We start from the raw sequence: 288358 nt of genomic DNA, 5'->3' as shown, positions 1-288358 counted from the left end.
ACACTGTAATGCTATGATTAACAAGTACTAGTGTTAATGTTTTATTGTTGCTCCTCTTGGACTTGTGTCAAATATCCACCATGCTGAAAATACAGGAACGGGTGTAATGAACCCTTCAAACAAGAAAAGCGTTTACAGTATAAATTGGATGCAGCACAGACATGCTGGATATGTTGAGGGGTGACCTATGGACTCCCCTCATCTTACTTTTTTTTAAGTATAAATATAGAAATAGATAAAAGTGTGTAGTGGAACAGTCTTTAATACTCACTGATGTACGCGCTCTTTTAAATTACTTACCTGCTTCATGGAAATTAGCAAATGGTCAGTGTAAATGGATCCTCCACGCTCTTTTGACAGCTAAAAGACTGATATTACAACATTGGAAGGATAAACACTCACCTCCTATAATCCAATAGATTGGGGACCTTTTAACACTTTCAGCACTTGAACAGGTGGCATATAGACACCACCTTCAAATGGATACTTATTTGGAAATCTGTTCTGCTTTTGTTGAAGCCTATGTATAACTGCTAGTAAGGTGTATTTTCATATACAACTTACTAGTTGGACTCAATCATAGAATAGTAGGGTTGGAAGGGGCCTACAAGACCATCGGGTCCAACCCCCTCCTCAGTGCAGGAATCCAAATCCCCAACAGATGGCTGTCCAGCCTCATCTTGAATGCCTCCAGTGTGGGAGAGCCCACCACCTCCCTAGGTAATTGGTTCCATTGTCGTATTGCTCTAACAGTCAGGAGGCTTTTCCTGATGTTCAGCTGGAATCTGGCTTCCTGTAACTTGAGCCCATGATTCCATGTCCTGCACTCTGGGATGATTGAGAAGAGATCCTGGCCTTCCTCTCTGTGACAACCTTTCGAGTACTTGAAGAGCGCTATCATATCTCCCCTCAGTCTTCTCTTCTCAAGGCTAAACATGCCCAGCTCTTTCAGTCTCTCATAGGGCTTTATTTCCAGTCCCCTGATCATCTTTGTTGCCCTCCTCTGAACCCCTCCAGCTTATCTGCATCCTTCTTAAAGTGTGGTGCCCAGAACTGGACACAGTCCTCCAGATGAGGCCTAACCAGTGCTGAGTAGAGGGGAACTAGTACTTCCTGGAATTTGGAAGCTATGCTTCTATTAATGCATCCCAAAGGAGCATTTGCCTTTTTTGCAGCCACATCACATTGTTGGCTCATATGCAGCTTGTGGTCTACAACAATTCCAAGATCCTTCTCACTTGTAGAGTTGTTGAGCCACACATATCCCCCATCTTGTAACTGTGCATTTGGTTTCTTTTTCCGAGGTACAGAACTTGGCATTTATCCCTATTAAATTTCATTCTGTTTTCTGCCCAGAGCTCCAGTCTGTCAATATCACTTTGAATTTTGTTTCTGTCTTCCAAAGTATTAGCTGTCCTGCCCAATTTTGTGTCATCTGCAAATTTGATCAGCATTCCCTGCACCACCTCCTCCAAGTCCTTAATAAAAATGTTGAAGAGCACTGGGCCCAGGACTGAGCCCTGCGGTACCCCATTCATTACCTCTCCCCAGTTTGAGAAGGTCCCATTGATAAGCACTCTGTAGCCAACTGTGGATCCACCGGATCATTGTTTCAGCTAGCCCACTTTGACCTAGTTTGCTCATCAGGAGATCATGGGGCACTTTGTCGAAAGCTTTGCTGAAGTCGAGGTATATGATGTCCACAGCATTCCCACAGTCCACAAGGGAGGTTACTTGATAAAAAATATGAGATCAGATTCTTCTGGCAGGATTTGTTCTTGACAAAGCCATGTTGGCCTCGAGTAATCACTAGGGATGTACGAAAGGGACTTACCTTGTCCAGCAGCTTTTTTCGCGGTGGGGGGGGAGGCGCTTCGCTTCTCCCCCCAAAGTTCATGCGAGCGGGGGGTGTCTTCCTGCCTCGCCCAGCTGAAATTCAGGCCGGGGAGAAGCGCCCCGTCTCCCCGGCCGCGAACTTCAACAGAAAAGTAAAAAAAAACACCAACGCCCTGTGATAGGCTACGTAACGATTTACGTAGCCTATCACGGCTAGATCTGCAAAGTCACCCGTGATAGGCTACGTGACGATTTACGTAGCCTATCACGGCTGACTTTGCAAATCTAGCCATGATAGGCTACGTTAATCGTCACATAGCCTATCACGGGGGCGTGTTGTTTTTTTTACTTTTCTTGGAATGGTGGCGGCGGCAGCCGGTTGAAAGACTGGCTGCCGCCCCCACCCCTGTTGAAGCCCTGCTGAACCGCCGCTGCGACCCGCCACTGGGAGCGACATTTGGGAAAGGTAAGTCCCATCCCAGGGGGGGGGCGGGGGTGAGAATTTCTCCCCGAAACTACTTCGGGGGGCCGAATACGTTGGCACTCAGCCCCCCAAAGTTTGGCAAGAAATTCTCTGACACCCCTAGTAATCACTGCATTGTTTTCAAGGTGCTTACAGACTGATTGCTTTATCATCTGCTCCAGAATTTTCCCAGGGGTTGATGTCAGACTGAAAGGTCTGTAGTCACTCCTTTTTATCCTTTTTGAAGATAGGGACAACATTAGCCCTCCTCCAGCCATCTGGCACTTCCCCCGTCCTCCATGATTGCTCAAAGATAATAGACAGTGGTTCTGAGAGTTCTTCTGCCAGTTCCTTTATTACTCTAGGGTGCAGTTCATCTGGCCCTGGAGATCTGAACTCATTCAAAGTAATTAGGTGTTCCTTGACCATATGCCTATCCATCTCAAGTTGCAATCCTGCCCCTTCAGCCTGTACTTCGCCTTTGCCAGGGGGGTCATAGACCCTCTTTTGGGAGGAGACTGAGCCAAAGTAGGAATTGAGCACTTCTGCCTTTTCTTTGCCATCTGTTATCATTTTGCCAGCCTTATTTAATAGCTGAACCACCATTTCTTTCCTCTGTCTTTTACTATGCACGTAGCTGAAAAAAGCTTTGTTGTTGCTTTTAGCATCCCTCGCTAACCTCAGCTCGTTCTCAGCTTTAGCCTTCCTGACGCTATCCCTGCAATTCTGTGCTACCTGCCTGTACTCTTCTTTTGTTTCTTGGCGATCCTTCCACTTTCTATATGTGTACTTCTTTTTTTTCAGGTCATCTCTAAGCTTTTTGTGAAGCTACATTGGCTTCTTCTGTTGTCTTCCACCTTTTCTTCTTGTTGGAATTGTTTGTAATTGTGCCTTGAGAAATGCCTCGTTTAAAAACTCCCACCCATCTTGGACTCCTTTTCTCGTTAGAGTGACTTGCCATGGGACCTTACTGATCATTATTCTGAGTTTATTAAAAATCAGCTTTCCTAAAATCTAGGATACAGGTTTGGCTACACTCGGCTTTAGCTTCCTTTAGAACCATGAACTCAAGTATAACATGGTCACTTTCCCCCAGAGTTCCTGTAACTGCTACTTTACCCACTAAGTCATCTCTGTTGGTTAGGATCAAGTCAAGGACAGCCAATCCTCTAGTTCCTTCCTCTACTTTCTGTAGGAGAAGGTTATCCGCCACACAAGTCAGGAATTTCTGGGAGGGGCCATGTTTTGCAGAATTTGTCTCCCAACAAATATCGGGGAAATTGAAGTCCCCCATTACTACTACATCATGCTTCCTTGAAACATTGGCTATTTGCTTTTCAAAGGTTTCATCCTTGTCTTCTCCTGGATTGGGTGGCTGGTAGTAGACTCCGACCACCATGTTCCTTTTATTCTTTGCTGCATTTATTTTAACTCAGATGCTCTTGATGGGGCTACCAAGCTGATTCTCCTGTATTTCTGTGCAGAGATATGTATTTTTAACATATAGTGCAACCCCACCTCCCTTTCTGTTCTTTTTTGAACAAATTATATCCTTCTATTGTTGTATTCCACTCATGAGATTCATCCCACCAAGTCTCAGTTATACCTATCAAGTCATAATTTCCCTCCTGGATTAAGAGTTTAAGTTCATTCTGTTTGTTTCCCATACTCTGGGCATTGGTATATAGACATCGAAGACCATGTGCTTCATGGTCTGGCTTTCTTCCTACATGTTTGTGAAGACTATTATTGGGTGCTATTAGAGCTGTTCTCTCCATTGCGGTGCATGAGCCTTCATCCATTGTTACCCCCAACTTTATGTCTCCCTTCCCTATAGGATTCAGTTTAAAGCCCTCCTGATAAAGTTCTTCATGCTGTGGCCAAACACATTCTTCCCAGCCTTTGTGGGGTGCAACCCGTCCCTTGCCAACAGTCTATCTTCCAGGAAGGTATAGCCCGTGGTCCCAGAATCCAAATCTCTGTCATTGGCACCACCTTCGTAGCCAGTCATAGCCAATGGTCTTACAGGCCTCTTCCGACCCTAAAAAGGTAAAGGTAAAGGTGTCCCCAACCAGTCGTGTCCGACTCTAGGGTGCGGTGCTCATCCCCGTTTCTAAGCCGAAGAGCCAGCGCTGTCTGAAGACGCTTCCGTGGTCATGTGGCCGGCATGACTGAACACCGAGGTGCACGGAGCGCTGTTACCTTTCCCACCGAGGCGGTACCTATTTATCTACTTGCAATTTCTTCCTTTCGAACTGCTAGGTTGGCAGAAGTTGGGACTGAAGACGGGAGTTCACTCCGTCATCCAGCACTTGGGTCTTGAACTGCTGACCTGCCGACCTTCCAGTCTGCAGTTCAGCGTCTTAACCACTATTCTATGATATATTGATTTCATATGTATTCATTGCTATGGACATATACAAATTCTCTCTCTCTCTCTCTCTCTCTCTCTCTCTCCCACACACACACACACACACACACACTCAAAACTCAAAAAGTTTTTAAAAAGTATAACTATAGAAAAAATATAAATCGATCATTAACTGCAAAAACAGTTAGAAGCTGGAAATAAACCACAGAAGACGGCATAGAGACTTATCATTCCAGCATGCAGTGAAGACCATCAATTTCCCAACAAACTGAATATCATACATCTGTTTTTCTTGTGTGCATAAACAGGGCTGTATCCAATGTTTGTCCTACTTAGAATGGATCCACTGAAATGAATGGGACTTAAGTTAGACTAACATTGCATACAGCCCATTAACTACAACCCATTATAGGCAGGTTTCATTGTAATGTTGTGATTTTAATGCTTTTATATTTTACATTGTTTTATCCTGCATTTTTTGGTTTAATTTTTGTGAACCTCCCAGAGAGCTTCAGTTATTGGGTGGTATAGAAAATACATACATACATTTCATCATTAGTGCTGCATCCAAATCCTGAAAAAGCAATCAGAGAGGGGAGGGGGTATATTCTTCCAATATGAAGTCATAGAGAGTTTTGCAACCATTAAGAAACAGCTTCCTATTTCTGAATCTGTTTTTCCACAGCAATGGATATGACAGTTTTGCCTCTTCCAAGTACCTGGGATATCTTCCTTACTCAGAGAAAAGAGCTACTCTATATGAACATTCATATTACAATTCGGACTGCATAGCATATAGATCAGTGCTCTTGCAGTGAGTATCTTGCACAATAAATACAACAGTCTCTCTGCAATAAGCAGTATATCAATCAGGAATGGACAAACCCTGAGGCTGGCAGACAAGTGTCCCCACCACACTAGTCCCTGTTGTTTCCAGCGTGGTTGTGGGAGGGAACGGAGCAAGGCAGGGCTATTCTCATGTTTCTGAATGCATCCCTTTCTTTTGTTCCATGTTGGAATCAGGAAAACCATGGGAGCCTGAGGACATTGGGCCAACAGAATCTGCATTGTGATTTTATTTTTTTATTGTATGACTGACACCTGAAGCATCTTTAGAGATGGAATGTAAATGCTTTGTATAAATACATCCCTGCTATCTCCAGTTAAAAGGATCAGGAAGCAGGTGATGGGAAAGATTGTTGCCTGGAACCCTAGAGAGCGAATGCCTTTCAGAACAGACAATACAGGGCTAGGTGGATAAAGAGTTTTCCCTAGGAGAAGGCAGCTTATGATGCTGCTATGAGACAGGACAGCAAGTGCCCTCCCCAGCGGCAATAGCATGTTCTCTTATATCATTCCAGTGAATGGAGCAAATGCATTCAACATGCATGGAGCAAGGGGATAGGAGCTTGGTAGCCATGTGGAAATTACGTGCAGGCTACACACAACCCACTATAGGAGCCTCCCCTGGCATGGTACCCTCCTATATTGGACTATAATGCTCATCATCCCCATCCAGCATGGCCAATGGCACCAGGCTGGGGAAGGGTGCACAATAACATTTGAAAAATCATGCTACAGCCTATGATGCACTGAACTGATGCAAAAGAGTGATGCACTACACTCTTTGGCCCTGAATTTCCTTTCAAGATCAGTTCAAACTCATACAACATAACATAAGCCTATGTTTTTCTCCCCTTTCTGCATTTGGACACTATTTGAGAACCAGGGATTTTAAGGTAATAGGATCAGTGTACAGTAGCAAACTTTCATTGAGATTTACCTAATAGATGACATAGTTGCAGGCTGAGTTGGCACCACAGGAGATTGATTGATTGATTTACAATATTTATATACATCAGACGGTTTTGGAGTGGTGAACAACACAGTAAAAGAATAAAACAGCAGGTTAAAAGAGTTAAAACATTTTTTAAAAGACAAACCCCAATAAAGTGGAATTTAACAAACCACGGCTGGCCATTCAAGGAAGGCCTCTTGAAATAACAATGTCTTCAGGAGGCACCGGAAGGAACACAATGTTGGCGCCTGCCTGCCTCTAAAGGCAGGGAATTCCACAGGAGGGGGCCACCACACTGAAGGCTCATTTCCTGGTGGACTCCAACCGGGCCATAGGCCCATGTGGAACCACCAGGAACATGGTTGTACTTGTCCAAATCTCACAGAGGTCAATTAAACTCTTTATTGGACTTCTTCAGGAGGTGAATCGCCTATTTCCCAGAGGACTCATTTGTATGGCCTTCACATTTCAGGCAATGAAGTCTCCCCCTTCTCCCTTTCCTTTTATGAGTGTTTTCTCTGGAGGAGACTCAACTGCCTGATATCCTTGCTACGAAGATAGTCAAATATGAAGGTCGTGCACTGGCCAGCCCAAGATATTTTGCTGTCAGAGGCAAAGGACAAGATGGCACCTCTTCCCATTCCATGTACAGAAGCCATCTGGACTAGCAGTTAAATCTCCATCACACCTGATATGAGGGCAGCAGGCTACCTTAGGAGGTGCAGGGCAGGTCACATGGTGCACACACAACTGTGTCCTCCAACACCTTGTCACCATTCCTCTCCCCCTGCCATGTGCTGCCTGAGGCAGCTGCCTCACTGCGCCTAGTGGTAGAGTCTGTATAATTAGTGATGGGTGAACTTACCCCAACAGAAATCATGATTTGCTCATCATATGTGAAATTCCTTGGTCCCATCTCGGTTGAAAGTTCTCAATTATTTCAAGATCTCATTGTGTACATACAAATTGTTGTGTATGTGCATCAATGAAGTGCATCTTGGGAACTGTAGTATGGTGTCATGCTATGTGTATAATGCCTCACTATGTCATGCTCCTCTCTTTGATTGGCTGTTTTCACATGCCCTTAATGTTCACCCTACAGTCAGTACAGAGTCGCTGGAGCTGGATGGAGTAGCTGTGGCAGGAGTAGGAGCTGTGAAAGAGACACCCCCATCTGCCAAAGCTCAGATCTCCTCCTCACCTGAGGCTGTGCTGCCCCCATCCTGGCCTCCTCCTCCTCCTTTGGTTCCCTTTTCAGTATCCCCTCACAGTGCGCTCAGGCCTAAAGGAAACTTGTATTTACCAAACAAGAAAAAAACTTGCCTGTTGGATACTCAAGAGAAATGGCCTCAGTTGACTAGCTGGATACAGAAATGAAAACCATGAGTGATAAAAGAATGCTGAACAAGGAGCAGATACTAACCTATGTGGCTGTTCCTTCAAACATGATTGGTTTGTTGAAGGATTTCAAATCCCAATTTTTACACTGATTGGTTTGGGAAATGGTAACTAAAGGGTTGAAGTGACATCACTCCACGAGCATGAGCATTGCCAATGAAAGGTTCACATTTCCCTCAGGAAGTAAAGAGTGAAACCAGCCAATATCAGGATGTGCACAGAAACTGCAGAGTTTAGATGCTTAATCATACAATCCACAGGGGCACAGAACACATAGATATCAACTTGTAATCCATCTCATCTTGAATAACAAAATCTGAAAGTTAGTTAGATAGCTGTCCAGGCTTGATGTACATACAGGTGTTAACGAACGTAATAGAGTGTACCAAGGAACTGCCTAATTTCGGGTTTCAGTGGCATCCCTACCTATAATGCCCAAAGTCCCTGTAAGCCATTCACCCCAAGCAATCAGAAGGAATCCAATTGGCCCCTGAGGTTTGTAGCAGGTACAATCCCCTGTGGTGCTAATTCAGCTTGCAGCGATGATTTTATTTAGTTAGTTATTTACAATATCTGTATACCACTCCATATCTAAAACAGAGCAGTGAGCGTAAAAGATAAAATAGCAAAAGAATAAAAAGATTAAGACACCATACTAAATTTATGCTTTTAAAAAACAGAATGCCAATAGAAACTATGGCTGGTCAGTTAAGAAATGCCTCTTGGAACAATGCTGTTTTCAGGAGACACTGAGAACAACACAGTGTGGGTGCCTGCCTGACCTCCAGGGACAGGGAGTTCCAAAGAAAGGAGCCACCACACTGAAGGTTCTTCTCCTGATGGACTCCAATTGGGCCATGGGTCCATGTGGAACCACCAGGAGCAAGCCCTGGGATGACCTCAGTGACCAGGCAGGTTGGCAAAGAAGAAGGTGCTCTCTCAGGTATCCTGGTCCCAAATTGTTTTGGGCTTTGTACACTAAAGCCTTAAACCTGCACCAGTAGTGAATAGGCAGCCAGTGCCGTTCCCTCAGCAAATGAGTTGGAAAGGGACAGCTCCTAACAACAGACTTCTGCTAGGCAAATTCCCTCTGAAGTCATTAAGATTTAGATGGTTCCTGTAGATATCTTGCATGTGATGGCATCCCAAGTTTTCTGTTTGAGCAGAAGTTGCTTTGGTTTAAAGGCATTTTAAATAGAGTAAACCATCTTTCGGACTGAGGTCTGATTTCCATTTTGGAGAAGTTCTCAGGGGCTGCATTCCAGCAGTGGGTGTGGTCAAAGGCAAAAGGGATGGGGCCAAAAAAATCAGCGTGTTTTATCTTAAAGCTCTTCCCAACATTAAGCCTTAGGAGAGGCATTCAACCTTCTAGAATTGGGAGAAAGCTGCACAAAAGCCAGGAAACCACCAAACAATTGGTGCTCAGGGTAAAAGGGGTGGGGACAGGGGAAGGCAAGGACATCTGGGCCCTGGGGAACCCCAGAGGCTGAAACTGGGACCTCTGGAAGGCCAGATTTGGCTTCCGTGCCTGAGGTTCTGCATCCCTAGTGTATAGTGTAGTCATACCAGCTAAAATCTATTCAAAGAATCCTGGTTATCACAATATAAAACATGATTTTAATCAGGTTAGACACCACTAAAGCTCTAAATGGAACAGTTGGTGTGAGCTTTTTATAACTTAGATTCAATTCCCACATCCTTAGGAGGAAAAAAATAAGTCTAATCAGCAGGCTTGTATAGAAAATGTCAGACTGGGAAATAACATAATGTAATTGTGGCAATTAACAGCCAGACACTCATGTGCTGGGTTTTTATATTTTCCCCATCATAAACACATTAATGAAACTAATTTTGTAAATAAAAGACATCTGGGATGAGCATACATAATAAAAAATTATTGCCAATCCTGGAGTTTTATTTTTATTGTGCCTTCCTAGGCTGCTCGTGATTATATAAAGATAATGCAAAATGCAATAAAAAATTCTATCTTAAAAGAGAAAATAAAATGAGATAGAAAGCTGCAATCAGAGGTCCTCCATAAAAGCATTTGGAAATGTATATATTTTTAAAATCTTCAGGTGCTTTTTAAGCTATGGACAAATATTCTATATTGGCAGTGGGTGGGGGCTGATGTTTCAAAAGTGCAGTTGCCTCCTGACTTTATGAGTCACATTCCGAGACTTTTAAAATGGATCATTTTTTAAAGCACAGAAATGCAGCAGCTTGAGTCTTTTAAAAACAGCCATTGCCTATGTGTGTGGTGGGAGGGGAGCTTGGAATGGGACCACAATGCTGAGAGTGGAAGTGGGGTTAACACAGAAGGGTTACAAACGGAAGATAACAATGCCTGGACCTCCTGTGAAATGCCATGAATGAGGCAGGGCAATTGCAAACTAAAGGCCTCATCTGGAAGCTCCTCTGGAACAGGAGTGGATTGATTTGCCCGTCTCTACAGCACTACTGGAAGTGAGTAGGTGGTACACCAAATACAGAGGACAGTCCTCTACTTGAAGGCATCCTCTAGTTGAACATCTGTCCTATTCAATTTTGGTTTAACGATAAAAAACAATAAGAACTGTTGCCCGTCCACAGTGAGCACCTGGGCAGCAGACTGAACAGGCAGGCACACATGTCATCTTGTCGCAGTCTTCTGTACCATGTATTCTATTTCTATTTAAATAATAATTTTGAAATGTGTATTTATACATATAAATTAGAATATCAACATTTTATGCAGATCAGTTTCCCCTTTTGTTCTCTGTTTCAGTAATGTATTTCCTCTTTTTTTCATAAGTGATTCATAAGTGGCTACTGTAACACCAAGTAATTTTGATCTTACTTGAAAATAGGGCTGTACAGAGCTTCGGCCCAAGGCCTGAACCCTGAGTCAAAGTGGGCTGCTTCGGGTCACTTTGTGCCCCTTCCGAGGGGAAGCAGAGGGAGCTCAAAGTGATCCTGAGCGGGTCAGGGGCTCTCCAAAATGCTCGGTGCGCTTCAGAGCTTTGCCCCCCCGGCCCAGCCCCGCCCCAGCCCAGCCCCCCTGGTGCCTCTAGGTCCTTACCTCTGCCGCTGCCATTGCTGTCCTCACCATTGCCATCCTCGCCACCACTGTCATCCTTGCTGCTGCTGCCCTTGCTGCCACAACCACTGCCCTCCTCACTGCCACCCTCCTCACTGCCACCGCCACCTTACTCGCTGCTGCCACCAACTGCTGAGGCCTGGACATGCACGGTGACTCTTCTTGCAGGGAGTCACCATTTTTAAAATGGCAACCTCCAGGAAGTTCCAGGAGGTTTCCATTTTAAAGATAGTGACTCCCTGCAGTAAGAGTCGCTGTGCGCATCCAGGCCTCAGCAGTTGACAGCAGCAGAAAAGGTAGCGAGGGTGGTGGCAAGGGTGGCGGCAGCAAGGTAAGGGGGTTTGCGCGTGGGCATCAGGGTGGTCCCTGCACAGCCCTACTCGAAAATGCATATATTTCCTATTTTCACGATATTGTTCTTCATGATTTATTATTTGAATTGGAATTAATATGCTACTTAGCTCTTTGCATTGCAATCAACATAATCCTGAATTTACCAAATTATCTTTAGCTTCAGACAGTTAGTTTCCAAACTGTCTGAAGTCCATCTCAGCAAGATTCTGTTTTGCCCTTTTCAGGTGACTGCTCAAGGACTGAAGACTGAAACCAGCAAATAAAAAGCAGATTCTTTTAAAAAATATTTCATAATCTTGAGAACACAATGAAAGGCCCTTGCTTGCCTGAAATGTAAGTTCAGCTGTTTCCTTCCTTTGTATCAAAATTGGACACTAAAGCTGAAGCTATGATTTAGTACTCAGCATGTTCATTTTTTAAAAAAAGCCCACATTCTTTTAAAAGATAAAGTAGAAAAATGCTTTCCCCATCTAAGCTTCAAACTGAAGTTATTTATTGCTCATTTAAGAACAGAACTATGGAACAAAGTGCAGTGCCTTAAGTCTGTATGGGTTCAAATAGCACTTTTGAAACATGATATTACTAATGAAAATACGTGAAACATTTAGGGTGCAATCTTATCTAGATAGGCAACCGCCTCCAACTCGGAGGCGACCGCCTATCCAAAGCAGGGCAGGAGAAGCACAGAGAGGATCGTTCCCTCCGTGTTTCTCCTGCCCTGCTTTTTCAGCTAGACAGACGATTGCGGCTGTATGGCTGAGGGAGCACAGAGTGGGGAAAGACATTGGATGTGTCGTACAGGCAGCTACGATCTCCCCGCCCCGGAACGCCCCCAGCCACGCCCCTTTTTGGCCCCTCCGCACGTATTTCAAGTTTAAGAATATGAGAGAAGTGCGATGTCGGGTCAAATGAAAGGGGTTCTTAGTGAGTGTTGACGATAATGATGGCTATTGATCCCCTGTTGTTTTCCTGCATTTTGTAACTGGAGTTACACTACTGTATACTCCGAGGTTCTATTTTTAGCTATCACGGTGATTACGTGATGTTGATTTGTTACATCACTTTGCCACCTCACTGCTGCCCCATGTGTGTTATATCCAAAGGGTTCGCTACTCCTCTTTACACTGGCAGGACAGGCTTCTACAATATCAGAAGTGGAACTGACTTTCCTGCCATGAAAGTGGACACAAAATTTTAGGGTATCAGCACTACCACCTGCTGGTTTATAATTTTAGTAGTTTATTAGATTCATATCCTCTTATTTGATCAGAATCCTCAAGTGGATCACAACCTTAATAAAAGTATAACAATTCCATTAAATCCTTAAAAGAAAAAGTACCTATGAAAGGAAAGAGGGGGGTGAGTAGGAAGGGGTGGTAGGAAGGGGTGGTAGGAGAAGAGAAAAGTCTGAACAACAACAATAACAAAGTTAACATTATTAACTAAAAAAAAGAAACAAATGAAAGAAAGAAAGAAAACCAGCCCCCCAAAGCCTCTCACACATGGGAGAGTTTTGTTTTCTGAACTTGGTGGAGAGGGGGAGCAGTAGGAACAACCTGATTCAGGAGAAAAGGCCTGTAATAGGCCAGACTTCCCCAGCCCGGTGCCCTCCAGATGTTTGGACTACAACTCCCAGCATTCCTGACCATGGCCATGCTGGCTAGGGCTGATGAGAGTTGGTCCAAACATCTGGGGGGTACCAGGTGGGGGAAAGCTGTAATAGGCAGTGTCTTCCCCTCCCTCCCTCCCTGACTTGGCTACCTCAGACACGGTAGTTGATCTTTCAGTTTTAGTGGTTTAGCCATTGTAGGTAGCGTGGTCACTTATTCATTGCCAAAAAGAAGAAATGTATCACCCCAAAAGAGGATGCAGATTTGCATAGCATTTGCATATGCTAATGTGTATGTATCAATATAAAAGGGCCGCGGTGGCTTAGTGGTTAAGACGATGAACTGCAGACTGGAAGGTCGGCAGGTCAGCAGTTCGAGACCCAAGTGCTGCGTGACGGAGTGAGCTCCCATCTTCAGTCCCAGCACCTGCCAACCTAGCAGTTCGAAAGCAAAAGAAATTGCAAGTAGATAAATAGGTACTGCCTCGGCGGGAAAGGTAACAGTGTTCCGTGCACCTCGGTGTTCAGTCATGCCGGCCACATGACCACGGAAGCGTCTTCGGACAGCGCTGGCTCTTTGGCTTAGAAACGGGGATGAGCGCCGCACCCTAGAGTAGGACACGACTGGTTGGGGACACCTTTTACCTTTTAATGTATCAATATATATATATATATATATATATATATATATATATATATATATATTTAGAAATGATTACTGCGCTTTAAATAGAAATACAGTACATCTCACTGCAGTGGGGGAGAGTGTGACCTGGTGATTGGTGTGCCTTCCAGTCTACTGTCCAGCTGTTGCTAACTGTTGATGGTGCCCTGCTGCTCTCCTGCCTTTATCTTGAAATAGGGCTTGGACTGGGCAGCCATTCAAACAGAGCACTCTCCTCTGTAAAGTAGGACACATGGCCACCCTAACTGTAGGGGGGAAAAGATTGGTCATGAATAAGATTTAAGGATTTAAGCCTTGGTTACTGACTCTTCCCACCTGGGATTCTGGTCCTTGATTGGGTTCACACAATCACTGCAGCCCACTGCAGCTGCCCTTTTGAACATTCAAGCTGTGGTGGGCTGTGCCATGGCTTATTGTATCACATAAACCCAGTGACAGCAGCTTATGCGAGGGTTAAACAACCCTCGCATAACTGTAAAACAGCCCATGGGTTATGGAAGAGTTGTTTAACCCTCATGTAAATCACCCTCAGTGAGTTCGCATGGCACAATAAGCCATGCCGACTGCCTGCCACAGCTTGAATATTCAAAATGGCTGCCAGTGCACGCTGCAACCCACCATGGCTTAAATAAAGCAAAGTCTAGCTTTACTCCTAAATCTTTACTTCTTCTTACCAGTAGTTTAGACTACAGTAGCAGCATGTGGATAAAGGTTTTTAGCACTATAGGGAATTCCAGACTAAAAGCTAACCATTTAATCAAAGGTGATTAATAAGGAATCCAACTGAAAATGTAATAAATGTAGGCTATATCAAAATATATCAAAACAGCGTTCCGTGCACCTTGGTGTTCAGTCATGCCGGCCACATGACCACGGAAGCGTCTTCGGACACCACTGGCTCTTCAGCTTAGAAATGGAGATGAGCACCACACCCTAGAGTCAGACACGACTGGTTGGGGACACCTTTACCTTTTTTTATATCAAAATAACCGCTTGGTGAGTGGGTGGGAATATATTTCTTGCTGCTCACATATACACACACCTGAATGTAGCCCCCACCCCTTATAGTATGAAAATATTTCTTTTCTTTTTTTCTTATGTATTAAACTCTCATTTCCAGGAGGAAATAAAATTGCCGCAGGAGGCAGTTCTTGGCCCACAGCCTGTCAATTGAATATCACTGCTTTTTCTGTATTATTTTCCTGGTAAAATATGTTTCCTTCCAGAAATTAGTGCTTAGCTATCATGGTGACTGGTTGCACGCACTTCTTCAGAATTCCAGTTAAATCTCAGGTTTCGATCCCCAAGGACCATTCGTTCAGCTTTCTTAATTAATGGCTGCTTCATATCGTACATTTGTGTTGGTATCTGTTGGTATTTGTTGGTATCCTCTCCTAGGTATGGGCATGTGTGAAAAATAACCTGTGAATGGGCAGGAGTCAGGATCATTGCTGGATTCAGACAAGGCCTCCCCATCCCACTCAGGCAGCCTCCACAAACCCACCAGCTAGCTCACCAGGGCAGTGGAGACTGGTGGCTCTGATTTCGGTGGGGCTGTGAATGCATTCTGGGTTTCAGTCAGAACCAGCCAGAACTCTAATGGAGCTATCCAAGGTGCTAAACCTATTTGGGGGATAGGGTTCAGCACCTTGGATAGCTCCTTTAGAGTTCTGGCTGGTTCTGACTAAAACCCAGAATGCATTCACAGCCCCACTGAAATCGGAGCTACCAGCCTCCACTGCCCCAGGGGCTTGTGCGCCCAGCCCTCTGAGGAACAGGATACCTCAGCATCACACAGAGGTCCCTAACCCTCAGATTTCGTTTCCACTGCATTTTTCAAGCAAGTAAGGAACAACAGTTTTCTCTTCTGAGCAGTGTGAGAAACTTCCTCTGTTTTTTATCTTCTCTATGTCCTGCACAAATAAGAGAAGACCCTGCTTCAAACCCAACCCCTCTGTGCATGCAATTGTGGGGGGGGGGGATTGGTGGCAAACACAAATAATGGCTGCCAACATTCATAGAATCACAGAGTTGGAAGGAAGCTTGGAGGTCATCTAAGCCCAACCTCAATGCAGGCTCTACAACACAGAATGCAGCTACAGCATCCTTGAAAGATGGCCATCCAAACTCTGCTTAAATACCTCCAGGACACACACACACACACGGACACACACGGACACGGACACACACACCACTATTATCACCAGGACCTCAGCCACCCAAGCCCCAGGGCATTCTTTAGCCTGGGGGAGGGTGCTATTTAATGCAGTCCACCAGGGTGACATTTGCACAGTATTTATAGGGAAAACCAGTTCTGTCTTTCACATGCACACAAATGATCACTTGACTATCTCACCCTCTGCTTTTGTTCTCATTGACATTCCTACTGAGCCACAATTACAAAGGTTCTCTCTAATGTTAATTCTTTTGTATTTTTGTCATTTGAACAACTTGTTCCTCTCTACTGCATAAAAGTCACACTTCCTGATGTTCATCTTCTATCCTGTACTCAAGTCAGACTTAATGCTGCATCCTATTTTAAACACACACACACAAAATGGGACTATGGGATTTTTATTCATGCTTTACATAACATGTTAAGGTATCAGGGAAATAAAAGAAATGGGAGGGTCTTAAGGGTACCTAGATAAGAATGCAGTATGACAGCATTTTTAAGGGAGGCTCAGACCTCTCAAATGCTCCATTTTAGATGGAATACTGCATTATTTTGTTGTTGGGTCCTTTATCACAGTAGAAGATGATGCTTCTCTTCTTGCATTCAGCTGTGCACTATAAGCAGATATGGCCAACTTCCTTGTTCTTTGGGCTCACTTTATTCCTGACACAGTGGTCCAGGGGCTGGATATCTATTTTGCCACAAGAATGGACATCTTTTGGGACAAAAATCAAAGAGATATATGCAAGCCCTTAGCATAGATGGCATGATTTGCGATTCAAACTTTGGGGGATCAGGAATGAGCTCTGTGCTCACGTGATTTCAGAACTTGGTTTTTCACTAGCCATAGTTTAAACAAGTGGTGGGGAATCTCTATTAGTCTGGGGGCTAAATTCAGTTTCAGAGAAGCACTTGGGGCCTCCATTCCATTGGTGGGAAGGGCCAAAGGCAAAAGCAGCCTAGCACATTGTAGCTTAAAGCTCTTATTGCCAGGCTTTTCTACACAAGGCATTTATTGTGCACTCATCATTCCTTACTGAGGATGTTTACAGGTTCTTTAGACAATGTTGTGATCCTCTAGTTTTGCTTCTGTTTTTTTAAGAGCACTCTCCTGGGTATTTTTAGAGCAGCCATGAAAGCAAAAGAAAACTTTTCCCCTACTTGTGTAATTGTGTTATTCCACTATAGCACAGCGCCACCTAGAGGTTATATAGTGGGAAAGCAGGAGAGGAAAAGCTCTTTGTGTAACACTTGGATGTCAGTTCTGTGACAAAACCAGAAGTAGATAGAGGGGATTAACAGCCTAGTGTAGAAAAGCTCTTAGCCGTATGAGAGGTATTTCAACCTTTTAGAATGGGGAAGAACTCAGGAGGGCTGGATTTGACCCCACAGCCTGAGGTTCCCTGGTTTAAACAAACCACTGTTCTATGAGTTTGGACATCAGGCAGGACTGTGGTTAGTCTACTTCTGTGGTTGCTTCTTTAAAAAAAAAAATGCCATTAAATTAGATAGATATGATAGTGTGGTAGTATTGGGTGCTCTAGGTATAACATGCATGACTACTTTGGGAGAAAGTATATATGTGTTTGTACATTAATGAAAGAGGGTTTTTTTTCTTTCATTTAAGGGATATGTTTTTATGGAGGCTTTACTTTTCTTACGAGACCCCTTCCCCCTTGCATTAACAGCTTAATGTTCCAGAAATGCTAATTAAAACTGATAGGTGTTCGGTTTTGCCCCTCTGTCCATCTTGCACCTGCAAAACATATTCATTATCAGTATCATAATTTGCAGGGCTACTTAGTTTGATGTTCCTGGCTGCATAAAATCAATTCCCCTCATCTAGCAGCCCACTCTACCCCTTTGCTTTATCAGCTCCAAAGAACATTAGGCCATCGTTGCTATTATTGGGTTTTTTGTTTTACTTTGAACCTGAGGGAGGCCATTTTTATTTTCTTTTATTGAATATATTTTATATTTTCACCCCACTCACCCCTTACATGTGTTAGTCCAGGCATATCAAAAATTATAATAGGTCAAGGCAGAAAAAGACAGAATACTTTGTTCACATGATCCAGAGAGACCGATATGCTACAGGCAGAGTGTTATGAAGTTGTGTATTGCCAACATACATAATAAATTGATACCAATCCATATTAAATGTATCTTGTTTCCTTCTTCCTTTTGCCAGTCATAACTTATTTGTTAATTTTTCTGTTAAGGCAATCTTCCAAACCCAGGCCCATTGAAATGAAACTCCAATGAAAACTCCTCTTAAGTCCTTCCAAAACTGAACAATAACCAGTCTAGCTGCCACCCACAGAAATCCATCCAACGACTTAGAGGAGCAATTTATATTATTTCCCCTAAACAGTGAAAGTGCCAGCTCTGGTGTTCTCTCCAATTGCTGTCCAAGTACCTTATCAATTTCACCAAAGACTGCAGTCCAAAACTTTGCCACTTTTGCACAGGACCACCACATATGCCCACCCAACATTAGGCCATTGGATCGAGAAACATTTGCTTGCAGTCCTGTCAACGCCCTTCCTCTGTTCTTGGGAGAATGCTCTTCTATAGTTCTTTTTAGTTTTTTGGTCTCTTTCTTTCTCCTCTAGTAAAATCTCACTTGCATCTACAGTCAAGAAAGGCAGTTGGTCAACTGGAGTCTAAGTCCAGGTCAAGGTCAGCAGCTTTTGGTATGGAACTGCCATTTTGTCCTGACGGGGAAGATAATGTTCCCATGAAAGGGATTATATGCAGAATCTGGGCACCACTACTTCTATTGCCCCAAAGTTTTACAAAGAAAAGGTTTTCCCAGATCCCAGCTATTTCTTCATGCTATGCCTTATTTACCAGTTTCTTTTCAGGCAAGAACATTTACGCATAACTTCATTGTATGAGTTCCCAAGGGTCTATCTTGATTCGAAGCCTGATGTAAGGTTTAATTTTATCCAGAAAAGGACCAATGTGTAAAAAGCCCCATTCAAGTTGAGTGTTTAGTCCACATGGCTTATGATCATTCATTGCCAAATCACTTTTTTATTATTGCTTTTTTAATTTGTTAGTTTTTCCACACAATCTGCTGTCTCTTATGGTCTATCAGTCAGAATGTTGTACAGTGCCAAAGAGGGCCACTGTCTGGAAAGAAGTAATGAGAACGGCACCTGCCAGCTTTCAGGGCTCAAGGGGAATTTTTCAGTCCACAGCATCTGAACCTGCTGCTGCTGGATCACTGAAATAACAAACACAAATAATAATAGCAAAAAACTGTTAAGGTGGATTCAATCTTACGTTGGGTCCCATTCCTTCAGGTTGCGGGGTATTAACCTAAAACAGCAGTTCTGGCCTCACCGCAGTAGATACATTTAAACCATGTTTATGTTCTATATGTATGTTATATTACTCTAATGTTGACTCTAATATTCTGTTCAAAAATGAAAACATTTCTCTGTTTGCTTTGTAGAGAAGTAGATCTCCTGTAGAGCACTGTAGATCTGTGGCTTACAGAGTGTGAGGCAAGTGCTCCCTCTCTCTCTCTCTCTCTCTCTCTCTCTCTCTCTCTCTGTGGAGAACCAGAAGCAAGCACAGTTCTTCTGTGCGGGATTCACAGCGTAGGAGGATAGCAAGGAGAGATCAGATGCAAGCCCCATTTTCTCACTCTGACTGGGCTGGCGGGGTCAGAGAGCACCTTTCATTTCTAGGTGCCTTCTACATGCTTAAAGCACAGGGCTCTGCCTTACATTTAGTCTGTGTATCTAGTCTGTGTATCTCAGGGGCCCGCTTCGCATGATCTCAGGGTGGTGAATAAGTGACAGAGGCTTGTTGACCACCCTGCATGTGCCGGTTGTGTGCCAGGGAGATTAGCATAATTACTCTCAGCAGTGCAGCTTGTCATGTCACGCAAACCTGACCATGGTGGCTTGTTGTCATGGGTAATAAGCCACCCAGAACCCTACAAAAGCCCATGGGTTCTGGGTGGCTTGTTATCCACGGCAACAAGCCACCCTGGCCAGGCTTGCTTGACACAACAAGCTGCCCTGCCAAGGGTCATTATGCTAATCCAGCACACAACTGGCATGCACAGGGAAGGGAAATAAGCCACCATGACTTATTTCCCCAGCTGCAATCATGCAAACCAGGTCAGTATGTTCTATACTGACTGGCAGCAGATCTCCAGGTTTTCAGCCGGGGATTGAACCTGGGGCCTTCTGCATGCAAAGCATGCCCTCCACTACCGGGCCATGGCCTTTCACCATGCTTTGTATGTGATTTGTTCATAGAAACATAGGAAGCTGCCTTATACTGCATCAGTTTGTCCATCCATCTAGGCCAGCATTGCCTCCTCTCACTGGCAGCAGCTCTGCAGTGACTCAGACAGAGGTCTATTACTCTGATCTGGTTTTATCTTCATTCACCCCTGTTTGGTTCTGAGCCCCATTCAAAGTGCTTGTTATAACCTTGAGAACTATACATGGCTTGAGCCCAGGGGATCTTAAAGGGAGCTTGGCCATGTGTCCTATTTTACTGATGACAGTTCTCTATTTGAAGGCATCCTCTATTTGAAAGGCTGTCAGTAGAAGTCCAGTTTAAAGGGAAAGTATAAGCAGGGAGAGCAGGCAGGAGAACAGGCACATGGGTCACCAGGCCACAGCACTTCACACTATGGCAAGATGTCTTGTATTTCTATTGAAATTATAGTCATTCTTTCTAGGTTTGCATCAATACGTATGCATCTGCACTTGCAAATGTTATGTAAATCTGCATCCTTTTTTGTCCCCTTTTTGCATGATGTGTTTCCTCTTTTTTGGCAATGCGCAAGTGGCCACCCTACTGAAAGGACTGCTTGCTCCTGCATGATCCTGCCCATCTATTTAGGACTTCTGGGGAGGCTCCGCTCCAAATTCCACTTCTGTCTGAGGTCAAGTTGGTGGGAACACAAGACAGGGGCTTCTCAGTAGTAGCACCTTGGCTCCTGAAACGTCCTTCCTTTGGTGACCTTTTTGACCTTGTTTCTCTGAACTTAAAAAACAAATAAACACCATCATGCCATTCCTTTTTAAGTGAGCTTTTAATATTCCCCCAAACCATCCCTCTGCTATTTATTATTTTTGGATGCTCTTGGGGTGTTGTTGTTTTTTTATAATGGATATTATTGTTTTTAATGCATTTGCTTACTGTGTTGTTTCTCAATTTGATTGACTTTAATATTATTGGTTTTAAGCTGATTTGAGAGCCAAGTTAAGTGGCAGGAAAGTGGCATATAAATGCCAAAATGAATAATTAAATAGCATGACCTATTTTTTTAAATCTTTTTTTCTCTGGTCGCTTATGCAAAAAAAAAAGAAAGAAAGAAGAAGAATGTATGAGTTTGGTATGAGTTTGAAAGCTTGTGATCCCCCCTTCTTTTAATTAAGACATATTTTCAATAATGCAGAGTACTATAATCCAGCATCAGGACCACAACATGCCGCAGAATGTACTAAGCACTTTGCTATAATAGCTGTACACCTCCTCCACCCAACACATATTACATCTCTTGTTCACATTCTATGTCTCCCCTTCTCTCTGTTCTTGCTGCTGAAGCATGCACATGAACAGCTGGTCCAATCACAGACAGCACTTCACCTACTCTCTCTTCCTTTATTCCTCTCTCTCTCTGTCTAAAACATTCTGTGGACCACCCTAGCTGCAAACACTCCACACAGATTAGACCATTTTGTTCTTCTATGATTTATGAAGATGTGGCAGGCCATTAATATTGGCAAGGATAAAATCCACTTGTCTGTAAATTTAAATAAATCTCTTGCATTTGTGTGATTGCATGAGTCTGACAACCATAATGCTAATGTACTTTTCCTAAGAACATTTTCATTCAAGGACAGCGGGAAAAGTACAGTATAAATATAGGGCTTCCTGTGAGTCCAATGTGACCCAAGGCGGGATAGTGGATGGAAATCCATATGCATAGAAATAGGATTAAACAGTAATCGGAGCTGAAGTGTTGCAAAACTGGGGGAATTTAGAAGTAGAATTCAGAATGAATTTAGAACTCCAAAGTTATGAAGTACCTGACAGGCATAAATCCAGATTATAGAGATCTCTTATATAGGGAATTAACTATACATTCAGAAACCAACTTTTCTGTGAAGCATTTGGCACTATCCCCTCAGTCCCCATGTCTTAGTGCAACTAAGTCTTAGGGCCGATCTACACTTATGAGTTTTTCCGCTTCCAATGAGGTTTCACCCCCGTATTTCACACTACGCAGTACCCACCTTGAATTGGAACTGGAATTTCCCACTTCCGTGCTCCCGCTTTCAATACCCTGATATCCCAGTATTTCCCCTTAATGTGCTCTGATTTTCTGCCTTTGCTACCATATCTGGTCGTAGTCCCCTCCCCTGCCTGTCCATATACGGCAGTGTTTGTATTTCCCTCCTGTCCAAACACAGTTCTCAACGGCCCCATGTCATTTTCCGGCTACTGATCACATAGCTTCCTCAGCACTCAAGTTTCCTCAGCAACAAGCAAAAGGCTGGATGTGCGCACGCTTGTCTGATCTCAGAAGCTAAGCAGGATTGGCCCCGGTCAGTAGTTGGATGGGTGATCACCTGGGAATCAGGCTTCCTGCATGGAGCAGGGGGTTGTTCTATCCCTTCAAATGAGACTAAGTTTAACCCCTCCTATCCCCCGCTTCGAACTTTTTTTTTAATTAAGGCGTTATCTTCTAAGAATCGTGGCTTCTCCACGATTTTTTTTTCTAATTCAGGCATGATCTTCAAAGATTCGAAGATTTGAAGCTTCAAATCTTTGAATTTTCGAATCTTCAAAGATCATGCCTGAATCAGGAAAAAAAATGCGGAGAAGCTACGATTCTTAGAAGATAACACTTTAATTTAAAAAAAAATGCAAAGTGGGTGATAGGAGGGGGTAAAACGTAGTCTCATTTGAAGGGATAGAACAACCCCCTGCTCAGTGCAGGAAGCCTGATTCCCAGGAGGTCACCCATCCAACTACTGACCGGGGCCGACCTTCCTTAGCTTCTGAGATCAGACAAGCGTGCGCACATTCAGTCCTTTGCTTGTTGAGGAGGAAACATTGAGTGCTGAGAAAGCTATGCGATCAGTAGCCGGAAGACGCCATGGGGCCGTCGAGAGCTGTGAGCGTGATGGGCGTGGAATCAGCAGAAACAGGAAGAGTTTCTGATCCTCCAATGAGAGTCTTTAAGAGCAGGAAAACAGCACAGCGCTCGAGTGTGAACCGAGCTCGCACATTCGATGAAGCACCGCAAAGGGAAAAATGGGTGAGTGTGGATAATCATGTTTTAATGCGAAAGCGTTTAACCCGACAGGACACCGAATTCATTGCGATGGTGGGCACAATGTAGATCAGTCCTTAGTGCGTGTATCTGAAATGATTATGTATTCTTGCCTTGTCTGTTTTCCCTTGCCTCTGTTTCCCTCCACATCCTCTGTCATCTCCCCCATGTGTACTGTCTAGACTGTAAGTCTCTTGGGGTAGGGGACCTGCCCTCTAGGGATGGGTGAAAGTCCCTTACCTGTCCTCGAAGCTTGCTTCACGGTGGGGGGGAGGCACTTCGGTTCTCCCCCCGAAGTTCAAGCGAGGTGGGGGAGGCGCCCCGCCTCGCCCGGCCGAAATTCAGGCCTTGGGGGGAGGCGCCCCATCCCTCACCAGCGAAATTCAGGCCAGGTAGAAGCGCCCCATCTACCCGGCCGCGAAAAAAAAAGTAAAACAAAAACAAAACCCCACACACCCGTGATAGGCTACGTAACGATTTACGTAGCCTATCACGGCTAGATTTCCAAAGTCAGCCGTGATAGGCTACGTAAATCGTCACGTAGCCTATCACGGGTGACTTTGGGGGGAAAAAAACCGCGTACACAAATGGCAGCTCCCGTGGGGACCGCCATTTGCGTTCCTTATTTTGGCACGTCTAGTCTACGTAAACATTTACATAGACTACGGTGAAAATAAGGGCAATGCAAATAGCGTTCCCTTATTTTCGCCGTAGTCTACGTAAATCTTTACGTAGACTAGACGTGCCAAAATAAGGAACGCAAATGGCGGCGCCCATGGGCCGCCGCCATTTGCGTACGCGCTTTTTCCCCCCAAAGTCAGCCGTGATAGGCTATGTGACGATTTACGTAGCCTATCACGGCTGACTTTGGAAATCTAGCCGTGATAGGCTACGTAAATCGTTATGTAGCCTATCACGGGTGTTTTGGGGGTTTTTTACCGCACTTTTTTTTTTTTTGCAATGGCGGTGGCAGCAGCCGGTCAGAAGACCAGCCGCCGCCCCCGCCCCTGCCGAACCGCCGCCGAACCGCCGCCAGGACCCGCTGCCGAGAGGGACATTCGGCCACAGTAAGTCCCATCCCGGGGGGGGGCGGGGGGCCGGCGGAGAATTTCCCCAACACTTTCGGGGGGCCGAATGCCTCGGCACTCGGCTTCCCGAAGATTCGGGGAGAAATTCTCCGCCATCCCTACTGCCCTCTCATTCTTGGAGTAGGGGACCTACCTTCTCTGGTACAATCTGTGTTGTGTGAAGTACTTTGTCTGCCAGAATCTGCAGACCAACTGATAGTATAAAATTAGAGAAAGTGAAACTGATAAATTTGTCCATTCCTAGATGTAAGAGAGGGTGGGTGGGGGGTTACTTGGAGGGAGGGTTAAACATGCCCCTCCCCCCCCACACACAGGGAGTAGTGTTAAAAATGTGATTCCCACCTACTTGCAATTTGAAGTAATATACTCCACACACACACACGCACCCCTTTTAGACAGCCATGTGTTATTACTTCTATTGTGAAGCACACAAGTAACATCCCCCATCGATGCCTTATTCCATGCTTTATAACCGCTTCTACATTCCTGACATATAAGAGCAAAAACTAAAGAAAAGAATTCTATTTGCTAACCCTGATACAAACAGAAATACTCTTGAGCACATGCAGTTTTCCATTTTAAACTCACAGAGGGAGCAATCCTATGGCCATCGGATATTTTGGATTCCTGGATCCAAGGCTAGAGACAGTGCTCCAACCTCAGACCCAAGAATCCGAGCTCCCTGCCCCCTTGCAACCAGCGTGGAGAGAACTGCACCAGCTGCCTCTCTGAGCTTGCAAAAGCGACCTCAGAGAGGAGGGTGCTGGTGGGTAGGGAGGGGACTGGGGAGGCTGGCTTATGCTGTATCCCCCGGCCTCCCCAGCCTCCTTCCCTCCCGCTCCACAGAGTCCCAGGAAGACAGGTGAAAAAGCCCATCTAGCCAAAATAGAGAGCGGGAGGAGCCTGGAGGCGAAGATCGCCTCCGCTCCTCCCTCTCTGCATTGGATTGCTATAAGCCTCCAAGTTCGGAGGCTTATGGCCATCCCCATAGGCCATAGGCCTGCATCCCTTAAATCATAGCACTATCATGACCCCAGGAATAAAATCGACTTTACATCTGCTGCCCTGATGCTCAATACATGAACTTGGGAGTAAGCACTATTTTCTTGTAGAAAATGATGGTATATTTTTAAAGGAAAAATAATAAAATAAGGTAACCATGTTCATGCCCAGCCAGCCAGCCCTGACTTACTTTAAAAATAAGCTGAAAGGAAGGATACTGGGGGGAGCAGAGTCAGCCCCTGCATGTCCATGCTGGACCAGTTGTTGAAGCCAGACCTGTTCCCCTTCCCCCCATCACCTGTCACTCTCTGGGTAGTCATTGGGGAGGGGGAAGCCTGCAGGACCCAACCCTAGCTGCACACTGACACCTTGTTACTTAAGGGTAGCATGCATAGTTGGGTCATGGTGACAGTACAACACAACAGTTTGTGACATCTTCACTGGCAAAGCTATCATTGCGCCTCATTCCACATGTGTTGAATTTTCTAGCCGATGCTGCTTCCATGTAGGAAATGGTGAGGAACACCATCACATGTGACAAATGCACATGGGTCTATTTCACCATGTGCACATATGGTAGATTCTTCTGGCAAGAACACAGGGGCAAAAGAGGTGTATGTGCACGTGACACCCTCGACTGTGGCAATACATACATTAAGTTTCTTACAATGACCTGGTATCTCTGGAGGAAAACTGGCATGTGCGAAGTGGGCCTTATTTCAAGTGCTTTGGTTCAGAAAGTCAAGCTCTAACTGGTTAATCTGAACTGGGTAATCAAAATTTAATCATGTTCTACCCATTTTATTTGTGGGCACAGATGAAACAGGGATCACTATTTTGTTTTTATTATGCTCCAAGTAAACCCAAAATAATTTTTTAAAACCATTTTAAAAAGCTTAGTTAAATCCTCTCACCAATACAGTAAGAGCAAACAGTATTTCTTGTATTGCTTTATTATCTCTTCAAAGGTTATGTGAGCCTGTTTACCTCATAAAACCAAGCTCCTGATAGTCTCTGTGGTCAGCCAGTGTGATTTTTGTGTTTTTTTTAGAGTTTAGAGAGAAGCTGAACCATGACAAGAAATGAGGTTGGAGTGCTGGACTACTCTGGCCATGTTTTATAACAAGGATTTACGGTGAGGTGAAGTGTGCGATGATTTCTTTTTCCATAGCACTACCTAAAAAGAGGACATATAGGAAGAAGTCAAAGTCCAATGTCTTCCTCGCAGACCAGTGCTAGTGACATTTTTTTCATTGCTGAATTTTCAGTAGAGTAGAAGAAAGCTGGCCCTTGGAGGATTCCAGGTAAGTAGAAAATGTTCAGAGGGCAGAAGCTATTTGCGGACAGCCCAATACAGGGAGCAACTGGATTATTCTTAGCACAAGGCTAGACTCGGCAGTTTTATGTAAACTGTGATTCATTGTTCTTGAGGTTGGATGTTCTGCATGGCTGAAGCACAGAACTTGCTTGGTGCCCAGTCACTGTAAAACTACAAAACTGTATAGGTAAACAGAGCAGTTTCTGGTCTGAGTAATGTGCAACTGGAGTTGAGGTACCTTTAAACTAATGGACACAAATCCCATTGCACCAAAATGACCTAGGAAGCCAGGCCCTCAAAGCATAATGCAAAAGAATATCTCACTCCCACAAATGGTTAAAGGACTTTCATGTATGTATTTAAACGATTTATATACCGGTTTGCAAAACAAGATTAAATACAAATATAAATTACAATAAATAAAGCCTGGGAGCAGTGCTGTATCCAGGTTCCTGAGGCCTTGGGCAAGACCCCCCCTCAGTAGGCCCTCTCCGTCAATGAATCTACCTTCTCACCACCATTGTCATCAGCTGCTATTGCTCATCACCCTCTCTCTCATCACTGCTACCACTTGCTTCCTTGACAGTTAGAGAGCCAGTGTGCAAGTAGGCAGCAGCATCTACTGCTCCTCCTTCTCACCACCATCGTCCAGGTCAGAGTAAGAGGCTGGTGAACAAGCAGGTTGCAATGGTGAAGAGAAGGAGCAACTCCAGGGGGCTCTTGTGAGTGGGGCCCTGCTGGGATGCAGGACCTTGGGAGGTGCCTTGCCATGCTGACCCTTATGGTGGCCCTGCCTGGGACAATAAAAAAAAGTCTTGACCTGGTGCCAGAAGGATGATAATGCTGGCACCATGCAAGCCTCTGTGGGGTGGTATCAGATATGGAATTTAGCATTCATTTTTTAAAACAAGTGTTAAGGCCCACCCTTCCCAACCTGCCAACTCCTGATGTGGGATTATGGGAGTTGTAGGCCAACACACCTGGAGAGCACCAGGTTGGGGAAAGCTGGTCTAGGCCTTGTTTATGGTATTTTAGGTAAGACTATGAAGGATTGGGAAATGTCTGGCTAACCCTCAAAAGCTGGTGGGAGATGCTGGGGATGGAGCTTCAACGCATCCATAGCTATTTCCTCTCCTACAAAAGCAGAATAACTTCTGCATAGTTTTTTTTAGCTCATATTTGCAAATTGGCACCAGCCCAGTAGTTCTTGACACTTGCCCGCTGTGGCCTTTGGTTTATAACCAGTTGCCTGCCTCTGTGTTCAGATTTCTGCTCTCTCCCACCCTGGGAACAAGCAGTTCAGATTATTACATCGTTTATTTACTTATCAGAAAGAAGTACATAGGAGTGTCTTCTTCTTGTTGTTGTTGTTCCTTTGTAACTTGGCTCTTCTCAATTTCATATTGTCCCTTGGTACAGACTGTGCCCTGGGCTTGCCTATACAGTGCCTACAGGCAGTATTTTGATGTCAGAAGCAGTAGGTTTCAACCCTCCACACAGTCTAAATAGATGATTCCTAAGTACATATCCATAAAATGTGATGGCTGGATGTGCTTTGTCCTTCAACATCCAGCTGTTCTGAGTTGGCATACAGCTGGGAAATTTCAGCTGTAAGTACAACAGAAGGTTCAGTGTAAATGATTTGAATGTAAAATATGAGATCACTTTGGCTTCAATAACAGCCAAAGTATAATAACTAAGCTTGCACACAATTTGGGACATCATATTTTTTGCTGAAGAATAGCTGACTATGTACACAGAGTCCTGTATTTGTAGTTAGAATTAATAGATTGGATCCAGATTAAGAAAGTCACATTTAGGCCCCGTTGACCTACAGGTTGTCATAACGAGCTGGGAGCATTGGCTGCAATAGGACCCAAATGCAGCTAGTCTGGATTGAACCTCATTTATGTATTAGAGTAGATCCACTGAAATTAAGTTAGCCATGACTAACCTGTCCCATTGATTTCATTGGGTTTTCTTTAAGCTGGACAAAGACTGGACCAGCTCATTTTGTTGCAGCCTTTATTGTATCTTTCCATATATAATTATTGTTATACACTTCTGGTAATATTAGTATTCATACAATCACACTGATTATTAGGTGAACATTTATACAGTAATTTTCTGCAGTGATTTCGCTTTTCTCCATTTTCATAATTCATTGCTTCTGGGAAACAGCTAAATTCTATGGCAGCTAAGCAATTTGTCAACAGGCAAAGATTCTTTCCATTGAGCTGTATAGAGGCAGATGGGAAGCAGAGCCATTCCACCAGCCCAGCTGAAAGACCAGCTCCATTGGGCTCCTCCCTCAACTCTCTCACCAGGCAAGCAGGCATTCCATCAAGCTGCAGCAGATGGAGATGGGAGGCAGAGCCATTCCATCAGCCCTGCTTAAAGATCATCCATCAGCCTTGTCCTCTCCCTGAGCTGTGTCCAGCTGGTTATATTGGGTAGCATCCAATGTTATCAGAGCACCAGGACTAATGACATTGCGCTAGCATTTTTTATTATTGTTAATCTTTTATTGTGAGTTTTACAAAACAAAATAAACTGAAAACATTACAAAACCTAAAAAAATGAAATAAAAATAAAAATGCAACAACAGATTCAAAATCCTCTGTTTCTAACATTACAATATTCGAGAAAAAAAGGGGAAGAAAAAAAGGTTACACATGAACTTCATTAAAGGCAGATCAAATATCTGCATATAAGTCCATTTGCAAGTTACGCCTACTGTATATACCACTCTTTCAAATGTTGCTAGTGTTGTTAAGTCTTCAGTCCATTGTGTAATAGGTGGTGAGCTTTTATCTTTCCAATATCGTAGTATCAGTCTTTTAGTAGCCAAAAGGGTGCGAAAAATCCATTTACGCTGACCATGTGTTACATTCCAAGAAGCAAGTACGTAATTTAAAAGAACATTTACATCAGTAAATATTAAAGAGCTTTCCAATACAAAATTTATCCATACAATAACTTCCTCCCAAAAGGAGGCGGCCATTGGGCATTTCCAAAACATATGAATAAAAGAAGCATTGACTGCATTACACCTCCAACAATTAGCATAATTTGACAAGCCTTTACTAAAAAGACGTTGTGGTGTCCAATAGACCTGAAACAAGAGGTTTTGCTGAATAAGGCATCCCAAAGATCCAGTGAAATGTCTGATACAGATGCCAAAATGGCAGTCCTTTGATTAAGCAAAATAGGACGTTCCAATTCCCTGTTCCATTCCTGCTGTAAACCACTTGTGTCATATTTATTCATTGATAATAAATCTTTATAAACATGAATTGTAGGTGAATACATCTGATCAGCTTCAGTAAGTATTTCCAATAGCAAAGGAGACTCCGAGTAGGGATGTCAGAGAATTCCACCACGGACCCCCAATTCCAAGAATCTGGCTCCTTTGGGGTCCGTGGCAGAACGGAGCACTCACCTCCATGCCCCTCCGGAATCTGTCCAGGCTGGCTACTCCACGTGGTGATGCTGTGGAGCTAGCTGCCGGCTCTGCAGCGCTGGCGATATGGCCAGCCACCATTGCCATGCCGTATCGCTGTGCTAAGCCCAGACGCAAATGGCATCCACTACGCCATTTGCGTCCCTGTTTTCATGCAATAGGCTATGCAAATTATATTTATGTAGATATCTGTGCAGCCTATTGCGTGAAAAAACAGGGATGCAAATGGCGTAGTGGACATTTTTTATGTTATATTGTAATAAAGTGCATATTTGTGTGTGTATGTATGTGTACACATATAAATATATTTTATATATGATATTAAAATATACAAATGATTTGTTTTTGTTTTTATCCTTTTCTTAAACTCCCCCCTTTTTATTAGTATTATTATTATTAATATCATTATGGGATTATTATTATTATTACTATTCCTTGTTGGCTAAACCTTTAACGTTTATCAATACGTGTTAATTGAATGGTAATATATATATGGCCAATGGAAATGGACTGTTTGCTTCTATTCCTGTGCTATAAGACTGTTTGACTATTTGGTTTGTTCTTATTGAAGTTTAATATAATTCCGTTTTTTCTTTTTTCTTTTTGTTCTATTCCTTCTTTTGCTATTCTCCCTTTTTTCTTTTTCTTAGAATACTGTAATGTTGGAAACTGAAGATTCTGATTATATTGTTGGTAGTGTTTATTTCATTTATAAAAATAAAATAAAAATAGATTCAAAAACAAAAAAGAGCGGAGCCAGCCTGGATAGATTCCGGGGGGAGGAACAGATCACCTCCCCCCCCATGGACCCCTCCACCCGAAATGGGGTAAGCGATCCACCCATCCCTAACTCCCAAGGCAGTAAAAGCAGCAGGACTGAATCTAGATACCAACAGATGTTTCAATTGCAAATACTGCCATTCCACTGAAGCCGGCAGATCAAACTGATCTCGCAAAATTGAAAATACAAAAACTCATCATCAACCCCCACTAATTGATCTAAAGTAAAGATCGTCTTATCTGTCCAGGTCCGCCATAAAAACATTTTCTTGCCAACTCTTAAATCTGGATTTCCCCATAAAGTCAATTTAGCATGGGAAAATGGATCAAACTGTAATTGATGTGACATTATACACCAGACTTCCCTAAATGCCAGAATTGTGGGAGGAGCTCTGTCTACCTTAATATGCTGAGAACCTAATGCTGTCCATTTAAAGAGAGGCTCCAGACAAGAAGATTCCAATACTGACCACGGAGGAAAATCTAATAAGAGTGGAAAAGACCAAAATTTAGCAGAGGTCAGCAAATAGGCCCAATGGTACATAGCTAGATCTGGAAAACTGAACCTGCCTTCATTAATTGGAAGTTGCATCCTTTTAAAATATATTCTTGGTGGAGAGGAACCCCAAAAGAATTTACGAAACAAAGCATTGAGTTTTTGGAAATATTTGCCAGGTATAAGTATAGGGATCCCTTATATAATATAAAAAATTCGGGGTATAGTATTCATCTTAACTGTATTCACCATACTCCATAAACTCAACTTTAAAGATGCCCATCTATCTATATCTCGTAAAATATCATTAATCAACTTGTTTAAATTTAATCTAATCATTTGAGATATATCTCTAGGAATAATTATTCCCAAATAAGTAATAAACTCTGGGCACCATCGAAATTGCCAATTGGCTAATACACCGGGGTATATTGTATATCCAATTGGCATTATTTCCAACTTGGACCAATTAACTGAATAGCCGGACAATTAACCAAAGGTATTAATCAATTTCATCAAAGCCAGAACTGACAACTGGAGTCTCGAGATAAACAACAAAAGATCATCAGCATAAAGACTAATTTTAAATTCTAATCCAAAATGGACAAATCCATGAATACTATTATTTTGTGTAATAGCACATGCCAGGGGTTCCAAACATAAATTGAATATCATTGTGGAAAGTGAGCAACCTTGTCTGGTGCCCCGCCCTAGTAAAAAAAAAGGCTGAGAATAAACCATTGGTCAATACTCTCGCTCTAGGAGCTGAGTATAGAATTTTAACCCATTTCAGAAATTCTATAGGAAAACCAAAATCAGTTAATATATTAAAAGTAAATTTCCAGTGAATTTTGTTAAAGGCCTTTTCTGCATCCAAGGAAATGATGGCTGCCTGATCAGTTCTTTCAGAGTTTAAAGCAACCAGATCAACAACTAATCTAAGATTATCAGCCCCCTGTCTATTTTTTAATAAATCCCACCTGGTCTGGTCTAACCAATACAGCCATGATGACCTGTTGCAATCTATCGGCCAAGATTGCTGTTAATATTTTGATATCTACATTAATTAATGATATAGGTCGATAGTTTGCGCAATAGGAATGATCCTTGCCTTGCTTAGGAATCACAGCAATGTAAGCATCATTTAATGATGAAGAAAGGGAGCCCACTTCAAAAATATGGTTATAGATGTGATACAACTTTGGGGCTAAAAAACTAGAACATGTTTTATACCATTCAATTGGGAATCCATCCAGTCCGGGTGATTTCCCAGGATTCATTTTCATTATTGCATTCATGATTTCCTCTAAATGCAGAGGAGCTAAAAGGAGCTGTTGTTGTGAAGAATCTAAATGTGGAAGATGAATCTGAGAAAAGAAAGCATCTATATCTTGCACTGATATCTTATTACCGGTACTATACAATCAGCATAAAACTTTTAAACTTGTGAGTTTATGTCTGTAGGTGAAGTATATACTTTACCACTCTAATCTTTAATAGCTGAAATAACATTTTGATGTTGGTGCTGTTTAAGATGATGTGCAAGGGTCTTACGAGGAAGTTCACCATTTTCTCAATATTTCTGTTGTAGACATGTCAGAGCAAATTCCGCCTGTTCTGAAACAATATTATTCAACTCATGCTTAGTATTCTGTAGCTCTTGATAAAGTTGTGCTGGGGGGGAAGTGGCTAACTGAGTTATGAGAAATTTCAGCTTCTTAATTAAGTGCGTCTGTTGAGTTTTGTAAAGCTTTTTTTTTATAGGAAGCATAAGAGATAATTCAACTCCTTATAAAAGCTTTACTAACCTCCCATTCAATGGTGCACGAACCTGCTGTACCCTCATTAGTACTGAAATACTCTGTTAGTTCAGCTAACATCTGGGTTTTGAACGTCTCATCATTAAGAAGTGAAACATTAAAACGCCAAAGACCGGGGCCCCTAGGAGTATCAGAAAATTGCAGCTCCAAATATACTGGGGTATGATCTGACACTACCATGAATTGATCTTGCAATCTTTGATTTGACACACTAAAGCTGTAGAAATAAAAAAATAGCCTAATCTAAAGCAATTATTGTGAACTGGTGAAATAAAAGTATACTCTCTGTCAGCAGGATGTAGAATTCTCCAAGCATCAGTTAAACTGTATTCCATCATATGAGCCTGAAGTGCCAGTCTCACCGCAGATGGAGTCTTGGGAGAAGGTGTACTCCTATCTGACAAAGGATCTAAGACCTCGTTGAAGTCTCCACCCACAATCAAATAATCACAGGTAATATCAACCAGCTTAGCAAAACAATAATGAAACATAGCCGGAGACTCAATATTTGGCCCATATACTTTGATAATAACACTTAATTTGCCCATATACCTTCCTACCAAGATCAAAAAATGCCCCTCAATATAAAAAATCATCTGTTGAACTAAGATGGAAAGTCGTTTATGGATTAAAATTGCCACCCCTCTACACCGTGTTGAAGTGTCTGTGACATAGGTCTCTCCAACCCAATCCTTTTGCAACATCTGTTGATCTGCAGCCATCAAATGAGTTTCTTGTAAGAAGGCCATGTCAACATTAAGCTCTTTTAACTTGTTAAGAACACTTTTCTGTTTGTTTACATTTCACAGCCCCTTGACATTCCATGAAGTCACGTTAAACATTGAAAAAACAAAAGCAAATTATTTGCCCCTCCACCCAAACACATCTTTCTAGATTTACAAACAATGACTAAATTTATATACCATAACTGTTATAACAAATACATCCTTAATTTACATTTAGGACTAACCATTTCTGATGTCATCAGAATAATTCTTATGTAGAAACTGAGAAAAAATTAAAATTATTCCAAAATATGAACAAAAATTGAAAATAAAAAAACAAAATAAAAATAAAACTCAAATAATCCCATTTGTGTCCACCTACCATAAAATGCCAAAAAACGCCCGTAACAAACAAACAAACAAACAAACAAAACCTTCACAAAACAAAAAGAAAAAAAACCTTTTGCCTTCTGTTTGGACCGACGTGTAACCGCAATGCTCAGCTTAGCCCCTCCCACATATTAAATGCATACACAGAGCAAAGTTACAAAGATTACAACAAGAAATAGTAATAATAATAATTTTTAAAAAGAATCAAAAAGCCACTTGGACATTTTCACTAATATTATATCTGAAGGTGTGTTCATATGTGTACATACATATACACACACATACACACACACACGCATATGTGTATACATATAGATACACATACATATACAGACATGTATGTACCTACATAACCTTATTAAGCTAAATTTAATATAGTAGTTACATGTAGCCTGTATTTACTCAAAATATGTGAATCAACACACTCAAACACGGGAATTATGTATACATTATACATATACAACAGGGAAAGAAAAAGCAGGGAAAGAAGAGAAGGGGGGAAGCAGTAATGTAAAATACCTCTTCTCTGGCATGCTGCCCAGACTTCTTATCAACTATAACCCAAATGAAGCTTCAGAGGAGCAGTAAAAAAAAAAAAGGAAAGATAGAAAATGGCTGGATTCCAGCTCAAGAAACTGAAGAAGTTGGAATCCCTCATTTTTATTTTAATGAGAAATGATTCTGCAGCATCAGAACTTAAAAACTTCTTCATCTGGCCTTCAAAAAAATGCAAAATTTGGCAGGATATTTGATATGAAATTGCAAGTTAATTTGCTTTGCCAGATTTCTTGCCTTCATGAATTGTCTTCTTCTATCAGTGATTTCTTTAGTATAATCAGAAAATCTTGTCATTTGCTGGCCCCCACCAAAGCTCACCCCTCCCTCTTGCTAAATGCACAAGATAATCTTTTGTAGAGGTACATAAAAATTGAACAATAACAGGTTCATGCTCTGATGCCTTATGTAGTAGAACCGGGAACACAATAAGCACACTCATTATCGAGTGGCAAAGCCAATAACTCATGCAGAAATTTATCCATGAACTCAGAAGGACGGAGATCTGTAGCCAGATCTTTAAAGCCAAGAATACGGAGGTTAGCTCTCTGAGCAAAAGCCTCCAGTTGAGAAATTCGAGCAGATGGAACATTATGAGAGGCATCCATAGCAGTTTTGTGAGCAGTAACTTGGTCTTCAAGTGAGTTAACTTTCGACTCTGTCTTTTGAAGACAGATATTCATCGAGTCCACATCTAGTCCTTGAAGGGTAGTGATGGAATCCTGAATTGTTTCAAGCTTCTTTGACTGCACTGATAACTGCAAGGACATAGTTTTTATCAAAGCAAGCAACCCCTCTCCCTCTCCTGCGTCTCTAGAAACCTTTGTGGGGGGGGGGCAGGTGGGGGGGTAGGAGGCGTTCCCAAGCCTTTCTTCCCCCTTGATGTTGCCATCCTCGTCTCACTTCCAAAAGCACAACAAGCAAATATAAGCATGGAAACAGAAAACAAAGCTTAAGCAAGTTTAAGCTTGCAAATACCCAAATAACATGACAGCCCCGAAGAGGTAATTTTAAAGCTGAAACTAGGGAGAAACGCAGTGAAGAGCCAATCACGACACCATCTCCAACCAGAAGCCCTCTCTGACATTGCGCTAGCATAAACCAACACTAGCACAACATCATTCCCACTTGCTAGGCAAAAAGGGAAAGTGCCAATTTGCCACCATTTTGCTACTGAAATTTGGCGGCAACTCACCATTTTTCCTTTTGCCTAGAAAGTGCTAATTGGTTTATGCTAGCACTGTGACAGCATTGAATTCTGCCCAATAACTAGTTGTAACTTTAAGAATTAGTAGGGATGTTAGAGAATTCCGCCACGGATCCCAGGGGGGCCGAATTCCAGTGAATTTGGCCCCCCAGAATCCATGGCAGAACGGAGCCCCCAGCCCTATCACCTCGCGAAAGCCCCACGAAATGGAGCCTACGTGGCTGCGGCTCCGGTTCCGGTTGTGGCAGCGGCCACTGCTGGGCTGCTGCAGCCACAAATGGTGGCCGTTGTAGCAGCTGCCATTTGCATCCCTAGGCCGGCCCGTGATAGGCTACGTATATATTTACGTTGCCTATCACAGCTAAAGCAGGGACGCAAATGGCGTAGGGGATGCCATTTGCATCCCTGCTTTAGCTGTGATGGGCTACGTAAATATTTACGTAGCCTATCACGGGCTTGAGTAGGGACGCAAATGGCGTCCCCTATGCAGGACACCATTTGCGTCCGCACCAGCCCAACAGTGGCTGGAGGCCCCACTGTGGGTTGGCCCGGCCAGCAGCTCCGCGGTCTGACCATGGAGCAGAGCCAGCCGGGCAGGATTCCGGGGGGGAGGAACGGATCACCTCCCCCCCATCAAGGATTCTGGGGGGAGGAACGGATCGCCTCCCCCCACCTGCGGAACCCAGTGGAGCCAGGTAAGCGGGGTTTCGTACACCCCTAAGAATTAGTGCCTGACTTGGCTTTTTTACTCTTGCCTCCCATTCCCTTTTTCCTTTTGTGTCATGTCTTTCAGATTCAAAGCCTGCAGGGACCGGCTTTTTTTTTACTGATAATATGTAAGCTGCTCTAGGAGCCTTTTTGGCTGACGAGCAAGGTAGAAGTGCTTTAAATAAATAAGGAAGTGCTAATAAATAAATGCACTCTTTGATTCTTAAACCTACTATCTAAGATTCTAAAGATGGGAAATATAGCAATTTCTATTTTGAGAAAACTGGACTCAGCTCTCTATGGAGGGAGGTGGCCAAGGGAGTAGGGCTGGTGGGAAAGCAAAATTCAGTGGGGCTTTGAATCATACCCGATGTGTTCAAGAGAAAAATAATATTTTAATTCACTTTAATTGCCTTCCTTTCACACTCCGGTTATTGGCAATAAGTTACCAGCTGCTGTATTTGGCTCAATAACCTTGTGCTACAATGATTATTTTGCTGTGAGAAGATGAATGTCCTTTTAATTTCCTACTTAAAGGTCATTAATTTAGTAGGATGACTCTCCCTTTTTTGTGTGCGTGTTCTCATTACGGTGTCATGTGAAAAGAAGCTGATTGGGTTTCTTTTGAATTCTTTATAGTTTAGAATACTTCAATTAAAGCTCCGTTAATTCATTTCCCTTCAAGGCTAAATTTAATCAGTGAATTATCAGATACATGGGACTTAACCAGTTTTTCATGGGAATGGCAAGTCAAGAAAGAGAAGGATGGGAGACAGAGGACAGAAGGAAAGCCACTGGCACAGAGAAATGGTGCTCAGCAGCACTGGTGGGGGTTATTTGTGATCCAGTGAATAGAGTTTTGGAAGTGGTCTCTTATCGAGTTGTCCAGCGAGGTCATTTTAAAACCTTGAACTTAATGGCCTTACAGGGCCCCGCTTTAGACAGTCATGGGACAGTCAATTGTGAGCTTCAGTTGTGAAGCACACAATTAACTTTTCTCCACACACCCCACCACCATTCCATGCTTTACAACTGCTTCTATATTTCTGATATGTGAGAGCAAAACAACTGTTTGTCAACCCTGATATATATATATATATATATATATATATATATATATATAGAAAAAAAATATTCTGAGCATGTGCAGTTTTTGCATTTTAAACTCACTTAAATTGGCATAAATTTGCACTATCATGAATATAGGAATAAAATGGGAGTTTGTTTCTGCTGCCCTGATCACCTGCTGCTCTCTGGGTGGTCATTTACGGGCCCCCATGGCTCCAGTGCCCTGGAATTTGGCCTCAAAGACTGCTCTTATCCGATGCATGGCCCAATCATGCGAGATAAACTAATATTTTATTTATTTACAAGATTTATATAATGCTCTGTATCCCGTAAAATTTCTGAGTGGTGAACAATAAAAAGGTGAACAGATGTGTTGGATTACAACTATCAAGGGCCATGCCTGATGGGGATGGTGAGAACTGTGCCCTCGTGTGTACTCGGTGCAGCACCAACACCGACTTGAGGGTCGGGGAGGGGGGGTTGCCGTGGTCTATAGGAATTCAATCTCCCTGTCCAGTCTTCCTGCTCATTCGAGTGCAGATCTTGAGTGTTTGTACCTTGTGTTGGGTACCCGGGACAGATTAGGGATTCTGTTGGTCTACCGCCCACCCCGCTGCCCATCAGACTCCCTGCCTGAGCTGACGGAGGTGGTCTCAGACTTGGTGTTGAGGACCCCTAGGATGATGGTCCTGGGGGATCTCAACTTCCATGCCGAGGCCGCTGTATCTGGGGCGGCTCAGGACTTCATGGCCACCATGGCAACCATGGGGCTGTCCCAACATGTCATCGGCCCAACGCATATAAAAGGACACACGTTTGATCTGGTTTTCTCGACTGGGCAGGAGGATGGTGATCTGAAAGTGGAGAAATTAACATCTGTCCCTTTGTCATGGTCAGATCACTTCCTGCTGAGGTTTAGACTCCTTGCAGCCTTCCCCCTCTGCAAAGGTGGGGGACCTATTAAAATCGTCCGCCCCCAGAGATTAATGGATTCCAATGGATTCCAGAGGGCTCTGAGGGATTTTCCTGCTGGTATAGCTGGTGCTCCTGTTGAAGCCCAGGTCGCTCTGTGGAATGCAGAAATGACTCGGGCGGTTGACATGATCGCGCCCAAGCGCCCTCTCCCTCTGAGCAGAGCCCAGCCAGCTAGGGATGTCAGAGAATTCCGCCATGGATCTCGGTGAGGCCAAATGCCATTGCATTTGCCCCCCCAAAAAAATCTGTGGTGGAACGGCCTGCCTCCCCCCCCGCGGATCCCCCCTGGGATGAGACTTACCTGGGGTGGATGTTCCAGGTGGCGGCAGCTCTGGTGGCAGCAGCAGCTGGTCTTCCTACCAGCTGCCGCCGCCGCCATTTGCAGTCTTGTCATTTTTGGTTTTTTTACAGAGACGTGACAGGCTACGTAAAGACTTACATAGCCTATCACATCCCAGTTTAAAAAAAAAAAAAGTGTACGCAAATGGCGGCAGCTACGGCCGCCGCCATTTGCGTTCCTTATTTTTCGCCGTCTTAGTCTATGTAAACATTTACGTAGACTGACGGCGAAAATAAAGGGGAATGCAAATAGCGTAGTGGGCGCTATTTGTGTCTCTTTTTGATTCGCCGTTTTAGCCTACGTAAATATTTACGTAGGCTAAAATGGCGAATCAAAAAGGGACACAAATAGCGCCCGCTACGCTATTTGCATTCCCCTTTCTTTTCGCCGTCATAGTCTACGTAAATATTTACGTAGACTAAGACGGTGAAAAATAAGGAACGCAAATGGCGGCGGCCGTAGCTGCTGCCATTTGCGCACGTGGTTTTTGTTTTTGTTTTTTTACCCAGAGCCCTCCGCGGCCAGAAATCCAGCTGCGGACGGCTCTGGCCTGGGCCTGGCCGGCTGCTCCGCAGAGCCACCGCGGAGCACAGCCGGCCGTCGAGGATTCCGGGGGGGGAGGAGCGGAATGCCTCCCCCCCCACCATGAACATAATCCTTGGAAAGGTAAGTGACTTTCGTACATCCCTACAGCCAGCTCCTTGTATACGTCTGAGCTGAGGGCAATGACGTAAGAGGGGAGACAGCTAGAACGCAAGTGGAGGAAAACTCATTTTGAGTCTGGCCGAACACAGGTAAGAGCCCACTATCAAGCCTACTCTGTGCTAGGGATGGCAGAGAATTCTGCCACAGATTCCAGTGAGGTCGGATTCTAAAGAACAGCCTCCTGCCCCCCCACCCCCCACCCCGTGGAATCCCCCGGGATGGAACTTACCTGGGGTGGATGCGGTGGATTCAGCGGTGGCGGTTCCAGCGGTGGTGGCTGGTCTCCTGGCCGGCAGCAGCCGGGCTGCTGCAGCCGCCATTGCTGTCCTTGGAGCTGTGATAGGCTACGAAAGAATTTACGTAGCCTATCACGGCTACCCCCCCAAAAAAACCCCAGCGTACGCAAATGGCGGAGGCTCCGGTGGCCGCCATTTGCGTTCCCTATTTTTTGCCGTTTTATCCTACGTAAATATTTACGTAGGCAATTACGGCAAAAAAAAGGGAACCGCAAATAGCATAGTGGGCGTTATTTGCATTCTTTCTTTTTTTTTTTGCCGTTTTATCGTACGTAAATACTTGCATAGGCTTTTACGGAGAAAAAAAAAGAAACACAAATAGCACCCACTACGCTATTTGCGGTTCCCTTTTTTTCACCGTAATTGCCTACGTAAATATTTACATTGGATTAAATGGCAAAAAATAGGGAATGCAAATGGCGGCCGCCGTAGCCGCCGCCATTTGCGTACGCTGTTTTTTTTGGGGGGGTAGCCGTGATAGGCTACGTAAATTCTTACGTAGCCTATCACGGCTGCCTGGCTGGTTGCAAATGGCCGCTACGGCAGCCACTATTTGCGTCCGCAGCAGCCCGTCCGCGGCCGGAAATCTGGCTGCAGATGGCCCTGGCCGGCTGCTCCGCGGCCTGGCCGCGGAGTGGAGCCAGCCATTGAGGATCCCGGGGGGAGGACCAGATCGCCTCCCCCCCGTCGAGGATTCTGGGGGGAGGGACGGAGCGCTTCCCCCCCCACCGCGAAAGATTTCACGAAAAGGTAAATGAGTTTCGTACATCCCTACTCTATGGCGGTGAGGGTGGCAAAGAGACAGTTCTTTTCCACCAGCATTGCATCTTCTCAGTGTCGTCCAGCGGAGATTTTCTGAGTGGTTCGCAACCTGTTACATTCTGGGCCAGGGAGAGAGATGGCGGAACCCTCGGTGGCATGCTGTGATAAGTTTGCAAGGCACTTTGAAGATAAAGTTGCTCAGATTCGTCATGAATTGGACACCGCAATTAATGCAGTTCCATTGGTAGAGGCGTTCAGAGCACCGTCTAGTCCAGTTTTATTGGATGAGTTTCACTTACTGAGGCCTGAGGATGCAGACAAGGTGCTTGACCAAGTCCGATCGACCACTTGTGTGCTTAACCCTTGCCCTTCATGGCTTATTAAATCAAACAAGGAGGGGATGTCCGGCTGGGTCCAGGAGGTTGTAAATTCCTCCTTGAGAGAGGGAGTGGTGCCGGCCTCTTTAAAAGAGGCGGTAATCAGGCCACTCCTGAAAAACCTGGACCCCAAAGACATTTACAATTATAGGCCAGTGGCCAACATCCCCTTCCTGGGCAAGGTGCTTGAGCGGGTGGTTGTAGGACAGCTCCAGGCGCTGTTGAATGAAACAGATTATCTAGATCCATTTCAATTGGGCTTCAGGCCTGGTTTTGGAACAGAAACTGCCTTGGTCACCCTGTGGGATGACCTCTGCCAGGAGAGGGACAGGGGCAGTGCGACCCTGTTGATTCTCCTGGACTGCTCAGCAGCTTTCGATACCATCGACCATGGTATCCTTCTGGATAGGTTGTCTGGGTTGGGAGTTGGAGGCACTGCACTGCAGTGGTACCGCTCCTACTTGGATGGCCGATTCCAGAAGGTGGTGCTGGGGGATTATTGCTCTGTGCCATGGCAATTGTGCCATGGGGTTCCATAGGGCTCTATTTTATCCCCCATGCTGTTTAACATCTACATGAGACCGCTGGGGGAGCTTATCCGGAGGTGTGGGCTGAGGTGTCATCAATATGTGGATGACACCCAGCTCTACCTCTCTTTCTCATCAAAACCAGGTGAGGCTGTGGCTTATCTGAATCAGTGCCTGGGCATGGTAATGGACTGAATGAGAGCCAATAAACTGAAACTCATTCCAGACAAGATGGAGGTACTGTTAGTGAGTGGTTCGTCTGCCCAACTAGGTGATGTTCAACCTGTTCTGGAGGGGGTTGCACTCCACTTAAAGGATCAGGTTCGTAGTTTGGGGGTGCTCTTGGATCCAGAACTGTCACTTGAGGCACAGGTGAACTCAGTGGCACGGAGCACTTTTTATCAGCTTAGGCTGGTATACCAACTACGCCCTTATCTGGACAGAGATAGCCTAGCTACAGTTATCCATGCTCTGATAACTTCTCGTCTGGATTACTGCAATGGGTTATACGTGGGGCTGCCTTTGAAAACGGTCCGGAAACTTCAGCTGGTCCAAAATAGGGCAGCAAGATTGTTAACAGGGACTGGCCTGCGAGCTCATATTACGCCAGTACTTTTCCAGCTGCACTGGCTGCCAGTCCATTTCCGGGCCCGATTCAAAGTGCTGGTATTAACATTCAAAGCCCTTAATGGCTTGGGGCCAGGTTACCTGAAGGATCGCCTCCTCCCATATGTGCCTGCCTGGACCTTAACATCATCGTCAGCGGCCCTTCTCCATGAATCCCTGCCAAAGGAAGTGAGGCGGGTGGCTACTAGGAGGAGGGCTTTTTCTGCTGTGGCACCTCAGCTGTGGAATGAGCTCCCTGGTGAGGTTCGCCTGGCACCTACATTGTATTCCTTTCGGCGCCAGGTGAAGACCTTTTTATTCTCCCAGGCATTTTAGCATTTTAGCTTTCTAAACTTTTAGCTTTGCTGTTTCAAATCTGTATTTTAAACTCCTGCATTGCTGCTAGGTTTTATTGTGGTTGTATTGTTATATTGTGGTTTTAATGTTCTATATATTTTAAATTGTTTTATTGTGTGCTGTTTGGTTTTAATTTTTGTGATCCGCCCAGAGAGCTTCGGCTATTGGGTGGTATAGAAATGAAATAAATAAATAAATAAATAATAAACTGTAGTCTGAACTGTAGTCTGTAGTCTACTATGTAGTCTCATAGTAGTAGTATTTTCTACTATGGCACTGGGGCGGAGGGGCAGAAAACCATCCAACACAAAGTTAATGTGCTTGCGTTCATTTATTTCAATGGCCTTTTTGTTGGAATGTAGTCACTGTGGATTGCCAGAATATTCAGATGTTATTATTTATGTATTACATTTCTATATAGCCCAATAGCTGAAGCAGTCTGGGCACATACACCTGGTGAGTTTCTTTCTTAGGGATGGACGAAAGTCACTTACCTGGTCCTGCAGCTTGCTTCGCGGTGGGGGGGAGGCGCTCCGTTCCTCCTCGCTGAAATCCTGGCCGGGGGGGAGGCGTCCCGTCCCTCCGGCCGAAATTCTGGCCGGGGGGGAGGCGCGCCGTCCCTCCGGCCGCGAATCCTGCTGGCTGGCCGGGACACAAATGGCAGCGGCTGTAGCTGCCGCCATTTGCGTCCCTGCAGTCAGCCGTGATAGGCTACGTAAATCCTTACGTAGCCTATCACGGCTGACTTTGGGGCGGGGGAAAGCGCATACGCAAATGGCGGCGCCCATGGGCGCTGCCATCTGCGTTCCTTATTTGGGCATGTGTAGTCTACGTAAACATTTACGCAGACTACGGCGAAAATAAGGGCAACGCAAATAGCAAATAGCGTTGCCCTTATTTTCGCCGTAGTCTACGTAAATGTCTACAAAGACTACACATGCCCAAATAAGGAATGCAAATGGTGGCGCCCATGGGCGCCGCCATTTGCATACGCGCTTTCCCCCCCCCCCCAAAGTCAGCCGTGATAGGCTACATAAGGATTTACGTAGCCTATCACGGTGTTTTTGGAAAATCTAGCCGTGATAGGCTACGTAAATCTTTACGTAGCCTATCACGTTTGTTGTTGTTGTTGTTGTTTTTTCCTGGGAAATGGCGGTGGCGGTAGCCGATCGGAAGACCGGCCGCTGCTGCCGCACCGCTGCCAGGAGCCGCCAGCGCCAGGGACATTCGTGCAAGGTAAGTCCCATCCCGGGGGGTGGCGGACCGTTTCTCCACCAATTTTGGGGGGCCAAATGCTTTGGCATTCGGCCTCCTGGAGATTCGTGGAGAAATTCTCCGACATCCCTATTCTTTCTATTCTCTTCTAGCAGTATTCATTGTACACAGACTCCTCCTTTGTCAATGTGTGATGGACAGTATTGCAGGCGATAAGCTCATATCTGTAAGTGACAGCGCCAATAAAACAGTTACTAGGTGTTTTCTTCCGTCTTTTTGTAAAAGAACGTCTACTGGTGTAAGGTTTCCTTTGAGATGACATACTAAATCCAATTTGAGCTGTACCCAGAGCAAAAAGCAAAAAGATCCAGCAAGGCTTTCACGGTATTCTTTAATTAGCTCTTTATACCTCTAATGTTATAGGACTGAGAAAATGAAGCCATATTATCCATGTGCCAGCATAGAACATTTACCTGAGATGAGAGATGCTTGTTTGATCTACCTTTTAAAATCTGCTATGTGAGTCTCTCACATATTAGATCAACTTAATGAGAACAATTTCAAAATCTTTCCTTAATCCAAGCCACCATAAGCAGTTTTATACAGGGCTCCATATGCCTCTCCAAAAAAAGCTATTACAGTGAGAAAAGGCTTTTCTTTTTAGTTTCCCTGTCCTTCTCCTCATCTTGCCTGTCAGCTTTTTATGTAATGATAGTAGAAACCAAAGTATCACATGAGTGGGTGTTACAGAGGGGGGAGGCACACAGATTTTTTTTCACTAAACTCCTGCCCTGTGCCTCATAGGTTGGATCCAGGTTTAGTTATACTTAGAGTAGACCCACTGAAATCAATGGGACTTAAGTTACGCATAATTAACTTGAGTCCCATTAATTTTAATGGGTTTTCTCCAAGTATGACTACATCTGGATCCAACCCTGTATGTTTCTCAAAGCTCAAAAGAGTCAAAAATCTACAAAACATCAGTGGTGTTTCAGGCTACCAGAGTGCATTATCCTCCTGTTATAAAAAGAACCCCAGTATTAACTAGGCTAAATCTGGTAAACATGGATCAAAGCAGTGATGTGGAATAGGCAGATAGGGGAAGGCAAAGCGCATAGCTGTAATCAAAATTCAAAAAATGAATATATTTTAGGAAATCAGAGAGTTTCCAAAAAGAAAAAGGAAGGAGTAGGGGGGAAATTAGTTGGCAAAAAGTGTAAGTAAAAAAAACACAAGATTCCTTATGCTAATGCCTTCCTACATTTGTTGCCTTCCTAGTTGGCAGGGGCCTATAAGGCGATCGAGTCCAACCCCCTGCTCAATGCGGGGATCCAAGTCACAGCATCCCTGACAGATGGCTGTCCAGCCTCATCTTGAATGCCTCCAGTGTGGGAGAGCCCACCACCTCCCTAGGTAATTGGTTCCATTGTCGTATTGCTCTAACAGTCAGGAAGTTTTTCCAGATGTTCAGCTGGAATCTGGCTTCCTGAACATTCAGCCCATTATTCCATGTCCTGCACTCTGGGATGATCGAGAAGAGATCCCGGCCTTCCTCTCTGTGACAACCTTTCAAGTATGTACTTGAAGAGCGCTATCCTATCTCCCCTCAGTCTTCTCTTCTCAAGGCTAAACATGCCCAGTTCTTTCAGTCTCGCTTCATAGGGCTTTGTTTCCAGTCCCCTGATCATCTTTGTTGCCCTCCTCTGAACCCTCTCCAGCTTGTCTGCATCCTTCTTAAAGTGTAGTGCCCAGAACTGGACACAGTCCTCCAGATGAGGCCTAACCAGGGCTGAGTAGAGGGGAACTAGTACTTCCCAGGATTTGGAAGCTATGCTTTTATTAATGCAACCCAAAGGAGCATTTGCCTTTTTTGCAGCCACATCACATTGTTGGCTCATATGCAGCTTGTGATCTACAACAATTGCAAGATCCTTTTCACCTGTAGTGTTGTTGAGCCATGTATCCCCCATCTTGTAACTGTGCATTTGGTTTCTTTTTCTGAGGTGCAGAACTTGGCATTTACCCCTATTAAATTTCATTCTGTTATTTTCTGCCCAGCGCTCCAGTCTATCAAGATCACTTTGAATTTTGTTTCTGTCTTCCAAGATATTAGCTATCCTGCCCAATTTTATGTCATCTGCAAATTTGATCAGCATTCCCTGCACCTCCTCCTCCAAGTCACTAATAGAAATGTTGAAGAGCACTGGGCCCAGGACTGAGCCCTGCAGTACCCCACTTGTTACCTCTCCCCAGTTTGAGAAGATCCCATTGTTAAGCACTCTTTGAGTCCCATTCTGTAGCCAACTGTGGATCCACTGGATTGTTGTTTCATCTAGCCCACTTTGACCTAGTTTGCTCATCAGGATATCACGGGGCACTTTGTCAAAAGCTTTGCTGAAGTCAAGGTATATGATATGCACAGCATTCCCACAGTCCACAAGGGAGGTTACTTGATCAAAAAAATGAGATCAGATTAGTCTAGCAGGATTTGTTCTTGACAAATCCATATTGGCTTCGAGTAATTACTGCATTGTGTTCAAGGCGCTTACAGATGGATTGCTTTAACATCTTCTCCAGAATTTTCCCAGGGATTGATGTCAGACTGACTGGTCTGTAGTTCCCAGGTTCCTCCTTTTTATCCTTATTGAAGATAGGGACAACATTAGCCTTCCTCCAGTCACCTGGCACTTCACCCATCCTCCATGATTGCTCAAAGATAATAGACAGCGGTTCCGAGAGTTCTTCTGCCAGTTCCTTTATTACTCTAGGGTGCAGTTCATCTGGCCTGGGAGATTTGAACTCATTCAAAGTAATTAGGTGTTCCTTGACCATATGCCTATCGATCTCAAGCTGCAATCTTACTCCTTCAGCCTGTACTTCGCCTTTGCCAGGGGGGTCATAGACCCTCTTTTGGGAGAAGACTGAGCCAAAGTAGGAATTGAGCACTTCTGCCTTTTCTTTGCCATCTGTTATCATTTTGCCAGCCTTATTTAATAGCTGAACCACCATTTCTTTCCTCTGTCTTTTACTATGCACATAGCTGAAAAAAGCTTTGTTGTTGCTTTTAGCATCCCTCGCTAACCTCAGCTCGTTCTCAGCTTTAGCCTTCCTGACGCTATCCCTGCAATTCTGTGCTAACTGCCTGTATCTTCTTTTGTTTCTTGGCGTTCCTTCCACTTTCTATATGTGTACTTCTTTTTTTTCAGGTCATCTCTAAGCTTTTTGTGAAGCTACATTGGCTTCTTCTGTTGTCTTCCACCTTTTCTTCTTGTTGGAATTGTTTGTAATTGTGCCTTGAGAAATGCCTCTTTTAAAAACTCCCACCCATCTTGGACTCCTTTTCTCGTTAGAGTGACTTGCCATGGGACCTTACTGATCATTATTCTGAGTTTATTAAAATCTGCTTTCCTAAAATCTAGGATACAGGTTTGGCTACACTCGGCTTTTGCTTCCTTTAGAACCATGAACTCAAGTATAACATGGTCACTTTCCCCCAGAGTTCCTGTAACTGCTACTTTACCCACTAAGTCATCTCTGTTGGTTAGGATCAAGTCAAGGACAGCAATCCTCTAGTTCCTTCCTCTACTTTCTGTAGGAGAAGGTTATCCACCACACAAGTCAGGAATTTCTGGGAGGGGCCATGTTTTGCAGAATTTGTCTCCCAACAAATATCGGGGAAATTGAAGTCCCCCATTACTACTATATCATGCTTCCTTGAAACATTGGCTATTTGCTTTTCAAAGGTTTCATCCTCGTCTTCTCCTGGATTGGGTGGCTGGTAGTAGACTCTGACCACCATGTTCCTTTTATTCTTTGCTCCATTTATTTTAACCGAGATGCTCTTGATGGGGCTACCAAGCTGATTCTCCTGTATTTCCGTGCAGAGATATGTATTTTTCACATATAGTGCAACCCCACCTCCCTTTCTGCTCCTCCTGTTCTTTTTGAACAAGTTATATCCTTCAATTGCTGTATTCCAGTCATGAGAGTCATCCCACCAAGTCTCAGTTACACCTATCAAGTCATAATTTCCCTCCTGGATTAAGAGTTCAAGTTCATTCTGTTTGTTTCCCATACTCTGGGCATTGGTATATAGACATCGAAGACCATGTACTTCATGGTCTGGCTTTCTTCCTACATGTTTGTGAAGACTATTATTGGGTGCTATTAGAGCTGTTCTCTCCGATGTGGTGCATGAGCCTTCGTCCATTGTTGCCCCCAACTTTACTTCTCCCTTCCCTGTAGGATTCAGTTTAAAGCCCTCCTGATAAAGTTCTTCATGCTGTGGCCAAACACATTCTTTCCAGCCTTTGTGAGGCGCAACCCCTCCCTTGCCAACCATCCATCTTCCAGGAAGGTATAGCCCGTGGTCCCAGAATCCAAATCTCTCTGATTGGCACCACCCTCGTATCCAGTCATTTACCCGGAGTATTTTTCTTTCCCTTTCTGTCCCTCTTCTGACTACTGGAAGGATGGATGAGAAAACTATCTGGCCCCCAAAGTTCTTGAGTTTCCTTCCCAAAGCTTCAAAGTCTGACATCATTTCTTCGTAGCTCCGCTTGGCGGTATCATTTGTTCCCACATGGATGAGAAGAAAGGGATACCTGTCAGTGGGCTTTATGAGTGCAGGCAACCCTTCAGTCACATCTCTAATCCATCCTCCCAGGAGACAGCATACCTGTCTTTGCGACATACTTGGGTTTCGATCTCATGCAGCAAGGAGTTTCCCACTACTACAACTGTTCTCTTCTTGTTGTTGTAGGTCTTGGTTTCATTGCCTCTGCTTGGCTGACCTTCATCCTCTTGCTCGCTCTCATGCAGGTTCCCCTGTAATTCTTCCTCTGCAGGCTGTCCTCAAGTCTCATCCTGAAGTACCTGGAAACCGTTCCCTAGTTCCATTGCCTCCGCTGGTGCCGAGTGTCTTCTAGTTGTTCTGCTCCTAACTGTCACCCTTTTCCAAGGGGTATCCTCTACTTCATTTTTCCTCACCTCAGCAGTTTCCTCTTCTGCCTCAGCTTGCTGTTGCCCTTCTAACTCCTGCACTTTGCTTTGCTGCTGTAGTTCCACCATTCCGTCCAAGAACTCTTTGTGTTCTCTTATTCCCTGGAGCGTTGACACTCGCCGCTCCAGTCCTCTTACTTTTTCATCCAGCAGTGTGATCAACTTGCACTTGTTGCACGTGTCGGCCATGTTGTTCTCAGGGAAGAAAACAAATATGGCACACAACTTGCAGGTCACCACCACTGGAGAGTCTTGTCCTTCCATAGTCTGTTTTCCCTTTTTGTGTCTAGCTTTCTGGTTGTTCTAGAGTAGCCTGTGACTGGTCCTCTACTCACTCTTTGCCTTTGTCTCCTTTGTCTCTTCTGCCACTGAAACTCCTCTGGCCAACTCCTGTTTGCTCCCCCTGTTTGCTCGCTCTGATCACTCGCTCTCTGGGAGCTTGCTTGCTTCTACTGTCCCAAGACCAGCTGGAGCAGCTTCCTCTGCTCTGCTCAGCTGGGAGGCGGGAATACTAACCAATAATAGAAGAGTAGGCAAATAAAGTTTTCAAAACTCATGCAGCTGAACGGCAAGTGACTTTAGGCTGCTTGCCTGGGTGAAAGCCAATCTATATGTTGGCTGCATTGTGTGAGGTTCAGGAAATTGAGCATACTTGCCTAGCAGGAGAGTGGTTGCTTGTATTAGAGGGTAGGGGAGTTAAAGGGATGCATCTGGGCATGTTAGTTGTCCAGACCTAGAAACCCAGCCGATCTCCATCACAGTGAGTATGAACAGGAAGGGAAGCCTTTGAAATCCCAGTCAGCAGCCCTTTCAAAATCAGTTGTAATATCATTTGCACAGTGTTAAAGTAAAGTTTATTTGGTTTTTCTCTTCTTAGTCTCCCTGTGGCTACACTGAGAGTTTATAATGTGTGTGCAGCGTGTGACACACAAATACATGAGAGCTTTGGCTATAGGATGACTCATAAATTGAGTGCATACATTTTTTTAAAAATGTGACAGATTTGCTGTTTTGAGCCTCTAAGGTAATTGAAAATATTGGTAGGGTTTGTAGAGTCAGCACCCTTTTTGCTTTGTGTTTTAGAGTTGGAAAGTCCCATCCTTTTGTGCCTTTTCTTCTGCTAATTGCTGCCATTTGTAACTATTAACACTGGTCCAACACCCACGTTTCAAGCTTTTTTTTAAATTGATTTTTGTATTTCTTGTATTTGAATACCAAAAAAGCCCCAACAATGATCTCCTGAGCTTTGCTTTCCTGTTCGTCCCATTGCAAGATTACAGCCACGTGCAACCTAATCATTTTTAACAATTGTCTTCTCATCATATTACATCTCCATGTAAATAATATCAAGGATTGAGAAGGAGGATGGGGAAGGAAATTGGGGGGTAAATAAAGGGATGTGGAACCACTGATAGGTTTAATGACATGAGTTGAAATTGTCCTACAGTAATTTTTCTGCATAGGAGGAGGCAGTAATGGCTTTTGAGACTAATGTCTGTCCTGTTAACACTACAAATGGTGGGTTTGGATCCTTTCCTTCTGCAAGAGAAAAGGACCTTCCATGAGAAGAAGGTCTCTGCTTGCAGAAGGTCCCTATGCCCAATTTTTGGGGATCCCTTCCCCCCACACCACAGCTCACCCCATTCAGCAGCATCTCCCAATTCTCTGTGTAACATTTTCAGGGGACTGGAGGGGCTGCCATTGGAAGGAGCTGGCATGGAAGTCCACTTCCATTAGCACCATTGATCTAGTGTAAATCTGGATCCAACTCAACTGGTATCAACTCCCTCCAAATCTATAAGGCCAGCATTCTTATAACTTTGAGTTCTGTTTAACAGGGAAAAGATTTGAGTATGTCCAATATGGACCATAGGTAATGAATATTAGGTAATGAATATTAGGTAATGAATAAATGCAATAAGGGATTTATAGTCTTGATATCCCATATGAATTTTGCCAGCAGCAGTCTGAATAATGAATGATAAGAAAGCCAAGCCAATATATTTTAGCAGTTAGGGCAGTCTCTGAATATCTCAAACGAATCATGTTCAAAGTGTGTGAACTCGTACAGTTTTTCAGGAGACAACAGGCAGATGCTGAAGGTAAAAATAGGCATGGCATTATAGTAAGACACAAAAGAGTCTTAAAATGGAATGGTTCCTTTTAGGTTCCATTATGTGATGCCATGTGAAAGGAAGCTGATGGTGGTACTCTTACAACCTGCAGCTCCTTGGGCAGGTTGATGCCTCTGCTGAGAACCCAGAGGAGCTTTTGGAGACATGCTACATTTGCTTCACTCAAATTGGGGGCTGGCTGAGTTGTTGATGCCCCTCCTCTTCCATTAATAATAAAGTAGATTTGGCTGAGAATTTCTGTATATTCCCGTTAACATCAAAGAGGAGAACAGAGCTCCTCACACACCCCAGTACCAAAAAAAAGGAGAAAGAAAAAAGTGTACATCAGTTTTCCCCAACTTAGTGCCCTCGAGATATTTTTGACTACAACTCCCAGCATTCCTGACTATTGGTCATGCTGGCTAGGCAAATGGGAGTTGAGGTCAGGGAAGGCTGATATAGTTAAAGAGGTTGTCTGTATGCAGCCCAAGCTCTTTTGAGAATGGATAAATACATCAGGGGCTTCTTCACATGGAGCTTTTATCCTGCTATTGAGATTGGTTACTCACAGGAGTTTGCGGGTCCTTTAGATGATGTCGTCAACCTCCAGGGTGTCTCCCGCACGTAATGACCTTTATTCCATGAGCTGTCAAATTACCCCACTTGAGTGCCACTTGAGTTTCCTCCATGAAGAAGGTAGCACCACAAGAAGAGGAGCTAGACCAGTGAAACATATGAATGATTCAGATAAGGGGGGAAAGGAAGGGGGAAATGGGGTGGGGGAGAAGTGTGTGTAAAGCAGAAAGCCCCATTTTAAATGCAGGATTTTAGGCTGGTGTAGGATGCTCCAGAGTTATCTGGGAAATGGCTGGCAATGCATCTGGACTATATAGCCAGCCAAGGAGTTTTGTTGCTGTGAAAATATCTCTCCTATTTTCCCCATGCCAGTGCTATAATATGTCTGTTGAGCAGGTGTTTTAGGCCTCTAATAGCTTCCTACTTTCTAGTTTCTGATCTTCAGAATCTCTCTCACTGGACGAGTATCATGGTGCATTGTCAGTCATCAATCAAACTAATTAAAAGTCTAACAAAATCTTTAGTGAGGTTTTCAAGCTCGCAAATTACAACTTCAAAATGAAACAAAAAATGAAGCATGATTTCTTACCAATCCCCACCCCTCCACACACACACACACACACACACACACACATTGGTTGCAAGCTTAGAGACCAGATTAATATGATAAACATACACCTCTCAAATCCAGCTCCTATACATGAAAGCTAAACCAAGAGAAAAATATATGGTAGGATTAAAAAGGTGAAAATGAATTTTACAGCTAAAAACAATGAACAGGCAAAATAAACCTTATGACAACTTGAAAACAGAATACACCTTAAAATTATGTTGGCATTTAAGAAAGAAATGGTGGAATGAAAATAGAAAAAGTTTTCTGACTTAAAGATCAAGAAAGAACCTGTGTCAGCTTTGCAAGTCAGGGCCTAGTGGTGCAACTAGAACTGGGCCTTGTGGCCCCGTAGACCTTGTGGTCCCCAATGACCACCCAAAGAGGGTCAACAGCAAACAGGTCAGCACTTGGGCTGGCAAACTCCATTTATTTACTGTAGTCACGATAATGCTATGATTTAAGTGAGCTTAAAATACGAAAATTCCACGTGCTCAGAGTACTGCTTTCTTTCTTTTTATCAGGCTTGGCAAACAGTTTTTCTGTTGTTGTTTTGCTCTAATGTATCAGGAATGCAGAGGCAGTTGTAAAGCGTGGAATGGGGGCAGGGTGTGTGGAGAAGAGGACTGTTAATTGTCTGCTTCACAACTGAAGTAATACACATGACTGTCTAAAGGGGTGCCCTGTAAGACCACTAAGACCAGGGTCTAAAATTACCAAGCTACACCACTGGCTGGGACAGATTATAGCAGGAGTGTCCAGACATCAGGTTTGTGGGGCCTACTTTGTTGTTTATCGCCCAGCATCTCTTGGCACCGTAGGTGAGCACCCACTTTGCTTCTCTCTAGAAACGACCCTGGTTGTACTCTTATTACAGCTCATTTGGGGATTTAAAGCGATCCTTTTCTTTCTCCCTTTTCTTCTCATTTTTCTCCCCCTCTTACTTCTGTATCCAGACTAGATCTGTGCTTCAATAAACCTTTGCCACTAGCAGGAATCCGGCAGTCACAAGCAATTAGTTCCTTCTCTGAATGGTCCAAGGTTAATTTTAGCCTCCTAAACTGCCTACTGCCAGATCTGATAAGTTTCCTCCTCCAGCTCCAGCTGTCTGGTCCCTGGTGGGATTTGGCTACGAGGACGGCATTATCAGCCCATTAGCCATCACTAGCAGTGGCACTGTGAGGCTGATTAATATTGATCACTGGTTCCATAGAGTTATCAGATGATGCTGAGTGAATTCGATGGCTGGTTGTTTCGAAGGGAGCCTTTGTTTTCACTAGGCTGAGAGCACTTTGCTCTACGGTTCTGCCTATGGAGACTCAGAGATGATTAGAGAGGGGGAATATATTTATTTGCTTTGCCAGCAGAAGGTGTTTGGATGTAAACGTTCAGGAACAGGAAAGATCTTATTGATAGCCTCTGGCAAAATCACACTAAACACATTCAGCTGAACACAGTTGAGCTGGGTGGCAAATGTGTGGATGCTGGGGCAGCGTACACACTTCCCCGGCCCCCTGGACACTTTGCGGCCTCACATATTCAGGCTGAACGCCCGAGCAGGGCTTCTGGACCTACTGTGCCTTCCACTAGGCATGATTTTATATTGCTGAAATCGGCCTTCAATAGGTCCAGCATGAGGCTGCCTCAACGGTGATGACAAGGGCTAGATCTATACTAGTGCTTTGTATCGGTATTGAAGTTCACTGATATCAGTTGGGGCACATTACGCATTCCACATCCTGCCTAGTGTTATTTCCTGCTGTTTATTCCGATTATCCAAAATACTGTAACAGATGTTATTGCATGTGCTATGAGGTATAAATGAGCAAGAGTGATATAGTGTCACCATGGTAGGATCATATCGATATGGCATGAGGTGTAGATCTAGCCAAGGTGACTCGGTTTATTTACTATAGTGTTATGGAGGCGTAAATGACACAGCACTCAGGAAGCAACATAAGAACTTGAGATCTCTGACTGTCCACCAACAGCAACAGGTATCGGTCCAGTACCACCTAGTGACTAAACTACATGACACTATCCACACATTTGGCAAATGTACGATCTGAAGGAGAACTTGCATAGGATCAAGCTCCAAGCATCGCTGTATTGCTTTCAGTGGGACCGAGGCATGGCTAATACTTGACTGCACTCTAATTGCATTTGATAAATTAGTGCAATTTGTTAACTAGGACACTACTAAAACAATGTGTAGGATAGGAGGTTTAACTTGGAGATTAATTTTACTAATGTATGGATTTTTTTTTTTTTATTCCATACATGGTTACCATGCGATGGCTGTACTAGTCTGTTAATTTATCTTCCCTTGTCTTTCCCACAGTTGCTTTTATCCATTACACCAGTACAAAAGACGACAATCAGGCAAGCCCATTTTCCACCTTGTTTTAAGGATGGAGTTTGGGTTTTGATCATTTTCCATAATTGCATATTTATAATTCCTCAGTGCATTTTACATAACTGCATGGTTCTCAACCATTTAAAAAACAACAACTAATAGACGAACATATAGAGATGGAAGAAAAACAAAATCCTACCTAGGACAAAATCCATACTGACAAATGTGTAGAGATGGTCTTTTTTGGCACATCACAGCTTAGTGTTGGAAACCTCATGTGGTTTCTAATTTTTCTATAATTAAGCGAAGACAGTGGGATTGGTGCCACAGCCTATGAACCAGGATGATGCCACTTCAGATATACTGTAGGTCCTGTCAGAGCTGCTCTAGGTCTCTTGCCCCAATGCTATTTACAAGTTGGATTTATGCAATTTGGTGTGCTGTGGAAAGTGAAGATAAGAGCGTAACTGTTGCATGCTCTGCTTTGAAGCTGCAAGTTGATCTGGCACCTCCTGTTGAGTGTGTGGAGGAGTATAACACTATAACACATATAACACTAGTTGTATGATGTATGATTGAGATGTAAAAATATTTTTAGTTAAACCTTCCAAACAATGGCAGACTCGATAACTCTTCAGCTCTTTCTCACTTATTTATTCATTTAAAAGATTTTTAACCCATCTTTCAGGGTGTGCTGCCCTCGCAAGGTGGCTTACAAAAAGTTATGAAAAACATGAACATTCATATTGCAATTAAACACACACGCATACACACCACCACCAGCAGCAGCAGCTAATGAATTTCAAGCACCAAATCCAGACTGGAATAAATGTGTCTTCAGGTTTTGTTTTGTTTTAAAGCCAGCAGTGATGAAACCATATGTATCTCCCTGGGGGAAGGAGTTCCAAAGATGTGGGGCCACCACTGAGAAGATTCTAAGAACATAAGAACGGTCTAGTAGACATTCTCTTATTTCATATTGCCCACCTACCCAGAAAAGTAAATGTGGGGAATGCATGGATGTTCCAAATTCCGAGAAAGTCACATGACCTTCAGAGACCATACCCAGGGCCACACGGTCTCCTCTACCCGCACCACTGGGTGCAGCAGCACCTTTGTGCTTGGCACTTTAACGCCACAGTGGTGGCACAGAGCATTCACCAAAGCAGCAGTTCCGCCATGCTGACAAGTCTGTGACCACTTCCCAGTGCTGGTGTCGGAGGTGAGCATTGTGGGGCGCTTGCCAGGGCCTACATCCCTGAAAAGGGCTCACTGTCAACCCTTGGAACTTCCTGGCCTTGCTGCTCCTTGCCGTCCATGCTTGCTCGCCTGCCTTCTCCAAGCATGCAAGCAGTGACCAACGTGAGAAGAGAGAGCAGCATCCCTCTGGGCGGTGGGGACAGGTCAGGGCCAGAGGAAGAGCACAAGTGAATGGCCGGGGGGGGGGAAGCAAACGCCCCTCCAAACCAGGAGCCGACATGGCCATTTCATAGGAGTTCCCAACATGGCGCCCTGCAGGCACTTTGCAAAGCTTTTTTAAAAATATAAGTACATGGATTTGTATGTATCCATAGCAATGAATACATATGAAATGCCTATATATTAAAATACAGCTTTCTAGCAATGATACTTAGCCTTGTAATTTCCTTCCACCCAATCCCTTTCCTTGCTATTGCTCTCCATTCCCCGTCCCTAGCCTTCTTCTTTCTCTCACTTTCTACTCCTAGTGTTGCACTTTCTCTCCCATTCACCCCTTTATCTTCCTGTGTCTCTTAACTCCCAGCCTTGAGCCTCACTATTTCTATCACCCATCTCTTCACCTCACTGTTTATCCCCCCTCCTAGCTTCGAGCCTCACTCTTTCTCATCCCTCTACCCCTTTGCTGTGCTATTTTCCCCTTCCTCCTGGCTATTTCTCCCCCCTCCCCGTCTTTTGACTAGCCAGGCCCCCATGGCAGCCATTATGTGACTAGCCATATTCTTCATGGTAGCCATTTTGTGGTGGTGCCCACAGCAGTTTCTAAAATTCCCAAATGTGCCCCAAAAGTCCTAGTGTATCCTTGTGCCAGCACTTTGTTTCCTTAAGCCAGTTTTTTATAAGAGGCCTAGGACTGGGCATAAACAACCTTGTACAATTCACTTTTACCAGATGGAATGAATTGCCTCCACTGTTTCACCATGAGATGAGAGCATTTTGCTACTTAGATTTTTTTTTCTTTGTTTGGAGCGGTAGTGGGGGAGAGAGATTCACTTTCTTGTAATGACACAGCCAGTTGTATAACTACGGTGCCAGCCAGCGTCATTAAAACCAATGAGGGTTTTGTTCTCAGTGGACGTCTGCTATTACTACCCTCCCTCAGACTGAAATTCAGATTCTACAATTGGAAAATGCAAATGAACTCTTCATTTCCAAAAGTTCTGCTCCTTTGCTTGAGAACGTGCATATTTTACATGCTGTGTTATTTAGAGATAGGCTAATTCAAAGGGAGAAATGAAAAAAGAAATGTCAGAGAAACTTGAGACTGCCAGTAACATAGATGATTTAGGATTTCAAAATCAGTGTCTTCTGGGGAAGCTGCTAAAAGCAAAAAGAAGTGATTTGATTGATCACGAGAGAATTTTTCAAGCAGCTGCTCTTTGGAGAGCTTTGAATTTTCTACTGGGAAAACTTTCAGGATGTTTCCAGGACTTAATGCAGAGCTTGGTGGACTGCAAACATTCTGGGTTGGAGTCAGGATCTGCCTTCCATGGACAAAAGGTCTCTGCTCACAGAAGGTGCCTCCACCCAAATTTTGGGGATTCCCCCCTTCCCCCCGCACCACAGATCACATCATTCAGCAGGATCCCTCTGTGCAACATTTCAGGGGGCTGGAGGGGCTACAGTGTGGGAGGAGGGGGACAGGGAAGCCCACTTCTGCCAGCCCAGCTGCACACACCTGAATCTGACCCACAGACTTTCCTTCTTCCTAATCCCCATTAATTTCCCATGTATTTGTAGGGCTGTTTTTTTCCAGATATGTATAAAAAACTGACTGGACCTAGGGTGGCCATGGTCCTACTTTAGAAAAGACAGTTGTCCATTTGATGGGTTGTCAGAGGACAGCCTTCTATTTGACCATGTCCACTATTTGGAGGGCTGCCCAGTACAAGTTCAGTTTAAAGAGAATGAACCATCAAGAGGGACGAGCTGGGCCCTGAACTTGCCCATCAACACTTAGCTCCTGGAGAGCAGACTGAGTAGGCAGGCACATGGGTCTCAGTTTTCCCCACTGTGGTGAGATGTATTCTCTTCTGATTTTAATTATAGGAATTATTTCTAACTTTGCATCTATACATATAAATATATTCTAATCTTATACAAATCTCTATCTCAATTTGCATCTATACATATAAATATATTCTAATGTTATGCAAATCTCTATCTTAGTTTGTCCTCTTTCTTGGTGGTGCATTTCCACTTTTTTTTGGCAATGACTAAGGGGCTATCCTTCTAGACTCAGTACGGCAGGGCAACATGCACATGTAAAGTATGCATATCAACAGTTTCTACTGTTCCAAAGTGCTCTGATTATTAAAATACAGTTAAATACATAGATTTGAATATATCAATTTCAATAAATACCTATGAAATGTCCTTTCGTGTGTGTATGTATATGTGTGTGTGTGTATACACATATCTATACACACACACATACATACATACACACAGCTTTCTAAGAACTATACATAAACTTCAACAAAAGCAGACCAAATATCCAGATAAGTATCCATTCACAGTCTATACATCACCTGTTCACATGTTGAAAGCATTGTAAGGTCTTCAATCCATTGCATTATAGGAGGTGAGCGTTTATCCTTCCAATGTTGTAATATCAGTCTTTTAGTTGTCAAAAGGGTGCGGAGAATCCACTTGTACTGACAGTTCCAGGAAGCAAGTAGATAATTTAAGAGAACATGAACATCAGTAAATAAAGAGTGCTCCAATACAAATTTTATCTATAAACCTCCTCCCAAAAGAGGCAGCTATTGGGCATTGCCAAAACATATGGTTAAAATAAGTATTAGTTGTATTACACCTCCAGCAATTAGCCAAAACATATGGTTAAAAGTATTAGCTGTGTTACACCTCCAGCAATTAGCCAACTTAGATTAACTAAAGTCTAATTAAAGAGGTGTTCTGACATTCACTAAACACAGAACAAGAATTTTTGCTGAATAAGACGTAACCTGAGATCCATTGACGCTTCAGATACAGATGTTAAAGCGACAATCCATTGATTTGGCGAAGTGGGACAGTCCAGTTTCCTATTCCATTCCTGCTTAAGTTCCTGTGTATTATATTTATTCACTGATAATAAATATTTATGCACATGGATCGTGGGTCTATATAGCTGATCAGCCTCAATAAGTGCATCAGATAGCAAAGGAGACTCTGGAGCTGTAAAAGTGGCAGGGCCATACCTAGATTCTAACAGATGTTGCAGTTGCAAGGATTGGCATTCAGCCGTAGCAGGCAAATTGTATTTAGCACGCAAAGCCAATAATGTAAAAAATCAGCACCTGCTAGTTGATCCAAGGTAAAAATCAATTTATCCTTCCAAGTCCGCCACAAAAACATTTTCTTAAATCTGAATTTCTCCACTGCACCAATTTAGCATGAGAAAATGGATCAAAATATAATTGGCATGACATTATATGCTTCACATTTCTAACAGTTGTAACTGTGGGAGGAACCATATCCATTCTACTATGACTAGAACCTAAGCCATCCATTTAGAGAGAGGGTCCAAACAAGAAGATTCCAAAACTGACAAATGTGGAAAATCTTATCTAAATGGAAAGGACCAAACTTTAGTACAAGTCAGCAAATAAGCCCGATGATATAAAGCAAGATCCAGAAAACCAACCCCACCTTCTTTAATTGGAAATTCCATCCTTCTTAATGATAATCATTGTGGAGAGGACCCCCCCCCCCCCCGGAATGTATGAAGCAAAGTATTCATTTTTTGTAAATATTTGCCAAGTATACATGTGGAATTGTATGTATACCAAAAACAATCTGAGGTATAGTAGTCATCTTGAGTGTATTTACCTTGCTCCACAAGCTCAGCTTTGAAGTTACCCATCTATCTAAATCCTGAGAGATCTAATTAATTAGTTTATTCAAATTAACCTTGATCATTTGATATGTGTGTTTGGGAATAAGTACTGCCAAATAGGTATCAACATCCAGGCACCATTACAACTGCCAATCAGCTAATACACTATGAGATATAGTATCTCCAATCACAATCAGTTCAGATTTTGACTAATTAACTGAATAGCCAGAGAAATTACCAAAAATGTTGTTCAACTGCATCAAAGCCAGAAAAGATGAGTGGAGTTCCAACATAAACAATAAAAGATAATCAGCATAAAGAAGAATGTTTAATTCTAAACAATCATGCACAAAGCAATGCATACTAATTTTCTGTCTAATGACACAAGCCAGAGGTTCCAAATGTAAATCAAGTATCAAAGAAGAAAGTGATCATCCCTGTCTGGTACCTCCCCCAAGTGAAAAGAAAGCCAAAAAAAGACAATTAGTCATAACTCTAGCTCTTGGGGTTGAGTATAAAGTTCTGACCCATTTCAATAAGCCCACAGGAGAATCAAATTCACACAATAAATTTCCAATGAATTTTATTCAAATCTATATAGCCACAATTTTTCTTCTTTCTCTTTTCTTTCGTTGAAATTTTGCAATAAAAAATTAAAAATACAGTTAAATAGGAAAAGTAAGGACAATGCGAAACACAATAATTCCAACTAATCCAACCAATACTGAAAGACGGGTACAGTACCAGAATACCATTGGCCATGCTGATTGGGACTTATAAGAGCTGTTGTCCAACACATCTGGAGAGCACCACGTTGCCTACCCTTTAGGATAAATAGAGCATTTATCCTAAATCAGCCTTCTGCAACCTGGTGCCCTCCAGATGTGTTGGACAACAACTCCTAGCATTCCCAGCCAGCATGGCCAATACATTTGAAGGGCACCAGGTTGGGGAAGGCTGTATGAAATAAACCAAGAAAACTAAAAACAAACAAACAGCAGTATATGTTACATGAAGAATCAGTGAGGTAGTGTATTGTCTTGTAGCATTTTCAACATTATTTTGGAAATGTATAAAACTAGCATTGTCACAGAAAATACTGACCCTGTAAAAATCATTGGATTAAAGACATTTTTGTCTACTTTACAGACTGATCTAGAGATGTGATGGATCAATGCATTTTGGGAAGCTCCTGATCCGTTCTCTACATTTATTGCTATTTGGCTTGCGGCTGTGCTTGGAGGCCATAACTAAGGACCAAAGGAACATTTCATTCAGGGCATCTCTACACCAGCCTAAAATCCTGCATTTAAAACAGGGCTTTCTGCTTCCGTTTTAAATGCAGGAGCACAACGACTCCCTTTTTCACCCGCTTCCTTTCCCCCCTCCCCTTTCTCCATCCTTCACCCTGCATCTGAGTCTTCCATTATCTTTCATTGATCTCGCTCCTCTTCTTGCTGCTTTTACTCTTTTCACAGAGGGAACTCAAGTGGAACACAACGGGGTAAGTTGATAGCTCATTATCTGCGATCTATTTAAAAATAGAACAAAGGGCATTTAGTGCAGGAGACGCCTTGGAGGTTCACGGCGTCATGTAAAGAGCCAGCAAACTTCCGTGAAGAAGCAATCTCAATCGCAGGGTAAAAGCTCAGTGTGAAGAAAGCCTCAGTCTGGTGGAAAAACAACAGGAACAAAAAACAGATAGTAGACTGGTAAAAGAGCAAAACCTACTCAAACATAGGAGGTGATTTTAACATTCACTTTCAGTGCAATCCTATACAGGTCTACTTGGAAGTAAGTCCCACTGAGTTCAATGGGGCTTACTCCCAAATAAGTGGGTGCAGGATTGCATCCTTAGGATGAACTTGCAGCCTGGCTGATGGCCTGATCCTGCAAGTGTTGCCTATTTCCTTGAAAAAAAAAAAAGTCTGATGGCCTAAACTCTGGGAACCAATCCAGAAGATACATTATGTGCCTGTGTAATATGGGTGAACATTCACATATATGCTAAGCACACATTGTAGATATGGTGGCCTGGAACCATGCCTTGAAAATATAACACGCTGTGTGAGGAGTATAGGCGGAGGAGGAGGAGGAAGAGAAGAGATCCTCCTTAATGCACACATAAACGTACTCTGGCTATCAAACGTGGAGGTAAAAAGATCATGTTGCATCAGATCAGGGCATATATTAGTCCACTTCAGTTAGCCTGGAAATAATTTGTAATTTTGGATGCAACTGTAGCAATCCATGAGAATGTAACAGAGCTGCCCTTCCTCCCTGAAGGCATAAAACGTCTATCCATACCTTGTCTGTAATAGTAAGGCTTTTTCTTCTTTTTTCTGCATTCTGCTTCCACAGAAATTTCTCATCTTTTCCCCAAACAGTACAGTTTTGATTGGATTTTTTAAACACACACACACACACACACACTTTCTGCGCTTTACAGAAAGTGTGGATAACACTTGTGACATTTCTGTGAAGTCCTGATTAGGGCAACATAAAGTCTGTGTTATTCAATATGCCAGCTAGAGATGTTTTTCTGATCAAATCTGAAGGCCAGATGGAAATGAAAGGAAATGGAATGTCAGGAAGGTGATGGTAGGGACTTTCAGAAGCTCTTACAGTTTCTGCTAAAATGGCAAAAAACAGTGGTCTGTTGGATTGTAGCATCCCAGTTTCCATTCATTTTCCTGAAATATAGCATGTTCATCTTTTTATTAGGTCTCAACTTGTATAGATTTAAAATCCCAATGCTAACACCCGCCTTGCAGATTTGGAGAAGTTAAATTTTAAGCGGTATTTGAGGAGGAATTATTTGTTGATTCCTTAAGAACAGGAACATAGGAAGCTGCCTTATACCGAGTCCCTTGGTCTATCTAGCCCAGTGCTGTAGACATTGACCGGCTGCACCTTTCCAAGGATTCTTTCCTAGCCCTATGTGGAGATACTGGAGATTGAACCTGGGACCTTCTGAGTGCAAAGCAGATGGTCTACCCCTGTGCTACAGCCCCCTTGCCTTTTGTTGGTCTTTTAAATTTATAATTATACCGCATATTTGGCATGAGGAGAACACAGGGAGATTAAAAAAAAAATTTTTGATGGGAAGATAACACATTTCATTTTTGACTTAGTCACAGTTTCCCATTATGCTCAACTTGGAGGAACTGTGGTTTGTTCTAACAGCAGCTAATTAAGACAACAGGATATTTAAACCACAGTTTTGATCCTGCTTTGTTTTAACTAACCACAGCTTTGAACCTGGTTTGTTTTAACTAACCACAGTTAATCTTTCTGTCTCAACTAGGCCTAAGTATTCTAAGATTCATGGCACTGAGCATTAATACCTGCGATCTTCTGAAGTCATAAGTTGTCAAACAACTTGGATCGGATGCAGCAGGTGTCTGCAAGGAGCTTGTCAGTTCCATTGCCTCCTAGCCTATCAAGAGACGTTTTGTTCTCTGGCTCTTCTCCTTGATTTCTATAAGCAAGCCAATTACACTCTATGTCTGGCAGTCCCAAAACCTGAGATTTCTTTGCTCTGACAAGAGTGAGCTGTTCATAACTCTTTGGAACTCTAAATGCAGCAAGTGCTTTTTGCTGACAAAAGAAGTGTAATTCCAAGTGGCAGCTTTGCTTTAAATTGGAGCATTATGAAGCAGCTTCCTCTCTAATGTACTTGTATTATATACAGTGTGAAGGTTAAGGTTTCTTCTCCCCCCCAGCCCCGCAACCTTTCCAAATAGTAGGGTAGGCACGGTCAGGCAGCTGCTGAGGGCCGACACCCCAGCAGGGGCCCACTGACAAGAGCCCCCTGAACTTGCTCCTCCTCTTCACCATTGCAATCTTCTGGTTCACCCCCCGTTGCTTTGTCCAAGACAACGGTGGTGGTGAGAAGGAGGAGCGGTAGGTGCCACTGCTTACCTGCTCACTGGCTCTCTGCCTGTCAAGCAAGCAAGTGAAAGTAATGATGAGAAAGAGGATGAGAAGGAGCAGCTACTGACAATGGTGTAGAGAAAGTAGACTCACTGAGGGAGGTGGCCCATTGCCCAAGGGCTCTCAAAAACTTGGAACTGGCCCTGGGACAAGCCATTCCAGTAGTTCCCATTTTGGAGACATGCAGCCTAATTGCTGGATTAGCTTTGAGAATGTGGGTCTGGGCCAGGCGTTCCTGGGCATGTCTTTGTTTCTCAGCTTCAGGGTCTCCTCACATCATCATTTGGACGCACGGTCATTGTGGGTAAAGCCTTGTCCATGTTGATTCCCAGCTACTCTAGTCCAAGGCAAGCCAGTCAGGTATAGTCATCATGTCCAGGGGTCGGCTCTTAATGTGCCACAGGAAGCAGGCAGAAGCAGCATCCTTCAGAAAAGTGGGGGGTGCAGAGAAACGTATCTCAAATGGCTTTTCTGGGACTGAATGGGAGCCTGATTATAAAGCACTGTATGCAATAAAATGTTATGGAAATAATGAACTTAACACTCAGTTCCATTCAAACTGAAATTTCTAGATTAGTTTATAGTTCTTAACCAGATTTATACTAGGACTGCTCAGACTCTGATTGGCCCAGAGGTCACACTCCCATGCAGGAGCCCTGTGTGCATAGGCCTCAGCATGTGCCTACAGCTCCTTTCACAAGGATGCAGAATGCACAGCCACCAGGGTGGGGGTGGGGGGATGGTGCCCTGGTGTTGGAGGGGGGTGGCTTGCAGCCACAGTCTCCCATGCATTCAGAGCCCTATTCCGGAAACCAAACTCAGAGCATATAGATTCTTCTCACGCAACTCCCACCGCAAGATTTACCCTCTAGAACAGGCCCTCCAGATGTTGTTGGCCTGCAACTCCCATCAGCCGTAGCCAGCAAAGCCAATGGTGAGGGATGATGGGAGTTGCAGTCCAACAACATCTGGAGGGACACACATTCTCCATCCCTGCTCTACAAGGTATTCATAATTTGTAGGTTCTTATGGGCATAGACAAACTGTAAAGCATCCACCACAGATTCACAGAGAAAGAATGCGTATCAATATGCTAGAAAAGATTACTTTCTTTATATTAAAGCCCAATTCATTTCAGCCCTGATATTTTTAGGGGCGTCCTTTGGGGGTAGCTTTCAAATTGCCTTCAGAGAACTCTGAAAGGTATGACTATTCATCTGCCAGTCATTGAACTCAGTTCTCTGATTAACTGGTCCATATGTAGCCAAAATGAAGCACAGATGTACAAGAGAGGGGTATCAGGATGCTCAGGGAAATCCTGAGGCTGCAAACATAAAAAAAATCTTTAGGGGTTGAAAGGGACAAACACCATCCTCCACCCTGCCCCCCACCCCCACACAGTCCAATGAGGACTGAGCATGCTCAGTGGGATGAAGACTGAGCATGCTCAGCGGTCATGGAAAGCTGAGTGACTGATGGGGGGCGGGGTTGTATGGAATGGAGAAAGGTAATGGATTGGAGTGATTGAAATCCTGAACAGAAGAACACACTGCAACATTTTGTTGCAGGCCCCACTTGTATTGACTTATACCCACTTGGGAGGGCAGCCACTTAGACTCAATACTGCAGATGTCAGTAAGCTGAATTATGCTGTACACCCCATTGAAAAAATTGGAGTTTGCAAGAGCAAGTGACTCAGATACCCCAGTGGCATGGCTGCTGCTTCCCTGTGGCTAGAAATCCCACTTCAGTAGCAGCTTTGATAACCACCTTGCTGGTAACTGCTGTAATGAGGAGTCACATAAAGGTCAGCTGGAGGACATGGTTGATGGTTCCTTTCCATACCAGCTTTGCCATGCCCTCAATGGAAAATAATGTTGTTTGTGAAATCTAATAAAGGAGTTCACACACACTGGGTTGGATCCAGTCTTAGTTATACTTAGACCACACCCACTGAAATCAATGGGACTTGAGTTAGTTGATTTCAATGGATCTACTCTAAGTATGACTAAATCCAGCCCTATGTTCCTTAGCCTCTCATGCTAGCTACATTTCCTAACTTTGACCCTCTGCCTTTTTTTTTATTATTATTCCCCCTCCCTCTGACCCCTTCGCCAGTGCTTGAATCATTGGGGGAGGGAGAAAGTTAATTCTTCATTAAATCCCAAGGCGTCCACCAATTGTAGGTAAATCAAGTCCCCACACAACTTTAAAAAACCCAAACAATTAAAAAAAAAACAGTAAGCAGGGAGGCAGCAGTAAAGGTAATAGGGCTCCCTGTAATTAGAACACTGTCCTTCTGCGTCCTCCTCTCCCCTGTTGCCTATCTTTTGCCCTCACATCCATTGAATTCAGCCTCCCCCAAGCCTCCTTATCCTGTTCCCATCCAGCTGCCCTTCCATCCCAGCCTCCTGTGACCTCTCTGACATCACAACTAATGAGCCAACACCTAGGAAAGAGAGACTATGTGTCTGTGCCTGTCTGCCTGCGTGCCTGTCTGTTTTTAGTTCCATAGTACTGCTCCAGTGTTGGTGATTGATATCTGATCAGTGCATGATTCTCAGAGACAGACCCCCAAGCAGTTTCCTGGACTGTGATGATGGACAGAGCAGCTCAAGCAATAAAGGGAGCATGACTGGAATACAAACTCAGTAGCATTTGTTGTTCGACAGCAGTAGAGTGCTAGGTATTTAGCTCCTTTGCTGGCAAATGAACACAGCATGCTCCATGGACTCCCAGGACACCCTTGCAAATGAAATATGATGATGATGGTGATGATGATAATAATAATAATAAATCCCCAACAGGCTTGAAGAACACACACGTGAAAAGAGAAAGCCGCTCCACAAAAGAGCCCCACCATTTCTCAAAAAGCTCAGCTCCCCATTCTTCCAAGCATGGACCTTTAAAGATGACTTGTCTCTTTCACGGGTCTATTGTTGCTAGGCGAGAACGGCTGCCTTGCGGGATGAATCGTATCCCGCAGCAGTTCTTCTGCCTGCTATGCTGTTGAATTCATTTAATGAGATACGGTATAGGAACACTCTTCTTTAAAAGGGCTGTCAAATCTAAGAGGGGGTAGCATTCATTGCATTATGGCTCCAATAGAATAAGAAATGCCCAGGGATCCTCGGAGAGCTGAGACTGGTGGGCAGTTTTCTCTTTCAAGAGCTGCTGGCCGAATAAAAGGACAGCGATGGCCTCCCCCCAGATGGCAGGCACTCTGGTGGTATCTTGATCTAAAATTAGAGAGGGAAGATAGGAAATAACGCTGCTTCCTTTACATAATCAACTGCCCAGTCCTGAGGGCTCACTGCAGCTGCAGTGGCAAACAGGGGGTCACAATCCCAGAAGCTGAAGTGGCGTAGCAAAGGGAGTGAGAAAAATGCAGCACTCACCATGGGAAAAATTTGATTTGGATCCTTGTAAGGATGGGGGAGAAATTTGTTCAGTTTGCATTTTAATACAAACTTACCTAATTTTGCACTTTCAAACCACCATAAGACCCAAAACTCGGTTATCCTTTGAAATTTGCACTTTTCTGAATGTTGTGATAGGGTTCTCTAATAAAAAATGCATACAAAAAATTCAGATATTAGGGGAAATAATGTTCAAAGATGCATTATAGTATGAAAATTGCTGGGGCTTCCATGGCAGGAACCATAAAGCCTGTTCTAGAGTGGTCTTTTCCTGCTTTTCCCCCATTTTTTTTCCTCTGAAAAAGTTCCAGGTAACAGAATGCGGGATCTCAGGATCCTTCAGCGAGAGAGTAAATGACAGGAGGGAGAAAGGCTAGGATCCTGGGTTCTTGGATGGCTGCTGAGTGGCTTGAGAACTAGAGTTTCTGGGAGGAGTGTTGATTTTATCTGATCAAAACAGGTGCCAGGCCCCTGGAATGCTCTTGAGCAGGAATTGGATTTGAATAAAAATGGGTGGTGTTTGTGTGCACGCATGCATGCGTGAATTGCATGTGAATGTGTGTGTGCATCCACATATCCTCAGCAAAGCTTTCGACAAAGTGCCCCATGATATCCTGATGAGCAAACTAGCTCAAAGTGAGCTAGATGAAACAACGATCCGGTGGATCCACAGTTGGCTACAGAATTGGACTCAAAGAGTGCTTATCAATGGGATCTTCTCAAATTGGGGAGAGGTAACAAGTGGGGTACTGCAGGGCTCAGTCCTGGGCCCAGTGCTCTTCAACATTTTTATTAATGACTCAGAGGAGGAGGTGCAGGGAATGCTGATCAAATTTGCAGATGACATAAAATCGGGCGGGATAGCTAATACTTTGGAAGACAGAAACAAAATTCAAAGTGATCTGGATAGACTGGAACGCTGGGCAGAAAACAACAGAATTACATTTAATAGGGATAAATGCCAAGTTCTGCACCTAGGAAAAAGAAACCAAATGCACAGTTACAAGATGGGGAGACCTGGCTCAACAACACTAAAAGCGAGAAGGATCTTGCAATTGTTGTCGATCACAAGCTGCATATGAGCCAACAATGTGATGTGGCTGCAAAAAAGGCAAAATCTATTTTGGGCTGCATTAATAGAAGCATAGCTTCCAAATCCCAGGAAGTACTAGTTCCCCTCTACTCAGCACTGGTTAGGCCTCATCTGGAGGACTGTGTCCAGTTCTGGGCACCACACTTTAAGAAGGATGCAGACGAACTGGAGAGGGTTCAGAGGAGGGCAACAAAAATGATCAGGGGACTGGAAACAAAGCCCTATGAAGAGAGACTGAAAGAACTGGGCATGTTTAGCCTTGAGAAGAGAAGACTGAGGATAGCGCTCTTCAAGTACTTGAAAGGTTGTCACAGAGAGGAAGGCCAGGATCTCTTCTCCATCATCCCAGAGTGCAGGACACGGAATAATGGGCTCAAGTTACAGGAAGCCAGATTCTAGCTGAAGATCAGGAGAAACGTCCGGACTGTTAGAGCAATACGACAATGGAACCCATTACCTAGGGAGGTGGTGGTCTCTCCCACACTGGAGGCGTTCAAGACGAGGCTGGACAGCCATCTGTCAGGGATGCTTTGACCTGGATTCCTGCATTGAGCAGGGGGTTGGACTAGATGGCCTTGTAGGCCCCTTCCAACCCTACTGTTCTATGATTCTATTATTCTATATGTGCGCGCACACATACATATACATGCATACATGTGCAGACCCCATCACTTCAGCAAGCACCCTATGCAGCCCTCAGGGCTGAAACGGTTGTGCACCCCTGATCTATAGCAGTATACTATAAGAACACTGAGGGTCTAGTGCCCATTTCGATCTCAGGCGAGTGACAGCCATCCTAGCTCCCTCAGTACTCCTGAGCTACCCTCCCACAAACCTTGTACTGCCCAGCTGTAAGGTTTGACAAAAGGGAATGGTCTTCCTGGTTGCACAGATACCTGTTCCTGTTAGCTCTTGTTCCACGATTATGACAAAGAGTGTGCATGTGTCCTTCGGGGTTCAGGTGGAGATCAGTTCCCACCCAAAAGAATGTCATCATATCTGGAATTGTATCTTGTGAACATTAAGGATCCCAGCTGATTGGCACATATCCTGACACCCTGCATATCAGGTTTGCAAGTAGTACTAGATCAGGGGTACACAACTTTTTCGGCCCCAAAGGCCACATATGATACTGGCTCCTGGACTAGGGGCCACACACACACATTCTCTCTCTCTCTCTCTCTCTCTCTCTGTCTCTCTCTCTCTCTCTCACAGAGAGAGAGAGAGCAATGAACCTGATACAGATTGCTCTTTCATTGCTGCTAGCAGTAGTTGGAAACCTGTATGACTGACCTGTATGAGGACCTTTGGGGGAGGGAGTAGAGAGTACAGGCGCTGCAGGGGGAATTTGGTGGTGGGGTCAGGGCACACATGGTGGCCACATTAAAGGCTTTGGAGGCCATAGGTTATGCACCCCTGCACCCCTTTAATCTCTGTGAAGCTGCACTTCAATATTGCTGGTGCAAAGGGACTGGTGCTCGCTCTTTGGAATATCCCCCCCCCCAATAAAACATGCACCATTACAGTTTAGGCACATGTTGGAAACCTTTTTATTCACCTCAGCATTTGTTGATCTATTACACCCGCCTTTTGACTTCTAATTTGTGACCACTGGCTTTATTGTACAGTTGGTTGCTTTAGTTATGATTTACATTGTATTGTTTTATCATTGTAAACAGCCCGGATATGTTACATGGCAGGCAGTATAGAAACATTTTTAAATGTTCAGGCCGGGTTGCCTGAAGGATAATCTCCTCCCATATATACTTGCCCAGACCTCAAGGTGGTCTTCAGTGGTCCTTCTCGGGGAGCCCGCAGCAAAGGAGGTGAGGTGGGTGGCTACGGAGAAGAGGGCCTTTTCTGCTGTGGCACTGTGGTTGTGGAATGAGCTCTGCAGAGAGGCTTGCCTGCCTGGCGCCTATGTTGAGTTTTCTTTTGGCTCCGGGTGAAGCCCTTCTTATTTTCCCAGACATTTTAGTCTTTCAGTTTCTGTTATTTTAAACCTGTTACTCTGTTTTCAATCTTTGTACTGCTGCTAGGTTTTATTCTGTTTTTTTTTTTTTTACTCTATATGGTAGTTTAACATTTTAAAACTTTTATATTCTATTCTATCATGTTGTATTTTATGGTGTTAATTGTTGTGAACTTGCCCAGAGAGATTTGTCTATTGTGCAGTATAGAAATGTAATAATAATTTTAAAAAGCAGCCATGTACAATCAAGGTTTGAAAACTCTCCCTGCCCTCCTTTTAAGCTGGAATTTCTGTTTTGCCTCCTGGGCTGAATGTCATTTTGGGAATGGAATTCTATAGCACTTGATAAGAAATACACAAAGGATTCCAGTGCATATTTTCTATCTTCCCCCTTTTCAAAATCATCATCCCTTCAATCAAATATTCTCTCTGAAGAAATGTGGATTTTACTCTTGTTGAACACAGGGACAAGGCCCCTTTGGCTCAGGCGATTTATGATTCTCTGTGTTGTCTTATTTATTTCTTTTATGTGGGTGAAGGAGGCAATTCAGTCTTGCTAGCGAGTTGACAAGTTTCAGAATGGTGTGTGTTGAGGTGGAAGGGTTACACAGGGACAGCTGCACACGGATAGCAGTAGTCCGAAAACTGCTTTGTTAATCCTGTTCATTATCCAAGGAAGTCGTGGTGAAGCAGGCAAATCAACACAAACTCATGAATCTTTGAGAAAACAGCATTTTGGCAATCACAGGAAAAGGGGTGGCAAGGCGGGGGGAAGAGACATCTCTCAAGGGGCATATTAATAATGCAAAATAGGATAATGTAGAGCCAGAAAAGGTGCAGAAAAGGGCAACCAAAATGACTGGGGGCTGGAGCAAGTCCCCTATGAAGAAAATGTATATATGGCGCTATTTAATTTAGAAAGCAGGCAAGTAAGGAGCGACATGAGGGAGGTGTATAAAATTATACTTGGCGTGGAGAAAGTGGCTAGTCTCATAATACTAGAGCCTGGGGTAATCCAATAAAGCTGAGCAGTGGGAGATTCAGCACAGATAAAGGGCAATACTTCTTCATACAGCACATTGTTAAACTATGGAATTTACTATCACAAGATGTAGTGATGGCTGCCAATTTAGATGGCTTTAAAAGGGAATAAGACAAATTCATCGAGGATAAGGATGAATAGCTACTAGTCATCATGTCTATATACTACCTTCAGGATCAGAGGCAGCATGCCTCTAGGTGACAACAGCAGGAGAGGGCTATATGTGCCTCTGTCCTACATATGGGATTTCCCTAGGCATCTGGCTGGCCGCTGTGGGACACAGGATACTGAACTAGGTAGGCCTTTGGTCTGGTGCAGAAGGGCTGTTCTTATATTCTTATGAGTGGAGAGCAGACAAACCACTGCTTTTATATTTTATCCACAATTTATGCATATGTGGTGGCAGTGCCATATAATTTTTCTGGATGGAAACCCTGAGAAACTTTTATAGTAACCATGGATATGAATTACCCTATGATCTGATAACTGACCTCTTAGGATATTGTTAGGCTATTAGGTATTTTTTTAATGTAAACTTTATGTAAAGTGGGGGTTTTTTATGTAAAAGGCTTGTAATCTCTGTATACTGTTGTTTTTTGTTTTTTGTTTAATGTTTTTACTCTTTGTAAATCGCCCAGAGAGCTTTGGCTATTGGGCGGTATAAAAATGTAATCAATAATATTACATGCAAGGAAGATCAAAATGTTGTATTAATATTTTGATCCAACAAAAACTATGACGATGAGGAGGACAGCTATGACCTGAAAATATCTGGCACCGCTAAAATGTGAGAATGTCTGAAGAAGCTATGGGAAATTGTGGAAATGGAAATCCTACTTTATTATTTTCAGTGGAGAGAAACACTAAATGCAGAGTCATTGCAGAAGTAATTGATGAAGCTGCCCTTAGTGGAAGATGACACCCTCCGATATAGGGAGAAGCATTGGCACATAGAATTGTTGTACCTGATCCCTCTTGGATAGTTGTTCATCCTGTGCTCAACACATTCTTATCTACTGCATTGATGAGATTTTGGCTCATATTATAGGTGTGCATTCGTAATAACAATGTCTGTCATACAAGCTCCCTAAACATAAACTGAAGATGGTATTGTTAGTTTTCCCCTCCTAATTCTGTTTGTAAAAATAACTAAGTTTCAGGTGCATGTTTTGTTGCACTAGTGATGAAGTGTATTCATAAACCCACTCAAATTGGCAGCTATCTAGAATTCTTCCTGTGCATAGCCAATGTTGCAATCAGACTTCTTATTGCACATTTGATTTCCTATTGAATAAACGCATAATAAGAATCCAAGCATGTCTAAGATTGACATTAACTATCACATAAACACATGTTGCTCTTCCACCCTACTCAAAGTTAATCAAGAACAAAGGGAAACTAAAAGTACGAATTTATCCATACCAAAAATTTATTATTTTTAAGGCAGGAAATGGATACCTTTAAGCCACTCAGAGAATTTATTGGGTAGCATGTAAATGTGGCAAGTTAGCAAACAGACAGACACAGCAGGTGAAAAGCTAAACAGAATAACATTGTAATCCCATGAATGTCTACTCAGAAGTAAATCCCGTTGAGATGAATGAGGCTTACTCTCAACCAAATGGCTTCTTGTCTGGGGAAGTCTTTTAACTCGTTGCTTGATCTGAACTAACACATGGCTATTTAAAAAAAAAGTTGACTTGGACTCTATAGAGGGCACAATCCACCGAAGAAACCATCTGGTGTCATGTTTAGAAGTTCACTAGAGTTGCCCTGACCCCATGTTTCATAGTAATTTTAGGCTGTAATCCTATGCACACTTACCTGGAAGTAAGTCCCATTGAGCTCATTGGGCCTTACTTCTGAGCAGACCAGTAAAGGATTGTACCAGAATCTAGAAAAGCTCCATCTACTGTTTATGTGTAGCTCAGTCTCTCCATAAGCAGAATTTGTTGAGTCTACTAAGGGTTAATTCCACATTGCTTACTGTGGTGCCATCAGGGCAGAACTTTAGGGCAGAAGTCTAGGGTACCACGCAGCAGAATGAGCAGGCGGGGTCCCCAAATGCAGTAGGGCTGGATTACGGCATCATGGAAGAAGTGAAAGACTACATGTTACCATCTAAAGAGGGCTGCCCCCCACTTCCATACAGTGATTCCACCCAGAGTCTAAAATTACCAAACCATACTACTGGATGTACAATGGTGGGAACAACTGGGTTCATACATGTTAGCACTCCAGTTAGGAGGGAGGGCATCTTACTTTATCCAGGACTAGACTGACTGGTGGTACCATAGAAATCAAGTCTCAGCGGGGGCACGGGGGGGAATACATCACATATGGATTCTGAATCCACACAGATTATTGACCAAGACACTCCAGCCCTCAGCCTGCCATATCAGAGAACTGTAGGGTGATCTGATAGACAGACAGACAGCACAGGGGAGAGGGGAGGGGAAGATGGATTGGAACCATGGTATGGCACAAGTGGGGCATTGCTCTGCCACAGTCCCATTACAAATGGCAAGTGTGTGCATGGGGGCTGGGATCTGATTGGGACTGTGGTGAGGGCTAAGAGTTAAAGCCCCTCTCCCTCTCATACCATGGTCCCAATCCAGCTGGCCCCTCGCCCATGCTGGTTATTCTTAAAAGAAAAAAAAATTAGCCCACACAAGGGCTATGGCCGTGAATCATGTTATGCTTAGTTTGACCCCCAAGTGAATGGACTTTGTGCAACAGTCATGCTTGCTGGATTGCATGGGCATCTTACAGCATAGACTGAGTGGTTTGTAATAGAAAACCACAGTTAAAGGCCAAATCCTACAGAAGGCAAATCAATATTGGGCCACTCTGCTCTGCATGCCTCTTTTAAAAATTACCTTTTGCAGCACTAAAGATAATATTTTTCTTCACTCGTAGTGGGTGAAGCAGTGTGTGGAAAAAGTTGTAGTTTTGGAAGAAAAACAAACAGATTCTATTAAAAAATTAGGCTGTTGCATAAAGCAGTTTTCTGAAGTGTATATCTCAGTGTAGCCAAGCATCTGTTGGAATAACTAACATAAAAAACAAACCAGAATTGGAAGAGATGTGTTAGTTTCCCTCTGTAGTTAACGCATCCAACACATTTCTAGCATATGGCATCCAAAGAGCCTTCAAGAAAAAGTTTTCTATTAACATATAGTAATCACACTCTAATTTTCTTCGAGCAGTGCCAGGCCTTTTTTGTTTTCGTTGTAGCATTGCATATAATCAAACGTATGCAAATAACGAACTGGCTGCTCGGCCTACGAAGCGCCTGTCTGTCCGTGTTTCCCTTTGCCAAGCGTTCTAATCAGAGCTGTGTGATCTCGCTCTCCCTGGTAACCTTTTGTGGCAGCAATGTTTTCTCTGCCTCTCGACTTTGTTAGCACGCCAGCACTGTTTTCATTTGCAAACATTATCCACGGAGCAATGCCTGCTCAAAAGCAATGGGAAAATAAATGGCTGGGGAGGGCAGAGCGGGGAGGAAAGAAGAGAAAATGTAGACGCAACTACTTCAGGGCAGTTGTGCCATCTTCTTTCAAAATGAGTTTGTTTCTGTCTTGATGATAAATGACGCCTAATCCCATTACTGTGGTGCTTCGCCACTTCATTTATCCAAATATCCTGACAGCATTCAAAACTTTGAGGTGGTCGGAAGCTAGAGCCTTCTTGCAAGACATCCATGGTCCAGGACAGTGTCCATGGAAGCATTACTGAACACATTCAGTGGTGCAGCAAGGTAGTTTTAGACCCCGGACTTAATAGTCTTACCAGGGGCTGGGGAGCTTTAGACTGCCATGTGTATTACATACAGCTAACATCTCTCTTCCCCCACCCCCCAAACACTATTCCATACTTTACACCTGTTGGTATATTGTATGCTAGAGCACCCCCTCCCCTTCCCTACTCAAAACTGCTTCCCACCTCTGATTACCCCCCCCCCAAAAAAAAAATAGTCTTGAGCATGTACAATTTTGCATTGGAAACTCCCTTATATTGTGGCAGCATGACGACTACAGGAATAAAATGGCATTTGCATCTGCTGCCCTGATGCTAAGCACATTTCCTTGGGAATAAGCAGGGTTTTCTGTAGAAAGGGAAATAGATATTTTCAAAGTAAAAATAATAAAATGAGCACCTGTGGCCATGTACATACCTGGCTGCCCACCCCGACAATATACACATTGTTTAAAATAAGGAGGACGGGATGCTGTCAGCCCTCGTGGGCCGCTGGGTGCCTCTGCCAGCACAGGTGTGGGGTCTGCTACATCACCTGCGGTTCTTTGGGTGGCCGTTTGGGCTGTGGCCCCAGGACTTCAGCCTCAAGGCCCAGCCCTAGGTGCACCATGAGCATATTAGGGTGACAGATGTCCCACTATTTCACTTGCCTTGGGGTTGGGATGTCTCTTTTTTATTCATTCACACAGCACCAACAGTGCATCCAATGCTTCGCAGTTGGCTTAAGCAGAAAAAAATCCCATCCTCTGATTCACAGTTTAAATTTCAGCTATGGAGAAGACACTAGAGGGAGGGGAGGTTCAAGGGATGCATGCAATTCATGCATATGTGGTGGCAGTGCCATATAATTTTTCTGGATGGAAACCCTGAGAAACTTTTATAATAAACATGGATATGAATTACCCTATGATCTGGTAACTGACCTCTTAGGATATTGTTAGGCTATTAGGTATTTTTTTAATGTAAACTTTATGTAAAGTGTTTTTTTTAATGCAAATTACAGCCCAATTACAATGCATCATTACCATCAGGGTTGTGAGTTAAAGGGGAAGGCAAAGACTTTACGGAAAAGGGGGGGGGCGTTTGAGGAGAAGTTTCAAAGAAGACGGAGGAAGCATCACACAAGTGTCCAGAGCGGCGTAACGGGCAGAGCTAGAGAATGGGCAGAGTTGCTGAAGAGGGAAGGTGAATTGAGAGTGGCTGAAAGAGGTAGAGTTGGAAACTGAAGTCCGTGGGGCCCTGGGGTGGCCACATGCCCCCTGCACAGAGGACAACCTCTCTTTGAAGGGCTGCCCTGTCCACTTCCAGCTTGAAGGTAAGGACCCATAAGAACTGTTGCCCACCCAGAGTCGGCACCTGGGCAGCAGACTGGAGAGGCCGGCACCCAGCTCACCTGGTCCCAGGTTTGTGCATTATCGTGAGATTTACTCCATTTCTATTCCTATTAAAATGATTCCTAAATTTGTGTCTACACATATAAATTAGCATATGCAAATTCTTTGCAAATGTGTACCCTCCTTTGCCCTCTTTCTCGGTGAGGCATTTCCACTTGTTTGGCAATTCGTAAGTGGACACCTGACTGTGGACAGGAGCATTGTAGGAAATATGGGTGGAAAGCTGCCTCTCTGCATGGTGAGAAGCAGAAACAGACACATGCAGAGCCAGCTGTAGTGTCGCTAAGAAATACTAGGATGCTTCAGCTAAATTATGTAATCCGGTATTTTGCAGCATAAGACAAAGGACAGAATTTCTTTGGACAATATAGCTTGCTGTTATGTTTTTTGCTAAGATATTTAACAGGTGAATGCTTAAATATAAACGGAGGCTGGTTGTGTAGTGCAACTGAGAACTCTATGGATGAGTTCAAATGAAGGAAGTCCAAAAGCTAAATGTTGCCTGTGATCCTTTTGCATGTAAGAAAAGGTCATATTCTTGTGGGTGTCCAAGCTTTTATTTATTCAAAGGTTGTGGAGGATGGAGGCTTGAAACATACTATGAAGTCGTGCTGCTGCTGTTTTCTTTAAGAGCAGTGGCAACTGCAGCCGCCACAGAGCGTCCCAGCCTGCTTCGGGCATCCTGAGGGATGCCCATAGGAATTTGATCACTGCTGGTCCCTCTTGCTGCGGATTAGTATTGTTTTGAGAGTTAAGCAAAATGTTGACTTACTGGATCTGTTGGAAAACTGAAACCACAGCCTTTAAGCAATTCATAGTTCCACAGTTGAAAATCTCAGTGAAGCAAGAGAGTTTATCAAAATGTTAACAGAATATATTATTTTTATAGTACTTAAAACTAGGCACTTTACAAAATCTGTATATGTTACAGATTTAGGGTGGCATCCAGCTGGTGCTCCTGCACTGACGGAAGGCATCTGACAACAGACCAGAAAAGGACAAGGCAATGGATACGGAAGAAAGAGAAAATAGTTTCAGAACAGCCAATTGAATAAGACGGAAAGAACCAGAGAATGAAACTGCTGGCACAGTATACTGGGAACACTGGTTAAAGTGAAATGTAACCCTGAAAGAGAAAAAGCAAGCAAAATGGGAAATGCATGTTGTAGTTTTTAAAAACGCGTTCTCTGGGATCCTACTAATACAATGTTGCGAAAATGCACCTGAGGATGGCACCAGAGATGCACATGAGGATACAGGGCAAGCGTAACAAAATGAAAGAACTTATTGTACCCCTGTGGGTTAAGCTGTTGTGAATTTGAGGTCAGTGTGATCTTGGAGGTGACTGCTCCTCGTATGGTGACATTTCTTTAATATTCAGCCTCTACTCCTTTCTTATTTCACTGCCTAAATAGAAACTTAGAAAAAAATGGTGGTTTGTTTATTCTCTTGTGTTCCATGCTTAAGAATACACTTACTACTAATGTGCCAGTGTGGTGTAGTGGCGAGAGTGTTGGACTGGGAGCCGGGAGATCTGGGTTCTAGTCCCCACTCGGCCATGGAAGCTCACTGGGTGACTTTGGGCCAGTCACAGACTCTCAGCCCAACCCACCTCACAGGGTTGTTGTTGAGAGGCTAAAATGGAGAGGAGGATTATGTATGCTGCCTTGGGTTCCTTAAGGAGGAAAAAAGGCGGGATATAAATGTAATAAAGAAATAAAATAAAAATCTGCAGAATATATGCAGGCATAGACCAAGCCAACAGAGGCAGCACTCCATTCTTGAGCATTCAAGACAAAGCTCACAAACAGGGACATGATTTAAGCATCAGCACCTGGGAACCAAGAAGTGGGTCAGTCCCAGAGGATCATGGACAAGATCCGAGATGCAGAGACAGAAGCAGTAACTAGTAACCATGCCTAAGCAGAATATCAAAACTAGACAGTCAAGCAGGCAGAAAAAAATCCATGGAAAGAGAAGGCTTGCAAGAGAAGGCTATGGTTCGATACTGTTTCTACCCAGAATTTAGCATTTCTTCATGCAGAACTTTTGGGAAAGGACCTCCTGTACCCTGTCAGGAGCCTAGGTACTCCCATGTTTCTCCACTGATTCAGCCAGACACACACACATTCAACTGCCCCCACCCCCTTGCTCATATTGATACTTCCAGAGAATGCTGACCAAGGCGATCTTGAAGAACCAAATCAGGGAATATGCTACATCATTTACAGAAAATGCAAAACTAAATGACTCAGAAGCAATTCACCCTGGTTGCTTAGTTTTCAGTTCAGAGATAGGGACTTGTCGCATTCATTCAAGGGCACCCTTAGCAAAGAGGGGCCATGAGAACATGCCCTTCTCAACAGTGAGTGCAAGCTGCCCCTGCACCCAGAATGGGCATTTCTACACGAAGCTTGTATCCCACACCTTTACCGTGGCTTCTACTTCCAGATTCTTTGCAGGATTAAGATCAGCTTCTTTACATGTGCTTTTTTTTGGGGGGGGGGGAGTTGGTCGGACTTTCTCTTCCTATGTTTCATTCTACAGCCACTAGCTGGCACTGTGGAATAGTAGCATTGCGCAATTACATGCTATAAACATAACGCCATTCAGAAAAATACTGCTTTCCTCAATCTAAAAGACCCGTGAGAATGGTTAAAAGCACAGGAGAGGTCCTGGAGGATGATGCCGTCATGTAAATGACCCGCAAACTACCGTGAGTGAGCAATCATGAGTGCATAATAAAAGCCTCCGTGCAGAAAGGCTCAAAGAGCTGTGTAGAAAAATCAACACAAGTTCTCTCAGACCTGCCAAGAGCTTCTGCTTGTGGTGAACAGCTGAAGGCAGATCACACACAACCTCTTTGCTAGGATTAAACGTTGTTTAATCCTAGCAAGTGCATCTAGATTGAAAAATACATTCCTCCCACACTTGAACTTCCTGACTCATCCCTGGGAGAGTTATTTTTCTTGGGGGGCGGGACTTGAAATATCCTTATATAAAATACATAAAATGTGACTTAGCTTTCCTCCAGAGGAGTAATGCTACACGATTCCAAGGTGGCAGCATCCATTTCTAGCCACCAAAAATGTCATTAACCCCCCACACACACACATCTTCCTGGGATCTTTCCGAAAGATTTTTCTCTCCCACCTGAGATAAACATCTGTACCAAATGTTAACTGTTCTTTGATGGGAAACAGCATTTCTATGAGCTCAGGTGACTCCTTCCCTTTTCTTTTGGGGAGACTCAAAGGGACTATTAAATAAATCAAGTGCTAAAACAAGGGAGAAGAGCAGAGTTACTTTAATACACATGTCCAGGATTGCAGTTGCTGTGATAGAAATAACTGCAATTTTGCAATGAGATAAATTCTCCACTCAGGTCATATATTAAAGCATATTGTGCTGTTTTCTCCCCTTTTGGATTCCCAAAGCCTCGTCCAGCCTTTCCTCAGTGCTCACCTTCATCATCAGTACCACAGATCTTTTAACTTTCTGGATTCTTCATGGCTGGGTAAACTCCTCATGGCTAAAGCTAATCTGTTACAACCATATCCAGTTAGTCCTGCAGGTTTCCCTAGTGAATCTTCACAGCAAATTCAATCCTTCCATCCATCTGAATACATTACTCCAAACACACATGCATCTCATTGCTCCTAATGCAACTGGGTGGGTGGCGCACCACCTCTTGAGCTGTTTGTGTGAGCAGTTTCCCTACATCAAGGTGCAGAAACTCCAGATATTCCAGATCTTCCCTCAACCCCCAGTCGCTTGATGGTTTCCTGGCATTTGTGCAGTTTTTTCTCTATTCCAAAAATTTCAAATGCCTGTCCTAAAGCTTAGTTACTGGCAGTAACAGCTTTAAGCTAAAATATGCTTGCATTTCTGCCCCTGCCCTTGTCCCTTTGCCTTCAGCCTCACTCCCCTTTCCTTCACCCACCATTGGAATGTGGGCCTCAAGAGCTTCTCTGAAATGGAATCTGGCCCAGAGGCTGAAACAGGTTCAATACCCCTGGTTTAGAGAGTAGTTATTATGGCCTGGATCATGTGACGAGTTATGTGTGTCCAAGGGAGGCTTGGATTTCTGTTTTAGAGTCTTCTGTGATATGGCATTGTGAGTCTGCCATTCAAAGGGATAAAATTCCTCTGGCCATGCTTTGACATCTCTGGATTTTGATCTATGTGCACATAACTGATCATTCTTACAATCTTCTGGCAGGATTAAGGATCATCCAAAGGTAAGAGTATCCAACTTCTAAGAGTTGCTGAAAAGCAGATAAAATGCCTAGAGCTTTGAAGGGCAGGCCCTAAGCTAAATATGTTTTAGCCTCAAGTGATAGTTCTTTTTTGTTGATATTAAAGAAAACCCTTAATTCCACATACGGTTAAAGATTTGTTTTTTAATCACAGACTGAAACATCATGATTACAAAATGGATGGTTAAATTCAAAACCACCAGACACATAATTCTAGTTGGGAATATCTTGCCGCCCCCCGCCCCCCCGGTCCAGATTGAGAGCTCAAACAGAGTTCATATTTCCCCATGTGACTGAACAGTGAATTCCGGAAGTATGAGTGATGCTGCCAGTAGAGGCCTGTGGGACGTGTTGAATTCACGCAGCAAGCTGTGGCTATTTTTTGAGACCTCTATGGTGCTGGATCAGGAATCCCAACCAGTCTGCAGCTTTCTGTCCAGAGCCTTTTCTGCAGCTCCTCATCATAGCAGACATCAGCAGAATTTGTCCTTTGCTCATTGCAAAGATAGCAGCCGCCAACTCCTTCTAGCTCCGGTGAAACTGCTGCATAGATTGATGTGGATGCACCCTCTTCTGGTGTCTGTGGATTAGAGAAACCAAAGAGAAATAAAACAAGTAGAATAGAAATACAGTGAACAAGTTTCATCAAGACATATGCAAGCGCTGATTATTGGTAGGCAGGGGAGAAAACAGGTTACATTCTGTGGTGAGCCCACCAAGATTCCAAAAAAAATATTTGGGGGAAAGGGATGGGAGACTGGATGTTGCTCAGGCCAAGTTTTCTCTTTAGATTTGCTATGTGTAGCCTATGAGCTAGTTGTTCTGTGCACAAAAGACTACTGTCAGGGTATGCAGTCTACTAACAAATCAAAACCCATGTGAGCTGCAAAACAAACAGAACAATCCCAAGTAGCAGCTCGTGTGTAAGTACCGTGTCTCCTAAAATGTGAAGCAAAGAAGAGGCATCCATTACACCTCATCTCTGCTTCCAGCTTGCCATCCTCACTTCCCCCTGTAATTCTTTGAGAGAGCTGTGAGTTCTTTGTTGCTTAGAAACTACTTAGCTCAGTCACTTCTTGTACCCCATGTGGCCACACAGAGACTCTGCTACTCGTCTTGCTATAGTCCCTGTTTGCACTACAAAACAAAGACTAGTGTAATTGCCATGCTCCATCTCTCACCACTCTGGCCAAAGAATTCTGGGAACTATAGTTCTATAAGAAGTCTCAAAAACCACAGCCAGCACAGAAAAGAGTTCCCTGGTTTTGCTGGGAGAAACCCATGAAAATTAAACTGGTTAAGTTTCCAGTATAAACATATGTGTCTAATGCTTTAAAATGATTTTTTTTAAAGACTTTCCTCAAAATTCTAGAATCCCAAGTAAGTTTTGCTTAGACCTGAATTAAATTTTCCTCTTTCCCGGAGTACAATTCAATTAAGATATATTCCTCTTTTTAACTGAAATGTTCTATTATTTCCTATGTTCAAAAAATGTTCTATTTTCTATTTATTCCAAATAATAAAAAGTGGATGATCTATTCTTGTTATCCACTGCCCCACACAGACAATGGTTTGTCCCCTAAATGTTTAAGCCATTGTGAAGCAGTTGGGGAGGGGATGACTAAAAAATGAGGTTGCTTACTCAATTTCATTCCAAAGAAAAAATGAGGAAAGGTGAATGACAAGAGAAAAGGAGGAAAGACAGGAGACCTAAAATTTAACAGTGGAAGTGGTCTGATTTTAAAAAAGTAACCAGGTCAGTTTTTCAAAGGTGAGGCAGGACCATTTGAAAAAAGGAACAGGCAATTTTGATTTAGTTACTAATACTGTGGCTCCTTAGGTTTAAAGAGGCCCTGTGTGTGATGCCTTTATATTCATTAGGCAGCGTGACAAATCTCACCATGGCTTTAAAGGGCTAATTGTGATTTGGTAGATTTTCAGCATTTCTGGATATCAGGTGATTCAAGCTGGCTAAGTCAACACTGAGGGTTTTCAAAATCACTAATCTCTTTGCAAATGCCAGCCTGTGGCCTTTTGCTTAAATTTGTACATGGATAGAACCAGAGGTCACTGCATGCCTGGAGAGCTATTGGGAAGTGGGGCTTATCACTGCCATGGGTTTGGTCCAAGATTTTTCAATCTGTTTACAGCAGCGTTCCACATAACTGGCAAGTTATTCCTTTTCTCAGCAGCTGAATTAATGCATTTCTGAAAGCAAGCAACAATATGGAAATCTCTAGTGTAATTACTCATTTTACCAGGATGAAATGTTCTTTAATCTGCCACAAGCAGATGAAGGTGTAGGCTGTCTGTATAATGCATTTTGTTCAGTAATGTGATATGAACCAGAGTCCACAACAACTGGGGTAACAGCATATGAAGATTGTGGGGTTTAATCCAGCACAGCAAAGTAAACTACAGAATTTCATTTGAAGAATTACCATTAGAGTGCTCTGCTGTCAAAGAGAAAACTAGTGCATGTCAACCACAAACCCAAACCAAAAGTAACTATTTGTATTCGTGTGATACCCCTTGCCTTATATTTAACAGATTACGTTAGAGTATGTATTAGTGAAATATTCCAGGGTGTTTTTATTTTTAATTATGAATTTAGATTTTCTTCTTGCCATATGTATTATTGTGATTCTTAGTAATCCCACTTTTTACAAGAATTCTCTTGTTTCAACAGCAAAACCAGTAACGTCAGCCTACTGAAACTGAGAACTTACCAAAGGTGATTTATTTTTAACTTTTTACCCTAACTCTCTAAACATTTCAGGCAGCTTGCAAACATGATTAATCATCATCTTCATCTTCATTTTGTAATCATAAAACAAAAACAAAATGGTGGGAAACCATCAGCAGAATATTTTTTGCTTTGGAGGGTTCTTTGTGAATCAAAAGGCAGGATAGAAATGGGAAAACAAATCTACAGATACATAAAAGTTTAGCAGCACAGTTCAGCTCCCCAAACAGTAGGCCTTACAATGTCCTCTGGCCATTACAGAGGTGCACCAATCCAGCTCCTCTGGGAGCTCATTCCAGAGCCTATAGGCAAAGCTCTGCTCTTCTTCTGCCAACACCTTGATCTTCCCAGATGGGATTTCAAGCAGGGCTTTATCCTCTAATCTTACTATTAGGGAAGGGCGGCGGGGGTGGTGGTAGTGGTGGTGTAAAAGTTGAGGTATTTTCTCAAAACTGCCAGTGTAGAAGATGAAGGATTTTAAAGATCAAAACCAACATCGGGTCTGAAAACACCCCCTATGATTGCAGACCTTTTTTGACAAAACAACAAATATCTCATAAACAACTGGATAATTTACTTCTCCTTGGACACTTGGTCTCCCACCGACACTTCTGTCTTGTTTGGATTTAGTTTTAGCCTGTCTAACCATACATGCAAAGCACAGCTTCAACAGCTAAGATGTGCACTGCTTACTTAATGAAATACAGAACATATTAATGACACTCTGCTCCAAAGCCTTGGACAATTACTTCTCCACCAGTAGTTTTGTATGAATGCTAAACACCACTATAGATAAAACTGACCCTTGTAGAACATTACCTAATGGCTCCAAAAGTTGAACAAGACTACTTTATGTACATGGCCTAATTCTCTTCCTTTCACTGAATGTTCTAAGACTTAGGATCTAAATAATGTAACAGCACCGCATGCTCCATAATGTCAAGAATCACTAGTACTGCACTGAAAATTTTTAGACCATTCTCATTCAATTTAATAAAAAAGAAATAGTTTTCGAAAAGAAATTCAAAGAGAAGAAATGTCAGAGAAATTGTGTTCAGGGTTCTTGTGCTTCCTTTACTTAGGAGATGACCGAGGAGTGTATAGGAGTGTCCTGTCTTTCACTGTACAATCATCTTTCTGCACCTGTATTAGAGACAAGATGTATCCACAATTACCCATCAGGAATTTAACATTTGGAAGATCCTGGAGAAGTTGCTGAACCCTAAAGGAGCTAAGCCAAAATTTCTCAGAAAACATTTTTCTCCGGCATGTCCTGAGATTTTTCTTTTCTTTACTCCCCTAGAAATGAAAGAACACTTTGCAGAATTTCCCCAAAAGTTCTTCCCCAATTTTTGGTGGGTTTCACCCTCCCTCTCCACCCCACCCCCTTCAATGCCCTGGAATGATTGCTACGTATAGGGTATTGTGGGTCAGATTGCCAATACAATAGCTGTGGTTGCCACTTGAAGTGTCAGTGCAAAATAATAAGAAAAAAACAAGAACACCACCCTTAGGAAGAAAGGAGCTGTGCTACAAGCCTTGTCAATGGTGAGCCCCACCTGTGAGAAATGTTTGGAGAATTTCTCCTCCCACTGGAGAAATTCGGTGAAACTGACCCCCACACACACACATTTCTCTGTCCACAAATAGGGTGGAGGATTTCAAAAGGTCATTTTGTGCACAGCTCAAAAAATCACTGAGATTTCCTGAAGTCCAAGCACTGCGAAATTCCCCCTATTGACCTGGGTGATCAGCATCTAGAATCCAGATGCAGATAATCCACCAGGTTCACCAACACAGCTTCTGCCCCCTATCCAGGTTGGAAGCCAAACTGAAAATGAATCAAAGAAGGATGTTTCATTCAGGAATGACTGGGCTTGCTTTGGCACCATACGCTCAATAACGTTACCAAGAAAGGGAACTTTAAATATGAGTCTATAACCAGCAGGTCATCTCTGAATGGTGGTTTCTTTCCCCCAAAGGACCAGCTACAACCTCCTTTAAAGAAGCTGCTCTCTTGCCTAGATTCAGTTATAACCCCTGTCAAATGCTGCCAATTGATCTAAGCAAACATGACAAAAGGGTGTTTGTGGCTTAGACTTCCAACACCTTTGTCAAGAAGTACTATGGTTGTTATGTCAGACAGGTGTGTTTTGCAATTCTCAACAAGCATTTAGTGAACCAAGGGGTGATAGGACTCGTGTGGGCATTGAGATTAAGCTAAAGCCTGTTTAAATGAGCCAGGGGCAGGTTCTTGATTTGGAATAACTATTTCTGAATTTAAAATGTTCAAGCAACTACAATAAGTGAGCACACGTAGATGTCTCTTGAGCATATTATATGCTATTTGTTTGAACCACTGTACATTGGAAATACTCAGGCCATATTAAATTTTTATATGAAAGGTGGGAACAAATATTATAAACCTGTTTCCAGAGCTAGGTTTGGCCCAGTGGCATTTATGGGTCACCACTTACTAGCATAATCTAACAGCAGTTGTCTACATGGTTCTGATTCCTACTTCTCTGAAAACTAATGATCCAAGCCTGTTTTACTAATAGCCTTTTCCAGCCACAGCAACGGAAAGGGGCCAATGAATGATGAATCGCTATAGCAACTGGGGCAGGATAAGAGACATTCACTAACATGTAAAGCTACAAAAATCTTTAGACAGGCTCTTTGAAGACTGAGGACTACATATATGATATCGGGCATACATAATACATAGTTAGAAAATAAAATAATTATTAAAATTAGTATATTCTCCTAATGACATCTATGTTAGGTACTTACCTTGCCAAAACATTGCTGTTCTCTCTCTCTCTCTCTCTCTCTCTCACACTCACACACACACACACACACACACACACACAGAGAGAGCTAAACACTCAAGACACAAGGGAACGAAGCCAGTTTGTATTTTGTGCAAATGTCATCCTGGTTAAGTAAAGACAAAGACTGTGAACTCAACAGAAAATGACAGAATTTGGTACAGTAATCTACAGGCTGTTCTCTCCAGACGTTACAGAGAAATATTTTCTAAGGCAAAAAACCCACAAAAAACTAATACCCATACTTGCATTTTGCACATAATTTTATATGTACCCTATCCTATCCTATCCTATCCTATCCTATCCTATCCTATAATTCTTATCTATTGTTCTTGTTCTCTCTCTCTCTCTGACCTTCCCATTCCTGTCACCTAGGTTTTTTTTTTTCCTTTTAAATCCTCCTCATTCACTCTACTGTCTAGGGGACACACAAGAAGACCCAAAAGAAATTTGATAAAACTACTGTGTCTTCCACAAAAAGGTTTAACCTGTGCTATTAGTTGCTTGCATTACTCATGAAGACAAAGCTAATTCAACACCAAAACTGAACTGCCTTTTTGTGACTAGCCTTCGTTCGCAAATTGCAGACAATTTTAATTGTGCTCAGCTATGAAAATATAGCTTTGTTACTGATTTTAATGACTTTATCTGGTCAAAATACTTCAATGAATCATTGTGAGTTACATTATGAGACACAATGTAAATGTAGACAACTCATACTTATATTTAAAAACAAATGAAGGAAGATTTTTTCTATAAATATATATATAAAAATCTCTTTTTAAAAAAATAACTGCCTGTTATGTTAGGCAGACAAAAATAAAATGGCAAATTAGCTTAGCCCTTCCTTAGCTTAAGGCACATGGGGACAACTCAAGGCCTGCAGGCCACATACAGCTCTTGGAAGCCTTCACTGCAGCCCACAGTGGGTGTCTACGCTGCCCCCACACAACCTATTTTGTACCCCCTCTGCTGTGTTTCCTTCCCTGCTTGGCCAGGAGAAAGAGACATCTCTTCTTCCCACATGAAAGGAAAGCTGAATGGAAGGTAAGCATGCGAATGGGAGAAAGTGTGTAAACAGGGGCAAGGAAATTATGTTTAAGGGGGGGAAGGTGTGAATGGGAGGGTGTGGATAGAAGGTAAGTGCAGGAATGGGGATAGATGGATGTGTGTTTATGAAAGAGAATGGGAGGGAGAGGGGGTGTTTTAGGCTGTGTTGCTCTACCTCGCTGAGATGGTGTGCGCGCGCACACGTCTGAGTGAAAAACAGTATGATTGGAGGAGTAAATGATTGGATGATGGATTAATGAAAGGGAGAAAAAAGGGATGCCTCTCCCTTTTGCATTTGGCTTTGACTACCACCAGTATGCATCCCCCTGCCCCAACCTTAATGTATACTTACATATACCAAACATATTTGCTAGAAACATCTACTGCATAAGCTTCAATGAAATGAACAAGCGATGCTTGTAGTCCTGTGCAACTACTATTTCCTTGGAACTTAGCGGGATACAGTTCCCCCTCAAATCTCCCATTACTGAACCCAATCAATAGATCATGTAGTAATTAGTTCCTTTAATATTTTCAATAGCTTTGTTACTTGGGTCTCAATCATTGTTTTCATTTCCTTTCTACTAAACTATCGATCATTCCAAATGCAAGTAACAGGCATAGTAAAGTTTATAAATTATATTGTCTTATAATGGTTTTAACAATATACAGGCTACCAATATACATTTTAAATGCCAGTATGGTAAATCTTTGTAAGTATTTATTATTTCCATTTATAGTCCATGTTGTCCAGGATCCAAAACAAAACACACACACACACACACACACACACACACCCATACAAGCAGTTCCAGGAGCCACCGGGAATTTTATACAGTGGTGAGAAAAAGTTTGTGAACCCTAACGATAATTACAGAAATTCCACAGTTTTACCACGACAGCTTTCGTAAATCAAAACCAGCCCTTTTCTAAATATCTAATAGGGTTTATATTAAACAATTCCATGTCTTGTGAAATAAAATGATGTATAAATTAGGCAAACAATGAGTACTTAAGAGTCAGTGCAAAAGTAAATGAACCCCTGGTTGCTCAATTGAAGGGAATAATTAGAATCAGGTCTTAAAATAAGATCTTCAGGGATGAGCTTGGGAGGCCCCACCCTATAAAACATCAGAAATTTTGTGAGCTTGGTCTTCACCATACAGTTGTATGGAAACACATCATGCCACAATCAAAATACATCTCTGAAGACCTCAGAAAAGCTGTTATTGTTGCTCATCAGTCTAGGAAGAGTTACAAAACCATTTCTAAGGATTTTGGGCTCCACCAATCCACTGTCAGACAGATTGTCTACAAATGGAGAAGGTTCAAGACCATAGTCACCAGGAGTGGTCATCCTATTAAAATCTCTCCAAGAACAAACTGGCGCATCATCCAGGAATTCAAAATAACCCAAGAGTAAAATCCAAGGATATGGAGGCCACTTTCACCTTGGCTAATGTGAGCGTTCATGACTCAACAACTAGAAAAGGACTGAACAAGAATGGTGTTCATGGGCTGAAAGCCAGGAGGAAACCACTGCTCTCTAAAAACAACATTGCTGCCCATCTGAAGTTCACTAAAGATCACATAGATGATCCCCAAGACTTCTGGAACAATGTTCTCCGGACAGATGAGGACACTGAGAAATATTACATTTGGCAAAAAAACAAACACTGAGTTCAAACAGAAGAATCTCATCACAACTGTGCAGCTGCTGGGAAGGAGCCTAGGGAAGGAGGACCAGCCAGCAGCTGCACCAGGTGGATCCTGAGCCTGAGCCTGCTTCTGCCCCCGCCCACAGGTACTTAAGGCGGGGCTGCCAGAGGCTGCTCGGGAAGGAGCCTGGGGAAGGCGGACCAGCCAGCAGCTGCACCAGGTGGATCCTGAGCCTGCTTCTGCCCCCGCCCACAGGTACTTAAGGCAGGGCTGCCAGAGGCTGCTCAGGAAGGAGCACTTAGCATCGCACTTGGAGTCGCGTAGGATCTGAAGATCTACCCACCTGCCTCTCCAGAGACACCAGCAGCCACAATAGCAGCAGCAAATAGCAGCAGCAGAGGGCAGCAGCTTTAAAGACAAGGGGAAGGGGCAAACGTGGACTATCTGCTCCTTGTTAGCTTCTGTTCTCTTTTATCTCTTTTATATTCTTTTAAACTGTTGTGCATTTTATATCGTAACATTTTAATATGTGCCTGGGAGGACTATTGGGCAACTCAGGGGGTGGAGGAGGTGCCACCATAACTGTGGTCACGGGCAGGGGGAGGTATGGCGTTGGGGGATTAACAGGCCAGCTGAGGAGAAGAGGGGCTAGACACCTTACAGCTGTCCCCTCTTCTGGTTCTTCCCCCAACCTGATGGTTCCTGGCAGCCTTACCAGTCTGCCCTCGGGTCTGGTGGTGCTGCTGCTGAATGCCAGGTTGGCCCAAAATAAGACCTCCCTCATCCATGATTTGATTGTGGATGAGGGGGCTGACCTGGCATGTATTACTGAGACCTGGGTGGGGGAACTGGGAGGGGTCACTCTCTCCTAGCTGTGCCCTCCTGGGTACTCGGTGCAGCACCAACACCGACTTGAGGGTCGGGGAGGAGGGGTTGCCGTGGTCCATAGGAATTGCATCTCCCTCTCCAGGCTTCCTGCTCATTCGAGTGCAGATCTTGAGTGTTTGTACCTTGTGTTGGGTACCCGGGACAGATTAGGGATTCTGTTGGTGTACCGCCCACCCCGCTGCCCATCAGACTCCCTGCCTGAGCTGACGGAGGTGGTCTTGGACTTGGTGTTGAAGACCCCCAGGGTGATGGTCCTGGGGGATCTCAACTTCCATGCCGAGGCCGCTGTATCCGGGGCGGCTCAGGACTTCATGGCCGCCATGACAACCATGGGGCAGTCCCAACATGTCATCGGCCCAACGCATATAAAAGGACACACGCTTGATCTGGTTTTCTCGACTGGGCAGGTGGATGGTGATCTGAAAGTGGAGGAATTAACATCTGTCCCTTTGTCATGGTCAGATCACTTTCTGCTGAGGTTTAGACTTCTGGCGGCCTTTCCCAGATGACTCGGGCGGTTGACACGATCGCGCCCAAGCGCCCTCTCCCTCTGAGCAGAGCCCGGCCAGCTCCTTGGTATACACCTGAGCTGAGGCCAATGAAGCAAGAGGGGAGACGGCTAGAACGCAGGTGGAGGAAAACTCGTGCTGAGTCTGACCAAACACAGGTAAGAGCCCACTATCGAGCCTACTGTGTGGTGGTGAGGGTGGTAAAGAGGCAGTTCTTTTCCACCAGCATTGCATCTTCTCAGTGTCGTCCAGCGGAGCTTTTCCGAGTGGTTCGCGGCCTGTTACATTCTGGGCCAGGGAGAGAGACGGTGGAACCCTCGGTAGCACGCTGTGACAAGTTTGCGCGGCACTTTGAGGATAAAGTCGCTCAGATTCGTCATGAATTGGACACCACCATTAATGCAGTTCCATTGGTAGAGGCGTTCAGAGCACCGTCTGGTCCAGTTTTATTGGATGAGTTTCAGTTACTGAGGCCTGAGGATGCGGACAAGGTGCTTGGCCAAGTCCGATCGACCACTTGTGTGCTTGACCCTTGCCCTTCATGGCTTATTAAATCAAACAAGGAGGGGATGTCCGGCTGGGTCCAAGAGGTTGTAAATTCCTCCTTGAGAGAGGGAGTGGTGCCTGCCACTTTAAAAGAGGCAGTAATTAGACCACTCCTGAAAAAGCCTAACCTGGACCCAGAGGATGTTAACAATTATAGGCCAGTGGCCAACATCCCCTTCCTGGGCAAGGTGCTTGAGCGGGTGGTTGTAGGACAGCTCCAGGCACTGTTGAATGAAACAGATTATCTAGATCCATTTCAATCAGGCTTCAGGCCTGGTTTTGGAACGGAAACTGCCTTGGTCGCCCTGTGGGATGACCTCTGCCGGGAGAGGGACAGGGGGAGTGCGACCCTGTTGATTCTCCTGGACCTCTCAGCAGCTTTCGATACCATCGACCATGGTATCCTTCTGGATAGGTTGTCTGGGTTGGGAGTTGGAGGCACTGCACTACAGTGGTTCCGCTCCTACTTGGATGGCCGATTCCAGAAGGTGGTGCTGGGGGATTATTGCTCTGTGCCATAGCAATTGTGCCATGGGGTTCCACAGGGCTCTATTTTATCCCCCATGCTGTTTAACATCTACATGAAACCGCTGGGGGAGTTTATCCGGAGGTGTGGGCTGAGGTGCCATCAATATGCGGATGACACCCAGCTCTACCTCTCTTTCTCATCAAAACCAGGTGAGGCAGTGGCTGTTCTGAACCAGTGCCTGGGCACGGTAATGGATTGGATGAGGGCTAATAAACTGAAACTCAATCCAGACAAGACGGAGGTACTGTTAGTGGGTGGTTCGTCTGCCCAGCTAGGTGATGTTCAACCTGTTCTGGAGGGGGTTGCACTCCCCCTAAAGGATCAGGTTTGTAGTTTGGGGGTGCTCTTGGATCCAGAACTGTCACTTGAGGCACAGGTGAACTCAGTGGCACGGAGCACTTTTTATCAGCTTAGGCTGGTATACCAACTACGCCCTTATCTGGACAGAGATAGCCTAGCTACAGTTATCCATGCTCTGATAACTTCTCGTCTGGATTACTGCAATGGGTTATACGTGGGGCTGCCTTTGAAAACGGTCTGGAAACTTCAGCTGGTCCAAAATAGGGCAGCAAGATTGTTAACAGGGACTGGCCTGCGAGCTCATATTACGCCAGTACTTTTCCAGCTGCACTGGCTGCCAGTCCATTTCCAGGCCCGATTCAAAGTGCTGGTGTTAACATTTAAAGCCCTTAACGGCTTGGGGCCAGGTTACCTGAAGGACCGCCTCCTCCCATATGTGCCTGCCCGGACCTTAAGATCATCATCAGCGGCCCTTCTCCGTGAGCCCCTGCCAAAGGAAGTGAGGCGGGTGGCTACTAGGAGGAGGGCTTTTTCTGTTGTGGCACCCCGAATCTGGAATGAGCTCCCTAATGAGGTTTGCCTGGCGCCTACATTGTACTCCTTTCGGCGCCAGGTGAAGACCTTTTTATTTTCCCAGTCATTTTAGCATTTTAGCTTTCTAAATTTTTATCTTTGCTGTTTTAAATCTGTATTTTAAACTCTTGCACTGCTGCTAGGTTTTATTGTGGTTGTATTGTTATATTGTGGTTTTAATGTTCTATATATTTTAAATTGTTTTATTGTGTGTTGTTTGGTTTTAATTTTTGTGAACCGCCCAGAGAGCTTCAGCTACTGGGCGGTATAGAAATGAAATGAATGAATAAATAAATAAATAAACTGTCAAGCACGGTGGTGGGAATGTGATGGTTTGTGCCTGCTTTGCTGCCTCAGGACCTAGATGGCTTGCCATCATTCAGTGTATCAGAAGATGCTAGAGCAGAATGCCAGGCCATCCGTCCATGAGCTGAAGCTGAACTGAATGCTTGTCATGCAACAAGACAATGATCCTAAACATACAAGCAGATCTACAAAAGAATGGCTGCGGAAGAAGAAATTTCATGTTTTAGAACGACCTAGTCGAAGTCCAGACCTAAACCCCATCAAAATGTTGTGGCAGGACCTGAAGCAAGCTGTTCATGCAAGGAAGCCCTCAAATGTCATGGAGCTGAAGCAGTTCTGTATGGAGGAATGGGCCAAAATTCCTCAAAACCAATGTGAGAGACACCAACAGGTATAGAAAATGCTTACTTAAAATCATTGCTGCTCAAGGAGTTGCCACCAGGTACCGAATCTAAAAGTTCACATACTTTTTCAAACATGGATATTGAATGCTGTATCAGTTGTGGATAAATCATACTTGAAAAAGCATCATATTTGTGTGTCATTTGTTTTATCAGGTTATCTGTTGTTCTTTAGGATTATGGGACTAGATTAAGATCTAATATCATTTTAGGTTGGAAGTATGTGACAATCCTAAGGGGTTCACAAACTTTTTTTGCACCACTGTAGTTGTCTTTCCTCAAACCCCAGCCCCTCCTCCCCATGTTAGCCATCAGGTTTTGAAACTAATCGCACAATCCTATCCATGTCTAGACAGAAAAAAGTCCTACAACTCCCATGCTGGCTGGGGAATACTGGGAGTTGTAGGACTTTTTTCTCTCTAGACATGGATAGGATTGTGCCCTAAGAGCAGTTTCAAGAAATGAATAATCTGGCATGAGGTGTTAGCGGATCTAGGGGGGAAAGCACATACAATTCCACTGCACACACCCAAGCCTTCTGACACTCCTAAAGGAGCTCTTAAGAGCACGATCCTAAACTTGAAGGATCTAATTAGGTCTTCCATGCTTATATAGGCAACTATGCTCTGACACTTCAAGCAAGGCTGATTTGGGAGAAGGGAATTTAGAATAGAGAGGCAGCAGGAAAAGCAGGGCGCACTTACCCCTTCTCCTGCCTATCACTAAATCACCCCCCCAAACAAACACATGGGTTCGTACACACACACACACACACACACACACACACACAATTTAAAATGTGTTTTTGAGGCCAAACATGCATTTGAAACCTCACAGCACTGAAAGCCACTAGGTTGTTGTTCAGTCGTGTCAGACTCTTCGTGACCCCATGGACCATAGCACGCCAGGCCTTCCTGTCCTGCGCTCTCTCCCGGAGCATGCTCAAGTCCATATTCATTGCATCAGTGATGCTATCTAGCCATCTCATCCTCTGCCGTCCCCTTCTCCTTTTGCCTTCAGTCTTTCCCAGCATCAAGGTGTTTTCCAGGGAGTTTTTTCTTCACATTAGGTGGCCAAAATATTTGAGCTTCAGCTTCAGCATCTGTCCTTCCAATGAGCACTCAGGATTGAATGCCTTTAGGATTGACTGATCTGACCTCTTTGCAGTCCAGGGGACTCATAAGAGTCTTCTCCAGCACCACAGTTCGAAAGCATCGATTCTTCGGCGCTCAGCCTTCCTTATAGTCCAGCTCTCACAGCCATACATTACTACTGGGAAAACCATAGCTTTGATTATACGGACCTTTGTCGGCAAGGTGATGTCTCTGCTTCTTACTATGCTGTCTAGGTTTGCCATAGCTTTCCTCCCAAGGAGCAAGCGTCTTTTAATTTCATGGCTACAGTCACCGTCTGCGGTGATCTTGGGAGCCCAAGGAAATAAAATCTGTCACTGCTTCCATTTCTTCCCCTTCTATAGGCCAGGAAGCGATGGGGCCAGATGCCATGATCTTAGTTTTTTTTAATGTTGAGTTTCAAACCAGCTTTTGCACTCTCCACTTTCACCCTCAACAAGAGGCTCTTGAGATCCTCTTCGCTTACTGCCATTAGGGTGGTATCATCTGCGTATCTGAGGTTGTTCTAATTCTCCCGGCAATCTTAATTCCGACCTGTGATTCATCCAACTCGGTGTTTCTCATGGTGTACTCTGCATATAAGTTAAATAAGCAGGGTGACAATATACAGCCTTGCCGTACTCCTTTTCCAATTTTGAACCAATCGGTTGTTCCATGTCCGGTTCTTACTGTTGCTTCTTGACCCTCGTACAGGTTTCTCAGAAGACAGGTAAGGTGGTCTGGTATTCCCATCTCTTTCAGAATTTGCCAGAGTTTGTTGTGATCCACACAATCAAAGGCTTTAGCGTAGTCATTGAAGCAGAAAAATACGCTTTTCTGGAATTCTCTTCCTTTCTCCATGATCCAGCGAACGTTGGCGATTTGATCTCTAGTTCCTCTGTCTCTTCGAAACCCAGCTTGTACTTCTGGTAGTTCTCAGTTCACATGCTGCTGAAGCCTAGCTTGTAGGATTTTGAGCATCAGCTTGCTGGCATGTGAAATGAGCGCAATTGTGCGGTAGTTTGAACACTCTTTGGCATTGCCCTTCTTTGGAATTGGAATGTAAACTGACCTTTTCCAGTCTTGTGGCCACTGTTGAGTGTTACAAATGTGTTGGCATATTGAGTGCAGCACTTTAACAGCATCATCCTTTAGGATCTTAAATAGCTCAGCTGGAATACTGTCATCTCCACTAGCTTTGTTGTTAGTAATGCTTCCTAAGGCTCACTTGACTTCACTCTCTAGGATGTCCGGCTCCAGTTCAGTGACCGCACTATCATGGCTATTAGGGACATTCAGATCTTTCCTGTATAGTTCTTCTGTGTATTCTTGCCACCTCTTCTTAATCTCATCTGCTTCTGTTAGGTCCCTGCCTTCTTTGTCCTTTATCATGCCCGTCTTTGCACAAAACGTTCCCTTGAGATCTCCGATTTTCTTGAAGAGACCTCTAGTCTTTCCCATTCCATTGTTTTCCTCGATTTCTTTGCATTGTTCATTTAAGAAGGCCTTCTTGTCTCTCCTTGCTATTCTCTGGAACTCTGCATTCAGTTGGATATATCTTCCCCTTTCTCCCTTGCTTTTTGCTTCCCTTCTTTCCTCAGCTACTTGTGAAGCCTCATCAGACAGCCACTTTGCTTTCTTGCATTTCTTTTTCTTTGGGGTGGATTTCGTTGCTGCCTCCTGAACAATGTTACGGACCTCTGTCCATAGTTCCTCAAGCACTCTGTCTATCAGGTCTAATCCCTTAAATCTATTCCTCACCTCCACTGTATATTCATCAGGGATATGATTTAGGTCATACCTGAATGGTTTAGTGGTTTTCCCTACATTCTTCAATTTAAGCCAAAATTTTGCAACAAGAAGCTCATGATCTGAGCCATAGTCAGCTCCAGGTCTTGTTTTTACTGACTGTATAGAGCTTCTCCATCTTTGGCTGCAAAGGACATAATCAATCTGATTTCGATATTGATCATCTGGTGATGTCCATGTGCAGAGTTGCCTCTTGTGCTGTTGGAAAAGCATGTTTGCTATGATCAGCGTGTTCTCTTGGCAAAACTCTATTAGCTTTTGTCCTGCTTCATTTTGTACACCAAGGCCACGCTTGCCTGTTATCCCAGTGATTTCTTGACTTCCTACTTTAGCATTCCAATCCCCTATGATGAAAAGGACATCTTTTTTTGGTGTTAGTTCTAGAAGGTGTTGTAGGTCTTCACAGAACCGATCAACCTCAGCTTCTTCGGCCTCAGTGGTTGGGGCATAGACTTGAAGTACTGTGATGTTGAATGGTTTGCCTTGGATTCGTACTGAGATCATTCTATCATTTTTGAGATTGTACCCCAGTACTGCTTTTCCCACCCTTTTATTGACTACGAGTGCTACTCCATTTCTTCTAAGGGATTCTTGCCCACAGTAGTAGATATAATGGTCTCCTGAATTAAATTCGCCCATGCTTGGCCATTTGAGTTCGCTGATTCCCAAGATGTTGATGTTCAATCTTGCCATCTTATGTTTGACCACCTCCAGCTTACCTTGATTCACTGATCTTACATTCCAGGTTCCAATAAAGAAATATTGTTCTTTACAGCATCGGACTTTCTTTTCACCACCAGACACATCCACAGCTGAGTGTCCTTTCGGCTTTGGCCCAGCCGCTTCACTCTTTCTGGCACTACTTGGAAATACCCTCTGCTCTTCCCCAGTAGCATATTGGACACCTTCCGACCTGAGGGGCTCATCTTCCGGCGTCATATCTTTTATCCTTGTGATACGTTCCATGGGTTTTTCTTGGCAAGAATACTGGAGTGGGTTGCCATTTCCTTCTCCAGCGGACCACGTTTTGTCAGAACTCTCCACCATGACCTGTCTGTCTTGGGTGGCCCTGCACGGCATAGCTTATGGCTTCACTGAGTGGGCTGAGTGTAATTTAGACTGCTTCTCCACTCTAAAAAAATCCCCTCCCTGTCCCCTGAACGGTTTTGTTCTTTAAAAAGATGCTGGTGTTGTGTTACATGTACTTTTACACACATGTAGTCTGGCCCTTAGATTAGTAAAAATAACTGCTTTTCTCATTTCTACACCTATTCTGTGAGGGCAGCATTGTAACACTCAAATTTAAATGGGCATAAAATGCTGTATAAGCTGGTATATTAGGCTAGTCTTTTTTTTTAAGCACTAGGTAAAACTATATGCATATCGCATTTTCTCTGAATAAGCTACACAACCTTCAAATGTTTTGGCTCCTGTAAAATTCCAAAAAACCTAAAGTAGTAGTATTTGCTGCAGAGCTAATAATAAATGCAGATTTAGTTTTTGTTTCCCCCTCTGTGGTGCTTAATTCCAAATGGTATTAATAAGATGGCAGAACATGCTGTAAATATAAAGTGCTACATATTAAAAAGGTACTTTGGTTATATCTACAAAAAGGAAGTATAACAATGGTAAAATATAATGCGCGAAGAGAAAACTCCCTGGAAAAGACCCTGATGCTGGGAAAGACTGAAGGCAAAAGGAGAAGGGGATGGCAGAGGATGAGATGGCTAGATAGCATCACCGATGCAATGAATATGAACTTGAGCACACTCCGGGAGAGAGCGGAGGACAGGAAGGCCTGGCGTGCTGTGGTCCATGGGGTCACGAAGAGTCGGACACGACTGAACGACTGAACAACAACAACAAAATATAATGCACAAGTGAAGCCTGCAACAGAATGTTGCAGTGTGGAGTGCTCTTGTTCAGGGTTCCAGCCAGCCAACTATGCCCTCTCCCAGGATACCTCAATTTTACTCCCCCGCCCTCGGTTTTCCGTTCCCCCACTCCACAACAGACAGTTTTCTTGCCTACTGAGCATGCTCAGTCTTCAGTGGTCTGGTTTTCCCTTTATTGGGGTTTTTCCCTAGAAACACACACACTGTACAACTGGAAACTTTTGGGTTTTCCCATGCCTGCTGATTCCTCCCACTTATGCATAGATAGGAGTTGGGTTTTGCCTATAAAAGGATCAACAGTCGAAAAAAAAAAAAGAGTATGCCATTAGTATATAAGATGTGCAAAATATATTGCTCTACCTGACTGTTTTTATTCCTAGAACAATGCTAGATTGGGGGTATTGTGGGAAACTAAAGGAGCGGTGTGATCCAGTTATCTGGTACTGGTTGGAGAACCGAGCCAGGAAAGAAAAAAACATTAAGGGGGACCCAGGGCACACATAAACATTGAGTCCTCAGTCAACCAAGGATGCAAATGACTTGTTTTTAGTATTGGTCAGTGAGCTCTGCTTCTTCACACCACCGAGAAAGGAAAAGGAGACAAAAGATGGTGAGGGGCAGAGAATAAGAAAGAGGCTGAATGGTCAACTTATGAGAAGAAATAGCACAGCTAATGGCTTTTAACTATAACGTTTACAGGGATAGGGGATAGAAGGGGAGATCCCTTTAAAATTTGAACTGGGATTTGCAATGGCAGTTACCCCTCTGCTTCCTATTACTGTACAGTGAAAATATGTATTCTCTGATGTACTTTGCTGACAACAGAGGTGGGATCTATGTTTCATTTCTAAAGAGAGAAGTGAGGGAGCTTTGGCCTGTGTGGAAAATATGCCATCGCTCTGTAATTAATGTGTGGGGAGGGAAGAGGCTGTAGGAGTATAGCAGCAAGTGAAAGGTACTTCTAAGTATATGGGGAGGGAAGAAGTTGCGATAGCTCAGTAGTGAGGGAAAAGCTACCCTGCATATGCTCTGAGACAGTCCTCATAACTGTTATTTCTGCTTAAGAATTTTCTGTCTTGGATTCCTTGGTTGATCTTGGTTGTTGTGCCTTTGTAGATATTAAAATATGCTTAACGTTAACAAGTTATTATCATACTGGTGGAATTGGATGGGTATTCTGTTGAAAAACAACTTCTGGAATGAATCAGATGTCTCTCATATATATTTCCACACAAAATAATCAGAATTGCTTAAGGGGATACACTATGTCCTTATTGCAGGAAAGGTCCCAATTGCCCTCATGTCCTGCTTGTGGGCTTCCCAATGGGCTATCTGGTTATCCACTGTGGGAACAGAACATGCAGCACAGCTCTTCTTGGGTTCTTAAGTATAAAGTCAGCCTAACAGAGTCAGGAAGAAAAGTGTTGTGCTAAGAAAATCCAGTTCTTCTAATATCTGAAACTCTAAAAATGTAGATTGTTCCACTGGAGAAAAAATAAGAGGAAAAGCAAGTGCAATGTTGCTTTGGAAGATCATTTTCCCCTTGAGTTAAAGGCTTTCATACTCATTTATCTCCTCTCCCACCCCCCTACCTAACTTTTTACTCTTTTCACGCAGATCAGCTGCCTGCTCAGCCTAAAGCTTCTTGCCAAAAGTTATTACTGGAGACTGTAGCTTCCAATCTCATGCTATGAGATTCCATTCATATTCATACTTTCACACTGTACCAGTATAATCAGTGGTAATCGGAATTATCACTGGTCATAGTTAATAGCTGTAAGAACTGACTGTTTCTAGTTGTTAAGTGCCCAGGGTAGTATTTTGGTTTGACAGACTTTATAATTTTGTACCCAAAATGTTAGAAGATATCTTCTTGATTCTGAAACAAAGATTTTATGAGCGCTTTGCAGTTCCCTAAACATATTTTAGTCGGATCGTCTTAGCACATTTATTCAAAAGTCAGTCCCATTGAATTCAATGGGATATAGTAAGGATGCTTAAGATTTTTCCGTAAGGGAGATTATTGGAATTTTTACTCTGTTTGGTTTGTTGGGTAGCTATAAATAAAAAGAGAAGGTATCAGTAAGATCGGCATAAGCAGATATTTTATCTGAGCAGCCAGCCATGTGCTAGATAATGTTGGCTTAAATGTTAAAGAACACAATGCTGCCCAGCTCTCAGAGTTGAGGAGAAAATGTTGATAATCTAGCTCAGTGCATGAGCATCTAAAACCTAGCAAACATACGTTTCTATATGGTATGACATTCTCATCACTTTCTGAGGACAGAAGAGAGATTTAGGGCACAATCCTATGTATGGTTAGTTGCAGGGAGTTGTGGGACTTTTTTTTTTTTTTTGCTGGGAGTTCAGAGAAAAAAATTGTACATACATAGGATTGTGCCTTTATACATTCAAGGGTGGTGCGATGGTTAGAATATCAGACTAGGACTGGGGAGAACCAATATCTAATCCCCACCTAGCCATAAAGCTCAGTCAGTTTCTTGGGCCAGTCACTACCTCTCAGCCCAATTTACCTTCCAGGCTTGCTGAGACTATAAAATGGGTGGGTGGGTGAACAACCATGTATATTGCCTTGAGCTCCTTGGAGGAAGGGTAGGATATAAATACATGTTTTAATGAGGAAGAATGAGCAGGATGGTGTATTAAGTGTGAAGAAGAATGACAGGCTAGGTAGGACCAAGATGAGGCAAATGGTTAGAGGGCTTAGGATTCAAGAAGGCTAGCCATGTTAAAGCAAACATAAAAAGGGTCTTATGGTACCTTAAAGGCCTAACAGACTTTTGTGGTACAAGCTTTTATGGACTAGAGCCCACTTCATCATAATAAACTAAAAATACAAGTTAGAATTAAGACTTTAATGACATACAGGGATTTGGAGGTGGGGTATGCTACTCCATAAATCACTGTGTACATTGATGGTAACAAATAATGTTAATATTAATAAACCACAATGTATTATGAAGGTGGGTACGCAAGATCAGTATCTGGAGCACAGGAAGTTGCCTTGTACTTGGTCAGACTACTCATTCATCTAGCTCAGTATTGTCTACTGCACTGACTGGCAGTAGCTCTGCAGGGATTCAGACAGGGATCTTTCCCAGCCCTATGTGGACATTGATCCTGGGACCTTCTGCATTCAAAGCTCTGCTATTGAGCTACAATCCTCCCCCCTCCCTATTTTAAAGTTTAAAATTTTATAGCCTAACTCCCTCACCTGGTTGATCTTGTTTAGGATTTGAACCTGGGACCTGTTGTACACTAAAAATCATAACCCATGACCCTACCCAAACAATGGTTATTGGTGCTGGGAAGCCCCTGAGGTTAGATGACTCCCAAGAAACCACTGTTCCGCCTCTAAGAGTGAAAAGGAAAAATAAATGACTCTGGGTAAGAAGTAGTGAGATGACGAAAAGGCAACAGAAAAGGAAAAGGTAGACTCTAACCCATCTGGCCTGCAGACAGCCCTTCCCCCTTGTTATCTGATCACAGACAGACTTGGTTCGCACAATGCTCAGTGGTTGAGTGTGGGTTGTTTGTCTGAACCCAGTACAATTTCCGCAGGGTGGCTTGTTAACCATGCAGTGTGGCTTATTTTTCTCAAACAAGCCACATTGAGAACCCATGGTTTGTTGTTGGGTTGTTTAGGGCAGTTAACAAGCCATACTGTATCATTAACAAGCCACCCTGTGGAAAATCTCCTGGGTGCAGACAACATGCTAACCCGCACTTCAACAAAAAACCCACAGTTCAACAACAACCCACACTCAACTACTGAGTGATTTATGTTGTCTGAGCAGCCCCAGAGTGGAGATAACAAGGAGATTCTCTTTACTTAGTGCTCCTACTGGGAAGAGGAGTGGTGGCTTTGCCTGCTCTGCATCATCCTCCACGGTGAAAGGCACAGGGCAGGTGAAGTCAGATGCCAGCTGAAGTGGCCGTTGGAGAAGCTCTAGCTGGCGCTTCAGCCTGGGAATGACAACATCAGCAGAGCCTGATCGAACACAGCCCCATACTGGGCCAACCTGTGCTGCAGCTCTTTATGATCAATGTGAGCTACCTGGTTGGTGTGAAAGGGGAGGCTGCTGAATTTTCATTCTATTTGTAAGGATGTCAACAGTGCACTTTCTTCTCTTGTGCATCAGCATCTACACTAACCATCTTGGATCCTTTGTCAGGTCCTATGGCAGCCCTTTAACACCACAGGACTGGTATTAAGCCAGCTAAGGCACTGGAGGAATTAGAGGGGCCATCTGATCAGCACCTTTGAAAATAACATTTAAAATAACTATTGCTTTGCATTAATCGCACAATATCCTGAATGAATGAAGTATGGCTGACCTTTTAGTTCTTAAATCTGTGTTCACTAAGAGGATTACAATTATTTGTGAACTTTGCAAAGCCTCAGGCCTGAAACATAAATGGAGAAACACAGATGGAGAAAAAGAAAATAAAGTTAACTTTTATTCAAACCAAACACCCTGTCTCATTCTGTGAGATAAATTGCTTTAATTATTTCTCCTTTGCAAAACCTGTGTTCCCATAATTTCAAGTATGTAATCCATTGACTATTGTTTTAAACACAACTGAGGGTGAAAGGAAGCTCTTAACATTGAGTAGCAATGTAAAATACTGAAAATCTAGATGAGAATTATGCATTTCCCTTGTTCTTTTATAAAACAGAGAACTGAAGGCTGATGAGGGCTGTATTGATTATGTAGATAAAGAGAAACACATGTGCTAATTGATATTTACCTCAATTTCAGAATATTTTTACAACATTTTTCTGTTTCATTGCATTTGACTTAATCAGAATACGGTTATAGACCTTTAATTTACAATTTCTATTCCAAGATTCTAGCCTTATTCTACAGAACATTTCCTAATTCGAGGATAGTTCTGAATTCTCAGTACACGCATAAAGTGACCTGATGCCCACTGTTTCAGGCACCAGAGTTCTAGAATGTTCTTTACTTTGAGATCTGTAAATCCTTAACCATACAGCTTTTAAAATGTGCTCAAGTGGCACAGACAAGTTCCTTGGGCCTTGCTCAATCCCAAGAAGGAACACTGTGGAGACCAAAGAAAGAAAGAGGAGATCTCAAAGGTACACAGAAGCTGATTAACTAAACACATTTAAAGTCTTATGACTTCTTTGAGGCCTACTATAAAGGTAACAGTTATGCACAATCATTAATGAGACAAGTGTAAAAACACATTCCTTACTTGTTTGCTCACAAGTAAGCTCCATTGTGTTCAATGGGCCTTACTCTCTGCTAAGTATGTTTAGGATTACAGCCTTAAAAACGTAGATGTATCATCAAAATGAACATAAATGGGAATACATAATGGGATAAAACTAAGCAATTTAACCCCTTTCACATGGTATTGCAAACACAAACAGTGACTATACATAAATTACTCTTTATCCCTTGTGTAATTTGCTTTACTACCCAGGTCTGTCCATGTGGCTCTTTGCCCAAATTATACCAGGAATTCATCCTGGCTCATCACCAAATTAAATCAATCCTCTGTCCCCCTCAGCTGATAAACTTCCCAGAAGCCCATTTTAACAAATAGTGATAACTGAAAGACAAGAGGGAAATCAAGAACTAGCTGATACTCTGAAGTGGACAGAGTTGTAGGTCTGGCTTTGTGGGTGGGTGCAAGAGTGGTGTATGCTGGACTGGTTTGGAGGATAATGGAATTTTCCAAAAAAGTTGACAAAAGACAGACCAAATACATTCATGATCCTGAGATTTGCTTTCCATCATTCATCTGGGAACTAATTATTTGGTGGGTACCTTGTGGTGAAAGAGAGAGCCTAGCCCAAGGGTAGGCAACCTATGGCCCTCCAGATGTTTTGGCCAAAAGCCCCATCATCCCTAACCAGCACAGCCATTGGTGAGGAATCATGGGAGTTGAAGGCCAAAGCATCTGGAAGGCCATAAGTTGCTCAGCCCTGGCCTAGTCACACAGGAAGATGATGCATTAACTATTGCATTGTCAGGACCAAAGCACACCTTACACAGAAGATCTGGGGCTGGACTGCCTGATGTTTTTATTTTAAAACTGCTATGGTAGGCTCCAGATTTAAATCAGATCAGTGGCACTGAAGGAGGGGGGCTAAACCCTTCCCCCCATTTAAATCACCTTCCAAAACTGCTGTTAGCCTTGCAAGGCAGGGAGGAGAGACTTTCTCCCTTGGGGAATAGAAGTTTAATGGTAATGACTTATACTGGACAAACAGAATGAGGAAGAAAGGTTAAACACCTCCCCTCTCCCACCACTGCTGCTCCGATTAAATCAGGTGTCCACGCAGCAGCTTAATGTAAACATAAAAACATTAGATGATCCGATAATGACTCCCGCATAATGTGTAGTTTGGCCCTTAGATTAAGAGCAAATCACATTTATATATTGTTTTGCTGATATGCATTCTTCTACCCTTCATGGTAGATCCCCTTCATGGATCACTGCCTTGTTGTGGCGAAGGGGCTTGCGTAACTCAGTGAAGTCATAAGCTATGCCGTGCAGGGCCACCCAAGACGGACAGGTCATGGCAGAGAGTTCTGACAAAATGTGGTCCACTGGAGAAGGAAATGGCAACCCACTCCAGTATTCTTGCCAAGAAAACCCCATGGAACGTATCACAAGGCTAAAAGATATGACGCCAGAAGATGAGCCCCTCAGGTCGGAAGGTGTCCAATATGCTACTGGGGAAGAGCAGAGGGTATTTCCAAGTAGCGCCAGAAAGAGTGAAGCGGCTGGGCTAAACCCGAAAGGACACTCAGCTGTGGATGTGTCTGGCGGTGAAAAGAAAATCCGATGCTGTACAGAACAATATTGTTTAGGAACCTGGAATGTCAGATCAATGAATCAAGGTAAGCTGGAGGTGGTCAAACATGAGATGGCAAGATTGAACATCGACATCTTGGGAATCAGCGAACTAAAATGGACAGGCATGGGTGAATTTAATTCAGGTGACCATCATATCTACTACTGTGGGCAAGAATCCCTTAGAAGAAATGGAGTAGCACTCATAGTCAACAAAAGGGTGGGAAAAGCAGTACTGGGGTACAATCTTAAAAATGATAGAATGATCTCAGTACGAATCCAAGGCAAACCATTCAACATCACAGTACTTCAAGTCTATGCCCCAACCACTGAGGCCGAAGAAGCTGAGGTTGATCGGTTCTATGAAGACCTACAACACCTTCTAGAACTAACACCAAAAAAAGATGTCCTCTTTATCATAGGGGATTGGAATGCTAAAGTAGGAAGTCAAGAAATCACCGGGATAACAGGCAGGCATGGCCTTGGTGTACAAAATGAAGCAGGACAAAAGCTAATAAAGTTTTGCCAAGAGAACATGCTGATCATAGCAAACACTCTTTTCCAACAGCACAAGAGGCGACTCTACACATGGACGTCACCAGATGGTCAATATCGAAATCAGATTATGTCCTTTGCAGCCAAAGATGGAGAAGCTCCATACAATCAGTAAAAACAAGACCTGGAGCTGACTGTGGCTCAGATCATGAGCTGCTTCTTGCAAAATTTCGGCTTAAATTGAAGAATGTAGGGAAAACCACTAAACCGTTCAGGTATGACCTAAATCATATCCCTGATGAATATACAGTGGAGGTGAGGAATAGAATGAAGGGATTAGACTAGATAGACAGAGTGCTTGAGGAACTATGGACAGAGGTCCGTAACATTGTTCAGGAGGCAGCAACGAAATCCACCCCAAAGAAAAAGAAATGCAAGAAAGCCAAGTGGCTGTCTGATGAGGCTTTACAAGTAGCTCACGAAAGAAGGGAAGCGAAAAGCAAGGGAGAAAGGGGAAGATATACCCAACTGAATGCAGAGTTCCAGAGAATAGCAAGGAGAGACAAGAAGGCCTTCTTAAATGAACAATGCAAAGAAATCGAGGAAAACAACAGAATGGGAAAGACTAGAGATCACTTCAAGAAAATTGGAGATCTCAAGGGAACGTTTTGTGCAAAGACGGGCATGATAAAGGACAAAGAAGGCAGGGACCTAACAGAAGCAGATGAGATTAAGAAGAGGTGGCAAGAATACACAGAAGAACTATACAGGAAAGATCTGAATGTCCCTGATAGCCATGATAGTGCGGTCACTAAACTTGAGCCGGACATCCTAGAGAGTGAAGTCAAGTGGGCCTTAGGAAGCATTAGTAACAACAAAGCTAGCGGAGATGACAGTATTCCAGCCGAGCTATTTAAAATCCTAAAAGATGATGCTGTTAAAGTGCTGCATTCAATGTGCCAACAAATCTGGAACACTCAACAGTGGCCACAAGACTGGAAAAGGTCAGTTTACATTCCAATTCCAAAGAAGGGCAATGCCAAAGAGTGTTCAAACTACCGCACAATTGCGCTCATTTCACATGCCAGCAAGCTGATGCTCAAAATCCTACAAGCTAGGCTTCAGCGGTATGCGAACCGAGAACTACCGGAAGTACAAGCTGGGTTTAGAAGAGGCAGAGGAACTAGAGATCAAATCGCCAACATTCGCTGCATCATGGAGAAAGCAAGAGAATTCCAGAAAAACGTCTATTTCTGCTTCATTGACTACGCTAAAGCCTTTGATTGTGTGGATCACAACAAACTGTGGCAAATTCTTAAAGTGATGGGAGTACCAGACCACCTTACCTGTCTCCTGAGAAACCTGTACGAGGGTCAAGAAGCAACAGTAAGAACCAGAGATGGAACAACCGATTGGTTCAAAATTGGGAAAGGAGTACGACAAGGCTGCATATTATCACCCTGCTTATTTAACTTATATGCAGAGTACATCATGAGAAATGCCGGGCTGGATGAATCAGAGGTCGGAATTAAGATTGCCGGGAGAATTATCAACAACCTCCGATATGCAGACGATACCACCCTAATGGCAGAAAGCGAAGAGGATCTCAAGAGCCTCTTGTTGAGGGTGAAAGAGGAGAGTGCAAAAGCTGGTTTGAAACTCAACATTAAAAAAACTAAGATCATGTCATCTGGCCCTATCACTTCCTGGCATATAGAAGGGGAAGAAATGGAAGCAGTGACAGATTTTACTTTCTTGGGCTCCAAGATCACCGCAGACGGTGACTGTAGCCATGAAATTAAAAGACGCTTGCTCCTTGGGAGGAAAGCTATGGCAAACCTAGACAGCATAGTAAGAAGCAGAGACATCACCTTGCCGACAAAGGTCCGTATAATCAAAGCTATGGTTTTCCCAGTAGTAATGTATGGCTGTGAGAGCTGGACTGTAAGGAAGGCTGAGCGCCGAAGAATCGATGCTTTCGAACTGTGGTGCTGGAGAAGACTCTTACGAGTCCCCTGGACTGCAAGGAGGTCAAATCAGTCCATCCTAAAGGAAATCAACCCTGACTGCTCATTGGAAGGACAGATACTGAAGCTGAAGCTCCAATATTTTGGCCACCTAATGCGAAGAGAAAACTCCCTGGAAAAGACCCTGATTCTGGGAAAGACTGAAGGCAAAAGGAGAAGGGGACGGCAGAGGATGAGATGGCTAGATAGCATCACGGATGCAATGAATATGAACTTGAGCACGCTCCGGGAGAGCGCAGGACAGGAAGGCCTGGAGTGCTATGGTCCATGGGGTCACGAAGAGTCGGACACGACTGAACGACAGTTCTTCTACCCAACTGTTATTCATCTATCATTCATGACCTGCTTTGGTGTATGATAATTGGAAATGAAGTGTTGTGCAGTTATTGGGTGAGTGACTGAAGTCAGTTGGTGTGCCCTGAAGTATTAAGTACTTGGAAGCAGTAATTGTTTTTAAAGGTCTTCTTGCATACCTTAGAGAGGTCAAGATGTGGGGCACACTATTTATCTGGGAAATAGTGGCCAGGCTGGTGAAAGCTCAAGGGGAGATGGTTTGCAGCATGGAGTGGCCGGAGTCACAATCCTCATGATGACCAGCTGATAGCTATTGTTCAGGCTGATTTGGGGAAGCAATGTGGCTGATTAAGATCTGGGACAGCTAAGGGATATATGGCACCTTGGTGTTTCTTTTGTGACACTATTCCTAAAGCTGAGGTGGGCAACTTGTGGCCCTTCAGTTGTTGTTTTTTTAGCCTACAATTCCCATCACCCCTAGCCAGCGGTGAGGGATCATGGGAATTGTAGGCCAAACCATCTAACCCATTTCAGTATAGGTTGCAAGTGCAATGTGGTGCCAGATAGCAGTGGTCCTGGCAATTACAACGGACAGAGCATTTGGACAGCAATATTCCCCCTTGGGGTAAATAATTCAATAATGAGATGCATGTGAAGAGTTGAGGCACAGTATCCAATAGCATCTCTGCGACACATTTCTGGAGATGCTCAGTACAGGTCCCTTTGCTGTACAGGGAAGCCAAATCATGTGAGAGGGGCAGGCTGGAGCAAGAGACTGGCTCGGTGTGTACCAGCTTGAAGCACCTGATATCCACAGTTTTGCCTGACAGGTGGCTGTGGAGGCTTTGAAGGAGCTGTGCTCACAATTAGCTGCTACACTGCTTGCAGGTGAAGCACTAAGCAACACCAACTATTTAAAGTGCTGAGCACCACAGGAGGCCTCAGTGTCCCCACTTTGAAATGCCACATGGCTACTTAATTAAAAGAAAAACGATTAAAGCCTCTTTGTGTGTCTGAGGTCCCTACCAGCAATACTGCCTTAATTATTACTGCTGCAGTTGCTTCATACACCCATCCAACATGTATGATTAATTTCCTTATTTAGGCTGCTGGTGCATGGAAGTGTCTTTCAGTAGAATCAGTGATGATAATTGCATCTAATGAGCAGCAGATCTGATTTGAGTTTTAAACATTGCTACTAATACATAAACAATTACTGAAGCCTTTAAGTGGGCAAGTCGCTATTAATAAACAACACATGCTATTAAAAAGACACAAAATGATGTTATGTTTACATTTGTGATGCACTATCTTCCTTAAGCACAAGCAATCAATATTTTGATTTTTAGCTTACTATTCCCATAGTATGCAACTCGAGAATCTATGAGAAGCACTTTTTCCCCTGTCATCCACCATTCTTGCAAGCCACGGACCCATTGCAAGGACTGCATTTTACTAGTCTTTAATAACCACCACAAAAAGGCCACAGTTCTGATTCCACAAGCCTACATTGCTATTGCATCAATCCCTGTTAAAATGATAAGAGTTATATTGCTGCAGCAAGGGAGGAGGAAACACATTTATCTATGGGCTTCATCACATGGAGCTTTTATCCTATGATTGAGATTGTTCCTTCATGGAAGTTTGTGGGCTCTTTACATAAATGTCCTTTGTTCCGTTTTTAAATAGATCGCAGATAATGAGCTATCAAATTACCCTGTTGTGTTCTGCTTCAGTTTCCTCCATGAAAAGAGTTTAAGCAGCAAGAAGCAGCAAGAAGAGAAGTGAGATCAATGAAAGATAATAGAAGTCTCAGCTACGGGGAGAAGGAGGTGGGAAGGAGAGGGGGTGGTTATCCTTCATTTAAAATGGAAGCAGAAAGCCCTGTTTTAAATGCAAGATTTTAGGCTGGTGTAGAATTGCCCTATGAAGCCATCCTGCTTGTTCTGGCTGATTTATTTGTGGCTTTCTGACAGCCTAGAGCTTGCACAGATGTATCCTAAAGCCCAACATGTTTACTCAGAAGTAAGCCCTGCTGTGTTCAGGAGGCCTTACTCACAGGTAAATGTATAATTCAGTAGACCTTATTTACACACAGCCTTACAATGCAATCAGAAGTTAAGTCCCATTTTAGTCAACGGTGGGAATAGCAGCCTTTCCCAGCATTCCTGACCACTGGCCATGCTAGTTGGGACTGAAGTCCAAAATATCTGGAGGTCACCAGGTGGGTGAAGGCTGGGTATAGTATTGCAGCCTTAACTGGTCCACTTTAGGAAGAGTTCTACATAATTTGAAAGCTTTCAGAATACTTTAAAAGCTATAAATTATAACATAATGCTACACGTACAAACAATGGTTAGCCCTAAGAAATGTTTTATTTCTATTATTATTATTGTTATAATTAATGTTCCTGTGGAATTTTATAACATGAAATGTAGAATAAGATGACCATACACACTCACATTTTACAGTTTCTTTCTTGACTTGTCTATTTTCTTAAAGAAAAGACTAATTGCCATCTTTCATTTCCTATGACTATCGTTTCTATCATTAAGGAAAGTTCCCTCCAAGCAGTGTGTATGTGTGTGCCTTTGTGTTGGGATGAGGGCTTGTTAATTACTTGTCAGCAGTGTCATGGCTTCTGCCCTTTCTTTTGATTTTGAAGTGTATTAACCAGAAGGTAATTGCAAGTTTTTTTGTCTACTGCTTGCACTGTATTGACAGTGACAAACAGCATGTAGTAGTGGGAGAATTTTGTAACCTGCCAAATGCCTCAAAGTACTGTCATTCCTCAGTGCAATAACTACATGTACAATGACATCATCTCTTTATGTGATGACTAAAACTTTGAAATGTTGTTTGCCAAGAGGAACATCAGGATGATAGTGCACTTTTATATACAGTGCTATGGGCTACAAAAAATCCAAATGGCCAGGTTCGTTGCCGCTGGCTCAGAGTGCTCTGTGCCAACTCTTGAAGCTGGGTCACTGGAAACACAATACACAACTGTGGCTGACTTTTAAAGGGAAACACTTGGGACTAAAGGGAAGCTGTTAAGCATGCATCTGAAAGGGGCAGAGAGGCAGGGATGGTGGTGAAAAAAAACTCAATTCAGTGGTCAAAAGGGCTGTATGCTGGTTTGTGTAAAGAAATGGTAGACAGAGGATAGGAACATGTTCGAAGGCAGGAAGGAGTATAAAGTTAACTTACACTACAATCCAATGCGAGTTTACTCAGAAAAAAATTCCACTGAGTTTAATGGAGCATACTCCCAGGTAAGTGGGTATGGGATTGCAGCATTACTGTTTTAAAATAGGTGGCTAAATCCTTGGTCAGAGGAGATCTGGTTAATGATGGAATCTGTGGAAATCTCTATGCATAAGAAAGTGAAAGCAATTATGGAATGATCTCCCCAACGACGCCTGCCTGGCATCAACATTGTTATCTTTTTGGCGCCATGTTAAGACCTTCCTCTACTCTTAGGCATTTGGCAGTATGTGATGGGGTTTTAATCAGGTCCTGGAATTTTCTCATTGTTGATTATTTAACATTGCCTAGATATACGGTATGTGTGTGTGCATTGTCTGTTTATATATTTGTGAGTAAATGGTTTTTCTAATGTGTGCAGTACTACACTTTAAAGATTTTTAACCTTTGTAAACTGGCCAGAGAGCTTCAGCATTTGATGAGTATAGAAATGTAATACATGAAATTAATAAATGAAAATTACTGTCCTCCAACTTAAATATGTTGATTTCATGGACACCTGAATTCTACATGTCTTCAGACAAGTCACTTGTCTGAAGGTAGCATAAAGAAAGATCAGCACACATTTTCTTCTCATGCAGATTTACTCTTGATGTCTCCCATTTTCCATTAGAAGTTTATATGGGCTCAAACTACTGGTAAACACAGGTCTGCAATGCAGTGGTTCTTTACTAGAGTGATTCTGTCTGCTTGCCTAGTACCTTGGGGACTGAATAAGGCATGAATCTCAGAGTATTATTCACAGAGATACATTTCCATCACAACAGGTAAGAGGAAAGAAGAATCCTACAGGCTGCAGATAACAATGCAGTGGGTATGAGAGATTACTGAACTGCAACCAAATGCAAGGCAGTTTAAGATATCTATGTTTCAGTTCAGTGGACCATTTATTTCCTGACAGCTCAAATATGGACTATGATTCAACAGACTCCTTGTTTCTAAATTTCAGCATGGATTTACATCAGGGGGCAAACATATAGATCACTAACGGTGTGAAATGCTAACAGATCACAGCCGTTAATGCCCACTGATTCATATCAAAAGGCTGTAAGAGGACTCTCCAAATCAGTGCTCATGATATGGAGCTCTCTCGCAACACAGCATATGTGCTAAGCATACAGAAGTCAACAAAACAGGCCAGAATAAATGAAACAAACATAAAAGCACCGCAGAGATCATTCAATTCAACTTGGTGGAGGACTTCATACTAGAGTCTTCTCGATAGATTCCTATACACTGTCCAGTGACTTGCTTAAGGTGTTCCAGACTGGCAGGTTTTTGCATGGTCTGGCACTGTAAATATATGTAGGGGAGACTGTGAGGTGCACACCATATGACTCCTCTTATTCCTCTTCAAGGCTCGCTTCCTGCTTTGTTTTTCTTCCTGGCCTAGCCGCTTTTCAAAACAGCAGTAGGATACAACAAGGAACTCGAAACTCTGTGGTGCTTTAGCTTGTTCCTTCACCCTAGAGCAGGGGTCCCCTACCTTTTTGGTTTGGTGGGCACCTTTGAATTTTGAGAGCGTTATGGGCACTCACAAAAAAGCTGCTATGGTAAGGGGCTTGCCCAGTCATAAAATTGCTGCTATGGCAGGCATGGCTAGTCACAAAACACTGCTTTCCGAGAAGGCAAACCAGTGAGTCTAAAAGAAAAGTACCTATATACAAAGCAGAAGGGGAGTATGAGCTCTGAAACACAGAACTACACTTTTGAACCCCAGTAAAGATGGCACCGGGGGGCTGTGCTTTGCTTACAGAATGTCAGTCTCCCAGTTTAAAAAAATCCTAAGAAATAAAATAAAAATCAGGAGAGGTAGGGAGCCTGTTTAGCGCCAAGAGAGGATCTGCAGGCACGCTGGTTCCATGGGCATGTTGGAGCCCTGAGCTCTAGAGCAAGGGTGGGCAACTTGTGGCCCTCCAGATGTTATGGTCTACAGATATCATCAGCTCTAGCCACCACAGCCAATGGTGAAGGATGATGGAGTTGCAGGCCAAAACATCTGGAGGGTCACCCCCACCCTAGAGATAATATGAATCTTTCTTCTAATGAGTCAGATGAGTGGTCCATCTAGGCCAGTGTGGTCTACTCTGACAGGCAGCATCTTTCCAAGGCCTTAGGCACAGATCTCTGCGAACTGTGTTAACCGAGATCCTTTGAACTGGAATTCAACCTGGAATACATGGGAAGTACGTAGTCTACCAATGAAGTATGGGCCCTTCCTTCCTCTTGCTCCTTTCCCCCCATTCATCAGTTCCCTTTTCCTCCTCCAATGTGATTCAGTTAGCACGCACTATTTCACCTGTTCCAGCACACTGGCAGTTGAATATTTTCACTTAGTGTCATTTCGGCTACTTATAGTAAGTGAGGAGCCATTTCCCACCCCAAGATTCCACAAATAGCAAGCATTTATCTATATACTGTTTCTGAATCAGGGTTGTCTCCTATTTTTTTCTTGCTGTCAACACCAATTTGTTTGCTGCTTAAAAATCATTATATCTACTTTTACAATCATATTCATTAAATTCTACCTGCGCAGCTGTACGGGATCAACGTAAGGCATAGGTGAAAATTATTGGGTGTTTTGTTGCATGCCCAATCCTATCAGATTTGTCTTGTAAAAACGGCCACCTAATCATGTGGTTACTACTGATAATAAACATTCAGCTTGTGGTGTTATTGCAACATGTCACACGTTATTCTTCTAGCTGTGTATAACAGGATACTTGATGCCTTTATTTCTTTTTTCTTTTCTTAGCAGTGTCAGTTTTTAAAATATATTTCCATCGTATGGGATACTTCATTCTAAGCACCTAATGTTCTGGTTCAAGAAGGTTGTATAATGAATGTATTCGGTACAAACCAAACATGAACAGGTAATTTATAAACTGGACCCATCCATGCCCATCCTATCTCGTGAAAGCAAGTTAAAAGGAGTTGAGTTCTTTTTTTGACTGGCTGCAGTCAACTTCCCCTGTTTACAAAACTGCCCTGTACTGGGTCAGACCACTCGTCTATCTAGCTCACTGATGTCTATAGCAGCAGTTGGCAACCCAGTGTAGGCTCTACACTGACTGGCAGCAGCTCTCTGAGGTTTCAGGCAGGGATCTTTCCCACGCCTACCTGAAAATGCCAGGAATTGAACCTGAGACCTTTTGCAGGCAAAGCATATGATCTACCACTAGAACTTAGGGTCCTTCCTCATTTAAAACAGGGTACAAAATGGCCTAAAATCTCTTTTCACTTAGCCTGTGTTCAGTCAGTTACCATCCCACTTCTGGAAAAGATTGTGAAAGGGGTAAACAAAAGCCCAAATTCAAAACGTCTGTGAAACAGTTGATCAGTCTTACAATCTCAAACACACCTGTACTTGGCCTGTGATCTAGATGTTGCAATCACCCTCCCTTTGTAGCTTCTATTATCCATTTTTTACTTTTGGAATAATAATGATTTATATTGCATCTTGGATTTACTGGATGCTTTACAGAGTAACAGAAGCAAAAAGACAGGTCCTTACCTGAGGAATGTACAATATACATTTCAGCAGAAAACAGAGGGTAACATGGGAAGATTCTGCGCAAATACAGTTAGGAGGTTAAGCCAAAAGCTTTGCAGGAAAGGTGGGTATTGAGGAGGGATTTGAAAGAAGAAAGGAAGGTGGCACTGAGAGTGAATTTCAAGCATAAAGAAAAAAGCAAACAAGTAGAGTTGTTTAAGGGGGCAGGAGACCTTTGGACAGTTGGGGGTGGTACAGTTGGAGGAGTTGCTACCCATTAGCCATCTTACCTGTAACCAAAGTGCCTCTATGGAGTGGCAATGGCTTTGTCATGTATCTGATCCATACTTCCTGTGAAAATAAATTCTGTAGGACGTGGGTATTTCCGTAATCTCTGGAACAGATTACCTGAAGCTTTGATTTTTCTCATCAGAATTCCAATTACCACACTAATACTTCCTTCTTTGCATGGTCTCTTCTCAATTTATAGATTGCAAATTGCTACCTGCACGCCCCACTTCCATGTTTTTCTGCTTTGTACAGTTCTACAGGAAATAAATTGAACTTTACAAAGTAGTTACTGCTTAGCAGAAGGACATGAAGGTTAATGGCAGCATGAGAATTTGGTCTAGTGTCCACCCAGCTATACATATAAAGTGCATTAACTAACAAGTTAGCTGTAGCCAGGTAAGATAGTTTTAATTTAATAGCTGATCTGCAAGAATAGGTTTTGTGCTGTCAAGACAAATAGGTTTTGTGCAGACTTTTAAACTAGACTAGTACTTCATGGAAGAGAGGGAGAAAGAGAAAGAGAGACAAAATATCCGGGGCTACTACTATGACCGTTTTTAGTCGTTGCTGTACTCCTTTGATAAAACTAATTGTTCTGTTCTGATATATGAGTAAAGCAGAATAGCACAAGAAGCACTTGAAACAATTACATATTCAATCTCCTGTTGCAGCAGCTTGGTGGGAAGTGCCAGCTTCTACTTGCATATTCCAAAAGAAAATTAATATCAGCAGGTGAGTCAAAAAGAGTTTTTAAAAAATGCCTCTGAATGCAATCACGCAAGAGAGAACACAACATATTCTTAGGTAATAAAAATGGAGTGTGTTTCTTTTGGAAAGCAGTGGAGGTTTTCAAGATGCACTAATAAGCAAAGCTGGAGAACAGATAACATACTTTAAACAACGTTATCAGGCTCTATCATTGAATGATTTTAGTGTATTAATAACTTGGTTTTATACTCCCTGTTTCAGATAATAACACTTCATTAGATTAGCACTATATTCATATCAAAATTGAAAATTAAACTGTCAAGTGTGAATAATCTAGACCCAGATCTAACATTATTGATTTATGTTGGGGTGTTGGGGAGTTTTTCATATAACATAGTTTTATTTCAGGTATCCCTTTATAATGTGAATGAAAGACAAATACAGGTTTTCCCTTTGTAAATTTTTCTGCAAATTCATCTAATACTGGAAATACTGTGCCACTTTAACTGAATATTGTACTAGCTCAAGAAATTCTTAGTTCCTATTGAAATGTGACAGTTAAATCAGTTTTCGAGTTCTCACATCTATTATTTGAATGTAAACTGGCATTAGCTAGAAGGCCCCTTCTTGAATTAACATCATTCACATGATGATGGTGCTCCAGATGAAAAGGCATCCTTTACACCACTTGTGAAAATGCTCCATGTGGAGAAGCACCCCAGAAGCCAAGTACAGCTTGGTTGATAGTGAAAAGCTTGCACAAGATAAACAAGCTATTTCACCTAGTAAACACCAGCTGTCATCATGTTGGGCCATATATAAAAAAATGTTCCCCGCATAAAATTGACAAGCAAACAAAATCACGTTGGGACAATTTTTCTATACAAAATGCAAATATGGGAATTTGACCAAAGGTCTCTGGGGAACTCTGCTATTTGTCTCACTCCATTGTGAGAAGAAGAAAAAGAACCATTACCTCCACCACCACTGTACTTGCCAGGCAGACAAACTGATTATTATTTGTTATCACAACCATGCCCTTCATAGAGGGGGGAACAGATCCTCCTGGCCCAGCTGCTCAGAGACTGAACACTCCTTGCCAGGATGTCACAATGGATTCCCACCACCCCAGACTCTTTGGGATGGCTTGCACAATTGCAAGGTGGTTAACAAACAACTGTGACTTGTTAACTACCCTGTGATAATGTCAGCCAGGTCTTTGGTTAGGGAGGATCAAGCTCCCTGGGCTGATGAATCTTCTCAACATAAAAGGGGAGGATGTGACAGATACCTCTATGGCAATGCAGAGGTCTCTAGCTCTTCATCCCTTTTAGTGGTAAGAGGAGTGCTGAGTGCAAAGCTGCACTTAAAGCTGGCAACCAGCACTCTCAGCTTCCCTTCTAGCTTACCAGTCCTATTCCCAGTGCTGCAAAGGAGGGAGAGCCTAGAGTCCTTCCCAGCACTCTAACTCCTAGAACCAGAAGCATCATTACAGAGGGCCCTAGAGCATCTCTCTCTATTCCAGCAGTGAGAACGTTGAGGAGCAGACTGGCTCAGAACTGGCACACAACTGTAAAGTGTATTGCAACCATCTTAGGCTGCTCTGCTTCCAGAGGCTTGCTTGGTAGGCAGAGACCTAGATCAAAAAAGGATGCCCAAAGGGTCTTGAGTCACTTCTGAGGTGACTACCTGCTGCTTAGCCTTTTTCTGGCAATGGGGAGGCTGAGAAATGGCCTAGCTCAGAAGCAGAGCATGACTGTGAGGTACTTTGTGTTGAGCTGGGCCACATCTCTTCCCGAGGCTTGCGCTGGTTCTAAGCAGGGCCTCCTCTCAGTGTTTCCAGTGCTGAAGGTAAGGATGCCTCGGAATCAGTGTGCTGGGAAAGGATGAGGGGAAGCTGGCCAGCCAGGTTAGAAGCAGTATCTTTTGTGAAGCTGTTGGCCGAACTGGGGCTGCCTGGGCCTGCAGCAGCATGTGAGTGCCGCCTCTGAGGTGGCAGGTGCCGGGGGCTGGAAAGGACTAGCTGTGGCCTGTGGGCTCCCAGTTAGCCACATCTCTGTGTTGGATCAACTTCCTGAGGCAGTGGCATTTCTAATTCATCTCTGCAGCAGCACAGGAAAATCACAACAAAAATAGATGAGAAGTTTGTAAAGTACCAGAAATACTAGAAAGTACTTAATACATATTTAACTACACACAAGAGGCATCAACATGAAATCAAACCATTACAATATCCCTCCAGGTACCTTTAAGAGGAGCCAGGCTGTCATCCACTTGACCATTTTTGATGCCCAGTTGACATGCTTGTAGAGATCAGTATTCACTACTCCAGGATCTACAACATTAACAGTCACGTAGCTTCCGTCTACTGTCAGGAGATGTTGTAGTCGGTAGGCAAACAATACAAGGGCAAGTTTGCTCTGGGCATAGGCTCCGTGGGGTGAATATAAGCAACTACATGGGAGTGGGGGGGGGGGGAAGGGAGACAGAAAGATAAATACATTCTCAGAAGATAGTACAGCTGTTGGATACATGCTTGGTTGCAAGTTATTTTATAGAGGAGAAAGGGGAAATGCAGCATCGCCACAACCCCCCCCACCACCCCCCAACAGGCTTATCATATAAGGACACATAACCAAAGTAGATTTCATTGAGTGATTTATGGAAAGTGTTTTAGATCAACCTGCCTATTAGCATAAACTGTAATGTAAGCCCCACATTGGTATAGTTCTCACTTGGAGTGTTAGAATAAGAACCTCAGATGCCATGTATATATTATTCCATTTTCTGTAACTTTCAGAAGCCCCATCTTTACTTCATATAGATTAAATACAGACAGTCTCTGCTTCATGGATTTCATAAGACAGGACTGTGGCAGCTATATTATTTGCATTTAAAAATAATCATGACTTGAATAATTTGGAGAACAAGACAAATATGAAGAATGAGAAATGAACAACTTTTCAATACCCTGAAGCCTTACTGGACACAGTGAAAAGTATGTATGTATGTATATATGTATGTATGTATGTATTTATTTCTATACCACCCATTACACTATACCGAAGCTCTCTGGGCAGTTCACAAAATTAAACCAAAAAGCACACCGTAAAGCAATATAAAATATTAAAGCATTAAAACCACAATATACTGATACAACCAGAATAAAACCTAGCAGCAACGCAGATATTTAAAATACAGATTTAAAACTGCAAAGCTAAAAGACTAGAAAGCTAAAATGCTTGGGAAAATAAAAAGGTCTCTACCTGGTGCTGGAAGGAATACAACGAAAGTACCAGGCAAAAAGTAGCTGTATATTAATGAGGAGATAGGTATGACAGATATAATGGCAACATTTACATTAAGAATCTTTATATCATCTGTCTTACTCAGAAGGTATGTGTAGTCTATTTTTTGTATACTCTTTTCAAGTCAGCTTCTTAGTAATTCATAGGATTTCCATTCAAAATAGTATTGAGCCTTCCAATGTCAAAGAAATGACTACTATTCCAAATTGAGTTTCAATATCACTTCCAAGGAGCCTCTTGACCACCATTCCTTTGCGATCACTTCTGGTTTTTCTTCCTATCTACTCAAATTTCATAACACACCATGGTAATAATGTTGAGAGTAATTTAATGTACATTTTATTATGCATGGGGAATGCATGCCAAGCAAGCAGACACCAATTATCATAATTCTGCTTATTCTTTCACATGTATTTAATATCTGCACTTGGCACACATGGGCAATCATCCTTGTGGAAGGACACCAAACACCTAAGTGAGAAGGCTGAATGCATGCCAATGACAATGCCACTGAAGGTGTTTACTTATCAGTGATTCTTCTACACCAACAACGAAAAATACTGAAAAAATTCAGTAGTGACAGGAAGCACCCATGACGAACACATGCAAGTTAGCAGAGCTGGTGAAGAGAACCAGATCTATTCCCTCTTTGGATTTAAGGGTAGGGTTTTAAAAAAAGTTTTGTTCAAAGCATGTTCACATTTAAATGTAACCCACACATTCACTCTAATTCTCTTTGCATTGGTACGGTTCTTCTTTCCCTCTCTGGGGGCCAAAACAGACATTATCTTCAATGTGTGTCTAGGAACTATGTCATCTTTTCATTTTTACTACAGAAGAGGGGCAGGTGCCTGATCCAGATCTTAAAAGCCCCCCTACACCCCTGCTAGGGTCCCAATCTGGATCAAGGCTCCTGCACCTATTTTAGAGTAAAAATGAAAAAAAGAGAGACATAGCTGCTAGATAAGGATTTAAAGTAATGGTTTTGGCCCTGGATCTACAGCATGTCAGTGAATCTAAGGCTGTATCCAAAACGTTGCTTCCCACATTTCTGGTTTCATCATTTGGTGCCAAACCTGAAGAGTGGAAATCAGAACTGGGAAAAAGGGAAAATATGCAGCACATAATTCCGCTGCAATTTTGCCAAGTGGACTATGAAAAACTGGTCCTACTGTTAATTCCACAAACTCCTGTTTGAACTTAAGAGTTCAATACTGTCAAGAGAGTTCAATTAGCATACATGATACCTGAGAAATCTTACATCTGGCTGGAAGTGCCTTCAGAAAAGTGACATGAGGTTTTCGTTCTTCAGTTTGCTTCAGGTTTCCTCTGCCATTATTTCCATTTCCTACCTAATTCTTCTTTCTCATCATTTGGAATTTCATTCTGTGGTGGTGGATTTTTTTTTAAATGTCAATGTATTGCCGCTCTGTTCTCAAAACCTCAGGACTAATCCCAGCATATATAAAATAAAAATTAGAATTAAAATTTCAAAGAATATAACATTATTTGTTACAACAGTTCCAGATATTAAAGAAAGGGAATGACACCTGAGTATCCAGATGGCTGTGTAAATATCAACACCCAAACTATTTATTATCTCATTTTACATCCTACCCTTGGCCCTTCAAGGAGGTATATATAGGGCTATCCCATGTTTTCTTCACAACAACCCTGTAAGACAGCATTGGCTGAAAGATCATAACTGGTCCAAGGTCAACAGTTAGCTTGATGGTTGAGTGAATGCTTTTGAACCTGGGTTTCTCCATTCTTAAGTTCAATACTCTTATTTCATACATCACATTGGGTCTCAGGTATAAAACTAAAATCAAGTCCTACTTATCCTCAGGCCATGAAATTGAGGACTGTAGAGTTGTACTGCACCAAAGACCAGCTAGTCTAACCTCCTTTCCAAGGCAGTACTATTCACCTGCTAGTCCCACATACGTATATCAAGTCACAATGTTCCACAAGCAAAAAGCCAACAACCCACAGAGGGTGGTTCTTGAGAGAAAACAGATCTAGATGGCTCATGAAAGCAATCCAAAAACAATGCCTGCCCTCATTAAAGAACATGCTCAGCACTGCTTCTGTATCAGTTTGGCATTCCATAGCTGTGGAGGAATTATCAAGAATGTCTTCAGCATTGATCCTTGACGCATGGAGCTCTTTGTCAAGGAACAATACTTCGGAGGAGTTGAAAGCATTTCACATAATCTTTTTGTAACTGTTATAATAACCATGGAAGGTAGGTCAATATTATTATCTCCACATTGCAGATTTGTGGGGGCGGGGGGACATAGGGACTGCAGGTGCCTAAGCAGCATATGTAAGGCCACTTATAAATGAAAGATGAGATCGGAACTTGGAACTAACCAATTCACAGCCCATTCTACAAGCTATTATACTATACCACCTCTCTCATCTCTAGAACTAACTATGGAACACAGGAAACACCCTATTATGAAGTCAGACTACTCGTTCATCTAGCCCAATATTGCCTGCTCTACTCTGACTGGAAGCCACTCCCCAGGGGTTGTTCCTAAGAATGTAAGAAGAGACAGGCTTAGAGATCTAAAATTTCTGGAAATTTTGAGGCCATGGGGAAAAAATCATTTTTTGTTTTTTTCCTGGGAAAAAATGGAATTTTGGGGGAAAATTGAAAAATAATACTTATTTTATACAGCTCCTTACAGATCTGAAGTCACTTCGTTGCTTTATGTCAGCTTTCCCCAACCTGGTGTCCTCTAGATATTTTGGACTTCAGCTCCCATCAACCTCAGGTAGCATGGCCAATGCTCAGGAATGCTGGGCACCAGGTTGGGGAGGGCTGCTTTAGGAACATTAAGTTATTTTAAGTTCCTAAAGTTATTTTATGAATAACTTAGTTTGCTCATAAAATTATGATTATATTTTAAAACTTTTAAAAGTAAACTCAGTAAATTAGTAAATATTGTTTGAATAGATTAGAACTACATTAAATGACTGCTACAGCATCTAATCAGAACAAGCCCCCAGACACAGGACTCTATAGAACAAAACCCAAACTGTCAAGAATGCACATTTACTGTCAAGAATGCACATTTACTGTCAAGAATGCACAATGATGACTCTACTCAGATGTCAGGAAACTGAGCATCAATGTCTGATCAATGTCTATCAGTAAAATATACTTCAGATCAATAATTTTAATAAGGAATGAAAGCAATAACTATGCCGGGAATCTCACAGAGAGGATTAAAAAAAATTTCTCCATGGTTTCATTATTTCTAGACATTTTACATCTCCAGTCTTTCTATAAAAGTGTTCTTATTACATAGTTTTTAGAAATCATTTTGGGGAGAGTAAAGGCTGGGTAACAATATATACATACTTTGTCTTAAATTCTAAAAGAAAATATTTCATAATCCAAAGCTGTTCAATTTTTCGGGGGAAAAACACACACACAGTCCTCAGAAAACCAATGTTTCCCCCCCAAATTTTTCCGGGTTTTTTCCCCCAGGCCTTCACATCTCTAGCCAGGCAGGATCAGAACAAAGCTCCATCTAGTTCAGAGTTCTGTTCACAGGGTGGCCTGTTCACACAGCATTCTGTTCCCACACAGTGGGAAACCCATAGCTAGCACATGAGTGCAATGGTACCACCCCGTTAATGTTCCCCAGCAACTAGTGTACATAGGCATATTGTCTCTGATACTGGAGGAAACATATACCCATCAGGACTACTAGCCACTGGTTGCCTTTCATATAACCCAGTACCTCATCCTTTTAACAGGAGATGCCAAGGACCTTCTACATGCAAAGCATGCCCTCTAAACCACTGAGCTATGGTTCCTCTGACACCCAGGGAGATTAGGGTTTGTGGCTGTCAGAGATTATTCTGTGCCAGGAGTTATCATGGATCCACTCAGAACACTTTTTAAATGCCAGAGTCCTGGAATATAGGAAGGAATAATGAATTGCCACTGTGATGCTTAACAGTGCCTGTCTCTCACCAGGCAGCGTGTTATCACAATCTGTCCTCTCACTCATAACATTAAAGTGCAGGTCTTCAAGTGCAGATGAGCACGGCTTCAACCTGGCATACCTCTTTCTAGAAATTAAGCACCAGCAGCTGTTCTGAGGGCTATAGGGGTAGAACTTTGGTGATGGTGCAGGGAGCAATAGCTGTCCCTGACTCTCTGGGCCAAAGTTACTCATGTCCTCAGCTGTCAAAGAAACATGAACTCACTCAGGTTTCTGGTTGTACTGTACTTTAATGGCCATGCCTTATTCTGGAACAGGAAGAATCTCCTAATTTCAGCTGCTACACCTTATTTTGTTCTTGAGATACTGCACATTCATGCTGAGTTGGCCACAAGATAGCAGGTCCTGTAACTATGTGAGAAGAGAGTACAACATGAGCCTATCAAGGCTATGCTTCAATTACTGTTCCTTTTGTGCTGTGTTCCTCATTTTTTTCACTGCTGACAAATGTACACACCTGAAGGGGAGACTGACGCATATTGATTGACACAAGGTCAGAATAATACATCAAGTGGCTACTTGATGTCACTTCTACATTCCTGGAAACCTTTTTCCCACCCTAACTTCTTGTTTGAGCTCATTCTTCAGAGACACATAATTGTGCAGAGCTCACGATAGACAGCGATAATTAACCTTACTGTTGCCAGGAGTCACGATTTCCAGGCTAGCACAAACTACTTCTATATTTTAGACATGAGAAACTCGGATACTGACTTCCCCAACATTCTTTCCTTCAATTTCCATGGGGGTAATCTGTCTTAGTAATGTATTAAGAATGAACTCGGGTGCAGGAGGATTGCTATATGCTGTAGCAAAGGCACTGCAATCTGCACATTGTAATGTGGCTTTTAACAAAATAGCACATGCAAAATGCTGACATGCTCTTTGTTTGCAGCACTTTGAAAGGAAAATGTAGGTATACAAAGTACTAAGAAATCCTTCTTAATGATTTATGTCATATGTCTGTAATGTATCACAGCTGTATGGGCTAAACAAAAACAAAGAAGCCATAGAGCTATTCAGTCTTTTAGCTAGTGATTTCAGGTTTTTAGTTGCATTAGCTGTGCAAATGCTTTGCACAATCTCTAGCAACTAAAATCTCAGATAAAAGTAGTGGTATGCTGGAAGAAATTGTACCTATGAACTTTCTTACTCATCTGGAAATATTAGACATACAAATGTCTTGTCTTAGACTTACTCTTCAGCAAAGGAGATCGTTACCTTGTCATGGTGCTGGAGCTTGAGCACCTCAATGACATCATGAGCTAAACCATGAAGGGACACCCAAGACGGGAAGGTCATGGCAGAGAGGTCAGACTAAATACGATCCCTGGGGAAGGAAACGGCAACCCACCCCAGTATTCTTGCCATGAAAACTAAATGGATCAGTACAACCAGAGATATGTCGGTATACCATCGGAAGATGGGACTCCCAGGTCGGAAGATGGTCAAAATGCTACTGGGGAGGAACAGAGGATAAGTTCAACTAGCCCCAGATGTGATGACGCAGCTAGCTCAAAGCCGAAAGGATGGCTAGCAGCTGATGGTGCTGGTGGTGAACGACGAATCCAATGTTCTAAAGATCAACACACCATAGGAACCTGGAATGTCAGATCCGTGAGCCAGGGCAAATTGGATGTGGTTATTGGGGAGATGTCAAGATTAAATATAGACATTTTGGGTGTCAGTGAACTGAAATGGACTGGAATGGGCCACTTCACATCAAATGACCACCAGATCTACTACTGTGGACAAGAGGACCACAGAAGAAATGGCGTAGCCTTCATAATTAATAATAAAGTGGCTAAAGCAATGCTTGGATACAATCCAAAAAAAGACAGAATTATCTCAATTCGAGTTCAGGGTAAGCCATTTAACATCACAGTGATCCAAATATACGCCCCAACCACAGATGCGGAAGAAGCAGAAGTAGATCAGTTCTATGAGGATATGCAGCACCTACTGAATAGTACGCCAAACAAAGATGTTATTTTCATTACAGGAGACTGGGATGCTAAGGTGGGTAGTCAAACGACACCTGGAATTACAGGCAAGCATGGTCTGGGAGAACAAAATGAAGCAGGACATAGGCTGATAGAATTTTGCCAAGACAACTCACTGTGCATAACAAATCCTCTCTTCCAACAACCTAAGAGACGACTTTATACATGGAGTTCACCAGACGGTCGACACTGAAATCAGATTGACGACATCCTTTGTAGCCAAAGGTGGCGGACATCTATGAAGTTGGTAAAAACAAGACCTGGAGCTGATTGTAGTTCAGATCACGAACTTCTTATTGCACAATTTAGAATCAGACTAAAGAGAATAGGGAACACTCACAGATCAGTTAGATATGAGCTCACGAATATTCCTCATGAATATGCAGTGGAGGTGAAGAATAGATTTAAGGGACTAAATTTAGTAGATAGGGTTCCGGAAGAACTATGGACAGAAGTTCGCAACATTGTTCAGGAGGCGGCAACAAAAAACATCCCAAAGAAAAAGAAAACCAAGAAGGCAAGATGGCTGTCTGCTGAGACACTGGAAGCAGCCCAAGAAAGAAGGAAAGCAAAAGGCAACAGTGATAGGGGGAGGTATACCCAATTAAATGCAAAATTCCAGAGGTTAGCCAGAAGAGATAAGGAATTATTTTTAAACAAGCAATGCGCGGAAGCAGAAGAAGATAATAGAATAGGAAGGACAAGAGACCTCTTCCAGAAAATTAGAAACATCGGAGGTAAATTCCAGGCAAAAATGGGTATGATCAAAAACAAAGATGGCAAGGACCTCACAGAAGCAGAAGAGAGCAAGAAAAGGTGGCAAGAATATACGGAAGATCTGTATAGGAAGGATAATAATATCGGGGATAGATTTGACGGTGTGGTCAGTGAGCTAGAGCCAGACATCCTGAAGAGTGAGGTTGAATGGGTCTTAAGAAGCATTGCTAATAACAAGGCAGCAGGAGATGATGATATCCCAGCTGAACTGTTTAAAATCTTGCAAGATGATGCTGTCAAGGTGATGCATGCCATATGCCAGCAAATTTGGAAAACACAAGAATGGCCAACAGATTGGGAAAAATCAACTTATATCCCCATACCAAAAAAGGGAAGCACCAAAGAATGTTCAAACTATCGAACAGTGGCATTTATTTCACATACCAGTAAGGTAATGCTCAAGATCTTGCAAGGGAGACTCCAGCAATTCATGGAATGAGAATTGCCAGATGTACAAGCTGGGTTTCGAAAAGGCAGAGGAACTAGAGACCAAATTGCCGATATCCGCTGGATAATGGAGAAAGCCAGGGAGTTTCAGGAAAACATCTATTTCTGTTTTATTGACTATTCCAAAGCTTTTGACTGTGTGGATCATAACAAATTGTGGCAAGTTCTTGGTGGTATGGGGATACCAAGTCATCTTGTCTGCCTCCTGAGGAATCTGTATAACGACCAAGTAGCAGCGGTAAGAACAGACCACGGAACAACGGAAAGAACAGACCACGGAACAACGGACTGGTTTAAGATTGGGAAAGGAGTACGGCAGGGTTGTATACTCTCACCCTACCTATTCAACCTATACGCAGAACACATCATGCGATGTGCTGGGCTTGATGAAGCCAAGGCTGGAGTTAAAATTGCTGGAAGAAACATTAACAATCTCCGATATGCAGATGATACCACTTTGATGGCTGAAAGTGAGGAGGAGCTGAGGAACCTCATGACGAAGGTGAAAGAAGAAAGTGCAAAAGCTGGGTTGCAGTTAAACCTCAAAGAAACCAAGATTATGGCAACCAGCTTGATGGATAACTGGCAAATAGAGGGAGAAAACGTGGAGGCAGTGACAGACTTCGTCTTTCTAGGCGCAAAGATTACTGCAGACACTGACTGCAGCCAGGAAATCAGAAGACGTTTACTTCTTGGGAGGACAGCAATGACAAATCTTGATAAAATAGTGAAGAGCAGAGACATCATACTGACAACAAAGGTCTGCATAGTTAAAGCAATGGTATTCCCCGTAGTAACCTATGGCTACGAGAGCTGGACCATAAGGAAGGCTGAGCGAAGGAAGATAGATGCTTTTGAACTGTGGTGCTGGAGGAAAATTCTGAGAGTGCCTTGGACTGCAAGAAGATCAAACCAGTCCATACTCCAGGAAATAAAGCCAGACTGCTCACTTGAGGGAATAATATTAAAGGCAAAACTGAAGTACTTTGGCCATATCATGAGAAGACAGGATACCCTGGAGAAGATGCTGATGCTAGGGAAAGTGGAAGGCAAAAGGAAGAGGGCCGACCAAGGGCAAGATGGATGGATGATATTCTGGAGGTGACAGACTCGACCTTGGGGGAGCTGGGGGTGGTGACGGCTGACAGGAAGCTCTGGCGTGGGCTGGTCCATGAAGTCACGAAGAGTCAGAAGCGACTGACAGAATAAACAACAAAAGACTTCCTTGATTGTCAAGGAAGTGACTTGTTAACCACAGACATGACTACCACTAACAATGCATTTTGTGAAGTGCTTTTCTGTTGCCAGCAGAATCTCCTATAAGCAAAACATGCATTTACAAACAAAAGCACTCAAATAGCTAGCAATGACAACAAGTCAGTGGCCAGTTTGTCACTTTCTGTGCAGTACTGATACCCTCTTGCTAAAACAAATAGTCTTAAAACAAACACACTTTGCAAACCAACATTTTAAAAAGGGGAAGTTTGATCTCCCATTTTAGGTTATGCAAGACTAATGTGAAAGACTCGTAACAATTGCAGGAGACTGAATTTGCCCTCTCAGCTGAAATGTACGGAGAAGATTTTGCGGGCCTGATGTGGAGCTTCATAAGTACATTGGGAGCCCCATCCTCACAAAATGTTACTGGGCCAAAACGAGCCGGCTGTAAGTCAGTGTATCATGGAGTTTCATGTTCTATTGATTTATATAAGATTGCCACACATGTAGCTGTGTGTGAAAAGTACTATTCATAACTATTTTGTCTCTAGTAGCTTTGTGGACAAAACATTATGGATTCAGCTCTGTATCAGCGGCTTCTTTTCCACTTCCCTTCCCCCTTTTCTCTTTTAAGTACATGTACCTAAAAACAGTGTTTTCCTTTAGCTCTTCTACTTATTTTCTTAAAATACAGTGGGTGTTATGAATCTCGGGGTGTGTGTGTGTATACATACATTCATACACACACACGTACGTATGTGCACAATATGCCAGACAATAGAGAGAAAGGAAAGCAGACATTATGTGCTTCTGGCAATTATTCTAGAGATATAGTTATTGTCTGTATATGATGCCAAGATTTCTCCAACAGCTGGTGAACAGCCAACACTGTAGTGTTTATTAAGTCTGTCTAGACACTTACTTCTGCCTAGCACTAGAAAAGTAGGACTTGTAAAAAAAAAAAGGGAGGGCATTGTCAAATCCAAACCTTCTCTCTTCCAAAGGAATAAGCCGCTCCAAGCAGTCATATGATTCTTAATGAAACTTAAGAGGGAGCTCTCTGAGCTATCTTGTGATATATGAAAGTGGTTGTCCTTCAAAGAAGTGGCAGAGCCATACAGTCATGTTTGGTTGCATGGGAGTGATTGCTGCCAATCTTCGCAAGCTATTGATTGCACTCAGTCATGCAGTATCACAGTATTTATTGAGTAGCCGCTGCTTCCACAGGTCACAATAAAGTCAATGTGTGTGTTTCGTAACATCAGTCATTTAATTTAACATTACTTTGCACTGGCTATGAATTACAGCCATCTGTTTGCTCCTTGGTCTCATATTACCGAGAGTAAATGTGAAAGGTATATCAACATCTGGCTCATTTTACCATGTTCTTTCTATATATAGCTATAACACACATGCACGCACACTCATCTTTTTCCGCCATCTTCGTTGACATGCAAACATCACTTTTCTTTGATCAACACCTACACAACCAGGCATTCTCGCTCTTCCCCAGCTCTGAAGTAAAGACTGTGTCTTTTCCTCTCTCACCATCCAGAATCTTAACACTGAAGCTCCAAACATCCTCTCACCCTCATATGCTCCTCTTTTTCTTCCCTCTCCACCATTGATCAGCTCTCTAATCCTGCTTAAATTGCTGTCTTCTTCTACACCTTGACTTTTGGCTGTTATTTTCCCCACTATCATAACTTTTTCAGCTCCATAACCCTAAAGGCACCATTCATTGACTCCATTACTTCTATTCCCCCTTTGCTGTCAAGTACACACAACTGGAGTTGGCCAGTTATTCCTATACTTTTTCCTTCTTGATTAATTTGAAACAATCTTCCCACTCATATAAAGGACTACACCAATTCTATTCTATGCAACTGCAAATCAGTCTTCTTCAAATTTTGGACATAATGTTTCTCATGATTGAACTTTCATCTTGTTTAAAGCAGGTTTGTTTGTTTGTTTAAAGGGCTAAAAGGTCATGGTTAGCCCTGATTCCCTTCTTAGCTCATGTGAATTGTCAAAAATGGATAGATTCAAAAACACCAGAGCAATATTTGATGTTGTTTGGGAGCTCTTTCAAGCAACAGTACTGCAAGAACAGATACTGATCTTGTGATTTTCTTCTTCACTGAAGCATGTGAAATGGTCTGTCTGTACAAAACAAGCTTTCCCCTGTCTTAACAAGATGCATACAACTTGCATTCCCTCCTGGACTGAGAGGTAGAGGAATGGGATGATTATCAGAGATGGAATATATTTAAGGAACTGCTTTTAGCACGAGCTGTAGGATGGAACAATAACAGCAGCATTTTTTTTTCCCTCGACTGCAACTGGCTAATACAGTAACTAGTGAGTGGCTCTCACAATCCAGTCAGCCACAACTTCTGTATACAACTTCTGTATAGGTCTTTATTTAGTCAAACTGAATAAGCCCGAGAAGGTTGATACCTATCTGAGTAAACAGTACATATGGAAGAACTTGTCAGAGCCTATGTAGTACCCTCTTCTTACAAAATCTGCTACTCTGCTTCATTAGCAGAGGCTTCAGGTTTCAAACCAATCACAGTATAGTGAATGACCACAGGATACAGGCTACCTTTGGAGCCCATCTCCAACACAGAACAGCAATATCCAGGCATATATCCTGCAGAAATTGCAGCATAGGCTGGATGCTATATAAAAAACCCCACTATATAAATAAAAACAGTAGGCTGTCTTTGCCTGTACAACCAGAGTATGGGCATATATGGGCATAATGAGTCAGTGTAATGTAGTGTGTGAGTTAGGGGGGACTGTACCAGGACCAAAAAGACCTAGTCCAAATCCTCTTCTTCATGAAGCTTACCAGGTAAGTCTTAGGCAAATACTACTGGCGTACCCTATCTCACAGAGAATAAAATGGGGTAAACCTACATAAGATGTCTTGAATTCCTTGCCCTAAAATTCATTATAAACATGTTAAATAAAGAAATAGTAGTGACAATAAATACAGCAGCAAAGTTTCAAAAGAGTACTGGTCCACTGGTTGCTTGTGCCTCCAGATTTCCTACTCTCTGTCTCCTGAGTTCCAGCTCTCTGGTGTTCCTCCTTCTCTATGCTCCTGACCTTCTGTGTTCATGGTTCTTCCCACTGTGGTCACCACCAGACCTGGCACTGGTGGCACTAATATGAACACAGGTACAGCAACTTGAAACAAGATCAGTACAAAACTCACCTTCTAGACCTCAGTGCTGCCAAAGTTAATGCCCAGCCAGCCCAGGAGATTATTTATTTATTTATTTAATTTCTATACCGCCCAATAGCCAAAGCTCTCTGGGCGGTTCACAAAAATAAAAACCACAAGGTATAGCATAAAACAATATAAATGTGAAAGCTTAGGACGACAATATAACAGTACAACCAGAATAAAACCTAGCAGCAATTTAATTCAGTGATGTACAACTGAAACCAGATCTCAAGCTTAAGCTAAACAGTCTGCCATCACAATAGTGTGCCATGAGAGGCGAAAAGTATGCCTTGAAAAATGAAGCTACCATATTTAATACATCCACATCTCTGTAGCTGTTGGAGAAAACAGGATCTGTGCAGCACTGATCCTCAACCTAACTGCTGAAGAATTTGCTGGTACAAATTTGGGCATGAACCGACCCATACGCTACACTCTGCATCTAAGGCTCTCCTCTGGCAGCCTCCTCCAAGGAAGGCTCAGAGTGTGGCAACAAGGGAGAGGGCGGTGGTGGCCCCCCATTTATAGAATAATCTTCCTGATGAGGCCTGCTTGGCACCAACATTGTCATCCTTTCAGCACCCGGTTAAAACAGCCCTCTTCTCTCAGGAATTTGGCAGCATATAAGGACCCTGTTTGATTGTCTCTGGCTGATTGTTTTACATTGTTTTAGATATAAGTTGTTGTTGTTGTTGTTGTTGTTGTGTGTGTCATTTGTTCTATGTCATTACATGGATGGTTTTATACTTTGTATAATGTATTTTAATGGTTTAAAAAATTTTGTGAACGGTCCAGAGAGCTTAGGCTATGAGGTGGTAAAGAAATATAATAAATGAAATGAACCCATGCTGATGGAAACTGGGGAATCTCGAAGAAGCCTCTCTGTTGCTCCGAAAGCTCCTATCCTTGAACCCAAAATGACTGCCAAAAAGAAGGGCAGGATGCTCAGAGACAACATTAAGCAGGCTATGTTGGGTTGCATAGAGGATGCTTGTCCATTGTTCTGTGACTCGATCAGACAGACAGACAGATTTTGAAGCCAAGGTTTCAGTTGCTTTGGAAACACTGTGGTATGTACTTCCGCCAAAAGATTTCTTTGTTTCAAATAACAGCATACAAATTCAGTGTTTATGTAAGTCAGTGTGCTACCTTTGCTTATTTTATCTGATAACCTAAAGTAGAACAGTCTGGGAACTAGGGTCAATACCACGTGGCCAGTAACAGTATATAAATGAACCTCAGCGTTATTGGTTGGAAAAACATTGAAATTGCCATAATGGTACCATAATGTTTAAATGGACACTGGAGGAGAGAGGATGAGACGGAATTCAGCAGAACATGCAGGGCTATAATTTTCACTATCTGAATTTTCCAAAGTCTAAACCTACACAAACAAGGTTTCAAAGAAAGAAAGAAAGCTTCTGAAAAAGCTGTAAAAAGTACCACAAGGACTCATTCATCATAAACATGTCTACTTTACTTAAGAATCTTTTTGATACAAAACCTTCCAGGCAGGTAATTAATCTATCATGTTGTTATAGTGACAGAAGCACAGTACATATTCAGGAAAAAGGTGAGTTTAGGATGAAATTATTGCTTCTACTTTGCATCCCTTGTGTATGCAAGCTGAAATCATTATACTTATTTATCCAAATGTAATTTAACCTGTAACAATGATATTCTGTGAGCCTTAGAATGCATAATAGGCGAATAGATGGCAGTTAGAGCAATATTGTTGTTGTTGTTGTTCAGTCGTTCAGTCGTGTCCGACTCTTTGTGACCCCATGGACCATAGCACTCCAGGCCTTCCTGTCCTGTGCTCTCTCCCGGAGCGTTAGAGCAATATATGGCACAGTAATGGCTACTCTTTGAATGCTTTATTATTTTATTGATGTTGTTAAGGGTCACTGTTAGTAAATGCAGATGCAATGCTGTATTTTACAGTCACTGACTGTAAAATACAGTTAATAAAATACAGTCAGTCACTGACAGTAAAATACAGTAGTATATATACAGTCACTGACTGTAAAATTCACATGACATGACAACCCACCATGGGCAACCAGTTGGTGGGTTATCATGCTGTCCGAACCTGGCATATTCACCACAGGGTGGCTTAATTTCATGAAGAAGCATGGCTTCTTGTTGAAACAACATGGCTTGTTGTAGGGTTTTTCATACCCATGTCATGTAGTCTGTACCTGGAAGAGCAATTTTATCATGGGTTGCCAGGATCGGTTACAGAGCCGCTCAGCAAGAGCAGCAAAAAGCCCATGCTGCTCTTCACGATCTCAGTGCCACCTCCAGCTTCCCTCGCCAGTGATTGCCCCTCCACTGATGCCCAAATGGCACTCTGGAGGGGCCACCTGTTCTTTTAATTTTCCAGGGCTTCAGGAGTTTGCAAATGAATCTGTTTTAAAAAAATTCTACATGAGGCTTTTAACCACCACTTTACCAAGGTTTCTGCTTCTGGATTCTTTGTGGGATTAAGATCGGGTCTTTTACATGTGTTTTCTTCTGGGGGTTTTCTTTCCCTGCCTTCCTATCTGTTCCATTACACAATCACTAGGCAGCACTGGTATAGCGTAATTGCATAAATACACCAGGGTTTCATGCTGCCATTCAGAGAAATACCAGACTTTCCTTGTTAAAAACAAAACACTATAATGGTTGCAAAGCATGGAAGAGGCCCTGGAGGAGGACGATGTTGTGTAGAGCACCTGCAAGCCAGCATGACTGAGGAATCACGAGCGCACAATAAATGCCTCATATAGATAGGTTTGTACTCACATGAGGTCTGAAAAACTGGGGGGGGGAACTAACCCTCCACCCTCCACTAAATGGCATCCCTAATTAAGCCTATGCATCTCCTAATCTCCTAATCTCCAATGCATCGTCTATGCATGGACACCCCTGAAAAATAATCATAATCACAATAATAATCACCACAGTAAAAATAATCATAACAATGTGTGCCTTACTTGCATACAGTAGCTAGGATTCTAAACGAACTGTACAAGTTCCTTCTTCTTCTTCATCACCATCATCATCTCCCAACTTTTTTCCCCTTGCAAGGAACCCAAGGTGGCTTACACGGTCCTCATCCTCCTCTCCATTTTATCCTCACTAACCCTGTGAGGTAGGTTAGGCTGAGCGTCAGTGACTGGCCCAAAGTCACCCAGTGAGCTTCATGGCTGAGTGTGGACTAGAATCCGGATCTCCCGAATCCCAGTTCTAACCACTACACCACCCGGGCTCTCCCTATATTGGACGCTGCACTTGTGTTTCTTGAGAGGCAACTGTCCACCCCACATAACAAGCTGTTTTTGTAATTGCAGACGCTTCCTAAAACAGCCTTTCCCATCGTGCTGCCCTTCAGATGTGTTGAACTAACACTCCTGGAGAGTACCAGGTTGGGGAAGGCTGTTCTAAAGCAATCTTGATATGACATGGGGGTTGTCATACGGTTCAAAGAAAGAAACAAAAACAAAATCCCACTGGGTATGCCCAAGCCCACAGGAATGCCTCAAATCCTTCTTTATACCCCAGCCAAAAGAGCCTGACCCTGGAGACCATGGACATATCTTCTGTGTCATGAAGACAGCAACAGCTGTTCCAAGATTTAGTTTCAACTGTTGCATTTATCAATACTACTTTCACTAATAAGAGATACCTCCATCCTTTGCTTTTTGTCTCTTTTGTAGAGCTATTGTTTATCATATGTAGATCTTAGTCAATAAAAATTATATTAAGTGAGGAGTAAATTTCCCACAATAGCTTTACAAGTACGATTAAACTATAACATAATGCAACCTATTCTAATGAAATATGAAAATACAGGCCAGTAATGAAAGAGGGAGGAGCTCTGGCAAGTCTTACAGGCTGCTCACATGCAACATATGCTTGCGACAGGGAAGGAGATCTAAAAATATGGGGCTGTGCCCTACAAACTGTAAGTCAGTTCATGTATCTACCTTACACACTTCTGAGGTTAAATTTCTCGATGCCCTGAACAACTGTTCCCTAGAACAGTTGGTCTTGGAACCAACCAGAAGAGAGACAACCCTGTATTTAATGCTAAGTGGTGTTGCACAGGACCTAGTATGAGATGTAAATGTTGTTAAACCAGTTGGAAACAGTGACCACAGTGCTATCAGATTTCATATATATTTAAGTGGAATATTAAATAGAAAAAGAAGTCCAACACAGTCACATATGACTTCAAAAGAGGAAACTTCTCTAAAATGAGGGAACTGGTAAAAAGGAAGTTGAAAGGGGGAGTCAAGAGGGTTAAATCCCTTCAAAATGCTTGGAGGTTACTGAAAACCACCATAATAGAAGCTCAGCTGGAATGTGTACCACAGGTTAGGAAAGGTAACCTAGAGTCCAAGTCCAAGAGGTCACCAGCATGATTAATGAGCAGTATCAAGGAAGCTATTAAAGAGAGTTTCCTTCAGAAAATGTAAGTCTGGCCCAAGTGAGGAAAACAAAAGGGAGCACAATCTTGCACAAAGGAGATGCAAGCAGACAATAAGAGTTGTTAAAAAAAAAGCATTCTGAGGAGCATATAGCTAACAACATCAAGGCCAACAATAAATAATTCTTTAAATATATCAGAAGCAGGAAACCACCTAGGAAGTCAGTTGGACCACTGGAGGACAATGGAGTTGAAGGAGTACTAAAGGAAGATAAGGCGATTGAGGAGACGCTGAATAAATTCTTTTCATTGCCTTCATTGCAGAAAATATAGGACAGATAACTGCCTGAGCTGATGTTTTCAAGAAGGGAACCTGTGGAACTGAGGCAAATATTGGTGACCAAAGATGAAGTTCTCAACATTACTGATGAACTGAAAATGAATAAATCACTAGGCCCAGATGGTATCCATCCTAGAGTTCATAAAGAACTCAAATATGAAATTGCTGATCTTCTAACCAAAACATGCAACATGTCCCTAATATCAACCTCTATACAGAGGACTGGAAAATGGCCAGTGTAACACCAACTTTTAAAAAGGGATCCAGGAAGTTACAGGCCAATTAGCTTAACATCTGTTCCAGGTAAATTGGTTGAAAGCATTATTAAAGATAAAATTAGTAAGCATATAGAAGGACAAGCTCTGCTGAAAAAGAATCAACATGGCTTTCACAAAGGTAAGTCCTTTCTCACTAACCTTTTAGAGTTCTTTGAGAGTGTCAATAAACATGTGGACAGGGGTGATCTGGTAGACACTGTTTACTTGGACTTCCAAAAGGCTTTTGACAAAGTTCCTCATCAAAGACTCCTAAGAGCAAGCTTAGCAGTCATGGAATAAGAGAAGATGTCCTCTTATGGATCAGTAACTGCTTAAAGAACAGAAAGCAGAGAGTAGGAATAAATTGTAAATTCTTTTAATAGAGAGATGTAAACAGTGGGGTCCCAGAGGGATCTGTATTGGTACCAATGTTTTTCAACGTGTTCATAAATGATCTGGAATTAGGAATGAGCAGTGTGGTGGCTAAGTTTGCTGATGACACCAAATTATTTAGGATGGTTAAACCAAAAAGGGATCGTGAGGAGCTCCAAAAGGATCTCTCCAAACTGGGAGAATGGGCATCCAAATGGGAAATGTGTTCAATGTAAGCACGTATAAAGTGATGCATGTTGGGGCAAAAAATCCCAACTTCAAGTATAAGCTGATGGGATCTGAGCTTGTGGTGACAAGATCTTGGAGTTGTGGTGGACAACTTGATGAAAATGTCAACCCACTGTGCAGCTGCTGTGAAAAAGGCAAATTCCATGTTAGGCATAATTAGGAAAGGAATTGAGAATAAAATTGCCAATATCATATTGTTCTTATAGAAATCTATGGTGCAGCCACACTTGGAATACTGTGTACAGTTCTGGTCACCACACTTAAAAAATGATATTGTAGAGTTGAAAAAAGTGCAGAAAAGGGCAACTAAAATGATCAAGGAGCAACTCTCCTATGAGCAAAGGTTACAATGGCTGGGATTATTTAGTGTGGAGAAAAGGCGAGTAAGGGGAGACAGGACAGATGTGTACAAAATTATGTATGGTGAGGAGAAAGTGGACAGAGAGACATTTTTCTCCTTTTCTCATAATGCTAGAACCCAGGGTCATCTCATGAAGCTGATTGGTGGGACAGATAAAAGGAAGAACTTCTTCACATAGCACATAGTTAAACTATAGAATTCGCTACAAGTCGTAATGATAGCCACCCCTTTTTTAAACAGAACATTTTGGCTTTATGTTTGCTGATTTAAAGAAAGTACTAAGGGGACTCTGTTAGACTAGGGATCTGGGAATTTGGATGATGTAGTGTCACTATTTCCTGAACTACTGTAAAATTAAAGTAGAAGCATTTGTACACAGTTCCACTAGTACGGCTGTATTTTAAAACCCAATTTATATTCAAATGTAAGCACACCATAAAAGCTTAGATAGGCAGGAAGCCTGTGGTGGTGATCAATTCATATAGAACTAAAAATAAATAAATTTAAACATAGGACTATGTGTACCGTACTCGTTAAAGAGAAAATGCTGCAGAGGCAGCCCCAATTTCTGTGCCAAGATAAACCTGAATTTTGGTATCTTTATAGATTGTGCAAATGTGTGTGTTTGTGTGTGTGTGTGTGTGTGTGTATATATATATATATATATATGCTGATATTCCATAATTTGGCTTTTGATAACCATAAGGAAGGCAAAAAACGACATAGGGAATTAATGCCCTACCCCCTGATCACTAGATATCCATCCCATTTTTTCGTCTGAGAAAGCCTTACCCTCACATGTCTTCAAGTCTCTCTTCCCAGCCTTAGGGGCTAGCAATGCACTTCTTTAAATATGAAAACCTGTTGAATTGAACAACTGGTACCCATTCTGCAGTTGCATGATGTGACTGTGGGATACACACACCCCTGGCAATGGGAAGAAAAGGGTACACAGAGGCTGTGTAGAAAGATGGCTAAGTGGATAGGTACAAGGCCAAGAAAATAGAACAAAGGATTAACTCAATGATAAAGGTTGAGCAGTAGGTTGAGCTATAGGCAGCTGGATGAAGGGAGAGGTGGCAATGTTTAAATGGAACAAATTATATCCAACACATGCCAGAATGACTGCCAACTGGCAAGATAGTTGAGAATCTTGCCAACTGGAGAACATAGGAGATGAGAGAACCTGTTAACCAGTGCAGAATTTTTAGAGAGTGCATAGGCTGGAAATCCAAACATGTCAGAGTGTCTTGCTTTCATAGAGTACAATCATGCTCCTGAAACTCTTTAACCTAAAACTATTTCCAGCACCAACCATGGGGAAGGGCTAAACCTGGCTTTCAGAGAGGAAACAAACAAACAAACCAGCTTGATTTGGAATTGGGCTCAGCAAGCTTCGTTAGCTTCCAAACAAGTCAGAAAATAACTTAGTTGTGTTCTTTCTTCCTGGGCTCAATTTTGTTGCACTCTTATTGACATCAACAGGAGTGCAAAGGGGTGTTAATGACTTCTAGAATCATAGAATCATATAATAGTAGGGTTGGAAGTAAGGATGTTGGAGAATTCCGCGACAGATCTCGGTGAGGCCGAATGCCAGTGCATTCAGCCCCCGAAATCCGTCGTGGAACGAAGCCCCCACCCCCCCAACCCACGAAAGGCGCATGAAACGGAGCACTTACCTGCTCCTGTCCACGCTGCTTTGTGAATGGTGGCCGTCCTGCGGCTGCCATTCGCTTCCTCTTCATAGCCGGGATAGGCTACATAAATACTTACGTACGCTATCACGGCTAACGCAGGTACGCCATTTGCATACCCTGGGTTTTTTTCTCCCTACGTAAATATTTATGTAACCTATCATGGCTAAATACAGGGACGCAAATGGCGGTGGCTACGACAGCCGCCATTTGCATCCCTGCAGGAATATCCAGCGGCCGGATGTCTGACTGTGGACATCTGTGGCTTGGCTGCGGAGCGGAGCCGGCCAGGCAGGATTCTGGGGGGGAGGACCGGATCGCCCCCCCCATCTTGGGTTCCGGGAGGAGGGACGGAGTGCCTCTCCCTCCGCAGCGGAAACAGAATGGAACGGAAGGTAAGTGTTCCATCCATCCCTAGTTGGCAGGGGCCTATAAGGCGATCGAGTCCAACTCCCTGCTCAATGCAGGAATCCAAGTCAGAGCATCCCTGACAGATGGCTGTCCAGCCTCGTCTTGAAGGCCTCCAGTGTGGGAGAGCCCACCACCTCCCTAGGTCATTGGTTCCATTGTCGTATTGCTCTAACAGTCAGGAAGTTTCTTCTGATGTTCAGGCAGAATCTGGCTTCCTGTAACTTGAACCCATTATTCCGTGTCCTGCACTCTGGGATGATGGAGAAGAGATCCTGGCCTTCCTCTCTCTGACAACTTTTTGAGTACTTGAAGAGCGCTATCCTATCTCCCCTCAGTCTTCTCTTCTCAAGGCTAAACATGCCCAGTTCTTTCAGTCTCTCCTCATAGGGCTTTGTTTCCAGTCCCCTGATCATCTTTGTTGCCCTCCTCTGAACCCTCTCCAGTTTGTATGCATCCTTCTTAAAGTGTGGTGCCCAGAACTGGACACAGTACTCCAGATGAGGCCTAACCAGGGCTGAGTAGAGGGGAACTAGTACTTCATGCGATTTGGAAGCTATGCTTCTATTAATGCAGCCCAAAAGAGCATTTGCCTTTTTTGCAGCCACATCACATTGTTGGCTCATATGCAGCTTGTGATCGACAACAATTCCAAGATCCTTCTCGCTTGTAGTGTTGTTGAGCCACGTATCCCCCATCTTGTAACTGTGCATTTCGTTTCTTTTTCCGAGGTGCAGAACTTGGCATTTATCCCTATTAAATGTCATTCTGTTGTTTTCTGCCCAGCGCTCCAGTCTATCCAGATCACTTTGAATTTTGTTTCTGTCTTCCAAAGTATTAGCTATTCCGCCCGATTTTGTGTCATCTGCAAATTTGATCAGCATTCCCTGCACCTCCTCCTCCGAGTCCTTAATAAAAATGTTGAAGAGCACTGGGCCCAGCACTGAGCCCTGCGGTACCCCACTCGTTACCTCTCCCCAGTTTGAGAAGATCCCATTGATAAGCACTCTTTGAGTCCCATTCTGTAGCCAACTGTGGATCCACCGGATCATTGTTTCATCTAGCCCACTTTGAGCTAGTTTGCTCGTCAGGATATCATGGGGCACTTTGTCGAAAGCTTTACTGAAGTCGAGGTATATGATGTCTGCAGCATTCCCACGGTCCACAAGGGAGGTTACTTGATCAAAAAATGAGATCAGATTCGTCTGGGAGGATTGGTTCTTGACAAATCCATGTTGGCTTTGAGTAATCACTGCATTGTTTTCAAGATGCTTCCAGATGGATTGCTTCATCATCTGCTCCACAATTTTACCAGGGATTGATGTCAGACTGGTCTGTAGTTCCCAGGTTCTTCCTTTTTACCCTTTTTGAAGACAGCAACAACATTAGCCCTCCTCCAGTCATCTGGCACTTTACCCATCCTCCATGATTTCTCAAAGAGAATAGCCAGTGGTTCTGAGAGTTCTTCTGCCAGTTCCTTTATTACTCTAGGATGCAGACCATCTGGCCCTGGAGATTTGAACTCTTTCAAGGTAATTAGGTGTTCCTTGACCATATGCCTATCGATCTCAAGCTGCAATCCTGCCCCTTCAGCCTGTACTTCACCTTTGCCGGGGGTGGGTGGGTCATAGACCCTCTTTTGGGAGAAGACTGAGCCAAAGTAGGAATTGAGCACTTCCGCTTTTTCTTTGTTATCTGTTATCATTTTGCCATCCTTATTTAATAGCTGAACCACTATTTCTTTCCTCTGCCTTTTACTATGCACGTAGTTGAAGAAAGACTTTTGTTGCTTTTAGCATCCCTTGCTAATCTTAGCTCGTTCTCAGCTTTTGCCTACCTGACGCCATCCCTGCAATTCTGTGCTACCTGCCTGTACTCTTCCTTTGTTGTTTGGCCTTCTTTCCACTTCCTATATGTGTGCTTTTTCGTTTTCAGGTCATCTCTAAGCTTTTTGTGAAGCTACATTGGCTTCTTCTGTTGTCTTCCACCTTTTTTTCTTGTTGGAATTGTGTTTAATTGTGCCTTGAGAAATGCCTTTTTTAAAAGCTCCCACCCATCTTGGACTCCATTTCTCGTTAGAGTTGCTTGCCGTGGGACCTTACTGATCATTGTTCTGAGTTTATTAAAATCAGTTTTCCTAAAATCCAGGGTACATGTTTGACTACACTCGGCTTTTGCTTCCCTTAGAACCAAGAACTGAAGTACAACATGGTTGCTTTCCCCCAGAGTTCCTGTAACTGCTACTTTACCCACGAAGTCATCTCTGTTGGTTAGGATCAAATCAAGGATAGCCGATCCTCTAGTTCCTTCCTCTACTTTCTGTAGGAGCAAGTTATCCGCCACACAAGTCAGGAATTTCCTGGAGGGGCCATGTTTTGCAGAATTTGTCTCCAACAGATATCGGGGAAATTGAAGTCCCCCATTACTACTACATCATGCTTCCTTAAAACAGTGGCTATTTGCTTTTCAAAAGTTTCATCCTTGTCTTCTCCTTGATTGGGTGGCTGGTAGTAGACTCCGACCACCAGGTTCCTTTTATTCTTTGCTCCATTTATTTTGATCCAGATGCTCTCGATGGGGCTACCAAGTTCATCCTCCTGTATTTCTGTGAAGAGATATGTATTTTTCACATACAGCACAACCCCACCTCCCTTTCTGCTCCTCATGTTCTCTTTGAACAAGCTATATCCTTCAATTGCTGTATTCCAGTCATAAGACTCATCCCACCAAGTCTCAGTTACACCTATCAAGTCATAATTTCCCTCCTGGATTAAGAGTTCAAGTTCATTCTGTTTGTTTCCCATACTCTGGGCATTAGTATATAGACATCGAAGACCATGTGCTTCATAGTCTGGCTTTCTTCCTACATGTGTCTGAAGACCATTATTGGGTGCTATTAGAGCTATTCTCACCGTTGCAGTGCATGAGCCTTCGTCCATTGTTACCCCCAACTTTACATCTCCCTTCCCCATAGGATTCAGTTTAAAGCCCTCCTGATGTTCTTCATGCTGTAGCCAAACACATTCTTTCCAGCTTTTGTGAGGTGCAACCCGGCCCATGCCAATAGCCCATCTTCCAGGAAGTATAGCCCGTGGTCCCAGAATCCAAATCTCTCCTGTCGGCACCACCTTCGTAGCCAGTCATTCACCCAGAGTATTTTTCTTTCCCCTTCTATCCCTCTTCTAACTACTGGAAGGATGAATGAGAAAACTATCTGGGCCCCAAAGTTCTTGAGTTTCCTTCCCAGATCTTCAAAGTCTGACGTGATTTCTTTGTAGCTCCACTTGGCGGTATCATTTGTTCCCACATGGATGAGAAGAAAGGGATTCCTATCAGTGGGCTTTATGAGTGCAGGCAACCTTTCAGTCACGTCTCTAATCTGTCCTCCCAGGAGACAGCTGTCAAGGGCTCCTTGGAGGCCTCTCTCTGTCTAATCCAGTAGCCAAGTCCAGACACAGACAAAGGGATTCCTTTCAAAGCTTTATTCTTCTTTTACAACTTAACAACTATACCGTTTGCAACTAGATCTGAGCAGCACAGTACCTATGCCCTAGGTTGGAACAGTTGGTCCCCGTTTGAAAGGGAATTACTGGCAGACCCCTGAACTTAAGGACTAGGGAGAGTCCCTCCCCTTTCCCTTGGATCCTCTGGGCACAGCCGTTGTTTGTGCGCCAACCACGCACTACGCCTCTTTTCCGCGCCCTCCATCTGGCGCCGCTCTCTGCGTCTGCGTCGCGCATCCACCAAGTCTGCTATCCGCGCTCGTTACTCCCTGGACTGCTATCTAAGCTAGGAATGTTGGTGGGAGGAATCTCCGTCAGCTGTTGGCCCTGGGAAAGAGGAGCGCGCTCCCCTCCCAGGAGCGACTGCTCTTCCTCAGAATCAGAACTACTCTGGGATTCTATGGGCTCAGTGTCCACCCTGACAACAGTATACCTGGCGAGTCCATGGGTCTTCGCAACATACTTGGGTTTCGATTCCACACAGCAAGGAGTCTCCCATTACTACTACTCTTCTCTTCTTGTTGTTGTAAGCCTGGGTTTCATTGCCTCTGCTTGACTGACCTTCAGCCTCTTGCTCACTCTCATGCAGGTTCCCCTGTGATTCTTCCTCTGCAGGCTATCCTCCAGTCTCATCCTCAAGTACCTGGAATCAGTTCCACAGCTCCACTGCTTCCACTGGTGCAAAGTGGCATCGAGTTCTTCTGCTCCTAACTGTCACCCTTTTCCAAGGAGTATCCTCTACTCCATTTTTCCTCACCTCAGCATTTCCCACTTCTGCCTCCGCTTGCTGTTGCTCTTTAAGCTTCTGCTCTTCACTTTGCTGCTGTAGTTCCCCCGCTCTGTCCAAGAACTCTTCGTGTTCTCTTATTCCCCAGAGGGTCGACAGTCGCTGCTCCAGTCCACTTACTTTTTCTTCCAGCAGCGTGATCAACTTGCACTTGTTGCAGGTGTAGGCCATGCTGTTCTCAGGCAAGAAAACAAACATTGAACACACCTTGCAGGTCACCACCACTGGAAAGTCTCGTCCTTTCATAGCCTCTTTTCCCTTTTTGTGTCTAGCTTTGTGATTGTTCTAGACTAGCCTGTGCCTGCTCCTCTACTCACTAGAGGTTAAAAGCAGAGTCCCACTGGTGTGGAAGTGTGTGTTACAAGACAAATAAATGAGAAAAAAAAGGTTTGTTAAAAAAGAAAAAAAATGTTAGGGGTCTCCCCCTTGACCTCCCCTGCCGAACTCCCCTGGCCAACTCCTGTATGCTCCCCCTGTTCGCTCCCTCTGTTCGCTCACTCTCTGGGAGCCTGCTTGCTTCTGTAGTCCCTGGACCAGCTGGAGCAGCTTGCTCTGCTCTGCTCAGCTGGGAGGCGGGAAATAGACTGAAGTTTCCTGCCCACACAGCTGCTAGGAGTACTCAGGCCACCCCCCCCCCCAATTCAGTTGGAGCTCTCAGAAGCACCTGGTGAGCTCATAGCCACTCAGAAGGATAAAGGGCAGCCTCCTGGGCTTCCTGCAGTCCACTTACCTCTTAGCCTTTGTCTCTTCTACCTCCTGGTGAGCTCACAGCCACTCAGAAGGATAAAGGACAGTCCCTTGGGCTTCCTGCAGCCCACTTACCTCTTTCCCCCTGTCTCCTTTGTTTCTTCTACCACTGCAACTCCCCTGGCCAACTTCTGTTTGCTCCCCCTGTTTGCTTGCTCTGGTTGCTCGCTTTCTGGGAGCTTGCTTGCCTCCACTCTTTGTGGAGTGGAGCATTTTCCCTCCACTCTTCCCACCTGCAACCCCTCTGAAATCTGCTCCAGGGAATTGTCCCCCTCCTATCTCTGCTGATGGAAGTGTTTCAGTTGGTGGAAGGGGCTAATTTGTTACAACCCACAGTAACCCAGTGAAAATGTTAGAAAGCATTCATACCTGCTTTGCAGATCATTGAGATGTAGTTCACCTACATAATGGGTGGCTGATGAGAGGGTGACAATTCGAGCATTGTGCCAGTGGGTTCCTGATTGCTTTAATGTTTCCAAGAGAAGGTTAGTCAACAAGAAGTGTCCTAAGTAGTTAACCCCAAAGTGCTCTTCAAACCCATCCTCCGTTTTCCTTTCAGGCACAAACATCACTGCAGCTAAGGAATTTAAAAAAGAAGAGAAAAGAAAGAATGCAGGTTAAGTGTGTGGTAAATAGATGCTTATTTGTGGTGACTGGGCCATTGCCAGATGCATTCATGAGCAAAGGCTGATTTTTTTTTTTTCATACTGCCATGAACTAACTCCATCCAATTCAGCAGTGGCGTGGGGAAAAATGGTCAGCTTCTGTACACAGAGAATGGCTGGGTTCACACAACATGCTAATCTACACTCAGTGGTTGAGCGTGGGTTGTTATTGAACTGTGGGCTGTTGTACTGTGGGTTATCTCACTATCTGACGATAACCCTGAAGAAAACGTGCTGTGTTCAGACAACCCAATAACCCAACCTGCAGAAAATGCGCTGTATTCAGACAACACAAAAACCCACGGTTCAACAACAAGCCACACTCAACCACTGAGTGTGGGTTAGCATGTTCTATGAACCCAGACAATGACAGTCAGGTGATCTGGGCTATATGTACAGGAAAAAGCAGGAGCCCCAAAAGCAGGGCCTTTGTCCTAAAAGAGAGAAGGGTGGCGGAATCTTTTTTGGTAATTATTAAAAATATTTTTCTTCAACTATGGGTGACTCATATTGCAGCACAATCCTACACATATTTATGCAAACGTCCTGCTATGTTACTCCCAGAAAACTGTGCACAGAATTTCAGTCTTAATCTCTCTCCACAAACATATTGCCACTGTGAACATAAGCTAAACCACCATCATCATCAAATTTCACATACCAAGTTTTCATTTAGGATTGGCACTCTAGAGTCATTTTAAAATAAAATGTCCTGGTTTTCAATAGCGGTAAATACATCAAGTGCTAGGAGGTTGAGTACCTTTTAAAACTAGGCCACTATTCAATTCCAGGCATGGGAAAGCATTTAAAGATGCTGCAGATATGTTATTTTTTTTAATATTCCCAAACTGAAAATTCCTACTTTTAAAACATAGAATGTTTTTGAGAGAGAGAAGACTAACAGCCCAAACCTTTAAGGCACAGCACTAGCATGGCAACTCAATACAGTTGGGTGATATGGCTTCACCCTGAAGTAGAGTATATAGCCACTGGAGCTGGGACTTGGCTGCAATGTTTAAGTGCCCCATAAGAGCCTGTATGCAACACCAGTAGGGGTAGAATGGGGACAGAAAGGGGACAGCCCAGTGCCACCTCCATAAACTGTATCCAAACAGTCACTGGAGCAGTATAGGACCTAACTTGTGACAGTGCAACCTCGTACCCAATGTTTTCCAAGACAACTGGGGAAGAGGTGGAAGATGGGTGGCTCTGCTCCACTTGCCAAGCATGAGGTTAGCTGCACTAAAGTACTTTATATGGTTGGCTTGCCAGGGGCTGCAGAGAAAGTCTTGAGACTCGTTGAGGCAAAATGAAACATAGTTAGCATCAAACGTTTGGGGCAGTATCCAGCTTTGCACTACTGCTAACGTAAATGACATTGTGCTAGCATAAACTGTCTCTAGAGCAATGCCAATAGCAATGCTGGTGCAATGGATTTTGCCAGAAAACTTGCTGTGCCAGCAAGTGCTACTATCATTGCGCTAGAGACAGCTTACGCTAGTGCAACAGCATTTACATTAGCAGTATGTGCAGCGTTTCATACTACCCTTGATGTTTAAACATGAAAATAATACATATCTACTTTTTCAAAAAATGTTCAGTTCACGTTATACTCTTTAAAAAACAAAGAGGCTCTGCTTGTCCATGAGAAAGAAATAATAATTCATGAATCCACAATTGGGCAATATCTTCACTGGGGCCAACCAAAATGCCACAAAAGATTTATACTTTGGGGGTTTAAGATTTATACCCCCCCAAAAAAAAATTACACAAAGTACTGCTCAAAGGGCAGGGGTATTTCGAGTATAGGACCAAGATTAGTCTCCATCATATTTCTCCAAAATATGTAATTACTTTAATGCACAGGCCAATGGGGCAGGATTGGGAAGGCAAATCAAGTAAAATCTGAGCACATCCTAGAGAAGATATTAGGAACAGCACAATCCAAACATATAGCTCTTTTAAGGTTGAAGCACAGGGTATAAATCTATAAAGTAAGCAAGTAAATGTAATTGTGCAAACAACATTGTTAAAGAAAAAGATGGAAGAATCAAATGCAAGGGGAGTGGAAGGTAAAAGGAATGATGGGATGAGGGAATAGGCAAAGATTAGTGGAAGGAAAAAGGACGGAAGTGGAGTAGAAATAAGAAACAGAATAGTAAAACATGTCACAGTGTGGTAGATATAAGCCACGGTACAACTTCCATTTTGAAAATTGTAGCAACTTGGCTGACAGCTTTCCCATACATTCTGACAATGCATCATATCAAGTATCCTTTTACTTGTGGCATCTCGACTTGTGAGTACATTTTGTTTCAAAATGATCAACACCAATTAAGAGGTGTTGCATTATGGCTGAGGAGGAGGAGACAATGGTCTCATTTTTCCAGAGCATCTTATGGCTCTGAAGGAATCAGGGACAGAAGACACTTCTACTCTGTGTGTTTTGCTGCAGGTGCAAGGAGCCAAGTTCTCTCACAATAATGGAAATTCAGCCAGCTCCATTTCCAAAGTAAAATGAAAGGGAAAAGTGCCTTTCTTTAGAGCAATATGCATACTCTCTTTTCCTTCACAATGGAAATAAACTGGCTAGGCTTACAGACAGTCAGGGTCAAATTCATATGACCAAAATACAAATCCCAGGGAAAGTAGATGCTCTCATTATAGCTCAGTGAGTGGCAAGCCATTGCTTGACTGCTCTGTCACTACTCAGTTATTTTTTCATCATGCACTGGGGGCCTCATTACATTTTTGTCAGGAGAATTGGCCCTGAACTAGAAAAAGATTTGTCTGGATAAAGAGGGAGGAAAGCCCACATTACCTTTACTGTGTAAATTCTGTACACCTCTTTCATTTGTCCCTTTTGCATACTGATTTTGACTATAATTTTCCCCTTCTTTCATTTGTGGATGTATTGTTCGAATAGTCTACATATTTTTACCCAAATTACTACATTGATAGGGTTTTTTTGCCCTGTCCAACAGCCTTCAGTCTCTGAAGAGATACAAATGCTTAAAAAAGAATTCCTGCAATGTATCAGTTTGTTTATAATGCTATTTTAATCTTTCTGTCTATCAGAAAGGAACAAAGTGAATACATACACAGCCTGTTTTCAGATGAAGGAAAAGCCTTAAAAGAAGAACAAGTTCTTTTTCTTAAATTATTAACTACACAACATTCTCTGTACACTAGAAGTTGTACACTATTGATTTTCTACAGTCCAGACATGTCATCAGCTTTACTCTTGGGCCCTAAGGGGGTGAACTTGGAATAACAGAAAGTGTTCTGTTTTTCTACTGGCAATACCTGTGAAACTATTTGTTACCAAGACCCACTCCGGAAATTCTTTTGCTAATCTTTTGTGAGGAAAGCCCTTAGAAGAAAACTCTTTTTCAAATAGATTTCATTATCAATTGCCTTGGGATTCCTAATGTTCCCTTGTGTCTGAAAGTACGACAGAGAGTTTAGAACAAGGACTGGCAGCATACAGAATGATAGTGTCACTATAAAAAACCCTCTCTGTTTTGATAGGACTGTCATTTATATGCAATTTACTAATTTAGCTTAGCGAGCTTGGTTTCAAAAGCCTTTGATTAAACAGACATCAACAGAGAGAGCAAGCAGTTGGAAGAGCATTTATGAACAATCTGCATAGCATGTGTCAATGCAGATTTTGTTTAGCAATTCTTGCTCTGTTATTAGTGTACATGCAAGCAGATCTGCCTGATATCAAGATTCTGAGGTAATCCATTTAATTAAATTCTGACACTCTGCAAGATACTGTCTGGATTGTGTACTTGAATTAGTTCAGAATTAAGATGTCTTTTGAAGGATGGGGTGGGCTGAGCAAGGCAGGACAGGAGAGGGGCAGCTATGCTAAATGAAGAATAATTTAACTACAATAAACAAAGATTTCATTGCGACAAGCACTCAGTGTTAACATCACATTCAAACCATGCTGTGGCCTAGTTCATATATAAAAAAGTGGCATGTACCTTCTTACAGAAGCAGGAAGGAATGGAAAGATGAAATTATTAGATACCAGACAAGAGAAAAAATACTCCCTATGAAAAGGAGATGGGTGTGAGACAGTACTGAGAAAATCATGTTTCTCAATAGGGGAGAAAGGAGGGGAGAGCATATGTGCAGAACAGTACTGAAAAATGCTCGGATAAGCAACATTAAAATCCACAAGTCAGGAGGGTTCCATAGGATATCAAAGGAAATGGATAAAAGATACTCCTATGAGGAGGGAGAGGGAGTGTGTGTGTGTGTGTGTGGGGGGGATTATTGCCAAAGATTTGAATACAAACAACGCATGGATGTAAAAGGGAGAACATTTGCTATTGTTTTCTTGTGCTGCCCAATGAATGTATTGGTTTCAAAATGTTTTACTTGTTTGTTTAATCTATTTTGTAATGGTTGTTTAACCTATATTTTAAACTGCCATGAGCACTTGAAAAGGCAGTTTAAAATATTTTAAATAAAAAAACCTGTTTTTTAATATTGGTTCCGGTTGTAATATCATGGTAGTTGTAGAAGGCCAGCTAGGACACGTCTCTTCTCTGAGCTAATGCCTGTTTAATGCCTCTTGATTAGTGGTCATGCTGAGTTTGTAAGTGTATTACCATAACCTCCAGGATTGGGGCTTTGATTTATCCTGGGAAAAAAACTGGTAAATCCAGATTATATGAACCTTATCTAACCTGGTGAACTACAAAACATGGTCATGATCCTGCCAAAGTTAAGTCCAAAGTTTAGGGATGGGTGGAAATTCATTTCATTTCAGCTTGCGTAAGAATTTAACAAAAGTTCTCCATATATGAAACAAAAAGAACTTGAGATTTTAAATATTTAATATTTAAATGTGGGAGAAGCAGAAACTGACAGATTTGTCCATCTATGCCCAGGGTTTTGACTGCTTAGCTCTTAAAAGTCTAGGTTTGAACTTCTCTGCATTCAACCATGATAGTGGTTGCCCCTCTTTTCTTCCCATAGATTCCTTGGCTTTAACAGCCATATGGCAGGCAGGTACATCATGGCCCTCTTCTCCATGCTGGGAAAAGCCGTATCTTTTGGTTGGTGCAGATTGGCAAGAATGTCATTTCAGTTCGATTTTGAATTTACTAAAATTCACAATGTTCAGAATCAGGAGAGAAAGAACTTGAGATTTAAAAATTCTAATGCAGGAAGAAAGCGGATCTGACAGATTCGCCCATCCCTACCAAAGTGAAGTACTACCCTTAAAGGCAGCATAAAAATAATTTTAAACAAATAAAAATAAATAAATGGTTTTCTGTGGGCAGGTTAAGCTCATGCTTAAATCTCTCCCACTGGAATCAACTGGACTTCAATTTACTTACTTTCGCTCATATCATGCCCTATATTTCTAAAGCTCTACAGTTAAGAATAAAACTACAGTTAGAAACCCCTTCATGGATCACTGCCTTGTTGTGGCGAAGGGGCTTGCGTAACTCAGTGAAGCCCTAAGCTATGCCGTGCAGGGCCACCCAAGACGGACAGGTCATGGCGGAGTGTTCTGACAAAATGTGGTCCACTGGAGAAGGAAATGGCAACCCACTCCAGTATTCCTGCCAAGAAAAACCCATGGAACGTATCACAAGGCTAAAAGAGATGACGCTGGAAGATGAGCCCCTCAGGTCGGAAGGTGTCCAATATGCTACTGGGGAAGACCAGGGGGAATTTCCAAGTAGCGCCAGAAAGAGTGAAGCGGCTGGGCCAAAGCTGAAAGGACACTCAGCTGTGGATGTGTCTGGTGGTGAAAAGAAAATCCGATGCTGTAAAGAACAATATCGTTTAGGAACCTGGAATGTCAGATCAATGAATCAAGGAAAGCTGGAGGTGGTCAAACATGAGATGGCAAGATTGAACATCGATATCTTGGGAATCAGTGAACTAAAATGGACAAGCATGAGCGAATTTAATTCAGGTGACCATCATATCTACTAATGTGGGCAAGAATCCCTTAGAAGAAATGGAGTAGCACTCATAGTCAATAAAAGGGTGGGGAAAGCAGTACTGGGGTACTATCTCAAAAATGACAGAATGATCTCAGTATGAATCCAAAGCAAACCATTCAGCATCACAGAAATTCAAGTCTATGCCCCAACCACTGAGGCCAAAGAAGCTGAGGTTGATCGGTTCTATGAAGACCTACAACACCTTCTTGAACTAACACCAAAAAAAGACGTCCTTTTCATCATAGGGGATTGGAATGCTAAAGTAGGAAGTCAAGAAATCACCAGGATAACAGGCAGGCATGGCCTTGGTGTACAAAATGAAGCAGGACAAAGGCTAATAGAGTTTTGCCAAGAGAGCACGCTGATCATAGCAAAAACGCTTTTCCAACAGCACAAGAGGCGACTCTACACATGGACGTCACCAGATGGGCAATATCGAAATCAGATTGATTATGTAGTTTGCAGCCAAAGATGGAGAAGCTCTATACAGTCAGTAAAAACAAGCCCTGGAGCTGACTGTGGCTCAGATCATGAGCTGCTTCTTGCAAAATTTCGGCTTAAATTGAAGAACGTAGGGAAAACCACTAAACCGTTCAGGTATGACCTAAATCATATCCCTTATGAATATACAGTGGAGGTGAGGAATAGATTTCAGGGATTAGACCTGATAGACAGAGTGTTTGAGGAACTATAGACAGAGGTCCGTAACATTGTTCAGGAGGCAGCAACGAAATCCACCCCAAAGAAAAAGAAATGCAAGAAAGCAAAGTGGCTGTCTGATGAGGCTTCACAAGTAGCTGAGGAGAGAAGGGAAGCAAAAAGCAAGGGAGAAAGGGGAAGATATATCCAACTGAATGCAGACTTCCAGAGAATAGCAAGGAGAGACAAGAAGGCCTTCTTAAATGAACAATGCAAAGAAATTGAGGAAAACAATAGAATGGGAAAGACTAGCCATCTTTTCAAGAAAATTGGAGATCACAAGGGAACGTTTTATGCAAAGACGGGCATGATAAAGGACAAAGAAGGCAGGGACCTAACAGAAGCAGATGAAATTAAGAAGAGGTGGAAAGACTACACAGAAAAACTATACAGGAAAGATCTTAATGTCCCTGAGAGCCATGATAGTGCGGTCACTGAACTTGAGCCGGACATCCTAGAGAGTGAAGTCAAGTGAGCCTTAGGAAGCAATACTAACAACAAAGCTAGTGGAGATGAAAGTATTCCAGCCGAGCTATTTAAAATCCTAAATGACGATGCTGTTAAAGTGCTGCACTCAATATGCCAACAAATTTGGAACACTCAACAATGGCCACAAGACTGGAAAATGTCAGTTTACATTCCAATTCCAAAGAAGGGCAATGCCAAGGAGTGCTCTAACTACCGTACAATTGCGCTCATTTCACATGCCGGCAAAGTTATGCTCGAAATCGAACAAGCTAGGCTTCAGCAGTATGTGAACCGAAAACGACGGGAAGTACAAGCTGGGTTTTGAAGAGGCAGAGGAACTAGAGATCAAATCACCAACATTCTCTGGAGCATGGACAAAGCAAGGGAATTCCAGAAAAACGTCTATTTCTGCTTCAGTGACTACGTTAATGCCCTTGATTGTGTGGATCACAACAAACTCTGGCAAATTCTGAAAGAGATGGGAGTACCAGACCACCTTACCTGTCTCCTGAGAAACCTGTATGAGGGACAAGAAGCAACAGGAAGAACCGGACATGGAACAACCGATTGGTTCAAAATTGGGAAAGGAGTACGACAAGGCTGCATATTGTCACCCTGCTTATTTAACTTATATGCAGAGTACATCATGAGAAACGCCGGGCTGGATGAATCACAGGTCGGAATTAAGATTGCTGGGAGAATTATCAACAACCTCAGATACGCAGACGATACCACCGTAATGGCAGAAAGCAAAGAGGATCTAAAGAGCCTCTTGTTGAGGGTGAAAGTGGAGAGTGCAAAAGCTGGTTTGAAACTCAACATTAAAAAAACGAAGATCATGGCATCTGGCCCCATCACTTCCTGGCCTATAGAAGGGGAAGAAATGGAAGCAGTGACAGATTATACTTTCTTGGGTTCCAAGATCACCGCAGACGGTGACTGTAGCCATGAAATTAAAAGACGCTTGCTCCTTGGGAGGAAAGCTATGGCAAACCTAGACAGCATAGTAAGAAGCAGAGACATCACCTTGCCGACAAAGGTTCGTATAATCAAAGCTATGGTTTTCCCAGTAGTAACGTATGGCTGTGAGAGCTGGACTATAAGGAAGGCTGAGTGCCGAAGAATTGATGCTTTCAAACTGTGTTGCTGGAGAAGACTCTTATGAGTCCCCTGGACTGCAAAGAGGTCAAATCAGTCAATCCTAAAGGAAATCAACCCTGAGTGCTCATTGGAAGGACAGATACTGAAGCTGAAGCTCCAATATTTTGGCCACCTAATGCGAAGAGAAAACTCCCTGGAAAAGACCCTGATTCTGGGAAAGATTGAAGGTAAAAGGAGAAGGGGACGGCAGAGGATGAGATGGCTAGATAGCATCACTGATGCAATGAATATGAACCTGAGCACACTCCGGGAGAGAGCGGAGGACAGGAAGGCCTGGTGTGCTGTGGTCCATGGGATCACGAAGAGTCGGACACGACTTAACGACTGAACAACAACAACAACAACAGTCAGAAATGTAGTGAACAAAAGGTCTACTGAAAACCTGATGCGAAGTTCAAATTAGCTTTGAAAAGGGTAACTTCTCTACTTAGTAGGTAAACTTGGGATAAAATTATTCAAGCCAAGGCCAATTAACTTTGTAATGGGTATATTCTGTGCTTTTCTCCATTCCTTTAATTAAATGAACTATACATTCAGTCACTTGAACAATAAAGCCTGATTTCTGGAGAAAAACAAAACAAAGCAAAGTGTGATTTCTGGAAACGGGAAGCCAATTAGAAGATTCATTTTTCTTAATTACCTGATAGGCCTAATTGTACAGATTGGTGGTGGTGATGGGATTTCCAGCAATGATATCTCATTCAAAGCATTCATTATCAGAACAAGTAAACAGATTTCTCAAATACAAGTCTGCAGTACAGTAACAAAAGTAAGCAGCTAGATGGCAAATTGTGTTTTGGGGCACCTGCGTGAAAAGCCAACCTAGAAAAGAAAGGATGGACTTAGAAAGGATGGGCGTCGCACTTGGAGTCGCAAGATCTACCCACCTGCCTCTCCAGAGACACCAGCAGCCACAACACCAGCAGCAAATAGCAGCAGCAGCAGAGGGCAGCAGCTTTAAAGACCAGGGGAAGGGGCAAACGTGGACTATCTGCTCCTTCTTAGCTGCTGTTCTCTTTTATCTCTTTTATATGCTTTTAAACTGTTGTATATTTTATATCTTAATATTTTAATATGTGCCTGGGAGGACTATTGGACAACTCAGGGGGTGGGGGAGGTGCCACCATAACTGTGGTCACGGGCAGGGGGAGGTATGGCGTTGGGGGATTAACAGGCCAGTTGAGGAGAAGAGGGGCTAGACACCTTACAGCTGTCCCCTCTTCTGGTTCTTCCCCCAACCTGATGGTTCCTGGCAGCCTTACCAGTCTGCCCTCGGGTCTGGTGGTGCTGCTGCTGAATGCCAGGTCGGCCCAAAATAAGGCCTCCCTCATCCATGATTTGATTGTGGATGAGGGGGCTGACCTAGCATGTATTACTGAGACCTGGGTGGGGGAACTGGGAGGGGTCACTCTCTCCCAGCTGTGCCCTCCTGGGTACTCAGTGCAGCACCAACACTGACTTGAGGGTCGGGGAGGGGGGGTTGCCGTGGTCTATAGGAATTCAATCTCCCTCTCCAGGCTTCCTGCTCATTCGAGTGCAGATCTTGAGTGTCTGTACCTTGTGTTGGGTACCCGGGACAGATTAGGGATTCTGTTGGTGTACCGCCCACCCCGCTGCCCATCAGACTCCCTGCCTGAGCTGACGGAGGTGGTCTCGGACTTGGTGTTGAGGACCCCCAGGATGATGGTCCTGGGGGATCTCAACTTCCATGCCGAGGCCGCTGTATCCGGGGCGGCTCAGGACTTCATGGCCGCCATGACAACCATGGGGCTGTCCCAACATGTCATCGGCCCAACGCATATAAAAGGACACACGCTTGATTTGGGTTTCTCGACTGGGCAGGAGGATGGTGATCTGAAAGTGGAGGAATTAACATCTGTCCCTTTGTCATGGTCAGATCACTTCCTGCTGAGGTTTAGACTTCTGGCGGCCTTTCCCCTCTGCAAGGGTGGGGGACCTATTAAAATGGTCCGCCCCCGGAGATTAATGGATTCCGTTGGATTCCAGAGGGCTCTGGGGGATTTTCCTGCTGGTATGGCTGGTGCTCCTGTTGAAGCCCAGGTCGCTCTGTGGAATGCAGAGATGACTCTGTCGGTTGACACGATCGCACCCAAGCGCCCTCTCCCTCTGAGCAGAGCCCGGCCAGCTCCTTGGTATACACCTGAGCTGAGGGCAATGAAGCAAGAGGGGAGACGGCTAGAACACAGGTGGAGGAAAACTTGTGCTGAGTCTGACCGAACACAGGTAAGAGCCCACTATCGAGCCTACTCTGTGGCGGTGAGGGTGGCAAAGAGGCAGTTCTTTTCCACCAGCATTGCATCTTCTCAGTGTCGCCCGGCGGAGCTTTTCCGAGTGGTTCGCGGCCTGTTACATTCTGGGCCAGGGAGAGAGACGGTGGAACCCTCGGTAGCACGCTGTGACGGGTTTGCGCGGCACTTTGAGGATAAAGTCGCTCAGATTCGTCATGAATTGGACACCACGATTAATGCAGTTCCATTGGTAGAGGCGTTCAGAGCACCGTCTGGTCCAGTTTTATTGGATGAGTTTCAGTTACTGAGGCCTGAGGATGCGGACAAGGTGCTTGGCCAAGTCCGATCGACCACTTGTGTGCTTGACCCTTGCCCTTCATGGCTTATTAAATCAAACAAGGAGGGGTTGTCCAGCTGGGTCCAGGAGGTTGTAAATTCCTCCTTGAGAGAGGGAGTGGTGCCTGCCGCTTTAAAAGAGGCAGTAATTAGACCACTCCTGAAAAAGCCTAACCTGGACCCAGAGGATGTTAACAATTATAGGCCAGTGGCCAACATCCCCTTCCTGGGCAAGGTGCTTGAGCGGGTGGTTGTAGGACAGCTCCAGGCACTCTTGAATGAAACGGATTATCTAGATCCATTTCAATCGGGCTTCAGGCCTGGTTTTGTAACGGAAACTGCCTTGGTCGCCCTGTGGGATGACCTCTGCCGGGAGAGGGACAGGGGGAGTGCGACCCTGTTGATTCTCCTGGACCTCTCAGCAGCTTTCGATACCATCGACCATGGTATCCTTCTGGATAGGTTGTCTGGGTTGGGAGTTGGAGGCACTGCACTACAGTGGTTCCGCTCCTACTTGGATGGCCGATTCCAGAAGGTGGTGCTGGGGGATTATTGCTCTGTGCCATGGCAATTGTGCCATGGGGTTCCACAGGGCTCTATTCTATCCCCCATGCTGTTTAACATCTACATGAAACCGCTGGGGGAGGTTATCCGGAGGTGTGGGCTGAGGTGCCATCAATATGCGGATGACACCCAGCTCTACCTCTCTTTCTCATCAAAACCAGGTGAGGCAGTGGCTGTTCTGAACCAGTGCCTGGGCACGGTAATGGACTGGATGAGGGCCAATAAACTGAAACTCAATCCAGACAAGACGGAGGTACTGTTAGTGGGTGGTTCGTCTGCCCGGCTAGGTGATAATCAACCTGTTCTGGAGGGGGTTGCACTCCCCCTAAAGGATCAGGTTCGTAGTTTGGGGGTGCTCTTGGATCCAGAACTGTCACTTGAGGCACAGGTGAACTCAGTGGCACGGAGCACTTTTTATCAGCTTAGGCTGGTATACCAACTACACCCTTATCTGGACAGAGATAGCCTAGCTACAGTTATCCATGCTCTGATAACTTCTCGTCTGGATTACTGCAATGCGTTATACGTGGGGCTGCCTTTGAAAACGGTCCGGAAACTTCAGCTGGTCCAAAATAGGGCAGCAAGATTGTTAACAGGGACTGGCCTGCGAGCTCATATTACGCCAGTACTTTTCCAGCTGCACTGGCTGCCGGTCCATTTCCGGGCCCGATTCAAAGTGCTGGTGTTAACATTCAAAGCCCTTAACGGCTTGGTGCCAGGTTACCTGAAGGATCGCCTCCTCCCATATGTGCCTGCCCGGACCTTAAGATCATCAGCAGCAGCCCTTCTCCGTGAGCCCCTGCCAAAGGAATTGAGGCGGGTGGCTACTAGGAGGAGGGCTTTTTCTGTTGTGGCACCCCGGCTCTGGAATGAGCTCCCTAGTGAGGTTCGCCTGGCGCCTACATTGTACTCCTTTCGGCGCCAGGTGAAGACCTTTTTATTTTCCCAGGCATTTTAGCTTTCTAAATTTTTATCTTTGCTGTTTTAAATCTGTATTTTAAACTCTTGCACTGCTGCTAGGTTTTATTGTGGTTGTATTGTTATATTGTGGTTTTAATGTTCTATATATTTTAAATTGTTTTATTGTGTGTTGTTTGGTTTTAGTTTTTGTGAACCGCCCAGAGAGCTTCGGCTATTGGGCGGTATAGAAATAAATAAATAAATAAATAAAAATAAATAAATAAATGGGCCTAATTTTATTCCCACACAAATCAGGAGGCAAAATTAATCATTATGCTAATGTTTCCCCAAATGCTGAAATTTGAAGCATTCTTTATATCTGAATTAAAACTGGATACACACTTCACTCGTATACCTCCAATGCTTTACTTTTAGCCTGTGTAAGAGTAACAATAAGGGAAGGGCCCTTCAGCGGTAGAGCCCCTGCTCTGCATGAAGAAAAGTCCCAGGTGCATTCCCTGGCATATCAGGTAGCAGATGATGGGAAAGATTCTGCTGAGACCCCGAAAAGCTACTACCAGAGTAGTACTGGGACAGAGAAATGGTCTAACTCACTTTAAGGCAGTTTAAAACTTCCATAAGTGTGTGCTCATGCACACAAGCATGTTTGTTCAAGAATAAGCCATCCTTAGCAGATACTATGTTTCTACATGGGTCACTGAAGCTGGGCATATTCTTGACTGGAAGAACAGAAGCCTAGGATAATTACTCATTCAAAGATGCAAAGTGCAGTCTCTTCTATGTTTGGGTAATTCTGCCATTTGCCTGCAGCAGGAAAAATTGAATAATTCAACCCTATCCAAAACAGAATTGCAGCAGAAAATTGCCCACCTGCAGCAAAGAGACCATCCAGGAGCAGGCAGAGCCAGATGCATGATTCATGCAGAGATACAGCAGGCACAGACACCTTTGTGGGATCACAGTAGCATTTCCTTGATTTTAAAAACTTTTTTCTTATGGCACACTCACAGTTTTCTCAGGGCACACAGTTGGGAATTACTGCTTTATGTTAAGTATGCTATAGAGGAGAAGCTGTGCTTGAGTATGAGATGTGCATGCTCATCCTGTTTCCTGTGTCAGTTTCGTTTACAGTGCTCGAACATGATGAACAATCAATTCCCCTGTCTCCAGTTTTTAGAAATATGGGTAAGCACAGCACAAGGAACAGAGTCACCACTAGGGATGTACATTCCATCTATGTTTCATGGACTGTCAGGCTTGTCCGCTCATTGACTGAATCTGATTTTTTTTTTAGGGATGTACAAAAATTTTGTACTAGTCGTGCATGTGCGAATTTGTGTAACCCCCCCCCCCCAAGTAAAAAAATGATCTGCAAGTCTGCCGAATCTGCATAAGTCGGAAAAAAGCTGGTCCGCTGTGGAATCCACAGGTCGGGTTCACAGAAATCCAAACTCATCTGAATCTGTTGTGGATTTCTCTTGCATCCCTAGTCACCACACAAACCATACCTTGGTGTGGGATAAGCAAAGGGAGAAGGAATTCTGCTTGTGTAACTATGCACTTTGTGATCATTAACATCTCCCTTGATGTAGGGGGGAAAAAAGACACAAAGAGGTATAAGCAGTGCACGTATCTAAATAAGCATCCATACGACTTCGGCGGTTGTAGGAGATATGCTCAAACGTAGCAGGGGCATAAGATCTTCAGTCCACTGAGTGACAGGTAGTGGGTGTTTTTCCTTCCGAGCTTGAAGTATAAGACTCTATGCAACTGTAAGGGCTCTCAGTATCCACTTTTGTTGTCCATCAGTTAATCCGCACATCACAGGGATGCAATTTAAAAACATGTGTACATCCGCTATTATCAGATTTTTCAAGAACAAAATTTATATGAGCAATAATTTCCAACCAAAGAGAAGCCACTACAGGACATCCCAAATCATATGCTTCAATGAAGCATTGTCCTCATTACATCACCAATATCTAGCTGAACTAGCCAGCTTCTTAACAAGCCTCTGTTGGTGTCCAATACACACGAGTTCTTGCTGAATTATTCTCAGTTTTAAATCTACAGAAACGATACATATAGACGCTAAGGCAACCTTCCATTGATTAGACTGTATACTGCATTCCAGTTCCTCATTCCATTCATTTTTGACCTTCTGAACATCCACTTTACTACATTTTTAAAAACTTTTATAATCAGCTAGTGTAGGCTTAGATTTCTCTAAGGAACCAATTCTTTCAACAGTGCAGGAAGCACTGAAGCCATTACATTACAAGTCTCTCTTGCTGCTAAAATTGTTAGTGGAGCCATTCCTTTCTTTTTAGATCCTAATGCCATCCAGCCAGAAAGGGGTACCAAATAATTTGACTCCAAAACGATCCATGGATATGAGTTTCCCACCACCACTTTTTTGCTGTTGTTGCTATGTTGTAAATAAAAAGATTTAACCCCCACCCCCAAATTATGCACTTTGTGTGAATGCCAACATAGAAGACAGCATTGCATATATAAGTCACAGAGGTTGGGGGTTACCCAATATGGTGTAACATAGAACGCCACTCTTACTGGAGCAGGCCAAGGACTTTTAACACATAAAAACACAGCAACTGCAGTTTTATTAGCAAACAAACAGCAGGAGTATGAAACTCAAAATTTCAAAATGGTGAGCATCTGTCATATCTGATATTACAGACTTGACCAAAAATAATAAAAAGAAAGGTCAGAAAGTTAATGTAAATAATCTGCAAAAGCCATGGCCGGCCATCAAGTAGATTTTTCCTTGTCTGTGTATGAATGTACATTATATATACATGCAATACAAAATATAAAATGGAATATGGAAGGAGAGTTAGTCCCTCTGAAAACCTGGCAGTGTAGAATGCTGAAATTCTTGAGAAATGCATCACCATCTCTCTGCAGAGCATTCTTTATTTATTTTGATTTGTGTCCTGTTGTTGCAAGGATTTCCTAACTGGGGCAGTAGGAAAAAAGGATTTTGCTTTTTCATGCTTTTAACAGCAAGATGTTTGGCAATCGACTATCTTGATAATCTATCTGTCTATCTATTATCTATATGTTGATCTCACCTATTTAGACTGATTTCAATATTTACCTTTGTACAGCATCTAGTGTACATAACAGACAATCTGACATTTAAAAAGTAAGTAAATAAAGTCCGCTTTCATGTCTCTCGCCTTCCTCACCACTTTTTATGTTGGAACTATAAAACTACTATTTTCTCCTTCAGTACCTTGATGGCAGTAATGACAGCTATCAGGTAGCTGGAGTAGGTTATGCACGGAGTAATACTTGTGCCTATTTGCTTGTTGCAGCAGGGAGAAAGAAAATATATTTGCTCCTGATTTTCATAGTAAATTAAAAACCTAAATTAGTTTTTAAAATCTAGATTAAAGTTGTTATGCACTTCTGTTACTTATTCACTTTGAAAATTTAACCAGTGAGGATGAGTATTGTTTACTGTAAAGAATAGTGCTTTGAGGCAAAATGAAAACATAAAAATGCAAGACCTGAAATTGTACACTTTTCCAGCCACATTTTGTTCTGCAACCATTGTTTTAAGTGAGTTCAACAAATACTTGTGTCTTTAGTTAAACCAAATGTAACAGGGAAATATATGTACCTTTACCCCTGTCCTTAAATCACCCCAACATGCTTAACAATGTTCATCTGTTTTGTGTGACATTTACAAGAAATTCCATATAATTTGAGTACATCACTGCCTAGGAGCTTATTCACATGAGCAGGCTTTTCCCACCGTAGCCAAGTCAATGAATCATGATTCACTTTCTGGGGACTGCCACAGTTACATATGCCAGTTCAACTATTACAATGTATGAATGGATATACCTTCATGCAATGTTTACTGTTTACTGTTTATGAAATCTTTACTAAAATGCCCATCATATTTGAAAGAACAGAAGAGACTGGCCTAGACTGCCTCTTAACCCAAGAGACTGGCCTAGACTGTCTCTTTTTCCAGAGGTACAAATTGAAATACAGTGTCAAAGATGGAGAATGCCAGATTAATTTGGACCTTATTCTACAGACACTGAAGATGTGAACAAACCTATAAGAAGGAGCCTTATAGGCACCCCCGACCTTCAAATGGCATTGAAACTAATCTCATACAGATAGGTAGCATACTTGTTGGGTCGGGTGAAGCAATGCTATACTGACACTATTCAGGATATGAACAAATTGGTAAACGGTTAAAACGTTTGGCTTTCCTCCATATTTCATTTTATTGGACTTGGATCACTTTCCCAGACAATTTGGGATATCATCAATACACTTGATTCCACGAAACTCAAAGCCAATAAAAACTTTTATCAGTTGCACATCTTCTTTTCTCATGCTTAATTGTCCATTTAGTAAGTGCCTATGACAGCCTACAAGTACGCTATGCAGGCAACAGCTCTCCACCAGTGTTTGTCCCCAGAAACTGGCATTCAGCGGCATACGGTTTTAGTTTTTTCCTGTCTTCCTATCTGAGTCTATTAATTCAATACATATTACAATACATATACAGCAATTAGACATCCCTTCTCTTACTCAGTTGAATAAGGTATGTGCACATTCTCGTATACATTATATGTTTCTTATGCAGAATACAAAAACAAAATTATTAACAAACAATTTTCTCTTCTTTATATATCCATAGATTTTGTAAATTACTAAATCAGGTTGTTGAAAAACAATACTGAATATATGGATATATTGTTTGATCTACAAAAATTAATAAAGCACGTCCAATTTTTTTTTTTTGCAAATTTCTCCCCTCTTGGTCTTTTTTTCTGCTGTTCTGGTATGTTAATTTTGCTGTAATAGCATAATCCCATATTTTAACCAACCACTAGTCCCTAGAAGGTTTTATTTGTCCTATCCAGTTTTTTTGCATATGATATTCTTGCTGGACCAACATATAAACTGTTAATTCCATATCTTGACTAACACATCCATCCAGTGTTATACTGTTCTGAATGTGACTTCAATTAACTATCACAGCTAATACCAATGGATAGACCTATCCTTCATGAAATTGTCTAATCCTTTTTTTAAAGCCATCTAAGCTAGTGGAACTACACTCACCTTATGTTAACCATGCATTGTGTGAAACAGTACCGTCCCACTCTCCCCCCCCCCCATTCTGAATATACTGCCAAACGATTTCATGGGAGACCCCAAGTTCTGAAGCTATGAGAGAGGAAGAAAAGCATTCCCTCTATTCCCTCTCTTCATGTATTCATAAGTTTATAAACCTCTATCAGTGGTCCCCACCACCAGGAGTCTTCTTTTTCTAAACTAAAATGCCTCAAGTTCTTTAACTTTGCCTTGTAGGGAAGATGGTCTGTCCTTGATCATTTTGGTTGTTCTTTTCTGTATATTTTTGAATTGGGATGACTAGAACTGCACACAGAGAGCAGTATCCAATGTTAGTCCTACTTGGAGTAGACCCACTGAAATAAATGTGACTTAAGTTAGTCATGACAAGTCCCATTCATTTCAATGGGTCTACTATAAAAAGGACTAACACTGGATACTTCCCAGTAGTCTAAATGCAGCCACTCCACTGAATTACACAAAGACATTTTGACCCTAGATTTTCTATTTTCAATTCCGTTCCTAATAATTCCAAACACTGAGTTTGTCTTTTTTATTTGCTGCTGTGCATCAAGCTGATGCATAATGTGATTCCTTTATGATAAACAATTAGTAGACAAAAATGTCAGTTTCAGTAATATTGCAATGGCTGACATAATTCTGCTGAAAGTTAGTAATAGAGGCTAATAAAGAAAACAGATATGTATTCTTTGGTTCAAAGAACAGAAGAGAATATGAAACAATGGCACGGAGCCCAATAGGTGAAAATTGATTTAAAAAGCATGTTTCAGGAAAACTCACCATTATTGATCAGGATATGGAGTGGGCAATTCTTTGCTTTAAATGCTTGAACAAATCGATGTATGGACTTCATGGAAGCCAAATCACAGTATAAAAACTCCACTGAAAGAGGGGGAAAAACAGTGTTAAATCAATCAAATGAAAAACAAATGTATTCATATTGGATTTGATACATTACAACCTTACTCTTAGGTTATTTGTAGACCAGAGGTATTTCCACACAATCTACTAAGAATATCACATAAAAATGTGCTGCAGATCACAATGTATTTGTAAATTTGTTACCATTTGTGCTCCGCTTCCTGTTTTAGGGATCTGGACAGATGTTCTACATGGTCCGTCTTTAATTGCCAATTTGTGCCATTGCACCTGGATACTTTGCTAATTCCTTTGCAGACTCTGGTATCTAGCACAAACTATTGGCCTGGTTCACACATAATAACCCATGGTTTGTTGCTGTACCCTGGGTTTGTCTGGCAGACAATCAAACAAACTGTGGTTTGTTTTCTCAATTCCTGAAATTTTTGTTTCTCTCTTCCTTTGCCCACTCCATCCCTATATCCCATATGCCTTTGTGATGCTGTGGTACTGGCATGGAGAGTGGCTGTTTTTTTGTTTTTTTCTACTGCTCTTGCCCATCGTAGCCTGGCAAAAAGATCCCAAGAACAACCCACGGTTTTGGGTTCATATGTATCCATAACCCCTGGTTTAAACAACCCAGAGTTCACAACCCAACAACAAACCATAGGTTCTCTTTCTGCATTGTTCTTGGTTAACAAGTCATCGTTTCTTAGCAGGACCTCATTCACACATCAAGACAACCCAGTATTCAGCAACCCAAACCATGGCTTAGCACTCATTCAATGTGAACCAGGCCATTATCTTGAAAATCAAACTTCACTGTCTCTGATTTTGTCATTTAGAGCCAGTCAACATCTCTTGACCTAACGTACTTCACATGGTTTCTGTGAGGATAAAAATGGGATAACACTGGATAAATCACCCTAGGCTCCTTGGAGGAACAGCAGGATACAACACAAATATGACAAATTAAGTCATTTTAATTCATTATTCTAGATAGCCAATGTGATTGTGTGTGTATGGGGGGTGAGGGAGGTGGAACTGAAAGTATGTGGACAGTGTTTGGTGCAGTTTCAAAAACCTAAGGAGGACTATGATAAAATGTGACATAGAATTAGACTACAATCTTAAGCATGCTTACCAGATGATAAATCTTGTTTGGGCACCATCCAGCCACACGTTTATTTATTTCTTATTTATTTACAATATTTATATACCACTCCACATCAAAGATTTCGGAGCAGTGAACAACAAGATAAAAGAATAAAACCCAATAATTAAAACAGTTAAAACATTTTAAAAGAACAGATTCTGAACTTATTAAACCACAGCTGGTCACTCAGGGAAGACCTCTTAAAATAGCAATGTCTTCAGGAGGCGCCGAAAACAACACAACGTTGGCACCTGCCTGAACTCCAAAGGCAGGGAATTCCACAGGAAGGAGGCCACCACACTGAAGGGTCTTCTCCTAGTGGACTCGAATTGGGCCATAGGTCCATGTGGAACCAACAGGAGCAAACCCTCCAATGACCTCAGTGATTGGGCAGGTTGGTAAAGAAGAAGGTGCTCTCTCAGGTATCCTGGTCCAAAGTTGTTTAGGGCTGTGTACACTAGTACTAATTCCTTAAACCTGGCCCGGCAGCGAATAGGTAGCCAGAGCAGTCCCCTCAGCGAAGGAGTTACATGCTGAAAAGGGGCAGCTTCCAACAACAGCCGGGCTGCAGCATTCTGCACTAGCTCCAGCTTCCGGACCAGCAGTAATCCATCTTGAGGTTACTAATGCCTGTACCACTGTGGCCAAGCTATCCCAAGCTGTCCAGGAGAGACTGTAGTTGGTGAATCAGCTGAATCTGGTAAAAGGCACTCTCAGCTGCAGTGGCCACTTGGGCTTCCAGGGACAGTGATGATCCAGGAGTACTCCCAAAGTACGGAACGGATCTTTCAGAGGGAGTGCAGCCCCAGCCACAACAGGCAATGAACCTATCTCCCAGACTCAAGAACCACTCACCCACAGGGTTTCCGTCTTGCCAGGATTCAGTTTCAGTTTACTGGCCTTCATCCAGTCCACTACTGAGTTCAGGCACTGGTCCAGGACTTGCACAGCCTCTCCCAATTCAGATGTCACAGGGAGATAGAGCTGTGTGTCATCAGCACACTGATGGGACTTGGCTCCAAATCCCCTAATGACTGGTCCCAGGGGCTTCCTATAGATGTTAAACAGCATTGGGGACAAGATGGTATCCTACAGCACCCATAGCTCAATTGCCCAGGGACCGAGGAATAGTCACCCAATGTTACTCTCCGAAATTGGCCCTGTAGGTAGGACCAGAACCACTGTAACACAGTGCCTCCAATATCCATCCCACTAAGTTGATCCAGGAGGATACCATGGTCGATGGTATCAAAAGCCGATGAGAGGTTGAGCAGAATTAACAGGGTTGCATTCCCCCTGTCCCTCTCTCAATAAAGGTCATCCATCAGGGTGACCAAAGCTGATTCAGTCCCACAACCAGATTGAAACCCAGACTGGAATGGGTCTAGATAATCAATATCCTCCAAGAGTGCCTGCAGTTGGTCTGCCACGACCCTCTCAAGTACTTTCCCTAGAAAAGGGGTATTTGCGACTCGGCAGTAGTTGCCTAATACGATTGGGTGCAGAGTGGGTTTCTTCAGGACTGGCTGCACTACTGCCTCCTTAAGGACAGCAGGGACTACCCCTTCCCACAGGGAAGCAATTATCGCTCCCTAAACCCACCCAGTCACACCTCCTTGGCTAGCTTTTATTAGCCAAGAGGGACAGGGATCAAGAGGGCACATGGTTGGTTGCATTACTGCAAGCACCTTGTCCATTTCATCAGGCCGTAGCAACTGGAACTGATCCCACAAAATCGGGCAGATGGTGGCATCAGACACCTCATCTGGAACTGTGATAACAACAGCATCAAGTTCACTGCAGAGACAAATGATTTTGTCCTCAAAGTGCGATGCAAAAAAGTCACAGTGGGTCCTTGATGGGGCCAGGGCCCCATTTGCTGGGGAGGCTGTTAACAACCCCTTGATCACCTGGAAGAGTTCTGCTGGATGGCTACTCGAGGATGCAATGAAGGCAGCAAAATAAACCTCTGCTGCCTGCAGTGCCATGCAATAGGAATGATTATGTGCTCTAGAGCGTACTCGGTCATCTTCGCTTTGAGTCTTACACCATTTGCACTCTAGCTGATGTCTAGCCTGTAGCTCCCCAGTATACGAAGGAGCGAAGTGGGCTCTACAGTGCTGGAGAGGCACTCAGCTGCAATCAAGTCGATGGCCCTCCGCATCTCACTGTTCCACAGTGAGGCTAGGGCCTTGGCTGGATCACGACACACAAGCTTTCAGAAATCCATTGTGGGGGAGCATTCAGAAATCCATTGGATTGGATTACATCAATCTCCTGGGGTGGACCATCCAAATGGGTCCCCCACCCCTGCAGGAGGGGAGTAACACTGTGAATTCAAATCTCACCAGGAAATGATCTGACCATGACAATGGGGTTGCTTGGACACCCACTTATGCCAATCTTCAGACCACCCAACTCACAACTTGGAGCAAAAACCAAATCAAGGATATGCCCTGCTTCATGTGTCAGGCTGATGACAAACTGAGACAGCCCCATGGTTGTCATGGAGGCCATGAAGTCCTGAGCTGGAACTCCAGAAACAGTCTCAGCATGGAAGTTGAAGTCACCCGGAACCACCGTCCTGGGTTCCTCCAACACCACACTTGAGACTGCCTCTGCCAGCTCAGTCAGGGAGGATGCTGGGCAGCAGGGTGAGCCACCAGCAGCACTCCCAATCTGTCTCTATGGCCCAACAGCTGGTGCAACCCTTCAAGGCCTGCCCCAAGGTGGAGTTGTTTCCTGGTGAAGGAGATGGAAGTTCTATGAACCACAGTGACTCCCGCTGCCCCTGGCCCTCCAACCTATGTTGGTGCTGTACCAAGTACGCAGGTGAGCAGGGCTGAGTCAGGTCAACTCCACCCAGCTCACCCACCCAAGTCTCAGTACTAGATGCCAGGTTAGCCTTCTCATCTAGGGATGTACGAAAGTCCATTACCTGAACCCAAAGTTTGATTCGCGGTGGGGGGGAGGCGCTCCGTCCCTCCCCCCGAAATTCTGGCCGGAGGGGAGGCGCCCCGTCCCTCCCCCCCGAAATTCTGGCTGGGGGGGAGGTGCCCCGTCCCTCCCGCCGCGAATCCTGTCCTGCCAGGACGCAAATGGCGGCGGCCGTAGCTGCTGCCGTTTGCGTCCCTGCAGTCAGCCATGATAGGCTACGTAAATGTTTACGTAGCCTACCACGGCTGAGTGAAAAAAAAAAATCCACGTGTACGTAAATGGCAGCGCCCATGGGCGCTGCCATTTGCGTTCCTTATTTTGGCACATGTAGTCTACGTAAACATTTACGTAGACTACGGCGAAAATAAGGGCAACGCTATTTGCGTTCCCCTTATTTTCGCCGTAGTCTACATAAATGTTTACGTAGACTACACGTGCCAAAATAAGGAATGCAAATGGCGGTGCCCATGGGCGCCACCATTTGCATACACGCGGTTGTTGTTTTTTTTCCACTCAGCCGTGATAGGCTATGTAAACATTTACGTAGCCTATCACGGTGTTTTTTAAAAAATCTAGCCGTGATAGGCTACGTAAATCTTTACGTAGCCTATCACGTTTTTTTTTTTTTTTTTTACCTTGGAAATGGCGGTGGCGGCAGCCGGTCGGAAGACCGGCTGCTGCAGCCGCCGCCGGCAAACCGCCGCCGGAGCTGCCGCAGCCAGGGACATTCGCACAAGGTAAGTCCCGTCCCGGGGTGGGGGGGGGGCAGACCGTTTCTCCACCAATTTCGGGGGGCCGAATGCGCTGGCATTCGGCCTCCCCGAGATTTGTGGAGAAATTCTCTGACATCCCTATTCTCATCCATGCTTAAATCAGGGATGAGTGTGGTCTTATTGTGGACTGACCTAGCATTAAATAGCAGCACTGCAAGACAGGAGGCCTCAGCTACCAGGCACATGAGAGCTAGAGGAAAGGGGTAGAAGGGGAACAGTGTGTAAACATCTGTTGACCATTCTACTTTGATGTCCCAACACATTTACATCCCATTGATTCCATCAGGGAAGTTAAAAAGGTGCTTAAATTTTTCCTCTTGGATGTAATCAACAATACTTTAGAAGTGCTTAACTGTGGCTGGATGCAAAGTAAACATGCTTAAGATCTGGCTGTTAGATTATGAACAAGTCTAATTTAGCCATCACAAATATAACCAATGATTTATCCTGCCCCCCACCCCCACTCTATCACTAGCATAAGAATAGATGACACAAGAATAATAGTTCTGGGCAAAGAAAATGAACAAGTGAAATCACAGAATATAAACAAATTCAGCACCTCTCCTAATTAGACCTAGTATTTAGTCAAATGTATAGCTAACAGTTTACCCTTTCACTTCTTCGAAGTAGCTACTAATGGCATTTTCTTATGGTCCAGCGTAACAGGTTTGTAAATCAAGTTTGTCCTTTTGCTTTTCTATGTGGCTCTAAATTTGTCCAGGAACAGAAAACATTTCAATCTAAAAATGGAAATTCTAGGAATACATGCTGACAAATTATCCTCTGTTTTTTCTAAAATCAATTCCATTCAGAGTGTTATTCTTTCACACAGACATGAACGTATGCAGAACAAATGCACCTGTATTTCTTTCCTCTATGCTGATATGCTTTTGTCACTCTACCTAGGTAACATCCCCCATAAAAAGTCATGCAATTACTTCTTTGTCAGATGCTGAGGGAGGCAAACAAAGTACAGGCCAGCCTTCCCCAAGCCAGTGCCCTCCAGATTTTTTGGACTACAATTTCCAACATCTCTGACCATTCTGTCTGAGCCTGATGGGAGTTGCAGTCCAAAACTTCTCGAAGGGTACCAGGGGATGCTGGTGTAGACGCACACAAATATTTTCATCCCAGATACACATACAACTCAAGGAGTGCAGAATGCATTGGGTTTCTGAGTTAATTTGCCAGATCTCATCTGGAGAATGGTGCTGTCAAGGTGGACACTGAGCCCATAGAATCCCAGAGTAGTTCTGATTCTGAGGAAGAGCAGTTGCTCCTGGGAGAGGAGTGTGCTCCTTTTTCCCAGGGCCAACAGCTGATGGAAATTCCTCCCACCAGCATTCCTAGCTTAGAAAGCAGTCCTGGGAGTGACAGAGAGCGGGAAGCGGACTTGATGGACGCGCGACGCCGACACAGAGAGCGGCGCCAAATGGAGGGCACGGAAAGGAGGCGTAGTGCCCGGCTGGCGCGCAAACAACGGCTGCGCCCAGAGGATCCAAGGGAAAAGGGGAGGGACTCTCCCTAGTCCCGAAGTTCAGGGGTCTGACAGTAATTCCCTTTCAAACGGGGACCAACTGTTCCAACGTAGGGCATAGGTACTGTGCTGCTCATATCTAGTTGCTAACGGTAGAGTTATTAAGTTGTAAAAGAGGAATAAAGCTTTGAAAAGAATCCCTTTGTCTGTATCTGGACTTGGCTAACGGATTAGACAGAGAGAGGCCTCCAAGGAGCCCTTGACAGGTGCCATGGAGCATTTTCCCTGCCATTGCCCACAAAGGAGTGGACAACAATGAGAAAGTTCAGGTACTAGGAAGAATGCTGCTATGCTGCTCTTTGCATGGTGACTTGGAGCAGGGGCTGTTAGAGTATTTCCTGGGGAATGCATCTTGGAATGTGTTTGGTCCAAGCCATCGAAACAAGATACAACCACTGCACGTGCCATGCTACTTGTACAGACAACACACACATGCGCGCGCACACACACAAACGTCTTTCATCTGTAGTGGCCCGAAGTACTCATATATTTTTTCCTGTAATAAGAAAAATGGGACAGAAGATAGAGCAGATGTACCTTGCCGAAGTGCCTCAGAACATTTAAAAATCTCTAAGAGACTTGTGAACTGGCTGCTCCCACCACTGCCCCACTCACCACCAGCTCCATCCAGTCATGGAGTCTCCCAAAGGGCTTTGCAGGGCCCAGTATGGCCCCACATTCCAAAAAGGTTTCTACTTCTGCCTTTTGGCAACCGGGGCAGCACGAGGTTGCCCCCATACCACAATAGCTCATGTTTAAATAGGAACCATTTCTCAAGTCACTGCTTTTCCCTCCACAGCTGGAACAAGAAACATACATTTACACAGATTTTTCACCCTATTTCAAAGTTTTATGGAAATGTCAATTTTTAAAGATTACTTACTAAGTCCTTACAAAACAAGATGATTTCTAAGAACTCTTTGAAAGCTTTCTGTTCCGAAAGGAAAGGAAGAAATTGGGGTTTTCACCTATCACAGCAAAAACACCCACTCCTACTTCCTTATGCTAATCCATTTCAAATGCATGAAAATGTTAAATACTGATTAGGACTGCGGTAGGTTTTACAGCCCCTTCATGGATCACTGCCTTGTTGTGGCGAAGGGGCTTGCGTAACTCAGTGAAGACATAAGCTATGCCGTGCAGGGCCACCCAAGACGGACAGGTCATGGCGGAGAGTTCTGACAAAATGTGGTCCACTGGAGAAGGAAATGGCAACCCGCTCCAGGATTCTTGCCAAGAAAAACCCATGGAACTTATCACAAGGCTAAAAGAGATGACGCCGGAAGATGAGCCCCTCAGGTCGGAAGGTGTCCAATATACTACTGGGGAAAAGCTGAGGGAATTTCCAAGTAGTGCCAGAAAGAGTGAAGTGGCTGGGCCAAAGCCAAAAGGACACTCAGCTGTGGATGTGTCTGGTGGTGAAAAGAAAGTCCGATGCTGTAAAGAACAATATTGTTTAGGAACCTGGAATGTAAGATCAATGAATCAAGGTAAGCTAGAGGTTGTCAAACATGAGATGGCAAGATTGAACATTGACATCTTGGGAATCAGTGAACTAAAATGGCCAAGCATGGGCGAATTTAATTCAGGTGACCATTATATCTACTACTGTGGGCAAGAATTCCTTAGAAGAAATGGAGTAGCACTCATAGTCAATAAAAGGGTGGGAAAAGCAGTACTGGGGTACAATCTCCATCACTTTTGCAGCCAAAGATGGAGAAGCTCTATACAGTCAGTAAAAACAAGACCTGGAGCTGACTGTGGCTCAGATCATGAGCTGCTTCTTGCAAAATTTCGGCTTAAATTGAAGAACGTAGGGAAAACCACTAAACCATTCAGGTATGACCTAAATCATATCACCTATGAATATACAGTGGAGGTGAGGAATAGATTGAAGGGATTAGACCTGATAGACAGAGTGCCTGAGGAACTATGGACGGAGGTCCATAACATAGTTCAGGAGGCAGCAATGAAATCCATCCCAAAGAAAAAGAAATGCGAAGAAAGCAAAGTGGCTGTCTGATGAGACTTTACAAGTAGCTGAGGAAAGAAGGGAAGCGAAAAGCATGAGAGAAAGGGGAAGATATAACCAACTGGATGCAGAGTTCCAGAGAATAGCAAGGAGAGACAAGAAGGCCTTCTTAAATGAACAATGCAAAGAAATTGAGGAAAACAATAGAATGGGAAAGACTAGAGATCTCTTCAAGAAAATCGGAGATCTCAAGGGAACGTTTTGTGCAAAGACGGGCATGATAAAGGACAAAAAAGGCAGTGACCTAACAGAAGCAGATGAGATTAAGAAGAGATGGCAAGAATACACAGAAGAACTATACAGTAAAGATCTTAATGTCCCTGAAAGCCATGATAGTGCGGTCACTGAACTTGAGCCGGACATCCTCGAGAGTGAAGTCAAGTGGGCCTTAGGAAGCATTAGTAACAACAAAGCTAGCGGAGATGACAGTATTCCAGCTGAGCTTTTTAAAATCCTAAAAGATGATGCTGTTAAAGTGCTGCACTCAATATGCCAACACATTTGGAACACTCAACAGTGGCCACAAGACTGGAAAAGGTCAGTTTACATTCCAGTTCCAAAGAAGGGCCATGTTCAAACTACCATACAATTGCGCTCATTTCACATACCAGCAAGGTTATGCTCAAAATCCTACAAGCTAGGCTTCAGCAGTATGTGAACCGAGAACTACCGGAAGTACAAGCGAGGTTTTGAAGAGGCAGAGGAACTAGAGATCAAATCGCCAACATTCGCTGGATCATGGAGAAAGCAAGAGAATTCCAGAAAAACGTCTATTTCTGCTTCATTGACTACGCTAAAGCCTTTGATTGTGTGGATCACAACAAACTCTGGCAAATTCTGAAAGAGATGGGAGTACCAGACCACCTTACCTGTCTCCTGAGAAACCTGTATGAGGGCCAAGAAGCGACAGGAAGAACCGGACATTGAACAACCGACTGGTTCAAAATTGGGAAAGGAGTATGACAAGGCTGTATATTGTCACCCTGCTTATTTAATTTATATGCAGAGTACATCATGAGAAACGCCAGGTTAGATGAATCACAGGTCGGAATTTAGATTGCCAGGAGAATTATCAACGACCTCAGATATGCAGACGATACCACCCTAATGGCAGAAAGCGAAGAGGATCTAAAGAGCCTCTTGTTGAGGGTGAAAGTGGAGAGTGCAAAAGCTGGTTTGAAACTCAACATTAAAAAAACTAAGATCATGGCATCTGGCCCCATCACTTCCTGGCATAGAGAAGGGGAAGAAATGGAAGCAGTGACAGATTTTATTTTCTTGGGCTCCAAGATCACTGTAGACGGTGACTGCAGCCATGAAATTAAAAGACGCTTGCTCCTTGGGAGGAAAGCTATGGCAAACCTAGACAGCATAGTAAGAAGCAGAGACACCACCTTGCCGACAAAGGTCCGTCTAATCAAAGCTATGGTTTTCCCAGTAGCAACGTATGACTGTGAGAGCTGGACTATAAGGAAGGCTGAGCACCGAAGAATCGATGCTTTCAAACTGTGTTGCTGGAGAAGACTCTTACAAGTCCCCTGGACTGCAAGGAGGTCAAATCAGTCAATCCTAAAGGAAATCAACTCTGACTGCTTATTGGAAGGATGGATACTGAAGCTGAAGCTCAAATATTTGGCCACCTAATGCGAAGAGAAAACTCACTGGAAAAGACCCTGGTGCTGGGAAAGACTGAAGGCAAAAGGAGAAGGGGACGGCAGAGGGTCAGATGGCTAGACAGCATCACCGATGCAATGAATATGGACTTGAGCACACTCGGGGAGAGAGCGCAGGACAGGAAGACCTGGCGTGCTATGGTCCATGGGGTCACGAAGAGTCGGACACGACTGAACGACTGAACAACAACAAATTGTACAACAGAAGTACAAAAGAGCAAATGGTCTGCACAGAGAGCACTTCAACTATGGTTCCATTTTAGCATGCATATTCCTACCAGAAAAGTTTGTAAGTTTTCAAACAAGCTGTACCCCTGCCCCCAAATGCACAGATCAGCCACATAAAAGGAGACTATCAATCACCCCAGGTAATACAAGTGCATGCTTTAATATGGTAAAGACACACAAGCATGTGCTGCTTATACAAGACAAGGTTACTGTCCTGGGGTCTAGGCACTTCTTATGAGACACCTTAGTGCAGAAAGTCTTCCCATGGTGGCCTAGAGAAGGGATGTATGAGAATTTCGTTTCAGTTCGCAAATCCCTTGAAAATGCCAAGTCACAATCCCAAACCCAAGCACATTTTCTCTGACAATTTGCAAATTTCCAAACTTCCTTCACGTCTGCAAAATGTATACTTGAAAAGTGTGTAACATTCTCAAAATGTACAACTTTCTCAAAATGTACACATTTTAAATGACCCACACTTTAGTCTCTGGGGAAAATTTGCGAAACTTTGGAAATCTGCACAGATTTGGGGATTGCTTGCATAACTTTCACATTCGATAGCTGTTCATTTTGTGCAATTTTCCTGTCCACACAAAATGAACAGCACGTGCAAACGTGAACACAAATTGAGAGACAAACAGAGAGCTGATGTTCAGAGAATGTTGGCGAGCTCAAACATCGCTTGTTCTCCCATCCCTAGCCTAGGGTTACAAGAAAGAACCTTCCTGCAAATATGGTGATGAAGGCTGCAAGTGTATACCCACTTACCTGTGAGACCTGTTTCTCTCTCTCTCTTCCCAAACCACCCTCATCCACTGACTCCAGTATTCTACAGTACTCTACTTTCTCCATATAATACAATAATCTCTAATATATACAGACAGGCACCAACATACACACATCTCCATGACCACATTAAGGATAATGCAATTTTTTAAAAAAAATGGCAATGTTTTTGGAAGTGTAATAGTTTTCTTGTTAATCCCTTTCAGTTAACATTCTATTTCTTAATGATCAGTAATTCCTTACATTAAATAAATGGAGTTTTCCCTTACACCAGGGGTGGAGAGCCTTCAGGCCTGAAGGACCTTTAAGGGTTTTGTTTTTTTAGCACATCACTAACCAGAACCAGGTACAAAATAGTGACAGAGGGGAGGGGCATGGCTAGACAAAAAGTGGTGGCTCAGGGGACAATTACTTACTATGCCCCATGAACCCCACACAGTGGAATAAAGGCAGGTTGCTTACCTGTAATACAGTTCGAGTGGTCATCTGTGCATTCACACATATGAATGCATTTTTATTTCATAATAAAATAAATATGGGCTCTGTGCCTGCGTGGAGCCTTGATATGGGAAACTTCTATAGCTGAGGAACATGTTTTTTGGTGGGAACCCTCCCCCACCGTCCACTGTGCATGTGCCTGCAGGTTCCCGCCCATTCCTTCAGTTCCTTGAGACCGTGCAGTGTGGCCTAGTATCCGAGGGAAGAAATCACACCGCAGTACCAACATTGAATGTGACATTGACACCGAAGTGGGGATGGTGGGTGGGTTGTGCGAATGCACAGATGACCACTTGAAGAACTACAGTTACAGGTGAGCAAGTTGCCTTTCTTCTTTGTGGGCTCTGTACATCACACATATGGGTGAGTAACAAGCTAACTTACCAACGGTGGGTTGGTGTCTCAATGTAAGATCGAAGACAGTACTGTGCAACCAAAGGAATAGTCTGCCCATGCCTGGACATCCAACTTGTAGTGTTGTACAAACATGGATGGCTTTGCCCAGGTTGCAGCCTTGCAGGCATCAGGCAAAGTCTCTCCCCTGTCGAAAGCCACAGACATGGCTACACCTCTTGTCGAATGTGCCTTCACTGGAGATGAAGGAGTCTGACTGGCAATCTCATATGCCAAATGAATGGTCTGAACAACCCATGTTGCTAACCTCTGTGACGATACCAGGAGGCCTCTCTGCCTTCCACTGTAGCAAAGGAATAGCCTGTTAGATTTACGGAACGACTCAGTCCGCAACTTATAAAAAGCCAGTGCTCATCTAACATCAAGTGAATGTGAAGAGATCTCCAATTTTGAAACAGCAGCCGGGGGAAAAGCTGACAAAACTATATCCTGGCTCAAATGGAATTCTGACACTACCTTTGGTAGGAATGTAATGTCTGGCCTCAACACCACGTTGTCTCTATGGAATATGAGGTCTGGAGGGTCAATCCTTAATGCACAAAGTTCACTCGATCTCCTTGCTGACGTAATTGCAACCAGGAAGTCCACCTTCCAAGACAGAAGGCACAAATCGACTGTGGAGAGGGGCTCAAAGGGCTTACTTGTGAGAGCATGAAGTATGATGGACAAGCTCCATTGGGAGACAGGCGCTCAAACCGGTGGCACTACATGTCTTAAACCCCTGAGAAACTGTCTCAGCAATGGATGCGTGAAAACCGTGAAACCTTGTAGTGGTGAACGAAAAGTGGAAATAGCTGCCAAGTAAACCCTAACAGAAGAATACTTTAAACCTTTCAGGAACAACAAATGCAAAAAACAAAGAACACACTCCACAGAGCAATGAAGAGTATCCATGTTGTTGGCAGCTGCAAAAATAGGAAACACTCTCCACTCACCAGCATAAGAGTGCCTTGTTGAAGGCTTCCTAGCCGCCTCCAGTACTGACCTTACAGGAAAAGGTAGGGTATTCATTGAACATTCCAAGCTGTCAGCTTGAGTGTCCTTAAATCCAGGTGCCTGAGCTGCCCTTGGGCTTGTGACAGAAGCATCAGTATCAGTGGCAGTCTCCAGAAGTTGTCTCTGGATGGAGCCAGCAGGGGAGCGAACCAAACCTGCTGCGGCCACCACGGTGTGATCAGAATCCCTGCGTTCCGTCCTGGACCATCTTTGCAATGACTTTCGATAGTAGCGGAAAGGGAGGGGACAGGTAATATTGGTTGGTTGTCCAGGGAAGAAGGAAAGCATCCCTGAGAGACCCAGTCCCTATTCTTGCTCTTGTGCAGAAACTCTCACGCACTGTGTCCTCTGGAGTTGCAAACAGATCTACTGTTGGAGTACCCCCTCACTCGAAATAGGCATTGTAGGATGTCGGGTGCAAGTTGCCACTCATGAGACTGCTGAAACATCCTGCTCAACAAATCTGCTAGCACACTGCCCTTCCCTGCAATGTGTATCGCTGACAGACAAATTCTTCTGTGAATCGCCCAGTAGTATATTTTCAGAGTTAGGGAGATCAAGGCTGGCGCATGAGTTCCCCCTTGCTTGTTTAAGTACCAAACAACTGCTGTGAGTCCGATGCGATCTGTACATGGCAACCCATTATATTTGGTTAGAAAGCCTTCAATGCTTTCCACACTGCCAGGAGTTCTAGATGATTTATATGTAGCCTCTTCTTGGATCCAGACCATAGACCCTGGGCCCGAAGGGATATGCACTGCGCTCCCCATCCAAGAAGCAACGTCAGTCATGAGAACACAGGAAGGCGGCTCTTGAAGAAAAGGCATGTCTTGAGAAAAGGTTCCCTATTGATGTTCACCATAAAAGTGACCGCAGGACTTCATCTGGTAACGTTAATTGGACTCGATGTGCATCTTCTGTCCCGGGAAAAACATGTATGAACCATGTTTGATACATGTGGGCTGCGTTCGTAGGTGAGCCCACGCCACCACCGACACCATGGCTGCCATTAAACCAAGAAGACGCTGAATACAGTAAGCCATTACTTTCTTTCATCAAACTAGTGACGTGGCAAGACCAAGGTTAGCCAATGCTCTTTCCCGAGGGAGAAATCTCTTGTGGGACCTGGAGTCCAGTATCGCTCCGATGAAGAGTATCTTCTGAGACGGGTGGAGCTTGGATTTTTCCTTGTTGATATAGAGGTCCAAGTCCCGCAGAAGACTGCATATCAGAAGTACCTTCTGAGATAGAGCCTCTCTGGAACTGCCCACAACTAGCCAATCATCTAGATAAGGGTATATTTCTATGTGTCAGGTGACAGGTCCTGAGATGTGCATACACCGTGGCCATGCATTTGGTAAACACTCTCGGGGCCGTGGCTAATCCGGATGGCAGGACCTGAAACTGACAAACGTTGTGGTCAATAGAGAAGCGGAGATACCTACAATTCGAGGGGTGGATCGCTATATGAAAATATGCGTCTTTGAGATCGATCACTGAGAACCATGCACCCTTCTGTAAAAAAGGAAGAATGGTCGCTAGCATAGACATCTGAAACTTTCTGGTGTGAACAAGGCAACTGAGATCGGAGATCTAGGATTGGACAAAGTCCTCCGTCCCTCTTCAGTACCACAGAATAGCGGGAATAAAACCCATCTGGTTGCTGACTGGACGCCACCTGTTGGATGGCTCCCTTCTGGAGCAGAGAGGCCACGTCTAATAGCAGTGCATCCGTGACCAGCGACTGTTTTACAGTACCAAGGGGAGGGAGGGTGTTGAATTCAATTCTGTATCCTTGTTTGACGATAGCCAACACCCAAGTGTCTGACATGATCTTTTCCCAACTGGGGAGAAAATGAGCCAAATGGGCTCTGAATAAAGGCCTGACAAAGGGGGTTGAATACCAAGAAAATGGAAGTCAACGACGCCACTTGGAACCTTGGTCAGTCTTCCCTCAGTTTTGACAGAAGCGGTTGGGTAGATAAAAGCACCTTTGTTGCGAGAAAGGCTGTTGTCAGGATGTATGATCCATGTATTGCCGCAGAAGATAGTATGGCTGTGGTCTTGACCATTTACATGGTTTGTACAGCTGCTGTATCTGACCTAATCCCATTTTCCTTGCAGTGGTTTTGGCCTTCTGGACACTGTCCATTGCTTTCTCAGTGCCGGAGTTGAACAATCCCACTCCATTGAAAGGCAGATCCTATATCCGTGACCTGGCCTCAGGGGCCAAGCCAGCCGAACACAACCACGCATGCCTCCTGAGTGCTACTGCTCCAACCATGGCCTTTGCCCCACAATCTGTTTGGTGCCTAGCAGTATTTATTTTAGATCGTTTCAGGGCTTCCAACTTAAACACTCGAGCCAACTCTCACTGACTGTCTGGTAAGTAGTCACAGAGAGATCCAATTTTTTCCTATAGAAAGAGCTGATATCGAGACATCATTGCTTGATAATTAGATACACGGAGTCCCAAGGCTGTTGATGAATAAATTCACCTACCAAGTATGTCTAACCGGCGACCCTCCTTGTTGACTGGTGAGACATGTACTTTCTGTGACTTCCCTTGCAAAGACTCTACGATGACAGAGTTCGGTTTCGGGCGTGAAAAAAGAAAGCCAGTGTCCTTTTCTTGCATCATGTACATCGACTCCAGTCTTTTAGAAGTTGGCGCCCTCGAAGATGGAGCTTTCCATGAAAGCTGTACAGTCTGTAGAAAGGTGGGTAGAAATGGTACTGCCATTGGTGCCGAAGACTCTGTGTAAACTGAATCAAACACCGGGTCCTGCTATTTCTCTGTGGGTTGTTGGGTCTCAATGCCCAATGACTGAGCCATACAAAGGACTTGCTCTGTGAAATGTCCCATATCTTCTGATGGTGAGGCTCTCTCCAAGACAGCAATGACACCATCAGGGGAAGATATGGAAGGCGGGACAGAAGAATAAGAAGTCGAATTTGACCCATAGTCCTCGGCGTCCAACTGTTGGGTTGTGGCGGCCACGAGGGGTTCTTCTTGGCATTGAGCCTGCACATGTGGTGGAGGTATGGGCGAGTGCCTCTGCAGTGGGACTGAAAGGTGATGTTGGTCCTGGTGCTTTAGCAACGCAGAAGAGCGCGGTGGAACCGGTGGAGGAAGGAAATCCCTCAGTACTGGTGGTGGTGGAGGTGGGAATTTTTATCCACTGGAGGCCGAGATACTGATGCCGATGGAGGTGGTTAGTACCGAGGATCAGGAGCACCTAGATAGCACATCCGATCACAGTATCTCTCACGGTCCCGATAGTCCCATTCGTCCCAATAAGTGTATCGCATGGAGAGATCATGATATTCAGAATAATGGTCTCGCTCCTGTATCAGGGATCTTGATCTCGCACAGGATTCCCTGTCCCTATAAAAACCAAGTCTGCAGCTTGAGCCAAAGGAGACCTATCCCTCGAATGCGTAGCCTCTTGATGAAAGGTTGGTGGAGGGTAAACTTGCACCCGAAGAGGTGAAGCAATACATGAACATGTTAGAGAGAGATCCCTTATCTCACCCTCCAACATCTATACCGGTTTGTGTCTGTTGTCTGTACCAAAGTGGTTGGTACCTGCGCCGAGACTCTCAGAATAGGAGAATCTAGCAATAGAGGAGGCAGTGGCATAGATGATCCTTCTGTCCCCTTCTTTTGTTTTTCCTTTTTCTCCGCTTCTCCTCTACTGGATACTTCGAGGCCTTCGCCTTTTTAGTCAACTTCTTTGCCAATGAAAGTGACAAAGAACATCCAGGAGTGGGTGGATTCGGGCACTCTTTTGCCAAGGCAGGTTGTATTGGTGATGCTAGTCATGCCCGACAATTTAGGAGAGGTCTCTGATACGTGAGACCTTTGCTCTTTGGGAACGTCCACCGCTCCCAAAGCTTTTTCCGAAGCGCCACCTTCAACCTGTCTGCCTGGTTTTTGCGAGCCTGCTTGAAAAAAGACTGACAGTGGTGGCAGGCTTCAACGATGTGGGCTTCCCCCAAGCAAAATAAACACAAAGACTGTCCATCAGTGGGTGGCACTTTGCTCCCACAACATATGTGCTTTCAAAAGGGGGCCCATGGGGCCATTCGCCTAAGGCAGATAGCGATCAATGATCATGAATGCAAAAACAATAAAAAAGAACGCTAATGAGAAAGTTGGGAAAAAAACAATTAGAACAGGAAGAATAAAAACTAAAAAAAAAAAAAAGGACAGAGCCTCAGTGATTGAGGAAAAGCAATCGATTTGATTGGAAGACGTTCCCGATGAGGTAACGACTACAGCAGTCGAAAGAGAACTGAGGGAATGGGTGGGAACCTGCAAGGACATGAGCAGTGGATGGTGGGGGAGGGTTCCCGCCAAAAAACATGTTCCTCAGCTATAGAGGTTTCCCGAATCTAGGCTCTGCACAGGCACAGAGCCCATATGTGTGATGCACAGAGACCACGAAGAAGAACTTACATATACCAGTACAATTCAGGGATACTACAGGCCAACACAACACTGTAAAACTGGCCAGCAGAACTGTGCAAAGACCTGGTCAAAGACAACCAATTAATATTCATATTTTACTGTCAAGAAACACTGAGCTTGAGGGATAAAATTGCATTTTTAAGAAACAGCAAGTTGTGTAATGACACTTAGATATATTGACCTTTGACTTATCTCACATGCTCAGAGGCTCACTAGAAAGGAAATTGCACTTATAATGAACCTACGCCAAGCATTATGGATCTCTAGGCCCCTCTAAAACTACAGGTGACTTGGTTATACTCCTGGGGCCATTACAAGGCCCACTGAGGTCAGTGGGTCTTATTCCAAGGTAAGTGTGCATTGGATTGCAGCCTAAGTTAGTTGAACTTAGCTCCCATTGAAATCAATTGTTTTACATTGTAACTAACTTGTCCCACTGAGTCCAAGAACGGCCTACTTAGTTCAGCATCCTGCGTCCAGTGCCCACCCCAATGTTTATGGGAAGCCCACAAGCAGGATATGAGAGCAATAGTAATTTCATGCTCCAGCAACTATTACTCACAGGGATACTGCCTCCAATACTGGAGGTATTAGATAGCCATCATGGAGGCATTATATAGCCATATAATACTGGAGGTATTATATAGCCATCATAGTAGCCACTAAACTTCATTTGCTAGACAGACTTTTATTTCTTAAAGCATTGGTCTTGTAGTCTTCCTAAGCATAAACATTTTGAAGAGAGTGGTGTTGGGGGGATATAAAAATATTTTAGAAGTGAAAATTGACAACAGGGAAGGAATGGCTGCCCCCTATACTTCCCTTCCAAATTTGTTTTGCTTGCTTAGCTGCTGTTCAGGTGTGTTTACATATTTTGCTTCACTTTCAAACTCTGAGCTTGTAGACTACTCCAAGGAAGAGGTTTGGCTAATTTATTGATTAATGGAAACTGCTACATGCTGTTTAAGTTCACCTTAAAGTCACAGTCCTGAAAACAAGAATTAGACCACAAGTCTTCATAGTCCATCTGCCTAACGACAGAAACAAAAATAAAACAGCGAAACGTAACTAGAGGAAGCGGAGAGCAACACTTAAAACCTCAGGTCTCAGACTTTGTTTCTATTGCACTAAACTGTGGCTAGCATGTACGGAGTACTGCTAAGGGAAATAATGGCTTGGAAGAACTACCAGTGCCAGAAGGCAGCAGAGTTCAATAAACTATAGCTAGGAAGCTTGGATGTCTTTACTGCTTACATACTACAATAATTTTTCAGGCTTGCATATGAAAACATATTCTTTAATTCTTTAAAGACTTAATGCAAGATACAGATAACCTAATTAGGTTACAATCCTATACATACTTACCTGGAAGTAATCCATTGATCTCAGTGTAGCTTACTTCTGAGTAGACATGTATAAAATTGTACTGTTAGTGTTGAGAATCCTACTTATCATGACAATGGGGATTTGGAGGCTTCTAGTACAAATGCCTTTTGGGATACTAAAATAATTTGGCTAATTGGAAGATACAGGCAGAGACAAATACAGATTTTCATTAACATTGAGCAATGTTGGAGGCCCTTCACAAATCCAAGCAGGAAGGAATGCAATTCTACACATTTCATTGTAGCAAATGTGGGTTTATTACCAAATATATGCTCATCATGAACTTGCAGCAAATCTCAGCAACCTGAATGTATCTTGTGTGAGAAATCAGTCGTGTCCCCCCCCCCCCACACACACACACACACCACATCCCAGGGCATTTCTCTGAACAAAGAACATAGCCAGGCAGCTATAGACACCAAAACATTACATTTCCAAACATTCCAGGCTGACTCTTCCCCTCCCCACATGACTCAACCTTATGTTAACTAGGTATTTGCAGGAATCACCTGGGGGACACATGATCAGGTCCTCCCAGCCTATTGAATAGTGAGTTTGAATTTCCCTCTCTGGGAGCTGCCCAGCTCCCATAGAAATGCCTTTGGTCTTTCAGTTCTTGTCTCCACCTGGCTGGCAGAGAAGCCATGCTATGGAGCCTCGGGTGGGCCTCATCCGCACCCCCTGAAAGCTGCTTTGGAGAGTTAGGTAACTTCCAGTTAGCTAATTAGGTATTTCATTTTATTTTAAAAGTGACTAACATTTCTGAAGTTCTCTCTGCTTGGTTCTTGAATAAATATACTCAGTTGGAAACTGTAGTTATCTGGCCCTTTGCCTAGCCTGAAGGCTGGGCTTACACATATGCTGGACTGCCTGGAAAACATGCTGACCTAGTTCTAAGGAGTTTAAAGGAAGCTCTGGAAAAGGAACCTATCCTTCTCCATACAGAAAAGCCAGAGGCCTGGATTCCCAACTGTCCAGGTTATGAGTGATTAAATATTAAATTATTATATAAGAGTTCTTAAATATGTGGGTGGTGGCAGCCTACATCTGTGGAATATCAAAGATGTCTGGCAGCGTGTCCTACCTTGCAGGGTTGGAGGTACAGATGTACTGTCTGTCACAGTCTGAAAGGCATACACATGTGCAAATATACATGTATCATATTTATCCTTTACATTTTTAAGTGTGCAATTAAAGCAGTGGTAGGGAACCCATGGTCTTCCATACGCTGTTGGACTACAAGTCCCATTATCCCTGACCACTGACCATTGTGGCTGGGGCTGAAGTGAGCAGAAGTTCAACAACATCTGGTGCGCCACAGGTTCCCCAACTCTGAATTAAAGGATATTAGGTGTATCTATACCTAATAAATGTAATATCTGATGGGGATCTGAAGCAATAGGTTAAAATAACTGAGCTCTCCATACCGAACTCTTTCTACTAAGTATCTTTCTAGAACCCAGGCTTCAAAAACTGAACAGACCATTCCCTTGTCCTTTTTAACCAAAGGTAATAACACCATAAGTGAAAGAATTAAAGATCAAAAGGAAAGCCCATGACAAATTGAAAATAAAGGAACAACCTACGCACTTGTAGGTCACCAGCATTTTAGTATTCTGATTCAATATTTTGCCTGAATTCTTTACACAGATGGGGCCACTCTGAATGGCTTTCAATGGTTCACAGTGGAAGATGGCAATGGTTCACAGTGGAATTTGTCTTCCAAAGAATGGCTTAAATGTCTAGCCAATAGCATATCGTTTAAAAGCTGCAACAATTTCGCTGAAATAAAGCTGCAATTTCCTCCCTTTAGACAGCACTGTGTTTCACAAAATATCTACGCTGTGTATATATTTTAAGGCTGACTTTTAAGAGCACCCAAGACTTTGCTTGTATTTCAAAGCAACCTTTCCAGAGTGAGATGAACCAGAATGACTGCAGCCCTCCTGATAGGCATACCATGTTAAGCTGTTCTGTGAGTTGTAAAGGAGATGGTAAGTGACCGCAAGTATTTTCTTTCCCCATTTTGGAAACAACTGCAGTTTTCTTTCCTTAGCAAAGAGCTCTGGCCCCCACCTTTGCCCTCTGCAACAAACAGCTATTTAAAAGTCCAAACTATACAGAAAATCTTTAGCAGAGGTGTTAGAATTATTACTTTGCTAGTGTTCCATGGCCACTTATTTAAACCAAGTTTCAGTCCCACATTTCAGTACCAGTCTCCAAGATGCCTTGCACTAAAAATGATACATAAAATAGATATTTACTTTAAAACCATACAATATAAAAAAAACAAAAACCTTATAGTAAAGCAACGGTAGAGCAGTACAGAATTGGGACCTGGTAACATCTATTAAATTCAGTCCACAGCACCTTTACCAGCAAAAATGAAATGTCCATAAGCCACTGATTGCTAGCAATCAAAGAAAGAAGGGAAACCCCTTTAGCACAGCCCTCTCAAAAAAACCCGACCAGTGCCTCCTGCTTCACGGATTCAAAAATATACTGCCTAATCCATTTAAGTCTGCAACCCTTCCTCTATTCCTTCTCAAGACTCAGACTTCACAACTTCAACATCAAGTCAGACTTTTTTTCTCCTCCCTTCCCCCACCCTGTTGCCCTGGTCTCCTTTTCATAACATCTTGCCTGATGAAGAGATCTGGAGATCTGAAAACCTGCTTGCAATTCTTTGCATGTTTAGTTGGACCCAATAAAGGTATTGCCTGACTGTGGATTTTTAAATAAACTGTAGTGAGTTGGGAACTGAACAGTCTCTAACAGCAGCCGCCTCCGCAGCACAACCTGCTTTTTAAACCTGGAGGGAACTTAAGAAGCAATTTGCGAAGTTAAATATTAAAGGCACATGCACACACATACATACATTTAACTTAAGGGGTCTTTGAATTAGTATGGAAATAAACAATGACCATTTACAAGGATGATACCCACGTACGTAAATATCTGGGGATTGGGGGAGAGTATCCTACCTTTTCTCCAAAGACTTCAGGTTGGCATACATGGTCTCCCCCTACTTTTATGCTCACAACAACCTTGTGAGATTGATTAGGCTGAGTGAGAATGACTGGCCCACAATCACCCAACAGTCAGTGAGGATTTGAATGTGGATCTCCCCAATCTAATACTTTAATCCAGGGGTAGGCAACCTGGTACCCTCCAGATGTTTTGGCCTACAACTCCCATAATCTTTGACTGGCCATGCAGGCTGGGCTTATGGAAGTTGTAGTCCAAAACATCTGGAGGGCACCAGGTTGCCCACACTCTACATAAATTCGCTTTCCACACTCACATCCTCTCTTCTAGCTACTCAGATAAGCTATGGCCTAACGACAAAGCATTTTACACATCTAATACTATACATTAGCCTCCAAGGGGATGAACTTCTGAGGTAAACAGTTAAGTATCCCCATTTTAATTCCAAGCCTTGGTCTCTTGTTTACAAACATAAAGTGATGGCTTCCTACCTCTGTTGTATTTCATTTTCTTACACTAACAGTTACCTTAGTAGTTACACTTGCGTAAAGAAAACGCAAGAATCACAACTCTTTGCACTACTTTCTCAACTACTCATCATACCACCATCATTCCTAGAATTATCTCAGTCGAAGCTGCACATGCTTTGCACATAATTACAAAAAGGCTTGATCCAAATGCTAATACAATCCAGCCATTTCTGTATATCACTGCTGCCAGCATTAAATGCACAAAAGACCCATGAAACTAAGGATGATGTGATGCAGAAGCAGCTTACCTCTAGGTACCTGATATTTGGGGGGACGGGGACTCAGGGGAAAGCCATCCATAGGACTGGAGCCATTAGGCAGAGTGAGGTGGTCACCTCAGGTGGCAGACGGTGGGTGATGTGGAGGTGGCAGAACCCACAGCAGCCCTCTGGACATTCCTTTCTATTGGAGAACAGAACTGTGTGTTCCTCCAGCCTGGCCTCCCCACCCCCAGCTAGCCTGTTGCCCTCAGCTGAGGTGGAGGATGCTGCCTTATCAATGTCGAACAAAGATTCAACTGCCAGATCAGTCGGCTTCTGCAGATAGAATGAGAGAGAGCGCCATCTTGTCCTTCATCCCAGGCAAAGAAATGTATTGGGCTGGCCCTAAACATCCAATAACTCTTATATCCTTATGCTCCTATGATTGCCCCACATTTCATTCTGCAGTCTGTCCTGATAATCTTTCGACTTGTGTGTGCATGTGTGTGAGAGACATTTCACACCTTGCTGACCAGGTGACCTTCCTGCAATAACTCTTGTTATATTTGGAGAAATATATTTCAACATTCCTCTTTTTAGCCACTGTCCATTCCTTTCTTCATTTTTTTCCCATGGGATGTTGCGCATATCCATTCTTTCACTGCACATGCCTATGGGGTAGAGAAAAAAGATTTCTTCTCTCCCCGCCCACCTTTTTTTTTTTTTGCACAACCCTTGTTACTCCACAATCCCATATATTTGTCCCATGATTCAATCCACCCACCCCATTCCTTTCTTAATGCAGCAAAGTTGTTAGTACTAGTAGGATGAGTATCTTTATTAGTGCATATCTAGCATTATTACAAAAAACCCCTATAAATTCCCAGTCCTGAAAGGAGTATGCAAAGTGCACACAAATAACAAGAAGGGGCAAAACACCACCTTATGGGCACAAAGCACTGCTGTAGGTATACTCCACATTTATATCAACTCCATTGATGTTTTCAGATTAGAATTAAAACAGGGATGGGAAACTTGTAGCCCTCCAGAGGTTATTGGACTGCAACTCCCATCAGCCCTAGCCAGCATAGCCAATAATGAGGAATAATGGGAGTTGTAGTCCAACAACCTCTGGAAGGCCACAAGCCCCCCCCCCTGCCCCCCACAATACATACGCAATGGTAATGGCAAAGTGGAGATACCTTCACTTACTTGACAAAATCTACCTGGTAGAAAAATAAAAGTCTGTGTGCGTGTATTTGTACATATATAATTATATCAATAACAGAACTGTAAAACTTCCAGCTCTAATAAAAACAGACTACAGTAAATCAGAAATGAAGGGTTATTATACACTTTTAAGAGACTATTGGTATATCAGTGTTAGCAACCATTTAATGGGTGCCACATTTTAAGACAGTACCAATCTGATTAAATAAAAAATTGTCCACTTGTAAGATTTGTGTCACAAGTGTGTTTTGTAAGGAGTTTGTTGAGCTGAGCAATCTGTTGCCTAGTACAGTATATGTCAACACCGAACCTATTATGGCAACTGCAGAGTTTTTTTCTGAGACTTTGTCAGTATGCTAGAAGCCCAAAAGCTTGTTGTTCAAAGACCAAATCCATTTGAAGATTAATCATCAGCTACACCTTATTAGAAAAGCAGTCCGGGCTGGTGTGTGTGCGTGTGTGTGTGGGGGGGGGGGTTTCCACCTCATTTCATCCTATTAAACAACACCTGGCTTCTTGATGCCATTATTTCATGATTTCAATTATGTGGTTTATTATTATTTTTATCTCTGTTGTTGGTTGGATTTTGTCGCCCACTTTGAACTAGAAATCTTACTATAAAGCAGTGTAGAAGTCTTAATATAAATTAAATAAAAAGTAAACAAAATACAAAAATATTAGATTGAAACACCCTGGAAAACCTATCATTAGGCTCCTTTAAAATATTACAAAATCAATGTCGGGAATAGAAATACTGATTGTGACACTCTTGTGAAAGTTCTGTTTCTAAGAAGTCCTATGCCTGATGCATGAAGTATCAAGTTAAGTCACAACAATAATTCATGGAGACATTCAGAGACATTCCCTTCTGCATCTTTCTGGGTCTTTTATGAGAAGACAGTAGTATGACAAAGAAAGCTTTTCTGACATATATTAAGATTTCCTCACATGCACACACAAAACTGACTGAGAGGGGTGTGTGTGTGTGTGGGGGGGGGTTCCACCTCATTTCATCCTATTAAACAACACCTGGCTTCTTGATGCCATTATTTCATGATTTCAATTATGTGGTTTATTATTATTTTTATCTCTGTTGTTGGTTGGATTTTGTCACCCACTTTGAACTAGAAATCTTACTATAAAGCAGTGTAGAAGTCTTAATATAAATTAAATAAAAAGTAAACAAAATACAAAAATATTAGATTGAAACACCCTGGAAAACCTATCATTAGGCTCCTTTAAAATATTACAAAATCAATGTCGGGAATAGAAATACTGATTGTGACACTCTTGTGAAAGTTCTGTTTCTAAGAAGTCCTATGCCTGATGCATGAAGTATCAAGTTAAGTCACAACAATAATTCATGGAGACATTCAGAGACATTCCCTTCTGCATCTTTCTGGGTCTTTTATGAGAGGACAGTAATATGACAAAGAAAGCTTTTCTGACATATATTAAGATTTCCTCACATGCACACACAAAACTGACTGAGAGGGGTGTGTGTGCGTGTGTGTGTGTGGGGGGGGGGGTTCCACCTCATTTCATCCTATTAAACAACACCTGGCTTCTTGATGCCATTATTTCATGATTTCAATTATGTGGTTTATTATTATTTTTATCTCTGTTGTTGGTTGGATTTTGTCACCCACTTTGAACTAGAAATCTTACTATAAAGCAGTGTAGAAGTCTTAATATAAATTAAATAAAAAGTAAACAAAATACAAAAATATTAGATTGAAACACCCTGGAAAACCTATCATTAGGCTCCTTTAAAATATTACAAAATCAATGTCGGGAATAGAAATACTGATTGTGACACTCTTGTGAAAGTTCTGTTTCTAAGAAGTCCTATGCCTGATGCATGAAGTATCAAGCTAAGTCACAACAATAATTCATGGAGACATTCAGAGACATTCCCTTCTGCATCTTTCTGGGTCTTTTATGAGAAGACAGTAATATGACAAAGAAAGCTTTTCTGACATATATTAAGATTTCCTCACATGCACACACAAAACTGACTGAGAGGGGTGTGTGTGTGTCTGTGTGTATTCATACTGATAAGGTGCAGGGATCCTGGTCCTATATCTTTTGTGTTATTTCAAAAACGAATTAAAACGCAAATAAAAATAAAACCAGACTTATGAGTGAGACCAACTGCAGAGGAGTTAGGTCATGAGCAGCAGGATGAATTATGCGCACAGACAAATTTTGTCTCGCTTTTCTAAGGAACTGACATGAGCCTGACTCTATGAAGCAGCATATTTAAAGATAGGCACTGAAACGAATGATTTGACTGAGTATTTTGAATCAAGTATGAAATTCTCAGCCACCACTTCCTCTTTGCCCGGTCTCCATTCTGTTTTAAGATTACACAGTATCTCCAGTCCCTAGGCACTGCATAAGGTTTTTTTCGTCCACAACTGCACTAATAGTTGTTGACATTCAATGCAGAAACATTCTGAGACATCACAGCAATTCACCCAATGCCAATGGTAGGAAGGAGTGTAGGGGTGCTTCCAGTTACCTGACAGCAGTAGCATAGTGGTAAACACCTTCATTCACACTTACACATAAACTTACATCTATACAGGCATATATGAAAGGCACGAAGTAAGAAGATCTTTTGTGGAGGCATGGTGTGCAAAAAGGTGGATTATGCACTTTCCTAGACTAAAGTGGGGAATGAGTTCAAGAACGCTGACAAAGACTCAGTTTACAACTTTTATTTTACCACCAAATATTTACAGAAAATGACTGATTAGTACACCATCCCTTAGCACTGGACTGGCAGACTATTCCTAATAACAGTGATAGAGCCAGCAAAACAGCCATGAAACAGATAGGGAGTTATGTTTCACCAAACGGCAAAGTGGTCCTTGGAGGGACTGGCGGTTGGTGCAGTCTGGAGTTGGTGGTGCCAATTCCTTTCTTTTGCTTGTGCATAGCGTACACTGCAGCTGTAGTGGTGCACGTGTACAACACACATGTACAGCTTTCTTGCGTGTCTGTACACTTCCAGATAACCACACCACATGCCAAACAAAAGTCCTTCGCAAGAACTTCCTCTTGCAATGTTTTTTTTCCAAAGCCTTAATCTGCCACTCCTCTAGCAAATGCCACCTCATACAATCACTTCTTGCCTCATTATCACACTAGATCTAACACTTATCCCTTATTTATTTAGATTTTTGTAAATAAAATTAGGCCCTAAGGCCAGGCTATAACACACCCTTGGGATTGTCAAATCCCAAAACAGATTAAGAAGGAACGCCTCCTTACACAAAATATTCAAAACCGCAATGCCTGCTTGAGCTTAATATGTAGCCAACCTGATACTGCTTAATTCTATTTCCCAAGTAACCAGTTATGCTACTTTTATCATGTTTAATGAAATTATATATATGAAGTACTTTGAGCACTCCATACTGAGTTCCAATTTCCATATTTTCCAAAGATTAAAACTCTCCTACAAGACGCACACATTTCTATAGCACACTCTGCTCAAGCTCAAAGCCTTTCAGTACAATAAATAGCTTCCATATTGAGGGCTGTAGGAGGCAACAACATGAAGACAATGCAGAATTAAACCCTTCCAGGGCCCCAGCGCATAACAGGGTTGCCAACTCTGACTGAAATTATTCTTGGAGTTGCCTAGCACCCTGCCCTAATATTTTGCACAATACCAAACTATTAAAATTTCCAGGATTGCTTTCAATAATCTTCTGGATATTAATAGTGATTCCTCAGTATTAATATCCAGAAGATATTAATCCAGGAGACTTCAGTATCCAGAAGATATTAATCCAGAAGAAGATAGTAATCCAGGAGATAATATCCAGAAGATATTATCCAGGAGACTTCAGGACAATCCTGGAGATATGGCAACCCTAGGGGAAGAACTGCACAAATTTATACTTTAAGAGCATTCATGCTTTTTTAAAAACAATCTATCAAGAAAAAATTAAAATTAAACACTTCAGATCTCTACACAGCCATGTAGCGAGAGCACCCATTGACCTTAGGCCAGCCACTATCTCCTAGTTTACCCACAGAGATTTTGTGAGAATATGAGGGAATAACGTATCTGCTATATGGAAGGAAGAGACACAAATTTGAACATAATTCCTTTAGGAGGGAATTAATCCCTTTTACAAAGTGGGGTACACATTTGAACATAAAAGCCTGGTTTTCCCAGTAGTAATGTATGGCTGTGAGAGCTGGACTATAAGGAAGGCTGAGCGCTGAAGAATTGATGCTTTCGAACTGTGGTGCTGGAGAAGACTCTTACGAGTGCCCTGGACTGCAAGGAGGTCAAATCAGTCCATACTAAAGGAAATCAACCCTGACTGCTCATTGGAAGGACAGATAATGAAGCTGAAGCTCCAATATTTTGGCCACCTAATGCGAAGAGAAAACTCTCTGGAAAAGACCCTGATGCTGGGAAAGACTGAAGGCAAAAGGAGAAGGGGACGGCAGAGGATGAGATGGCTAGATAGCATCACTGATGCAATGAATATGAACTTGAGCACACTCCGGGAGAGAGCGCAGGACAGGAAGGCCTGGCGTGCTATGGTCCATGGGGTCACGAAGAGTCGGACACGACTGAACAAGGCCAGGCCTACCTTCTTACACCAACTGGGCCTGTTACAGGAACCAGGCCTCTTGCAAAAGGACAGGAGAAATTGCTCTTTAGAATTGTGGCTTTTCTTCCTGTTATGGCTATTGGTTCCTGTATGGCCCTGTCCTGATAGAGAAAAGGCAGCCAACTGGATGGAAGTGGAATCTAAGAGCAATCTGAGGAGCTGGCCATACTCAAGGAACTTAGCACAATGCTCTGGACTCTTTGCTTGGCTATAGGAGGGTACTCCATTATGCTTAAAGGCAACACTTTAACTGCCACACTGCAAAGCACAGGCTTCCTGGAATCCCGAGTGACACCACAAAAGGTAACCAGCTCCAATACTATGGCTATGTACCCAGTTCAGAAGTCTCCTGGGGGTTACAGGCAGCTCTCAGAGTGCTTGGACAATGTCAAAGAAATGGAATCCGCCTGAATGCAGCATTGGGTGTTTCATAGGGTATGAAGCTCTATCTGGGTATGCAAAGTAGAAAGTCTCTTTCTAGGTGTACAAAGCAGTACAAGAAAGGAGGAAAACTCTGGTCCTGGGAATGTGTCTTTGGCCCCGGAATGAAGAATAATGGTGAAGGTCAGAAAGCCATTTGCATACATCCAGAGTTCTCATCATGCTCACATGAGGGGAACTTCCAGTAATTCAGTTAAGGTAGAGGACACATGGGTCCTGATCTTTTACTACAATATATGCAGGTACCTCACATCCTACCATGTCATTTTAACTAGGTCAGGTGCTTTCAGGGATAAAAAGATATGAGTAAGCCAGCCTGTGGGTGATAGAAGGAAAACCTACAATATTAAAACCTATGTGAGCCACTAGCATCACTGCAGAAGACCTGATAGGAACAATTTTAATTAATTCACACAAAGAATACAGATAACTGTGTTTCACACAGCCGTGTATTTCTGTGCCACCATCTTGTCCCATGAAACATATACTCACTTTTACAAAAGATTATTTCAGTTACTGGAGCCTGAGGATGTGAACAAGGTGCTTGGTTTAGTCCAGTCAACCACTTATATGCTCAACCTTTGCCCTTCAACACTTATCAAAAGCTAGCAAGAGGAGGATGTCTGTCCAGGAGGTTGTAAATGCCTCACTGAGAGTGAGAGAGTGGTTCCACCTTTTAAAAAAGAAGCCATACTTCAACTGCTCCTAAAGAAATTTAGCTTAGATCCAGATTATGTTAACAGTTATAGGCCAGCGGCTAACATTCTCTTCCAGGGCAAAGCGATCAAGAGTGCTTACCAGTCAATCCCTGTCACTCTCGGATGAAACTGATTATCTAGGTCTCTCTCAATCAGGTTTCTGTGAACACCAATTAACTGGTGTGAAAGAACTAATGGGAGATTTGGGGAGATACTTTGGCACCCAATAAAAGTTTCCTTTCACACCAAAACTGTTAACTATTGAACACTGAGCTCAGCCTTAATTTTTACACTATTTTGACAGAGATATCAAAGAAATTGCCCTATCACACCAAAAGATAGCCCTTTTGCCTCCTCCTGCTTTAAATTACAAAGTTTATCAATCAAAATGTTGTGCTTCCTTCCTTCAAAGAATTGCTGAATAGTCGTAAGGTCAGGGAGGAAACACAACTCCTGATTTTTGACCTGCATCAGATCATCCAAAGTTTAAGTGAACCAGCTTAGAGCAGCTGCAGCTATAAAATGGTCAGATGAATTTTGTAGATTTTCTTTATAATTCACTGTAAGGCAATCACCATTCACTGTGACCTGGTTCGCACAAAACGCTAACCCATGATTAAGCCACGGTTTGTTGCCCTCCCCAGGATTTTTCTGGTAAATGATCAAACAACCACAGTTTGTTTTTGCAATCCATGAGTTGGTCATTTCTATCCTCCTTCACCCATTCCCTCCCTGTATCTCAAATGACTTTGTGGCATTCTAGTACTGGCATGTAGAGCAGCTGGATTTTTTTACTCCTCTTGCCTGCTGCCTTTGTAGCCTGGTGAAACAACCCATGAAAAACCCATGGTTCTGGGTTCACATATAAAGGCAATCCATGGTTTAAACAACCCAGAGTTCGCAACCCAACAACAAATCATGGGTTCTTTTTCTGGGTTGTTTATGGTTAACAAACCATGGTTTGTTAGCACAGTTGGGTTTGCATAACATGACAATCCATAATTCAACAACCTATATCACGGATTAGCATTTGTATGAACCCAGCCATCAGAACCTGGATGCAATATTTTAACATAAAAAACAAATTATGAGTCTTCCTCTTTTATAACTGGAATTTGCCCACTGAATGTGAAATTAAGCAATAAAAGCAACTACTTGCTGGGAAATGAGAAACAAGCAATAAATCTGATTGATTGCCAAAATACTTGAAAATCACATATCTGGTTTTCAAAACATTTAATCAAAAAAGGAAAATTGTCTCTTCAAGGTTACTGAACAACCTGGTTAGACTGAAAGAACGGGTGCTGTTTAATACAAGATTTAAAAGCCTGTCAGATGCAGTTAATGTAATCAACAACGTGTTCAAAACAGTATTGATCAACATAAGCCTGCCTATTCAAATTCATCACCACAAATAATACAGCAAGGGTTGCTTTCCTTTTTCTTGGATTGAATCAAGTACATGAAACCATGTGTATGTTACAAAACCTATGTACTGTGTTTGAACATTATATCATTATAGTCTTATGACTGTATGAATTCAGAATTACCTGCTTTAAATTTGTATACCCTAGTGAGTTATAGTTATTTGTCTGTCTTTACACACCAGTACTTGGGTTTATATCTTTCTGGGATGATTGACTCCCTGTATTGAGTACTTATGCCAGGCAACCTGGTGCCCACTAGAAGTTTTAGACTACAATTCCCATCAAATTTGCCACGGCTGATAGTCAGGAATTATGGGAATTGTAGTCAAAATCATCTGGAGGATTCTCTCTCTGACTGCAGAGAGAGAAGTATGATATGGGTTATATGCAACGCTGGCTCAGTTCTCTTTCAGATACCTCCAGCTAGACAGGAGTTCACACTTTCCCTACAAAAATGGACAGTGTAAATTGAAAGCAGCATGAGAACAAACAAACACAAAGAGGAGAAAATAGCATGAGAACTTTGCCAAAAGTCCCAAAACTGATTGGGAACAGTTTTGCAGATAAGAGAGAGGCTCCCATATCTGCTTACTAGGAAGTAAGCCTCATATAAGCATATTACATAGCATTGCACTGTTAAGAGTCTAAAAAGGTAAGAACTTTATGACATTCAGCAGCATGTGACAGTCTACTGCAGCCTTCTCGAAAGTGCTACAGGCTGAATTGCCATTGCTTTCTTGTGCCTGTGGTGTACCAGGTGGTTTGGGGTTGAAAAGGAATCAAATGTGAGTGATGCACAATAAGGCATGAAGCAAGAAGGAGGAGGACCCTCAATATGAAACTAAACGAACAAATCAATGGACCCACAAGCAATGTATATTAACAAAAAACCAACATTATACATACAGAATAAAAATATAAATCTTTTACTGTGAATGTGTGGTATATGTACACCCAACAGAACTTGCTTATACAAGTAAATACACAAGGTCTCTAATTAACATTGGACCAATCGCTTCTAAGAATGCAATAAGACGTAGTGACTACCATACGCAAAATTTCAAAAATCTCTATATGCCAATAATAAACATTAGCAGGTTGAATTTAAACTACACTTGATAGAGACATATCAATGCTATGGCCACAGAGTCTCTATTAACAATATACGAATTGCTTCTCAATAATGCAAAGGATATAATGCCAACCATACACAAAAAGATGTCTCTTACAACAAACAAAGGAAAACAACAGTAAATTCTGAGCACAAAAATTTGTTAATGGGGACTCTGCATCTGTAGTATTGTTATGCCTTCAGCAAGTATGCCTGCAGCATGCCAGCCACTTCTGCTTTTAATCAACAATCTATGATCAGCCCATTCATAGGTTGCTGAGCAGGATTTGCAAACCTGGAGCACTGGATTTTTAGGGTTAAGCAACCCAGCAGTTAACCAATAATAACCCATGGGTTAACTGCTGGGTTGTTTAGCCCTAAACAACCCAGTACTCCAGATCCACACATCATGCTCAACAACCTATGAACGAGCCAAGTGTACGTTGTTGAGTCAAAGTGGAAGTGGCGTGCATGTGGGAGGCAGTGCGTGCTCTCTCTCTCCCACTTATGCATGACAACCCCTGGGTTGCTTAAACCATGGACTGTCATTATGTGCAAACTAAGTCAAAATAGCTTTTAACAGATATTACCTACTGTAATCTGTCAAGCAACGGTTAGAAACAGGATAGCAGAGAAGAAACCCAGCGAAAAATATAGTCTCAGTGCCCTCCTTCTGCACCACCACTCCTGAACATTGTCAGCAGACAGACAGCACAGCACATTTAAGTACATGGAATATCAACATAAAAAATGTATTGCGCAGTATCCTATTCGGTACTAGCACGAATGTAAATTATATTGCGCTTGTGTAAGCTACCTCTAGCTCAATACCAATAGCCTTTGCTGGTGCAATAGGTTTCCATTTTTATAGTTTTAATAACTATAAAACACAAAGTTAGCCACGCTGGTCCATCAGTAAAAAATCCAAAATCTAGGAATAAAATCCAATATCTTTATTAGGACCAACCAAAATGCCACAAAAAATTGTGCAAGCTTTCATGTTCTCCAGAATGCTGTATCAGGCTACGTGGCAAATGAAGCAGGAGATATCGCCTAAGTGGATTTCAGATTTTATTCCTGGGTTTTGGATTAATAACCATGAATGTCAGCATTCATGTCAGTGAATCAGCATTCATGGTTATTAATATATCCACTTTATCCAATCTACTTTAATGGAATGCAAAGGAATATCTTACAATCTCAGGAAATTATGAATCATCATCGTGTCTATAAACATTATTTACAATTACTAAAATTAAGAGTAGAAATTATCAAACATTTGCATAATTAAAACAAAAAGTCTTTTATTACCAGAATTAATCAATCACAATATTTAAACAGGTAGGCTACTGGAATGACATCTTCTTCGCTTTCACTTTGGTGAACTTATCAAGTAAATTGTTAAGAGATTTTCCCAGCAAGGTTACTTTGTGCTAAGAACATAACAGGCTCTTGCACTAAGGTAACTCTTAGGCCAAAGGAGGGCAACGTCCAACCTTTACTGGGCCACATCCAGCCAGCAGTGGGTTAAGCACCCTCCCCAAGCCCCGCTCCCTGCCCTCCCCAAGCCCCACCCCCCGGGGGAAGAGGAATACTCATGTTATCTCAGAGAATGGAGATAAACTGGGGATTTCCCAGTCCATGTGGCTGGGGGTTGCAAGCCAAGTCTCTTCCCGGATGCTTCAGGCCCTGATCAGAATGGGAAAGAGCCGCTCGACTTGGCCAGCACGTGCAGAGATAGGCACAGAGTTCTGTGCCTCTCTCTGCATAGAAAAATGTGTGTGTGGGTGGGTGGGGTGTGTGCTGCTGATAACATCACAGGAGGGCTTGTCCAAGCCCCTGCCCCTTTGACATCATCTGGCCTACTGGACTTGGCCCCCAGACCAAAAGAGGTCCCCCCCATCTTAAGTGAGCCTTCAACAATTTCACTTTGCTAGAGGTACACTTCCCTGATCCAGCCATTCTTAAGGTAAGGCACATTTCCAGGCATTTGGCATAAATTTCATTCAAGGCAATCACATTTTTTATGCACTGCATGAAATGAATCCAAGCAGAGACAATCTATGCTGGGTGGTAAAGCTTCTGACAGCGTTGGGGCCTACTCCTCCCTCTCACTCAGGGTTGCTCCAGCTGCTTGTTGTCCCTCACAACCTATACTCAATCAAAGAACCACTCCACTTCATCTGCAGGGAATAGGCTGCAGGGTCACATGTGGCAAAGCTTCTTGCAGTGGCTGTTGGAGCCTAGGCTTCCTACCTCCCACTCAGGGCCATCGCTTGTCTCAGCCTACACTCCTCAGCCAAGGAGGTACTGCAGCTCACCTGCAGAGAATTCTGGTAATAGGCTTCTTATCTTCTGTAAGCCACCCAAATAACCTTGGCTATTGGGCAGCATATAAATATTGTAAACAAATATGACTGTAAGCAACTGCCCTGAAGGTTAAAGGTGAAATGTTGAACAAGCACAATATTGTTTGTCCGCTAACATTAAGCAATATGAGCCAGTATGTTGGGGGTCCTCAGCTTTGTGGGGGCCTGGTGCAGTTCCCCCCACCCTGCACCCCGGTCAGAAAGAATATCCAAATGCATCCAGAATAAAAAGGGATCTATGGAGTGAAAAAATATGTCACTATCCTGCCTGTGAAGTTCCTTCAGGTTCACCTGGGTGAGAAGGAATAGTCCAGCAAGAGTTATAGCACATAACAATTGCCTCATGCAATGGTGTGCACAGAACTACAACTAGGACCTTTTGCGGGAAGGGCTTTACTAACTCCTATTGCTGTAATCTCTTACTCTTTGCACCATGCCCCAAAATACCAAACACCTCAATAGCTTATTATTATGGGCAGGGTGCTTCATCAGCTGTTGGAAAACAAATTAATTATTTGCTGCTACACCATATTAGTTCTCTGCCTCGGATTTGTTGCCAGAATTATCTAATTTTCCTGCTCTGAAACAGTCTGTTCCAAACCTGGCTGCTGAAAACATTTTGCCTGCAAAACTTGCCAGACAGTGCTGAGACACAAAATGTCTGGAAACCTACCAACAGAAAACATAATACAGAACTAGAGGGAGTTTTAGAAGCAGCAGAGACGGGTTACACAGCACCAGGAAAACTGACATGTGAAAATGAGAAAATAATTCCCATGAAGCCTGACAGGAGGGGTCTGTTCTTCCCCAACAAAAAATCTAGCTTTATTGTGTAATGGCTGAACTATATGCAACAGGGAAGAGGCCATTCATGGTTTAGTAACTTAAATTAAGAGCACACTATATGTATGGCTTGATCAGAACGTGTTCTGAGTACAACCATTAAAACAAGAAAGAAGTAAGCTCAGACAGTGGCTGATATAGAACAGTTTGAGGGCACTAAATTCATATCACCACAGAATTCACCAGATACATAACACAGATCAGCCCTATTGAAGTGTTCTGTACTCAAAAAAAGCAAACACGTGAGAACAGGGAGTGCTCCAGCCCCAGCCACCTCCTTTTGTGTTTCTGTTGCCCTGTACTTATGGAGGGCAACTTTCTGAAGAGGAGATTCTCCTATATCCATGAAGCTCTCTACGCAAGCCAGAATCCTGGAAAATCCATGTTCTCAATCGCATGGAGTGCTTCCACAGATACAGGAGGATCTCCTCCTCAGAAAGTTGCTCTCCACAAATAGAGGGTGACGAACACAACAACGGAGGTGGGCGAGCTTGCAGTGCTCCCTCTCCTTGCGTGTTTGGTCTGTTCAGGTACAGAACACCTCAGCAGGGCAATACAGGTAAATCATAATATGTATAGCACTTCTATAACCTTTACATATAGATTCTTTAAACTCTGTGTATGTTGAGTCTTTGCAGCAAATCTATTAGATAGGTTATTATTAGTCCCATCTTCCAGATGGAAAACAGAGATGGGCAGCGCCACAAGGCTGAGCAGGAGTTTTAAATCAATTTGGAGATCAACACTCACATTTCACCCCACTAGCTTGCATGTATAGATTCTGTAGCAGTTAACAGTGTATAGTTGGAGTTGGTTCCACTGGGTTCTCCTCCCTAGATAATACAGCAATAATTGTTCTTCAATTAGATATCCTTCAAAATGAAGTGTGATCATCAGTGCGCAGGAAAGGTGAACAGTGAACTCTGCCTATTTATGAATTTCCGAAACCGCAGGAAAACTAAAGCAAGCTAAGCAGAGTTGACCAGCCAGCAATCTGAGAACCTTTCTCTACACTACAGGCTTAAACTGGTTTAACAGTTATACCTTCTCACCAGGGACCCCTGTGCCTTGTAGTTCTGTGAGGAGAGCTAGGAATCTCTAACAGGGGGTTCTATTTAGTACATTTTCTTGGATATTCTACAAGAAGCTACAAGAGCTAAACTGGTATAAAACCAAGTTTGAAGTGTGGATACTCCCAGAATTGGTTACTTCAACTGCACACTTGTTTTCACTAGTAACCAATGATTAATGGGATAAAGCAGGGGTAGAATTCTAACTCAAGAAGAAAGTAAGCCACCACCAATGATACAGCATTCTCTCCTAACCACTAAACAACTTGCTTACTTATGCGTCAACAAAGTGAATGGACTAACCATTCAGAAATTTAACCCAAGACATTATGTCAAACTGTGGCTCTTCACAGGCCATCATTCAGCATTAAACACCCAGATCAGGGGGACAGTAAAATAAATAACACAACAAAAATCTGAGGCATCTGGAGCCTGCTGTAGTCTATTTAATGGCATGTGAGTGATCTTTTTATTGAAACATCAAAAAACAAACTGAAATTTAATTTTCAACATGTTTCTACTCTTTTCTGTTAACCTATCACAAATAAAAGGTTAAATACTGAGAACCTAACACAAGAAGATTAAATACAAATATCCCAAGATAATACTAAGTAGGTCTAAATTCCACCTGTCCTAAAGTGTTGCCTGCACTTAATACATATCATTCCTCAACTTTGTAACAACAGTGAGTTATCAGTATCAACAATGAGTTGGTTTCCTCATTTAAAAAACAAAAGCAAACAACCTTTTCCATAATGCCTCATAGATTGTTGTACAGCCCTGAGGCTAACTGGTTGTAAATCTCAGATGGTGATGGAAAACTTTGGTCTACACCTGATGACTTGAAGACAGGCTCTGTCAACTTTAATCACAATGAATTAAAAAAAAATCTGTTCCACATAAAAGTCTCCAAATGAAAAAAATCAAACTGTCGAAATATATGAAGATCAGAACTGAATGTCTTCCTTCACCTTCATACTTAAGTCCATCAAAAATAGTACATGGAGAACAAGAAAAGTCTGTAGCATTTGAGGAGGTACTGAAAAGGACAACGGTCATCAAGAACTGACTATTAAGGAAACCCCAGTCCTTCCTAAGAAGTCATTACATTTATATACTACTTTGTGTGTTTTTTAAAGAAAGCTCAGTGTGGTTTATACAGTCCTCTTAGTGGCTGGCCATCCATCCAGGCACTGATCAGGTCCATATCTGCTTAGCTTTAATAAACATTAGGCACTCTCAGACTATTCAGCAAAAAGTGATGAAGAAGTTTGAATCTCAACCTGTAATTCACTTACTCTGGAAAAATCTTTTACCAACTTTAATAGAACTACTCTGAGGAACATAAAACACAGATAATCATGCCGGTCCATGAGTAAAACATCCAAAATCGGAGGGGGAGGGGATCCAAAATATGTATTTTGTGGCATTTTGGATAGTCCTAATAAAGGTGTTGCCTAAGGTGGATTTTGGATTCTTCCTGCTCCCACACCTGAATTTTGAATGTTTTATTCTGAGGAAGTGCACTAACTATTGTAATCTATAGCTTTGAACTGTACTTTTAATAGATCTACCTTACAAATAAAATTTGAGCAAATTGTTACAGATCCAACATATTTTCCCACTTTCCTTCTTGAATAGACATGATGGACCCAATGCAGCAAAACACTTCACAGCAGAAGCACCATTCTATTTTCATCAATGAGATTTTACTTATTTCTTTAGTGCCATCCATGTGCATTGCACTTTACAAAGAACAGGTATGACAATTCCATACGCCAAGGGGCTTGCAATCTAAAACAGACACAGAGAAACAACAGAGGAAGAGGAAAACAGAGCAGTGGATGGGTAGGATAAGAATATGTGCTATTTTCAGTTGCACATATTTTGGCTTAGTTATAATAGGGTAAAGATAAAGTGCATTAGGTTTCAGTGAGGGCAAGTAGCTTGGAAGGAAAAGATTGTGGACTGTGACTGTCATCTGGATGCGGGAGTAGAGTGAAAAGGAGAAGGGAATAGGGGGCAGGAGGGAGGAGAGGCAATGAAAAGAAATGAGATTTTGAGAGGGTGGGTGGGTGCTATACTATTTGGAACATAAAACCTCTGTATTCTTAGATATACTGGCATGGCTGCCACCACATCCATAGTAACCCCCATGCTTGTCCAAGAACATTAAAAGCCTCACCCATATTCATCCTGACTGCGTATTTACATAACACAAGTGATACTTCGCCCCTTAGGCACCTCAGCTGCAAGCTTTGCTGGATTGTGCTCAACAGGTGACATACAGGGAAGATCAAGCAAGCTTAAAATCCCACTAAAATCAGTCACACACAGGTCCATGCTTTAGTTCTATTGACTTTCACTGCACACTTTGTTGCACTGAGTAACAGGGATTACTCCCAAGCAAATATTTCAAGCGGATACGAGGGTAAGGATGTGACACCCAAACCATTAAACCAGATTTGTTTTGCTGAGATAGCGAGAACTTTCACAATTATGGTATATGATTTCATAATAAATTATTATTTTTTAACTGTCCTCTCTTCCTCAAGCAATCTGGAAACCTTTCCCCCTGGGTTTCAACTACTATATTAGATTAAAATAAATAACTGGCATATTTGTTTCCCATGATATAAATTATTTCACAGCAAAAGTTATAAACAAACTAATGCATTTGACCTACAAAGATTGAAGACATGAACTACATGGCAAAGCTGGGTGCATACATGAGAGAAGAAAATAATTAGCATGGGAAAAGAGAAACTGGGATTTTTAGAAGGCAGGATAGCCAAGACAAGTAACGTACTATCCATCAGTGTGATCTGGCTCCCAGTATAACCAGAAGAATTTCATACAGCTGTAGCCTAAGGGATCTCCATGGAGCCAGCTGCTACTGTTACTTGGCATCTGAGTCCTATGACAAACATGTCATAAAAAGAAAAAGAAGCATGGTGTGATGCAATGGACTGAATACAAATCTTAGTACTTGTGTGAACACACACACACACACACACACTTTTCCCTGCAAAACAAGATTTAAAAGTGATCAATAGGACTATAGTACAAATTTAAGGGCCCATCTTATGTTGTTGTTACTTTTTATAATGATTTGTTGTTAGATATCCCACAGTATAGTTCCATTCCCCTTCACCAGCATCTCACCACACACACCCTCCCATCCATGCCCTATCCCCTTCCTCAAATCTCTTCCATTCATAGAAGAGTTTTTGATCTACCAAAGGGCTCCACTAACTGAAGATAAGGGGAGGGGATTTCTGCTGATTCCCTCTCTCCTGTGCTCCTCCTCAAAAATCTGCTTCACAAGGTTGGCACATTCGATTGAAGGGGGAAGTGAGGAATTCCATTAGCAGAAGGGAACCATTGTATACAACCCTAAACTTCTTACCTGGATATTAGATATTAAATGTCCTGCTTGTTGAAAAGACAGACCACACTTTTGCTTATGGATATGAAGTGTAAACACAAAGGGCACTATCAAACAAAGGTTAGTCATGAAATGAATGGGATTCAGGAAATAATATTTATTTTAAATAGAACATTTATACCTCACCCTCCCATTGGAGTCTGTCTGTCTGTCTGAATGAATGAATGAATGAATTATATATATATTTATATCTATCTATCTATCTATAGATTAAGTCCCAGTTGGACTTTGTTGTGACAAATGTTGCTGGATTGTGCCCAAAGACAACCAAGTTGTCTGAAGTAACTTTGTGAATTAGTACACACAAAAGACTTAAATAACTAAGATTATGTATAACTGATTGTAAGAATGGCAGAGTCAGGCCCTAGTCATTAGACAAAATATATACTTGGCAGGAGCTCTTGTTTTCAAAATTATTTCATTTTAAACAGAAATGTGTTCAATGTGTTTTTTTTATTAAAATATGATTTACATTCTTTTGATAGATGGAATGACTGCTTACTGATATTCTGACAGTGCATCTAAAGTTCAGGTTAACTGCTATGTGCACAGATTTCCTCCTACTAATAACATATGTTCCCTATAGAAAAATCAAAAAGCTTGTTCTCCAAGTGGATCTTTTGAAAATAAGAAATTAAATTCAGTACTTTGAACTGCATATAATTATAATGCTAGCAAAACTGATGGAATTGCATAAAAATGTGACAGAGTGAATTTTCTATACCTGGCATCCCAATCCTAAATTTACCTGGGTGGAAACCCCACTGGGTTTAGGACTGGAACACAAACCCTGAAGGTCTATCAGACATGCTCCTAAGGTCAAATTTATAACATAAAAATAGTATATACAAAGAAAAACAATGATGGTGATCTAATAGCAGAGCAGGTAACATCTGCTTGATTTGGGCTAAGCACACATGTCTAGAAGAAAGTTCAGAAGATTGCCTTGCTGGATCAAACCAAGCTCCATCCAGTTCATCATTCTGTTTCCGGTGGTGGCCAATTAGATGTCTGTTCCTTAAAAATAAAAGACAAAAGTGTTTGGATCCAAGACCTACTCAACTGCATTCACAGGTGGCTTTTCACCTTGTCTACTACTTTTTGGTTTTACCTTTCTAAAGACTGATTTGGGCATAATTCTGGCCTAGTTTGGACGTAACAGTAAGCCAGAGTTCTTTAGTCAGAACAAAACCTGGCTTCTGATTCTGACTTGTTAGGGAGAGTGACAATTGATTTGGATGTAACACTAAACAAACCACAGATGGAGGCATCTCAATTTGTTTAGCTGCTCTCACTGGAAGAAGGACCAAAGCAGGACTGACTCGGCAGCATGATCAAATCTTTTAGGGAGCCCACAGAATAGGGACAAAGAGCTCTGGTCCTCCTCCAGCTGCCTCCTGCATTTCTATGCAGGGCACAAAGAAGGGGAAGTCCTTCCTCTGGCAGCCTTTCTGGTTTCTATGATCAGTGCAGGTGCAGGACAGGAGCCCTCCATCTCCTTTCTGCCAGCCCGATCACTCACCTATATGCAATTCCTTATTGCCTGTGACCACCACACAAATGTTTAAATACGCTGCAGGGGCATGTGAAAGTAATTCAATTATGGGCCACAAAAGGATCACCTAGAAAAGCCTTCCCCAAGCTGTTGGCCTCCAAATGTTTTGGACTACAGCTCCCATAATCCCTGACCAATGGCTGAGCTGGCTGGGGTTGATGGCAGTTGTAGTCCAAAACATCTGGAGGCCACCAGGTTGAAGAAGACTGAGCTAGAGTATTCCTTTTAAACCACACAATACCATCTGAATGGATCCAGGCATATTTTCATCTGATTTGATTTAAAACTGTATTTGGTTAATACAGGAGTGTAAACTGGATTTGGAAAGATTTTAAGAAAAGAAGTTTACAGAATGCTGAAGAAGCAACATATCATTCATTTAGATAATAAGTCTTCCAAGGAGGAGGAAATGTCGTTCCTATACCTACCCACAATGAAGCTTACTACGTATTGTTTTCCGGTTCATTTATTTTGTAAAATGAAGCTCTTAGACACTGTCAAGAAGCTTAAATGCAAAACTAAATAGTCAGATTCAAGAAAATTTGTTTTTCTAAAAGAAGAAAATGGAAACATGGAATGGCTTAAATAGAAACACAAGAGAGATGGCTTGTCTTTTGGAGCCTAAAAACAATAGAGACATATGGGAAATCTGAATCCAACCTCCCCCAACCTGGTGCCTTCCAGATGTCGACTCCAACTCCCAGTATTCCTGACCATTGGGCATGTTGGAACTAGTGGGAATTGACCTCCAAAACATCTGGAGGGCACCAGGTTGGGAACGACTGTCCTAATCTTTCACATAATATAAATGGCATGACAGGATAAAGGAACATCTAGCCCTGGTGTTGTACCCTTTTAACCAAATTATGAACACCCTAACCATTCTCCATGGGTAGGATGACATTTAAAACACAGTATAATCATGGATGCATAGCTATGTTCTGTTTATCAATTACAGAACAGGAAACCAGTGCACTATTGTCTAATTATCAGTATGGCCCTACATTATCCTATCCTACTCAAGAGTTCAGTTTTCAAATCAACACAATCCATTATATTCCTATAAAACAAATCACACTTCACAGTCGGTGCTTTTTAAACAAAAATACAACATTCTGCCTTTGTATATAAAAAAAAATAACAATAAGGGAGGGCATTTTTCTATTAATTATGAATAGAGCTCCCAAAGTATGAATTTTGCATCCCTTTCTATTACACCCCTTTCCCCCCAGCAATGGCCAGCCAAATGCCCCAGAGAAGCTCACAAGACTGCTTTTCTCCAGCATTTTTAACCCCACTGTGTTAACCAGTTCAATTATGCCCTAGTAGAATTACAGGTACCAAACTACTGCAAAATGGGAAACACTTGGGTATAAATAACTGAAATATCAGCCCAGCAACATAAAGCGGCATTGTTTACATCTGCTTGGTCACAATCCAACACACATTTACTTAGTTTTTAGTAGGAAAAGTGTCTACTCCTATCAATATCAACAGAAGCTGAAAGTTGCTAATGAAGGAACATACTGCTATTCAGAAGCCTTAAAAAGGGAACTCAGTATCTAAAATAGCAATTATTTTTATCTTGATTTAAAACTTTAAATTTCATGACTAACTTAAGTCTCATTAATTTCAATCGGTCTACTCACATAGGTTTACCAATGGATTTAGTGCAACAGCCACTGCTGTAGCTTTCTTTTTCACTATTGAATGTTCTGTAGAATTGCTTCTAAGTCAGGAAGGCCTTCCTTTGTGTTTATTGCAGGCCACCCCGGCTCCAGTCATCTACCTGTCAATATGTAAGGTTTCTATACATTTAAATCAAGTAACTAGAATTTAATTACACATATAATCCTTCTTAAATTAGGAAAAATACAAGAAATGCAGTAATTCCAAAGCGTAACAGGCTCAATGTGCTATGTATTTTCAATATATATAACATTAATGTCAACTAATTTAGTTGACACATTTTCTGTTTGTCAGTTTCAATACTACTTTGTTTCCTAGTTGCATGTTTGTAGTATGACAAATACAAATTCATCTTTGTGCAGATAAGTCTGTATGGGTTATTCTATTGGTCCAATAGAATATTTATGTAATTAATTTGTATTGGACATGATGAAATTCTTCCCTTCTACTAAACTAGTCAGGAGGTTGGCAAGGAATGGATCCAATAGGGAGTGTTCCATTCAGTAACAGACGGAGAGCATAGCTATGTGACTATTTAAAATCCACTGGGAAAGGGATGAGAAATGCAAATTAACGTACACATTATTTTATCATGCTGGGCTGACTTTCAAGTTTGGTATCTATGACCATCTTCATTAAAAAAAATGTTTAATGATACATTGTTGTTGCTTTAGTTTAGTTTGAATATCAACTAATTTCTTCCTTCCTATTTCCACAAATCTCAATGTACTTGGGATGGAAACACATCTCTTAAATAATCCACTGCCAGCATTCCAACATCATCTCTCCAAAAGAACACTCCTAACAGCTTCAATATATGGATAGGATGTTGCTTATACATATGTACATACATAGACAGATATAAAGGATGAGATACCCACAATGAAGGCACAATCAAGGTAGTTGATGTAATTGCTACCACCTGCTTTCTCTATGAAAGAAAATAAAATATTTTAGAGAATGCAACTCTCTCTCTCTCTCTCTCTCTCTCTCTCAATCTCTCTGGAACAGCCAGAGCCAAAAGCACTTTTAATCTTTAGCTGTTCTTGCCAATGGCACCAAGCAAGCGGAAGAGAATACCATCTGGGGACTCAACATCTATGATGGAATCTAACAAACTGTAGCATTACACTAAAGCTTAGAATTAAGAGACAAGGAACTGTTGTGCTTTACTAGTTCAAACCCAAGGATCTGAATTGCCAAATTGGCATGAATGGATTTTCTGTTTCATCTTGTAATTATCGTCAGTGGTACTACATATAAGCACAAAAGGGAAATTGTCAGGCAGGCTATATTTATTTATTTACAATATTTATATACTTCTCCACATCAGAAGATTTTGGAGCAGTGAACAAGGCAAAAGAATAAAACACCAGGTTAAAAAAGTTAAAACATTTTAATATAATATAATAATTCAACTGTACAGTGCAGGGAAGACCTTTTGATCATGACTGGTTGTTAATTAATTCCATAAAACCTAAATACTCATGGCTCATGTTATTTGTGTCCTAGTTAGGTGTACAACACTGAGATCCCATTTACTTTTGTGATATGTATCCAAATCACCCACACAATTCCTAAACAAGCTAAATGATTTACAAGGCTAGAAGTATTAGAGTTCTGGTCACTTGCTGTTTTTTTATATTGATTTAATGTTTTCATTTCAATGGGTTTATTCTACATATGAGGAACAGTGGATTTAACCCATTGTTTGTTATGTAGAGTTAAGAATAAAGTCTCTGCATGCATAAATGATATATGGGCAACCTCCCTGAGATACATGTTTTCAAGACTGTTGAGCAGTTTCCCACATTTCCTGCTGATTTATTCCAAATCCAAATGGTAGGTAACAGACTAGCAAGTTCGGATGGTGTATCACAGTCCAAAACAGCACTTGTAGGCAAGAGCCCTGTTCTAGTACCCTTTTTTCCCCCGCAGTGCTTCTCCCTTCTCTTCATTTCCTTCTTAGTACATAAACTCTAAACTAACCATTGCAGAAAAGTGGCATCTGGAAATGTCCTTAGTAGTTTGTAACAGCTAGCAGTACTTAACTAGAATGTGTATTTTTATCATTTATATATGACTATTTCAAATGCATAAACCAGATCAATGGGAGCCATAAGTTTAAGACATGTCAGATATGAAAAACCTAAAACTGAGCAATCTGTCCTGAGAGCCACCAACACATTTGCAGTCTCCTAGGTAAGCTATATTTCGTTTTGCCATTCATGACCAACTGAACGATCAACAATTCATCACTGATCCTGGGTTTCACAACTATAACCTTCCCCTCTAACTGATTCAGTAGATTACTGATGGCTCAGAGTTAAGATGAAAATGATTCTCAACTCTGATTTATTCTTAAAAAGATGTTATTTGTGGAGGTTATTTTTACCACTGCCCAACTGGTTTTTAACTAATGCCTAATCCCACACTAAATATTTGACACTGGATACTGTACTATCTTCTTCTTTCTGTTAGAAGGCTTCAGTAAATAATTACATGTCCTTTTTTCATTCTTCCCAACATGTGGCAGCAACATCTCTGATGAAAGGGGGAAAATTCCCCTGGGTTATGTGGGTAGCAGACTGCTGGTGATGGTGTTCTCCTAGCATGGGCCACATCATAGTGAGCTGTCCCTTTGGATATCATCGTGAGGGTGAGAGCAACATCCTATTCAGTCTTGAGAAAATCATGATGCACACAAGCAGTGTACTTACTGGAATATGCAGCCCAAATGTTCCCACTTCACTTCTCCCTTTCAAGCAAGTGGGCAAACAAATCCTAGCTTCTTTGGCAATGAAATACAACAGATACAAATAAAAAATTAAAACAAAAACAAACAGCAGTAAAGTGCAACAGATAAAACCAATCTCAAAAATAAGGTATTTATTTATTAGAAATATTTATGACAGGCATACAAACATGCTGCTCCTATATTTATAACAGACTCCTTTCCCCTCCATTTGTCTGGTGATTCTCCACCTCTCTCCTTCAGCATCTTTTCCTCTTTTTTTTTTGAAAATCAGTTTTATTCTATTTTTTATCTTTATAAATGAAATAAACAATACCAACAACCTAATCAATAACTATAATTTCCCAATAATATAGTATTCTTAGGAGGACACAGCAGTAACAAAAGAAAAAAAGAAAACAGAATAAGGAAAAGGGAAAAAAAACATGAAAAAATATAAAAAGTTATTTAAAAGAATTAAATTTAAACTCTATTATACAGAAACTTCAAATCCCATTCTACTTAAAAATTATACCTATAACATTGGCAATATTACAATTCAATACAGCATAAATAATCAACCTTACATTTCAATATCATATCATCAGTCTTATAGCAAGAAAGCAGGCCTACAATTCATTACCAGTAACCATATATTACCCTTCAGCTAGCATATAATGGTAAGGCTTAACAATTTAACCAGCCAAAAATCTTACTGACCTATAATAATAGTAATAATAATAGAGGAAGGAGATTTAAAAGGATAAATAATAATAATAATAACAAATCACTAATAAATTTTATGTTATGTAATAAGCAAGCCTGAAATCAACCTCACAACAATCACTAATATATTTTGTTCTAGATATATAAATGAGTGTGCACATTTCTATACACCCTCAGACAGTAAATTAAAGTATAGTATATCATATCCATTTTAAAAGGAAAGGATTTAAAGAAGAGAGAGAAAAAGAAAAAAAATGAGAGAAGAAAAAAAAATATCTCTGGTCTAGCCTGAATCTTCCAGATTAAACATAGCCAGTTCGCAAAACATGTTTGTAGATTCCAGTTCATGGTGCTGGAACAGAAATCTCACGCGATTTTCCATTGAGCCATGCCTCCGCCATTTCATGATTCAGAAACTTCTTCATCTGGCCTTCAGAAAAAATGCAAAATGTAGCAGGATATTTTAAGTGATATTGTAAGTTAATTTGTTTAGCCAGATTTTTCGCTTTGGTAAATTGCCTTCTTTTATCAGCAACTTCTTTGGTGTAATCCGGAAAGAGCATAACTTTATCTTTTTTCCAAAAAAGGTTTCCACCCAATCTTGCCAAATGCAGGATATAATTTTTTGTGGACATTCTTGCAAATTAGACTATAATCGCATAACCAGTCCCTTTAGCATTTGACACATGGAATGCCTACTCAATATCAAATGAGTAATCAGATGGCACAGGGAGTATCTCATGCAGGAACTTATCTACAAAAGTAGACAAATTTACATCAGTAGGTAAATCCTTAATACCAATGATACGTACATTTGCCCTGCGCACAAAAGCCTCCAGTTGAGAAATTGACAGAAAAATTGTTGAAAAAAGCTTGTGATGTAGTCTCATTCACTGCCACCCAATCTTGCAGCATGTTAACCTTCACCTCCATTTTTTGCCAAGAAGTGTTGATTAAATCCATAGCCCCTTGCAGGGCGGTAATGGAATTTTGGATTGTATCCAGCTTCTTAGCCTGTTCCGCAAATTGCAAGGACCAAGTTTTTATCAGAGCAAGTAAGTCCTCTGTATTTTTGCTTCTCGGAGCCTTAGCCAAGGGAGGTATGTGTGTGTATGGGGGGGGGGGGTAGGTGGATATCCATTTTTCGCGTTAGTGTAGTCATCTTTCCACTTCATGGATCACTGCCTTGTTGTGGCAAAGGGGCTTGCGTAACTCAGTGAAGACATGAGCTATGCCGTGCGGGGCCACCCAAGACGGACAGGTCATGGCAGAGTTTTGACAAAATGTGGTCCACTGGAGAAGGAAATGGCAACCCACTCCAGTATCCTTGCCAAGAAAACCCCATGGAACGTATCACAAGGATAAAAGAGATGACGCCGGAAGATGAGACCCTCAGGTCGGAAAGTGTCCAATATACTACTGGGGAAGAGCAGAGGATATTTCCAATTAGCATCAGAAAGAGTGAAGCGGCTGGGCCAAAGCTGAAAGGACACTTAGCTGTGGATGTGTCTGGTGGTGAAAAGAAAATCCGATGCTGTACAGAACAATATTGTTTAGGAACCTGGAATGTAAGGTCAATGAATCAAGGTAAGCTGGAGGTGGTCAAACATGAGATGGCAAGATTGAACATCGACATCTTGGGAATCAGCAAACTAAAATGGACAAGCATGGGCAAATTTAATTCAGGTGACCATCATATCTACTACTGTGGGCAAGAATCCCTTAGAAGAAATGGAGTAGCACTCATAGTCAACAAAAGGGTGGGAAAAGCAGTACTGCGGTACAATCTCAAAAACGATAGAATGATCTCAGTACGAATCCAAGGCAAACCATTCAACATCACAGTAATTCAAGTCTATGCCCCAACCACTGAGGCCGAAGAAGCTGAGGTTGATCGGTTCTATGAAGACCTACAACATCTTCTAGAACTAACACCAAAAAAAGATGTCCTTTTCATCATAGGGGATTGGAATGCTAAAGTAGGAAGTCAAGAAATCACCGGGATAACAGGCAAGCATGGCCTTGGTGTACAAAATGAAGCAGGACAAAGGCTAATAGAGTTTTGCCAAGAGAACACGCTGATCACAGCAAACACTCTTTTCCAACAACACAAGAGGCGACTCTACACATGGACATCGCCAGATGGGCAATATCGAAATCAGATTGATTATGTACTTTGCAGCCAAAGATGGAGAAGCTCTATACAGTCAGTCAAAACAAGACCTGGAGCTGACTGTGGCTCAGATCATGAGCTGCTTCTTGCAAAATTTCGGCTTAAATTGAAGAACGTAGGGAAAACCACTAAACCATTCAGGTATGACCTAAATCATATCACCTATGAATATACAGTGGAGGTGAGGAATAGATTGAAGGGATTAGACCTGATAGACAGAGTGCCTGAGGAACTATGGACGGAGGTCCGTAACATTGTTCAGGAGGCAGCAATGAAATCCATCCCAAAGAAAAAGAAATGCGAAGAAAGCAAAGTGGCTGTCTGATGAGACTTTACAAGTAGCTGAGGAAAGAAGGGAAGCGAAAAGCATGAGAGAAAGGGGACGATATAACCAACTGAATGCAGAGTTCCAGAGAATAGCAAGGAGAGACAAGAAGGCCTTCTTAAATGAACAATCAAAGAAATCGAGGAAAACAACAGAATGGGAAAGACTAGAGATCTCTTCTGGAACACTCAACAGTGGCCACAAGACTGGAAAAGGTCAGTTTACATTCCAGTTCCAAAGAAGGGCAATGCCAAAGAGTGTTCAAACTACCGTACAATTGCTCTCATTTCACATGTCAGCAAGGTTATGCTCAAAATCCTACAAGCTAGGCTTCAGCAGCATGCGAACCGAGAACTACGGGAAGTACAAGCTGGGTTTCGAAGAGGCAGAGGAACTAGAGATCAAATCGCCAACATTCGCTGGATCATGGAGAAAGCAAGAGAATTCCAGAAAAACATCTATTTCTGCTTCATTGACTATGCTAAAGCCTTTGATTGTGTGGATCACAACAAACTCTGGCAAATTCTGAAGGAGATGGGAGTACCAGACCACCTTACCTGTCTCCTGAGAAACCTGTATGAGGGACAAGAAGCAACAGGAAGAACCAGACATGGAACAACCGATTGGTTCAAAATAAGGAAAGGAGTACGACAAGGCTGCATATTGTCGCCCTGCTTATTTAACTTATATGCAGAGTACATCATGAGAAACGCCGGGTTGGATGAATCACAGGTCGGAATTAAGATTGCCGGGAGAATTATTAACAACCTCAGATACGCAGACGATACCACCCTAATGGCAGAAAGCGAAGAGGATCTCAAGAGCCTCTTGCTGAGGGTGAAAGTGGAGAGTGCAAAAGCTGGTTTGAAACTCAACATTAAAAAAACTAAGATCATGGCATCTGGCCCTATCACTTCCTGGCATATAGAAGGGGAAGAAATGGAAGCAGTGACAGACTTTATTTTCTTGGGCTCCAAGATCACCGCAGACGGTGACTGTAGCCATGAAATTAAAAGACGCTTGCTCCTTGGGAGGAAAGCTATGGCAAACCTAGACAGCATAGTAAGAAGCAGAGACATCACCTTGCCGACAAAGGTCCGCATAACCAAAGCTATGGCTTTCCCAGTAGCAACGTATGGCTGTGAGAGCTGGACTATAAGGAAGGCTGAGCGCCGAAGAATTGATGCTTTCCAACTGTGGTGCTGGGGAAGACTCTTATGAATCCCCTGTACTGTAAGGAGGTCAAATCAGTCAGTCCTAAAGGAAATCAGCCTGACTGCTCATTGGAAGGACAGATGCTGAAGCTCAAATATTTTAGCCACCTAATGCGAAGAGAAAACTCACTGGAAAAGACCCTGATGCTGGGAAAGATTGAAGGCAAAAGAAGGGGATGGCAGAGGATGAAATGTCTAGATAGCATCACTGATGCAATGAATATGAACTTGAGCACACTCCGGGAGACAGCGGAGGACAGGAAGGCCTGGCGTGCTATGGTCCAAGGGGTCACGAAGAGTCGGACACGAATTAATGACTGAACAACAAGTAGTCATCCTTCTCTTCAAACAGATCTTGCAGGTCCTCAAATATTATTGATATTTCTTAATCTATTCCTCAGATATTGTTGGTGTTTCTTAATCCATAATCTACAATGGAGCACGTCAGCCCTAATTTATCCTAATTAAATAGGAGGTTCAGAACAACTTTTGAGTGATGATTAAGCTCTGGCAGACTAGCCCCGGAGCCCAGCCCCCCTGCTACTATGCAGCGAGAGCTATTCTTCCAAAACTTCCCCCAGAGCTGCTCCTGCCCCCCCCTTTCATTCCAGGGGAGAGATAAAAAGGTTTTTCAACCTTTTAAAAAGCTGTTTGAGATAGCGTCCTGTGGAGGAATGCTGCAAGGGCGACACTGGCTCCGACCAGCTCCCTTCAGCATCTTTTCCAGTCACAAACCTAGCCTCATCTTGATTGACTGATGGACAGGACCAGTCCTGCAGTCCAAATAATTGCTATTAACCGTGGTAACCACCTATGCACAATCAGACAAATTCACATCAGCAACACTATCACGTATCCAATTCCTTCTGTGCATGAAAGCAGGTTTTAGCTTGGTGGTTATCAAGGCACAGATTATTAATTAATACATGAAATACAACCAGAAGTCTTGTTTGTATTACAGATGTGTTTGGAATAAGAAACTGCCAAGGACAAAACTTCACAGTATGAATACAGAACAGTAATTAGAAAAATGAGTTCCAAGAGGGCAAATGTAAAAGCCAGATAGCAAATTAAGTGCAAAGCCATTTTAATCAGAAGCATCTCAGTGAGAAGAGGTGTGTAATGAATAACATATAGTGAAATTATGATAGCTAATAAATAACTAATAAAAGAAGCATTGCCATAATATCTGATTCTGCATGCATACTATATGAACTGGGTTTTCCAATGGAAAAAGCGGTATTTTAAAAAAAGGAAATCACAGGACAGGTTTGTGAAGTAATTACATTATGCAGTTGTTTCTTTCTCTCAACCTGTAGTGATGAAATATTCTTCTTGGGAAACTACCAGGCACCCTAAAGATGTCATGTAAATCCTCCAAGGTTTAAGCCTCTAGCTTAAATCAGTGATACTTCAGTTGGTGGGTGTTAATCTTGGTTAAACCTGATACTCCAGGAGAACCGAGGGAATAAAGTTGTCCTGGAGGTTCATAAATGCCAGATGTATTTTGCATCCACTGGGAAAAACTAGGACACAATGAAAATCTTTGTCCATGTAAATCCAGTCCCTGCAACACATGACGCCACAGCAAGTGTATTTTAATTTCAAACCTTTGCCATAAATAGAGATGGCATGTGTGATGCCTCAGATTTGGAAAAGGAGCTCAGTTGCATATTTCAGTGCAAATCACACAGTTCTCAAAACTTAGGAGAGTCTTAGCACCACAGCTGAAAGCATAAAAATCACAACAACAATTCTGCTCTATGGTGCAGTGGACTACCCAACCAGCTCTTGCAGGCAATGTTCCATATTCATGGCTAAACTCTGGCCCATCAGACTGCTCTAAACTAGAGCCATCAGAAACAGCTGAGTGGACAAACAGCCGAGTACTATAAACCTGCATATCAATTGTGTGTTGTCCTTTCCTTCATTCACTGGGGATATTAGCAGGTACTGGCTTGCACATTCCACCCCTTGGATAGCTCCTGAAAACCACCCCACTGACACTGGAGCCACCAACCTCCACTGTATTCATCTGATGTTGCTTTACCATGCCACAAAAAGGAGGACAAGCATCAGCCATGCAAGCCCTGTGACACTATCTTAAATTGAAATTTAAAAGGGCTTCCAGTATACGGCATATTTAAACCTTCGCCAGCCTTCTACACAAACAGATTTAGAAGCATAAACTTGTTCAAAAATATGTCTAGGCAAGTTATTTTAAAAAAAGGTTTCACAATGATCTTATTAGGGTTTGCTTACTGTCACACTGATGTTCTTTTCCCTTTTGGCTTGTCATAACTGCTATATTACACTACAAATACTTTGTGTTCATTTCATTACAAAGGAAATATTTTCTTCTCTCATGGTTTGAAAGCATCTTCCCAGTGCATGGAATCTAAATGCCACCTTTGCTTCACTCACTCACAACATAGCAGGCATTGCTTTTTTACTTTGAATACTGTTTACTTTTAGATTCTCATATATGCAGTAGGTTCTAATCCCAGTGCCAGTCGAGTCATCCTTCACACACTTTTTGATTTCCCAGATGGGGACAGGGAGAGGCACGAGGAGATGCCTGACTCAGCCAGCACTGGAAAGAACAGCTCTTCCCAGCATCAGCAAAGTCCCTTGCCTCTCTCAGCATGGAGGAAGACACAATGGATGGGTGGTGACAATGTCAGTGTACCCAGCCACACCCACTGATGTCGCCCGGTCTGTGGAGGGTCTGGCGGGGTCAGTTTGGCCCCCATTCTATTTTTGTTCTTCACCACTGATTTACACAATCAAAAAATAAACATAACTTGTGCTATTTTCACTACTGTTCAAATATATAGTTTGTAGGCTCATATACCTGAGCATGTGCGAAAAGCAGCATTACCACCACAGGCAAGGACCTTCCTCTGCAAAGGCCCTCTGAGCTCTTGAATCATGAGTATGGTTACTTGAGCCAGGCTTGATATAACTCATTCTTTACCAGGAGTAACTGAAGTGATTATGTCCCTTATTTATCCACCGCTAGAGAAGAGGGAACTTTGTTAGCTGCCACTTGCCAGCGAGTTCAAAGAGACTTTCACTCTGCTTCTGTTGACCAAGCCCTCTGCTGTTTCTATTTACCTGTTGGGTTTTGAACTTTGCTACTTTTCTCTAATGTATTTATTTCTTATCTCTACTTGAGTTACATGTTGCTCTCAATCCATGCTCCTTGCACACCTGTATTCCTTGTTATTTCTTTGCCTTGCTCAGTCTTTTGTACTGTTGTTCCTCAGTTAAAAATGTATGGGTTGCTATGATTTATTGCCCCCCAGGTTCTTAATCTTTCCTTTCTAACTTTGAGTCCTGGATTACCTTTTTCCTGCCTGTTTCTCTTCAAACTTTTATTCCTGGTTATTTTAATATCCATGTTGACTCACATTCTGACCCTTTTGTTCAGCACACATCTCCTTCACCCAAAGTTTTGACTCTAGTCTTCCCTCCCCATTGTCCCACACATCCAACTGATCACAACTTAGACCTGGTCAACTCTTCACAAGCTGCATCTCTTATCTTGGCTGTTCCTTTTCCTCTTTCAGATCTTGCTCACTTTAATCTCCTAAGTTTCATTCTTCTTTCACCCTGAGTTTTCAAACCTTTTCAAAATCATCATTCTTTACCTTGATCAGTCCCTGACTTCCCTCCTTCCTAAGCTTTTCTTGTCTTTCCCCTCAAAATGTCCAGGTTCTGCTGCTACTTCCTGCGCCTTTTCCTATTCCCGGACTCCTTTACTCCGAAGAATTTTGTTTTCTTCAGCATACTCCTTCCTCAACTTCACATCTCTTGGTCCTGCATAGTACCTGAATGTTTTCCCACGTGGGGCAAATACCAGCTCCTATGGCTGCTATTAAAATTTGACAAATCTGCAGCACATCTTTTATCATGAATCTTCCACATCACATCTAGTTGTGCCTGGAGTCATGAAGGCTATTTTCCTTTCTTATTCTCCTTTATCTTTCCTCATCTTTTGATACAGTTGATCACTCTTTGCTTCCTAGTTCTCTTCATTATCTGGGATTTGGTGGTACAGCGTTCTTTTTTCTGTTAATGGCCGTTTTTCTTCTCAGTTTCCTCTCTCTATTGTAGCACCTCAGGACCTGGTTCTTGTGCTCCTTTTCTTCACTCTTTATATGCTGCTTCTTGGCATTTTTTTTCTTTTAGCTCACAATATAATTAAGCTGATACTATCCAGTGCAGTCTTTCTGCTCTCTCCTTCTCTCCCTATATTCATACTAATATTGTAAATATTCTGCTTAGATCTTACACACAACACAAAGAAGATAGAATTTATTCTATACCAACCCCAAACTTTCACTTTCTCTCTCAATTCGCAGTATTACCCTAGTCTTCTCAGCTGGTTCAGATCGTCAACATTATCTTTGATCCTTCTCTTTCTCAGCCCATACTGCTGAACCAGTTAAGTTCTGTCAGTTTTCTTCTTATAATATTTTTTTCATTTATCCTCTGTTTACTGATTCTACTAAAACCCTTTCTCAGACTTTCATCTATTCTGTGTTGATTACTGCAATGTTTTGCTTAGCTGTCTTCCTGGCTCTCAGCTCAAACCTTCTCTCTGTTCTCAACCCATCTGCTCACTTAATCTTATTACTTTGTATTTTAATTATGTTATACCTCTACATGCTGCTCTTCAATGGTTTCCCCGATTGTTCTGTATTAATTTTAAACTTATTCTTCTACCTTTTAAGTCTTTCATGCTGTTCTTCTAGCCTTTAAGTCTCCTCGTGGCCCTACCCCTTCTTTTCTATCTGCAGTGCTTTCTGTTATCCTTCTTGATCTCTCCATCCATTGAATGCTAACTTCTAAATCTCCCCTCTCTTGTGCTATTTTCCATATTTGTGTTCTTTCTTTGCCGCTTATGCATGGAAGTCTCTACTCTTAGGTATTCAATGGGCTTTCTCTTTGTCTTGTTTTAAGAACTAATTCGAAACACTTCTCCATTTCCTTCTTCTATTGGATCTATTTGATTCTTTTCTTAATGTTAGGCTAACTATTGTTCGGGTTTTACTTTAAGACTCTTAGGGCACAATCCTATAGGGATAGGTGGCCGCCTCCAAACTCAGAGGTGATTGCATATCCAGTGAAGAGCAGGAGCAATGCAGAGGGGATTGTCCCCTGTGCTTCAGCCACCCTGCATTCATGCTAGACAGCCGATTTCGTCTGCCTAGCTGCGGGAAATGAGAGCGGGGGGCGGGTGGACACCGGACAACGCATAGGAAGCATCGGAATCGCACTTCTGCCCTCCCCGCCCCCACGAACGCCCCGTTTTCGCCTCTCCGCACTCCTCTTACGAGCACAGAGCACAGGGCCGATCTGCGCTGCCTACAAGGCAGCACGGGAGGGGGTGCAGCTCAGGCTCTGAGGTCAGTTCCCAGGAACCAACCTATCCTATGGCCGTCTAGCTGCTGACTAGCAGCCATAGGATTGCGCCCGTAGTCTCACCCAGTGTGAAAAGTTTCTCTTCACCCTTCAAGTCCGCTCTCTTTGACTCTCATGTTTAAGCTTAATTTTATTCATGTATAGTGACAACTAGATTTCTGTGTTTTTATACCTAAGTAGATATTTATGAGTAATTTATAAACAATACTGGGTTGGCTCCACACTACATTAGTTGAACATAGTTCTCATTGAAATCAGTGGGATCTAAGTCTGGATCCAACCCATTATATATAATAAATGAACATGATGACAACGGTAAAACAAACTCTCTTAGGTATATATGGACTTAATTTTCTTGTATGAAATCCTTTAAAAAGATTTGGGTAGTTCAAATAGATATAGACTATGCCAGCATATCTGTGTCCAATCAGAAAACCTTCCTCAGATTTAAAATCCCAGGAAATGTTTTAAGTAGAAAACAAGAACAAGAGTGGAGTTGTTTCAGTCCCAGGGGAGGCTCCTTTGTAAGGGCAGGGAAGGCAGCACCCTGCCAACCAACCAGAGCTCATGCCTCCTCCCCGATCTACAGTGTCCCTCTCTCTCTGCTTCCCAACCCGGTTTTCTGACGCAGCCATTCCTCACTCACTTGCTTGCCTCAACTTGCCCTGGCTTCCATTCTGGCCACTGCAGGAACTGGCTGCTCTGCTCATGCATTGCTGTGGCTCAGCCCCATGTTTGCATGAGGCCCAGGGAAAATAAACCTTGTGTTCTATGTAAAAAAACCCGACTGCCTTCAGGGAGGGCATCCTGGAAAAATGCTTTGCAATTTCCCCCCACGTGGGTGTCCCCCAGAGCAAAGCAAGACACCACTTTTTGGTGCTTAACTGGACATTTGCTACTGACACACCCAACTAATCCCGAGTGTGCGTAATTTAAGTTTCAACCACGCAATCCTGGTGTTGTTGCTGCTTTTAACTTCAGAACCTGTATAGTCTAAGTGCTGTGAGCGGCTCACTCCTTGGATACTAGGTGCAGGACAGCAGAGCAAGCTGCAGCAACTGGCAAGGCCATATAAGACTGTGTTGCTTTGGCAAACGTGGCATTGTGGAGGGACCTGGGGCCCAGGCTACTCAAGAATAGAGAGAATTTGGAGACTGCAGGCACTCCAGCAGAGGGGAACTTAGGCTGAATGGCTTATCCTGTGTGTCCCAAGAAAGGAAAGATAGGGGGCACGGGGGAGGGGGGTAAAATAAACAGTGAATTCTCTTTATTGCAGTAAGGCAGCAACACAAACAATCCTTCAGAATCTGTGGCCCAAAAACTTTACATAGCTTTCAGTCCCAATAAATTGGTTAATTCATGCGGCAGCCAGAGACAGGGTTGTAACCCCAGCATTAAGTTCTAAGACAATAATCCAAACAAGAGCCGGAACAGGCAGTCTGTTCTGGCAGTTTTATCCAAGAAAGGATCCCAAGGGCATGGGATTCTAGGCTTACAAGAATCCTGGGTTCAGGAGTATATTCCCAGACAGGATCCCAAGAGTCTAGGCAAGCCAAAAGCTCGGGGCCCAGGTGTAATCCAAGCAAAGAAGTTCCAGTAATAGACACATTGTACTCACAAAGCTCTTTGGCCGACACCGCAGCTTTTAAATAGAGGCAGGGCGCCTAGAGCAATTTTCCAGTCCATCTACCCCTGCAGGGAAATTTTGCCCATAATCATGAACTATGCCTAACTGGGCATCTCTCTAGTCTGTTTAGTTGCCTTCATTGCCAAGGAGGCAGGCCCAAGCTCCCCACTTCCTCAGCTGAGTCTCTGGCCTGGACGTTTCCCACAGGAAATCTCTCAGGCCCTTGCCCTTCAGGCGCTTCTCCCAAGGCTGAATCCTGCAGCTGGGAAGGATGATCAAACTCCTCCAGTCTGCCTCCCACTGGGAACGCAGGCATAACCAAGCTCTCACTCTCCTCAGATTCCACAGCCTGAGCGGGCCCTAAATCAAACCCCTCCATGTCTGAGTTTGAATCTTCCTCCAAGGCCATAGCACCAGGGACGGGGAGAGGCATAACAGATCTCTCTCCTACATCTCAGAGCTGCAGCTGCATCCCAGTTCCATTTCCATTGCAACTGCTGCTAAACAGTAAATCTTCTCCCAGACCCCTTTTCTTCTTTAAGTACTAGAGAAGAGGAAGTCAAGGATAATGTCCTATGACCAAAAAGCAAGTAATGAAGGGAGGGGGAGGGAAAACACTGCCTTGCTGTGGAAGACCTGCTTGAAGGCACATGGTACTTGCTGAGGACAACCTGCTTGAAAAAAAGAATATAGTGCTAACGAATCCAACTTTTCCCAGGCTCTATCTTACACTGGCTGAAGTGTAACAATTGGATTACAGTGCTGCTCTCCACCACCCACCTTTCCGTCCCTGCTTTTATGAGTACTTTCTTATCTCCCCTCCCTGATATTCCTTCTGTTTCTCATTAGGTTTGCTTTGGTGTTCAATAGTAGATGCTTGAATGTATTTTGACCCTTACGTTCTTGAAGAGATTTTTTTTTAAAGCAAATGCCTTGTAAGGTGACTTTGCTTGCCCATGAATGTCCTTCTTGGAATTTACACAGCAAAGCTACTTCAGCATATAATATGGACTGGGGCAGTTTTTGTACTGGGTAATTATTAGTAATCTTTTTTTAAAATGTAAAATAGCTGGATAATTGGAGATGCTACCTTTGGGGATTTAACAAATAATATGGGGCTCATCACACCACTTTTTAAAAATGATGTATGTTCCCATGTGAGAGTCTGTGCTATTGTGGGAGATGTTGTGGCAAAACAAATCCGACTTAGGTGCAAACTCTTGTACAGACATACTATTATAACTTGTAAACAAACTCAATAAACAATATTCCAACCTATCCTGGGGGCTCAGGTCAGCTAACAGCCATTTACCATTCAGTCTATACACATGATTTCAGAAGCTAAGAAGTGCTTCAGTCAATAGATCCTTTGACTGTATCCTGTTAAGAATAATAGCAGAAATTACAAGATGAAAGAAGACTGACAAAAGGTGGTGTGGAGAAGAGAGAGGTCTTGCCTTCTGCCTTCATCAGTGACACTAAGCTGCTGGATTTGGAAATGTACCCTGAAAGCCAAGGTGATCCTTCCAAGAAAGAAGAAGAGGGAGAGAATTCTCAAGAAAGTGATATTTGCCATATAATGGGTATAAGAGCACAAGAGGGTTACAACAAAGGATTAAAAGCCTAGGAAAAATTTAGGTTCTATCTTCCAAATTAAAGACATGTTAATGTTCAGTTAGTGTACCCAAAAATTATCTCTGGCTTCTAGTGACCCGGGACTGACTGTCTTGAAATACAATAAACTACGCTACATAAATTTAGTTCTTGTTTTTAACAACAATCTCTTGCACTTATACCCTCACTGAGATTCTCTCCATCCTCCAGATTATTACGTTCCCAGTTCCTGTTTCTGAAATCTAGCAGGTCAGTATTACTGATGAGGGCAGAAGCCAAAGCGTCCACTTTAAATGATCTTAAGATGATCTTTCTTTTTATCAGTCACTCTTTTTGCCCGTATGAGAGCCAATATCCACATTCCTTAAAACAGGGATGTCGAACCTTTTTCAGCCTGAGGGCCAAATCCAAATTCGGAGAAGCTCTGGGGCTGCATTCCAGTGGTGGGTGGGGCCAAAGGCAAAAGGGGCGGAGCCAAAATACCAGCCTATTTCAGCTTCAAAGCCCTTACTGCCAGTGACTCAGCCTTTAGAAGAGGCAGTTAAACCTTTCTGAATGGTACAGAACTGCAAAAGCAAGGAAACCACCACATCATCAGTGGTCGGGGGGAAAGGGGAGAGATCATGATCACCTGGGGAACCCCAAAGGGCTGGATTGGGACTGCAGGCTAGCCAGATTTGGCCTGCAGGCCTGAGCTTCAACACTCCTGCCTTAAAGCAATGGTTCTCAAACTGTCTCACTTCAGGGAATCTTGACGCTCAAAGAACCTTTGTGCAGAAATGGATATTCAGAAATGGTGCATCATGGGCATGAAAACTGGCAATATGTGGGGTGCTTGAATTGTGAATATGTGGGGAGAGGCTGCTATGTTATGATGGGGAAAGTCATAGAATGCCCTGAGTACACATACAGCCATGTGGGAAGATGTAACTAATCTGGAAAGATTGGGGGTGGGCTTTTTATAAGAGTTATGAACTTCCAAACCACCAGCTTCACCTGCTGTTACCTATGGCTGTACCTATCATTACCTCCTCTGTCTTCCAGCCCCAATGGGCACCAGCTGCCACTGCTGACTCCCTTATTTCTAGAGTGCTTTCCCAAGAAATAGAACATCAGAGAATCACAAATTACTTCATCACTAATCATCAAATTGTTAGGAACTAAATATTAAGAACACTTAAAGAATCAACAGGAAGGACTCTCATAAAGCCCAGCACCACCACAGTTGTATGTGATAAAAGATGTCAAGTACCAATAGTCTTTGAATTAAAGTTTCACATGGGGAGAAACTGTAGAAAGCCTAATTTCCATTTTACACCAAAACAGTTAAGTATGCTAGCTGCAAGTTTGGGCTTTCCCACCCTCCCTCCTTTATCCCTGTGCATAGAGGAACATGTGCTAACACATGTTAGATTGCTAGCATGTTATGTGAAAGGTGTTGATAAAAATACACGTGGAATCCTATTTCACATGTGCATCTCTCTCCGTGACAAGTCCCACCGTGCTGAAGGAAAACCATGAATTCATGAAGTTGCCTTATTGTTCTATTGGTATGATTAGAGACCATTAGAGAACCATTGTGGTGTAGTGGTTACAATCCTGGACAAGAATTGGGAAGACCCAGGTTCAAATCTCCACTCAGCCATGAAGCTGAATGGGTGACCTTGAGCCGCTCCCTCAGCCTAACCTACCTCACAGGGCTGTTGTGAGAAAAGACATGAAGAATCATGTACATTGCCTTGAGCTTCCTGAAGAAAAGGTGGAGTATACATCTAATAAAATAATAATGATTAACCCACCATTATCTATTCTTTAGGGATGTATCGTTTTTATTAAAACCATTCTGTATGCGTTTTGCAGACTGTCAGGCATCTTTCGTTCTGTTATCCACTCACTGACAGAAATGGATTATTTTAGGAATGTACAAGAATAGTAATGGCCACCAATTTGGATGGCTTTAAAAGGGGATTGGACAAATTCCTGGAGGAAAAGGCTATCAATGGCTACTAGTCCTGATGACTTTGTGCTGCCTCCAGTACCAGGGGCAGTGAGCCTATATACACCAGTTGCTGGGGAACATGGGTGGAAAAGTGCGGCTGTGCTCATGCCTTGCTTGCGGGTGCCCAGACGACAGCTGGTTGGCCATTGTGTGAACAGAATGCTGGGCTAGTTGGACCCTTGGTCTCATCCAGCATGGCTCTTATGTTCTTATGAGAATTCTGTTCCACTTGCGCTAATGTGCTAATATCCCGACACTAAATTCTGCAAAAAGTTAAAAAAAAGTTCTGCAAGTCCCCACAACTTGGAAAAAGCTGGTCTGCTGCAGAATCCTCACATCGGATTAATAGAAATCTGACCTCATTAGAATCCATTGCAGGTTTCTCCAACATCCCTACTCTTCTTACTGGCAGAGACTCTTCAGGTAAAGATTTTCACTGCTCTGCTACCCCAAATCAGAACTGCAAGGACAAAGCCATCCCAAATATTACTACACTGAAAACAGTAACCAGTTTTTGAGCATTATCTGTTTTTAAAACATACATACAATAAAGTAGATTGAATTGAAAAGTGTGTGTGTGTGTGTGTGTGTGTATCTCTCAAGAGGAAAAATACACTGCTGAGGGTTTGGGTTTTTTTAGTTGAGAAAGGAATGTAGAAGTACCTTTTGCATTCAAAGTTTCTTCTTTTATTTTTATCACAGTTTCTTGGCCTTTGTTTTCCTTTTTTCCAGCTATTATAAAATCAAGATAACAGAGAAAAATAATTAAACATGAGTAACTGTCAATATATCAGAGCGCAAACATATATGACGACACTGCATTCTGCAAGAAATCAACAGCCAAAATCTCATATTAAATGTTTAGGGAAAACATGCAGAGTTGATGGTAGAAGAGGATGAACAAAAAGGTGGGCCTCTTTGTGATAAATAGAAAAAAGAAATATGTATTATTGGTTGGGTGAAATGCCTTTGGTTTTACTCTTACCCATTTGGCATTTTGTTTTCTGCTTGAAAACACAGTAACTTCCCTGAACACTGAGATACTAGAATGAAATGTGGTACACATGTTCAGGACACAAATATAGGTTTCGAGTTTAACTATCAGCTCAACAACATGTCTGTTTTCAATGAAGTCAGGAAAGGAGTCGGGAGAAAATTGCAATGCAGTCTCTCCCTCTCTCTCGAGCACTGAAATAATGGGATAAAACATGGTATGTACATTTATGACACAAGTCTCTTTGAATTTCCAACACCAGCTCAACCTCTGAGCTCATTTTAGAGGAGGGGTAATTAAAGATACTAAACACACTGTAATGCACTATCTGCCTTAAAGACTGAGACATTTGAATAAAGGTTATCATGCACACTTAAAACATAGTTTTAAATATATAGTGCAAAACTATATAAAAACACTGACACATTCACAATAAGCTTTTTTAAAGAATTAGAAGTCCTACTAAAGGACCTGGAGGTTCACCCAATGACCAGGACGAAGGTTACTGTGATCTGATTGTTCAAAAAGCTCCTGCTAGTGTTAAAAGGTATATTAAAGTGGTAAATGTTCCAAGTTACCAACCTTTTTTAGCTAAAGAGTGCTAAAATGGTTTAAGAACTGAATGTCCTTGCTACTTGACATTACTTGCTAGAATGTATCAAGCTGCATGAGAATCAGCTGGTGCAGTTGTATCCTTAGTACTGAAACCAGTGGTACAACTAAAGACAAATTATGTAATAAACTAATCCTTCTTAAATTGGAAAACGACAGTAAAAAAATAATTTATGAGCATTCATAAAACGCTATATTTCACTCAGTGCATGAGCCACAGATTTTCTCTATTTTCTTTGGAAAGAAAAGCTCAAATAAAACATCCGAGATCAACAAAATAAACCCATGCACAAGAGGGTGATGCTGGTAAGCGGGGTCTGCTGAGACCTTAACAAAGGCTGTACCTGTAGTGCAGGTGGCTGACTGTACCCACACTCATGAGTATACTGGGGCACAGAATATAGCATGACACACTTGCAACAGTTGTCAAGTTATCAGGGCAGTACGAGCAGGGTTTTCCGACTATCCGCATGTACACCCACCCAACTTGTGCAAGCTCCCCAAAACTACGTGTTCCCCAATGCTTCACACTAGAATATCCTTCACACAGGATATAGCCATCATGTAAGCTGGTTAGCCCCAGTTTCCTCACCTCACCAGCCTTCCATAGCCATAATTCCTCACTTGCCACAGGTTTAAAAAAATTATCTTTGATCCTGACCATTATGCAACAATGTCAGAGAGGTCCATGAAAACAAACCAAAACAGGAGGCTTTGACTTGCCATATGCTGCTTCTGAAGGAAATTTTTTAACTGGTTAATTTATTATTTCTTTTTGTTATGGCCTTTCCCCCCTCAACCCCAAGTAAAATCTTATGTAAGCATTTTAAATGAACCAGGACACAGACTATAATTTTAGCTGTAAACTCTTGACATAAACGTTGGCCGGCACATATAAGACCAACTCTGGCCTGTTTGCACTGGCTGCCTATATGCTTCCGAACTCAATTCAAGGTGCTGGTTGTAACCTATAAAGCCCTACATGGCTTGGGACCGCAATACCTGACAGCATGCCTCTCCCAAAATGAACTAACCCATACTAGCCCTGTCGTGGTCAGATCACCTCCTGTTGTGGTCAGATCACCTCCTGTTGAGGTTTAGACTCTTGGCAGTCTTTCCCCTCTGTAAGGGTGGGGGACCTATGAAACTGGTCCACCCCCAGAGGCTAATGGATTCCGATGGATTCCAGAGAGCTCTGGAGGATTTTCCTGCTGGTATGGCTGGTGCTCCTGTCGAAGCCCAGGTCACTCTGTGGAATGCAGAGATGACTGGGGAAGTTGACACGATCGCGCCCAAGTGCCCTCTCCCTCTGAGTAGAGCCCGGCCAGCTCCTTGGTATACACCCAAGCTGAGGGCAATGAAACACAAGGGAGACAGCTAGAACTCAGGTGGAGGAAAACTCGTGCTGAGTCTGTCTCAGCCGAGTCTGTCCGAGTCTGTCCGAACACAGGTTACAGCTCATTATCGAGCCTACTCTGTGGCGGTGAGGGTGGCAAAGAGACAGTTCTTTTCCACCAGCATTGCATCTTCTCAGTGTCGTCCAGCGGAGTTTTTGAAAGCGATTCACAGCCTGTTACATTCTAGGCCATGGAGAGAGGCTTTGGAACCCTCGGTCGCACGCTGTGCTGAGTTTGCACGACACTTTGAAGATACAATCGCTCAGATTCGTCATGAATTGGACACCACACTTAATGCAGTTCCATTGGTAGAGGTGTTTAGAGCACCGTCTGGTCCAGTTTTATTGGATGAGTTTCAGTTACTGAGGCCTGAGGATGCGGACAAGGTGCTTGGCCAAGTCCGATCGACCACTTGTGTGCTTGACCCTTGCCCTTCATGGCTTATTAAATCAAACAAGGAGGGGTGTCTGGCTGGGTCCAGGAGGTTGTAAATTCCTCCTTGGAGTGGTGCCTGCCGCTTTAAAAGAGGCGGTAATTAGACCACTCCTGAAAAAGCCTAACCTGGACCCAGAGGATGTTAATAATTATAGGCCAGTGGCCAACATCCCCTTCCTGGGCAAGGTGCTTGAGTGAGCGGTTGGTTGTAGGACAGCTCCAGGCACTGTTGAATGAAACGGATTATCTAGATCCACTTCAATCGGGCTTCAGGCCTGGTTTTGGAACGGAAACTGCCTTGGTCGCCCTGTGGGATGACCTCTGTCAGGAGAGGGACAGGGGAAGTGTGACCCTGTTGATTCTCCTGGACCTCTCAGCAGCTTTTGATACCATCGACCATGGTATCCTTCTGGATAGGTTGTCTGGGTTCAGAGTTGGAGGCACTGCACTGCAGTGGTTCCACTCCTACTTGGATGGCCGATTCCAGAAAGTGGTGCTGGGGGATTACTGCTCTGTGCCATGGCAATTGTGCCATGGGGTTCCACAGGGCTCTATTTTATCCCCCATGCTGTTTAACATCTACATGAAACTGCTGGGGGAGATTATCCAGAGGTGTGGGCTGAGGTGCCATCAATATGTGGATGACACCCAGCTCTCTCTCTCTTTTTCATTAAACTCAGGTAAGGCAGTGGCTGTTCTGAATCAGTGCCTGGGCACGGTAATGCACTGGATGAGGGCCAAAAAACTGAAACTCAATCCAGACAAGATGGAGGTACTGTTAGTGGGTGGTTCGTCTGTCTGGCCAGGTGATATTCAACCTATTCTGGAGGGGGTTGCACTCCCCCTAAAGGATCAGATTTGTAGTTTGGGGGTGCTCTTGGATCCAGAACTGTCACTTGAGGCACAGGTGAACTCAGTGGCACGGAGCACTTTTTATCAGCTTAGGCTGGTATACCAACTACGCCCTTATCTGGACAGAGATAGCCTAGCTACAGTTATCCATGCTCTGATAACTTCTCGTCTGGATTACTGCAATGCGTTATATGTGGGGCTGCCTTTGAAAATGGTCCAGAAACTTCAGCTGGTCCAAAACAGGGCAGGAAGATTGTTAACAGGGACTGGCCAACGAGCTCATATTATGCCGATACTTTTCCAGCTGCACTGGCTGCCAGTCCATTTCTGGGCCCAATTCAAAGTGCTGGTATTAACATTCAAAGCCCTTAATGGCTTGGGGCCAGGTTATCAGAAAGATTGCCTCATCCCATATGTGCCAGCCCGGACCTTAAGATCATCCTCAGTGGTCCTTCTCCATGAGCTCCTGCCAAAGGAAGTAAGGAGAGTGGCTACTAGGAGGAGGGCCTTTTCTGCTGTGGCACTCCACCTGTGGAATGAGCTCCCTAGTGAGGTTCGCCGGGCACCTACATTGTATTCCTTCTGGCGCCAGGTGAAGACCTTTTTATTCTCCCAGGCATTTTAGTATTTTAGCTTTCTAGTCTTTTAGCTTTGCTGTTTTAAATATGTATTTTAAACCTCTGCATTGCTGCTAGGTTTTATTCTGTTTGTATTGTTATATTGTGGTTTTAATGCTTTTATATTTTTGTATTGTTTTACTGTGTACTTTTTGGTTTTAATTTTTGTGCACTGCCCAAAGAGCTTCAGATATTGGGCGGTATAGAAATGAAATGAATGAATGAATGAGTGAATACACTATGCTCTGCATCTAATGTCCTCCTCTGAGTGCCTCCTCCGAGGGAAGCTTGGAAGGTGGCAATGAGGAAGACAGCCTTCTTGGTGGTGGCCCCCCATCTGTGGAATGAGCTCCCCAATGAAGTCCGCCTGGCATCAACATTATTATCTTTTCAGCACGAGGTTAAGACCTATTTCTTTTCCCAGGCATTTGGCAGCACATGACGAGTTTTAATCGGTCTTGGATATGTCTTAGTTATGACTGACAGTTCAAAGTTGTTTTTAGTTATATGTTGTTTGAGTATACTGTCTGTGTGCTTTTATGTAAATGGATTTTAAACTTTGTATACTGTATTTTAATGTTTTAACTTCTGTAAACCACCCAGAGAGCTTCACCTATGGGGTGGTATAGAAATGTAATTAATCATCATCATCATCATCATCATCAATGTATCTATTAGATCAGCTTTTCAATTACATGTGCACTGACAGGCTGATCTCCTGTTGCTTTTGATCACTGGGGATGGGGGCAGGGGACAGATAACAATAGTTTCAAAAGAAGAACTCCTCCAATATTATGTGTTTTTCCTATAGGAATCATCCAGGGTTGCATAGTGCAAACATCCAGTTTGATCCTAATCTGTATAAATAGATGCAGTGTCAACAAACAAACCCTCCAGTAAAACTGACAAATCTATGGAGTTCTCTTTAAAGGAAGCTATGGGCATGAGATCAAATTTCCTCACTTTTTCAGTCTAAGTGATTCTCTGTAGCACAGAGTTAATATCCAATGTGTCATATCCAAACCTTGCAAGATTTTAATCTGATCCTGCTTCTCCTTCTCTTCCATCAGCTGCTGCAGAATGAGCATGCTTATTAAAGCCTCCACCTCCTGAACATTAATTTCATCCAGACCAAATATTTTATATTAGCAATTATGGGCATTCATCAAAACCCAAGCACTTCTATATAAGTTTTAAATAATATATCTAAACATCTCTTCTAAAATGTACTTTTTTGTGTTAATTTAGCAGTGACCAGAAGCAGGATACCTCATAAAGGGTTCAAATATCTACCAAACTACAGTCATGAAGGGAAGGGAAGACAAAATAAGTGATTGCTTATCAAGCATACGTACATAGTTTGGCTTGGAGGGGAAGATTTTTGTCATTTCCGCTCTTCCAGAATCAGCTTGTGCAATTCCACTGCTTCAGTAGTCCAGAGCAGAAGCTACTCATCGCTTAACCATGGCTGAGATCTTAGGAATAAGCCATGTGCTCAGGGCTGCCATTTCCTCCCTCCTCCTGTGTGAATTCTCCCCTCAATTCCATTACACCGCAAACCATGGTTAAGGCAAACGTGGACCAACAGGGGAGATTTCACACTAGAGAGGGGAGGGAAAGCAATTCACAAACCCATAGCCTGCTGCTTAACCATGATGAAGAGTTTTGCACTGGGCCAACACAGTAGATGCTTGAAGCATCTTTTATGATTGAAGAGCAGGGTAAAAATCGTTCAAATAAATAAAGTAATAAATACATTAGAACCATGTACAATTCTGTATTCCAACTGAGCATTGTGTTATTTGTCATATTGCCCCCTAGTCTTTGCATTTAAAACGGCCTTAGTTTTCCCTTGACAGATCTATCAGCAACTGATTAGGCATTACCATCTGCTACCATGTGCTGTTTGGTCATTCCTCTAATTAGAAGAAACTCTAATCCTGTTTGGACATGTTCTTCTTCAATAGATGCAAGCCTCCTTTGGCCTAGTTCTTGGCTGCTATCCTGAGCTGTAGCCTGGAAGGCCTGGCTTTGCATTGCCTTTTCACCTCATCTATGCCATTTCTTTTAATTCATGCTGCTTCAACTTTCATTCATCCTCCTACAACAGTTAAGTATTTCTTCCTCTGCATTTATTAGTTGCTTATTGAATCAAGTTGAAGATTTAAACGGAAGTGTGGATTGTATGTGAGTTTAGCTGCTTGGAAACACACACAGTCCAATGTGTGTTGAGGCCAGAACATGCATTTCTGTCTGATTCTTTAAAACACAAGATAGGATGGCAAGGATCCTATTAAGTACGCCCAAGGATTTGGGTGTGCCCAGTGAGATCTTTTACTTTCCCCCCCATTGAACAACAGAACCACCCCGCCCCCCAATGCACAATCTGCTTTAAAAAAAGTCTTCTCAGGTTCCAAAAGTACTTTGCCATGTGGCATTGGGGGTGGGTGGGTGCTGTTCAAGAAACACAAGCCCAAAGTTCCCTTGGGCATACAGTATTAGTAGCAACTCGTTTTAAGGTCATGGCCCAAACACTATTTTTTAAAAGACAGTAATAAGGGGGAACATAAACAATGTCTCTACCAATAAGGAAGCGGAAGAAACCCACACTGATGGTTGCACCCAATGTTAGTCCGACTTAGAGCAGACCCATTGAAATGAATGGACTTACAGTAGACTAACGTTGGATACAACCCTAAAAGCCCTGCAGGAACAGCATTTTTGTAACAGGAAAACCTATTGCTCTGAACATATGGTTCTTTTCAAACTTCAGCAGCGATCAAAGAAGAAAACAAGGTAAAGAAACAAATGGATGTCCTCAAAGCAACCAAATAGCAAAAGCCATGTTTGGCAACAGAGATCCTTATTAAGTCTGAAGTTCCCACAAAAACGTGAATTGGAGCACCCTCAGTTATTTGAACCTCACTTGTGCAAAACTATTTGCACCTGATGTGAGGAAAACCAAATCAAAAGGCTCCCTTTTTCTCAATGTACCTTCCAGGTCATTTGACTAAGTGAGCACTTTATTATCAAAACTCCACAACCATATTATTTCTTTAAGCAACCTCCTTTGCTAGAACATAAACAATTATATTTGGTTAACTAATAAAAAACTATGATCTAACAAAGTGCTAAGGACTAAGGTGGGAAACTCCCAATATTAATAGTTCTATGATTCTGATAACAGAGGGAGTATGTGTGTGTGCAATTATTTGCAGCACAGAGCCTTCACAAGGTTATTTGATTGTAGTCACATAAGATCACCCAATGTAGATTAAATGCCACATTCTTTCTAGCCTTACTGTGGTATACAGCTGGAGAAAGATAATAAAAATAACATTTTATCTCCTGAAGTGCAGGCACAGCACGGAAAGTTATATCAAAACATTTAGAAGACATGTAAAGCAATGCATTGTCCATCAGATGATACAGCCTGACAAGCTTATTACTACATAGAAGGAAAAGAAGAGAAATTTTGTTTACCTAAGTCACTGGGACTGAAAATTTTATGACTGCTGACAAACTAACTAGAACAGACATGAAGCCAGACCAGTCATTTCCTTAAAAACACAATTTTAAAGAGCTAAAACAACAGAAGATGCAAATGATTAAGTTTCAATGAGTATTTTAGACTTCTGTTGGCTACCATGAGACTCAGCTCAAAGTTTAATTCACAACAGTTACAAATGTTCAATTTATGCTTTCATTTTTGTTTCCCATAATGAGCTTCCAAGAAAACCAAAGGCCAGAGAGATGCTGCCATCTCTAACTGCCCTACTTAAAATTCCCAATCTTGTCCTTAGTTTCTATGCCTGCAGCCGCCAAGAAGGGCATGGTACTGATGTGGGAACTAATCATGCAAGCAAGCTGAACCATATTGCATACATTAAGCCCTGGCATGGAATAGATGAAACAGGCAAGGTTTCGGCATACCTTGCCAGATCATCAAGGTAACACATTAATCAATCCTGCATGCATCAACAAGATCAGGAAAGCTCCGAAGATAGTTATGAGAGGTTGCTCCACACTGAAAAGAAAAACATCTAGGCTACAGAAGGGACAATATAGAGCAAAGGAGTTCTATCAGAGAATTAAGAGCTGGAAGATTTCAACACAGAAAGCGTTGTGCAAAGCTTGAAAGGGGTAGATGGGGAGACAAATTTCAATATGTAATTATATAGAAGCATTTGAATAACTAATGAGATAAACCTGGAGTGGAAAGAACACATTCTAAGTAGTCCAGTAATTTTCTAGAACACTTCCTGGAAGTTATATATTATACACACACTCCAGTATTGAATCAGCTAGTCTCATGCCTCCTTCAATTTATCTACTTTTTCAACAATGTCAATTAGTTTTATCATCAGTTCCAAAAGTACTTAGGGAACACAAAGCTGTAGTTTGTTCTGACAAGGGAACTCAAGTCTATTCCACCCATCTATATCTTCAACAGTTTAGTGGGCAATAAACCTTCTATATACGAAGCAAATATTTTTCCTTCCCCAAGTAGCTCATGCAAGAACCTTGCACCTGGCATATCCAGCTGTGTTTTAAAAACAACCCCCCCTTTATTTTACATGTGTAAGCAACATTTCTCCCCCCTTTCAATACTGGTTAATAGCCTTTATTTTAATGCTTCACTGATGGTGCTAGATTTTACTTTATTTTAATACTACTGAGCGCCCTAACCTATATTTGAGGGATACTGCAAGGCTTAAAACACTGCTCAGAGCTCCTTGGAGGAAGGATAGGATACAAATGTAACTAATGTAATAGAACTGAATAAAATCACATTCTTAATCATTATTTATATAAATGCAGTAACAACAATACCTATTATAATGTGCATGCCAAGTCTTGCCAAATGTTTCACAGTATGTAAGCCAATACCGTCAGTGCCTCCAGTTACTATGGCAACATTCCCATTTTGAAGAGGAAAAACTGAAAAGAAAAAAGTAATTCAGGTTAAGATCTATTTTACTACAAGTTAAGACTTATATTACTTATCACAACAGAAAATTCAGTGAAAGCCATTTCACACTTCACATGACAATTGTGGTTGTATGGTATTATGCCATGCAACCTCTCCCTCCAGTGTAAAACCAGTGTCAAAATATTTATCTTATTTTGTAACTGTATACACCTGCCTTTCAACCATGTTTGCAGGAAAGCTTATACAGTGCTAAAATCATAATAAAAATACAAAACCAGAAAAAAAATCAACCATATAAAGATGCATAAAAGTGGCCACTAAAATAACAACAGTTATACTTTTTTAAAGGCCTGGGAGAATAGAAAAGTTTTCACCTGGTGCTGGAAAAATAACGTACACCAGGCAAGCCTCCTGAGAACAGTTTTCCATAAATAGGGCTCCACCATCAAGAATGCTCTTCCTCCAATGGCCATCCACCTTACCTCAGAAGGAGGGCCTTTGAAAATGACCTCAATGCAAACCCAGATTCCAAACCATGTATGGCTTCAAATGTAAGCATTAGCATTTTGAATTGTGCTTGGAAATGGACTGGGAATCAACAAAATTATTTAAAGAATGGCAAAGTATTTTCCCAATGACTGGTCCATTAGTAGCCTGGTGGCTTTAGTCATTTTGATCTAACTGCAGTTTCTGGGCAGCCCCATATAAAATACATGCCAGTAGTCAATACCTGAAGTTTACCAGAGTATGGATAACTATGGCCAGGCTGTCCCATTTCTAGGAGAGGCTGCACCTGACACACCAGGCTTAGGTGATGAAAGGCATTCTGAGTCGCAGAGGCCACTTGGGCCTCAAGTGACAAATCTGGATCTAGGAGCATCCCTGCAAACCTGACCCTTTAAAGGGAGCCCATGTTCAGCCCATCCAGAACAGGTTGAACATCATCTCCTCAAGAAGATGAACCACTTAGCATAAAACCTCCCCCTCTCTTATCAGAATTGAATTGTAGTTTCAATTGGCCTGCATCCAGCCCATTACCGATTTAAGGAACAGATTCAGCACTTTCATAACACAGCATGTTCAAGATGTATAAGAGAAGCGGAGTATCATCAGCATATTTAGCATCTCATCCCAAATTCCCAGATGACCTCTCCCAGTGGTTTCATGTAAACAATGAAAAACATGAGGGACAAGATAGAACCCTACGGGTTCTCAAAGCATAAATGCCACCAAGCCAAGTACTAGTTCCCCAGCATCAATTTCTGGAATCAGCCTTCCATCCAAGAGCAAATCCACCGAAAATACCATGCTTCCAACTTGGGAGAGCCTATTCAGAAATATACCATGTGGCTAATAGTATCTGTGAAGAATTTCCCCATGCCACAACTGCATGACAACGCAGGTGAGCTGCACATGGTTCTACCCAAACAGTAGTCTGCCACCATCCTTTCCCTTATTCTCTAACCTTGTTATCTGTCTGGGATAGATGGTATGACCTGCTAAAACCTTCTGACCACAGGCAGGCAGCCTGCTTCCCCCGACTCCCCTGCAGGCGTAAACTGAATTACTCTGGTAGTGAAGCAAGCAGCTAGGCAGGTGAGAAGAGAAAAGCCTCTCAGATTTGGTCAGAAATCCGCACTCCGAACCTAAAGTCCAAATTAAAAGATGTTAAATTAAAGGAATATAGTAAACTACCCTGCTTATTTAACTTATATGCAGAGTACATCATGAGAAATGCCGGGTTGGATGAATCAGAGGTCGGAATTAAGATTGCCAGGAGAATTATCAACAACCTCCGATATGCAGACGATACCACCCTAATGGCAGAAAGCGAAGAGGATCTCAAGAGCCTCTTGTTGAGGGTGAAAGAGGAGAGTGCAAAAGCTGGTTTGAAACTCAACATTAAAAAAACTAAGATCATGTCATCTGGCCCCATCACTTCCTGGCATATAGAAGGGGAAGAAATGGAAGCAGTGACAGATTTTACTTTCTTGGGCTCCAAGATCACCGCAGACGGTGACTGTAGCCATGAAATTAAAAGACGCTTGCTCCTTGGGAGGAAAGCTATGGCAAACCTAGACAGCATAGTAAGAAGCAGAGACATCACCTTGCCGACAAAGGTCCGTCTAATCAAAGCTATGGTTTTCCCAGTAGTAACGTGTGGCTGTGAGAGCTGGACTATAAGGAAGGCTGAGCGCCGAAGAATTGATGCTTTCGAACTGTGGTGCTGGAGAAGACTCTTACGAGTCCCCTGGACTGCAAGGAGGTCAAATCAGTCCATCCTAAAGGAAATCAACCCTGAGTGCTCATTGGAAGGACAGATACTGAAGCTGAAGCTGAAATATTTTGGCCACCTAATGCGAAGAGAAAACTCTCTGGAAAAGACCCTGATGCTGGGAAAGACTGAAGGCAAAAGGAGAAGGGGACGGCAGAGGATGAGATGGCTAGATAGCATCACGGATGCAATGAATATGAACTTGAGCACGCTCCGGGAGAGAGCGCAGGACAGGAAGGCCTGGCGTGCTATGGTCCATGGGGTCACGAAGAGTCGGACACGACTGAACGACTGAACAACAACAAGTAAACTACAAGAAAGGAAATCATAGTATCACTTGTTTTGTAAACTGCTCAGAGAACTTTGGCTATCGGATGGTATAGAAATGTAATTAATAAATAAACAAACGAATAGTAAGTACTTGAGAAATAAAGTAAAACAAAACTTGCTAACCTATGCGAAACTCTTTGAGATGAAATATTCACAAGACAGGGGTCACATGGAGATTTTCAGCTTCTTTTGCTGGTCAGAAGATGCACTCAGGATCCCAAGGGCAAGTGACTGACAGCCCAGGTGGCAAAGGAATAAAGAACCAGTTTCCTAATTTATTAGGTTTGGCTGGGGGTGTGGCGCAGGAGTACCTGGCCAACTTAGTTCACTAATTAGGTGTAGGGTACGTAGGCAGGAATTTCCTTCTTCTCACCTCTTGGGCTGGGAGATAAAACTAGAAACATATTAATTAAGAGAGAAGTGACTTTAGCTAGCTCTGGCAGACTTGATACATCAAAAGGCTTCATGTTTTGTAGATTTGGAAGCCTGGGAAAGACATATTTTATCCAAAGAGAGCTATGGATGCCAACATCTTGGTAAAAAATATTTGTAACTTTAGAGAAATTGACTCAGAAGGATAGTTCGGTATCATAGTATTGAAAGGTGCTGGGAGATCCAAAGGCTTCCCCTGTCCGTTCCCAGGAATAGGTCATCCATCAGGGTAGCCAGGCAGTTTCTGTACCAAAACCAGGCCTGAAGCCAGATTGAAATTGATCAAGATAATTGGTCTCATCCAAAATATAAAGAAGACACAACATGTAATGGCCAGAGGCCTGGTTTTGAACATGGAAAACCAGTTCAAGTTCTAACTAAACCTTAGGCAGAATCCAACAGGGCGCTTCCACCCCCATGATTTCTCTTCCAGCCTGCTGACTGCATTGTGCAAATGGCCCCCACCGCTTGAGCAACGGAGATTTAGGGCTCCTGGGGCAACCTGAAACAGGTTCCCTCCCACGCATTTTTCTGGGCCTTTATATCTCTGGTGAAAAAATATTTTAAGAGGTTTATATGAATCCACCAATACATAAAATACAAAGTCAATTTTAAAACCCACAAAGATTACAACTGACGCACATTTATTAGCAAGACTACTTGCTTTAAAATTGTTAATTGTACTGAACTCTTGAAAAAAATCTGATCCCCTTGAACAAGCAGGTGCATACAGCATAAAGCAATATAGTCTTTGAAAGCAGGGATGAAACAAGGCAGGGGAAAATAGCTGGGAGGCATCTTTCTAATGTCAAATGAGAACAACCTCTTCTACCCTGAAACAATCGATAAAATGGGTTGTGTTGGACGACAGCACAAAGGATCAGAGGAACAAGGAGGTGCCACGGGGCTCCTGGCACTTTTGACATATGGGAAGAAGAATAAACGAACAAAACACAAAAGATATTCTCCTCAAAGCAGCTCCCTGCATACACTTAAAGGAGACTGTATTGCTCCAACACTGACAGAACCATCAGCTGTTGGTTTTCTGCCATTTGGGTTTGCATACTCCAAGATCAAGTTAAAGTCTACATTTTGTCTTACCTACCTATAATCTCAGTTACACCAAAAAGGACTGGAGGACTTTGGGAATAAAAGCAGTAGAACGGATCAAGAGGCCCTCAACACCCATCTTCCTCTGGAAGTGATGTCCATCTACACATCAACCCACCATTCATGCCATTCTGGTTACTGCATGCCACAAAACAGAAAGCAGAAGCACCATTGTGCATGATTGCCTTTGAGACAATCAAAATACTTCTGAAACAGCAATTACTTAAGGAAATACTGAAGACACATTTTGAAATGAACAAGTAAATCAGAGTGTGTTTGTGGAATGGTGCTATACATGCATTTTAATTCTCTGCATTAGCTTACATTATTATGTGCTATTATTTCCTCATAAAGTATTACCAGACAGTTTCATTTCACCCCAGGAAATCTATTTACAAGTTCCCATAGCTCAAGTAGCTTGCTCCTCTCTATGCATCCGATCTAGACAAGACTCCTCAATCCCTTAGGAAAAGCATCACTTCACAACAGCACATCTTCATTCACAACAGTTATTACATATATTCCCCTCATAGTCTAAGGGCTCTTGCAATGGCTTAGTTAAAATTAAAATAAGTTTAAAAACTAAAAACAGTTAACATAATATTATCCATGTATTGAGAGAAGATACTCCACGATACTCTGAACCATGAAAACGATAAGCCAAGAAAATCCTTGTGGTGTATTTTTCTCTTCTTGTAGGCCATCACTTCCCTATGTGCATCTTCTGAAGCACAAACACAGGTAAGCTTTTCATACAACCAGCCACCAACAGAACAGGATTGTACAGCCATAATCAAACCACCCAGACAACATTGCCCTAGGAAGCTCTTCCACTGTGGCAAAAATCATTATTTAGCACCTAAGCCAATTGTGACTGCCCCAGCAAAACCAAACCTTATGAAAGTGGAGGTTGTGCTAAAGTCATGGACTCCTGCTGGATGATGCTTGTGATGTCACCGCAAGGCACACTGCAAGTCTTGTTCCTACCCAACAGTGTCATTTTTAATGACCCACCATTATAAGGCTCTTTTACTCTATACTTGGGGGGGTGTTTTTAATTCTCTTCCAAAATGGCGAGCTCATGCCTCCTACAATTCTCCAACCACACACACATACACCAGCTTAGCCCCAGCTTAGACATCTAATTAAGGAAGAGAAGTATCACTTCATATAGCTAGTGTAGTAAAGCACGAAGAAAATGAAGTGTTACCCCCTTAGGAAAGTACTTTCGTCTAGCAAGGTTGTAGGGAAGAATGAAACTACAGGTTCAGATTGCCATATTCTCATTTTGAAAAAAATCTGCCTGTCATTCAGGTATCATAACTGACCCTAAATACAGCCTTCTTCATGACCTAATCATATGAAGGGGGTGCATGCTGGCCCTGGTCCTTCCTCCATCACCCACACTTTAGACATGGACATCTGAGCTGGAGACCCCTGCATGCGTAGGCTGCCACGGGAGCTAGAACCCTGTGTGATTGGGACTCCAATTCCTATAGAAGTCTATGAATGTAGGCTTCCCCCTCAAAACATCCAGTCACGGCTTGGATGGCAGAGACCGGGGCAAGGAAGTCACACAGCCTTAAGTGGGAGGGGAAGTGGCATAGTCCTGCTGCTCCTTTCTTCATGTGGACCCCCTTTCATGCAATTAAAGCATGCAGGGGGTTCACATGTAACTGCATTTGCTCACATTTATCCTTAGCTAGCCATCTCTCGCTCTCTCTTTTCACCATTATCAATCACCTTCCTCACTGTCAACATTATGAATGCTTGTGAGATTCTGTAAAGCATCATGGACACTGATGGTGCTGCTAAAGTAATATGAATACACATTTTTCATTTTTCACATAATTTAAGCCTTTGTCAATAAGAGCATAGCTCAGTTGGATTTGAAAATGAAAAGGTACAGAATCTACTAGTTCAGGGAGCTTCAGCTATTGGGCAGTATAGAAATCTAATAAATAAATAATCATAATAATCAACCCAAGAAAATTTCCCCCATCTGCACAACTGCCATGTGGCAATTCACCTGCAAACTGATCATTCCAGGCAAACATTTTTTTCCACTGCAATGCAGATAAGAGAAGAGCCTTGGTGAACCACAGACCACAGCAGATGTTTCTCAGACACAATTATCTTACTGGCATGGCAGCTTCATCTCTTGGTGAGGCTGTGGAAGACTATGTTTTCTATCTAGCTATCTATCTTTGCTCTTTTGTTTTTAAAAAAACAAGTTATACCTCATGGTCATTCATGACTGTCCTCTCAAAACTCTCCCTTTGGTCTACTTGAAACAGGGTTCTGTTGAACAACAGGCTTGGCTCAATATGTAATTATTACTTACTTTAGGAGGTGAAAAAGAAGCATGATGGTTGCTGGATGCAACAGCTCACCGATCTGGGTCTCGGATTTGATTATTATGGGCAATATCCAATTCTCCTGCTGCGCTATGCTCATTCAGTTGCACCATCAGCTCCTACTGCCAGCAGAACAGACAGCTAGTGCTTCTTAAATCAACCTCGGAAATGAGCTGAAACACTTGTTTCCAGAACAGGATAGGCGTGAGCTCTGCAAACCTGCCCTGTTCTGTAAACGAGCAATTCCATTAGTTTCCAGTTGCATTAGGAACCAGTACCTTCTTGTTGTGCTAGTGGTGGTCCTGCTGTTTGCATGGACAGCATTTCATACTGCTCATTGTTTCAGTTCATCATTAATAAACCTAAAATGGACAAGAGCAGCAGAATGAGAGAAGTGTTTACTATGTGTATTGTACTGAAAAATGGGGGGAGGTGTCTTTGTTATAGAGTTAATAACAACACATAAACAAAGTTGCTTTGTTGTTATTTTAACATTTTAACTGTATAGTAGTCACCTTGGTACAAGGATACCAAACAGCAGTACTTGCGGGCAGGAGTGAAACTCCCGGCATGGATTACGGCAAGAACAGATAAAGATGCTTGTATTATTATGGAACAAGGATCTGGTGTTAAGCAGCCCTCTCCCTATTGCTGCTTTTCTACTCCAAATGCCATTTTTTCCCTCGAAGCACCACCCATTAAGGGCTAAGTTCCCGTGTGTGTGCAAGGTGTAATATGGTGCTGGAATTGTTTCTATTATTTAATTAATGTCCCACCTACACTTCAAAAATGGCACTTAAGATGGCTAACAATAACATACAGGTTGAAAACAAAATCTTAATTAAAACAGCATAACTTTTCAGTCTAATCAGACATACAACTCTGGGAATTTAAAGGATGTCCTTCACGATCCTCAGCATGTTTACTGAGAAGTCTAATTAAATTCAATGGGGTTTATGGTGCCAAAAAAAAAAAAAAAGTGCACATAAGATTGCAGCCTGATTCTTCTAAGACATTAGCAAGTAAGCCAACACACAAACACAAAGCCAACCACTTTGGGAGGAAAATACTAAATCTCACTTAGTAGAATGAAATACAGTACAGTGTTTCTTAGTTTGAAGTGCTATTTATATAATAGTTACAATGTTTTACCCTAGTGATAAAACGTAAGTACTACGTGGTTGTTTTTGGTAGTGACAGCATAAATCATTTTTAAAGTACCCAACTTCTGAAACATTTGAGGTCAATAATCCTAGGCCCACAATTTCTGAAGGAGTTGTTCAGGAATGTAAGCATGGGGCAATGTATAGACCAACTGTAGCTCGTTCATAAGTAGCAGCTACAGAATATTTCCATTTCTTAGAACAGGAATAGCAAGTAGCTTATAGTAGGGTGGGAATTTTCATGTTAGCTGCCAGCTAAACCAAAATTCATTTAGCAGAACAATATTCTCTAGATTAGGAGTAAATAATGTAGGACCACAGGCCACATTCAGCCTACCAAGGCAAAATGCCACAGCTCTTAATCATGTTCAGTGGGCTCTTTCAATTAAGAAGTGTTCTGTGTTGCTCATATAACTATGTCATAGCCTCTATAAACCTGGGAGATGATAAGATCACTGAAATGAATTCCAGTTTAATTATTCAAGACTGTGAGTTCAAGTCTTTCTAAGGATGCCTTCTGTAGGACAGAAATAACTACAGTTTCTAAACTTTAACTTAGCATTGTTACACTTGGGCTGTATTCTGAGAATCACGCTGGGGCAAGAAGCCATCGTAGTTCCTTCCCCCCATGTCTCACACGTGCAACTGCCATTTGTATAATCCCCCACGATGCAGTGCGGGTTGTCCAAAATGAGAGCGCAGTAGGGGTGGCTTCGTACCCACCCTGCACATTGTGGGTTTTAGGTTGGGTATAAAGCCACCCAGTCTGGATGACACACCAACCCACACTGCAGCACAGGGGATTATGCAAATGGCGGTCACATGCGCGATGGCTTCTTTCCCAGCTTTTCCACAGTGGTTCCAAAGAATAACGGACCTTAGCTTTATGTTAACTCCTCAGCTCTCATGAACTTTCACCACAGTTGATGGTCCGGTAGCACTCTTGTCTTGAGTGCCATTTTTCTTGGTAGCAAGGTAGAAATCAAACAAATAAATAGGCATTATCTTTATTTTATTTGACATGTAAAAAACCCCTTATTTGGATCCATCACACCAACATTTGCCTTGACCTCACACAGTGAAGAGACACACTATTATATTTTAAAGCTTTTCCTTTGTGTAATGCAGCAGAGCAGAATGTCAGGCCTAGGGGCCAAACTGGGCCCTCTGGAGTTCCTGAGAGGGCCGTGCCCACTTCCCCTGTCCCCACCCCCTTTCCCCCAATCACTGATTGTTAGGTGGTTTCCAAGGTTTGCACAGCCCCTCCCCCACCCCACTGTAGAAGGTTGAAATGTTTCTCCTAAGGCTGGTACTGGCAGTAAGAACTTTAAGCTAAAATATGCTGGGGGGAGAGGGTTGCATTTCAGCCCCATCTCATTCTGCATCCCTGATGTAAGAGAACAAGAGGGCTTTGGCAAAGAATTCTATGGAAACTTGATAGCTAGCTTTCTCATCCACATTTCTGCAGAGCATATTAATTAACATCTTACATGAAGTACATACCACATAGCCCAAGGCATGTACATTTAGCATAGTATTATTGGAACTTTTTCTAATACTCACTGTACAAGAATGCATGTACATCAGCATGCGCTAATTGGATCCAGTAGTAAAGCGCAGATGCCAGAACAGAATATGAACTTCACCATGGTAAGACATACTAGGCTAAATAGTGGTTCTAGGCCAACTTTTCAAAAGTTCAGGAGCCTTTCATTAAATACAGAAATTCTAGATATTAAGAAAGCATGGCTCCCTGAATGTATAACAGTATTTGGATTAATATATGTTATCTCTATTTCAAATCAGACATGCAAGTCCAGAATCTTTTAATAGCAAGGCTTAACAAATTGTCAAGTTCTTTTTAAACTACCATACATTATAGAAGTTGAAAAAAAAATGCCATTGGTCCTTTCGGTAACTAGCGTTTCCCCAGTTACACTGGGGTGATAGGGTTGAAATGGGAATGCTTCCAAGATTCAGTGTTCAGCAAATAATAACAGGCCTTCAAGCCGCCCATCAAATCTAGGTAGCCTGTTCCTAACCACTGGAGGTTAAAAGACTGGTGTGCTGCTTCTTTGGGCACAAGGTGAAGGAGAAGTGCAGGAAACAAGCAAATACAGGTGTTGTTTTGTGACTTTTTTAAAGTTGGCTGGATCTAAAAGCCTCCTTTGGTCTCAGACAGCCTCCTCCCGAGTCCCAGCTGACTGAGAAAAAGAAAACAGCAGTAAACACATGGGCTGGCATCCATGTATTTCTTGCAGTTTCCTTTCTCATGTCAAACAGAGGCCTCCCAGCCTGAGCTCAGGCTGACAGCTGCTGGCAGAGCATACACCCACTTCCTAGGGGCTTCTATTGACTACCACTAATTAGAATCACCTTGCTGGGTCACACCAAAGGTCCAGCTGGTCAAGCATTCCGCCTCCAACAATATTCAGTTCTACAATTCCCATGAATGCTACCAAGTGGAACATGCTGGAAATAGCCATCCACCATTTGTCCCAGCATCTGATAATCAGAAGGATACTGCCTCTGATAAATGGCCCCATTTTTAGCTATGTCTAACACCCTCTCCCAGAACCTATTCCGCTTTGCTCCATCAGAGCCTAGATGGACTGAACATAATGGCACAGCGACAGTAGACCATATTGCGCCACATATAGTTGCAGATGTAGAATTTTCATCTTCAAATTGTTCCCAATAATCCAGTCTTAAAGAGGTCAGCCTTCCAACTGAGTTCAGGAACCCAAAGCTAACTTTGAAACAAGGAACTAGACATGTAGAAAGGTCTGCTCACACACCTGAACATCGTGGACATACTAGGAAGACTTGATAGTAATGGGAATGCTACAAGGCATTTAGGAGTGTTATTCCGTGCACCATGGATACAGTTAGAGAGTGAGAGGCAGTCTGTGGCAAACCAGGTTTGTGGGATCAGGTCCAGCTTCTTCCTTCTGATGAAGTGGACAAGATGCTTTCATCTGTAAGGTCGACCACCTGCTTACTTGATCCTGGCCCATCTTGGCTCATTATGAGCTGCAGGGAGAGGCTGGGTGAGGGGATCAGGGTGGTGGTGAACGCCTCCCTTGAGGAGGGAGTGATGCCATCAGCTCTCAAGGAGGCAGTGATAAGACCTCTCTTTAAAAAGCCCTCCTTGGATCCCCAAGTCCTGAAAACTTTCACCCAGTTTCGAATCTGCCATTTTGAGCAAGGTGATTGAGAGGGAGGTGGCGGCGATGCAGTTGAAGGCACACTTGGAAGAAGCCGATTATCTAGATCCATTTCAATCAGGTTTCAGGCCTGGGCATGGGACAGAAACGGCCTTGGTCGCATTGGTGGATGATATGAGGAAGGCTTTGGATAGGGGCGAATGCTCCTTCCTTGTTCTCCTCAACCTCTCAGCGGCTTTTGATACCATTGACCACAGTATCCTCCTGGACAGCCTGGAGGGGTTGGGCACTGGAGACACTGTATTGCAGTTGTTCCAGTCCTTCCTCTCCAGCAGGTACCAGAGGGTAGCACTGGGAGAGAAGGTTTCGGACCCGTGGCCGCTCACTTGTGTGGTGCCACAAGGTTCCATCCTCTTCCCGATGCTACTTAACATCTATGTGAAGCCGCTGGGGGCTATCATCAGGAGGTTTGGGGCACGGTGTCATCAATATGCAGATGACACGCAGCTCTACCTCTCCTTCAAATCTTCACCAAGGTTGGCCATAGAATCCCTGTTCAAATGTCTGGAGACAGTGAGTGGCTGGATGGGGAGGAATAAGCTGAAGCTGAACCCTGACAAGACCAAGGTACTTTTGGTGGGAGACAAGAAGAGGTTGGGGGATGTCGACCTGGTGTTGAATGGGGTACTGCTACTCTTGAAAGACCAGGTCTGCAGCCCGGGGGTCATTTTAGACTCCCAGCTTTCCATGGAGGCTCAGGTGTCAGCTGTGAGCCAGACAGCGCTGTACCAACTCCATCTGATACAGCAGCTGTGTCCCTACCTTCCCGACCATCTGCTCCCATTGGTAGTACATGCCCTGGTCTCCTCTCGTTTAGACTACTGTAATGCGCTCTACGTGGGGTTACCCTTGAAGATGGTTCGGAAGCTGCAGCTGGTGCAGAACGCAGAGGCTCGACTGATTAAAGGCAGCTGTCGGTGTGATCATATCACTCCAGTGCTGAATGAGTTGCACTGGTTACAAAGTTGAATTTGGTTTTCCGGGCCAAATTCAAGGTGTTGGTTTTGACCTTTAAAACCCTATATGGTTCCAGCCCAGCCTATCTCAGGGAGCACCCCCAGCAACACCAGACAGGCTGCTCAGCAAGATCAACCTCGGATGGCTTTCTCTCTGTCCCATCAGCCAGGACAGCTAGGCTGGTGAGGACGAGGGAGAGGGCCTTCTCTGTGGTAGCCCTCCCCCTGTGGAACTCCTTCCCTAGGGAACTCCGCCATGTCCCCTCTTTAATGAGCTTCTGCCACACATTAAAAACGTGGTTGTTCAGGCAGGCATTTGGGGTGGGTTAGGGTATTTTTAGAAATACGATGTTTTAATGTGGAACTTTATTGGTTTAAACTGTTGTTTTATTGTACATTGCCTAGAGTGGCTAGGTGACCGGCTGGGTGGGCGAGTAAGAAATTTAATTAATTAATTAGGCATTTGCTTGGGCGTGCATTAGAGATCATTAAACCTACTCCATCAGCCTGGAAGTGACCAAATGCCATTTGGCTCCTCTTCTCCCAGAACTGTCTCACCAGCCATTCCAGCTAGTCACTAGAAGAGAGAGATTGCGGATGTCTCCAATGGTGACTGTCCGCCAATAAAATGGGCACTACTGGTGGAACTCCCTCACCCTCCTGAAGCTGCCTCCAGATGCACCCCAAGTCTGCTCTGGAAAGAAAATTTGGGGGTGCGGTGGGGAGGGCAAGAGAGGGAAGCCCCATTACATGAGCACAACTCCACTTCTCTGATACTGGATGGAGCCCGTTGCGATTTTTAATGTGTTGCGTGTTATGCTTTCAATAAATTTAATCTCAGGTGATTCTGAAAAACAATACCTAAGTGAAAATTGGCTATTATGTTTCAAATAACTGCTTAATGTAATGCTGGCTAATGAAATGTTGGCTAATGTATTGCTCTTCTGTACTTGAAAATCTTCAAATAAAGTATTTTTAATTACATAACTTTTAAGAAGTGGTACCTGAATTAGTTTATTTTCCTCTTCTTTTCCTTTATCCTTTTGTTTGTATCTGTTTTGTATCAATGTGTGCTTGCAGGAAAGTATTTCTTAATCCCTGTATAGTGCCTAGAAAACTTTAGGAACTTTGAAAGTGATTAGTAGTACTTACAATAACTGTTTTGATACAACAGCTTTAAAAAAAACCCTCCTATGTGGCCACTCTAAGCCAATGTGAGTAACATGATATGCACGCAATAAATAGAGGAGAATCTTAAACTGTTTACATGTTGAATATGGCAAAATTTCATAAAGGTTTGCCCATGATTTCCAAATACTGAGCCAGAATCTGCTTCCTGTGCTTTAAGAGAAAAGCTAAATTCAATTTGGCAAGCATCTTCGTCAAATTGATTTTTAAAATCCCAGTTCCAGTTTTCCACTTAGAATTTCAGTTACCATCAAAGAATAGTTATCGCTTGCTAATCAGATCAAGCATGCACTGGAAAATTTTGACTTTTTTGGAGCCAATATTCGCATGGGCTTAGCCCTAGGCCCTAGAACATGTGACATAATAATCAAGAGAAGGTTTGTGAACAGATGCAGTGTGCCTCGCACTCACATGCACACTGGCTGAATTAACCAGCAGGATCTCTAAAGCTCAAAACAAGGCACTTTTCTTTCTAAAAATCAAATACACCACGATTTAGGTTGGCTGCTGATAAGAGTGATTGGAAACTGCTGGGAGTACTTGACCCTTGAAGACAAGGCAATCATTTCACTTCTGAACCGAACAATCAGTTAAGATGTTATTATAATTATATCCAGTAAGCGCAGAAGTGAAAAAGTATTCAAGATTGAGTTCAGTGAACCTTCACTAAAAAGCAAAAAATATAAAATACTACAACAGAGATGTGCACTGGCAGGGATAAGAGCCATCTTATGAAAAACTTTTAAAACACTGACCAAACTAGAGATGTGAACACTTAGAAAAAAAGCCCAGGAAAATACAGCAGCAACATTTTTTTCTGGAAGGGGGAGCAGGTTCTGAGGACTTTTTTTTCCCCAATGGAAACACTAGAAATTTTGGGAAACCGAAGAAATAACCTCCTATGAAATATTCTCCCTTTTATAATGAGTGAAATGCTTTTAAGACAAGGCTCATTCAAAATGTGTAGCGTGAAGGTTTTTATGTAAGACAAGAGAATTTATAGCATAATACACTTTGAAGAAGTCAAACTTGTTATGAAGTTTAACTATATATCCAAACTTGCTGCTTGTTCTTAATATTGTGACTGAGACAGTTTCTGTCTAATACACTGTCTTCTGTTTACTAGGAAGTTTATGATTTCCATTTCAACATTTATTTTTTCCAACTACTTGGACAACAAAAACTAACAAACATGTGCTCTCTATGATTGGGTATTTTTACAATTTTGCTCGTACAAAACTACGGCATTCGTACTTCTGAGGCTGCAGTCCTAAGCACCCTCACCAGGGATAACCTCCAATAAACACAGTGGGTCTTAATTCTGAGTAAACGTGCATAGGATTGTCTGACGTAAACTCCCTTTGGGAGGGTTTTTATCCTAGGGTGGTCTAAAAATACTGAAATAAATAAAATTGCTATGTGAATTTCATAAATATGCCAAATAGTACAATAATATATGCCAAGTTATAAATAATGTATTTTATGACAGAGCCAGTGTGATGTAGTGGTTCAAGTGGACTGGGGACACCTGGCTTTAAGTCCCCACTCGGCCGTGAACCTCACTGAATGATCTGGGGCCTGTCACTGCCTCTGCCTAATCCACTTCACAGGGTTGCTGTGAGTATAAAATGGAGAAAAAGAGGATCATGTATACTGCCTTGGGCTCCTTGGAGGAAAAGGCAGGAGGTAAACGTAACAAATAAGAAATAATATAGAGAAGCAAAATAGGTTTAGAAAGTTAAAAATGCAAGTTTTCTATGTCTTTCAAGTTTTCCCAAACTTTCTGGGAGGAGGCGGTGTTCCTGGGAAAAAGAAGTGCCTCCAGTGAGGGAGAGCCCACCACCTCCCTAGGTAATTGGTTCCATTGTCGTATTGCTCTAACAGGACGTTTTTCCTGATGTTCAGCCGGAATCTGGCTTCCTGTAACTGGAGCCCATTATTCCATGTCCTGCACTCTGGGATGATCAAGAAGAGATCCTGGCCTTCCTCTCTGTGACAACCTTTCAAGGACTTGAAGAGGGCTATCCTATCTACCCTCAGTCTTCTCTTCTCAAGGCTAAACACACCCAGTTCTTTCAGTCTCTCCTCATAGGGCTTTGTTTCCAGTCCCCTGATCATCTTTGTTGCCCTCCTCTGAACCCTCTCCAGTTTGTCTGCATCCTTCTTAAAGTGTGGTGCCCAGAACTGGACGCAGTACTCCAGAAGAGGCCTAACCAGTGCTGAGTAGAGGGGAATTAGTACTTGCCAGGATTTGGAAGCTATGCTTCTGTTAATGCAGCCCAAAAGAGCATTTGCCTTTTTTGCAGCCACATCACATGGCTGGCTCATATTCAGCTTGTGATCGACAACAATTCCAAGATCCTTCTCGCTTGTAGTGTTGTTGAGCCACGTATCCCCCATCTTGTAACTGTCCATTTGGTATCTTTTTCCTAGGTGCAGAACTTGGCATTTATCCCTATTAAATGTCATTCTGGTGTTTTCTGCCCAGCGCTCCAGTCTATCAAGATCACTTTGAATTTTGTTTCTGTCTTCCAAGGTATTAGCTATCCCACCCAATTTTGTGTCATCCGCAAATCTGATCAGCATTCCCTGCACCTCCTCATCCAAGTCATTAATAAAAAATGTTGAACTGGGCCCAGGACCGAGCCCTGCGGTACCCCGTTTGTTACCTCTCCCCAGTTTGAGAAGATCCCATTGATAAGCGCTCTTTGAGTCCCATTCTGTAGCCAGCTGTGGATCCACCTGATCGTTGTTTCATCTAGCCCACTTTGAGCTAGTTTGCTCATCAGGTTATCATGGGGCACTTATTAGTCCACAGCATTCCCACAGTCCACAAGGGAGGTCATCTGATCAAAAAATGAGATCAGAGTAGTCTGGCAGGATTTGTTCTTGACAAATCCATGTTGGCTTCGAGTAATCACTGCATTGTTTTCAAGGTGCTTACAGAGGCATTGCTTTATCATCTGCTCCAGAATTTTCCCAGGGATTGATGTCAGACTGACTGGTCTGTAGTTCCCAGGTTCCTCCTTTTAACCCGTTTTGAAGATAGGGACCACATTAGCTCTCCTCCAGTCATCTGGCACTTCACCCTTCCTCCATGATTTCTCAAAGAGAATACACAGTGGTTTTGAGAGTTCTTCTGCCAGTTCCTTTATTACTCTAGGATGCAGATCATCTGGCCCTGGAGATTTGAACTCATTCAAAGTAATTCGGTGTTCCTTGACCATATGCCTATCCATCTCAAGCTGCAATCCTGCCCCTTCAGCCTGTACTTCGCCTTTGCCAGGGGGGTCATAGACCCTCTTTTGGGAGGAGACTGAGCCAAAGTAGGAATTCAGCACCTCTGCCTTTTGTCATCTGTTATCTTTTTGCCATCCTTATTTAATAGCTGAACCACCCTTTCTTTCCTTTTTTTCCTGTCTTTTACTATGCATATAGCTGAAGAAAGCTTTTCTGTTGCTTTTAGCATCCCTCACTAACCTCAGCTCGTTCTCAGCTTTAGCCTTCCTGACGCCATCTCTGCAATTTTGTGCTACCTACCCGTACTCTTCCTTTGTTGCTTGGCCCTCCACTTCCTGTATGTGTGCTTTTTTGTTTTCAGGTCATCGCTAAGCTTTTTGTGAAGCCACATTGGCTTCTTCTGTTGTCTTCTACCTTTTCTTCTTGTTGGAATTGTTTGTAATTGTGCCTTGAGAATTTCCTTTTTTAAAAACTCCCACCCATCTTGGACTCCTTTTCTCATTAGAGTAGTTTCCCATGGGACCTTACTTATTATTGTTCTGGGTTTATTAAAATTGGCTTTCCTAAAATCCAGGGAAGGCGTTTGGCTACACTTGGCTTTTGCTTCCTCTAGATCGGGATCCCCAACCCCTGGGCCGCAGACTGGTACTGGTCCGTGGCCTGTTAGGAACTGGGCCGCAGCAGGGGTGTGGGAACCCCACTTATCTTGGGTCCACAGGAGGAGGCGATCCGCCCCCCCCCCCGAATCCTCGCCAGCCCTGGCCAGCTCCGCAGCGAGTCCGCGGAGCTGCTGACTGGCTCTAGCCGCTGGCAGACTTCCGGCCGCTGGGACACAAACATTTGCGTCCCTGTTCTTCAAGTAATAGGCTACGTAAATCTTTACATAGCCTATTACTGCAAAGAACAGGGACGCAAATGGCGTCTGCTATGCAGATGCCATTTGCATCCCAGCGGCCTGAAGTCTGCCAGCGGCCGGAGCCAGCCACCAGCTCTGCGGACTTACTGCGGAGTGGAACCGGCCAAGGCCGGCGAGGATTCCAGGGGGGATGGGACGGATCACCCCCCCCCACAGATCCAAGGTAAGGGGGGTTCCCACACCCCTGCTGCGGCCCAATCCCATCCCCCCCCGGTCCGTGGAAAAATTGGTCCCTGGTGCCAAAAAGGTTCGGGACTGCTGCTCTAAAACCAAGAACTCAAGTATAACATGAGTTCCTGTAACTGCTACTTTATCCACTAAGACATCGCTCTTGGTTAGGATCAAAACAAGGATAGCCCATCCTCTAGTTCCTTCCTCTACTTTCTGTAGGAGGAAGTTATCAGCAACACAAGTCAGGAATTTCTTGGAGTGGCCATGTTTTGCAGAATTTGTCTCCCAACAAATATTGAGGAAACTGAAATCCCCAATTACTACTACATCTTACTTCCTTGAAACACTGGCAACTGGCTTTTCAAAAGTTTCATCCTCGTCTTCTCCTTGACTGGATGGCCGGTAGTAGACTCCGACCACCATGTTCCTTTTATTCTTTGCTCCATTTATTTTAACCCAGATGCTCTTGATGGGGCTACCAAGCTGATTCTCCTGTATTTCCGTGCAGAGATATGTATTTTTCACATATAGTGCAACCCCACCTCCCTTTCTGCTCCTCCTGTTCTTTTTGAACAAGTTATATCCTTCAGTTGCTGTATTCCAGTCATGGGAGTCATCCCACCAAGTCTCAGTTACACCTATCAAGTCATAACTTCCCTCTTGTATTAAGAGTTCAAGTTCGTTCTGTTTGTTTCCCATACTCTGGGCATTAGTATACAGACATGTGCTTTATAGTCTGGCTTTCTTCCTACATATTTTTGAAGACTAGTATGGACCACTATTAGGGCTGTTGTTGTATCCGTTGTGATGCATGAGCTTTTGTCCATTTTTACCCCCAACTTTACGTCTCCCTCCCCTGTAGGATTCAGCTTAAAGCCCTTCTGATGAAATTCTTCACGCTGTGGCCAAACACATTCTTCCCAGCTCTTGTAAGGTGCAACCCTTCCCTTGCCAACAGTCTATCTTCCAGGAAGTATAGCCCATGGTCCCAGAATCTAAATCTCTCGCGTTGGCACCACCTTTGTAGCCAGTCATTCCCTTGGAGTATTTTTCTTTCCCTTTCTATCCCTCTTCTAACTACTGGAAGGATGGATGAGAAAACTATCTGGGCCGCAAAGTTCTTGAGTTTCCTTCCCAAAGCTTCAAAGTCTGGCGTGGTTTCTTCGTAGCTCTGCTTGGCGGTAACATCTGTTCTCACATGGATAAGAAAGGGATACCTGTCAGTGGGCTTTATGAGTCCCACTGAGTTGAGTGAGACGTTAGTCATGACTAACTTTTCATAGATTTCAATGAGACTTAAGTGGAATTAACTTACAGTGTAAGTATGTCTACTCAGATATAAACCCCACTGAGTTAAAATTGGACTTACTCTCTGGTGTGTGTATAGGACAGCAGTGTAAGTGTGGATCCAACCCATGGATCATTTGTTTAATAATAAATCAACATTGTGTTGTCTTGCATACTATTTACTAAAGTTAACAAAATACAGGCAGCAGCATTACCACATATATGCACATGGGGCTGGATCCAAAGGTCATTTTCATGAACAAAATGGCTTTTGATGCAGCAGAGGCTCCTACTAATCGCGCAGGGTGGGGGGGAGAGAAAGGTTAACTTTCACCAATTTCCCCTTCCCTCTGCAGTCCTTTGTGCTACACCTCCCATACTGCTCAAGAGGGCTCCCCCAATCCTCTGGAGCGGATTTTCAGGGGTGCAGTGGGAGAATCAGCAAAAATCACCTTCCCCTCCTTCAACTAGCAGGTGTAGTGCCATTTCTGTGAGCAGAATTTTACTCACTGGAACTTAGTGTCAGGGTTGGAACTGAGCCCAAAGAGCCCCAAAGCAGCTCTGATTCTGAGGAAGAGCTACAACCCGTGGGAGAGGAGCCCGCTCATCTCTCAGAGGCACAGCTGCAGGGAGAGGCCCCCCCTGCTCACATTCCTGAGATAGTGACCCTGGCAGCGAAAGAGTGGTTGTTGCTAGACGGAAGGCGCCGGTGCAGAGAGAGGCGTGAGGTGGAGGGTGCCAAGAGGAGGCACTCAGCCCGCTTGGCGCTACGGCAACGGCTGCATCCCGATGCCCCATGGGTAAGGGTGGGAGCCTCCCCTCCTAGCCTATAAGTTTCAGAGCTTTTCCCACCCTTCTCCAAATGGGGACCAACTGCGTACATGGAGCTTAGGTTACTCTGCTATGATACACTATGCAGTTCCTTGCTTAGTCGCTGGCAATTAGCATCTGAAAGAGTCCTTAGGTTGTAAAGGAATAAAGCCTTGGAAATCCCTTTTGTCTGAGTCTTGTTTTGGCAACTGGAGGGGACTTTAAGAAGCAGCTAGGGTGCTCCTGACACTTAGCATCCAATATTTTATTTCATATAGTCAGTAGAACCCAGGAAAGATATTCTGAGATAGGCCCTCTTCCTATTTAAATACAACTGACCAACCACATTTTACTTTCTTTTCTTTTTTTTTAACTTAAAAACTGTTTTAAGGTATCCGTATTATAGCACTGCTATTCCAGTTAATTTGCACAGAAGAACTGGACAGATTAATAAAAGTAGATCTTCTGTCAGTTTTTTTAATTGAAAGCACAAGACTAAATATGCAAATTAAAATACTCATGAAATGTATTTTATATGAAACACTTTTGATATTTTAGCATCCATTATTCATATTTCAATTTGACTGCACCATACCTCAGAATCAAAAGCAGCATTCAACAGAGCTTTATACAGCAGCCATGTCCACATAACTGTAGTTATTTCGTTGTCTTGTTCTCTAGCAGAATAAGCTTCTAAAATTTGATTTCCAGAATTTCAAAATAGGACTCATGTCAGAAACTGAAGATAAAATTGAGAACTCCTTCTATGCTCTGATGTTTCTAGATATATTTGATCAAATCCATAAGCAGCATTAGTTTTCTATGCAACACTGTCAAGCTTCTCAAGTTATTATCCAAAGACTGCTGTCTAGAAATTACCCATATAGACAAACAAGAAACTCCAGACTGTTTTAGCCACAGCGCATTTGCTATCATACATGGAACTTTCATCTTTACTACACCCATAGCAGGCAGAAGTCAACAGGTGATGCTTTACCTGTCACTTCACTCCCATGCTAGGTAAACTTTTACCTGTTGACTTCCATTATACAGTTGTTAATAGAAGAATCCACCTGTAAATGTGTGCCATATCTATGTTTCAGCAGAAATGTCAGTCCTACTACTGTTTGTTTATTCAAGCTGAATGAAAAGTCAGTCCTGAACTTAAGTGTTGTTCAGACTTTTAATCCATAAACAAACCAGACTGAAGCGAATTCAGACTTTTAATCCATAAACAAACCAGACTGAAGTGAATTCAGCAGTTGTCATTGCAGGGAAATAGGCCATGTGCTCCAAGTTCCAAACCAGTTTCTTTTCAACCCATTTTTGGAACATTTCAGTGAAAGGATAAAACTTGTAATTCTATTTTCTTTAAATTACAATGACTCTAGATCACTTTTGCCCTTTGAAAGTATGTCCTGCAGCACCCTTTCACAGATTGTTCAAGTATGTGTCACTGCTAGATGCTGAACAACAAACACCACCAACTTCCCCCCCTAGAACTTTAACATTTGACCATATTAAGAAACACACTGAATAAAGACTGAGGAAATATAATTAAAGTTAGTAGACTGTAGGGTGGTTTATTCCTTACAGTTTTCAATCCTCTATTCCGCTTCCCATTAGCACAGAACTACTGGCTGCTTTGTAGTACACAGCAGCTTTCCCTATTTACATCACTTACACTTCAGGTTTGAGAGCACCAAAGTCCTCCTCACCATTCTACTGACATCTACTAAGTGGTTTAAATTGCTCTCATGAAGACCCCAGTGGGAAGGTCCACCCTTGCTTAAAACAGCCTTACTTAACCAAAAGCACAGATCAAGAGATGAAGCCCTGCAGCACATGCCAGTACTAGCTCCCTCAAAAAAATTATTTGCAAGAAAGGCAAGCACTGGGGATCACTGCAAGCAGGACTGAACTTTGGGGTACTTCATGTTTTCAGTATCTATATCATATACATGCTAAACATCTGATGGTCTGAATCTCTTACAAAGGATTGAGGAATTGTTAAGGTTTGTTGTTGGGTTTAAAAAACAAGAACACACACACACACACACACACACACACTGCTGACCTGCCCCCACCATGCTATATCACAGATTGAAACTAAGGGGAGTTTCAAAGGCAAACAGTTTTTCAGGCAGAATGGGGTGAAGGAGGCTGCTGTTTGATCAAAAATCTCTTTAGGATCAGAGAACAAATTTCACAATAACTTGGTCAATATGTAAATTGTACATATATGTATTTTAGAACTTGTTTTGATATGGGTACACACAACAGAGAGATCCTTATTGCCTGCAATACATATGCGTCTGGACAAATCATATCCAGAGACCCACTGACAAGAATAATATCAGCTCAAAACCCTTCAATTTTAACTCAACTGCATTCTACCCAGCAAAAGCCTATTTTCCAGGATGTTGCAGAGCCAGAAAAGTCTATGGCCACAAGGTGAGATGACATAATTCCAGCATACCACATTATCCATGGAAGAGCTGCTCATTCACACAGGAAGAAAATCTGGAACAGAAGCTTATGCCACCAAATAGGAGAATAGCTTTGTATCTAGCCTCAAAAAAGTTAGCGCATTACCGACACAGTTAGCGGTGAAAAAGGAAATTGTCTCTGTTTATACGTAGCAACAACACATACTTTAGGTTGACTCCCCCTCTTGGAAAACTGTATCACACCTAGTGTACATGTATGTATTTGAAGATGAAATCGTTCAGTATATATATCTATATTCCAGTGCACTGTATAGAATCAGACAACTTGAAGAATATGCTGAAGGGTGGGTTTTTTCCCACGATTTACGTTATGAACACAATTTTTGCTGGTTTATTAAATAATAGTTCAAGCATAAAATATTAAATAATCACACACAGCAGAGAAGACATACAATGGGTTTTAGATCACTAAGACATGTCATTTCAACCATCTACAATTTTAATTTGGATACCAAAACGTTTGAAGGCCAGAAATGCCTTGCAATGGCACCAAGTGGAATTTATCCAGAGGCAAAGTGTTTTATCATAAGAAATTTCAGTAGGAACATGAAGAGGGTGATATGAGGTTTTTAATTTTCAGAACCAGAGACAGACTCTTATTTCAATGGAGTTAGTCCAATTAAGGCCAGTGGTAGGAGAGCCAAATGTTATGTGGGGTTTTTTTACCATCTACAGAACACTGCTCATATGCATCTTCTATTTGTGTCCAAAGAGCTTACTCTCACACAAACTTTTCAGAAACATAGGAAGGTTTCATAACGGCAACACAATGTCACACAAATGAACGTCTATCTGTGCAATGGGGCTTTCCCCTCCCCTCCTCTGAAGACCTGCTCCAGAAGTTCCCCTAACATTCCCCAGCACATTTTAAGGGCACACGGGGGTGCAGGTGAGAGGAAGAATCACATTTTGCCATTACATTGACTGAGACCATTCCATCAGTAGGAGGGGTTAATTGGATACAACTCAAAAGTTTGGTCAGCTGTAAATGATGAGTTCTATAGTAGCTTTGATCCACAATCCAACTTTTGATCAACTTTTCCCCATATTCATATATGCTTTAAGATAATCGAATGCACTTTTAGATTCCTTTCCTGTACATGTATGCTTGCAAAATAACTCTTCTAGCTAGAACATATAAGATAGAGTAGGCTTACTGCTTATATTAATTTTCCAGCTAGATTCTATTGGCATGTGTTCACACTCATTTTGTCTACCTGCTCACTACAATACTCTAGTTTCAGTTTGTACGATTGCATTTAGATTACCTTAGATGTCCCTTCCATCCCAAGAAGACCAAGATTTAGAACACAACCAAATATTTAGAACACAACCAAACTGCTACTGTCAAACTCCATTCTGCACAGTGAAATGGAACCCCTGCCTGAACAAACTGGAATGCAGAAAGAAAAAGGGACTTTGAAAAGAGAGCGGTTGTGAGAGAGATGAAAAGAAGACAAGACAGAACTAGCTCTGGAAGTAGAAACAGGTCAGCTGACAATTTACAACTTTGGAAATACAACATTTGTAGAGGGAAGCTCAGAGGGAAAGGATGTGCTTTGTATGTACAATGTATTGGGTTCAACTATCTGGCATATCCAATTAAACTATCTCAGATAGCAAGACTGGGACTGAGACTTTGACTGACAACAGTTCCTCACTGAAGACAGTATAGACTACATGTACCAGTGGTCAGTGTAGGAGTTTCCCATCTTTCAATGAGACCTAGTGCCAGTTGCAAAGGAAGTTAAACTGTGGTGAAAGGCAAGCATCTGCAGTTCAGCCATAGGGTCTGACAAGCTTCAATGCCTGGGTCAAAAAAAAAGATATGGAAAAGGCATGGCCAATCATTTAATAGGGCTTTAGTTGTTAAAGGTAGAGGAAAATTTGCAATACAGAGAAGTTGATTAATTGGTTGTAACCTATATTTATTCCACTGTAATTTGTATTTGTGCTTGTGTTTCAACTGGAAGTTGCATGTATTTAAGATTCAGCAAATCACACCCTTATTCAGACCAGATCAACATCACTATTTCATCATGCACTTCTTTAGTGTCTTTAGCTACTTCAGATTGCACTGAGAATCACAATATTTAAGATTAGTACAGGTTAGATACACTTACAAACATTTGAACATATTGCTTTCTTTATAGAAACCATGCTCCATAATGGGCTTCACCCAGGTATATTTTAAGATGCCTACACTATGACAGCATATTCAGCAGACTGCCAGAAAGTTCTACTGATTTGACTTGTACATGGTTTTTACATAAGAAAGTTTATACTGTGTCCTCAAGAGCAAAGACAAACAGCAGAAGGTGCTTTTATAGAGTGGTTTAAAAGGAAGTGCCTTATTTCTGTATTGATCACGCACACTTCATGTACAAAGGCTCATTGTCAGTGAGCCAACATGTATGTGCATGTGCGACTGTGCGCACATGAATCAGAGCTCCTTTAGCCCCCTTTCTATACAAAGTAGCTATCCTTTCTGGCAAAAAGAGAGGCTCAGGGAATCACTAGAATGTACTCTAAATTGACCATTGACCCTTAACAATAAATGGTTCATGGGAACTGTTTAAAAATCGGAGTATGTGTCTCCTGTTTATAAAACCAAAACTGGTGGTAAAGTATGTTATGAATCATAACAACTGTAGCAACTGTCCATGAGACCATGGCCTGCATGACTAGCAGAGGAACACTGTATATTATATCTTCAAAATAAGCAAAAGTTTTAAAGGTGTCTCAAAGGCTTCCTTCACAAATGGCTGAAATGCTAATTCTGTGAGCAAACTTTATCTCCTGTGCTGGAGTCCTAACAAATTTTGTGATACTGAACTGGCACAGAAGTCTGTAGATTCCATCTTATCCATACAGCATAGCACAATAAGAACTAGTACCAATTTGTGCAACTCTTTCTCAAAAAGAAATTAATTAACCATGGAAGAGATCTGTATGTAACCAAGTATCAGGAATGTATTCACACCATACAATGAACAGCATTACTAACACATGCCACAGAAGAACTGCTTGTAGATATTATCATTGTCACATGAAATCGGCACATAAAATCTGTTCGATTCAGCAAAGTGACCATTTCCAACTTGGTGAACAATAAAATGAAATGCAACTAAAAGCAATTAAAAACATACAAAATGAAGATTATGAAGCATCCATCTGCACTGCAGACATACCAGCTTCCTCCAAGTAAACCATAGGATTTTAAATTGATTTTTAATGGAACGTTTTGCAAGACATGCAAGGCAATTTTTGCCACATTAATAGTGAAAAAGAACAAGCAACCATAGGCCTAATTTAGACATAACATTAAACTATGGTATGAAAATGAGCTACAGTGAGCCTCAGTCTGATGCACTCCTCTATCCCCCTCCTCCTTCACAGATGAGAAGGCTAAAAGCTTCCGCTCTCTGCTTGGAATAAACCCCAGTCTTCCATTACATCTGAACTCAGCAAACTGTGGTTCACTCTAAGTTCAGTTAGAAAACAAAAACAGAAGCTGAAACCATGTGGTTTGTTTAAACTAGCCACAGTTAGATTCAAAGTTTCGGCTACTGGGCAGGATAGAAATGTAATAAATAAATAAATAAAATCACCGTTTCCTCAGTTCAGACATGAGGGGAAATTGTGGTTTATTCAAAACTGAAAGTGGGAAGCTTTCAATTTCTTCCTGTTAAGGATGGAGGAGAGGGGAGGGGGAGTCCATGAACCCAAGACTTACAGCAGATCATTCTGATAAGGCTAAAATGTGATATTGCATTATGTTTGAATCAGGCCAGTATGTAGACATGGAGGAACTACTGTTAACGCTGAACATAACGCTCCAAAATATTTGGAAAATTCTTCCAGAATTTCAGTTCAAAAAATTACTGAAAAGGGTGTTTCTGGCATGAACTGCACCCACTCATCCCAACCTGAATTTAAATAGTTTAAGGACGCAATTCTATGCATGTTTAGATGGAAAAATGTTCTACAGCTCCCAGCATGACCAGCATGCTCGGAATTGTAGGACTTCTTTTGGTCTAAACATGCACTGGATTGAGCCCTAACAGAATTAAAACTTGCTTCATCTATATAAAATAATATGTGCTTCATCTCCTTGATAAAAAGTCCAAAATAGAATTCTATAATTTCATGAAGTATATAGTCTCTATTGCCTATTAAAGGGTATAATATTACGCAACTGTCAAAATCTAGCAAAGAAGCAAGTATTCTTAAGCTCACTGTTGAATTCTGTACTGAATTGTGCCCAATACTAAGTTTGGCAACACAGTATGCTAATTCACTTGAAAAAAAGTGAGGTAAAGAATCAAATTTGCTCTCAATCCTAAATATTTGCACTTCAGTCAATATTGGAGTATCTACTTGTAATGGCCGAGTAACATCTCTGTTAACACATGCACAAACGCATGATGTTTATGGTGGTAGTCTTAGTACTAACCCAACAATTCAACTTAGGTATTTATTTCCTGGTACAACAAATCTTAAGAGTCCCTTTATGCTGCCTTCTCTGTCAAGGTCATGCGGTGAAGCCATGCTCAGGTACATGCAACAGGACTCTAGTATATCTATCAAGGCAAAAAAGAAATAAAAGTTGCCAACACTGCTACTGACATATTATAGGGCACATGCTTTTATCAACACAGAAATTACTCTGTTAGAAGTAGTAATGTGTGAAGCAGCTCATTAAAATTAGGCCCTTTATATAATAATCTCTGATGATGATCTGCCTTTTAAAAAGCTATAAATATTTAAATACATGAAAAAAATATATCAAAGCTTTTAAAATAATAAAACCGTACATCAAATAGGCTTTGCAAGTAACTATTAAGCTTGCCCATTCAGGGTTTTGATTCAGGTACTCTCTATAGAAGATGAAGAGCTAGAAGTTACTTTTACTTATATGTAAAATCTGTACATGAATTCTTTAACAACTCTCATGTCCATGTCAGCGTTTTGGAGTCACAATTCACACTCATGATCTAAGACAACAGCCACAGCCCCCCACACACACACGCATATTATATATACCCATAAAACAAGGCTTTGTTACAATTGTTTAGTATTTGCAGCATTCTTATCATGACAAATTATTTTGGGGGTAATTTAAGACAGACACCCTTTCTCTGAAAATAAATGTTCATTCTGTATGAAGCCACTGTCTCACATATTGAAGAAATTGCTATTTACATTTGCTGTGTCACTTAAATTAATTACATGCTCCTGTTCCAAGCCCCATTCCCCTTCATCCTCTTCTTCGGGCTCAGCTTCTGACCCATTGCGAGTGTTCTCGTACAAAAAAATCTGTTCATCTACGTGAGCTGGGGCTAACCGATTTCTCTTGGCACTAACAATGTTAGCAGAAGAACCAAAGAGACGTTCAGGAAAGACCCTTGTGGCCACAATGCACCAGTATTTCTGAAGTACCTTTGGTAAAACTGGAAATAAAGCTAACCGGTCAGACCACCACTTGAGTGGATCTTCATTTAGCCCAAGGACTTTCTGTGACTTGAAATTGCTCAGTTCCTCAATAATCTGAGCATGCCACTCCTCTTGGTCTTCAACACCCCCTGTCTGGCAAAAGATTTCTGCAAGCATGTTATTGATGGCGCTGGTCGGAGGAGGGGTGGAGGCAATTGCCATTTTTTTCACTGGTGGCTCTTCGGACACAGCAAAAAACTGTTCTTCAGGCCTCAGTGTGTTCTCTTTTATCTTCTCTAGGAGACTTTTTGCTTCCTCTACCACTCTGTTTTCAACCTGCTGTCTCTCAAATGTTGAGAGAAAGGGTAGTTTCTTGTATCTTGGGTCCAAGAAAGTTGCAACATTGAGAAACATGTCTATCTCAGGTGTATGCTGGTATGTGGTAGATAATTCTTTGGCTATCACTTCCTTTGCCATACTGATTTCTTTCAAGTCATTTTCTTTAATATTTAATGTTGTATTCAACAGCATGTGAAGGAGGGGTTTCACCATACTTATTGTTGGGTACTTGGAAGCAGACATCATCTCAGCAACCTGCTTGAATGGCTGGAGCAAGTCCACCAGGCCTTCAATTGTATTCCATTCACTGGCTTCCAACATCAGGTGGTGATTATTGCTATCCTCCACAAGAACTGCAGCAATTACAAACTGCTGCTCTTTAAGACGTTGCAACATGGCAAGTGTACTTCCCCACCACAAAACCCGATCACTCACAAGCATGCAGTGCAAAATATTCTGCTGCTTCTGCTTCTCACTCAACATGTACATGGCTACCGCAGACTGCTGAAAATATTCCACCAGTTTCCGACACCTAGACAGGACACCACACAGTTTAGGCAGCTGAAAAGCTTGTTGTATACCCACATTAAAAGTTTGCCCTAAGCAAGGCATCTGTACTGGAATGTCCAGGAGAGAGCAAGCTTTCGCTATGTCTTTCCCATAATCTGTTGTAGCACCAAAAACTTTTGTATTAATTCCCCATTCGATGAATATCTCATAAAGGACTCGGGTAATAGTCTCTGCAGTATTTTCCTCTGGCACTTCAAATGTTTTTAAACACCGGGAATTAACAGCCAGGCAGTTGGAAGAGCCATTACTGAGAAAATGAACTGACAGTGTTACATAGGATCTGTTCTGGTTTTCACTTTTCCACATATCAGTGGATATGCCACACCATGGGATATCAGTCAGTTCTTTTAACACAATGTCCCTAACAGCAATGTATTTTTCAGGAATTGCTTTTGTGCAGAAATACTTTCTGCAAGGAAGTTCATATCTTGGGTCCGCTGTTCTTAAGAGATTCTTGAAGGTGGGCTCATCTACAATAGAAGGAGGATATAAGCCCTCGCATATTAAGCTAATCACAGCCGATGTCAGCTCTTGATGTTTTTTATTCTCATAACTGTGACTTGCCTTCATAATTAATGTGTCCTGAACAACCTGCTGAGATGATTCTGGCTTCAGTTTCGAAAACGCAGTTGCAAAAGCCTCCCTCATTTGCTCAGTGTTACTTTTCACAAATTCACAGAATTCATCTGGATGATTCTTTTCAAGGTGGTAAGAGAGGTTAGATGTATTTCCCGAATAGGCAATCTGTGCCATGCAAATGCGGCAGTAGATTTTCTTCCATTGTAATATACATCCTTCTGCATTGGTATCAAAGCCAAAATACTTCCACACTTTACTCTTTGCTCTTGGGTGGGCCACTAACTTTAGGTCTGATGGGGAAGTTTCCAAACTTTTATTCTCCATTGCTTCTTGGCCACTGTCCCAATCTTTTGATTCTTCACTCATTAATGAGCACCTGATAAAGGCAGCAGATAAACATAAAATGAGAAAGCATAGGTCTGATCAACTATATGAAATCAGTGTTTTTGTGAATAAACACAACCTACCTTATTCATAGCAATATCTGAATATATCTGCGGGTGGAGGGTAGCCCCACACTCCCTTTGGAAATGGGACATACAACAACAGCACTATACATGTATGTGGAGACTGTAGTAATTCAGGCTGTAGACGAAGACTTGACCAAAATTAAGAGTTATATTATACAGTACTATAGGGGGAACTAGAGCCAACCTCTCTGTGGTGTGGTCTCAGTTTTAACTTAAGCTGGACTATTCCCCACAGGGAACCCTATGCCACTTCAACAGCAGAGGGGAAAAATACTGAGGGGTCCGTACAGTTTGGCTAGCTTTATTGGTCAGCCAAAATGTATGGACACCATAACCGTGTCACTCCCCCAAACTGAGGGGAGATCGGGGTATTTCCTCTGACAGCACTCAGCACAACTCCAAAGCACGGTGTGATATGACTAGGTATGACTCCTGACCTTGCTCACATACACCAAGCTCAGGAAGAGGGGGGGTTCCATCCACATCACCCTAAGTTTTGGAAGCATTAGAACACTGCCATGGCATAGTGTGACTGCAGGGACAAACTTATACTCTCCTTCCCAGTCCCAAGCTCAGGAGAAGGTCGGGGCAGATCACACTCAGCCATGAGAGGAGGGCCACTCGCCATGGCAAGTGAATTTTGGGGCTCCTGAAAATATTCAAGCCGTAGCTAAGTCTGGCTTGTACATGACCACTCATTTGCGTGCTTGTAGTGAATAAGAATTGTCTGCAGAGGACGTAAGAGTGAAGCTTTTGTAAATTAAAACGTTTGTTGTCTTCTTGTTAGTTTCGTTCCTTTGAGACTATCAGTGCTGCACAATTAATTAACATAAGGTATATATATGTGGCTGGGCAGCCATGCAAATAAGAACATTTTTGTGGGCTAGTACATACTGTGAATGTATTTGCTCAGCTTTATTAAGATTTATGCTGTCCTAGATATAATCCCATTTTATAGGAACCTCCTTTCCCTAAGCCATATATTGCCTTGGATTCAAATTCCTCTTGCAAACAGAGTTTAGAAAAATGTTTATTCCATTTTCATCTGAAACCCAATTTAGGTCAATGGGGTTTGTGTGTATGTGTTTCCAGTTTACATGGAAATAAACATTATGCTGTGCTGAATACATTTTAGGACTGCAATCCTACACACCTTTACATACGTGTGGAGCAAAACCATTGCATGCAGCAAGAGGGAAGTTTAAAGTTTCTGATGTACACAATGCACAGCTGAAATCAGCAAGCAAATAAAGCAGCTTGCCTGTTCAACCATGTGAGCAGTTACAACATACGTTTCAAATATACCTCTGGATGTGCACTCAGTTCTCTCCCATGAGTATGCATAACTTTGCAGGAGTGTACTCTAAACCAGTACGCTCTACTGAAATAATTCACATTATCCAATTCATTTCAGTGGGACTTCACCATCAGGACTTATACAGTTAGTAACAATGTATTTCTTTCTTAAACTGGTGTTCTCATAAATCAAATGACTTTTGGTGCCTGGGAAGGAGATAGTTCAGCCCTTGCGGAAGGGTTGTGGCTCAGTGGCAGAGCACATGCTTTGTATGCAGGAAGTCCCAAGTTCAATTCCTGGCATCTCCAGGCAGAGCTGGAAAAAATTTTGCCTGAAACCCTGGGGAGCCACTGCCAATGAGTGTTGCCAATACTGGGCTGGATGGACCATTCGTCTGACTCACTGACTTGGTTCACATGATCACTTCAGACCCCCACGGCACATTTAATGGTGGGTTGTGGTGGTCACAGGAACAACAATCACTGATTCAAGCCCCCCGCCATGGCTTCTTCTGTCATCTGAACCCAGTGAGGGTGGCTTGTTGGCGTGGTTAACAAACCACCCTACAACAGGCAGTGGTTCTGGGTGCTTTGTTAACCACCCCACCAAGCCACTCTTGCTGGGTTTAGATGACACAAGAAGTCGCATCTGGCAAGGGTAATTATGTAAATTGGACCAGCACACGTAGGGTGATTAACAAACCACCACAGCTTATTAACCACCCTCATGTAATGCAAACCAGCTCTATAATAAGGCAGCTTCCTATGTTCCTACTAACATTAAGCACTATTGTGCGTGAAAACAAATGTAATGGGCTTAGCTAAAGAAAGAAAAAGTGAGACTGAAAAAGGTTGTGTTGGGGGACTTTTAACGGAAGGAAAACCATGTTTTCTATTGACATGGCCAGTTCCACTGACTGACTCCTGGTTCCAACTCCAGTTTGTCTCTCCCCAAACAACCCAAAGTTCCCAATTTGCACACAGTGCAAAACAACCCAGGGATGGAGTGTCCCTAAGTAGCTTAGCCCCTCCCACTTGCAGTGGGAGCCAACATGACTGCAGTCACTCAATTCACAGCAATCCAGGTTTGGTTTGGTTTTTTTAAACGAACTGGGTTCTTGTGACGTGTGGACCACGCCAATACTTCCTGCTGGAAATGGCCAGTCTTCCCCCAGTGAAGCTTACAAATGCAAAGACCCCACAAAGCACACTGGTTATTTTGCAATTGATTTCCCTGTCTGAAAAGGGGAAGGAAAAAAAGGACAAATTGTTCTACCTACATTTTCCAACTTAAGGGATCCATCTTCTCTGTCTAGGTAACTGGATAGACTTGTGTTTAATACTGGTAGATCACACACTTGCTGCTTAGTAATGAGGCCATTAATCTGTCAAACATTTTCATGGGCAGCTGAAATCACACTGCATTAATATATGAATTGAGGCATGAAGCGCCTGATACCTTTTTTAGCTTGCTTTTTAGAAGTTATTAGCAACAGTGCTGCTGGCACTTCAGAAATTAGCATGATGGGTGGCACAAACGACCAGTATGCAGAGCCTCAGCATCTCCCACTAACCCCTATTGTGGATGTCAAATTCTATATAGGACAGGTGTCTGGAACAGTTAGAACATAAGTGTAAGGAAGATGAGTGGACACAGGTACACTCCGTAGCAGCAGAGTTGGTCAAATGGCATCAGGCAAAGTCATCCATTTTGTGCAACTGCTTAAAGTGAAACTGGATAACTTGTTCAGTACTGAGGGATACACCATAAAGCGGGTAACTGCAACTAATTCACCCTGTTTAGTTGCATGTAATTACATTAACAAAGGTTTTCCAACTTGTGCACAGGAAACAGGAGAACAGGAAACAAAAGTTACAGGGCAAGGATGCATCCTACTAGAGGAAAGGGAAGAACTTAAATCTCCATAACTTTGGAAAACCAACTCCCAGCGTTCCTGACCACTGGCCATGCTGGAGTTGAAGTACAGTCTTGGAGTTGAAGTACAAAGCATCTGGAGATCCACCCTCTCTGCCCACCCCTGCCTTTCAAGACCAGCCGTAGCATAATATAATTGTGCAAGAAGATGGGGAGCTTCCTGATACACTATGCAGTGCTGGGAATACTGCAGTCATATCACTCAAATTAAACATTTTAAAGATATTAATTTTGGATACTGAATTCTGGATCTCTTGCATACTGTCTGCCCAAATGTCATCTTCTTCAGCTCATTTCCCTACCAACTCACTGATTTAGAAAACGAAAACCTAAGATGCCCAACACGAAGAAAAACAGGATCAATAATTTCCTCTGGTATCACAGAGGAAAGTGATGGGCACAGCAGGGGATTACCATAACATTTTTGTTGCAATGAATGAAGACCTGCCCAAGTTCTTGTATTTTACAAGACAGGATAGCGAGCACCCTTTTTCTCCTTCTTTTAGTGCAGTGTTCACTACTATATGTGACACTTGGGGCTCTGTGAATTCAAGGCTCTGTGAATTACACCTGCTTACCTTAACAGTTAAGAAAAACTTGTGCATTACTAAATGGAAAGAAAAAGCTAAGATGCCTGGCCCAACTCGCAGAAGTATTTGCCTCTAATTCATATGTATTCTAACCTTCGACTCTAGTATCTGTTTGTAGGCATGGTGTTATACAAAACGGAATATGACCTTTCATTATCCTTCCACTGATAAACTCCAATTGCTGCTTATATCTAGGGTCATTAACCAATAACATATAATGTATAATGGCCAATATTACATTAACTCTGACCTATGCTTAGAGAGAAGGGCTCAACCAATCGGAAGTTGTGCAAAAATGGAAATGATTGAGCTAATGGGGAAATAGTCAAGCACATACTAAGATGCAGATAAATTATTCTGTCTTTACAGTACAGGTGTTTTGACCATGTTCTTCGACAATCCACTGTGATGAACTTCCGTAGCCTTAGGAAGAACCAAAATATACCAAGGTGCTTGGCGAAATATTGCGTCTCATGTCTCTCTGATAGTTGTACCTATCAGGTGCTGCACAACATGAACCAGGAGCCATGAAAGTTAGGCACCAACCAGCTCCTTAGCATAGCAAATAACAAGACAGCTGGCTGGGAAGCAGACAGTGAATTAAAGGACCTTTAAGCCAACAAGCAAGGCACTTTAAGCCAGCTGATTCAAAAGGAAGCAATCACCTCATGCTTCCTCCTATATAAACCCCAGGGCTGGCTATTCCTCTTCAGTGTCATCCTTCAAAGTCACTTCGCTGCCCCACTCCTAACTGTGCCTGTCACACCCCTTTACCCACCCCCAGGCCTTCATGTCCTCCTGCTTCTACACTGCCACCTACTTCTACTTACTCCATTCTTCTGTGACACTCAAATATGCATCACAAAAATCCAAATTCTTGGGAACCAATATCCAGCACAATCCTTTGCATGTATACTCAGACGCAAGTCCCACTGAGCTCAATGGAACTTACTCCCTGGTAAGTGTGTGATTGCAGCTTCAATTACTCCACAACTATTGAAGTACTTACATAAATTTTCATTGTTGAGATGCTCATGGCTAACTATGTTTAAGAAGCCAATCATAAATTACGGTGTCCAAGAGATTATATGACTACTTTAAATCATTCTTCATAAAGTTGCAATCATATCTGCTGCTGAACATGAAACAGAAATCGGTACCTAAACATCACTGCTTAGAAACAGCTGTGTTCTTTGCTCTAATTAATATCTGTCCTTTGAAACTGTCAGCACAAATTACTGACCCAATACTGTTCTGCTACATCATTCCCAAAGGGACATCAGTTTAATAGATCCATGCTGTGTTTTCTCACAACCCCTAAGCAAAGCTGACAAGAGAAAAATATTATGATGAATGATGTAATATATAATGGTTTGAATAGTTTCATTTATGCACTAATATGAAGCCTCGCAGTATCCAGGTTTGGTTTCTAGAGCCTCCATTTCAGGCCATGCCAGGGTGTTTTGAAGAAGACTAGAAGCTTTGCAATTCAGAATATCTGGAGGTTTTTCTCTTGGAATACAGTGAACCCTGGAAACGAGACTAGTAATACAGATGGCAGGGTGCAGAATCTACATGAATGTAGCAAGCCTGCTGCCAATAAACAAGTTGAAAGTAAAGGTGTGCCCTAGATCAGGGGGTGAGTGGACAGACTTTAGGCTTGCAGGAAAAACTGTTTTTCACAAGAACCCTGAGGTCCACCAACTGGAGCCAGGTATGAAATAGTGGCCTAAGAAAGTTAATACAGAATTACAGGACAAGGTGCCTCTAAGCACGTGCTCAGTCCATGAGCTTGTTTTCTGTACCAGAACACTCACCCTTTCACAGACAAATATACTATTTTCCTACAACCTTTCTTGATTTCAGCACCCTAATTTAGGTGGGGAAAAGGCTTTTTGTGGTTGCTATGGCTAAACCACTGGGAGTCAAACTCTTCGTGATCTACTGTAAATCACCCAGAGATCTACCAGTAGATCCTGATCTACCTTCTGCCCACCCCTGCGATTCACCCCCACTTTCTGTTATGCTATAATCTTAATCCTGTGCTGGCATCTGTAAAGCCTCAGCAAAAAAAAAAAAAAGCACACATTTCAGGAAGGAAAAGGGCGAAAGATGGATGCTGCCACCTGCCTGCAGCACTGATTGGTTAGCTAATGAAAGAGAGAAGGGAATAAAATGTGTGAGGCATTTTTAAGCCTCCTGTTGAGAAGGGAGTAATCTTTTTTTACTTTCTGTTCCCCCATCCTGTGAAGAAATGCCCTGTACATAACTGTTGGAGTTCTATAGCGTTTACTTTGTGTGGCCTCTGTGAGGCTACAACGTATCTGAGTAGGCCTGAGGCCTTGTTTTGTTATTGTCAAAGGCCTGTGTAGTAGTTGCTTAGTGAGGCTCTGAAGGGTGAGAGAAAGACAGTCACTTTGAATACTGTTTGATTACATTCTGATTGGCGGGGATTCTAGCAGTTGAGAAATGACAGTTAAGGAGTTGACAACAGTTGAGTTAGTCTGTGGAGAGTGAGAAAGGAGCCCTGCTGGTTGGTGTGTAGTGTTTTAGAAGGACTAAAGGTAAAACAAGTCAATAAGAGGCTCATAGCAGCAACAGTGTCTACTGAGTCCTTAAGAAGCATCAGCAAGAAGTCATTTGAAAACCCCAGTATAAATATTAGTAATCCTTTGTGCGCAAAACATTCCTTTAATAAGTTACTTGTTTAATAGTTCATCTTGTCTCTAGTGTTGGTTCCAACCTCATGCCTAAGCCTCTTATACCAGCTACTCTGAGGTTTTAAAGTATTCTAACAAAATTGGTGGTAGCGGAAAAGGGTCAGCTTGTGGAACTCTGAGTTATAGTGGCAGAGAGTTCCTTAGGCCCAGAAATACAAGCAATTTGCTCTAAATAAGAAACCCCACAGGTAGGATTTCCCCACAGATGGTGGCAGTGCTGGGGAGACAAAATCCTCCATACATCCCATCAGAGTTTCTTCCCTCGCTGGCCCACAGATAACGAACTCCTACTGCTGGCCTTCCGCTCGCTCCCATAGCCACTGAGAGAGAACGAAAAAGGCAGCCAAAGTTTCTACCTAACATCTTCCACTTCCTCAGAAGTCTTTATTTTCTCCAGAACCTGACTCCAACTCCGCTTTGTGCCTAAATCCTAGGAGAGAAGGAGCAAAACTGAATGTAACCAAGACATTCTCCCATCTCTTGATAGACCCATTTAAGTGACAGACATTTCCACAAAGAAATGAGAAAAGAGGCAGAGACAATAAGCTGCCTTCCCCACCCTGATATTCTTCAGACATTTTGGACCACAGCTCCCACAATTCTTAACCCTTGGCCATATTGGCTGGTGCCGAGGGGAGCTGACATCCAAAACACCTGGAGGACACCAGGTTGGGGAAAGCTGACAATTAATATATGAATATAACCATCCTGTGAGTTGCTATCAGTCCAAGGTCCTTACATTGTGTAAGTCTGTCCCACCCCCAACTCAAAAAAAGGCTGGAAGTCTGACATTAGGACTTTGATGCAATTCCTGCCCTTTGTCTTCAGATCTGGTGGAACATCAAATAAGTATGCCACCAGAAAATCTCATAGACCAGTGTCATTCCAAACAATACAAAGTCACCTACAAAAGCTTACCCTACATGCGTCTTCTCTATAGAATGGGTGCACACATCACACATCTGAACTACAAATGTTAAGATCTCTGTGAACACAGCCATGCCTTTCAAAAAAAAAACAAGGGAAGGTACAGGCCAATGTAGAATAGGCTTTTGAGATCAAAATAGGTGATGAAGGCACACTGCATTTAACTAGGTGATGAAGGCACACTGCATTTAACTATGTATTAAATGGGTAATCTAAATGCACTTCCAAGGCACAGTATTTTCAAACCAACTGCCATTCTTTACAAGAACGTGTAGGGGAGAGGGGGCAGGGCCTGGGAAGGAAGCTGTTGACTGATTCAGTGCAGGTGAGGCTTGCCCTGCATACTTCTGAGAGACTTGCTGTTCATGCTGACTCCTGAGTAGACATACAGAAGGTATTTCAGATGCTATGTGAAAGCACTGCTGAGTGATTCAGTCCAGTATATAGACATAATTTACTTCTAAACCAGCCGTAGACCTACCTCTGTTAAGGAAGAACAAGAGCCTCACTCAAGTCAAGAGGTTAACCTTAACCACATTTACTTGGAAGTAATTCCATTAATCTGAGAGTGCAAGAGCTAACAGCCATACACACACATTTTGTTTATGAATTTATTTGAAGTATCTTTATGCCGCTCTCAGAGCAGCTTACATATAATCAATTAAACAAGACAGTCCCTGCCTGCAGGCTTACAATTTCAAAAGACAGGATAAATGACTGCCATTTTTATATATAAAACGGGAAGAAGAATCTTATTTGAACATGAAACAAGGGGCACTGATAAGGGGAAGTGGATCTTTCCCCAGCTTCCGTCACTTTGGGTATGTTTGTCCTAGCACAGCTCACTTCAGGCACTAGAACTAGGCTGCAAGAAAAAAAAAATCACTTGACAAAAGTGTGGGTAGGTAAGGCAAAGGGAAGATTCAGTTCTGCTCACCCACGCACTCCTTTTCAGGTTAAAATAACCCCGACCCTCCTGTTTTATATGTAAACAGGACAGACAAATAAATGTAGCTGTTAACATTACATCTACCTTGGTCATAGAGCCAGTGTGGTGTAGTGGCGAGAGTGTTGGACTGAGAGCTGAGAGAACCGGGCTCTAGTCCCCACTCAGCCATGGAAACTGACTGGGTGACTTTGGGCCAGTCACAGACTCTCAGCCCAACCTACCTCACAGGGCTGTTGTTGTGAGGATAAAATGGAGGAGGATAATGTAAGCCGCCTTGGGTTCCTTGCAAGAGGAAAAACAGCAGGATAGAAATGCAATAAATAAATAAATAAGCCTATGCAATTTCACAAGGGAAGGACTGACTCAGCCTTGAGGATGGAGTAATAGTTAATAAAAAGGTCTGAATATCCAGCCTAGAACAAAAGTAATTTGATCAGGTTCAGTGACATAATACAAAGCAAGGCAATAAGGAAAGGGTTTTTTGCTAGTATTCAGGTGAACAAACAAGGGAAATCAATCATATTAAAGCAAAAGAAATGTGCTATGGATTCATTCATTCAAAACACAGGGTATACAGGGCTGGATGTGAACTTTAAAAGAAGTGCTTCTTTTCATAGCTCCAGCCAGCCTAGAACAGCCTTATAGTCAAACACAAGCCAAAGGGAGAGGGGAAAATTTCAGGGAGAGGAGGGGAACAAAAGAAAAAGGATACTTTTCCAAGGCTTCTAGCCCAGAGTTTGAGCATTTAATAGCTATATAGCAAGGGGCCTGGAGACAGGCAAAAAGGTGTAATTTTTCCTTTCCTTCCTTCTAAAACATCCCTGTACGGTACACAGGGAAAAAAATTAACATAATGACAGGCATCCTAATTCCCAGTCCAGGATACTCACTATGATGAGTCAAGCACTTGAATAGGCTAATTCCTTCTTCCCCTGCCCTCCATCCCCTCCCCTACTTCCCCTAATATTCCCTGCTCTCAATCATAAGACTGAATTGATTTGCACAGTCCACACAAATTCTGGATCCTGCAGATTTCCCCCTCCCCTCAGCAAAGACTCAACTTCCATCAGCATTCTGTAAAGTCATGGGAACTCATTGGTCCTCATCATGCCATTTGTTTGTTTATGTTCCCTTTTCTTTTCATGAACAAACATTTCTCTGTACCTAGGGAGTCCCGAGTACAGAAACCATTCATTTTGGGCAGCTTCATTGTGCTTCCAAACTGAAAGGCACCTGACCACCTGAGTTGAAGTAGAAGAGGGAACAAGTGGAACCTGCAATAAAATGTTGCATTTTTCCACTCCAACAGACACTCAGCAGCCTGCAACTGCACTGCATGCTCAGTTCTCATTGTTGGCAGGGATGGGGTTGCCCCTTTATGGCTATTTTTTCTAAAGATGCTTTGTACTTGGCATGCTTGGTGAACCCCAAATTTTGCACAATACCTCCATCTTGTTTTTCAGTGGCCTCATTTTGCCTACAATCCTGTTGGCAGTGACCAGCTAAGTTTGCTATTAGAAAAAGAGTGATGAGAAAACAGTAAGTGAACAAGAAATATTGGAAGCTAAAGTGAAAGTTTAAGTGGAAAAGTATTGTCAATCTCCATCCCTAAGGGACCGGAACCTAATCCCAATTTACAACTCTTTCCAGTTTTACCTCCAAGTTATACTCAATAGAAGATTATAGGAGATAACTCCCCTTGCACTGACCAATGCACTTCAAGAGGAGACATTCCACCCACCCCCTTGCACTACCTCTACTTGTACTTGCAAACACTTGTACACAAGAGTAAGGCCACACATCAATCAGTATAAAGAAATGCAGAGTATTCATCCTCCACACGCCTTTCTGTATAAGCGATAACACATATATCTGTACACTAGAGCTACAACCCTAGGGGCCTAGGGGTTAGGAGTAAGAGGACCTAGGAGTAAGAAGACCCACTGAATTCAGTGGGACTTACTCCAGAATAGACATGCATACTAGCAGAGCATATAAACTACTGATGTGTCACCTGCAGTCTTTTTTGTAGACAGGGTACATATACCAAGCTTTCATCGAAGTGCGAATACGTGCTTGGCAGCAGGTGTTGATGGTGGACACAGCATAACTACTAGGAGTTGCTACAACAACTAGCACATTAAGGACGAAAAGAAGATAAAAGGAGGCGGCTCTACGGATTCCTCGTAAGAAATTCAATTGCAATAAACAGCAATTAAATCTGCTGCAACCTAGGAGCCACAGGCTTGTCGAGGCTGGCAGAGGCGTGCGCGCCTTCGATAAGGAGTCGCGTGTCTTTAGGAGGCCGGAACCGTGGGCGGCGCCCGCAGGGAGGAGTTTGGAAGCACTGACGGCATAGCCTAGCTAAGTTCTGCGGTGTAAGGCAAGTCCCCCCCGGGCAATGGCCGCGGTGAACGGGAAGCTCATGGGAGCGCTCTGCTAGAGGTGTCCTCTTCCCAGGAGCGCAGAAACTCAGCTTCGCTCCCAGCATCATCACCGCCGGGTGGGCGTGCGATGACGTCAGACAACCCCTGGAAGACCATCCGCCACCGCTCTCTGCGGAAGACCGGAGTGGAGACCGCGTTACCCTTGTTTGCCTTCCATAAACGAGGCGCCAAACCCACGCCGCTTGGCTAGGCGCCGGCCGGGCCTCGCGAGGGCTTTTTGCCCATCCCATCCCATCCCCTTCCCGGAACCCGCAGCCCCTCCGGATCCGCGCAAAACCTGCTAACCTGGCTTGATAAAGCAGCCCGGGCGGAGGCGGCGGAGTAGCTGGTGCAAGGCGACGCGGAAGCCGATCCAATAGGTCCGTAGGGCAGGCACTGCCAGGGACAATAGCGACATGGCTGCCCGGCACTGCTGCGGCTCCTTCGCCGCTGCCGCCTTGTCCTCTTCCGTGGCTCGGAGGAGAAAAGGCCGCGGCCACCCCCCCGACAGCAAGGGGAGGAGCGGAGGCGGCACGTCTTGGAGCACTTGGTAGCCACACCCAGCGGAAAGGAAGGAGTGCGCCCGCCTCAGGGCGCTTTTCCCCCGTCTGGGCATGTGCGCGTTTTGCTCGCGGTCTGCCCAGCCTCCCCGCCCCCAGACCTGCGGAGTGAAACGCTCCGATGTTTCTGCTCCCGATGGGACGGTTCTGCACGCAGAATAGGCATGTAAAAAGCCGAGGCAACCAATAGAATAGCGTGTAATTTGAGTTGTTCTACGAAAAACGTTTTCCCAATCCTACTTCCTAATGGATTTCAGCATTTATTATTTGTATGCTTTGAAATACCTCTCTCAGCCACCTAGGCTTTGAAAGGAGGTCGCTTATCTGAACCCATAATGCCCTAAGGTTTAGAACACAGATTGCTAATTCAAAGGGAACAACTGTAACAGCACAACTTGTACTTGTCTCATCAAAAGTAAATACCATTGAGATAAATGGACCTCATTCCTAGGTAAGTTATGGGACTGCAGCCTAAATACTTTTAAACTGAAAGATACTAGAGAAAGAATGGGGGGGGGGGAGTTGTTGGTTGCCGCAATTAAAAAATTAAATTTTGGCCACATCTCTGCCCAGGGGAGGCAGACAAACAGACCATGGGCAAGTGACCACCTATACAGTATTTATTTTTAAGTCTAGTATTTCAGTAAAGCAATTTTCCCATAAAGATGTCAGACCTCTTGTTCAGTGTCTTCACAGCACATCTACAGCACTTATCTCTGTTCAGGATGGAAGGCACTAGACCAAGGGCACCTCAAAACTCTGGGGGCCACATTCTAGTAGGGGGGGGCAAAACACCTCTGTATTTTAGCTTAAAGCTTTTACAATCAGTGGTTGAGGGAAAGGAGGTGGGATCAGGGGAAGGAGGACTGAAGTTCCTCATCCCTGCACTAGAGTATAGCTTCCCTTGGATAAGGGGGCACTTGAAGATAGAGTACTTAGCTTAGTAAAACCCCTGTATCAAAAGATGAAGAAAACAGTTACTCAGTTTAAAAGTCTACATATCCCTGCTTTTATTTCCTGTATTTAATTGATCCGGCATGCCTGCACTACCAGGATCAGTCTCCAAACACATGCTAATCACTTGTGGCTTAATTACAAATGAAGCAGGAAGGAGTTGCATGTTTCGTTCCTTTGGGGAAGACACCACTACATTTCTTCACATTACTTTCCTTAAGACAGTTTTTAATTATTTACCTGGTATACTCTGTATATTTACATCCATTAAATTTTAGGAGGGTGCTTCCAGACAAGGTTTTTGTTGTGCTCTCACCCTGCCTCATTCATGTAATTTTACTGGGGGGGGGGGGAGCTTTCAGACAACATCTTCCACTTACACAAAGCACCCTAAGGGTTTGTCCCTGTGTCACATGGGTCACAAAATGGATAGGATCAGGCATAATGTGATTCTGCTTGAGCATAGTTAGTCATACCTTGCACAAGCAAAACTATCAGTATTCCTGTGTTGTGCCACTGCAAGAAACTTAATGGGATGGGTGTTGATACCGTGTGCCCCCTACCATTAGGATATAATGGAAACAAGGCAATGGGAAGAATGTGGGAACTCTGGATGAGGTGGCAAGGTAAAGTGACAGGCAATCAAGGCATATGGAGTCAGACCATTTGTTCTTCTTTGACAGCAGCTCTCCAGTAACTCAGGTAAGGGTTTTACCAAACCCTGCCATACGGAACTCTTCAGCAACAGATGCCAGGGATTTAACCTGTGGTCTGAGTCACAGTGCAAATCACTTGTCTACCAGATGGACCCTACCAAAATGGGCAATGTGACCAGTGGTCCAGAGAGTCATGCAGTAGCACAAAGAAACAAAAGTTACAGGCATATTACAGTTATGGCTTATTGCTATCAATGAATTGACTGCTTCCTGCTGTAGGTTGACAGCCACAGAAATAAATGCCACATTTACTGAATGGCCTGATTTCTAATCCCACTGCTTATTGAATTGATCAATTTCTCCTTCTGCCTCTATACTTCCTTTGCTGGAAATCATTATTTACCAAATTCCAGAAGTTTGGAATGTATGAATAAATCAACTGCATGGGTTCGGTGTTACTGAGAAGCTCCATCATACTGGCTTTCACAGGTTATTTTTGCATCATCCTAGCACAGATATCTCCAGCCTGGTGCCCCCAAATGTATTGGCCAAGGAATGGTGGCTGGGAGTGATGGGAGTGGTAGTCCAACATATCTGGAGGGCAGCCGGTTGGGAAAGGCTGCCTGAACATCTTGTCTAATAAGTCTTTATTATTATTCTTTATTATTCTTGGAAGGCTGTGTAAGCAAAAGCTTCCTGATGTTTGAAAAACGTTAGGGCATCAGGTTCTCCTCCTTGAATCTGATGCAAATCATATGTTGGCAGGCAGGCAAAGAAGGAAAGTGTTGCTTTCTGGCTCTTCGCAACCTTCCAGCCACGGCACACAGACACTTTCCCTTTGAGATCTCTCTCTCTCCCTCCAGCCTCTGTCCTAGCTATTTCTCTTGCCCCAACCCATTTCCCTACTATTTCTTCCCCTTCCCTGCCCCTTGTCTTTTTTCTTTCTCTTCCTTTCTAGCCTTCCCCTCTACCCTTCTGCCATACTATTTCCCTCTTCCTCCCAGCCTTTAGCATTGTTATTTCTCCCTCCACCCCCAACATGCACCTCTTTAGCTCACTTTTGACTAGCCAAGGCCCCAAGGCAGGATGTGTGACTTGCCACATCCACTGTGGGAGTCATTTTGTGGGGGTGTCCACAGCAGTTTCTCGAATTCCCAAATGTGCCCACAGTTGGGGACCCCTGGTCTAAGTCATCCTTTCTTTTTGTAAATTTTTTGCTAAAATAAAACCTATGTTACTTGTATTTAAATTTTGCCTGTGTTCTTTAATCTCCCCAATGTATCTAAGAACATAAGAAGAGCTGTAATAGGATCAGACGAAGGTCCATGTAGTCCAGCATTCTGTTCACATGGTGGCCAGCCAGCTGCCTATGGCCCAAATGGTCCTGTGCCCCTATGGGAAACCCACAAATAGGACACGAGTGCAATTGCATCCTCCTGCTCATGTTCCCCAGCAACTGGTGTACATAGGCATACTGCCTCTGATCCTGGAGGTAGCGTATAGCCAACTAGTAGCCATTGATAGCCTTATTTAGCCAGTGTACAATCTTCTGTGGGTACACCATGCATCCGCCAAGGATCCTTGTATTTCTATCGTTACCTTGTCGTGGTGCTGGAGCTTGAGTACCTCAATGACATCATGAGCTAAACCGTGAAGGGACACCCAAGACGGGAAGGTCATGGTAGAGAGGTCAGACTAAATACGATCCCTGGGGAAGGAAACGGCAACCCACCCCAGTATTCTTGCCATGAAAATTAAATGGATCAATACAACCAGAGATATGTCGGTATACCATCAGAAGATGGGACTCCCAGGTCGGAAGATGGTCAAAATGCTACTGGGGAGGAACAGAGGATAAGTTCAACTAGCCCCAGATGTGATGACGCAGCTAGCTCAAACCCAAAAGAATGGCTAGCAGCTGATGGTGCTGGTGGTGAACGACGAATCCGATGTTCTAAAGATCAACACACCATAGGAACCTGGAATGTCAGATCTGTGAGCCAGGGCAAATTGGATGTGGTTATTGGGGAGATGTCAAGATTAAATATAGACATTTTGGGTGTCAGTGAACTGAAATGGACTGGAATGGGCCACTTCACATCAAATGACCACCAGATCTACTACTGTGGACAAGAGGACCACAGAAGAAATGGCGTAGCCTTCATAATTAATAATAAAGTGGCTAAAGCAGTGCTTAGATACAATCCAAAAAATGACAGAATGATCTCAATTCGAGTTCAGGGTAAGCATTTAACATCACAGTGATCCAAATATATGCCCCAACCACAGATGCGGAAGAAGCAGAAGTAGATCAGTTCTATGAGGATCTCAGCACCTACTGAATAGTATGCCAAACAAAGATGTTATTTTCATTACAGGAGACTGGAATGCTAAGGTGGGTAGTCAAACGACACCTGGAATTACAGGCAAGCATGGTCTGGGAGAACAAAATGAAGCAGGACATAGGCTGATAGAATTTTGCCAAGACAACTCACTGTGCATAACAAACACTCTCTTCCAACAACCTAAGAGACGACTTTACATGGACTTCACCAGACGGTCGACACTGAAATCAGATTGACTACATCCTTTGTAGCCAAAGGTGGCGGACATCTATGCAGTCGGTAAAAACAAGACCTGGAGCTGATTGTAGTTCAGATCACGAACTTCTTATTGCACAATTTAGAATCAGACTAAAGAGAATAGGGAACACTCACAGATCAGTTAGATATGAGCTCACGAATATTCCTCATGAATATGCAGTGGAGGTGAAGAATAGATTTAAGGGACTAGATTTAGTAGATAGGGTCCCGGAAGAACTATGGACAGAAGTTCGCAACATTGTTTAGGAGGCAGCAACAAAAAACGTCCCAAAGAAAAAGAAAACCAAGAAGGCAAGATGGCTGTCTGCTGAGGCACTGGAAGCAGCCCAAGAAAGAAGGAAAGCAAAAGGCAACAGTGATAGGGGGAGATATGCCCAATTAAATGCAAAATTCCAGAGGTTAGCCAGAAGAGAGAAGGAATTATTTTTAAACAAGCAATGCGTGGAAGCGGAAGAAGATAATAGAATAGGAAGGACAAGAGACCTCTTCCAGAAAATTAGAAACATCGGAGGTAAATTCCAGGCAAAAATGGGTATGATCAAAAACAAAGATGGCAAGGATCTAACAGAAGCAGAAGAGATCAAGAAAAGGTGGCAAAAATATACAGAAGATCTGTATAGGAAGGATAATAATATTGGGGATAGATTTGACGGTGTGGTCAGTGAGCTAGAGCCAGACATCCTGAAGAGTGGGGTTGAATGGGCCTTAAGAAGCATTGCTAATAACAAGGCAGCAGGAGATGATGGTACCCCAGCTGAACTGTTTAAAATCTTGCAAGATGATGCTGTCAAGGTGATGCATGCCATATGCCAGCAAATTTGGAAAACACAAGAATGGCCAACAGATTGGGAAAAATCAACTTATATCCTCATACCAAAAAAGGGAAGCACAAAAGAATGTTCAAACTATAGAACAGTGGCATTTATTTCACATACCAGTAAGGTAATGCTCAAGAACTTGCAAGGTAGACTCCAGCAATTCATGGAATGAGAATTGCCAGATGTAAAGCTGGGTTTAGAAAAGGCAGAGGAACTAGAGACCAAATTGCCAATATCCGCTGGATAATGGAGAAAGCCAGGGAGTTTCAGGAAAACACCTATTTCTGTTTTATTGACTATTCTTAAGCCTTTGACTGTGTGGATCATAATAAATTGTGGCAAGTTCTTGGTGGTATGGGGATACCAAATCATCTTGTCTGCCTCCTGAGGAATTTGTATAATGACCGAGTAGCAACGGTAAGAACAGACCACGGAACAACGGACTGGTTTAAGTTTGGGAAAGGAGTACGGCAGGGCTGTATACTCTCACCTAGGGGTGCACGAAAGTCACTTACCTGGTCTCGCAGCTTTTCGCGGTGGGGGGGAGGCGCTTCGCTGCTCTCCCCCCGAAGGTCAGGCCGGGGGGGGGGGAGGCTTCCTGCCTCGCCCAGCCGAAATTCAGGCCGGGGGGGAGGCTTCCCGCCTCGCCCGGCCGAAATTCAGGCCGGGGAGGAGGCGCTTCGCCCGGCCGCGAAATAAAAAGTTTTTTTAAAAAAACGCCCCCGTGATAGGCTATGTGATGATTAACGTAGCCTATCACGGCTAGATCTGCAAAGTCAGCCGTGATAGGCTAGGTAAATCGTCATGTAGCCTATCACGGGTGACTTTAAAAAATAAAAAAAAAGCGCGTACGCAAATGGCGGCCCCCATAGGGAGCCACCATTCGCGTTCCTTATTTGGTCGCTGTAGTCTACGTAAATCTTTACGTAGACTACAGCGACCAAATAGGAAAGTGAATGGCGGCTCCCTATGGGGGCCGCCATTAGCCGTACGCGCTTTTTTTTTTTAAGTCACCCGCGATAGGCTATGTGACGATTTATGTAGCCTATCACGGCTGACTTTGCAAATCTAGCCGTGATAGGCTACGTTAATCATGACGTAGCCTATCACGGGGGCGTTGGTTTTTTTTTAGTTTTATTGGAATGGTGGCGGCGGCTGCCGGTCGAAAGATCGGCTGCCGCCCCCGCCCCTGACAAAGACCCGATGAACCGCCGCTGGGACCCACCGCCGGGAGGGACATTCGGGAAAGGTAAGTCCCGTCCCGGGGGAGGAGCGGGGTGCGGGGGGGTGCGGAGAATTTCTCCCCGAAACTTCTTCGGGGGGCCAAACACGTTGGCGCTCGGCCCCCCGAAGTTTCAGGGAGAAATTCTCCGCCAACCCTACTCTCACCCTACCTATTCAACCTGTACGCAGAACACATCATGCGACATGCTGGGCTTGATGAAGCCAAGGCTGGAGTTAAAATCGCTGGAAGAAACATTAACAATCTCCAATATGCAGATGATACCACTTTGATGGCTGAAAGCGAGGAGGAGCTGAGGAACCTGATGACGAAGGTGAAAGGAGAAAGTGCAAAAGCTGGGATGCGGTTAAACCTCAAAAAAACCAAGATTATGGCAACCAGCTTGATTGGTAACTGGCAAATAGAGGGAGAAAACGTGGAGGCAGTGACAGACTTTGTCTTTCTAGGCGCAAAGATTACTGCAGATGCTGACTGCAGCCAGGAAATCTGAAGACGTTTACTTCTTGGGAGGACAGCAATGACAAATCTTGATAAAATAGTGAAGAGCAGAGACATCACACTGACAACAAAGGTCCGCATAGTTAAAGCAATGGTATTCCCTGTAGTAACCTATAGCTGCGAGAGCTGGACCATAAGGAAGGCTGAGCGAAGGAAGGTAGATGCTTTTGAACTGTGGTGCTGAGGAAAATTCTGAGAGTGCCTTGGACTGCAAGAAGATCAAACCAGTCCATACTCCAGGAAATAAAGCCAGACTGCTCACTTGAGGGAATGATATTAAAAGCAAAATTGAAGTACTTTGGCCACATAATAAGAAGACAGGATACCCTGGAGAAGATGCTGATGCTAGGGAAAGTGGAAAGCAAATGGAAGAGGGGCCGACCAAGGGCAAGGTGGATGGATGATATTCTGGAGGTGACGGACTCGACCTTGGGGGAGCTGGGGGTGGCAACGGCCGACAGGAAGCTCTGGCGTGGGCTGGTCCATGAGATCATGAAGAGTCAGAAGCGACTGAACGAATAAACAACAACACACGAAGGGTAAGACACGACTTAACAACTGAACAACAACAACAACACACGTGCAGATGTGTGTGATTGAAGACAAGTAGGAACTGTCGCTGTAACACTGGAATTGAGAAAATGAAGTGATGCCATCAACTACAGAGCAGAATTTAAACTCAGATATTCCTCTCCATATTGTACAACTAGTTATGAAGTAGCTCTCTTTACTGTACTGACTCCATTTTGAGACACAGCCAAAAAGCCAGGCATCTTCATCCCCAAGTTCAGCAAAGGTGGGAGAAAGGCACAGGAATGGGGTTGAGAGCAATCACATAAGACTAGATCAAACAATTCTGTTTCTAATGGACTTCCTAAGATGTATTCCCCAAAGGATGGGGTAAAAATTGAGCAAAACATGAATGTGCTGGCTAGCAAGCGTGATATCTGGTTAAGTTACTTGGTCAGCTACATACAATGGACAAGTCTACACCAGCCTAAAATCCTGCATTTAAAACGGGGCTTTTTGCTTCCTTTTTAAATGCAGGATCACAACTGACTCCCTTTATACACACCTCCCCACCCCGTAGCTGAGTCTTTTAATTTGATAGCTCATTATCTGCAATGTATTTAAAAATGGAACAGAGGGCATTTAGGAGGGATGTACGAAAGTCACTTACCTTTTCAAAGGGTGACATTCATGGTGGGGGGGAGGCGCTCCGTCCCTCCCCCCGAAATTCTGGCCGGGGGGGAGGCGCCCCATCCCCCTCCAAATCCTGGCCGGCCGGCTCCGCAAATGGCGGCAGCCATAGCCGCCGCCGTTTGCGTCCCTGCAGTCAGCTGTGATACGCTACGTAAATGTTTACGTAGCCTATCACAGCTGATTTAAAAGAAAAAAAACGCGCATACACAAATGGCGGCGCCCATGGGCACCGCCATTTGCGTACGCGCGGGTTTTTTTTCTTTTAAATCAGCCGTGATAGGCTACGTAAACATTTACGTAGCCTATCATGGTGTTTTTTAAAAATCTACGTAAATCTTTACGTAGCCTATCACGTTTTTTTGTTTTGTTTTTAACTGGAAATGGCAGCGGCGGCAGCCAGTCGGAAGACCGGCCGCCGCCGCCAGGAAGATTCGCTGAAGTTAAGTCCCGTCACGGGGGGGTGCGGGGGGGCAGAACGTTCCGCCACCGATTTCAGGGGGCCGAATGCACTGGCATTCGGCCTCCCCGAGATTCATGGTGAAATTCTCTGATATCCCTAGCATTTAGTGCAGGAGATGCCTGGGATGACCACTGTGTCACGTAAAGAGCCTACAAGTAAAGAGCCTACAAACTTCCATGAAGGAGCAATCTCAATCACAGGATAAAAGCCAGGTGTGAAGGAGCCCAATGTGTTCCTGTTGTTGAACTCTAGTCTCGACACCTGTATAGGAATGTATGAAAGTCACTTACCTTTTTGAAGAGAGACATTCACGGTGGGGGGGAGGTGCTCCGTCCCTCCCCCCGAAATTCTCTCCGGCCAGCTCCGCTCCGTGGAGATTCTGCAGAGCCGCCAGCCGGGGTCGCCCGCAGGCGGACATCCGGCCGCTGGGCAGCCTGCACAGGGATGCAAATGGCAGCTGCCGTAGCTGCCACCATTTGCACCGCCATATTTACGTAGCCTATCACGGCAAAACAAAAAACAAAACAGCGAATGCAAATGGCGGCGGCTACGGTGGCCACCATTTGCGTTCCCTTTTTTTGCCGTGATAAGCTATGTAAATATTTACGTAGCCTATTACGGCAAAAAAAAAAAGTGGGGGGATGCAAATGGCGGCCACTATGCCATTTGCGCCGCTCTCTTTTGTCGAAATATGCTACGTAAATGTTTATGTAGCCTATCACATGGCAAAAAAAAGGGAACGCAAATGGTGGCCGCCGTAGCTGCCGCCATTTGCGATCCCTTAGTTTTGCCGTGATAGGCTACGTAAATACCTACGTAGCCTATCATGGCTTCCAAAGGGACGCAAATGGCGTCCCAGCGTTAGCCATGACAGGCTACGTAAGTATTTACGTAGCCTATCACGGCTATATGGAAGAAGCGAATATATCATATATATGATATATTCCATATATCACGGCTATATGGAAGAAGCGAATGGTGGCCACGGCCGCCATTTGCAATGCAGCGTGGACGGCAGCAGGTAGGTGCTCCGTTCTAGGCCCATTTCGTGGGGGGGGGGCTTCGTTCCACCATGAATTTCGGGGGGGGGGCGAATGCCAGTGCTCACCAAGATCCGTGGTGAAATTCTCTGACATCCCTATACCTGTAAGACCTTCATTAGCATGTAAAGTCATCTTTTGTTAACATAATGTAGATAGTAAGAAGGACCTAGTAGGACTTTTGTTTCCAGCAAATACAGCCATCATCCCCAAACACCCTCTTTTGTTATATAGGATGAAAGGCCAGCTCACTCTTTATCCCATAGCAAGTATCACTATTTCCAGTGCCTATTAAGGATGTGCGAAAGGCACTTACCTTTTCGAAGGGAGTCACTTTTCGAAAGTCACTTACCTTTTTCGCATGGAGAAAGTCACCTTTTCGCATGGTGGTAGCGGGGAGGGATTTGTACCTCCCCATTGCTGCCACCCACTGGCACCGCACGCAGCCATGCAACCCTTACGCTGTCCTTGCCGGTGGTGGCATCAGCAAGGACAGCACAAAGGGTGTTTATGGTGGCGGTGGGATCTTCCTTTTGCGGAAGTCTGTTGTTCTGCAAAGTATGGTTGTAATTTATGGAACTATAGACTTCTGCAAAAGGGGGTGGAGTTCCCAGATTTGGGGCACAAACATTCAGCTCTTGAAGAGAAGCCGGGGGAGTAGTGGGAGTCTATCAGGCCCAAAAAGGGTTGGACTCCATAATGATGGACATCCTTAGAAAGGGTTTCTGCCCAAGGAAAGAAAGGTATATTGTTTTTGGAGGTTCTTAGTACAAACTGTAGCCTCCACTGCTTTCACCTTTGTGTGTGTGTGCGCGTGCGTGTGTGTGTGCGCACGTCAAGCCTCAGGAAGACTCCTTCTCGCAGTCTTGAAAACTGCTTTTAGACCTGGAACTTAACTTTACCAACAATACAGCTAATTTCCCCACTAAAGCATAACTTGGTGAAGGCTAGAGCATCCTCAGTTGGTCTAGTGTTAACAAATCTATTTGCTCAGCTAATTCCCCCCAAACCAGCTTGTGCTTGTGAATCCGAATCTTTGCAAACCTCAATAAATGTGCCACTGTGGAGTTATCCTCTCCAATAATGTCTGAGTGTGGATCTCTTTGGGTGGGAATCACCTTCTTAGCCATAGACGCTCTATTTGTCAATGTGTAGAGGTTCCTTACAAGTGGGTGTGTAGGTCTCATTAGAACGGGTCCAAGTTTGTACACAGGTCTAGCAAAAGCACATCACGTAACAAGCTCCAATCCATTGACCTACAGGATTGATTTTGAAGTTATATTGAAGACTACTGCTTTCCCCTCCTCTGCCTGGATTACTGGGGAAATGGGTTGAGTGATGTCAGTGACACAGACATGATTCTGAGGCACTCTGATTGGTTTGTTCCAGGTGCAGTTGCTGGGGAACTGTCTGGGTCAGACATTGCTACTGGTGGAGGAATTTTGTAGTTGCGTTTTAATGGCTGTATTCATAATTCTTGTATTTAATGTTTCGTTTTGAGCTTTATTGCTTTGGCGCTGCTGCAGTGATGCTGACAAGCGTGCATCAGTGCAAATGAGCTCTTGCAGAAGCCATCTTGATCTAGCCCTTGATTCTTAATTAAGCTCTTTTCATTCAAGTAAGTTATATAAGGCTGCAATCCTATACCTACTTACCTGGGAGTAAGTCCCATAATGTGATTTGCTTCTGAGAAAACATGTATAGAATTGCACTGTAACAGTGCAATCCTATATATGTCTACTCAAAAAGTAAATCCCATTGAGTTCAGTGTGGCTTACTCCCTGGTAAGTGCGTAAAGGATTGCAGCCTAAGAATATCGCCATAGATCAACAATCTAGAAATGCATCTCAAATTAATATACTTTCAAATGAACCCTGGAAGGTTAAAAAACATCATCTCCGTTGGCTTTAAGAGAAAATACCTTGTAAAGATGCTTATCTCCGACTTACAGTTAAAACCCCTTTTTATAAAATGACAAAAAATAAGAAATTTGGGGGCAGCTTTTTTACAAATCTCTAGACTAGAATGATCTGGTTTTTAAGGAGCAGTTTGAGCAATATGGACTAAACTATTTTTCTGTTTGAAAAGCATCTATTATAAAATACTCTAAAATTATACATTTGAAGAATAGTTTAATTGCATCATCATCATTACTACTACTACTACAGGGGGAAAAAACTTATTCTCTTGTGAAAGGATGCTAATTCCATAAAAAGAGAAATTGCAAACCTAATGGAGGAATCTTGAGGATGGCCAGGTGTCCTACTTTACAGAGGACAGTCCTCTATTTGAAGGGCTATCTGGTTTAAAGATTAACAAACATAAGTAGAATGAGCAGGTAAGGGCCTTGAAGTTTCCTGTCTACAGTTAGAAGTTGTACAACAGACTGAGGAGCCACACAGGTCAACTAGTCGTTCTACTCCACTGTGGTGAGATATATTGTATTTCTATTTACATTATAGTTACTATTTCTAAATTTTGACCTATACATATAAATTTGCACATACAAATGTCATGCAAACTGGTGTTCTGTTTTGGTGATATGTTTCCTCTCTCTTGGTGATACACCATCCTAATTGGTGGCCATCCATCTCTTGGTGGCCATCCTAATTGTGACCAGTTTGCAATATACTTTACAAATAAAATCAGGACATACCGTAGTTTGGGTGTGACCACAGAAAAGGCTCTCTCCCATATCCCAACCACCTGTGTTTCTACCACTATCAGGATGTGGAGGAAAGGTTTCCCTGCAGATTTAAGAAGCAGGCAGGCCCATATGGGGGGGGGGGTGATGATCCTTCTGGTATCCTGAACCCAAAACATTTAGGGCTTTGAAGCCAGCACTTTGAATTATGACCACAAACAAACTGGATGCCAACTCAGCTGTTGTGAAATTGGTGTCACATGCTCCCAAGCCCACACATCCATCAAGACTCTCTTGCTGCTGCATTCTAGACCAGCTGAAGTTTCTAAAGACTTCAAGGGTTGCTCCATGTACAGTGTGTTGCACTAATCCAATATGGGGTCACTAAGCCATATGTCACCATGCCCAGGTCAGACCTCCCCAGGAAAGGTCACGGGGGGGGGGGGGAGAAAATGGGGACATCCTGGAAGAGAACATGGAACCCTGAACAGAAGCATTCCACACTGCAGCATTTCTTTGCAAGTCCTATTTGTATTTTCTAAATCACCTCCCTCCCCCCAATGCTAAATAAAAATACTATAAATGTTTGGCTAACATTATTTTTCCATTACATTTTCCTTAACTATCAGATGTCATATCATATCTATTCTTTTCCCAAACATTCAGAAAGCCATTCCCTGTGTGATTACTGGTAGAAAAATGCATAATAATCCATATGGAGGTGAACTAGTGTTTATTTAATATTGCAGTTATTTGGAGAACATCTGTCAACTATGTAGTAGAAGAGGGGGTCTCTGAACCTATCTATGAATGTGTTCATCATGGGACTATATGCCCTTTTCACCCACTGCATCCATCAACATATGTTCCATGTATTTTACCTACACCTTCTGGTTTTAATTTATTTATTTTAGACACTTGAGGGAGAAAAAGGCCTTGCAATTAATTTTTGATGCCTTCACCTTTTAATTATCTTCTGTTGCTACCCAGGATTTTCAGAGCTTTGAGAGCTCCATAATAACCCGTTTTGATTTATAGGCATAAAGATTTGCTCCTGCTGGGAAGGGGAAATCCTCCATATTATCACTGCCATTTCTGTGGAATCATCTCACCAGTTTATAAAATGCATGCTGATGAATGCTTTTAAAGATTATTATTTTAAACAAACACCTGCAATTCAGAGAAGCTACTGAATGCATGCAAAGAAGCCACATGTGCAGCCATGGCTGTGCAGAATATTCTACCTGACATATATGTGATTCCAGGAACCACAAAACAGGGGGGCTCTGCTATGTAGATGGAGCTTCACATATATCGGGGCTGCTGGGCAGTTTCCATATAAGCTGGGAAATGCACTCCACATGTACTCCCCGCTACAGGGATGGGGACTCCCTGGTATAGAACAAAACAAGAACCCTCCGTTTTTATAAGCCCCTATGTTTGTTTATACAAGAACAAGGAGAATAGGGTGGGGTTACTCCAGACCCTACCATTAGGCAGAATATTTGCAGGGTCATGACAGGGCAGCAAATTATTAGTTATTTGTTACTGTAATTTTACTGCTAGACAGAGGGGAGTTGGGATTTTCTGCCTCTGCCAAAATAACTTGGCTGGCTTTGGATACTATGGAGCTTTGCTTGGGTAGTTGGGGGGCACCATTTGCAGCTCTGCCTCAGGCAGCAAAATGTATTGGGCCAGTCCTGTCCAGGCGAAATGGACTTAAAGATTTGCTGCACTGCCTGGTATCAGAAACCAAGTTAGCATCAAGAACCCTCCACACATCCCAGGCCACACAGGAGAATTGTCCTTATGTAGGGTTAAGAACAGCAGTGCTCTCAGTCTTGGTCAGTGATTGAAAGATTTGGATGATATGATGGGGGACTTCACCAGCTCCCACATTGTGCCCTGGCTCTTAAATACTACACAAGTCACAGAACCACTTGAGATTCCAGAACTACAATATTTTCCTCCAGCTGTGGCTGCTGGCCTGACGTCTCACAGATACAAATGCATGTCACACATGCTGTGTTGTTTATGCACAAATTAGCAAAGGCCTTTGTTCTCACTACATGATTCTGTATGGGCCTTCACAATGCACAGTCAATTTCCCTATCCTTGGAGTATGGGGGGGGGGGTGTCCTCCTGAGTGTTCCTCCTCACATAGCATCACTGCTTTATTTTATATATTGTCTCTTCCTCTGTAGCCGATTATCTTGTTCGCCTTTTTTTATTGCTGCTGTAGAATGGCTTGATAGTTTCAATGATTTTCCCTTAATAACCTCCAAATCCTTTTCCTGATCAGTGCACCGGATAATGGCACCACTTAGCACCTATCCCCTTCCTCCCTGACTAGCTATTTTATGTTTCTATACCC

The 288358-nt window shown here is 42.9% G+C and overlaps 2 protein-coding genes across 6 annotated transcripts; both read right to left on the bottom strand.

Annotated features, from left to right (window-relative positions):
- Window positions 1-80621: 80621 nt before the first annotated feature.
- Window positions 80622-273817, bottom strand: DHRSX (dehydrogenase/reductase X-linked). Its single transcript, XM_084844282.1, has 7 exons — window positions 273612-273817; window positions 232996-233103; window positions 223919-223987; window positions 162204-162305; window positions 143601-143808; window positions 117327-117534; window positions 80622-81076 (listed from the first exon to the last, which is right to left on the bottom strand). The coding sequence occupies exons 1-7, from the start codon at window positions 273721-273723 to the stop codon at window positions 80888-80890; spliced, it is 996 nt and encodes a 331-aa protein (XP_084700408.1). The 5' UTR covers window positions 273724-273817; the 3' UTR covers window positions 80622-80887.
- ZBED1 (zinc finger BED-type containing 1) lies at window positions 185582-273817 on the bottom strand. Of its 5 annotated transcripts, XM_084844280.1 has the most exons (9): window positions 273612-273817; window positions 260273-262367; window positions 232996-233103; window positions 223919-223987; window positions 223614-223715; window positions 208134-209303; window positions 206295-206344; window positions 203115-203186; window positions 185582-201638 (listed from the first exon to the last, which is right to left on the bottom strand). In XM_084844280.1, the coding sequence occupies exons 2-3, from the start codon at window positions 262355-262357 to the stop codon at window positions 233071-233073; spliced, it is 2118 nt and encodes a 705-aa protein (XP_084700406.1). In that variant the 5' UTR covers window positions 262358-262367; window positions 273612-273817; the 3' UTR covers window positions 185582-201638; window positions 203115-203186; window positions 206295-206344; window positions 208134-209303; window positions 223614-223715; window positions 223919-223987; window positions 232996-233070. The 5 variants fall into 5 exon arrangements, with proteins under 5 accessions (XP_084700406.1, XP_084700402.1, XP_084700404.1 ...); XM_084844276.1 differs by having other exon boundaries at window positions 185582-203186; window positions 206295-209303; XM_084844278.1 differs by lacking the exon at window positions 223614-223715 and having other exon boundaries at window positions 185582-203186; window positions 206295-209303.
- Window positions 273818-288358: the final 14541 nt, after the last annotated feature.

This window comes from Heloderma suspectum, chromosome 3 (assembly GCF_057233095.1).
Source record: "Heloderma suspectum isolate Gila_16-S chromosome 3, 16-S_ref, whole genome shotgun sequence".
Lineage (NCBI taxonomy): Eukaryota > Metazoa > Chordata > Lepidosauria > Squamata > Helodermatidae > Heloderma > Heloderma suspectum.
This window is presented reverse-complemented; position numbering and strand designations above follow the sequence as displayed.

Excerpts from the sequence above, each read along its gene's own strand:
- DHRSX (XM_084844282.1), bottom strand. The coding sequence starts at position 273,723 with ATGTCGCTATTGTCCCTGGCAGTGCCTGCCCTACGGACCTATTGGATC. Across the intron at positions 223,988-232,995 it reads TGGCATGCACATTATAATAG|CTGGAAAAAAGGAAAACAAA; the intron begins GTATTGTTGTTA and ends ATTTTATAATAG. Across the intron at positions 162,306-223,918 it reads AGAAACTTTGAATGCAAAAG|TGGAGTTTTTATACTGTGAT; the intron begins GTACTTCTACAT and ends CCCCTCTTTCAG.
- ZBED1 (XM_084844276.1), bottom strand. The coding sequence starts at position 262,357 with ATGAGTGAAGAATCAAAAGATTGGGACAGTGGCCAAGAAGCAATGGAG. Across the intron at positions 233,104-260,272 it reads ATTTAAGTGACACAGCAAAT|TTTTTCCTCTTCAAAATGGG; the intron begins GTAAATAGCAAT and ends TTTTCTTTTCAG.